The sequence below is a fragment of the Dipodomys merriami genome, unplaced genomic scaffold (assembly GCF_024711535.1).
Source record: "Dipodomys merriami isolate MVZ:Mamm:240054 unplaced genomic scaffold, mDipMer1.0.p SCAF_45, whole genome shotgun sequence".
Classification (NCBI taxonomy): Eukaryota; Metazoa; Chordata; class Mammalia; order Rodentia; family Heteromyidae; genus Dipodomys; species Dipodomys merriami.
Window position 1 is genome coordinate 2,380,981 of NW_027206013.1, and position 209,020 is coordinate 2,590,000.

The 209,020-nt window shown below is 47.9% G+C and overlaps 9 protein-coding genes across 17 annotated transcripts; 3 read left to right on the plus strand and 6 right to left on the minus strand.

Annotated features, from left to right (window-relative positions):
• Positions 1–13,787: 13,787 nt before the first annotated feature.
• Znf74 (zinc finger protein 74) lies at positions 13,788–22,214 on the minus strand. 2 transcript variants are annotated; one of them, XM_069994318.1, is made up of 5 exons: positions 21,837–22,214; positions 21,392–21,477; positions 20,160–20,286; positions 19,262–19,357; positions 13,788–15,395 (listed from the first exon to the last, which is right to left on the minus strand). In XM_069994318.1, exons 1-5 carry the CDS (start codon positions 21,868–21,870, stop codon positions 13,789–13,791), a joined length of 1,950 nt encoding a protein of 649 aa, XP_069850419.1. In that variant the 5' UTR covers positions 21,871–22,214; the 3' UTR covers position 13,788. The 2 variants fall into 2 exon arrangements, with proteins under 2 accessions (XP_069850419.1, XP_069850420.1); XM_069994319.1 differs by lacking the exon at positions 21,837–22,214 and adding an exon at positions 21,559–21,600.
• Positions 22,215–52,960: 30,746 nt separating this feature from the next.
• LOC138808487 (protein FAM246C) lies at positions 52,961–53,647 on the plus strand. Its single transcript, XM_069994763.1, has one exon. The coding sequence runs from the start codon at positions 52,961–52,963 to the stop codon at positions 53,645–53,647; it is 687 nt and encodes a 228-aa protein (XP_069850864.1).
• Positions 53,648–55,521: 1,874 nt separating this feature from the next.
• Positions 55,522–59,343, minus strand: LOC138808488 (carbonic anhydrase 15-like). Its single transcript, XM_069994764.1, has 8 exons — positions 59,229–59,343; positions 58,958–58,993; positions 58,358–58,528; positions 57,448–57,608; positions 57,271–57,363; positions 56,167–56,233; positions 55,906–56,069; positions 55,522–55,784 (listed from the first exon to the last, which is right to left on the minus strand). Exons 1-8 carry the CDS (start codon positions 59,293–59,295, stop codon positions 55,557–55,559), a joined length of 987 nt encoding a protein of 328 aa, XP_069850865.1. The 5' UTR covers positions 59,296–59,343; the 3' UTR covers positions 55,522–55,556.
• Positions 59,344–61,700: 2,357 nt separating this feature from the next.
• Positions 61,701–142,089, minus strand: Dgcr2 (DiGeorge syndrome critical region gene 2). Of its 7 annotated transcripts, none has more exons than XM_069994321.1 (13): positions 142,009–142,089; positions 141,249–141,317; positions 140,799–140,860; positions 139,629–140,043; positions 110,696–110,818; positions 92,829–92,956; positions 90,109–90,326; positions 88,961–89,037; positions 81,557–81,733; positions 74,269–74,472; positions 67,174–67,326; positions 65,706–65,942; positions 61,701–64,283 (listed from the first exon to the last, which is right to left on the minus strand). In XM_069994321.1, the coding sequence occupies exons 4-13, from the start codon at positions 139,705–139,707 to the stop codon at positions 64,027–64,029; spliced, it is 1,653 nt and encodes a 550-aa protein (XP_069850422.1). In that variant the 5' UTR covers positions 139,708–140,043; positions 140,799–140,860; positions 141,249–141,317; positions 142,009–142,089; the 3' UTR covers positions 61,701–64,026. The 7 variants fall into 7 exon arrangements, with proteins under 7 accessions (XP_069850422.1, XP_069850421.1, XP_069850423.1 ...); XM_069994320.1 differs by having other exon boundaries at positions 140,292–140,860; XM_069994322.1 differs by lacking the exons at positions 141,249–141,317; positions 142,009–142,089 and having other exon boundaries at positions 139,629–139,793; positions 139,882–140,043; positions 140,292–141,146.
• Positions 142,090–142,181: 92 nt separating this feature from the next.
• Tssk1b (testis specific serine kinase 1B) lies at positions 142,182–143,633 on the plus strand. The gene has a single exon (XM_069994328.1). The coding sequence runs from the start codon at positions 142,339–142,341 to the stop codon at positions 143,425–143,427; it is 1,089 nt and encodes a 362-aa protein (XP_069850429.1). The 5' UTR covers positions 142,182–142,338; the 3' UTR covers positions 143,428–143,633.
• A 4,535-nt stretch (positions 143,634–148,168) lies between these two features.
• Positions 148,169–149,574, plus strand: Tssk2 (testis specific serine kinase 2). The gene has a single exon (XM_069994765.1). The coding sequence runs from the start codon at positions 148,291–148,293 to the stop codon at positions 149,365–149,367; it is 1,077 nt and encodes a 358-aa protein (XP_069850866.1). The 5' UTR covers positions 148,169–148,290; the 3' UTR covers positions 149,368–149,574.
• Positions 149,575–151,213: 1,639 nt separating this feature from the next.
• Positions 151,214–166,179, minus strand: Ess2 (ess-2 splicing factor homolog). 2 transcript variants are annotated; one of them, XM_069994330.1, is made up of 10 exons: positions 166,034–166,179; positions 164,081–164,249; positions 163,888–163,983; positions 158,445–158,614; positions 158,212–158,329; positions 157,237–157,370; positions 156,070–156,172; positions 155,330–155,439; positions 152,237–152,352; positions 151,214–151,717 (listed from the first exon to the last, which is right to left on the minus strand). In XM_069994330.1, the coding sequence occupies exons 1-10, from the start codon at positions 166,166–166,168 to the stop codon at positions 151,459–151,461; spliced, it is 1,410 nt and encodes a 469-aa protein (XP_069850431.1). In that variant the 5' UTR covers positions 166,169–166,179; the 3' UTR covers positions 151,214–151,458. The 2 variants fall into 2 exon arrangements, with proteins under 2 accessions (XP_069850431.1, XP_069850430.1); XM_069994329.1 differs by having other exon boundaries at positions 151,214–151,755.
• A 3,407-nt stretch (positions 166,180–169,586) lies between these two features.
• Positions 169,587–171,796, minus strand: Gsc2 (goosecoid homeobox 2). The gene is made up of 3 exons (XM_069994766.1): positions 171,541–171,796; positions 171,148–171,401; positions 169,587–169,744 (listed from the first exon to the last, which is right to left on the minus strand). Exons 1-3 carry the CDS (start codon positions 171,794–171,796, stop codon positions 169,637–169,639), a joined length of 618 nt encoding a protein of 205 aa, XP_069850867.1. The 3' UTR covers positions 169,587–169,636.
• A 13,487-nt stretch (positions 171,797–185,283) lies between these two features.
• Positions 185,284–188,739, minus strand: Slc25a1 (solute carrier family 25 member 1). Its single transcript, XM_069994331.1, has 9 exons — positions 188,525–188,739; positions 188,076–188,183; positions 187,893–187,992; positions 187,664–187,802; positions 187,177–187,261; positions 186,942–187,046; positions 186,667–186,782; positions 186,512–186,585; positions 185,284–186,010 (listed from the first exon to the last, which is right to left on the minus strand). Exons 1-9 carry the CDS (start codon positions 188,616–188,618, stop codon positions 185,896–185,898), a joined length of 936 nt encoding a protein of 311 aa, XP_069850432.1. The 5' UTR covers positions 188,619–188,739; the 3' UTR covers positions 185,284–185,895.
• Between the last annotated feature and the right edge of the window lie 20,281 nt (positions 188,740–209,020).

Genomic DNA, 209,020 nt, shown 5'->3' on the forward strand with positions numbered 1-209,020 from the left:
CTGCAGTGTGACTCAGGGATAGAACACATGCCTAGTGTATGCAAGGCCCTGGGTTTCATCCCCAGCACTGCACGACAGGAGGGGGAAATTCTAGGTCAGAATAAGGTCATGGATCCCCTTGGTTTGTGATAGCCTTGGGCTAAACAATGGAGCTAGAAACAAGCCTGATCAGAGATTCACAGAATCTTTCACTGTAGCTGAGTGGTGATTGTGAGAGCTGCAGGAGTGTTTCCTATAGGGAAATATTCCAGTTCTTTCTATTACAGTCAAATGTGCTTCTTGAGAGGCAAGAGACATGTACTGACCATTCATTCTAGAGGCTCCAGTAGGCATTCCGAGCACACTGCTGCCTCCTGTGCCTACGACATCCTTGCAGATTTTAGACAGGCCATTGGGATGTGGTTGAAAACTAGCAGGTGAGGTAGAAGTGGTCTCCTTGCGCCACCTAGTGGTTATCTGTAGCAACATCTTAGCCAATGCTGGGTACCACCACCTCTGCCGAATTACGTACAATTTCATTGTACTGTCAAAAGGGGCCTGGTTGAGGGAGTGTGGGGTCCTAAGCTCACGTTATTCCCTGCAGTAGGCATATCCAAGTGGAGAATCCAGGAGCTAAAGGGGAAGGATTTGCATGAAAGTGCTATAACCCGAGGTGTCAGGCAATCTTTGATGAATATATTGCTGAATTGGACTATGGACATAACTCAGAGGGTAAAACAATGTTTGCCTAATAAGTCCTGAAAGTCCTGGGCTCCTTCCCAGACCAGAAGAAAAAAGATCCTGTGTACACTAGTAGATGTATAAGAATCAAACAGGGGCCGGGTGCTGATGGCTCACACCTGTAATCCTAGTTACTCAAGAAGCTGAGAGCAGAGAATGGTGGTTCAAAGCCAGCCCAGGCAAGAAAAACCATCGATTCTTATCTCCAACTAACCACCAGAATGTCAAAAGTGGTGCTGTGGCTCCAGGTAGTAGAACACTAGCTTTGAGCTCATTGACAGCCACCAGGCCCTGAGTTCAAGCTCATGACTGACAAATAAATGAATGAATGAATGGATAAATAAATAGAATTGAACAGGATTTTGAGCAGTATGTGTAGTGAAAAGCGTAGTAACTAGGCTGTCTTCTTTCTAGATACTGCTGGAGACAAGTTCTTCCAGCACAAGTGTGCCACCTAGTGGGCAACAGAGCAAGGTGAGTGATGGGCCTTTAGAAGACAGTGTGATGGCCAAGAAGGGAAATTCTCACACATACTACACGGATGAGCCTCATTAAGTAAAAGAAGGATGGCTATGTCAGATGGCCGGTGTGTCACACCTGTAATCCTAAGTACTCAGAAGGCTGGGATCTGAGAGCCCCAGTTCAAAGACAACCCAGGCAGACAAATCCAAGAGACTCTTTGGGGATTTTTTTGTTTTTTGTTTTTGTTTTTTTTTAGGTCGGGGGCTTGAACTCTGGGCCTGAGTGCTGTCCCTCAGCTCTTCAGCTCTTCAGCTCAAGGCTAGCACGCTACCACTTGAGCTACAGCGCCACTTCCTGTTTTCTGGTGGTTTATTGGAGATAAGAGTTTCTTGGACCTTCCTGCCCGGACTGCCTTTGAACAGCAATCCTCAGATCTCAGCCTCCTGAGTAGCTAGGATTACAGGCATGAGCCACCCGTGCCCGTCCCAAGATACTCTTATTTTGAATTAACCAGCAGAAAGCCAGAAGTGGATGCATAACTCAAGTGGTAGAGCACTAGTTTTGAGTGGAAAAAGCTAATCAAGAATGTGAGACCCTGAGTTCAAGCTCCTGTACTGATACAAAAAAGGAGGAGGAAGAGGAAGGACTGCTTTTTTTTTTTTTTTTTTTCCAATCTGGGTCTGGGCACTGTTCCTTGAGCTTCTTTTGCTCAAAGTTAGCAAACTACCACTTGAGTCACAGCACTACTTTTGAGTGGTTTATTGGAGATAAGAGTCTCGTAGAGGGGCTGGGAAGGTGGCTCAGTGGTAGAGTGCATGCCTTGCAAGCCAGAGGCCCTGGGTTCGATTCCTCAGCACCACATAAGCTGGAAAGAAAAAAGCCGGAAGTGGTGCTGTGGCTCAAGTGGTAGAGCGCTTGCCTTGAGCTGAAGAGCTGAGTGACAGCTCCCAGGCCCAGAGTTCAGGCCCCATGACTGGACCACCCCCCCCCCAAAAAAAAAAGAGTCTCGTAGATTTCCTGCCTGGGCTGACTTTGAACCATGATCCTCATATTTGAGTCTTCTGCGTAGCTAGGATTACAGGCATGAGCCACCAGTACTTGGCGAGAAGGACTACTTCTACAGCTCCTCTAAGTAGTCATATCTGAATGGAAAGTAGAATTGTGGTTGTCTGGGCTATAGATGGGAGCTAGTGTGTAGTAGAGAGTTTCAGCTTGTGATGATAAAAATTTCTGGAAATAGATGGTGATGAACGTACTTAATGTAAACTATGTGCTTAAAATAGCCAAAATGAGCTGGAGCTGGCCACCAGAGTTTCAGGCCTGTAATCCTAGCTACTCAGAAGGCTGAGGTCTGAGGATCACAATTCAAAGCCAGCCTGGGCAGGAAAGTCCCTGTGAAACTCTTACCTTCAATTAACCACCCTCAAAACTGGAAGTGGCACTAGAGCTCAGAATGGTAGGATGCTAGCTTTGAGCAAAAAATCTCAGGGACAGTGTGTGGGCTTCATGACTGACAAAAACAAACAAGCAAGCCAGAAGTGGAGCTGTGGCTTAAGTGGGAAAGCACCAATCTTGGGCTAAAATGCTAAGGGATAGTGCCCAGCCCTGAATTCAAGCCCCAATACCAGTACAAAAAGGAAAAAAAAAAATAAGATGAGCATAGTAGTGGCTCATGCCTGTGACCTTAGATATTAAGGAGGCAAAGATGGGAAAGATCAATGTTCAAGGCCAGGTTATGCAAAAAAGTTTGTGAGACACCACCTCTTCTGAAATCAAAAGCTGGGTCTGGGGTACATGCCTGCCATCCCAGCTACCCAGTGAGTAAAAAGACGAGTATCTCAACGCAGTTCTTCTATTTTTTTGGGGGGGGGGTCCGGTCGTGGGGTCTGGGTGCTGTCCCTCAGCTCTTCAGCTCAAGGCTAGCACTCTACCACTTGAGCCACAGCGACACTTCTGGCTTTTTTTTCTGCTTATGTGGTGCTGAGGAATCGAACCCAGGGCCTCTGGCATGCAAGGCAAGCGCTCTACCATTGAGCCACCTTCCCAGCCCCGCAGTTCTTCTAAAGATGAGACTTCATGTGAGAAATAATGAAAGCAAAAAGGGCTGGGACACAGCTCAAGTGGTAGAGAACTTGTCTCGCAAGCATGAAGTCCTGTGTTCAAACCCTAGTATGCACCACCCCCCAAAAGTCAAAATGGTGAATTTTATGTGATGTATATTCTGCCATGAAAAGAAAACTAGAGCCAGGCACTGGTGGCTCACACCTGTAATCCTTACGACCCAGGAGGCTGAGATCTGAAGATTGCAGTTTAAAGCCAGCCTGGGCAGGAAAGTCCATGAGACTCTTATCTCCAATTAACCACCTGAAAACCAGAAGTGGGGCTGTGGTTCAAAGTGGTAGAGAGCTAGCCTTGAACAAAATAGAAGGACAGTGCCCAGATTCTGAGTTCAAGCCCCTTGACTGACAAAAGGAAAAGAAAACTGAAGAAAAATAGTGAGTGCAAACAGAGGCTGTTGAAATAGGTCCTGTATGGAACATTGTAAGCAAACTACAACCCCAAATATTAGCCCCTGGAAACCTAATGGGGATATATCATGGGGGTGCTGTTGCCCTGAGGGCTAGCAATAGAGCGAATTAGGTAGTTGAATACAATACAGAGGGGGTAGTCGCCTATTTTCTTCACTCATCCATGTAAACTTTTAATTTATATTATACCATAATAATCATTTTAGGACATGGACAGGATTCTAGAGTTCTGTTTGAAAAAATATGGGGTAAACTTTTATATTCCAATCAGAGCCTTGATTTTAACATTGAGAAATGCAAGAGCCAGAGTACTGGGCTATTTGACAAAGCAGTAAGTGTATGACATGGGACTCCATTTTTAATTTTTGTGACAGTACTGAGTCTTTAACACAAGGCCTTGTACTCCTCACTCAGAGGAGTGTGGTTTTTTGTTGTTGTTTTGTTTTTTGTTTTGGGGGTCATGGGGCTTGGACTCTGGGCCTGGGCACTGTCCCTGAGTTTTTTTGCTCAAGACTAGCACTCTACTACTTGGAGCCACAGCACCATTTCTAGTTTTCTGGTGGTTAACTGGGGATAAGAATCTCATGGACTTTCCTGCGGGGCGTGGTTGGCTTCAAACCAGGATTCTTAGATCTCAGCTTTCTGAGCAGCTAGGATTACAGGCATGAGCTACCTCACTCACTCAGTTTGTTTGCTCATGACTGGTCCTATACCACTTGAGGCACACCTTCAGTCCAGCTTTTTGCTAGTTAACTAGAGATAGAATGTCTCTGGGCTAGCTCTAGATTAGGATCCTTGATTTCAGTCTCCTGAGTAGCTAGGATGACAAGTGTGAGTCACCAGTGTCCAGCTCTAATTTCATGTGTTAGTGCCTTTAGAATGTAGAAACTTCCTTCTTTATAGTTAGTAGAGTCTGGGAAAATGTGTCACTGAAGACCAAAAAGGTTTCTGGGTATGTGGAAACCAATGGACCACTAAGTTTGTACAAAATATTTTCTCTCAGTGGTGGGCAGGGTCACACTGTGCAGCACTGGATGGCTACCATTGCCTGAGTTCAAGAAATGTTATAGGAGCCCATAACTCGAGATTTTCAGTTTGGATGATTTCTATAACTTGTTTTAGAGGAGCTCTTTGAAGTCTTACTCAAAATCTGATTTCAAGGTGCCAATATTGACTGAGGTGGAGTGAGGATGTATGGCCAAGGAAGTTCAGAAATGGTGGCCATGTCTGCTTTTGATGGCTGTAACAAATATTTAAGATAACTTATAGAGAGAAGAGTTGCCGGGCATTTGTGGCTCATGCCACAACTCCTAGTTTCTTAGGAGTCTGATATCTAAGGATTGTGGTTCAAAGCCAGCCTGGGCAGGAAAGAGGAGGTGGGGAAGAGGGGGGGAGGAATTATTTACAGTCATAATTTTCTTTGAAAAGTCTATGACCAGGCTGGGAAGGTGGCTCAGTGGTAGAGCGCTTGCCTTGAAAAGTCTATGACTAGGCAGACCTGTTGCTTACAGACATCTGGGAGAGGAGCTAGAGGGAAATGCTGGGTAGCAATGACAGACAGCATGGTAAAACAAAACCTCTTACCTCGTGGCAAAGAAGCAAAAGAAAGAAAGAAGCAGCTAGATGTCTGTAGCTAACACCTGTAATCCTAGCTACTCAGGAGGTTGAGATCTGAGGATCATGGCTTAAAGCCAGCCCAGGCAGGAAAGTCCAGGAGACTCTAATCTCCAATTTACAAGCAAAAAGCTCCAAAATTGGAACTGTGGCTCAAGTGGTATGGCACCAGCCTTGAGTAGAAAAAATGATTAAGGGATAGTGCCCAGGTCCTGAGTTCAAGTTCCAGGACCAGCACCAAAAAGAGGAGACAGACAGACACATAGACAGACAAAGAAGAGGGGCATGAATGGTAGGAAGAGTCCTATTAACTCATTTGAGGACATACTACCCAATGACCTAAAGACTTCCCTCCCAAGATGTCCCACCTCTTAAAGGCCCATTGCCTCCTACACCACCTCAAGGACCAAGCCTCCAATACATGAACCTTTGTGAGGAAGGCAAGAACTTACAAAACATAGCATTTCGTAGCTGGGGGCTGTGGTTGTAATCCTAGCTACTCAGGAGGCTGAGATCTGAGGATCGAGGTTCAAAGCCAGCCTAGGCACGAAAGTCCATGAGATTCTTTTTTTTTCTTTTTGGGGGGGGGGGGGGAGTCCGGTTGTGGAGCCTGAACTCTGGGCCTGGTGCTGTCCCTCAGCTCTTCAGCTCAAGGCTAGCGCTCTACCACTTGAGCCATAGCGCCACTTCCAGCTTTTTTCTTTTTGCTTATGTGGTGCTGAGGAATCGAACCCAGGGCCTCAGGCATGCAAGGCAAGCGCTCTACCACTGACCCAACTTCCTAGCCCCAGAGATTCTTATTTCCAATAAACCACTTGGAAAACCGGAAGTAGTGCTGTGGCTCAAGTGGTAGAGCACTAGCCTTGAGCTGAAGAGCTGATGAAAGACTGCGCCCAGGCCCAGAGTTCAAGCACCATGACCAACCAAAATAAAAACAAAAACAAAAAACATAGCACTTCGTTTCCTTTTCTTGTCATGTTGCATTAGCTAGGTCTTTTAAAATGATGTAGTAAAGGAATTGTGAAAAGTGATGTCCTTGTCTTCTTCCTGATCTTAGCAAGAGAGGGTTTATTTTCTGATTATTCAGTAGGATGCTAACTACACTTTTTTTTTTAAATGCAGATGGTTTTGTCAGCTTAAGACAGTTTCTTTTTTTTTTTTTTTTTTTTTTTGGGTCCGGTCGTGGGGCCTGAACTCTGGGCCTGGGCACTGTCCTTCAGCTCTTTAGCTCAAGGCTAGCGCTCTACCACTTGAGCCACAGAGCCACTTCTGGCTTTTTTCTTTTGCTTATGTGGTGCTGAGGAATCGAACCCAGGGCCTCAAGCATGCAAGGCAAGCACTCTACCACTGAGCCACCTTCCCAGCCCCTTAAGACAGTTTCTTTGTCTAGTTTGTTGGGAATTTTATAATGAATGAGTATTGATTTTTTTTTTTTTTTTTTTTTGCCAGTCCTAGGGCTTGAACTCAGGGCCTGGTTACTGTCACTGGACTTTGTTTTTTTAACCTCAAGTTAATCATTCTACCACTTTGAGCCACAGCACCACTTCTGGGTATTTCTGTTTATGTGGTACGGCGGAATCAAATCCAGGGGACCATGCATGCTAGGCAAGCACTCTACCACTAAGCCACATTCCCAGCCCTGAGTATTGGATTTGTTAGGATAGTTTTTATGTCCCCATTGATATGAGCATATAGTTTTTCTTTGGCCTGCTGATGTAATTATTACAATTACTTTTTTTTGCCAGTCCTGGGGCTTGAACTCAGCGCCTGGGCACTGTCCTTGAGCTGCTTTTGCTCAAGGCTAGCACTCTAACATTTGAGTCACAGAGCAATTTCTGGTTTTTTCTGTGTATGTGGTACTAGGAATCGAACCTAGGGCTTCATGCTAAACAAGAACTACCACTAAGCCATATTCCCAGCTCAATGTAATTATTTGATTTGTTAAAAATATTCAAAATATGCTGGGCACTGGTGGCTCACACCTATAATCCTAGCTACTCAGGAGGCTGAGATCTGAGGATCATGGTTCAGAGCCTTCCAGGCAGAAAAGTCCATGAAACTCTTACCTCCAATAAACTACTCAGAGAAAGCTGGACGTGGCATTGTGGCAGAATACTAACCTTGAGCAAAAGAAGCCCAGGGACCCTGCCTGGGCCCTGAGTTCAAACCCCAGGACTGGCACCAAAAAATTCAAAACATATTTAAAATCAGCCATGGACACCTAGAATAGATCCTACTTGATCATATTATTAAGTTACTTTTATACATTACTTGATTTAATTTGTCAATTAATTTTTTTCTCTTTTGTTGGTCATGGAGCTTGAACTCTGGGCCTGGACGCAGTCCCTCAGCTCTTCAGCTCAAGGCTGCTGCTCTACCACTTGAGTCACAGCACCACTTGTGGTTTTCTGGTGGTTTATTGGAGATAAGAGTCTCTCGGACTTTTGTGCCTGGGATGGCTTTGAACCATAATACACAAGACTCTTATTTCCAATTAACCAGCAAAATGTCTGAAGAGAAATTATAGCTCAAGTGGTAGAGCACCAGCCTTGAGCAAAAAAGCTGAGGGACAGTGCTCAGGCCCTGAGTTCAAGACCTAGTATAGGCACACAAGAAAAAGAAAGAAAGAAAGAGAAAGAGAGGGAGAGAGAGAGGGAGGGAGGGAGGGAGAGAGGGAGGAAGGAAGGAAGGAAGGAAGGAAGGAAGGAGAGAAAGAAAGAGAGAAGGAAGAAGGAAAGAAGGAAGGAAGGAAGGAAGGAAGGGAGAGAGGGAGGAAGAAAGGGAGAGAGGAAGGGAAGGAAGGGAGAGAGGAAGGGAAGGAGGGAGGGAAGAAAGAAGAAAAAGAAAAAAATCAAGATTCTTTTGGGAAGAGGGACAAAAGGTATATTAAAACAATTTTTTAAGAAGGAAGACCCGACTGGGCACTGGTGGCTCATGCCTGTAATCCTAGCTACTCAGGAGGCTGAGATCTGAGGATCACAGTTCAAAGCCAACCCGGGCAGAGAAGCCTAAACTGGAAGTGGTGCTGTGGATCAAGTGGTAGAGTGCTTGCTTAGAGTTGAAGAGCTGAGGGACAGCGCCCAGGCCCAGATTTAAGGCCCATGACCAACGACAACAAAAAAGGATTATCAGGAATAAAAATATGTTCAATCCCATTGGTTATCAAAGGTGATGCTTTCGGCTGATTATGTCAGCATATGCAGGGCAGAGAGCTAGCATGTCATCCAGGACCCACAAATAACTTTCATTTTAATTTCTGTAAAATAAGAGGAATTAATGTGATAATAATGAGCCAAGTCAATAATGAATCAATGCAGATGCAGAGTGTGACTCTTTCTACTTGTCATGGAGAAAGGAGCTGCTACCATGTGGCCCATGTATGAGAGGCCAGGGCCTGGGCATCTCCAGCAAGGTAGCAGCACCCATGTATGCTGCATTGACCAAGTTGCCCTGGACCCTCAACTTCCAAAAGCCCCCTCTCACGACATCAATGAGCCAACTTCCCATCCGATCAATATGTTTCCCTCCCTCCTTCTCTCTCCTTCCTTCCTCTCTTCTTTCTTTCTTTTTTTTCTCCTTCCTTCCTTTTCTTCCTTTCTTTCTTTTTTGTCTTTTTTTTTTTTTTTTGTCAATTGTGGGATTTGAACTCAGAGCCTGGGTGCTGTCCTTGACTCTTTCTTTTTTTTTTGGTTGGCCGTGGGGCTTGAACTCTGGGCCTGGGCGCTGTCCCTCAGCTCTTCAGCTCAAGGTGAGCGCTCTACCACTTGAGCTACAGCGCCACTTCCGGTTTTCTGGTGGTTTATTGGAGATAGGAGTCTCATGGTCTCTCCTGCCCGGGCTGGCTTTGAACCGCGATCCTCAGATCTCAGCCTCCTGAGTAGCTAGGATTACAGATGTGAGCCACCAGCGCCCAGCTCTTCCTTTTTTTTTTTTATTGTGAAAATACTGTACAAAGGGGTTACAATTACATGGGCAAGATAATGAGTACATTTCTTATCAAGCATTGTAGCCTCCTCCTTTGTTTCCCCTTCCCATCCTCCCCCTGCCCCCCCTTTTTTTTTTTTCTTTCATTCTTTCTTTTTCTTTGTCAGTTGTGGGGCTTGAACTCAAGAGCCTGGGTGCTGTCCCTGACTCTTGCTCAAGGCTAGTGCTCTACCACTTCAAGCCACAGGGCCACTTCTGGTTTTTGAGTGGTTAATTGGAGATGGGGACTTTTCTGCTCTGGCTGGCTTTGAACCATGATCCTCAGATCTCACCTTTGTGAATGGCTAGGATTATAGATATGTGTGAGCCACCCAGCACCCAGGAAGCTTTTTTCATTGAGGTGGAAGCTAGACTTTTCTGGGTGAGATGGCATGGAACCACAGTTTTCCAGATCTCAGCCTCCCCATAGTTAGGAAGACAGGCATGTATAGCAAGGCCTGGTTCTGAAACTGATTTCTCAATAATTCAACTTGACTTATTATATGAATTATTATATGCTTTCAAAGCATACAACTAAATGAAACAAACTTTAATCCCTTAAGATGTGCATTTCCTTTGTCTCAAAATCTTCACTTCTAGAAATCTACTCTTAAGAAGTATAACTTGGCCCTGAGTTCAAGTCCAGATATGGACACACACTTGCATGCACATACATTAAGTATAAGGCAAAAGGGGCTCTTTGAATAACATAATTAATGATAAGGAGTAAAATAACATGTACGTCTAAGAAAAGAATATCCAATAAACCAGCATGCTGCCACTTAAACTTATAACAAGGACATTTAATTATTTAGGGAAAAGAGAGTTACACAGCTAAGTGAATAAAGAAAAAATAATCTAGGCCGGGCGCTGGTGGCTCACACCTGTAATCCTAGCTACTCAGGAGGCTGAGATCTGAGGATCGAGGTTCAAAGCCAGCCGGGGCAGGAGAGACCTTGAGACTCCTATCTCCAATAAACCACCAGAAAACCGGTAGTGGCGCTGTAGCTCAAGTGGTAGAGCGCTAGCCTTGAGCTGAAGAGCTGAGGGACAAGGCCTAGGCCCAGAGTTCAAGCCCCACGGCCGACCAAAAAAGAAAAAGAGAAAAAAAAAATAATCTATAAGCCCTTTTGGGGGCAGTACTGGGGTTTGAACTCAGGCAAATGCTCTACTACTTCAGTCATGTCTCCAACTCATTTTGCTTTCTTTTCTGTTTCAGATAGGGTCTTGTGCTTTAATCTGGGCCAGTCTTAGACCTTGATCCTTCTACCTCTGCCTCGCAAGTAGCTAGATAAAGTTGCAGCCTGCACCCCAATGCCTGCACTCCACACTATCATTAAAGTACTGTAAAACTGTTACATGAGCTGGGTGCCAGTGGCTTACGCCTATAATCCTAGCTATTCAGGAGGCTGAGATCTGAGGATCACAGTTTGAAGCCAGCCCAAGCAGAAAAGACTTTTTTTTTTTTTTTTTTTTTTTTTTTTTGCCAGTACTGGGGCTTGAATTCTGGGCCTACGCACTGTCTCTGAGCTCCTTTTTTTCTCAAGGCTAGCACTCTACCACTTGAGCCACAGTGCCACTCTCGGCTTTTGCTGAGTAGTTATTGGAGATATGAGTCTCATGGACTTTCCTGCCTGGGCGGGCTTTAAACCACAATCCTCAGATCTGCAGATCTCAGTCTTCTAAGTAGTTAGGATTACAGGCATAAGCCACTGATACCTGGGTCCCAGAGACTCTTATCTTGAAAAAACTACTCATAAGGTAAAAGTGGTGCTATAGCTCAAATGGTAGATTGCCAGCCATGAGCACAAAGAGGCTCAGGGACAGGGAGCAGGCCCTAAGTTCAAGCCCCAACACTGGGGAAAAAAAAAAGAAAGGAAAAGAAAAAGAAAAAACAAAGTTAATGCATCAAGGTGCAAAGAATTCCTGGTGTTTTATTTTCCTTAAGTTACACTTTTCTAAAACATGGTTATTTTATCTCTGTAATTTAAAAAAGTTCACAGAAAAGCATTTTTATTAACTATATCATTCTGTACAAAACTCAAACTATTACCGTGGAGAAAGGCAGCTCATCTTTGCATAGGATTAGGTAGAAATAGATTGCAGATTAATATCCATGAAACTTGACTTCAATAGTTCAATTTTTAATGCTCTAACTTTATGATGGTGTTCAAGTGACACATTCAGTAGAAACCATACTTTGAATTTTGTTTTATTCTTGGGCTAGTGATTATGCCCTTTGATTCTCTCTTAAATGCCAGGCAGTGTCACTGAGCTGCAGCTCTCAGGGGGTCATATGATCATGAGGGGAAACAATCATATACTACAGTGTTATTCTGTTAAGCAAAAGTTAGAAGTGGAGCAGTGGTTCAAGTGACAAAGCACCAGCCTTGAGCCAAAAAGCAAAAAAAAAAAAAAAAAAAAAAAAGCTAAGGAACAGCACACAGGTCCTGAGTTCAAAGCCCAGTATAGGCACACACAAAACATGTTTTCAATCTACAATGGGTTTATCAGGACAAAACTTTATCTTAAATGCTGGGACATTTATCCTGTCTTCGTGTGGGTGGAGCATGGGGATAGAGGAGGGTTGCTGTTCCCACAATCCACTGTGCGATGGCATGAAGTCAGCTGCCGTACTCAAAAATCAGAAGTGAAGCTGTGGTTCAAAGTGGTAGAGTGTTAGCTTTGAGCAAAAGAGCTCAGGGACAGTGCCTAGGCCCTGAGTTCAAGCCCCATGACCAACAAAAAACCAACAAAAAACTAAATGAGGGAAAAGAGAGGTGATGGAGGGTGCTCGTAGTGTGAGGTACCTGCCTTGCACTAACCAGTGAAGGCCAGCTTCTAGATACATCTGCCCCAGGCATATGCCCACCTTCCAAGCCAGGATACGCTAAGATTCTCTTGAGGGCTATCAGTTTGGGATCAGGGATTAAATGCCAAGGTATGATGTTGTTGACACATGAAGATGTGGTCACAGCAGGCAGGGCAATGCTGGTTCTGCCATGGGGACCCACTAGTTGACTCACTGCAGCTCTACCCCAGAGCTACTTGCCTGAAGCAAGTCTGGGAAATCTGCTTTATTCCAAATACCTACCATCTAAGATTCTTCTCCCCTCCAGTGGGGGTTGTACTGTTGGTAACTCTTGTTTTATTATTACTTTGAATGTAAGTTTACAAGGGAATCCCTAGCCGGGTGCTGGTGGCTCACACCTGTAATCCTAGCTACTCAGAAGGCTGAGATCTAAAGATTGTGATTGGAAGCCAGCCCAAATGGAAAAGTCCCCTTAAGATTCTTATCTTCAATAAACTAGTCAAAACAGCCAGAAGTAGTGCTGTAGCTCAAGTGGTAGAGTGCTACCTTGAGCACAAGGAGGCTCAGGGACAGTGCCCAGGCAGAGTTCAAGCCCCAGGACCAGCAGCAGCAGCAGCAGCAACAGTAACAATAACAACAACAACAACAAAAATGGAAGGGCTGGGAATGTGGATTAGTGGTAGAGTGCTCGCGTAGCATGCATGAAACCCTGGGTTTGCTTCCTCAGTACAACATACACAGAAAAAGCTGGAAGTGGCGCTGTGGCTCAAGTGGTAGAATGCTAGCCTTGAGCAAAGCAGCTCAGGGACAGTGTCCAGGCCCAGAGTTCAAGCCACAGGACTGGCAAAAAAAAAAAAAGGAAATTACTGATGGAAAACCATAACACTATTCAAGGACTGCACACCTGAAATGTCTTTCTTTCTTTCTTTCTTTCTCTCTTTCTTTCTTTCTTTCTTTCTCTTTCTGTGTGTGTGCCAATGCTGGGGCTTGAACTCAGAGCCTGGATGCTTGCTGTTCCTGAGCTTCTTTTGCTCAAGGCTAGTACTCTACAACTTAAACCATAGCTCCACTTCCAGTTCCTTTTTTCCTAATTAATGAGAGATAAGAATCTCACAGACTGGCGCTGGGAAGGTGGCTCAGTGGTAGAGCGCTTGCCTTGCATGCCTGAGGCCCTGGATTTGATTCCTCAGCACCACATAAGCAAAAAGAAAAAAGCCGGAAGTGATGCTGTGGCTCAAGTGGTAGAGCGCTAGCCTTGAGCTGAAGAGCTGAAGGACAGCGCCCAGGCCCAGAGTTCAGGCTCCACCACCGGACTCAAAAAAAAAAAAAGAATCTCACAGACTTTTCTGTCTCAACTAGCTTCAAATCCTGATCCTCAGATCTCAGCTTCCTGAGTAGCTAGGATTACAGGTGTGAGCCACAGGCCCAGAATATCTTTTTTTGTCTGCGGGCTACACCCTCCTTGTTAATGATCTCCAATCCAAGGAAAACAGGATGGAAGCGACTGGAAGTGGTCAGCTCTAACGAGGGGGTGGGGGGGTTGGGGCGGCCGTGGAGCCTTGGCTTGTGGGTCTCATCTGAGACCAGAGACCAGGCCTTGCAATGGGGGGGTCCAAAAACACAGAAGCGGTGAAGGCTCCTTAGTGATGGTGGAGCTCAGGACAGCTCCAATGACCAAGGGCCCCCTCCCTAATTGCCCGCCTTACTTCCCAGCGGTGAAGTCCTGCTAGGTGGTGGCTGCACCACACACAAGAGCTTTGCCACCTCCAGTGCATTCACGGCATCCACATCCCGATCGCCTGTGTCCTCCGTGCCTAGCAGGTCTCCAGGCACATAGTAGGTGCTCAGCAAGTGGCCGCCCAGCTGCAGGGAGAAAGGTCTCTCTGCAGCATGCAGCCTCTGGTGTTCCAGGAGGTGCGAGCTCCAGCCGAAGGCCTCGCCGCATTGGCTACACTGAAAGGCTTTCTCCCCGGCGTGGACCTTTTGGTGCTTGATCAGACAGTGGTTCTGGCTGAAGGCCCTGCCGCACACGGGGCACTTGTAGGGCTTCTCCCCGGTGTGGACCCGCTGGTGCACGATGAGCGACGAGTGGCAGCTGAAGGCTTTCCAGCAGGTGCTGCAGTCGAACGGCTTCTCTCCGGTGTGCACCCTGCGGTGCACGATGAGGTAGGAGTGCGAGTTGAAAGCCTTGCCGCAGTCGGTACACTTGAACGGCTTCTCCCCGCTGTGGATCCGCCGGTGCACCACGAGGTACGAGTGGCAGCTGAAGGCTTTGCCGCATTCGGGGCAGGGGAAGGGCTTCTCCCCGGTGTGGCTGCGCCGGTGCAGGGTGAGGCGCGCGCGGCTGCGGAAGGCCTTGGCGCAGTCGCCGCACTGGAACGGTTTGTCCCCGCTGTGGGTCTTCTGGTGCGCGGCGAGGGACGAGGGGCAGGTGAAGGCGCGGCCGCAGGCACCGCACTTGTGCGGCTTCTCAGCTGAGTGCACGTGGCGGTGGCGGGTGAGGTGCGTGCGCTGGTTGAAGGCCTTGCCGCACTCGCCGCACGCGTACGGCTTCTCCCCGGTGTGCACCCGCAGGTGCATGGCGAGCAGCGAGCTGCAGCTGAACGCCTTGGCGCAGGCGCCGCACTTGTACGGCCGCTCGCCCGTGTGGGTGCGGCGGTGCACGTTGAGCGACGAGCGGCAGCTGAAGGCCTTGCCGCACTCGCCGCACGAGAACGGCTTCTCGCCCGTGTGGCGCCGCTGGTGCTCCACCAGGTTGGTGCTCCACGGGAAGGCTTTGCCGCATTCCCCGCACGTGTAGGTCTTCTCGCGCCGGTGCCAGCGCCGGTGCAGCGCCAGGGCTGCGCTCTGCGGGAACGCCTTCCCGCATTCGGCGCACGAGAACGCGCCAGGTCCGGCCACCGCCCGGCTCCGCCTCCTGCGCTCAGGCGGCGGCGGTGATTGCCTTGACATGGCCGATCGCAAGTCCTCCGTGCCTGGGCACTCTCTCTGGTGGCCTTGGTCTAGCTCCCGGGTACCCTGGGCACCTGGGGGGCATCTGACAGGTGAGTGTTCTCCTGCAAGGTCGGTGGGCGTGGCGGTGCGGGGACACCGGCCGGGGGTACCCTCCTCAGACCCACCGTGTCCCCAGCTCTCTGGGAGGATGATGTCCCCTCGGGGCACAGCCTCCCAGGCCTGTACCCTGCCCACACTGGGCCTCGGCAGCTGCTCCAGAAGCCACTCCTGGGCCATTTGTGTTTTGCATTTGTTCTGCTGTGCACAGTCCTCCTCCTTCATTGTAGGTTTGGGTTCCCATTCTGAAAGAGATCCAAAAGGGAATTTTCTATGAGCAGGGGGAAGGGTGGCCTGGGAATCCCAACTGGAGACACCGAGAGAGACAACGAGCTCAAATGTATGACACAGAGGGTCAAAGAAGACACCCAGGGTAAACGATGCACAGAATCAGCAAGGAAGGAAAAAGGAGAAAACCAGAAGGAGCCAGGAAGAATGTGAAGATGCAGTGAGACGGAGAAACCATGGAGATCCCCACAATGAGCAGCCTCAATTGAGTAACAAGGGGCTGAGAAAGGGTCCCCCTCAGGGAGTCTGGGGGTCAAGATACAATGTCACTCAGTGATGGACTGCCAAGTGGCCACAGCAGATACATCAGGTACTGATGTATACTTGTCTAAAGAAATAAGCACCAGGCACTACTGGCTCATGTCTTTAATCCTAGCTACTCAGGAGCCTGAGATCTGAAGATCAAGATTTGAAAGCTGCCAGGGCAGAAAAGTCTGTGAGACTCCAATAAACTATTCAGAAAAGGCGGAAAGTAATGCTGTGGCTCAAGTGGTAGGTCACTAGCCTTGAGCAAAATGAAGGTTAGAGACAGCAGACAGTATCCGCACCCTGAGGGCAAGCCCCCAGCACACACAAAATAAATAAATAAAAGCATTCTCTCCAACCCAAGGTAAAGCACACCTGCAATCCCAGCTACCAAGTAGTTGACAAGTCTGTAGAAGGTGTGTACAACAAAGAGAAGGGATCGGGTGCCGGTGGCTCAGGCCTGTAATCCTAGCTACTCAGGAGGCTGAGATCTGAGGATCGCAGTTGAAAGCCAGTCCACTCAGCAAAGTCCATGAAACTCTTATCTCTAATTAACCACCAGAAAACCAGAAGTGATGCTGTGGCTCAAGAGGTAGAGTGCTTACCTTGAGCTAAGAGCTCCAGGACAGTGCCCAGGCCCAGAGTTCAAACCCAATGACCAACCAAAAAAAAAAAAAAAGAAGGGGTCCAGGTTAGGAAAAAAGAGGTATGGTAACAATTAGGGCTGATGGAATGACAGCATCCATAAGAAGGGATACTATACAACCAGTAACAAGCACATCCCAACACGTAGCACAGTGGTTCATAAAGTCAGTGAAATGGCAAAGTACATGGCCAGTCCAGGTGCGTGTTTTAAAAACATACCTATCTATGGATTCATCCCACAGTACTTTTGGGATTGGTACCAGGATCTCTCAGACACTAAAGATCAAATGGCTGGATGCTCCTGGCTGACATCTGTTACCCTAGCTACTCTAGAAGCTGCGACCTGGTGAATCAAAGTTCAAAGCCAGCCAGAAAGTCTGTGAGAGGGGTTGGAGTCATGACTAATTGGAGCCAATCAGCAAAAGTTTCAGATACCCAGTTCAAGTCATGATCTCTGATAAAAGAAAAAAAAAAGTCTGTGAGACTCCATCTCAAATTAACCAGCAAAATGCCAGACAGGAGGCAAGGCTCAAGTCATAGAGCATCAGCTAGGAACAATAAGCTAACTTGAGTTCCACAAACCTACAGATGCTCAGGTCCTAAATAAAATGGTACAGTATTTTATACAACATACACATGTCCCCTGTATTTATTTTTTTGGTGCAAGACTTGAGCAATGTCCTTTAGCTTGTTCACTCAAAGCCAGTTCTCTACCACTTGAACTACAGCTCCACTTTTAGCTTCTTGGAGGTTAATTAAAGAGAAATCTCATGGACTTTCTTTGAACAGCAATTCTCAGATCTCAGTCTTCTGGGTAGCTAAGATTATAGGCAAGAGCCATGGGTACCTAGCCTATGTGTACACTTTAAATCATGTCTAGATGAATTAGAATACCTGATCCAATGTAAATGCTATGTAAATAGGTATTATACTATACTGCTAAGAGAATATTGATAAGAAAACAGTCTGTACATGTACAGGGCAGGTGACATTTATTTTTTTAAGTATTCTGAGTTGAGGCTGATTGAACTTGCAGGTTTAAAACCTGCACAGGTCACCAGGCACCAGTGACTCACATCTGTAATCCTAACTACTCAGGAGGCTGAGCTCTGAGGATTACAGTTCAAAGCCAGTTTGGGTAGAAAAGTCCCCATGAGACTCTTATCTCCAATTAACCCTCAGGAAACCAGAAGTAGCATTATGGCTCAACATGGTAGAGCACTAGCCTTGAGTGAAAAAGCACAGGAACAGTGCCCAGGCCCTGAGTTCAAGCCCCACAACTGACAAATAAAAAACCTTGAGCTGGGAAGGTGGCTCAGTGGTAGAGTGCTTGCCTTGCATGCATGAGGCTGTGGGTTCGATTCCTCAGCACCACATAAACAAAAAGAAAAAAAGCCGGAAGTGGCTCTGTGGCTTGCCTTGCATGCATGAGGCTGTGGGTTCGATTCCTCAGCACCACATAAACAAAAAGAAAAAAAGCCGGAAGTGGCTCTGTGGCTCAAGTGGTAGAGCGCTAGCCTTGAGCTGAAGAGCTGAGAGACAGCACCCAGGCCCAGAGTTCAGGCCCCATGACTGGGAAAAAAGAAAAAAGAAATCTGCACAGGTGGCAGGCTGGCTGTTTGGAGGATCACCTGAGAGGAAATGGGAAGTAATACACAGTTATCTTTGAGTGGAAAGATTCTGGGGCATCTCAATTCTCTGTACTATCCTAATTCTTAGGATACATAATATCTGAGTTGAACAAAACTGTGATTTTTTAAATGTAATTTTGGCTAGATGGAGAGGCTAGGATGTGAACCAAAGTTGGGTTTATTTTCTCTTTTTGTGTTTGTGTGTGTGTTTGCACTGGGGACCTGGATGCTTTCCTTTAGCTTTTTTGCTCAAAGATGGCATTCTACCCCTTGAGTCACAGCTCTACTTCCAGCTTTTTTTTTTTTTCTGGTGGTGGGGCAGGCCTGAACTCTGGGCCTGAGCACTGTCCCTCAGCTCTTCAGCTTAAGGCTAGTGCTTTACCACTTGAGCCACCGTGCAACTTTCGGCTTTTTCTGCTTATGTGGTACTGAGGAATTGAACCCAGAGCCTCATGTATGTGAGGCAAGCACTCTACCACTGAGCCACAGAAATTTCTCTTTTTGAGAAACAGTCAAGAAAAAGCCATCCCATTTCCTGCTTAGACCTACCTACAGCTCCCTTTCAGTCACAGAGGACAGGGCACCTCACATAAACATAGCTGTAAGTAAGGCACTGATGGTTCATGCCTATAACCCTAGTTACTCAGGAGGCTGAGATCTGAGAATTGCAGTTCCAAGCCAGCCCAGCAGGAAAATCCCTGAGACTCTTTTTTTTCTTGTCAGTTGTGGAGCCTGAACTCTGGGCCTGGGTGCTGTCCCTCAGCTCTTCAGCTCAAGGCTAGTGCTCTATCACTTAAGCCACAGCGCCACTTCTGGCTTTTTCTGCTTATGTGGTGCTGAGGAATGGAATCCAGGGCCTCATGCATGCAAGGCAAGCCACCTTCCCAGCCCCCTGAAACTCTTTTCAGTTAACCACCAAAAAGCTGGAAATAGAGCTTGACACAAGGGATAGAGAGCTAACCTTGAGTGAGAAAGCTAAGGGACAATGCCCACATCCTGAGTTCAAGCCCCAGTGCTGGCATACTATCCCTCCCCAAAATACAGATGTAGTTCTGCCTCTCACCAGCAGAGGCCAGGTGCTTGTTTAGCTAGTTTTGCTCACTGCTGTATTCCCAGCACAGTTCCTAGCGTATAGGTAGTACTTAATAAATGTTGAGGGGACGGAGGGTTTATCAGGATATGGGGAAGGCACAGATGGGGCCTGAGCAGTGGGACTGAGGAGGAAATGAGAAATGTTATGGGGAGGGCCATATAGGTGGGGGGGGGCAGGTGGGGATTCAGGGGACTATCACCCTACTCACCTGCACAAATCCCTGTGTGGACTTCTCTGTACACCCTCCATGGCTCCTCACCTCGTTCCAGGTGGCAGATCACATCTGGCTTGTGGACAGGAGGCCCTGCTCATGGGGAGAGAGGGGTGGTGCTAGGTGGGGCTGTACTCTGGGGCCCAGCTGAGCTTACACATGACCCTTGGACAATGACAAGGTATTGCAAACTATGTGCCATCTCTAAGGGACAAGGAGCCCTCTGAGCCCCAAAGTGGCGAGGGCTTCCTGTCTAACAGGCAGACCCAATTCACAGTGCACACTCTGAGAACATCTTCCCTTTTAATCTCCTAAGGAAAGTTCCAGGCAGATGGGTTTTAAGTATCTTTGGTCATGGCTGGGCACCAGTGGCCCATACCTGTAATCCTAGCTACTCAGGAGGCTGACCTCTCAGGATCAAGGTTCAAAGCTATCCTAGTCAAGAAAGCCCATGAGACTCTTATCTCTAACCACCAAAAATCTTGAAGTGGAACTGTGGCTAAAATGGCAAAGTGCCACTAAGGGAGAACATCCTGGCCCTAAGTTCAAGCCCCAGTGCTGGCAGCAAAAAATAAAATAAAATGAAAATAAATTTCAAAAAAGTATCCTCAGTCCCCCTTTCTTCCCCTCAGCAGGGCTTCCTCCCCTCGATGTACCTGCTCTGGTACCACCACAACTCCAAGCCAGGATGCTGTCAGCTACCAGCTGAACTGTGGGAACTTCTGGTATGGTTGAGCCCCTAACCCCAGTTGTCCTGAGGCTGAGACCATGTTTCCTAAGTCATGCCATGTAGGATACCAGAAGTAGTGCTGAAGGGTTCTTCTGTAGCAGCTACCACATGGAAGGAAGCTGAAAGCAAAGTTCAGCTTTGGTGGAGGGAGGCATATTGGCTCACCGAGGGCAAGAAGGTTCTGGTAGTTCTCCAGCATTACATCCCGGTAAAGGGCCCTCTGAGGAGAGTCTAACTGACCCCACTCCTCCTGGGTAAAGTCCACAGCCACATCCTTGAATGTCACTGATTCCTGAAATGACACACACATTCTCACTCACCCAGGATGTGAGGGATTCTAGGTCCCAGATTGTCTCAAGTACGCCATAGATAAATGCCCTGTGAGAACAAAGTGAACATCAGCCAGCCTCTGAAACACAAAAATCTGACCATGGCTGGGCTAAGGGCTGGGAACAGGTGGGGAGCTGAGAACTGACCTACACTCCTAACCCCACTTTCTGTACTAGAAGTGAGAGCTAAATGGATACTGTGACCCTGGCTACTCTGGGGGCCTAGAGTCTGCAGGTGGCAGGGTGAGATGGGTGTGCTTTCTGGGGTTGAGAATTCCAAAACACAAAACTTCAAATAGCCAGGCACTGGTAGCTTATGCCTGTAATCCTAGCTACTCAGACTACCGAGATGTGAGGATCCTAGTGCAAAAGCTAGCCCAGGGAGGAAAGTCCATGAGACTTTAAACTACCAAAAAGCGGTGTTGTAGATCAAGTGGTAGAGCACCAGCCTTTAATGAAAAAGCCAAGGGTCAGTGCCATGAGTTCAAGCCCTAGTATTGGCACAAGAAAAAGAAAGAAATCAAAGGATCATCAATCTTATAAATCTTTCATGATCTACGATCTCTTTCCAAAGGAGGAAAATTCCTCCACACTTAGCAGCAGATCTTATGGCCAATCCCTAGTGGATCATTGCAGATTCTCTAAACCTCTAGGAGCCTATACCCAGGAATGCACCGCCATTACTCTTACCCAGTGCTTCCATGCACCCCTGCCAGATCCCAGACTGGTAAACTCCCCCAATATGCTCTAGATCTGCACCAGGTCCTGGGTGACAGCAAAGGTGGGCAAAGTGACCTCACACTAGATTGAGTTCCACTAAATTCACTTCTCAAGGCTCTGAACACAACTCCTGGACCTTGAGGGCCTGGTGGACTAAATCTGGCTGGCAAGAACATTCAGGAGAGTTTGCCTTGTGTCCACCTGCTGGAATCCAAATTATCTTCAACTAGAGCTGTTGTCACCCAAGAAAACAGGATGCTAGGTCTGGGGCAATGGCTACCTGCATATCCAAAGATGGGCAAGGAATGTGCACATCCTCTTCATGAAGGAAAGAACAATGTTACTCACCTCAGCTCTGGCTTCCAGGATACCCCTACTGGATTCATCCTCTGGCTTCTCCTTGGAGAAAAGAGCAAGGTTCTGAACAGAAAGGCCTGGGGACAGAAAAAGGAATCAAGAAATGGGTCGGATCTGCCCACAACCAAGGGGTCACGGCTGACTTAAAGCCCACCCACCGCTGGCACAGTGAGGAATCAGAGAGGAGGCAGGGCGGGGGGCGGCGGAGAGCCCCCAAATCAGGCACAACCTAGTCGAACATCAAGGTGCAATTCTGCTTCTCAGCGTCCCTAAGCACTTTAGTAAATGAGGAAAAGGAGGTCGTTCTTTTCCCTTCGCGCTTGAGAGTGGGGAAGGGCTCGGGACGAAGCGGATCTGCTGGTGTTTCTGACCTGTACGGTGTGGCAATCTCAGAAGCCAATCCACAAACCTACTGACCACGGGAGCCAAGCTGTACCTGTAGCCTCGGGCGTCGGGGCTGGGGTTTTCATGGCGACCCTAAGCAGCACTTCAAGGAGTGAGCAGATCCGTGACCTCGCGGACCCCAGGTCAGGTCCAGAGGCGCGGGTCGCGCTGCCGGGGCTCGGGACGGCCTGGCCTGCAGGGCGGCGACGGGGGCCGTACGCGCGCTCACAGCGCCCCCGGCCGCGGACGCTTCAACGACACGCCGCACCCCAAACTAAACACACCCCATCGTCCTCTGCAGACCACACACGCCCCCATCACCCCGTCTTTCTCTCTTCGGAAGAACACTGGGAAGACAGGGTCAGGCTTTGAAGCTAGTAAGCGAGGGGTACGGCCCGCAGAGATCGTCCGCGGGACTGCCCAGCCAGCGAACCACACTCCGGTGAAAGCACTAGCGACCACCACAAAGAGCAACCCCGCGGCCGCCTCAGCGAAATGCGTATGCGCACAATGGATTCAAACTACATTTTCCAGGAGCCTTTGCGCCGTACAGGCGTCTGGCCTATTTCCCAATAGGGTGATGGAGCCCCCGCCGAGGAGAAGCACAGGCTTCTGGGAAATGTAGTTTAGGGGCACTGCAGCGCAGTCTCTGAGCCCTCCTGATTCCTTGCTTTAAAAAAAAAAAAGCTTCCCTACGGATTACAGTTCCTGTGGATGACTGCGCAGGGGGTCCATTTGCGTTTGTAGGAGATCAGAGACTAAAAGGTTGGCATTGTCCTGTATCCTTCCACACCTCCAGGCTGGGAGAGTCGGGCTCTCACTCGGATCTTCCTGCAGGAAAGGCTCAGGCTCCTGGCCTTAGGAATACTGACAGGCCAGCCCTCCAGAGTTTCCCAGGAGTCCTGTCGCTTCGGAGCCACACACCTGAGACCTGGGGGGAATACCCCCTCACAGGACAGATAGCCCCAGGCGTGGCCCTGGATCACAATCCACCCTCAAGACATTGGAAACCATGGCCTGCATGGTGTCCCAACCTTGGCACAGTGGATTTTTAATTTTGCTTTGTTTTTATTTTGTTTTGTGACAGCAAATTAAGATTAATAGACTTTGCCAGAGCATCACGCAGACATCCAGGTACAGAGAACAAAGAAAGGTTTATTGCCAGCAACTGGACCGGCAGGAGCTCTTCTCACAAGAGCAAGAAGAAGCACCGGCTATTGTCTGGGGTGATCTATATAACCTAGGAGGTTTAGGAGGGGCTAGAAGGGGCTAGGAGGCAGAGACCTTGGTGTGGACATGTGGGCCAGGGGCTTTATCATGGCGGACTAGGATTTATGGCTGCCATCCAAGTAGATAAGGGTCCTGCAGCTGCCCCAACCTGAAGGTCACTCTAAGAGGCTCTTGTTGCCTTATATGGTGGTAGCTGCCCCAGAGAAGTACCATCCCAAAGTAAAGGGAGTTGGAAGTTGATTATTTACTGCCTATACTTCTTGGGCCTAGTGTTGCATAGGTAGGGAGCATGCTAAGTTGTGGAGAAGGGAGGGAGTGGACTAAGCTATAGGAAGGGACTCATTTTGCTAACATTTTGTTTTTGCCAGCCCTGGGGCTAGAACTGAAGGCCTGGGCTGTGTCCCGGAGCCTCTTTGTTCTCAAGGCTAACACTCTACTACTTGAACTACAGCGCCTCTTCCAGCTTTTTCTGAGTAGTTTATTGGAGAAGTCTCATGGACTTTCCTGCCCAGTCTGGCTTTGAACCGTGATTCTCAGATCTCAGCCTTCTGAGTAGCTAAGGTTATAGGTGAGAGGTCATGACAAAGAGTCACCCTAGAGATAACCCTCTTTCAGGCTACTGAAAGTGTATTCCTTTCTTAATAAAATTTCCTGCCACTACATTTGTTTTCCCTGAGTTCTTTTCTCACTATGTGCATGGACTGAGGTAGATAGCAATACTGACTTTCTGGTAATGTTTGGGGTTATCAGTTGGATGACTTCTTGACTCACATCAAATATGACTATCTGACTCCAATCCACTGTCTGGTAACTCACTGACTCCTCCTCTTTCAGACATTTTCCTTTTACCCAGAGTCTCCTACTTTCTTGTTTCTGACCCAGATCTTTTCTTGTGTTTCTGGTATCTATCACATCTATTTCTATAGGAAACAGATCCACCTTCCCCACTTCTGTCTCCATGTTTGCTCCTCTCTGCAAGCACTTTTCTACCATTTGCACTCTGACTCTCTTTTCCTTACCCAATTTTGTCTTTAGGCAGCTCAGCTAGGCATGACTTGCTTTGAGATTGTTTTCCCCCATGTACTGCTACTTGCTTTCTTTCAGGGCTACTAATTGCCAGGTGTTTCTTTCTTTTTACCAAATATTCACTTGGCTCTTCTATCTGCTCTTTCCCTATTAGATGCTGTTTGAACTGATTCTGTTCCAATATTATGCAAAGCTGTAGTTGTTTGTCCCTGGTTTAAAAAGTAAAGCCAGTGTTGGTGGCTCATGCCTGTAATTCTAGCTACTGATGAGGCTGAGATCTGAGGATTGCAGTTCAAAGCCACCCTGGGCAGGAAAGTCTGTGAGATTCTTCAATGAACTACCAGAGAACTGAAAGTGGCACTGTGGCTCAAGTGGTAGAGTGTTTGCCTTGAGCTGAAGAGCTTAGGAACAGCACCCGGGCCCAGAGTTCAAGCCCTACAACACACCAAAAAAAAAAAAAAAAAAAATAGAATTTTATCCAAGTAATCTCTAGAATTCCTTTTACATTAAATATAGAAGACCTCTAAGATAATTATCTATCTTCCAATATCCCATCCAGAATGTGAACTTTCCATTTTACTTTACACTTTACTTTCCATTTTTGCTTTAGTCTTCCGTTTATAGATCTCCCCTCTCCTCAATCTTCTGGATAGAACTAGGCTTTTTTAAAAATAGATCCTAACCCCAGACAAAACTTATTCCAAGTATGACTTTCCACCATTATTAAGACATTTCTTTAGTTGTTGGCTTACTGCTGGATCTTTTCAAGGGCTTCCCTTCATGCTATCTCTGATTCAATTATATGAAACACTCTATTCCTTGAGAAATATCTAAAGATTTATAACTAATATGCTAGAATAAATAGAAGCATTAGGAGGAGGGCTGCAGAGTGTGTGTATTGCTTCACCCTATAGGGCAATAAATAGAACGTATCCGCACATTACTACTAAGTGTTCCCCCAAAGTTTGCCTAGATTGTGGCCTAGGGAGAAATCCTTCCCTCTGCCTAAGCCCAAGGATTCAAAATTTCATGGGAGCTGGGCTACTAGTGGCTCACGCCTGTAATCCTAGCTACTCAGGAGGCTGAGATCTGAGGATCGTGGTTCCAAGCCAGCCCGGGCAGGAAAGACCATGAGACTCCTATCTCCAATAAACCACTAGAAAACCGGAAGTGGTGCTGTGGCTCAAGTGGTAGAGTGCTCGCCTTGAGCTGAAGAGCTTAGGGACAGTGCCCAGGCCCAGAGTTCAAGCCCTGCAACCAACTCCCCCCCCCCAAAAAAAAAATTCATGGGATTTTCTCTCAAGTAAAGGATGTTCTGCTTAGATAACAATGAAGACTCCTTCCCTTTCTTCTCCAGAGGCCAGGCTACCCATTCTCACAGACTCATTCCTGGATTGTATTCTCTTTTTTCTTTTTCTTTGTCAGTCGTGGAGCTTGAAATCAGGATCTGGGTTCTGTGCCTTGCTTCACTTCCAGTTTTCTGAATCTGCCCAGCCTGGCTTAGAACCACAAACTTCAGATCTCAGTCTTCTGAGTAGCTAGGATTACAGGTATGAGCCACCAGCTCCAGGAGAGGCTGGATTTCTTGATCACACAGTGTGTAAGTTAGCCAGGCCATATTACAAAGAATTCAATTCAAACCAGGTGCCATGAGACTCTTATCTTCAATTAACCACCAGAAAACTGGAAGTGGCTCTGCAACTGAAAGTGGTAGGGCAATAGCGTTGAGTGAAAGAGCTCAGGGACAGTGCCCAGGCCCTGAGTTCAAGCCCCATGACTGACCAAAAAAAAGTCTAGCCTCAAGACAGCACTCTTACTTCTCCCTCCCTCCCATCTTCCTTCCTTCCTTCCTTTCTTCCTTCCTTCCTTCCTTCCTTCTTTCCTTCCTTCCTTCTTTCCTTCCTTCCTTCTTTCCTTCCTTCCTTCCACCAGTCCCAGGGCTTGAACTCAGGACCTGAGCACTGTCCCTGAGCTTCTTTTTGCTCAAGGTTACCACTCTACCACTTGTGCCACGGCGCCACTTCTGGCCTTTTCTGTTTATGTGGTATGGAGGCGTCAAACCCAAGGCTTCATGCATGCTAGGCAAGCCCTCTACCACTAAGCCACATTCCCAGATCATACTTGAAGTTTTCTGCTATAATGCCTCTAAATAGTCTGAATTCCCTTTTGCCCAGAACCTCATGCATTTCTGCAAGATATGGACCTTCAAAAGAGATAATAGATAGGTCTTCTCCTGTGCACGACATTCCGGATGATACCCAGCTCTCTTGTGTACCTGTCTTCAACCTGTATAGCCCTTTGGTCGACTAGCCTGTATGTCACTACTCAAAAAAGTGGCTTGTGCTCTTACTTTCTCTGCAGATCCCACTGGAACTCTTTAAAGACTTAGCTGTTCTACTCTGTGCCCTGAGGGAAAGCTTTTCACTCTCCTTTTTGTATTGCTGATTAAAGATCACAGCAAATCTGTTTTTAAGCCATCGGAGAAAAGGACATTCTCACTAGTCTGGAAAAGCTTTTTAAATTAATTTCATTGCCTTCAGCCTCTGGGGGACCCAAATGAGAAAAAAAAATCCAGTTTGTTCATGTGTTCTTTGTTCTGTGCTTATATGTTGAGTATTGCATTTTTTATATATATATATATATATATATATATATATATATATATATATATATATATATATATCTCAGAGAGGCTCAGGGACAGTGCCCAGGCCCTGAGTTAAAGCCCTAGGATTGGCAAACAACAACAACAATAAAAGAAAATATTTTGGAAAAATGATCATGGACTGAACAAGCTGGGGAAAAATGTTTGTGTCATGATTGGGCTGGCACACTTTTACCAAGCCGACTATAGCAGCCATCTCTACCTTAATGGCACCACAATAGCAGACACAGGGTCTGCACCATCTTGTTAACTTCTAGGGAAAATTCTAGCTAACCTAGGGCTAAAATATAAACTACTAAACTTGCTTATATGTGATATATATATGTATGTGTATATATATATATATTTTTTTTTTTTTTTTATTTTGCTGGGCCTGAGGCTTTTACTCTGGGCCTGGGCACTGTCCTTGGCTCCATTTCTTCAAGAGTAGCACTCTAGGGGCTGGGAATGTGGCTTAGTGGTAGAATGCTAGCTAGCCTAGGATGCATGAAGCCCTGGGTTTGATTCCTCAGTACCACATACACAGAAAAAGCAGCAGTGGCACTGTGGCTCAAGTGGTAGAATGCTAGCCTACAAAAAGAACACTTTAGTCTTGTCATGCCTAAGCCAAAACTGTGTGTGTGTGTGTGTGTGTGTGTGTTTGTGTGTGTGTGTGTGTGTGTGTGTGTGTGTGTGTATGTGTGTGAGAGAGAGACAGAAAGAGAGAGAGAGAGAAAGAGAGAGTCTAAGGATGGTCCTTAGACTCCTATTTTAAAGTTAATAGAAAAACTATTGAAGGGCTGGGAATGTGGCATAGTGGTAGAGAGCTTGCTTTGAGCAAAAGAAGCTCAGGGACAGTGCCCAGGCCCTGAGTTCAAGTCCCAGGACTGGAAAAAAAACACAAAAAACTATTGTACTCTCTCTCCCTTTCTTTCTTTCTTTCTTTCTTTCTTTCTTTCTTTCTTTCTTTCTTTCTTTCTTTCTTTCTTTCTTTGTCTCTCTCTCTCTCTCTTTTTTTTTTTTTGGATCTCAGCCTTCTGAGTAGCTATGATTACAGGTGTAAACCACTGGTGCCTAGCTAACACTATTGTACTCTTAAAAAAATAATTATCTTGATCTAGGAATGTGGCTTAATGGTAGAGTGCTTGCCTAGCATGCATGATGCCCTGGGTTGAATTCCTCAGTACCACATAAACAGAAAAAGCCAGAAGTGGAGCTGTGGCTCAAGTGGTAGTGTGCTAGCCTTTAACAAAAGTAGCTCAGGGATAATGTCCAAGCTTGAGTTCAGGGATAATGTCCAAGCTTGAGTTCAAGCCCCATGACTGGGGGAAAAAAGTTATCTTATTTCAATCAGTTCTAAACAAAATACAGGCTTTCAGAAATCAATTCAGGCAGGGTGCTCATGCCTGTAATCCTAGCTACTCAGGAGGCTGAGATCTGAGGATGATGGTTCAAAGCTAGTCTTGGCAGAAAAGCCCATGAGAATTATATCTCTAATTAACCACCAGAAAACTGGAATTGGTGCTGTGGCTCAAGTGGTAGAGTTGAAGAGCTGAGGGACAGCACCCAGGCCCAGAGTTCAAGCCCCATTATTGATCACAAAACAAAACAAAACAAAACATTACAGGCTTAACCCAAAGCAAAAAAAAAAAAAAAGAAAGAAAGAAAAAGTGGGACATAATAATTGCATAACAATTTAGATCTTGGGAACTGATTATTTGGATAAATCATAATTTGTTTTATTCTGTCACAAATTTACTTTGGATTCAACTTTTCTTTCTTTCTTTTTTTTTTTTGGGTCCGGTCATGGGGCCTGAACTCTGGGCCTGGGCGCTGTCCCTCAGCTCTTCAGCTCAAGGCTAGCACTCTATCACTTAAGCCACAGTGCCACTTCTGGTTTTTTTCTTTTTGCTTATGTGGTGCTGAGGAATCTAACCCAGGGCCTCAAGCATGCAAGGCAAGCGCTCTACCACCTTCCCAGCCCCTCTTTTTTTCTTTTTTGTTGGTTGTGGGGCTTGAACTCTGAGCCTGGGTGCTATCCCTCAGTTCTTCAGGTCAAGGCTAACGCTCTACCAATTGAGACACAGTACCACTTCCAGTTTTCTGGTGGTTAATTAGAGATAAGAGTCTCACGGACTTTCCTGCCCAGACTGGCTTTGAACCATGATCCTCAGATCTCAGCCTCCTGAGTAGCTAGGATTACAGGTATGAGGCACCAGTGCCCGGCTTGTCCCAGTTTTGTAATAACAATTTTGTTTAAAAAAACGTAATAGGAAGCCAGGGACCAGTAGCTCACGCCTGTAATCCTAGCTACTCAGGAGGCTGAGATCTGAGGATCAGAGTTGAAAGCTAGCCCAGGGAAGGAAAATCTTTGAGACTCTTATATCCAGTAAGTCACCAGAAAACCGGAAGTGATGCTGGTGTTGTGGTTCAAGTGGTAGACCGCTAGCCTTGAACCTAAGAGCTTAGGATCCTACCCAGGCCCAGAGTTCAAGCCCCATGACCACAAAACAAAATCAAAGCAAACGATCAAAACCCACAAGCAAAAACAAAAAAAAAAATTTTTGTTAATAGGGCTATGATGTAGCTCAGTGGCAAAGTACTTACCTAGCAATTGTAACATCGTGGATTCAATCCCCAGTGTCAAAAAAGAAAAGAGAAAAAAAATACAGTTAAAAAATAACAAACTAAAATTATTGATAGGGCTGGATGTCAATGGCTCATGCCTATAATCCTAACTACTCAGGAGACTGAGATCTGAGGAGCACCATTCAAAGCCAGCCTGGGTAGGAAGTCTGTGAGACTCTCATCTCCAATTAACCACCAAAAAGCTGTATGTGTAGAAAGTGGAAGTAGAGCTGTGGCTCAACTGATAGAGTGGGACAGCACCCAGGCTCTATGTTCAGGATCAGTGAAAGAGGAGAGAGTCAGAGACAGAGACAGAGACAGACAGAGAGACAGAGTGAGACAGAGGAGCTCACAAACTTTCCTAGTTAGCTTCAAATTAGGATCCTCAGATCTCAGCCTCCTGAGTAGCTAGGATTGTAGGCGTGAATCATTGGCACCCAGCTCTCTCCTTACAAAGCTGTCAGTATTCAATCATGAAGAGCTCCCTCTGGTGACCCTACTTCCTCCTAACCACCTCCCAAAGCCCCCACTTCTAACTAAACACTATATTCAGATAGTTTCCATCCCCTTCATCCTCACAATGGGGATTAAATTTTAATACAAGGACCGTCAGAGGGCATACTTGCACCACAGCACTGAGTATTTAGTCTGCACAGTTTAGATTGCCACCTGGGCAGAAGTTGATGGTGTAGCAGCCTGTATCAGCAATCTCAACTCAGATTGTCAAGGATTTAAAAAAGAAAGAAAGAGATCAAATTAAAATCAATGGAGAAAACCTCCACCCTAAATCCTACATGGATTTAGAGATAGACAGTAGTGGCATGCAGGCCCAGTGGTGCTGGCTGGCTGGAGGGGGAAAGCTCAGGTAGGTGTCAGATGTGGCTCTGAGTGATGGCAGGGCTGGATCCTATGGATTTCTGGGCATGCAGCAGCCAGTCAGACACACGGCCACACAGGCACACCAGTCATGTGGTATCAGTGTCACCCAGGGATTACAGACATTGAATTTCTATCAAAAATGAGTCTCACGCTATCACATATATACCTGGGTTAGCACTGGCCCATGGAGTAGATAAAACTATTTCTTGGATACCAAAACAGGCTAAAAAACAATTGCCATGGGACTGGGAAGGTGGCTCAGTGGTAGAGCGCTTGCCTTGAATGCATGAGGTCCTGGGTTTGATTCCTCAGCACCACATAAGCAAAAAGAAAAAAGCCAGAAGTGGCGCTGTGGCTCAAGTGGTAGAGCGCTAGCCTTGAGCTGAAGAGCTCAGGGACAGTGCCCAGGCCCAGAGTTCAGGCCCCATGACCGGGCCCCCAAAACAACAACCACCAAAAAAAAAACCAATTGCCAGAGTTAAATGCTAAAATGCTTTTTGTTAGAGTTAGTCTCTGCCAGAAAACCATGCAGACATCCAGGTACAAAGAACAAAGGAAAGGTTTATTGCCACTAAAGGGATTGGCAAGACCGCTCACTTCTCACCAGGTAAGAGGAAGTGAGAAGAGCCAGCTATTGTCTCAGGTGACCTTTTATAACCTCCAGGATTTGGGGATCTCTTGCCTTATATGGTCATAGCTAGCCCACAGGATGTTCTCTCAGGGAAAAGGGGTAGGGGCTGCTCATTTGCTGCCTTTACTACATGGGCTTAGTGTTGCCTAGGGAAAGAGCACGGTAAGTCACAAGGAGGAGGCTTCTGGGCTAACATCTTTTTTTTTTTTACTGAAGCTTGAACTCAGGGCCCCACACTCTTGCTTGGCTTCCCCCCCCCCCAAGACTGGCATTCTACCACTTAAGCCATACTTCCTCTTCTGGCTTTTTGCTTGTTAATTGGAGTCTCACAAATGTGTCTGCCTAGGTTGTTTTAGAATTGTGACCTTCAGATCTCAGCTTCCTAAGTAGTTAGGCTTTTGTTGTTGTTGTTTTGTTTTGATGTGAAAGATGGGGCTTGGAATGTGGCTTAGTGGTAGAGTACTAGCCTGGCATGCAGGAAGCCCTGGGTTCTATTCCTCAGAACCACAGAAGCAGAAAAAGCCAAAAGTGGAACTATGGCTCAAGTGGTAGAGTGCTTGCCTTGAGCACAGAAGAGGCTCAGAGACAGTGCCCAGGCCCTGAGTTCAAGCCCCAGGACTGGCACAAAAAAAAAGAAAAGAAAAGAAATGAAACAAAAAAAGTGAAAGACGACTGAGCCCTGGTGGCTCATTCCTCTAATCCTAGCTGCGGAGGAGGCTGAGATCTGAAGATCAAAGTTCAAAGCCAAACCTGGCAGAAAAATCTGTGAGACTCTTATCTCCAAATTACCCACCAGAAAACTGAAAGTGAAGTTGTGGCTCAAAGTGCTAGAGAGCTAGCCTTGAGCAAAAGAGCTCAGAGACAGCACCCAGGCCCTGAGTTCAAGTCCCACAACCGATCCCTCCCTGCCCCCACAAAAAATCAGTTCTATACAGATACGAGACCAAGCAGTAAAAACAAAACTTTTGACTTTCACATGAAAATGTAGAATACTGTTTTTGTTTTATTTTGTTTTGTTGCCAGTCCTGGGGCTTGAACTCAGGGCCTGGGCACTGTCCTTGAGCTTCTTTTGCTCAAGGCTAGCACTCTATCACTTGAGCTGTACTGCCACTTCTGGCTTTTTCTGTTTATGTGATACTGAGGAATCCAACCCAAAACTTCATGCATGCAAGGCAAGCACTCTACCACTTCATTAAAAACCTAACACCACTCAGCTATATTCCCAGGCCTAAAATACTGTTTGCTGGTAAATATTAAGACAACTTTTATTAAGGCAGAAATATGTGCTAACAATAAATGATTGTTAACTTCAATTACATTAAAGTTCAAAACTTCTGTTTAGTTAGGTGCCAGTGGCTCTCTCTTATAATCCTAGCTACTCTGAAGGCTAAGATCTGAGGATAATGGTTTGAAGTTCTTGAGACTCTTTTCTCCAGTTAACCATCAAAAAGCCAGAAGTAGAGCAGGTGCCTCAAGTAGTACAGTGCCATCCCTGAGTGAAAAAGCTCAGGGCTAGGGCCAGGAATGTGGCTTAGTGGTAGAGTGCTTGCCTATCATGCATGAGGCCCAGGGTTCTATTTCTCAGTACCACATTCACAGAAAAAGCCAGAAGTGATGCTGTGGCTTAACTGGTAGAGTGCTAGCCTTGAGCAAAAGATACTCAGGGATAGTGCCTAAGCCCTGAGTTCAGTCCCCAGGACTGGTAAAAATAAAATAAAAAAAAAAATCTCAGGGACTGTGCCTATGTCCTCAGTTCAAGCCCCAGGACTGGCATACACACACACAAAAATCCTCTGTTCAGAGACAATACATAAACTATTTGCAGGTAGAACTGAGAAGGGAAATGTGTACATATATACACAAAGTAGACAAAAGAAAGCACAGTAAATACCTAACATTTTCTGACTAAATAGCAATTACTTTTTGGGTAATATTTGACTGGAAGGATTTTTTTTGGTTGGTTGTGGGGCTTGAACTCTGGGTCTGGGTACCATCTGTAAGGTCCACTCCTGGATGGTTCCTGGATGGCGAGCAGATTCCTCGCAGCAAAGTCTCCGCCCAGTACCTACATTACCTAGGCAACTGGCACACCTGGAAGAGGTCACATCTGCATCCGCTGAGGTCACATCTGGATTCGATGTGGTCCTACCCTAGATAAGGCCTAGCCCAGGGCCAGATGCCCTCTTTCCCAGGCCTTTACCAGCCGTGTGGAGTGCCAACATGGCCTGGTGCCAGGTGGAATGATGAATAAACCTACACCTTACCTGAATACCACGTGCGTGGTGCTGTTCTTTTTTTTTTGCTGGGCGTGGGCCTGAACACTGGGCCTGGGCGCTGTCCCTCAGCTCTTCAGCTCAAGGCTAGTGCTCTACCACTTGAACCACAGCTCCACTTCTGGCTTTTTCTGCTTATGTGGTGCTGAGGAATCGAACCCAGGGCCTCATGCATGCAAGGCAAGCACTCTATCACTGAGCCACCTTCCCAGCCCGTGTGGTACTGTTCTTACTCAGCCTCTTTTTAAAAACCTACCACTATCCTTTAGCTCTTCAGCTCAAGGAGAATACCACTTGAACCACAGCACCACCTCCAGGTTTCTGGTGGTTCATTGGAGATAAGAGTCTCATGGAGGGCTGGGAAGGTGGCTCAGTGGTAGAGTGCTTGCCTTGCAAGCAAGAGGCTGTAGGTTTGCTTCCTCAGCACCACATAAGCAGAAAAAGCACGAGTGGCGCTGTGGCTCAAGTGGTAGAGTGCTAGCCTTGAGCTGAAGAGCTGAGGGACAGCGCCCAGGCCCAGAGTTCAGACTCCATGACTGACCAAAAAAAAAAAAAAAAAAAAGAGTCTCACAGAGTTTCCTGCCCGGGCTGTCTTTGAATTGATATCCTTAGATCTCAGCCTCCTGAGTAGCTAGGATTACAGCCATGAGCCACCAGCACCCAACTGGAAGGAATTTTTTTTTTTTGGTCCGGTCGTGGGGCCTGAACTCTAGGCCTGGGCACTGTCTCTCAGCTCTGCAGCTTAAGGCTAGCACTCTACCACTTGAGCCACAGCGCCACTTCCGGTTTTTTTCTTTTTTTGCTTATGTGGTGCTGAGGAATCGAACCCAGGGCCTCATGCATGCAAGGCAAGCCCTCTACCACTGAGCCACCTTCCCAACCCATGGAAGGAATTTTTTGGATGCAGAAAATACATGTTTTGATTGAGGTGTTTATTAGATGATTGAACATAAATGTAAAAGTGCATGTGTACTCTGTGTGTATTATACTGTATGCAAGCCATTAAAAACATGTTTTTTTAGATGGGCACCAATAGCACATGCCTGAAATCCTAGCTACATGGGAGCTGAGAGTTGAGGATCCCAGTTCAAAGCCAGCTCGGGCAGGAAAGTCCATGAGATGCTTATCTCCAATTAACCACCTGAAAAACTGGAAGTGGTGCTGTGTCTCGAAGTAGTAGGACACTAGCTTTGAGCGATTAAGCTCAGGACAGTGCCTATTCTCTGAGTTCAAGCCCCATGACTGACAAAGAAATAAAATAGGGGCTGGGAAGGTGGCTCAGTGGTAGAGTGCTTGCCTTGCATGCATGAGGCTCTGGGTTCGATTCCTCAGCACCACATAAGCAGAAAAAAAAAAGCGGGAAATGGCGCTGTGGCTCAAGTGGTAGAGTGCTAGCCTTGAGCTGAAGAGCTGAGGACAGCGCCCAGGCCCAGAGTTCAGGCCCCACGACCAGACCCCCCCCCAAAATAAAATATTTTATTGATATCAGAGATTGAACTCAGTGCTTTGTGCTTGCTATTTTGGTGTCCTACCACTTGAGCTTTGCCCCCAGCCTCTTTGTGCCTTGGTTATGTGTGTGTGTGTGTGTGTGTGTGTGTGTGTGTGTGTGTGTGTGTGTGTGTGTGTGCGTGCGCATGCACGTGCCAGTATTGGAACTTGAATTCAAGGCCTTGCACTCTCACTTAGCATTTTTACTCAAGGGTGGCACTCTACCACTTGACCTATATCTCTACTTTTTGCTAGGAATAAGAAGAAATAAGAATCTCATGGATTTTTCTACCCAGGCAGGTTTTGAACGATGATCCTCAGATCTCTACCTCCTGAGTAGCTAAAATTACGGGCATGTACCACCAGCACCCAGCCATGCCTTGGTTATTTTTGTTTTATGCCCCAGCCAGCCTAGGCTGAGATTCTCCTACTAATGTTTCTCCATGCCACTGGGAATAGCATTCCTGGACCAGTGCACCTAGTCATTGTACTTCCCTTAAGTCTTATCTTAATTAAATAAAGCATAATTTAATAAGAAAAAATAACAATGGAAACAGAAGTCATGAAAACTTCTGCAGAAAGCAAAAACTGTAAGTGGTCAGTAAGCATTCTAAAAGATACTTAACCTTACCAGTAAGAAGGAAAATTAACACACACACACACACACACACACACACACACACACACACACACACACACACACATTAAAATGTCATTTTATACCTACTTGACTAGCCAAAAAAAAAAAAAAAAAAAAAGCAAAACCAGAATTCTGAATCAAGACATCCTTGCAGCTAGGTATGGTAATTCATAGTTGTAATCCAAGCTACTTTGTGGAACCAGAAGGATCAAGAGTTCAAGGCCAGTCCAGGCAAAGATAGCAAGAACCTATCTCAAAAACAAATGTTAAGAAAGAAAAAGGCTTAGGCATAACCCAAGAACACCAAGTGTGAGTTCAACCCTCAGTACTGGGTTATAAAAAAATTAAAGTAAAAAATATATATCCGTCTGGTGCTGGTGACTTATGCCTGTAATCCTAGCTACTCAGGAGGCTGAGATCTGAGGATCTCAGTTCAAAGCCAGCTCGGGCAGAAAAGTCCATGAGATTCTTATCTCCAGTTAGCCACAGAACACTGGAAGTGGCACTGTGGCTCAAGTGGTAAAGCACTAGCCTTGAGCTGAAAAGCTGAAGGACAGTGCACAGGCCTAGAGTTCAAGCCCCACAACTGACCAAAAAATAAATTTAAAAAATATATCTATATCCGTCAAACCATGATGAATTTGGGAGCTGGGAAGCAACTTGCCACATTCTCTAATATTTACATAAACTACGAAACACCAACTCTATACCTCAATATATTCTGAGAAATTCACATACGGGCCCTAGAGGATGAGCAAAACAAACAAAAAAAAACCTGGAAATGATGCAAATGTCCATTGATAAAAATAAATTAATCCATTGAAACGTTATACAATGGTGAAATGAACTATAGCCACATAACAAGATCCACACTCAGTAGATACACTTTTTTTTTTTTTTTTGTCGGTCGTGGGACTTGAACTCTGGGCCTGGGCGCTGTCCCTCAGCTCTTCAGCTCAAGGCTCTACCACTTGAGCTGCAGCGCCACTTCTGGTTTTCTGGTGGTTTATTGGAGATTGGAGTCTCACAGTCTCTCCTGCCCCGGGCTGGCTTTGAACCTCGATCCTCAGCTCTCAGCCTCCTGAGTAGCTAGGATTACAGGCATGAGCCACCAGCGCCCGGCTAGTAGATACACTTTTATAGCATGCAAAGGCAAGTAGAATCAAGTCACATGTGGCACACAGAAACAAATCTATAAAAAGTCAGGAAAGCCAGATGCCAGTGGCTTACACTCATAATTCTAGCTACAAAATAACCAGCAAAAATCACAGCTGAAGGTGTGGCTCAATTAGTAGAGACAAGCTTATGAGCAAAGCAAGCCAAAGGAGGATATGGTAGTGCGTGTGCATGTGCACACATGCGTGCACACACACACACACACACACACACACACACACACACACACACACGCCAGGCACTGGTGGCTCATGCCTATAATCCTAGCTACTCAAGAAGCTGAGGTCTGAGGATCACAGTTCGTAGCCAGACTGGGGAAGGAAAGTCCTTGAGACTCTTATCTCCAATTAACTACCTAAAAAAGACAGAGTGCAGCTATGGCTCAAGTGGTAGAGAGAGCCTTGAGCACAAAAGCTCAGGGACAGTACCTAGGCCTTGAGTTCAAGGCCAAGAACTGGTTGGGAGCGTGCGCGCGCACGCACACACACACACACACACACACACACACACACACACACACACACACACAAGTAAATCATGACAAGCAAACAGGTCCCTGTAGAGAGGAGGAAGAAGAGCCATTAATACTAAGGGGAGGTTCATGATTGAGAAGCTGATTCCTAGGTGTTTGTTATGGATGCTTTTAGCTTAGGTAGATGTTAGGTAGTGTTTTGTGTGTTATCACATTACAGTAAGCACATAATAAAGAGAATAATTAACCACCTTCAAGACTGGAGACAGGAGGATGGAGAGAAAAGACCTTGGTGGGGGGTTGGTTACAAGGTCAGGGTACAATGTCTGCTATGAGCTGATATAAATCTGATTCAAACCTTAGCTCCAGGTCTATCTCTGCTCTGCCTCACTCCCACTCACCAAGGTTCAGTGGGGTGGGTGGGAATTGGCAAAAACTCTGCTGCTGTGAACACCCACCCGTGGGGCTACAGTGTCCTTCTCTCTGTGGGTGAAGCTTCAACTTTGCAACCACAAAATGAAGACAGAGGATTTCAAACCTCAAATGGGCTGGGGAGGGTCCTGCCCTGGTTCAGACGCTTCAAAACTAGGCTGGATATGCAGCCAGCCCCACAGCTCAGCCCCACTATGAGGAAGAGAGGCCCAAACACACCCCTAAACAAGCCTCTAAATGTGAAAGGCAACAAAAGCCGGGCATCAGTGGCTCATGCCTGTAATCTTATCTACTCAGGAGACTAAGATCTGAGGATCACGGTTCAAAGTCAGCTCAGGCAGAAAAGTCCATGAGACTCTTATCTCTAATTAACCATTCAAAAAACCAGAAGTGATGCAGTGGCTTAAAGTAGTAGAGCATTAGCTTGAGTACAAAAGCTCAGGGACAGTACTCAGGTCCTGAGTTCAAGCCTCACAACAAATAAAAGAAAGCCAACAACTATTAAATGTCTACTGAATGCTAAGCCTGGGGCAGACAACTTCTTTCATAAACAGTGGACAAATTTTGTGTGTGTGTGTGTGCTGGTTCTGGGGCTTGAACTCAGAGCCTTGCACTCTTGCTTGCTCTACCACTTAAGCCAAACCTCCACTTCCAGCTTTTTTTCTGGTTAACTAGAGATAAGAGCCTCTCAGAAGCCAGCTACTGGTAGCTAATGCCTATAATCCTCGCTACTCAGGAGGCTGAGATCTGAGGGTGGTGGTTCGAAGCTAGCTGGGGCAGGAAAGTCTGTGAGATGCTTATTTCCAATTAACCGCCAGAAAAACAGAAGTGTTGCTGAGACTCAAAAGTGCTAGCCTTGAGCACAAAAGGTCAGGGACAGCATCCAGACCCTGAGTTCAAGCCCTGTGACCACACACACACATACACACACACACACACACACACACACACAGAGTCTCTCAGATTTGTCTGCCCATGGTGGCTTCAAACCATAATCCTCAGATCTCAGCCTCCAGAGTAGATAGGATTACAAGAGTGAGCCACCGGCTCCTGGCAGTAGACAAGTATTTGTTATGCATGTTTTGTGCCAGCTCCTTTCCCAGAGGGCATAGGACATAAGGAAGTCCCTGTCCTAACAAAGCCTGGATGCCAAAGCCAAAGGAGGACAAAGATCACAGTGTCAGGAAGAATTACAAAGAGAAAAGAGCTCCAAGCAGTGAGACACAGGGCCAGCATGGAGAAGGCAGAGAACACAGGAGGCCCCCGAGGGGTAGCAGGAGAACTATCCTCAGCAACAGGATGTGCATAAGGCCCAGAGTGGGATCTGACAGGCAGGTGAACATGGGCGTATGTCAGTGTCACTAAGGGCACAGCGACGTCCTCTGAGCAGGCTGATCTAGCAGAATGGACCAGGTTCTTCTCCAGGATCTGGTCATCTTGGAGATGGCCTTGGCCCAGGGACTTCAGCCTCACAGGCAAAGGGGGATGAGGAGCCACTGAGAGACCCCTATACTGGCATGACATAGCCGTCCATGGTGGCTCCACACTGCCCAGCAACCATCTTCCATGCTGATGTTCTTTGGTCTCCAGGGTTAAAGGAATCAATTGAATGACACTCTTTCAACCAAGCACAGTGAGGAAGACTCCGTTCAGATGCACAGTATGAGAAGCAGGAACGGGGCAATGCAGTTTTACAGTGGGGAGTGAACGATTGCCCCCCCCCCCATTATCCCAGGCACATACAGATGCCAGGCAAAATCCCAGGGATGTGCTAACTTGTTTGATGGGCTGGCAGGGCAATCCACATAAGCCCAGCTGCAAACATCCCATTGTGAGTCCAACTGGAAAGACCCCACTTCTCTTGACCTAGTGGCTTTTTCATTAATCTCTGCCTCCTTGCTCGGACCTCATATAAAACCCCAGCTCCTGTCCCAACTCTCGGGTACAACCTCCACACCCCCGGGAAGGTCTGTGTCCTTCAATAAACAGTCCTTGTCTGTGGATGATCGAGTCCGGCCTATTTCTTTTCCATTCTCTTCCATTTTCCCAACAGGGAGAGATGGCACTCAACTCTGACATGGATGGCTGAAGGGAACTTAGGGCCAAGGAATATGGCAGGCTAGTGATGGAAAGTAAATGAGAGGTTTGAGGTGTTGTAGCTGGAGGCAGGCCAGGTGATTAGACATCACCTGAGACATGATGGAGGCCAGAATCCTGACTGAGTAGGGAGGGTGGACTGTTGGGGGAGGGATGGTAGGGGTGGGGACTTGTGCTAAATGACTTGGCAGGGTTCTTGCTAAAACTGGATTTTAAAGAGAAATGCATAGATGGGCCTACAAGTCAGTTTAGGTGATGTGTTGGGAGCTTGTATCAAGTTTGAGCAAGCAAAGGAGCTCTACCGCTCCCACCTATGGTGGGGTGGGAAGATACAGTGTTACCTACTTGGTTGTACAGATGAGAGGAGTCTGTCAGGAAGCTGCCCCTCAGAGCCCACACAAATATTGATGGTCCCATGTCCCATTCCCCTCTGGGGCAGGCTCCAGAGCTGAGACCCATGGCATGGCCATGGCATGGACTGGCCAGGGCCACCTCAGTCCAGACATTCCTGGGGTATATGGAGGGTGCAGCTGCTGACGCCAAGACCAGGCAAACAAAGCCATTACCAGTTAATGAAGTCATTAAGAAGTCAGACAAGGTCATTACTGTGTAATGAATTACCTCCCCCCCCCCACAGAACCACCTGGTCTCACCTCTATCCAGAGTGCCATCAGAAGGTGAGGGCACAAACAGTGCCAGGGCCCAGAGGCATTCCAGAGCAAGATGTGCTCCAAGTTCAATCCCCATAGGAAGCCCCGGACCATGTCATGAAGCATGGAGCAAGTCACTTCTCTCTGACTGCTTCTTTTTATTTTTGACTGTCCTGGGGCTTGAATTCAGGGCCTGGGCACTGTCCTTGAGTTTCTTTTGATCAAGGCTAGCACACTACCACTTGAGCCACCATGCTACTTTTGGCTTTTTGAGTAGTTTAATGAACTTTCTGGCCCAGGCTAGTTTCTAACCATGATCCTCGATATCAGCCTCCTGAGTAGCTGGGATTATAGGCATGAACTACCAGCACCTGACTCTAACTGCCTCTTTGAACAAAGCCTACCTATAGCCCAGGAGTCCAAGAGGCTGGATCTCCCAGAATTAATAAACTTGCCTGCCACATAGACACACACTCCCTCCCACCTTCCTTTTGCTGCCCTCACTATCTCCCGACCATTTTAGACTCATCCAGGATGAAACAGGATGGAGAGATGAGGCAATAGGGAAATCAAAAATAATAAATATTATCATGTGCTGTTGGCTCAGCCTGTAATCCTAGCTACTCAGGAGGCTGAGATCTGAGGATCACGGTTCAATGCCAGCCCAGGCAGGAAAGTCCATGAGACTCCTATCTCCAATAAACCACCAGAAAACCAGAAGCAGTACTATGGCTCAAGTGGTAGAGCACTAGCCTTGAGCTGAAGAGCTGAGGGACAGTGCCCAGGCCCAGAGTTCAAGTCCCACAACTGACAAAAAAAAAGAAAGAAAAGAAAGGAAAAGAAAGAAAGGAAGGAAGGAAGAAAGGAAGAAAGAAAAAAGAAAGAAAGTGAGTCATCATCATCTTGAGGCTTGGTTTCTTCATTCCTATTGATTTCGTGGGATGTCTCCCTCTTTCCTGTCTCTCCCTACTTTCTCCTGTTTTACTAATACAAAGCCCTGTGAAACTTTGACTCCAAAGGTTTTTCTTTTGGTGAGACCCCTTGAAATGCTTCCACCATGGGTCTCTAGTCCCTGTGATTTGCATGGAAACAGAGGAGCCAAGGGACTTCTTTTGTCCTCCTCCTCCATAACACTTTGACAGGTGGGGAAACTAAGACAAAGTGAGGGCAGGCAGCAAGCATGGGGGTTCCTGGTTGCCATGGCAACTGACTGTCTCACAGACACATACATCTTCATATAAGCAGCATCCCAAGACTGGCAATGATCTTCCCTAGGGAACAGTAAAGGTGCTGATCTAGATGCTGATAAAGCTGGCACAAGGTTCTGATGACTAAGGGGGCTCATCTAGCAAGCAGGGCCTCCTTCTCAGTGCATATGCACCATAGTGCCCAGAAGTCTCACTTCCAGACTATTCAATCTATAAGGAATCTGTGCACAGCATCCCAACAGATATAGGCATGTGCAGATTTATGTGTGCTATGTAGGCTATATATATACACACATCAATCCATCCACAGAATTCCCACTTAACCTGGAAATATTTTTTAAAAAAACACAAAACAGCCGGGCGCTGGTGGCTCACGCCTGTAATCCTAGCTACTCAGGAGGCTGAGATCTGAGGATCGCGGTTCAAAGCCAGCCCGGGCAGGAGAGACCGTGAGACTCCTATCTCCAATAAAACACCAGAAAAGTGGAAGTGGCACTGTAGCTCAAGTGGTAGAGCGCTCACCTTGAGCTGAAGAGCTGAGGGACAGCGCCCAGGCCCAGAGTTCAAGCCCCATGGCCGACAAAAAAAAAAAAAAAACAAACACAAAACAAAACAACAAAAAGATCCTCAGCTATACAAAGCCCCTTGGGTCTCTGGATCCTTGCTTGAACCAGAACAGTTCAGACATACTAACTAGTATTCCCTGTCTTCTGCTTCCCTCCCCTGGGGTTCTCTACCAGCCAGTTCACAGATCCCCCTCCAGCTCAACCTTGAGGCTTTCCTCTGCTCCCCAGAGCCAGCCCAGGAATTCATATTGTGCCAGACTCAAGTGTTTGTCTAGACCCTGCCTCCCCCAAACTGCATTGGCTGAACTTGGTGGTCAGATATGTGGAGAGACAAAGATGTGCTTCTACCTCACAGGTACCAGAGAGATAGTGAAGCTGCAGTCATATCTGCGCTCCCTTCCTCCCCTGACCAGCCAGCCTCCTAAAGCTGCTCTCTCCTGAGAGGCCCCCAAAGGCTTCCCCAACATGGTTGAGTGCTCTCCTGGCTCCCAGATGCCCTCAGGCTGTGGGAAATAAAATTCCCCGATCCTGGTGGTTTGCAGGACTACGGCAAAGAGTGCAATAGTAATCACTAGTGACGAACAACTGCCCCACAGGAAGATTGCCCCATTCAGACCCCTGCCTGGAGTGCCAAGTTTTCTGTGCCAGGTCCTCCTCCTGCATTGTTAACGACTGAATGAGAGGCCCTGGGTCCTAGAAGAAGATCCTGCCTAAATGTACAGAGCTGGAGCCAGGGGTCCGTGGGGACATCACACAGCCCACCAGCCCTCACCGCCACTGTGTCTGGCTCAAGGGATCCTCAATACAAGTAGCTACCAGGATAGGCATGGTTCCTGGAAAAGCCAAGGAGGCAGGGCTGGTGGCTCATGTCTATAATCCTAGCTATGTATTGATGCTGAGATCTGAGGATTATGGTTCAAAGCCAATCTGGGCAGGAAAGTCCATGAGGCTCTTTTCTCCACTTAAGCACCTGAAAACTGGAAGTGGAGCTGTGGCTCAAAGTGGTAGAGCACTAGCCTTGAGCAAAAAGCTCACAGACATTGCCAAAGTCCTGAGTTCAAGCCCCATGACCAAAAGAAGAAAGGAAGAAAGGAAGAAAGAAAGAAAGAAAGAAAGAAAGAAAGAAAGAAAGAAAGAAAGAAAGAAAGAAAGAAAGAAAGAAAGAAAGAAAGTCAGGAGACAGGACTGCTCCCTCTTTCCTCTACCCTTCTAGTTTTGCCCCTGCCTCTGCCCATCCCTTCTATCCATTCCCTAAGACTAACATCTCTGCTCTCCCAGCCAGCCTGCACATCCCACCTCACCTCACTCCACCCCAGACATCAGCATCCACTTGGCCTGCCACCACTACTGATGCCTGGGCCAAGGTCTCCACACAACCCTGCACTTGAGCTTAGGAGCTCAAGGTTGGGCATCACTCTGCATAAACACCTGAGTATCTCATCGCAGAGCCATCATGGGCCTCCCTTCCAAGTCACCTGCTACAGGTGGGTGGTCAAGGAGGTAAGAGCCTAGATTCATATGAGTCACAAATGAAAAATCGAATGAAGGGACTCTCTCTGTCTTGCTCTCTGTGTCTATCTCTGTCTGTCTGCCTGTCTTTCTGTCTCTGTCTCTGTCTCTGTCTCTCTGTCTCTGTCTCTGTCTCTTTCTCTGTCTCTCTCTGTCTCTGTCTCTCTCTTTCTCTGCTCTGTCTCTCTCTCCCAAAGTGGCAAAACAAGGAATTTAACTGAGAGAAAGTAGCTGGAGTGCTGGGTACTCATGCCTGTATCCTAGTTACTCAGGAAGCTAAGATCTGAGGATCATGGGATCATGGTTCAAAGCCAGCCCAGGCAGGAAAGTCTGTGAGACATGTAGCCATCTAAAAACTGGAAGTGGAGCTGTGTGGCTCAAAGTGGTACAGTGCTAGCCTTGAGCAAAAAAGTGCAGGGACAGTGCCAGGCCCTGAGTTCAAGCCCCATGAATGAAAAGAGTAAATAAATAATAATAGAAAAGTAAGCTTGTACTAGATGGTTTAAGAGCAAGCATGTGATGAACATTTTTAGTGTTTGTTTTTTGGTTTTTTGGTTTTTTTTTGGTCCGGTCGTGGGGCCTGAACTCTGGGCCTGGGCGCTGTCCCTCAGCTCTTCAGTTCAAGGCTAGTGTTCTACCACTTGAGCCACAGCGCCACTTCCGGCTTTTTGCTTATGTGGTGCTGAGGAATTGAACCCAGGGCCTCAGGCATGCAAGGCAAGCCCTCTACCACTGAGCCACCTTCCCAGCCCCTGTTTTTCTTTTCTTAAGGTCCAAGACTGGGACTCAAACTTGGTACCTGACACTTTAGCTCATTGGCTGGCCTTCTACCAACTGAGCTATGCCTCCAACCCTACATTTTCAGTTTTTCTAGAGTAAGAGCTTAGACGTTCATAGTAATGATAGTGGACTGATCTTAAGGAAATGAGGGATCATAAATTGAGGCAGATTTTTTGAAAGAATCTGCCCACGTACAAGGATATCATCCTGTAATTTTGTACATGTATGAGATGCAACTCATATGCATGTAGCCTTAAGTACAAAGCTCAGCATAAGGATGTATTTGTTTCCATGGTGCAGGTACCTCAGTTGGATTAGAACTGACCCAGAGTTTTTCTGTTCCTAGGGAGAAGTCTTAACTGCAAACTGATCCTCCAAAAAGAGTGTTGATGGGATGAAGTAGGGAGGAGATGGGACAAAGGGGTATTCCTGGGGCAGGACTAGTTGAGTGGGTTGGGACCAGCATTCTTTCCCTGCAGTTAATCTCCTTCCTCTTCTTCCAAAGAGATGAGCTCTTCACATTTTCTTTTTTTGGTGTGCAGAAGGGATAGAATGATCTTTTTCTGTAACTTCATTGCTAAGATGGGGCTGTAGACCACATCTATCATGGATTCAGTCTCCAGGAGGAGGAGGAGGAGGTTGGTTGTTAGATGTTTGCATTGTTGTCCTGAGTGATTGAAACCATTGAGGGAGAGTTCAGGCACTTTGAACAACAGGTTGAAATTGCTGTCGGAGGAGAAATTATCCCTGTATGAGCATAATCTGGCTCCTGAGGACTTCAATAAGAAGATACAGCAAGATGGTCCAAAACTGAAGAAAATGAACAAGAGGATTAAAGGAATAATGAATGACCACAACCATTTTAGGAGCTGGTTCTGAAAAGGAATTGTACAGCTAGGTATTGGTGGTTCATACCTGTGAATTCTAGCTACTCACGAGACTAACAGCTGAGGATGGAGATTCAAAGCCAGCCCCAACAGGAAAGTGTGTGAGACTCTTATCTCCAATTAACCATCAAAAACAAGCCAGAAGTGGAGCTGTGACTCAAGTGGTAGAGCACTAACCTTGAACAAAAAAGCTTAGGCCCTGAATTTCAAGCCCTAAGCCCTCAATCTCAGATCAACAAGAAAGTCTTTGGAGTGGAACAATAGGCAGCCATATAACATTGCAGTAGGGCTGAGTTGAACATCAGGCCTGAAAGTTTTTCCTACCCTGATCAGGGCAAATAAGCAAGAGAGTGAACCAATTTTCTAAGTTCTCTTGACACAGTTTAGTCAACAGCTTTGACTAAAGTTCAGATTTGGTTGGCTCTTTCTACCTTTCCCTAAGGCTTGGTGTCTCCAGGCAAAGTGCTGGCTTCACCTTGTAAGTCCTGGGAAATGAATGCTGGGCTATTGCCAGTTGGAATGCTTTGACGTTATCCAAACCTGAGAATTATTTTTATTTTTAAAGAGGACTTTTACTACGTCTTTGACTTCCTTCTGGCTAACTACTGAATTTCCTGCTTTTCATTCTCCATTTAGTACATAACTACTTTTCTCCATGAATCATTCACAAGCTAGGTGCAGTAGAAGCTTGTCTGTCAGGTCTGACTTGTTAGCAAAGGTTTGTAAGATCACTTGCTTATTATATTTTGACCCAGAAGAGGAGCAGGTTAACCTAGAATAATGAAAATTTATGTGAGAATGCCTGATCCCCAATTTTGCAAGACAGGTCATAGATATTTGGTTTTTCCATCTACCCCAATTACAATGTCAGTATGAGAGAATTTCTAGATATTTGCTTACCCAGGATGTCTGGGATTATTCAAATTTCCTCATAGGAGACAGTGTTTTTACAGGGGCTGCTAAGAGTGTTTCGGTACTTCTCTGTTTACTTCTCTGTTCCTGAGTGTGTCTTTGTAACTAGAATCTTGGCTGGCTGGCTTTCACCCTGAGGGTAGGAATAATCAAGTCTTCAATGTCACGTTTTCTCTCCCATTTCTTTTTTTTTATTTTTTATTTTTTTTTATTTTTTGGGTCCGGTCGTGGGGCCTGAACTCTGGGCCTGGGCGCTGTCCCTCAGCTCTTCAGCTCAAGGCTAGCACTCTACCACTTGAGCTACAACACCACTTCCGGCTTTTTTCTTATGTGGTGCTGAGGAATCGAACCCAGGGCCTCAAGCATGCAAGGCAAGTGCTCTACCACTGAGCCACCTTCCCAGCCCTTCTCTCCCATTTCTGAGGAGTAGCAAACACAGACTGGGAGGGGCCACTGAGCAACCCCTCATGAAATGCCATGGCTTTTTACATTCGAAGCAGACTTTCTGGGCTTGCCACTTTCTCCCTCTGGGACAGCCTCGGGCCTCTGAAGGCTTTCTTAAACATGGTAGCCACAACTCTGGCTCACCTTTCCTCCATATCTGGTCCCTATTTTTGCTCCCCCAATTTGTGGTTAGTACATACCATGAAGGCACTATCCAACAACTGGATTCCAGTAGTTTGTGGGTCTTAAGCCTTTGGAGCTTCTGAGTCTGAGGCTGATTGAAGGGAAAAAATGCTGGGGCCCTAGAAAATGTAAAGTGCAGCAGATTGCCCAGATGAACTAGGTGTTCCTCCAGGACAAATCAAAGGCTAAGGTGAGGCTTTCGAATCCAGATGCAAATCTGTCTGGATCCCCTAATATATACTTAATTACTTAAATTGTCCTTGTACCATTTGGTATCAGCCACTGATGAGGGAGGATCTGAACTCCAATGGGACCCTCTAACCCCGCCATCTCTAAAAGTGGCAATAGAGCTTCAAGTGTTTGTGAATATGAGTAAGAGAGGTGACCCTCCAAGAAGGGAATCAGCAAGGATGTTTATGTCTTCCTCTTTTAGTTTTTTCTGACAGAAGAGAGGTTCTGGTACAGGCTCATTAAGTACCTAGATCTACTTCCCCTTTTTCTTATAAGAGAGATCTAATTGCATGACGGTATTAACACTTAGATTCTCACTTGGGGAGTCTTTTTTTTTTTTTTTTTTTTTTTTTGGTCAGTCATAGGACTTGAACTCAGGGCCTGGGTACTGTTCTTGAGCTCTTTTGCTCAAGGCTAGCTCTCTACCACTTTGAGCCACAGTGCCACTTCTGGTTTTCTGATGGCTAAATGGAGATAAGAAGCTCCTGGACTTTCCTGCTCTGGCTGGCTTCAAACCTGATCTTCAGATTTCACCTCCTGAAGAGAAAGGATTACAGGTGTGAGCCACCAGCGCCTGGCCTGAGGGTCGTTTTTCATGTTCCCTTAGCTGATAGGGTCAGGTTATATTTCAGTAAAAGATGAGGCAGTTCTTCAGGTTACAGAGATCAAAGTGGTGCAAATGCTTAAAATACTGCTAAATGAAGATTCTGCAGGAATGGAACCAGATCCCTCTGTATTAGGAAGGAAGGAAGCAAGCCGGGGGCAGGTGACATCCCTAATACATCTCTGGAGGAGAAGCAGCTCCAGGAAAGTATAGTAGAATCTTAATTATTAATCTGGAAGATCAGTAAGTCTAGAAAGCAGGGGAGGAGTTGCTACCCCTATTACTAACCCAGAGAAGCTTCTAGAGGACAGCTCCAGAAAGGAAAGTGGAATCCCCTATGACTAATATGGAGGGAGTCCTAGGGTCCCATCAGGTATCCCCTTCTAAGACCCAGGATCAAAGTGGTCTACTCAGGGGAATACTCAGCTAATAGCATCAAGGAGGATATTTTAGGTAGCATAGGAAAGCCTGGAGGAGAATGGGTGATCATGAAGTAAAAATCTCATATTCTTGGCATCTCAAACAACTGAATACACCACACACACACACACACACACACACACACACACACACACACACACACACACACACACACACACACACACAGAGGGGCAAAGCAAACAATTTAACAGAAAAAGTAGAACATCAAGGGAAAACAGTGGGCCTTAAGTAGTTCAAGAACAAACAGTTTTCTAGCATTCAGGAAGAATGGAAATAGTTTATGGTAATGATCATGGGCTGATCTTAAGAAAATAAAGGACACCCATCAGCTGCACTGGACATTGACCAAAATGAACTACTAAGTAACTCAATGGCAGCGATAGGAGGGAGGGAGGGAACAAGTGGGAAAGAGGGAACAGCTGATGCTATGCAAAACAAAAGAAATGTACATACCACCCAATGTGGAAGAAATAACTATTGCAAAGCTCATAGAACTCATAAATGTTAAAGACCATGATAGACAATTTGCCCCATGAAAGTTAGAATGTGTTTGTGACTAACTAAGCATCACTATCCCACAATACTGTGAAATTTGGGAAGTTATGTAGCCACATAATCACAATAAAAAAAATTGAAAACAAAAACAAAAAAAACCCCACAGCATCTGAAACCCAGATCCTGTCCCTGCTTGTTCTCAGGGGAATGTTTTCAGGGCCCCACCCTTCCATGACAGCAAAACATTTGCAGACCTCAAGGTCCTCCTACAAACTCATGGTGTCTTCTCAGAGCACCAGCCTATAGCTGAAGTCACACAAACCTTTTTTTTTTTTTTTTTTTTTGGTGCGACTTGAACTCTGGGCCTGGGCGCTGTCCCTCAGCTCTTCAGCTCAAGGCTAGCGCTCTACCACTTAAGCCACAGTGCCATTTCTGGTTTTCTGGTGGTTAATTGGAGATAAGAGTCTCACAGACTTTCTTTCCCGGGCTGGCTTTGAACCGTGATTGTCAGATCTCAGCCTCCTGAGTAGCTAGGATTACAGGCTTGAGCCACTGGTGCCTGGCTTTTCTTTTTCTTTTTCTTTTCTTTTCTTTTTTTTTGTGCAGGTTCTGGGGCTTGAACTCAAGGCCTGGGTGGGTACTGTTCTTGAGCTTTTGTACTCAAGGCTGGTCATCTACCACTTGAGCCATTAGCTCAAGCTAATTAGAGATAGGAGTCTCACAGAATTTCCTGTCCGAACTGTCTTCAAACCTTGATCCAAAGATCTCAGTGCCCTGAGTAAGCTAGGATTACAAGTGTGAGACACCAGTACCCATCCAGATCTTCCTCTTTTTAATCATAGTGAAAGTGTTGGGGACCAGCCCCAGGCCACCCATGTGAAATAAGCACCCTCTCCTTGGGCTTCCTTCAACCCCATCTCTAAGCATTTTCAGCAATAAAATCCATCAATGTAATGAACTGATCCTGCTGATTTAGTAATAAAAACATAACTTCATAAAAAAAAGAAAGAAAATGAAGGACATAATTGGGTAGATTTTTTGGGAAAGGATCTGCCATGCACAAGAATGCCTTGCAGTTTTGTACATGTATGAAATGTGACACATATGCATAACTTCAGTAGGGGAATTGTGCAAAGGGCAGGCTAAGGACACTAACATTTCCATTGTGCAGGAACCTCAGTTTTGTTAGAATTAGCCCAGAGTTTTTCTAGCCCTCTGGAGAAGTCTTAACCACAACTAGACCACTAATTCTCCACAAGGAAGAATGGCCATGGAAGGAACTAGAGAAGCGATAGAACCTAGGAGATAGAACTCACTAAGTGTGTCCCAGGGTAAATTGGTTTCAGCATCCTTTCCTTGTCACTAACTTGCTTTACATCTTCCCTCCTTCCTGTACAAACCATGGCTCTGGGACACTCTGCCTCCAGGGTGAGGTCTCACATCTGCAGCCCCAACCTGAACTCCTGGCAAAGATTCAGCCTGAGCCAGGCACTGGTGGCTCATGCTGTAAGACTATCGACTCAGGAGGCTGAGATTTGAGGATTATAAATCAAGGCCAGTCAGAGCAGGAAAGTCTGTGAGACCACCAGAAAACAAGAAGTAGTGTTGTGGCTCAAAGTGGTAGAGCACTAGCCTTGAGTGAAAAAGCTCAGGGACCGCACCCAGGCCTTGAGTTCAAGCCTCATAATTGGCAAGAGAAAGAAAGAAAGAGAGAAAGAGAGAGAGAAAAAGAGAGAGAGAGAGAGGGAAGGAAGGAAGGAAGGAAGGAGAGAAAGAAAAAGAAAGAAAGAAGGAAAGAAAGAAAGAAAGGGAAAAAAAGATGAGCCTGTATCCCAGCCTGTCCATAAACCTCCTAGACAGGAGCAGCAAGATCAAACTAGCCTTTGCCCCTTCCAAGCTCTCTGATTTCTCACACTCCTATCTGCTGGTCTGCAAACCTAGAGTCCCACCTTCCCACCTCTTGACTTCCATGCCATTCCATCCTGGGATCTTAGGATCCTCCTGCACTTCATGGGTGCACGCTTGGATGACAGGAGGCAGAGCCCCTGGGTCACACAGCCTGACTCCGGCAGACCCGGGGAAGGACCCAGGACTCTTGAGGCAGCAGCACTGGGGTTGGTGTGGGGGTATGGTTAACGAGGCTCTAGGGATCCACAAAGCCAGATGCTGAAGGCCCCAGGGGGGAGCAGGTGACTCAGCGGGAATGGGGGAGGGGAGTCAGAGAGGTTGAGGAACACCAAATTCTCATCTACCCTCTGCACCTTCCATATAGCTGCAATGAGGGAATGAGTGAAGTAAAGGGAGTCAGTGGCTTTCTGAAGTGGCTGCCCAAGAACAAGTCGACAGCATCCCTTAGTCCCCTGGATATACATACACACATAGCCAGACACTCAGTGCCAGCCTCCATGCCCTCTAGGGACCTAGGTTCCATCAGCTGTCTTACAGCCTCTCTATCCAGCCCACCTGGCTCTATGCCAGTCCCTCCTTCCTCACAATTTGCTGGGGAGGCCTCAGAGCCAGAGCACCCAGAGTCCTAACTAGCCCCTAGGGATGCGGTGCAAACAACATGCCTGGTGGGGAGATGCTGCCCTTTAGAGGGTCTCACAGTGCACCGTGATGGCATAGAATGAAGGGCACGTACAGAGGGAGTGAGAATAGGGTGTTCAGGGGAGGGGTTCTGCAGGGACAGCTAGGAGGGCCTAGATGCCTGGATGAGAAGGTATACCAGTTGGCTAGAGGACATGAGAGAAGCTGGTGAACACCCAGGACGTGGTCTTGGGCCTCCCATTCAAAGGCCATCCTAGCCCTGGGTTCAGAGCCCTCACTGTGGTTGAATAGCCAGCTATACAAGAGGCTGACATAGGAGATCACTTGAATCCAGGAATTTGAGGCCAGCTTGGGGAATGTAGTAAAACCCCACCCTGTCTCACAACAAAAGGCTTGTGGTTGAGTATTAGTGGCTTATAACTTTAAACCTATTCTCTCTAGAAAAAAAAACTCACTAGACTCCATCTCTAAAATAACCAATAAAAAGCAGAGCTGGAGGCATGGCTCAAGTGGTAGAGAGCAGCAAGAAGGACAGGCTTGAAGCCCTGAGTTCAAACCTTGGGACCACCAACCAAATAATAAAAATAAAAATAAAAAGGCTATTAGCTGTGCTAGGATAAAGGACTTGTGTTACCTGCTATGGGAATGGGTGGTCAAGAAAGGCCTCTGGAAGCCGAGTGCCAATGGCTCACACCTGTAATCTTAGCTACACAGGAGACTGAAATCTGTGGTTCAAAGCCAGCTCAGGCAGGAAAGCTTCTGAAACTCTTATCTCCAGTTAACTACCAAAACAAAAAAGCCAAAGTGAAGCGGCAGTTCAAGTGGTAAGGAGCTGGCCTTGAGAAAAAGAAAATCACAGAGACAATGCCCAGGCTGAGTTCAAGTCCTGGCACTATCACCAAAAGAGAGGGGAGAGGGGAGAGGAAGAAGAAAGGGAAGAGAGAGGTGCTTCAGGCCTCAGTGGGATGAATGAGAACCACAGAACAATGATGGTCAAGGGCAGCAGGGGCCTATGCAAAGTCGGAGAGAGTTGAAGGTTGTTGCTGAGTTAGAGTTTAAAAGGGTGAGGCCAGGGCTGGGGTGTAGCTGTGTAACAAAGCACTTGCCTGGCAAGTGCAACACCCTGAGTTCAATTCCCAGTACCAATAAAGAAAAGATGAAAAAAGGGATGGGGGTGAAGTTAGGACATGGTGTGAAATATTAGGACCTCAGCAGCTTTATTTAATTATTTATTTTTGCTGCTGGTACTGAAGCTTCAATTCAGGGCCTGGGTACTGTCCAGTAGCTTTTTCATTTCAGTCTGGTGCTCTACCACTTGAGCCACAGCACCACTTTTGGCTTTATGTTGGTTAAGTGGAGATGTCTCTTACACTTTGCTGCCCAAGCTGGTCTCAAACTAACAATGTTCAGCTTTCAGCCTTCCAAGTAGATAGGATTATAGGGGTGAGCCCCCAGTATCTGGGCCTCAGACAACTTTAGAGAGCGCTGGGACACATCTAGTCCTGAAGAAGTTGGCAGGGCAGACTAGGATGGAATTCTGCAGCCACGTGTGGACACAGGCGCCCTTTAGAGTGGCCTGGACTGGAGGTGTAGCTCAGAGGCAGAGAGCTTGTCTAGCACCCAGGAGGCCCTGGGGCTCCTCTTCACCTGGAGAGAGGTGATAACTGAGCCAGTGAGGTCTGTGTGGTCTCTGTGATGGAGACCGCAGCTTCTAATAGGTTTGAGCTGGGGTTCTGTCTGGGGGTGCCTGCGTTTTCCAGCCAGTTCCTCCAAGTCCTGTCATGTCTTGCAGAAACCAGCCCAGCCCCAATGGACAGTGTGATCCCCGTGGGCAAGTCCCACACACCCATGCCTGGTCCCATAGACCTTGTCCCCCAGGACTCCCTGGAACCCCAGTTGCCTAGGGCCTGGCCCTGCCCGGGTTCCCCGGGCCCCGGGCCGGATTCCCTTGGCTATCTTGGTCGTTCCCACAGCCGTCCCAGAGGCCCTCTCCAGGGCGCATCGCCCGTCCCCCTCTCCCCCCACCCCGCGATCGGTCGCTAGGCTGCGGGCTGGGGCCAGGCAGAGGTGCTGGTGGCAGTGGTGGATTGGTGGCAGCGCAGGATGGCGGCGGAGTCCGGACGCTCGTGGACTCAAGCGCGCAGCGTCTATGGTGCCAGCGAAGCTTTGCGGCGAGGCGCAGGCCGCCGGCGGGACCCTGGATCGCAGACCAATGGGCCAGTAGTCTCGGAGGACATCCGCGCCCCAGGCCGACTGGCTCGCCTGCGGGGACAACTGCGGGCCGAGGCGCCGCGGCTGCTGCGGGTGGTGGAGCGCGCGGGGGCTGGCGCGGCGGGGATCAGCGAGAGGACGGATGCGCGCAGCGGTGGCTCGGTGTGCTCCGTGTGCGGGGAGCCCCGCGGCGGGGCCACCTACCCCGCGGGCGTGCTCGAGGTGAGCGAGCGGCGGCTGCAGGAAGGCCTGGCGGCCGTGCGCGCCGAGCTGGGCGCAGGGCTCGAGGCGCTGCGCGCGGAGCTTCGGGCCGAGCTGGACGCCCTGCGCGCGCTGCTGCCACCGCAGCCCCCGCCGCCGGCCCCGCGCCGCGAGCCCCGCGCGGCTCCCCGCGCCGCGCACCGCGGCCCCTCCCTGCTACGGGCTCTAGGCACGGTCAACGCTTTCGTGGCAGCCACAAAAGCTGCGGACGACACCCTTGAGGACCCTGCCGACGGCGGCGCCAATCGAGTCCCAGCACGCAAGAACCATAAGAAAACTCCAGTGCCACCCGGAGCCCAGCAAGGTGGAGGAGATTGAGGATGGCCACACCTTGGGCTGACCTGGGAGAGGTGCAGAAGTTGCCTGCTAGCCGGAAAGTATCCCCAGAGGCAGATCCGCCCTCTCCGCGGCTCACAGGGAGACTCCAGGCGCTACTAGCCAGTGCTTGTGCCTTTGGAAGGTGGGGGGCAGATGCTGCCCGGCCTGGCAGTCCTCTGGTGGAGAATGGCTCTGGTGGACAGGGGCAGATGATCACCGTTGGAAACTGAGTGTGAGCCCTTTTTGGGGGGACCAGGGAGTGGCAGCAGGCATAGCTTGGGGGTCTACAATCTGACTCCTAGGGGTGGGGGGTTGTGATTACAAATAAGAAAGTTCTAGGGCTTCTGGATTCAAGATGTCCACACACGATGTAATAGATGTGGCGCAAGTGGGTGGCTGAGACACTGTGGCCTGCAGTCAGTGCAACCCCAATACATCAACACATGCTCCACATGGCATCAACTGGGCTGCAGCCTACCTTGCCTGCCTTACTCTGCTGACTGCGGGCTTTCCAGTCTCATTTACTCTATGTCATTTGGACTCAGTTTGCTTTGGGCAGTGACACAAAGGACACTTATACCAGTTGCTTACAAACCAGCATCTCCCCCACAGTGTGGCTCTGTACTCAAGACTCCACAGCCTGACTTCCCAGACTGTACAGGGACATGGCTTCGCCACTTGGCTAGCAATCTGTCACCAGGAGCCAGTACACAGTGAAGCCTGGCCCACCAGAGTCTGCAACCAGTAACCTTTTATTTCCTCTCTTGGAAGTCATTTAACTAGGCATATTATCCCTAGATTGATCACCCAGCTTGATTTTTTTTTTTGGGGGGGGGAGTCTGGTCGTGGGGCCTGAACTCTGGGCCTGGGCGCTGTCCCTCAGCTCTTCAGCTCAAGGCTAGCGCTCTACCACTTGAGCCACTGCGCCACTTCCGGCTTTTTTCTTTTTTGCTTATGTGGTGCTGAGGAATCGAACCCAGGGCCTCATGCATGCAAGGCAAGCGCTCTACCACTGAGCTACCTTCCCAGCCCCACACAGCTTGGTTTTTAAATAAAATGTATGATCTTGGAATAAAGTTGGGTTGTTGTTGTTAGTGGTGGTGGTCGTGGGGCTTGAACTTAGGGCCTGGGTGCTGTCTCTGAGCTCTTTTGCTAAAGGCTAGTGCTCTACCACTTTGAGCCACAGCTCCACTTCCAGTTTTTAAGTGGTTAATTGGAGAAAAGAGTCTCACAGAGACTTTTCTGTCCAGGCTGCCTTTGAACTATGATCCTCAGATCACAGTGAGCCACTGTGATCTGTGTCCCCTTCCTTCTTTTCCTTCCTTCCTTCCTTCCTTCCTTCCTTCCTTCCTTCCTTCCTTCCTTCCTTCCTTCCTTCCTTCCTCCCTACTTTCCTCCTTCTCTCTGTCTCTGTCTCTCTTTCTGCCAGTACTGTGGCTTAAACTCAGGGACTCAAGCTCTCCCACAGCTTGCTCATGGTCAGTACTCTACAGCCCCAACCACACCTCTAGCCCTGCTTTTTGATGACTATTTTAGAGATGAAGTCTCACAGATTCTGCCTGGGCTAGCTTCAAACCCTGAGTCAGCCTCCCGAGGAGCTAGGATTGCAGATGTGACAGGCTTTTCTAAGATGTTCTGTGTTTTTTTCCTCCCATCTGACCAGGTGACTCTGGAAGGGATCTAGGGGTGGTGCTGGAGATTTGGGTAGAGGGTACGAGCTGACTGTGGTAGGGGAATCGGAGGCTCTCTCAGGAGTCTCCTCATTATACAGACAGTAAACTGAGGCTACAGGGATTGGGGCAGGAATCCTCCCTGGAGGGAGGCAATTCAGCCCAGCCCAGCCCAGCCCCTTCCCCAATCACAATAGGCCAGAATCACTCTAAGCCTTCTTTATTGCCATGCTTGGATCCTAGGGGCCATGCCAGAGCCACAGGCTAAGCCCCAAGCCCAGCAGAACCCAGTGCAACCCTCCCTGAGTGTGGTTGGAGGATGGCCCTGCTGCACCACGGATGGAAGCTCCCGGAGAGGCCCAGATCCTGCGACCCCCAAGAGGCTGCTGGGGGCGGAAATTATCTGTGAGCGGCCTGGGGTGCAAACCTGGTAGCTGGGTCTGGGGCACAGTCTGGAACTGGGCTACCTGAGAGTTCAAGGAAAAGACTGGTCAAGACAAGAAGGACGTAGGCAGGGAAGGGGTGATGCTGTGAGCAGGAGGGCCCTGGCTCACCATGGTGGTCAGTGGTCTGTGATCATGGCCTCACCTGGGAGCGTCCGATGGGAACAGTGTTCTCAAAGACTGTCCAGAGCACTGATGGCTCGCAACCCGGGGTGGTCAGGGACCCCATGTAGCGGTAATATCTGGAGAGTCCAGAGGTGCCTGGCAGTAACGAGGCCAGTGGGAAGGTGGATGTCAGATTTGAAACCCCTGGACAGAGAAGGGGAGAAGAGATTGGAATCTGCTGACTTATGTTGTTGCCCTTCACCCCCAGAAATGTCCAGCCCAAGTGGGTGCTGCTCCTCACCAGGTAAAGACACGTTTGTCAGGCTGGCCACAATGGTAGAGAAGTTGGGGTTGTCCAGGTCCTGTTCCTGGGAAGGAGGATTTCAGTGAGGGTCTCTGAATGAGGGAGTCTCCAAAGATAGGGACGCTAGGAGCAGGGAGACGTTTCTAGAGGAAAGCTTCCAAGGATGATGGGTTACCCTCACTGACCTGGAAAAAGCCACCTCCCCTTGTTACCCTTCCCATGGAATCCTTTAAATTCCACAAACCCTATAAATTGTGTGTGTGTGTGTGTGTGTGTGTGTGTGTGTCCACACGCACGTCCATCTTGAGGCTTGAACTCAGGCCGAGGTGCTTAAGACCAGCACTTTATCATTTGTACCACAGCTCCTCTTCTGGTCTTTTGTGCTTAGTTGGAGATAAGAGTCTTACAGACTTTCCTGCCTGGGCTGGCTTTAATAGGATCTCAGCCTCCTGAGTAGCTGTGATTACAGGCATGAGCCACTGGTGCCTAGCACTCTATAGATTTGAGAAGCTCTTCACACTACCCCCAGAGAGGCCAAAGCCCCACCCTGATACCTCTGCCTCACTAGAACCCCCTTATTGATTTTGGTTTTGTTTGTGCAGGTATTGGGCTTGAGCTCAAGACCTCCTGCTCATTCAGCATTTTTGATCAAGGCTGATGCTCTACCACTTGTGCCACACCCCATTTCCAGCCTTTTCTTTTGGTTATAGAGCTTGAATTCAGGGGCCTGGGAGCTGTCCCTGAGATGTTCTACTTGAGGCTAGCACTCTACCACTTTGAGCCACAGCGCTACTTCCAGTTTTCTGGTGTTTAATTGGCGATGAGTCTCACAGACTTTCCTTCCCTGGGCTGGCTTTAAACCTCGATCCTCATATCTCAGCCTCCTGAGTAGCTAGGATTTCAGGTGTGAGCCATCAGTGTCTGGCCAATTCTGGCTTTTTTGCTGGCTAATTGGAGATGCGTCTATCCTGGCTGGCTTTGAGCTTCAATGTTCAGATCTCAGCCTCCTGAATAGTTAGGCTTGCAGGTGTGAGCCATCCATACCCAACTAGAGAACCCCTTTTTGAACACACACATGGAGTTGCCAGGCTTCTCTCTCACCTCTAGCAGCACTGCCAGCACTGCAATCCCATTGGCGTGGCTTCGTGCTTCTGCCATGCTCTGGTACTTTATATTCATGTGGACCAGGTGCATCTGGGGAGGTGAAGACCTAGGAGGTGCTTGGCTGCCCTCTCCCCCCTCCCTCAGCTCCATGTAGCCCTCCCCCTAGCATCCCACCTCCATGGAGTGCCGCTGCCCATTCAGGCTGTGCTCGGAGCCTGTGTGCCTCCAGGCTCCCCAGTGGAAATGCAGCTGCAGCAGCCGGTAGGCAGGTGAGGGCAGCCCTCCTCCCCGAATCTCCAGGTGGTCCTGCAGACCAGCATCCACGTGGAGCAGCACTAAAGTAAAGGGAGCACACATGACGCTGGCTTTCTCCCTGCTTGAACTGCAGGACCACCAGCTGGGCAAGGGAGGGACATAGCTCCAGCTATATGGTGGTAGGAGTGGAGTGGTAGAGACTTTTTCAGGTGAACTGATCTTGAGGGGAAGGGGGATCCCCACTGTTGTGTGTCCTGTCTTCAGGGGCCAAAGTCAATTATTTTTGTGTGTGTGTTCCAACCCTGGGGCTTGAACTTAGGGCCTGAGCATAGTCCCTTAGCTTTTTTTCCACCCAGAGATGGCATTCTACAACTTGAGCCACACTCCTACATTTTTGGTGGTGAATTAGAGATACAGAGTCTCATAAACTTTCCTGCTCAGACTGGCTTCAAACTTGTGATCCTCAGATCTCAGTCTCCTAGAGTAGCCAGGATTATAGGCATGAGCTCAGTGCTCACCCAGTTCTTATTTGTAGAGAGAATTCTGACACCTATTGGAGAGAGATGTGTTGGCCACTGTATGTGGAAGTTCTGCCTTCTTCTGGAAGTTGTTATTCCTATGGGAGCGGTATAGAGCTTTTTAGCCCATGTGTGGGGATCAGTGACTCATAGAGGTTTGTAACCTCCATGGGTAGCTTGATCTCTGTTTGATGTCTCAGCTCCTGTGTGAGTGCTCTGATTCTGTGTAGCTATGGGAGTTCTTTTAAGCGTGTGTGGAGTTCCTGCCACGGTCTGTGGGGTGAGGGAGGTCCTGACTCCAGGATGCTGACCTGTATGGCCATCATTCTCTAGAGTCCAAGGGCCTGGAGGTATCGAGTTGTAGCCCCGAAAGATGAAAGGTCCTAGAGTGCTGTTCCGCTGGACTAGACGAAGGTCAATGTTGATGGGAGACTGGGTTGGGCCCCCACAGGCAGGAGCTAGTTCTTTCCAATGGGTGGGGCCTGAGAAAAAAAGATCTGAAGTTTGCATGGGAGGGATCTCAGAGCATGAACCCCAACCCCCCAAAAATAGCCGAGGCTTGGGGAAGTCCTTGCTCCCTGGACAGGTCACCTCTCCACCTCTTACCTACATCTGACCTAGTCACTAAGTCTGTAAACCCACTGGCCCACAGCAAGACAGAATAGAATATTCTGGCACATGGTTACAAACCTTCATTGGGTACCTCTTCTATACCAATAGGCTCAGAGACCCTGACTAGTAAGAGTAGGAGTGGGTATCACAGCAAATGAGGACACACACAAAGGACAGCCACATGTGGACCACCAAGGAGCCTGCAGAGACCCTAGAAGTATGATAGCCATGTTTGAACCCCTCTAGTGGCTTCAGGACACAGACCAATCTCACACAGCTTCATACAACACTGTCCTTACCACATTTGGGGTCCTGGGAGTCGTAGCACCAGGCATCTGCAGACAGTGAGCAGGAGAGTGAGCTGAGAGACCATTTGGATCTTCAAGTCCCTTCCTAGCCAGGGGTCCAGAGTGGGAAGCAGGCTTACCCAGTAGTCTGGCTCAGAACCTGTTTCCCTGTCATTGAAACTACCTCCCCCTCCCACCACCACCAGTAGGACCCAGTGGGTGGCAGAGAGTACCAAAGGGTTGGGTAGATTGGAGACCAGATGGGTAAGGTTATGGTGCTCACCCTCAGAGTTTGATCGCACCACCAGCTGCACCTGAAGGAAAAAGAGCAGGAAACTCAGGGCCCGCATGGTGCCACAGCAGCTGTGACTAGGGAGAACTAGCAAGCGTCGGGAAAACCTTGGAGCCAGGCTGCTAGCGAGACTGCTACATATTTATTAGTGGGGTGGGCTAGAGGCGTGGCTATCTGGGGACAGTCCTGGGTAGGGTGGGAGTGGGTGGTACTCAAGCACAGCCACCAGGGAGTGCTCTAAACTCACCAGGCATGCGCTCTGATCCTAGGGCTACACTCCAGCATGTGCTGCAAGCCAGCATAATGCCCAGAATTAATCGTGTGTGTGTGTGTGTGTGTGTGTGTGTGTGTGTGTGTGTGTGTGTGTGTGTGTGTGTGTGTGTGTGTGTGTGTGTGTGTGTGTGTGTGTGTGTGTGTGTGTGTGTGTGTGTGTGCCTACCCTTCTTGTTTATAGTAGAGGAAATGGAGATGGGATCAGGAGTGACTTGCTAAAGTCACACCAGCAAGGAAGTTAGTTAAAATGGTTAAGTCATCAGGAGCAACAGTGGTAGGGTATATGTGGATATTTCTCACACTAACCCCATCCCAAGACCACAACCTCCTTCCTACTGACATCTCTTTGCAAGAACTACCCTATCCAAGGATCCCAGGGAAGCTGTTTCTCTCCTGCTCTGCCCCTGCCTGGCACAGGTGGGCAGCAGTTGCAGAGGCCTGGGCTTGAGCCTAGGTGGCGGTCTTTGAAAGTGGTCTGTGATTCCTCTGCTGCTCAATGTATCCAAGAGAGGAGACATGCCTGGAGAGAGGTCCACACTGCACACCCATGTGCCTGTGGGTGTCAGCTCAACTTGGGTGTGCTTGCAGTTTTCAGTGCTGGAGAATAGGCCGCAGCTTTCTAGTTTCCTCTGCAGCTCAGTGAGCGCGCTTGCCTGGAACATGCAAGGCCCTTGATATCCCTCCCCCTGGGGAAAACTGCTAGGGGTCAAGCTTTTCCAATGTTAGTGAAGGGGTTCAGGCATGGCCATGGTGTTGGCATGGCTCAAGGAATCCCTACCAGCCATGACAGATGTGTTCTAGCAAAGAGATGAAGCTGTTTTTTCTTTTTTTTTCCTTTCTGGTTCTGGGGTTTGAACTCGACTTGGGCGTTGTCCCTGAGCCTCTTTGTGCTCAAGGCTAGTGTTCTACCACTGGAGCCACAGACACTTCTGGCTTTTTTGAGTAGTTTATTGGAGGTTAAGTCTCATGGGTATTTTTCTGCCCAGGCTGGCTTTGAACTGCAATCCTCAGATTTCAGCCTTCTGAGTAGCTAGGATTACAGACATGAGCCACCAGCATCAGTTTAGGAATGACAGAATGGGCAGAATGATGCTTCTATCCCTGTCAAAGGACTCAAGTTTCTTCCTAACTTTAAGCCCTTCCACATCCTGCCTCCAGTTTACTACCTTCACTCAGCCTAGTTGTCTCCCCTCCACCTGCATAGCCTGGCCTATCACATCACCTCCCAGTGGAGAAAAGTGAAGTTAGGGAAGTGAGCCTGAGGGGTCTCTCCCAGGGCATGTCACTCAGGACCCTTCCTTCCTATCATGAGTTGGGTGTATTTTATTGGAAGTACAGCCGTGGGATAAGACAGTAGAGCCCGAGAGTCCAAGATTTCCCCGTTAGTTTCCACTAGGCTCCTGTGCTCAACCTGTGTGAGCGCTTCAGGGCTACAACTCATCTGGGCCTGTGGCCTTAGCTCCTTTGTGTGCTGTAGGGCCTGGCTCCCCCACTTCCCACCAACTGAGCCCTAAAACAGAGAGTCAAACCCATCATTGACTCTTGCTTCTTCTAGTGCTACAGGACTCTGCCAGAAAAGCAAGAATGTCCAGCCTATTTTAGAGAAGACTCCCACAGAGGGAGCTCCGTCCATATCATAAACATTGAGATAGAGACATGCGCCATCCCAGCTCTCTGGGGCTATAGCCACCCCCCGCCCCCCATCCTGAGACCTATAGATATTCTGGCTGGGCTTCAGAACAGGTATGAAAAGGCCTGAAAGAGGCAGATCACTTGTACTGCAGGGAGGGAATATTTACAGCTACCAGGAGAGAGACTAGAAAAAAATCTAGGCCAAGTCCCAAGCCTTCCTTTATATACACCCCTCCTCACACTGGCTCTCCACAGTCAGATGACACAGCAGCCTAGTTAAAATAGAATGAGAAGTCCACAAGTGTGGACCCCATATGAAGCAGCATTCTCTGAGGCACAGGGTTTGGGTGCCAGGGGGTGCAGCTGAACACAGGGCTAACCCCTCTTACTGTATACTCTGCTCAGAGGCGCCAAGCTCAGCTCCACCTGGTCCTCGGCCGAAGAACATCAGGGGGTGTTCTGGATGCCTGTAAACTCCAGGAGAATCCAGCTGAAAAACGGTGCCCTAGCTGCCGCCACCATGGGGAGCTGGTTCACACCAAGGATCAACCACGCCTCTTCCAGAACACGTTTATTTGGCATTTGGATGAAATGGTTCTCACAGCATCTTAAGAAAAGGATTAGTGCCAACCCGACCAAAAATACACCCAAACTAAAACCCTTAGTGAAAGGAAAACATAAAAACAGGCATGGAGACAATGTACAGTATCAAATTCTACCTCCAGGCAGGTCAGAGGGCACCTGGTCTCAGAAACAGTGGCAAGGGAGTCCAGGGTTGGGGCCTACCAGGGGCTTGGCCTGTCCCTCTGGGACTGGCACTGGGCACATCTCTCACAAGAACACAAGACTCTGCAAATGCTAGCCTTGGGATCAATTAGCTCTTGACAAGGCAGCAGACAGGATGGCAAGGTGAGGACAGATGAGCAGACCCCCATGCCTGCAGCTGCAATGGGCAGTGGTCCCTCTGCCTGGCCTCAGGAGCTGGTGGGCTGAGCACCCGGGGGAGGCCTGATGCTTCCCAGGGGAGGGAATCACCCGGCAACCCTGAGAACTACTTGGACAGAAACCCTTGCCAGTCCCGAAGAAAGCCAGCCACTTCCTCAGTGCCTCCTATGTGTCCGTCCTTAGGTCCCCAAAGGAAGCTTACTATTTCATACACCTAACAGCTGCCTGGCCCTATAAACAGCTGAGGCCTGGTAAGGCCCTTCTCAGCTGTGGGGCCAGGCTCCCACTGGCTCTCCTGGGGTGGCCCTCAGGACCCTCATAAATCTCTGGACACTAATAAGACTTGACTGCCCTTTTGAAGCCTGGCTGTCCAGCACCCAGAACATGCCAGAGGCATGAGAGGTTTCCTGCTCTGGCCTCTGTAGTAAAGGTGAGGCTCTTGTGGCCGCCATGTGATATGAAGGAAGTTGTGCCCTTTGGCAAGGGGAGTACTGCCAGCAGCATCTAGTTCCTGTGGGCCAAGCCTAGGGACAGGCTGCTCAGTGACAAACCATACACTTCCCACCAGTTCCGAGATGAAGTTCTGGGGCTCTCTAGCTAGTGTGAGAATGTGAGCACCACATGACTGCCCACGACATCACCCCTCCTACCCAGATTCCTTAGTAACCACTGCCAAAGGCAAAGGCTCAGCACGGCTGCCTCACAGCAGCCCACACGGACACAGCTGACCCCATACAGTGGGGTTCCACGGAGGTCCTGGGAGCCACCACTATTTGAAAACATTTGGCCACAAATAGACACACATGGACGCACACAAAAGAAAAGATCCAGACATTCAACGTAGAAAAGATATGGATGTGCTAAAAATCGCACAGAACCCGCTTCATCTCCAAACCTCAGAAATGCTAAAGGTTCATGTCAGGAGACAAGACCACTGCCTGCAGCAGGCAACAGGGTCCCTTGGGCAAAAGGTCCCACACTCAGAGCTGCAGTGGGGTGGGGAAGCGTGCATGTGGCCACCAGGCACTGGACCCAGTGGTGGAGATGGTATGGCCCTGGATGCTCCTTTATGCACCCCTCTCCCAGTGAAATAATCCTTTATGGCACAAACAAGATGGGGACAGGGCCTCAGACCTGGGGGCCATTCAACAGGAGGCAAGGTCTCAGGGCTCCAGAGTGACAGAGAGGAGCCAGCGTGGCCCAGGCCTCGGGAGAGGTCCAGACTCCTGGGGGAGCCATGCAGGGCAATGCCACAGGGATGAAAGGGGTGGGCGGGGGCCTCCTGCTATGGAGCCAGGCTTGCAAGGCCCAGCTAGAGAGGGCAGGGAGATCAACTTCTTTCCAGCCCCGACTCAGCACCTCAGGTACCTCAGTGTCCACTGCTGTACTAGAGGCCATCCCCAGAGGATGCTGTACTCTTGGGCTGTCTACTTGAAACAGACCCCCTACATCAACACTGATGGTCTGCAGGCAGCCCTCAGGGCAGCTACCATAGGATGCACTGCAGAGGTCCCCACACGTCACCCACTCTAGGACTCAGTGATTTGTTGGTGACTGGCTAGCCAGCCACATTATCTGAGTGGCACAGTGCAGTGAGCAAGCCAACCCAAGATTGGTTTGAGCATGGCCCAGTGCCTCCTGTTCCCTTCCTCTGAAATGTGTGATGTGAACACATTTGCCATTCTTCTGCCATTTAAAGAGACAGTGACCTGCAGCGATGCATGTTTGTGAAGCCCTCAAGGAAACAGCGCAGGTGCTTGCTCCTCCCAGAGGGAGGCTGGCTGTAGTCTCTATGTACACATGGGCTCACTGGTGGAAGAGTGGCAGTGGAGTGGGATCCAGGCTGTTCCAGGGCCCCTCCAAGTTTCCTGCAGGGATGGATGGTTTCTCAACAGCAAAGAGATGCTCCCAACCCACTTGGGGCTTTGGGCTGGGCTGTCTAGACCACAGTGTTGAGGGAGCCACGGCTGTGATGGCTGCCTCCTGGTGGTGGCTCTGCAGCCGGGGCACTACCAATCTGTGCAGAATCAGGGGGCACAAGGAGGGTGCTGCTGCTGTCAGTGGAGTCTTCCAGGTCTGCCAGGGAGGTCCCAGCAGGAGGCAGAGGCTGCTCTAGGCACCTGGGCAATGCACCTTCAATGCTACTATCTCCTGGGGTTGGCAGGCCAGTCTCCTCAGGCTCAAAGGCGTCGTCATCTGCAGGAGATAAAGGGGGTGTCAGGAGGTGTCCGAAGCAAGTACAGACTCTCATGGGGACACAGCAAAGCTGGGCAGACTGGAGACTCCCCTGCCTGAACACTCCTACCACTGATGAGTAGTACACTGACCCCCTAAACCTCAGGGCTGGGAAGAGGGCCCTTCTGACACGGGCTCTGGAGTGCCTGCTGCTCCCGAGAGTTGGGGTCAGTAGTAGATGCACAGGCCCATACATTCAGGCAGCACAGCTTCTCTGTGCCATCATAGCTTGAGGAGGGTAAGACACAGTGACAAAGGGAGGTGAGACTCGGCAGAAAGGCAGGAACACTGGTTGCCAGGGCAGAAGAACACCCAGGGCTTCAGCTGGATTATAGCAATAACAATGTTGAAGCAGGCAGCCTGTGTAAGGCACCCGGAGGTCAGCAGAGAGCTGTTTCAAGGGAGGTTTGGGGAGAGGCAATCCACTTGCTAAATTTTGTCTGCTCATTACTATGAGCTGCTTCAGAAAGCTGGTGGAAAGAGGCTCTGCTAACGCACCTTTCTCCTGGCAAACTCTCCAGACTCCCTAGCTGATAACCTGGTTTAGTGTCTGGGACCTGTTGCCACTCTTATAGGAAGTTTATCCCACTCTGTCTCCCCTACCCCTCCCATCCCTTGTGTGGGCATGGGGATCTAATTCAGGGTGGGTGAAAACCAGACAAACATTTTACCACTGAACTATACAGCTATACCTGTAGCCCCTATCCTGGTCTCTTTGACAATCTGCTTTGTTGGCAGGATCAAATCCAAGGCTTTCCCACACACCCCACACCATACAGCAGAGCACACCTCTGGATGCCCACTGTGCTGTGTGCAGGCCCATAGGAAATAGGGACAGAACACCTTCACTGCAGGCCAGAAACAGCAACAGAGCAGCAAGTGGGTAGAGAGGGAACATACTAGATATTTCTTCTTAGCTACACAGTCCCAGGAGTTTCAGGGTCAGATGCAGAACAGACTCAAGCAGCTGGCCTACCTCCTGAGCTTCTTCCTGCTATTATGTGAGGGACTCTTCCAATAGTGTCTCTTCATCTTTCCACACATACATGGGTAGTCTATACAGCCAAGAGACTAGCTCTTTGACCTAGGTCAGGGCCAGCGCTGTCCCCATGACCACCTTGGCCTGGCTCCCCACTGCTTCACAAAGCTGGGCAGAGAGGGTACTGAAAACTGCTCAACAGGTGCTTATGGGAGGGAGGAAAGGAAGGTCCCATGTACTAGAGGCCATGTCCTTTCTGTAAGACCAATCCTGGGAAGAGCCCCTAATGGAAAACCAAAAGGAAGGACAGAAAGAAACAGGGGTTCCCCAGGACTCTGGAGCTCAAAAAGACCAGTGGTCTTGGCCCACTTGGATTGTGTCCCCTCCCTGGGGTGGGCAGGCACCTGCAGGGTCGTAGAACACGCTGTCAGGATTGATGGAGGCCTCATAAGGTGGCGGTGGGTCATCCGGCTGGTCGATGTCTGGGTATTTGTAAGCTGTGTAGGGAGGTGGAGGGTCATGGAAATGGAAAGTCCCACCTTCCCCGTCGTCAGAAAGGTGCAGTGGGGTGAGGCCTGTGCCAAACCCATCTGGGCCATAGTCAAAGCCAGGGATCCTCCGGCCAAGGTTGAAGTGGTGCACTGGATCATGGAGAGTGAGAAACAGGGGCAGAGTTGTGTCATTTGGAGGCAGGCTTCCTGGTTTCTGAGCCTCCCTCCCAAGACTGAGCCTGCCACCAGCGTGCCACACTCCTATAACCAGATGGGTATCCTACATGTCATATTAAGAAGCCTAACTTGGAGCCAGACTTGATAGCTTAGATTGGGATGATCCTGATTCAAGCCAGCCCAGGCAAAAAGATCCCATCTCAAGCAATAAAATGTTGGGTGAGGTACCATGGGGCCTGTTACTTCAGCTACACAGGAAGTATAAGATGGCAGTTCATGCCAGCCTGGGCAAAAAGGAAGACTATTTGAAAAGTAAAAGCAAAAAGGGCTAGGAGTGTGGCTCAAGTGGTAGGGCACTTGTTTAGCAAGCACAAGGCCTTGAGTTCAGGGCCCAGTACTCTCCCACCCCATCATCCCCTAGCGCAAAGCCTCTCCTGATCATTCCTATCCTTCCTTCCTTCCACCAATGTGCCCTTACCCCTCACCCACATGCAATCTGTCACTGTGTCCTGTCCCTTCATGGACAAGGCGAAGTCTTAGGACTGTCACACCCTCCAGCTCTAATGTCCTTCTTGGTGTCCAACCCTCAAAGGCCTTTGAGTTCTACCCACCCTGGAGCTCAGTGAGCCTGAAGGAGGCTCATGAGGAAGGCTCCTGCCCATGGTAGAAACCTGGCAAACCCTGGTGATGGGAGGTTTCCAGACTCAGCCTAGGTGCCATAGGAGGCCTCAAAGTTCCCTTCACACACAGCAGATAAACCTGCTGGCCAGGCATATGGACTGCTGAGGAACTCAGGGTAAAGAAGGCTCGACACACTGCAAGCTGCCACTGGTGTCAGGAGCTCCTTTTCTGGCTAGTGGCTCCCACTCACAGCACAGGTCACTGAAAAGGGACATCACTGTGTAAACGAACAAATTGTTCTTTCTGCTTTAAGGGTTGAAGATGGAAGGCCCACCTCTAATTTCAGCCATGGACAGCTTTTTCAAAGTGCCTGCTTGTGTCTCTGCCTTCCCAGGGACACCCCTGCATTCTCTACCAACATAGACGGGCTCACCTTCCCCTTCCTCTCCAACTCGTTCACCAAGAAAATTACCGCACCTCATCTTACCCTCTTCCTAAGGAGTAAAACCCAGGACAGGGGAGTCCTGAGACCCAGAGAGGCACTGGCTTAGGGCCCTGGCTGTGGCCTTCAGAGGGCACTCACAGTTTGCTCCAATCAGGGACTCGATACGCTCCCGGCGCCTCTGGCGTAGCCGGTGAACCATGAAAAGCAGCAGCGATAGGATGAGGAAGGAGGAGATGCAGCTGACGACCAGACGCATCCCGCTGGCCATAGAGTCGAATAGGCTGTTGCCGTCTGTGAGGAGGAAGGAAGCCGATGGCTCTGAGAAAAAGACCTTGCAGGGCTAGAGGGGTGGGTCAGTGGCAGAGCCAAGGCTAACATACATGAGGTCCTGGACTTGGCCCTAACAACACACATGCAGACAAGCTTGCACTGAAGGACACCGCTGTACTTGATAATTGTACACTAGATGGTGAAATAAAACTCAAAAAGAGAATACTGAAATGACACAGAAAGCAGAAAAAGGAATTCACACAGCGCTGTTATTAGGGTCACTGTCCTGCTCACCTGGCTTGTTCTGAGCACCTTCCTTTGAAGAGCTCCAGGCCTTGGATGGCTACATGTACAAATGCCCTCCACCTGTCACTTAGGCAAGCCAAGTGGAGACTTCTGTCTCAAGACTGGAATTTCTAGGGAACCAAGCATATGAACTTGTATGTGCAAGTGCAGCTGGAGTGCAACACACCTGCTGAGGCTCCACTGCTTCTCCCCAAGTGCAAGGCTGCACACAAGGTCACTGCCTGTGCCCTCTTGATAAGGCATATCACCATCCCTGCCTCCCCTCCTCACTTGTCTAAGAAGCAGATGTGACCCCCAACATTATTTTTATCTATGCCCAATGCTTCCCCCAAAATAAGGAAGCAGGACCAAGGGAGAAAGGCAAAGGGCAGTGGGGGCCAGGCTGCTTTGCTATCTGAGGCTTACTGTGCTTTGAAGGAAGGACCCAGGGTGGGGTGTGACTGAGAGTGATGGCCCTGCAGAACTTGGTCCAAGGCAGGTGCTGTACCATGGACAGAGGAGCATGGGGTCAGGGAATCCATGAGGAGCCTCCATGGCATCTAAAAGAGGAAATGCCAAAGGCCAGGACAGGATAGTGAGAGAAGGGGAGAACTGCAAAAGAGCAGTCTGGGCTTCCCCCAGGAACCCGAGGCAACTGTCCTTCCAACAACTGTCAGGGACAAGGCTCACAAAGAACAGTCAAGCTGGCGCCGGTGGCTCACACCTGTAATCCTAGCTACTCAGGAGGCTGAGATCTGAGGATCATGGTTCAAAGCCAGCCTGGGCAGAAAAGTCCGTGAGGCTCTGATCTCTAATAAACCACTAGAAAACTGGAAGTGGCACTGTGCCTCAAGAGGTAGAGCGCTCACCTTGAGCTGAAGAGCACAGGGACAGCGGCCAGGCCCAGAGTTCAAGCCCCACAACCGACAAAAACAAAACAAAACAAAACAAAGGACAGTCAACTTGGATCACTCACCAATGGGCATCCACTGTGGCTGTGAATGTGTCGTCATTCTTTAGCAAGCCGCAGTAGAGAAAACACTGTTTCATTAAATACCAGTGTTGGCACACCAGTGCAGCCGAACACTGAGCTGGCCTTCCCCACAGATACATGATGAAGTTCTCTCTGGCCCAAGTAGTACACCTGTGCATCTATGTGGGCATAGGAGGGGCTAGTGTGGCACCAGCTGTGTGTTTTTGCTGGGCCAGTGTCAGGGGAAGAGGCCATCAAGCTGACCTCCAGCTGGTCCAGGAGCTAAGAAGCAACAGGTCCAGACTGTAGAGCCTTCTTCAGCCCTTTCCAGCACCTTATCCATCACTCCATCCCTTTGGTAATCACTGCTTGGGAAGGGGTCCTACTGGCACCTAGTGAAAGTAGAGGTTAGGGGTGCTGACTGATAGCCTAATGTGCCCAGGCCAGTACGTCAGGAAGTAGAAGTGACACCTTGCCCTGCTTTGAGCCATACTGGAGTCTCCTTAGGTGTCAGCCATGAGCTACTATGGTAGGAGAAGAATGATGTGAAAGAAGGGGACTACTTATACTGGCTAAGTGCCTACACTGTGACTACAATTCCACTTGTTCTCAACGTAGAGATTAGTAACTCACACAAAGTCACAGACTGATGGCAGGCTTCAGTGGGAGGAGCTGCCTATTGCTCCTAGAAGCAGGAGGACCCTACCAAACTTCAGGAAGAAGGAAGCAGGTTATCTCCAAGCAAGCATATCCCCCAAGGCCAGCCTTGAAAAATGCTTCATGACCCACATGAAAGTGACTGGCTCTCAGAGCGCTTAAGTCATTCCTGCCTGTCCAACTCATTCCACCACACAGGTGGCAAGAGCTGGCTACTGCCCCCCTTTTCCTATGTGATCAGGAAGTATCTCTGAAAGCTACATTTGTTGCTGACAACACTTGTGAAGCACATGTGTGAAAAAGATACACTCTCTCACTAATTAGCTGCTTTCTCCAGGCCTTGACCCTGGGAAGAAAGCCATTGGCCCAAGAGGCTGGTGACATGTCTTTTAATTGGCAGCCAGCTCAGAGATCCCAGAGGAGCAACTAAGAGTGTATGCCCCTTTGCAGTGAATAATTCCTAATCAGTCCTAAAATAAACTCAAGGGCATGGTCAAGGTCCCAACTGTCCTTTCACAATGAGGACCAGAAGAAGCATCTCTTAAACCAAGCCAGCTGTAGTGAGGCATAAAGAAGAGAACCTGTCTCAGGACCCAAAGGTCAATCTAGAGGTCCAGAGGCACCTGTGACATAGCTGTTTCCTCACTGAAACCCTGGGTTCCTAAAAAGAAGACACAGCCTGCTAGGGTAGATGCATCTGGAACTAAAGGAGCCCTTAAGTCGATCAGCCTGATGCTTAATCTGATGCCTGCACCATCCATGTCCCCAGGTAGCCGTTTTAGTCAGTGTAAGAGCTGCAGTAATGAGTTGAATTTCAAAGAGCATGATTACATGATGACAGTTTCAAAATCTGTCAGAGATGGCAGATGAAGATCAAAGGTCAGGGGCCTGGATCTCAAAGTGGACCCCACTATACCACTATCTGGGCATCTATGTTCAGCCCTAGAGGCCTTAAGATACCAGGGCTGCCTCAAAGCTTGAGAGTGCCAGCTGTTCTAAGCCAGCATTTGGTACCATAGGTTTTATTATTTTAAGCTCTCTGAGTAGGTCTCATGTGGATTCAATGTTTCCTTAATGACCAATATTAAACATCTTTTCAAGTGTTTCATTGTCATCATATATGTTTTTGGTGAAGTATAATTTATTTATTTTTTTTTTTTGCCAGTCGTGGGGCCTGAACTCTGGGCCTGGGCGCTGTCTCTCAGCTCTTCAGCTCAAGGCTAGCACTCTACCACTTGAGCCCCAGCACCACTTCCAGCCTTTCATGCATGCAAGGCAAGCCACTGAGCCACCTTCCCAGCCCCGTGAAGTATAATTTAAATATGTCTCTTTCTCCTTCTTTTGCATATGGATGTCCAACTATTCCAGCACCATTTGTTGAAAGACTGTCCTCTCTTCGTTGAATTACATTTGACATACCTGTCAAATATTACTTGACCAGTGTTGGACTATTTCTGGACTATTTTGTTCCATTAATCTGTATTCTCATCAATACCACAATGTTTTGATTACTAAAGCTATATATAAAAATTAAAATTCTGTATGGGCGATGTCCAAAAAGAAATGTACTCTTAGCTGGGAAGGTAAAAATTGTTTTAGTTATTTTATTTTAGTTTCTTTGCCATTACACATTTATTTTATTTTAATTTTTTGGTCGGTTGTGGGGGCTGAACTCTGGGCCTAAGCACTGTCCCTGAGCTCTTCAGCTCAAGGCTAGCACTCTGCCACTTGAGGCACAGCACTACTTCTGGCTTTTTTTTGCTTATGTGGTGCTGAGGAATCAAACCCAGGGCCTCATGCATGCAAGGCAAGCACTCTACCACTGGGCCACCTTTCCAGCCCTACACATATATTTTAGACATAACATCTACTAGAATTCTGATTTGGACTGAAATCTAACTATAGGTTCTTTGGGAGAGAATTAATCTACAAATTATATTAAACCTTTTAGTCCATGGACATGGTATATCCCCTTTTATTTTAAAGCTTTAGTCTCTTTCTTTCCTGTGTTTTTTATTTGCAGCATAGACATGTAAGATTTATAATTAAGAATTTCATGCTTTGTGGGTGCTGTTATAAATGATACCTTTCTTAAAAATTTCAATTCCCAAATGTTACAGATAGTATAAATAAAACGGATTTTGAATATTGACCCTATATCTGAAGGCTTTTAAAAATACACTTACTAGGGCTGGGAAGGTGACTCAGTGGTAGAGCGCTTACCTTGCATGCGTGAGGCCCTGGGTTCAATTCCTCAGCACCACATAAGCAAAAAGAAAAAAGCTGGAAGTGGCGCTGTGGCTCAGGTGGTAGAGCGCTAGCCTTGAGCTGAAGAGCTGAGGGACAGTGCCCAGGCCTAGAGTTCAGGCCCCACGACTGGACCCCCCCCCAAAAAAATACACTTACTAGTCCTATTAACTTTCCTATAGATCCTCTAGGATTTTCTATTGCAATCACTTTATCTGCAAAGAACAATGGTTTCAATTCTACCCCTCTAATTTAAAAGCCTTTCATTTCTTCCTGCCTCCTGACATGGCTTCCTGTGGCCTCAAGTAAATACTCAATGGAGAGGTGAGAGCAAATACCCTTGAAGGTAACAGATATCCTATTCCTAGTTTCTTCACTTTTGGTGGCAGAGTTTTGCTCCTTGGCACTTTCCAGGAAAGGATTTCTGTGAGAGTCAAGAGCCTATGGAAATACAGCCACTTCGCAGACAGAGTGGATTCTGTTTATGCTGCTCTGACAGTGCAGCAAAGTGGCTTGCAGCAGCACTGGACCTATCCAGATACACTGAGAATCTCACTCTACTGAGAAATTCTTGGGTTGGGCAGGCCCAAGAGGCTATATATGCCATAGAAGGACCATCCTCTATAATGTTGGTCATTTTTACAAAGTTTGGACAGAACAGAAAGGTAAAGTACTGGGAAGCTTCTGAAAAATGGAATGGGGAACCAGGATGACATGGCTTGTGAAAGACAGAGTTTGACTCCCATAGGTGGTAACTGAGCTGGAGTCTTGAAGTGATATAGCTAGGGGCACAAAACATGGTATGCACTCAATCACTATTATTTTACTACCTTACCTGAGCAGAAAATTGTCTACTCTGTGGGAAGAGAAAAGGCCAAGTAACCACCTTCACTGTCCCCTGGTGAGCTCACCTGCAAACACGACTTCTGGGCTTTCTCAGTGGACATGACTTCATCAGCTGTACATGTCTAGTGGTACATGTGCAGAGTGCCCGCTTCTACCAAGCCTCAGACATAGCCTCTGAAGGATGGCTCTATTCTTCCATTCAGCAGCCTTCCTGCTGTGAGGGAGGCTGATGGTAACTACTCATGGAAGCTCTCATTGTTGACACCTCACACTACAGTGCTCTGTTCCACAGGGTCCCTGGGCGGGGGTGGGGGGGTGGGGGGGATAGCTTGCCTAGGTTGCCATTTTGCAGGATCTACACGTCCAGGGCTTCCACAAGTTTCTACTACATCAATCTCTTATTGTGGTACCAAGAAAGAAACAAATTCATGCTTCTGAATCATACTTCCATTGAAGGTTGAATTCATGTAGAGCTGCCAGCGACTTGGGGGTATGGCAAGGAAGCGTGCCATAAGAAGTGTCCATGGGTGCTGATGAGCCCAGGGAGCTGGACTCCACGTGCTCTCTCTCTTTCTTTGTTTCCCCCTCTCTCTCTCTCTCTTTCCTTCCTTCCTTCCTTTCTTTCCTTCCTTCTCTTTCTTTCTTTCCTTCCTTCCTTCCTTTCTTTCCTTTCTTTCCTTCTTTCTTTCTTTCTTGTTTCCCTCTCTCTCTCTCTCTTTCCTTCCTTCCTTCCTTCCTTTCTTTCTTTCTTTCTTTCTTTCTTTCTTTCTTTCTTTCTTCCTTCCTTCCTTCCTTCCTTCCTTCCTTAAAATTTTTGGCTGGTCCTGGGCTTGAACTCAGGGCCTGGGCACTGTCCTTGGGCCTCTGCACTCAAGGCTAGCGCTCCACCACTTAGGGCTTTTTTTTTTTAATAGTTTATTGGAGATAAGAGTCTCATGGGGACTTTTCTACCCGGGCTGACTTTTAATTGTAATCCTCAGATCTCAACCTCCTGAGTAGCTAGAATTACTGGTAGGAGCCACTGGCACCTGGCTTATATTTATTTATTTATTTGAAGTGTTGGTAAGTACTCCACACAAACTATACACCTAGCCTCTGTAGCTATTTTGTTGTAAGTGGAAGAGGGACGAAGGTCATCCTGAAACCAGAATCCTGTTTAGCATCTTCTTAAAGCACCACCTAGTGGTAAAGAGTTGTGTCTTAAAACTGAAGGTAATATTGAATCTCTTCTTGAAGGGTCTATCAGTAAACACTGAGAAAGGACAATTGTTACTACCTTCTATACCGTACTGTTTAAGGAAAAAATATGTGGACATAAATTGCAAGTCTAGTTCTGAGTCTTTTTTTTTTTTTTTTGGTCAGTCATGGGGTCTGAACTCTAGGCCTGGGTGCTGTCCCTCAGCTCTTCAGCTCAAGGCTAGCACTCTACCACTTGAACCATAGCACCACTTCCGGCTTTTTTCTGCTTATGTGGTGCTGAGGAATTGAACCCAGGGCCTCATGCATGCAAGGCAAGCACTCTACCACTGAACCACCTTCCCAGCCCTAGTTCTGAGTCTTATAAAGAGAAGAGAGGTTTGAAGCTGCCAGTTGCAGATAATGTATAAAAAATCAGGTGCAAATTCATGTTCAAGTTCATTTATGAAAAGAATCTGCTGCCTGAGAATAGGAATAACACAATGTGAAGGGTGGCAGTCACAAGGGTCAGGGACATGATCAAACTGGCTGTTGAAGCCTCAGGGCCAGCTCTGGGAGGAAATACTGCCATTGCTGCTGTGTCATGTGTAGTGACCTGTTGTGAATCCCACCATGCTGGCCAGATCATGTTTGAGAGTCCTTCCTGGGCTATAATACTGTGGATCTGCTCTATTGTACTGGTAGTCATCTGAAAAGTAAAGGGACATCTAAGCTTCTGGCCCAGAAGAAGGGGGCTGACTTCTTCTCACCAGTCTCACCTGGGTCCAGACACATGAACTTGCAGCATTCCTTAGGATCTTTACGGTATTGCTGACAGCCCTGGGGCCGCTCACAGAGAGCCGCAACACACATCTCAGGTTCCCCTCCATGGCAGGTGCAGCTCAAGCATGGGTCATCCCCCTTGGGAGTGAAATAGAATCCTTCATCTACCACGTTGTCTTTGATGTCGACACATGTCTGACCTGTAACAGGCACAGGTGTACATTATTAGTAAAATGAGCCCTCATTCCCTGCTCTCTCCTCCCCCCCCATCACTAGACCTTTAGAGACAAAAGGAAAACTGAGGAGTTGGCCGGATGTCTGAGAGTCCTCTAAGAGCTAGAATGGTGTGGTGGTTTCTGCTCCACTGCACAGGGAGGGATTGTCTGAGAGGAGACACTGCAACAAACTGCTACAACAGAGCACTCCCAGTCACAGCAAGTGAACCCACAGAGCCCAGGGGGCCAGGACGTATAACATCACATTCTAGAGTGAAGGATCCTGCAAAAGCATTTGCTTTTTTGTTGTTGTTCTTGGTCATGGGGCTTTAACTCAGGGCCTTCATACTGTCCCTGAGCTTTTTTCCCTCAAGGTTAGTGCTCTACAACTTTGAGCCACAGCTTTATTCTGGTTCTGGTGGCTAATTGGAGATAGGAGTCTCACAGACTTTCCTCCCCTTGCTTGCTTTGACTTTCAATTCTCAGATCTCAAGTCTCCTGTGTAGCAGGATTATAAACGTGGGCTACCAGTACCTGGCTACCTTTTTTTTTTTTTGCTGCTACTAGGACTTAAACTCTGGGTTTGGACACTGTCCCTGTTCTTTTGTGCTCAAAGCTAGTATTCTACCACTTGAGCCACAGCTCTACTTTCAGCTTTTTGGTGGTTAGACATAAATTTCAGAGACTTTCCTATCTGGGTTGGCTTTGAACCATAATCCTCAGATTTCAGCCTCCTAGGTAGCTAGATTACAGGCATGAGCCACTAGCACCTGGTAAGCATTTGTTTTTAAGTAGTTAATCTGGGAGATTTCCTGAATTCTAGCTGCGGCTGTTATGGACACTTACTCATTTTAAAATCAGATGTGTTGCCAAAAAAGCCTCCCCCTCTTTGTCTGTTTGACTGCCTGCTTGCTTATTCAATAAAACTGTGAAGGTTTCTTACTGCTCATATATGTATAAAACATATACACATATACATATATGTATAAAACATAAATTTATATTACATTTACATATCTATATATATTGTGTGTATGTATGTGTGTGTGTATACACTTTTTTCTTTTTTTTTTTTTGCCAGTCTGGGGCTTCAACTCAGGGCCTGGGAAGTCCCTGAGCTTCTCTGTACTCAAGGTTAGTGCTCTACCACTTGAGCCACAGTGCCACTCCAGCTTTTTCTGTTTATATGGTACTGAGGAATTGAACCCAGGGCTTCATGCATTCTAGGCAAGCATTCTACCACTAAGCCATATTCCCAGCCCTTTCCTACTTTTATTTTGTTGTTGTTGGTGGTGGTGGTGGTCATAGGGCTTGAACTCTGGGCATGGGCACTGTCCCTGAGCTCTTCAGCTCAAGGTTATCACTCTACCACAGTGCCATTTCTGGTTTCCTAGTGGTTAACTGGAGATAACTCTCACAGACTTTCCTGCCTGGGCTGCCTTTGAAGCATGATCCTCAAATCTCAGCCTCCTGAGTAGCTAGGGTTACAGGTGTGAGCCACTGGAACCTAGCTTTCCTACTTTTCTTTTTTTTGTTTTGATTTGTTTTGTTTTTTGGGTCTGGTTGTGAGGCCTGAACTCTGGGCCTGGACACTGTCCCTCAGCTCTTCAGCTCAAGGTTAGCACTCTACCATTAGAGCCACAGCGCCACTTCCGGCTTTTTTCTTTTTGCTTATGTGGTGCTGAGGAATTGAACCCAGGGCCTCAGGCATGCAAGGCAAGCACTCTACCACTGAGCCACCTTCCCAACCCCTTTCCTACTTTTCTTAAGTGACTGAAAAAGCAGTTGCGGGGGTGTTGCTCAGAGGTAGAGTACCTTACTAGTACACATAATGCTCTGGGTTCCATTCCCAGCACTAGCCTAAAAGAGAAAAATTAAACAATAAAAAACAATTGTATAGCTGTGTACCAGTGGCTCATGCCTGTAATCCTTGCTACTCAGGAGGCTAAGATATAAGAATTGAGATTCAAAGGCAGCTCAGGCAGCAAAGTCTGTGAGACTCTTATTCCAATTAAACACACACACACACACACACACACACACACACACACACACACACACACACACACACACACACACACAAAGCCAAAAGTGGTGCAAAGGCTAAAGTGGTAGAACTTGAACAAAAAAAAGCTAAGCAAGAGTGTGATGCTCTGAGTTCAAGCCCATACAGGGACAAGAAACAAAATATGAAGAATGCCCTCAATAGGCTCCTAAGTATACTTGATACAGTCCTGAAAAAGTGTTAGGAAATTTCTAGCAATGACAGGAAAAATCATATGTACTCTAAGACAAAAAAGGTCATGATTCTGGATTAGAAGGCAATCCGGTGAAAAGTAACTGTAGATGTTATTGGAACCACTGGCAAAACTGGCATAATGAACTGTGAGTTATTAAGTAGTATTATTTTGTGCTAAGTGTCTTGATTTTGACAAAGTACTATAGTTATATAAAAAGATACTTTGGGGGTCTGGAAATATGGCTTAATGGTAGAGTGCTTGCCTAGCATGCATGAAGTTCTGGGTTTAATTCCTCAGTACCACATAAGAAGAAAAAGCCAGAAGTGGAGCTGTGGTTCAAGTGGTACAGTGCTAGCCTTAAGCAAAAGAAAAGAAAAAAGATACTTTGTTCATAGAAAATACACCCTGAAAAAGTTAAGCACTTGCCTTCCCCACTTCCTATCTCCCACTCCCACCTCCTAGGCCCTCCCCAGTCTCCCTTTTCAAGCCCTCCCCACTTCTCCAGCAATGGAAGGAGAGGGCTCACACAAACTGGGTCCTGCCCGACTGTGTCTGGCACCACTTCTGAAGCTCAGAAAATTCTGACACCAGAAGTCCCATTTGTCATTGCATGACTCTCAACCAATGGTCAGTTGGACAAAATGGAGGTCATACTGTACACATCATTGTTCACATCATACTCTGCTTTGAGCCTTTCTTGGAGTCACCAAACAGATTCTGTGTTCACATTGTTGTGAGTGACTGATTAAGCTTTCTCTGTATAGATATTCTGAAACTCATAACTCTTGGCAGTTTTCGGTCATTTCTAAATTTAGATGTTTAAGGTGAGTTTATGTGGAGCTGGTGAAAGGCCTCTTGTTTTCACAGGGCCTTGTCAAATGCCAGAGAAGGATCCAGAAACTTTATATTTGTAATTGTATTCTTTGGGATAAGGGTTCCCTTGAAATTGTATAAATTTCAAGCTCTACAAAAGCTGGATGTGTTGTTTGGCTGTAATAAATGTTCTTACACTTTTTTCCCCCCTTAAAAAAAAAAAAAAAAAAAAAAAAGAAAATACACCCTGAAGTATTTAGCGGTAAGGGTCTACAGAATCTCCAATTGACCTTCAAGTAATTCAGAAAAAAAAGCATAGAGAACGGATTAATAAAGCAAATGTAGCAAAATACAAACACCTGGAAAGTTTGTAAAAGGGTGTATGAGAGGAAGTTCAATATACTATTTTTGCAACTTTTCCATAAGACTGAAATTGTAGCTGGTCACTGGTGGCTCATGCCTGTAATCCTAGCTACTCAGGAGGCTGAGAATGAGGATCTCAGTTCAAAGCCAGTCTGAGCAGGAAAGTATGAGAGACTTATCTCCTATTAACTATCAAAAAGCTACAAATTGGAGCTCAAGTAGTAGAGTACCATCCTTGAGTAAAAAAAAAAACTAAAGGTCAGTGCCCAGACTCGAGTTCAAGCTCCAGTACTAGCACTGGTACATGCATGAGTGCACGCATACACACACACACACACACACACACACACACACACACACACACACACACACACACACACACACACACACACACACACACACACACACACACACACACACACACACACACACACACACTCCTTTAAAATACATAAGGTATAACTTGTTCTAGGCAAACCAAGAATGGAAAGGTAATTTCTTTTTATTTTTGGTGTTACTAAGTTGTGAACTCAGAGCCTTATGCTTACTAAGCAGGCTCTGTATTACTTGAGCCATATCCTCCAACCCTTTTTGCTTTAGTTATTATTTTTTGTTATTGTCTGTCATGGGACTTGAACGCTGGGCCTGGGCACTGTCCTAGAACTCTTTAGCTCCAGGCTAATGCTCTACCACTTGAGCCACAGTGCTACTTCTGGTTTTCTGGTGGTTAATTGGGGATAAGAGTCTGATGGACTTTCCTACCTGGGCTGGCTTTGAACTGCAATCCTCAGATCTCAGCCTCCTGAGCCACTAGGATTACAGGTGTGAGCCACCAGCACCTGGCTTGCTTTAGTTATTTTTTTAGGTAGGGTCTCATATTCTCGCCTTGATATTCTGCCATGATATTCCTACCACTGGCCTCTCTTGTAGCTGAGAACACAGGTTCATGTCATCTTGTTGGGCTTATTGATTGAAATGGGGGAACTGCTAGTTTATTATCTGGGTTGGCCGTGCGTGCGTGCGTGCGTGTGTGTGTGTGTACGCACGCATGGACATGTATGCCTGCCTAAGTATAGGGCTTCAACTAGGGCCTCCTGTTCTCATTCGGTTTTTGTTTTTCTATTCTACCACTTGAGATTTTGCTAGAGATAAGAATCTCTTGGACTTGTTTGCCTGGGATGGCTTCAAACTAAATCCTTAGGTCTTAGCCTCCTGAATAGCTAGTACTACACCTGAGATACATCAGCAGCCGGCTGGCCTAATAATTCTCCTCATCTCTGCCTCCTGAGTAGCTGGGATAGCTGTATCCAGCCCATTGCAAAGGTAATTTTTTTTTGTTTTTGTTTTTTTTTGTTCAGTCAGGGTGCTTGAACTCTGGGCATGGGCACTGTCCCTCAGCTCTTCAGCTCAAGTCAAGCACTCTACCATTGAGCCACAGCACTACTTCTGGTTTTCTGGTTGTTAACTGGAGATAAGAGTCCTATAGACTTTCCTGCCTGGGCTAGCGTTTAACCTCAATCCTCAGATCTCAGCCTCCTGAAATAGCTAAGATTATAGGCATAAGCCACCAGCATTTAGCCCTTCTTTTTTTTTTTCCTTCTAGAATGTATCTTTATGAGGTTTAGAAATTACCTTGGTAGCAGGTGGCTCAAACCAGAATCCCAGATCTCCTGAGTAGCTAGGATTATAGGCATGAGCCTCCTGCTACCAAGGTAATTTCTAAACCTTATAAAGATACATTCTAGAAGGAAAAAAAGAAGGAGGGGCTAGATGCTGGTGGCTCATGCCTGTAATCTTAACTATTTCAGGAGGCTGAGATCTGAGAATCCTGGTTTGAAGCCAACCTGTTCAGGAAAGTCTGTGAAACTCTTTTTTGTTGTTGTTGTTGTTTTTGTTTTTTGTTTTGGTCAGTCGTGGGGCTTGAACTCTGGGCCTGGGCGCTGTCCCTCAGCTCTTTAGCTCAAGGCTAGCACTCTACCACTTGAGCCTCAGTCTCATTTCCAGCTTTTTCTGCTTATGTGGTGCTGAGGAATCGAACCCAGGGCCTCATACATGCAAGGCAAACACACTACCACTGAGCCACCTTCCCAGCCCCGAAACTCTTATCTCCAATTAACCACAAAAATCTGGAAGTGTGATTCAAGTGGCAGAGCATCAGCCTAAAGTGAAAAAGCTCAGGGAGAGTGCCTAGGTCCTGAATTCAAGCCCTAGTACTAGGGAAGGAAGGAAGCTTTATTGCAGAAGGAGGTAGTAAAATATTCTCATTTTTCTTTACCATCTTTACAATACTATTATTTACTTTATTCACGTATTACCTATAATTTCCAAATATGTTATTCTTTTTTTTTGGGTCCGGTCGTGGGGGCTGAACTCTGGGCCTGGGCGCTGTCCCTCAGCTCTTCAGCTCAAGGCTAGCGCTCTACCACTTGAGCCACAGCGCCACTTCCAGCTTTTTTTTCTTTTTGCTTATATGGTGTTGAGGAATCGAACCCAGGGCCTCATGCATGCAAGGCAAGCGCTCTACCACTGAGCCACCTTCCCAGCCCTAAATATGTTATTTTGATCAAACTACTGGTACTTCAACTAAGAATATGAAAAATGAAATTTTATTTTGCCTTAAAAATGTAAATATTTCCTTAAAAATGTTCTAAAATGCTATAGAAAGCATGTTTAATGTTTACTTCCTAAAAGTATAAATTTTTAAGTTGCTCACACTACCCAATTTGATCAACTGTGCTCAATACATCAGCCAAAGAACACTGGCGAGAGGAAATAGAAAAGAAATGAAAGGCTAAGAATTGAAAGAAACAAACTTATCTACATTAATATAGGAAAATGTACACCCTGAAAGAATAGAGAAGTTTTTTTTTAAAAAAAATCCTACAATTCATGTAGAATTTTAGAAGAGAGAAAGGTCAAGAAAAGGCAACATGATTGTCAAAAAGAAGAGAAATAATGCTATCCAGACCCATCATGAGCTACTGTATGGATGAAACTGTGACATTGACACAGGATTGACAGAGAGCCAAGGGTCAGAATGGAGGACAGAAACAGATTCAGACATATGTGGGAGGCTAGTGTGTGACCTATTAGCAGGGAAGGGAGAACTGTCCACCTGAGGAGAGCTGAGATCATTAGCTCAACAGGATTCCTACATCAGCAGCAGTCAGCAGCTGCCAAAGCTGATTATATCCTTTTTACTCCCAATGCAGATGAATGGGTGGAGGGGAGTTATTCCCTTGGTTAGCACAACCATACTATTAAACCCTGAAAGCTGAAAGAGGCCTTTTGGGTGACTGTGGTAACACAACTTAGGGAAGGAATTATCCAGATAAAGCAAAGAGAAAAGCAGAGGGAAGGATCATGGAGAAACAGGAGAGGTGATAGGGGGACTCAGATGCTCCACAGGTACCCGGGTATTGCTAAGCCCTTGATCACTAGTTCCAATTTATCTCCTACCAACACTCAAGTGGGCAGGGAAGGAATTATGGCCTCTACCTCAGGGAAAAAAACTAGGGGCTCATAGATGTTCACAACTGCTCCTGCCACAGAGCTACAGAGACCACCTGGGTTGGTTCCACCTTAGAACAGCTGGTAGAGGCTGACCCCAGGGACCTAATGGTTTTCTAAGAAAGCAGGTTCCAGGAACTTACTTCTTTTACACAGAAATGAAGACTTCTCGTAGCAGCTCTCAGCATGCCAGCTGTGCAGGTCATGATGTCGGAGAGTGGGGAAGTGGAAACACTGAAGCTGAGCACAGAACACGTTGTCATTCTCAGACATGGCAGAGGTGAAGATGGGGTCTGGTGGAAGGAATACTTGTGACGAACCTGGAAGGGAGAAAAATGATGGGACTATCTACAACAGAACATTAGTAGCCAGTCACATGCAGTCTGCAAGGGGACTACAGTGTCAACACCACCATCAACCAAAGAGCTTACTGACCACCAAGTACTGGTAGTCCCTGTGGCTCCAGCTCTGTTAACTCCTGTGACCTCCAGATAGTGGGCCTCATAGGGCCTCAACAAACACAGCTAGAAGAAAATCTTGCTTACTAGGTGCTGGTGGCTCACATTTGTAATCCTAGCTACTGAGGCTGAGATCTGAGGATCGAGGTTCAAAGCCCACCCAGGCAAGAAAATTCTTGAGACTCTTATCTCCAATTAACTACTCCAAAAAGGCAGAGTGCAGCTCTGGCTCAAGTGGTAGAGCACCAGCCTTGAGCAATAAAGCGCAGGGACAGTGCCCAGGTCCTGAGGTTCAAGCCCAGGACCGACAACAACCACAAAAAAAAAAAAAAAAAAAAGGAAAAAAAGAAAGTAAAATCCTGGTGACAAGTAGAACCCAAGAAAGAGGGTGTGGGATAGTGATATGCTAGGATTGTTAAAGTAAGAACAACAACATAATAAATACTGAATTTCAGCATACTGGATTAAAATGCAGATGCTCATACAAACAAGGGAACAAAAAGGGGAATGTTTTCTAAGACATGAGCACCCAGGCTTATGGTTTAGATATGAAGTATATCCCCAAAAGCTCATGTATTGAAGACTTGGTCCCAGCTAGTACATCATTGAGAAGTGATTAGATAATGAGGGATCAGTCTTTATCAATGAATTATGATTTCATAATGTGAGGGCTTTACTGGAAGGTGGTAGGAACTTTTGGAGGTAGGCCCTAGTTGGTGTTAGTAGGTCACTGGTGGCATGTTCTTGGAAGTTGTATCTTGTCCTGAGGTCCTTGCTGTCTTTACTTCCTGGCCATTATGAGTTGAGCAACCTTTGCTAAGCACTCCTGCAGCCATGTTCTTCTGCTTTGCCTTGGTCCAAAACAATGGATTTAGCTAACCTTGGCCTGAAACCCTTAAAACTGTAATCGACAATAAGTTGATATTACCTCTTTTTGTTGTTTTTTGAGACAGAATCTCACTATGAAACTCAGGATGGCCTTGAATTTGAATATGTCATCCTCCTGCTTCAATTTTATTTTTTTGCCAGTCCTGAGATTGAACTCAGGGCCTGGGCACTATCCCTGAGTTTTTTGCTTAAGGCTAGCACTTTACCATTTGAGCCACAGCAATACTTTTGGCTTGTTCTGCGTGTTACTAAGGAATTGAACCCAGGTCCTCATGCATGCTAGGCAAGCACTCTGCCACCGAGCCACATTCCTAGAACCCTCCTTCGACTTCTTGAATGCAGGGATTACAGGTATGCCCAACCATGCCCCTTGAACCTGAAAGTCAGCACCAGGCACTGGAACACTTTTAAGTTGTCTCTCTCAGGTATTTGTTACAATGATAAAAACTAACATACTCAGTAAATACATGGAGTACTCAAATTGTCCATGTATCTGTGCTCCAACTACCCTCTGGGCCATCAGCTGGCTAGCTCCCTAGGACAATGTCCCAGTTCAGGGCAAATAGCCATTTATTTAATTAGCTCCCACTGAGTGTTCTGAAACTCAGACATGGGGCATGCTTTGGAAGGGACTGCTAACCTTCAACAACTCTTTCAAGACCAGGCTATCAAGATTCCTTTTGTCTATTCCAATACAGATCAAGACAATACAAATGCCACCTTTCCCAGAAAGCAGAATTAAGACAAAACAACTTAAGCTCATTCCCGAAGACATTAATGCCATCTATCCCTTCCACAGGACACAGAGATTGCCACACACACCTTCCTGACCTATTTCCTGCAAGCAGTAAACACAAAACTCACTTTGCCAACTGCTATCATGTCTTGAGGCTGGTTGTGTTCAGGGATAAGATGACTAGCTTTCAGGAGACAAAGGCCTGGCCCTGGCTGGCAGGCACAGCCACAATGGCAGGGCATCTGGGCTAGTGTCCTGCCTGCCTAATGTGTGAAACAGATTTACAGGCAGAGGACTAGGCCAGTTCCCTGGAGTCTTCCTCCCATACCATCTGGAGGGTCACACTACGCAGAGAGGGGGCTGCACCAACACGCTGTGTACCCACCACTGTACCTCAAGGATCCCTGGGTAGGCTTTCCCCTTTAAAAACTGATTCCTATGTTTTCTTCACATATATTTTTGGGGCAGGGTCTTGCTATGTAGTTTAAGCCGGCCTCAAACTTGAGATCCTCCTGTCTTGGCCTCTGAATTTCTGAATTACAGGCATTACAGCCAGGTATGCACCATCATACCCAGCCACTATTTGATTTCTTGTCTGCTGAAAAAAAAAAAAGTCTTCCCCTTTCCTTTAAAAAAAAAAATACAAGTAGGGCCTGGGAATGTGGCTTAGTGGTAGAATGCTTGCTTAGCATGCATGAAGCCCTGGGTTGGATTCCTTAGTATCACATAAATGGAAACAGCTGGAAATGGTGCTGTGGCTCAAGTGGTAGAGTGCTAGCCTTGAGCAAAAGCAGCTCAGGGACAGTGCTCAGGCCCTAAGTTAAGCCCTAGGACTGGCAAAAAAAAAAAAAAAAAAAGAAAGAAAGAAAGAAAGAAAGAAAAGAAAAGAAAGAGAGAGAGAGAAAAGAAAAAGAAAAAGGAAAAAAAGAAAAGAAAAAAATACCAGTATTCAGGGCGGAGGCTAAATGCCATCTCAGAGTTCCTGAGCACAACTGCTTGTACCAAAAAATGGCCAAAAATGACCTGTCAGGACATTGGAGGATGGCTCCAGCATTCAACAGAGCTGGGTTCCTATAAGACCTTTAGACAAGGCCACATGGAAACAAGCAGAAAAAGGTCAAAAACCCTCACTTCCAGGTTGAAAATCTCATCAACATGTGTGTATCATGTCTACCCATGGATGCTGTGAAAGATCGGAGTCCAAGGTGCTGACTGTGCTCATCACATGAGCAGCCCCTTCCCCCGCAACGTGCAGACTGACCGTCTGCTGTAAGTCCCGTGGCTTGTGCAATTGAGGCTGGTTTGGTCAGCACTACCAAGTTGCTGCCAAATTTCCAGACAATCAAGACCTGTACTTGTATAGGGCTCTTGAGACCCCAGAAAGGAGCATCCTAGGAAATGATCACAATGGGAGCAAAGAGTAAAGCAGCATTGGGGCTGGAGAGGAGAGCAGGGGTGGTGAGTGTGGGCAGAGGGCAAAGGCTGGCTGGCCTTGATGAGGGCTGTGGCTGTGAGAAATCAGAGGCATGAAGGACTAGAGCTGAGAAGAAAGAGACTTTCAGCATGTGCGTGAGGGAATATGGAGTACATAGGTGAATGATAACTGGATGGGGACTTCAAGGTTGATGACTAGTGTTAAGATCCTGAGAAGATCTGAAAGAACATGAGTGAGCTGGGAAGGTGGCTCAGGGATAGAGTGCTTGCCTTGCATGCCTGAGGCCCTGGGTTTGATTCCTCAGCACCACATAAGCAAAAAAAAAAAAAAGCTAGAAGTGCCTTTGTGGCTCAAGTTGTAGAGCGCTAGCCTTGAGCTGAAGAGCTGAGGGACAGCGCCCAGGCCCAAAGTTCAGGCCCCACAACCGGACCCAAAAATAAATAAATAAATAAAAATAAAGAAAGAACATGAGTGAAAGGAGGCAAGAACTCTCCATACTGCACTGGCAGTGACTCCTGGACATACCTGCCCCTTGAGCCACTTGCCTTTCTCTAGGGCCCTTCAGGAAGAAGAAGGTTCATTGGCCAGCACTCTATCAATTAAGCCACACCTCCAACACCTGTAATTCTTAACTTCCCGGTTGTCCTTTCCTCCTTGGTTCATGTCAACAGCACACTTTAAATGCTCACTGACATACCCCAAAGTCCTTTTTACTCCGTGTGTGTGTGTGTGTGTGTGTGTGTGTGTGTGTGTGTGTGTGTGTGTGTGTGTTGTCCTTTCCTCCTTGGTTCATGTCAACAGCACACTTTAAATGCTCACTGACATACCCCAAAGTCCTTTTTACTCCGTGTGTGTGTGTGTGTGTGTGTGTGTGTGTGTGTGTGTGTGTGTGTGTGTGTGTGTGTGTGTGTGTGTGTGTGTGTGTGTGTGTGTGTGTGTGTGTGTGTGTGTGTGTGTGTGTGTGTGTGTGTGTGTGTGTGTGTGTGTGTGTGTGTACTTCTGAGATTAAAACCCAGGGCCTTGCAGATACCAGGCAAGCACTTTACCACTGGGCTATACATAATAATGGTGTATCAAGTGATGTTTCCATGCATGTTTACATTGTGTAACAAAATGTACCTATCTCTTCCAACATCCTAACATTTCTTTGTCATGAAAACATGACTGGAGGGGCTGGGAAGGTGGCTCAGTGGTAGAGCGCTTGCCTTGCATGCCTGAGGCCCTGGGTTCGATTCCTCAGCACCACATAAGCAAAAAGAAAAAAGCCGGAAGTGGTGCTGTGGCTCAAGTGGTAGAGCGCTAGCCTTGAGCTGAAGAGCTGAGGACAGTGCCCAGGCCCAGAGTTCAGGCCCCACGACCGGACAAAAAAAAAAAAGAAAAAAAAGAAAACATGACTGGAAATAGTGGGACGGAGTAGGGGAGATGCCTGCAAAGTCCTCTGATTCCAGTCAATTCCTTTTTATTTATTTATTGTCCCTGATCCTGCACTTGAACTCAGGACCTGGGTATTGTCCCTAAACTTTTTCAGCTTGAGGCTAGTGCTCTACCACCTGAGCAACAGCTTTGCTATTGGTGTGTGTGCTTTTTGCTTTGGTAATTAACTGGAGATAACAGCCTCATGGACTAGATTTAAACTGTGATCCTTAGCCTCCTGAGTAGATATGATTACAGGTATGAACCCATGGGTACCTGGCCAATTTTTTTTAAGCCAACTGGTATATATGAAATGTACATAGTAAGGGGTCTCATCATATTTCCATAGATGCATGTAATTTTTAAATTACTTTTTGTTGGTCCTAGGGCTTGAACACAGGGTGTGGCCTGCATCCCCAAGCGCCTATTTGTACTCAAGACTAGCATCTACCATTTGAGCCACAGCACCACTTCCAGCTCTTTCTTAGTAGTTTATTGATGATAAGAGTCTCATGGAGGCTGTGGTGCTGCCTGTTCTCATTCAGTGCAGACCTCATTTGTGAAGCGGAATCTGAGGAGACTCTGGTGCTCACAATGGCCAACGAAAAGCGTAAGGAAGAAGTCAAGACAGAACAACGATCATATTCATTTGAAGGTGGCAGGGCAGAATGATTCTGTGGTGCAGTTTAAGATTAAGAGGCACACAACACTTAGTAAACTAATGAAAGCCTATTGTGAATGACAGGGTTTGTCAATGAGGCATATCAGATTCTGATTTGATGGACAGCTGTAAGGAACCTGAGAGTGAGAAAATCCACAGAGGCATGGTTAAAGGTGGCAAAGAAGTTTTATTAGTTGGTCTACAATTGCCCTGTCCTGGGTTACCTCAGAACTAGGAGCAGCTGCAACCTCCAGGGGGGCAAGATTTTTGCCTTTTTCCTCCTTTCCACACAGGCCTCGCCTTTCTGCAATCCACAGGTCTCTCCATTCTCCGAAGGACTCTCTGCAGGTCTCTAAGCTCTCTGCAGACCTCTCACCTCCTCAGGCCTCTCTGATCTCTGTAGGCCCCTCCAATCTCTGCAGGCCTCTCCACAGTCCTCTCCGATCTCTGCAGGCCTCTCCGCAGGCCTCTCCATCTCTCCGCAGGCTTCTCTGGTCTCCACAGGCCCCCTCTGGGTCTCCGTAGGCCTCTCAGATCTCCACTCAGATCTCCACAGGCTTCACTGCAGGTCTCTCCACTCTCCACTTCTCCAAGGGCCTCTCAAATCTCCTCAGGCCTCCTGTGGGCCTCTCAGCTCTTCACAGGCCTTTCTGCAGGCCTCTCCAACAGCCCAGGTCTCCTTTGGCGTGTCCTGGGGCCTCTTCTTGTGCCTCTCTGTCAGCCTGGCCTCTCCTCACTGCTCCACTCTGCTCCGGGAGACACGCCTTTTTCCTCTCCCTCTTCTCTGGAACCCCCTGCCTATCTATATCTGGTGACCCACCACCCAAGCCACCCACCGCCAGACCCCCTTTGACACCCTGTCCCCACCCCAGTGGGGGCATGGTGGTGATGTTAGCATCATGTTCTCATGTGACTTCAAGTTCTCACACAGCCAATCAATGAAAGAGACACACCTGCACAGTTGTTGGATAAAGATACAATTGATGTGTTCCAGCAGCCAACAGGTGGTATCTGCTAGACAAGGGAACCTACTACTTTGCTCCAGAACTTTGTTCTTATAGACCAATAATACATTCTTAATTAGAAAAGTGCAATTTGGTTCAACCACATCCTGACTACTACAGTATAGTTTTCTCTATTCTTTCATTTTCCCCTTCCCCATTCCTTTGTTGTACATAAAGTAACTGGTGTATGTGTACATGCATATTGTTTTTCTTTTTTCTTTTTCTTTTCCTTTCTTTAACTAAATGGCCAATGGTACATTTTGATTGACATCAAATGGAGATGGGATGTGGAAAAATACTGGTTCTGTGAAAATATCCCCCTTCTCTATTAGTGGCATGCTATTCAGCTTTTAACTTTATATTTCAGTAAGTTATTTTGCTCTCCCTGTTTTAACAAAAAAATAAAAACCAACAACAAAAATCCTTGCATACCTTGTTTGGTTGGAGAATTTTAATGTTTTCATTTATTATTGTAAAATCAAAGACAAATTTGTAACGTTTTTGTACATAGCTGTTACATGTAGGGCAATCTATCTTTAAGTACGGGTAAATTACTCAAAAAAAGAAAAAGAAAAAAAGAATCCTAGATAATTTTCCCTTCAAGTCAAGCATCTTGTTTAAATAAAATTCTTGTTTGAAAAAAAAAAGTCTATGGACTTTCCTGCCTGGGCTGGCTTTGAACCGTGATCCTCAGATCTCAGCCTCCTGAGTAGCTAGGATATAGGAGTGCACCACTGATGCTCAGCTTCATTTCATTTTTCTTAACAGCTGAATTAAACTCCACTGTGTATATAAACCACATTTTTCTTTTATCTATTCATCTTCTGATGGGTAATGAGGCTAAATCTATAACTTTGCTATTATAAATAATGCCTAATAAACATGGATATGTAGGTATCTCTTTAGGAAGCTTACTTTGACTATTTTGAGTGTATACCCAACAAAGGCTTACCTTTGAATGCGACCTCCCAGCGACCTTCTAAGGAGTGATTCCGATCAGTAATGACATACTGATAGCCAACCCACAGCCTGCAGGGTACAGAAAGAGACACCTCAGCACCAAGAGAGAGGCATCCAACCAAGACTATATATTTTCATTTATTTATTTAGTGGTGCTGAAGATGTTTATCTATTTATTTGTTCTTGTGTTTATTTTTTTGTTGTAAGGACTGAAGTCAGAGCTTCATGCATGCTAGATGGGGACAGTACCACTAAGCTGCACCCCCAGCTCTATGTACATGATATTGTTTTTTTGTCAGATGTGGGGCTTGAAATCTGGGCCTGGGTGCTTTCCCTCAGCTCTTCAGCTTGAGGTGAGTGCTCTACCACTTGAGGCACAGTGCCACTTCTGTTTTTCTGGTGATTAATTGGAGATAAGAGTCTCATGGACTTTCCTGCAATCCTCAGATCGCAGACTCCTGAGTAGGTAGGATTTGGCACCCGGCCTCCTCAGCATGTTCTTGTCCCATAAACAACCCAAGTTTTTGGCACTAGGAAGATGTACAGATGGCTGCCATTTCTGTGCACAGAGCCTGGGGGGTGGGGGGGCTAGAATTAGGGCTCCTAGGGTAAGACTACAGTCACATATGCACCCACCCTGGGTTTCTAAGAGGAATGAATAAAAAGCACTGCGCACAAAAATGGTAGAATTCTGGGCTGGGAAGGTGGCTTGCATGCATGAGGCCCTGGGTTCGATTCCTCAGCACCACATAAGCAAAAAAGAAAAAAGCCGAAAGTGGCGCTGTGGCTCACGTGGTAGAGTGCTAGCCTTGAGCTGAAGAGCTGAGGGACAGCGCCCAGGCCCAGAGTTCAGGCCCCATGATCGGAATCAAAAAAAAAAAAAAAGAAAGAAAGAAATGGTAGAGTTCTGAAAAGCTCTCAGAAGAAATCCAGACTCCTCGTGCATCCCTCATACCAGGCTCATACAGCCCCATTGGGTAGCCCTTGAGATATAGGCCAGCACACTCTGGCCATACTCATAAAATCAGTTGCACCCATAGGAAGGGACCAATGAAAGGAACTGATCATGGTCCCACAAGGCAATCCAGCAAACCCTCACCTGAAGCTTAGGTAATCCAACTCCAATCCCCCAGAACTCACTTGCGCTGGTCTTTCCAACCAAAGCTCCGCTCTGGCTGGTCCCATTCCTGAGCCAGAACAAAGCGTAGCTCCTGGTCAGTGGAGAAGGTGGCAAGGGAACCATTCACACGCTGGCAGGTCTGTGCAGCATCCCAGTAGTTCTCCCCACTCAAGTAGACTCGGTAGCAGCTGGCTGTGCCTTCATAGTGGTGCCACCCTGTTGGGCACTTTCCTAGGAAACATGAAGGTCGGAGGGGAGTTGTCCCCAAAATTAGGATCTTGACTTCAGAAACAAAATTACATGTGCTGCATCAGGGACAGACCTCTCAGCATTCTAGAAAAACAAAGGCTCAGGGTGACAAGCTTATGTTCCTATGGTCACATACTTGTAGAAATGTTCAAATTTCTATCAGATGCAAGTTTAACCCATTACATATATTCAGTGATTGGTCCCATGTCCATAAGGTCTTTTAATTTACTCAGTAGTCAACAGTTGCTGAGTTATTTCTATACACAGATTTCAGCTTCTGATTAAATCTGGTATCAAGACAGCACCATTCTCCACATATTCTTAGTGATGCCCTGCTGAAAATGAGCAGGAAATAATCTCAATGCCTAGAATCCTTGCCTCTGCTGCCAACAAGCCCACTGCTTCCTGAGCCACGTCCCAGGTGCTGCAACAGCTGGGGAAACCAAAGACCAGCTGGAATTCTGTCACCTTGAGATGGGGTGGCATCTTTTCATTTTGTCAATCTGAAAAGGGAAGGCTGTACTATATAGCTTACCAGACATAATGTAACTGGTTGGCTTTATGGAATCTATAACCTTCAAATGTTACAATGCCTCCTATTAGTATACTGAAGGGTTCAGTATCAACTTTTAGCAAAGCCAGTTGAATTAAAAAAAAAAAGAAGAAGAAGTTATCCAGGCTCTTGGGGTTCATGCCTGCAATCCTAGCTACTTAGAAGGCTGAGATTTGAGGACTGCAATTCAAAGCCAGCCTGGGCAATTAATTAACTAATGAATTAACCTCCAATTACTTAATTAAGTAATCTCTAATTAATTACCAAAAAGCCAGAAGTGAAGCTGTGGCTCAAGTGGCGAGTGCTAGCCTTGAGCACAAGAAGCTTAGGAACAGTGCACAGGCCCTGAGTTCAAGCCTCAGGATTAGCACAAAAGAAAAAAAAATGCTATTTTTAAATGCACTTATGTGCTACAGAACTTGTAAAGTTTCTTATGAGTTTATGCTGATTTTATTTATCTATTTATTTATTTCTGTGTCTCCATGTACTAGTAGTAAGACTTGAACTCGGGTTTGGAGCGTTTACACTTCCTCTACCACTTAAGCCACAGCTCTATTTCCAGCTAGCTTCAAAACTCTATCCTCAGATCCCAGCCTCTTGAATAGCTAAGGTTAGAGGTGTGAGCCACTGGAGTCCAACTTACGCTGATTTTATATAAGTGTGTATGCCTGTGACTAACCACAGCATGGAGATTATAGGAAGGAAATGGCAAGTTAGGCCCCTGAGCAGCTGAGGTATGTCTACAGCACTGTGTGTAAAGATAAAAAACTGGACAGCATCATTGCTAAGGTCTGGCTAGTTACACTTGACTGTGTGAGACTAGTTGCCAGCCCTAGAAGAGACAGAGTAGTATGGTGGTATTGGAACGGTATGCCAACTGAGGGGGTAAACAGGGTAACACTGAAAGATTCCTTCACACCTATGAGATGCATTCTTTCTGAACACATACCCTCACTGAGTCCTCAGTAGACAAAGAACTGGGGCTCACTGAAGGGTAAGAGCCAAGAGGAATGCTTGGACCTGCAGGTATGTGACTTTCCAGGGCCTCTTTACTCCTGACAGTGTTAGGTTTCCAAAGAACCACTGTGGCTCAGCCTAGCCCAAGGCTAGCACCTTGAAATTCCTTTGAAATGCTCCCCAGTGCTGTGTCTGGGGATCAGACAAGTAATGGTCAGTTCTCAACCTGGCAGGTATTTGTAATGTTTCATCATGAGCATGTATGCTCAGCATAAGGCTTTTCCTACCCTCAACCTTCCTTAACCTTGTTATTCTCCTCAAAATTTAACATCACAGGTTAGTCATTAATTACTTGAAAATTCAGAGAAAGCCAGGCACTGGTGGCTCACGCCTGTAATCCTAGCTACTCAGGAGGCTGAGATCTGAGGATCACGAAGCAAAGCTAGCCCGGGTGGGAAAGTCTGTGAGACTCTTTTCTCCAATTAACCACAAGAAAACCGGAAGTGGCGCTGTGGCTCAAGTGGTAGAGCACTTGCCTTGAGCTGAAGAGCTGAGGAACAGCGCCCAGGCCCAGAGTTCAAGCCTCATGACCAAAAAAAAAAAAAAAAAAAATTAGAGGGGGGGGGCGGGGAGAGACTTTCTCTGCAGACTGTCAGCTCTACCTAATCTCTCAGAGCTGATTCTCATCTATAAAAGGGAATAGCACAGCTAACTATGAAATTTCCCAGGGCCAGTTGGGGACTAGCCCTGCAGGCTGCTATGGCTTTGGAGACTGGGTACAAGTCTCACTTTAATACTCCAAAGCTGGATTATCTTGTTCTAGTCACCATGCTGCCTCATTCCTGCTGCTCATTCAAGCTGCTTTAGCAAACAACCCCACCTCCCATAATGCAATGGGAGAGCTATGGGCTGAGTCTCTGGCTGCAAGTTTGAAGTGCAATGCATATAGTGGGCAGCATAATTAGGGCAGGTCTGCAACTTACTGCTGAAGCGGACAGGCTGTGCCACATTCACTGGGTGGAAGTGTGTTGGGTCGCCTCCTCTGGTCCGCCCCTGTCTTGGATCCACAGCCTCTTTCCCATGGTAAAGACGTGCCTCCCCGGTTACTTCTGAAAGCAAAAAGATGTGTGCTGTAAGCCCCACTGGTATAGCAACCAGGGGGTAGCCTGGAGGTTCTTCAGCCAGTGCCAAGTTGTACAGCCACTCAGTTCACACTACTTAGGGCTGGAAAGAGGTTAAGTGCTAGGGAGATGCAGGATGTGGCAGCAGAGTCAATTTGTTCTGGTTTACTTTGGATCTCCAAAAAGATGCTGCTGCTCATAACAAATGGGTCACATGTGCTTCTTATGAGAATTTTACCTTGATAGTCTTCCTTTTTCTCTTTTTGCTTGTGTCAGTATTTGGGCTTGAACTCAGGGCCTGAGTGCTGTCCCTTGGCTTTTTCACTCAAGGCTGGTGCTCTACCACTTCATGGATTTTCTGCCCAGGCTGGTTTTGAACTGTGATCCTCAAATCTGTCTTCTGAATAGCTAGGATTACAGGTGTGAGCCACTGGTGTCTGGCTGCCTTTCTCTTTGTTTTTGTTTTGTTGTTGTTTGTTTTTGGTCATGGTGCTTGAACTCAGGGCCTGGGCCCTGAGCTGTCCTTGAGCTTTTGTCCTTAAGGCTAGTGCTCTACCAACTTTGAGCCACAGTGCTATTTCCAATTTTGTGATAGTTAATTGGAGACAAAAGTCTCACAGACTGGGCTGGGAAGGTGGCTCAGTGGTAGAGCGCTTGCCTTGCATGCATGAGGCCCTGGGTTCAATTCCTCAGCACCACATAATCAAAAAGAAAAAAGCCGGAAGTGGTGCTGTGGCTCAAGTGGTAGAGCCCTAGCCTTGAGCTGAAGAGCTGAGGGACAGCGCCCAGGCCCAGAGTTCAGGCCCCACGACCGGACCAAAAAAAAAAAAAGTCTCAGACTTTCCTGCCCAAACTGGCTTTGAGCCATGATCCTCAGATCTCAGCCTCCTGAGTAGCCAGGATTACAGGCATGAGCCACCAGCGTCTGGCCTGCCTTTCTCTTTTTTTAATTGCTATTATGAAATGAGGGGTCTCTCTTTCATTGTATTTTCTTTTTTTTTTTTAATTTAATTTTATTTTATTTGAGAACATACTGTACAGAGGGGCTACAATTACATGGGCAGGATAATGCATACATTTCTTACCAAGCATTGCAGCCTCCTCCTTTGTTTACCCTTCACCTCCCTTCCCAGCCTCCCCCCTTTCATTGTATTTTCTAATGAGTACTACTAGCATAGCAGAGGACCTGCCATTTCTTTTTTTTTTTGGGGGGGGGAGGTCTGGTCGTGGGGCCTGAACTCTGGGCCTGGGCGCTGTCCCTCAGCTCTTCAGCTCAAGGCTAGCGCTCTACCACTTGGGCCACAGCGCCACTTCCGGCTTTTTTCTTTTTGCTTATGTGGTGCTGAGGAATTGAACCCAGGGCCTCAGGCATGCAAGGCAAGCGCTCTACCACTGAGCCACCTTCCCAGCAGGGCCTGCCATTTCTGCTTCAGGGCCCTCAGCAGTGGCAGTCCCACAGAGATGCTGGGTATGGGAGCTCTGTCCAGGCTACCTTCTCCTCACCATCACCTCCTGCTTTGTTAGGGGGGAAGCAAATGTTCACCCCTCCTCTGCACTGTCAGTCACTAGGTCTGAGCTACCTGTTTACCTGAGGCTTGCAGGAGATTCCAGGCCAGGGCCTAGCATGTTTACATCTTGCTACAGGCACCTGGTATCTAACAAATCCTAAGTAAGCAATAGGCTTCAGTATGCATCTGAACAATGTGAATAGCAAGCAGAAGATGAGTAAGGCATTCTAGTTTTATGTAGTATGCTCTAAAAATAATTTGCAGGTCTGGTTTTGTTTTGTTTTGTTTTCAGTCTCTTTTGGAGTCCTCCAACCCCTGGGAGACTGAGAACCACTGTCTTCCCACCTCAAAGCTAAGGAGCATATTTGAAGAAGTGATTTATCCAAGGCCATTGAACTGCAGAGAGCCAGAGATGATGTCTCTCCTGACCCAACCACCTATCACCTACGTGGTAAGGGATATCCTGCATGTACTCCCAAGGATAGCCTATTTGTTGAGATGAGTTTCAAAAAACTGTTGACCCAAGTAGGCCTCAAACCTCAATCCTCCTGATTTTCACTACTGGCTACTCATACTTTTGCTTCCTTCCCTCACTCAGCAACTAGTGTTTTCATGATTCCCTTAGGTATGTGATGGATGGAATTCACTTGTTACTAGATTGGAAATCATTGTTGAATTCAGTGATACAAGAGTACCTAACTGATGCAAAATACAAAGTAATGACCTTGGTTATTGCCATGCTAGTGGGACAGCCCATCACAAAGACAGGCCTGATTTGATGCTGCTCTCCATGACTGAGCATCCTATCTCTTGTCCTAAAGCATCCCACCCTAGCAATGGGTTGTGACACAAGAGGCAGACAGAGGAAGCCCATTGGTACAGGTGTCCAAGTGCTGGCTAGGGAAGGGAAGAGCACCCCCTCAACACCCCCCCCGCCCCCACCCATGCTGGCAGCTTTTGAGCCATGGCCAGACTTCAGACAGGAAGTTTAGGGGCGGGGAGTGGGGGGGGGGGGACAGAAGGGTTCTACAGCAGAGGGAAAAGGGCAAAGGCAGGCACATGTGGGACAAGCCCAGGTATTGCTAAAGCATATTTTACTCTACCTAAATTGCACATCTCCCTTCTGTCAGCTCAATGGAGCAAGACCTGTGATTTCACTTGGTATCTTGGCAGCTTCCCCAAACCACACTCAGTACCTGGCAAATTGCTCACACAAAGATGAATCCAGGACAAAGGAAGGGGGAAAGAAGGAAAAGGTTCCTCAGAGAGATTGCTTGGTTAGTCACACGGACACTGAAGACAGGTATGTGGATGCTGACAGATTGAAGCCATTCGTAGCCTGGGAGTGGGAACTAGGTGGAATATTTAAGTAACCAGAAAGCCAAATGGTCTTCAGGGGAATTCTGTGCTGAATGGCTTTTCCTATGGCTCAAGGGACAACTTTGCAGCCCTTATTTCTACTGGCTCTCTTCCTACACACTCACATTTATCACCTCACATATTCAACATTCATCCCATGCCTGCCAACACACAGGCCTTTGCCAGCAAGTCAGAGGACAGCCTAGGATCCATAGCAAAATTGTGTCTCAGATTGTCTCCAAGTTAGGAATGAAGCCAGCAGGACCATCTCTATGACCATGGTAAGTCTATAAAAACTTCTAGCTGGCTACTGGTGGCTCATATTTGTAATCCTAGCTACTTAGGAGGCTGAGATCTGAGGACTGTGGTTCAAAGCCAGCTGGGGTAGGAAAGTCTATGAGCCTTTTATTTCCAATTAACTACCAAAAAAGCCGCAAATGGAACTATGGTTCAAGTGGTAGAGTGCTAGCTTTAAGAAAAAGAAAAAAACAAAAACAAAAACCAACAACTCAGGAACAATACCTACACTCTGAGTTCAAGCCCTAGGACTGGCACAAAATAAAACAATCTTTTTTGAAATTTTAATTTTATTTCTTGTTTATGTGGTACCAAGGAATTGAACCCAGAGCCTCATGCATTCTAGGCAAGCACTCTACCATTAAGCCACACTCCTAACCCAAAACAATCATTTCTTTTTTTGGGGGGGGGGGCGTCCGGTCATGGGGCCTGAACTCTGGGCCTGGGCACTGTCCCTCAGCTCTTCAGCTCAATGCTAGCACTCTACCACTTGAGCCACAGCACCACTTCCGGCTTTTTTCTTTTTGCTTATGTGGTGCTGAGGAATTGAACCCAGGGCCTCATACATGCAAGGCAAGCGCTCTACCACTGAGCCACCTTCCCAGGCCCCAAAACAATCTTTTCTAAGCCAAATTTTCCTATAAAAACTACAAAGAAATATAATATACCACACCAAATTTTTACAGGAGAAGAACAGAAAGCCCATGTCACCAAGGCCAAACTGGTATAGATTCTACACTCCCTGTGAGAGTGACTAACTGCTTGTTCTAGAAGTCAGGGACTAGAAGAACCTCCTACTCTGGCAATGAGGTCAGGCACAGACAGTGGGAGGAGAGTTGGGAGAAGCCTCAGCAACTCTGCATTTAGGAGCCTGCAGGTACCCCAGGCAGTGAAGAACTCTGAAGTCTATTGCATATTGCACATGGAAATTGCACTGGGAAGGCCAGGATCCCAGGGCGCATTGTTGATGTTATATCCTGGCTTGGAGTTTACCCTGGCTATTCTCCATATCAGTAAGAATATCCCAGAAGGCCTTCATCTTTCACCACCTTTGTACAGCCAATGAGTAACCTCAACACACTTCAGGAGACACATGTGAAAAGTGAGGCTGAGGCCCTGAGGGCAGACTGTCAGGGAAGCAGAGAGAAGGAGGAGCCAAGACAAATGATCTGGCAATTAGACTAAAAGCAGAAGCCCTCTTGAAAAATGCTGAATGAAAGCTGAATGCTCACACCAATAATTCTAGGAAGCTGAGGTCCAAGGATTGCAGTTCAAAGTCACCTCAGACAGACAAGTCTCCAGTTAACTAGCCTTGAAATTAACCAGCCTTGAAATTATTTCACTGAGCCGAGGGTCAGTGGCTCATGCCTGTAATCCTAGCTACTCAGGAGGCTGAGATCTGAGGATCTCAGTTCAAAAGCCAGCCCCAGCAGTAAAGTCCCTGAGACTCTTATCTATAATTAATCACCAGAAAAACCAGAAGTAGCACTGTGGCTCAAGTGATAGAGCACTCACCTCAAACTGAAGAGCTGAGGGACAGCACCCAGGCCCAGAGTTCAAGCCCCATAATACACACACACAAAAAAAAAAAAAGAAAAAGGAAAAAAAGAAATTGTTTCACTGCAGAAATAGATCACTCTAGTCTTAGGACATTAAGCCAAATCTTGAGCCAATAACAAGATGGGCAGAAAATAGAATCTGGCAATACTTAAAATTACAAATACATTTACCCAGTGATACTGCATTTAGGAATCTTATAGGAAAGATATATTCCAACAATTCAGAGGGGGAAGAGTGATAGTATACCCAAGACTATTTATTTTGACATCTGTGTGTGTGTGTGTGTGTGTGTGTGTGTGCGCATGCTGATCCTGGGGCTTGAACTCAGGTCTGGGCACTGTCCTTGAGCTTTTTTGCTCAAGGCTACTATTCTATCACTTAAGGCCCAATTCCAATCTTTTTTGGTAGTTACTAGGAGATAATAATATCATGAACTTTCCTGGGCTGGCTTTGAACTGTGATCCTATCTCAGCCTATTGAGTAGCTAGGATTACAGCTGTGAGCCACTAGGGATCAGCTTCAATTTTCTTTATCCTCCCCCTAGGCACACTTCCCCTCTCACTTGCTCCCACCTGCTCTCAGAATCTATTTCTCTTCCCTCTCATCAGTAAAGTGCTTTACCACTTGAGCCACAGTTCTACTTCCAGATTTTTGTTGGTTAATTGGAAATAAGACTTTCATGCCTGGGCTGGCTTTGAACTTTGATCTTCAGGTCTCAGCTTTCTGAGTAGCTAGAATTATAGGCATAAGCCACTGACATCCAAAGATTATCTTCTTTTGTTGAGTGTCTTTGTGCTGTTTGGCATCTTTTTTTCTTTATAATTTTATTATTAAGGTGCTACCATTTTGTAAGTTAGATAATGAGTGCACTTCTTCTTTTTTTTTTGGCAATATTGGTATCATTTTTAATAGCAGATTAATGAGAACAACTGAAAGGCCCCCATACAGGATTGAAGTTATGGTAGAATCTTGAAGTGGAGTTCAAAGTAGCTGTAAAAAAAAAAAAAGGAGGAGGAGGAAAAAACTAGGTACATGTGACTCACTCCTGTAATACTAGCTATACTCATAAGATTAGATGTGGAGGGGCTGGGAAGGTTGGTCAGTGGTAGAGCACTTGCCTTGCATGCATGAGGCCCTGGGTTCGATTCCTCAGCACCACATAAGCAAAAAGAAAAAAGCTGAAAGTGGTGCTGTGGCTCAAGTGGTGGAGTGCTAGCCTTGAGCTGAAGAGCTGAGGGACAGCGCCCAGGCCCAGAGTTCAGGCCCCACGACCGGACCCAAAAAAAAAAAAAAAAGATTAGATGTGGAGGATCAAGGTGCAAGGTCAGACTGGACAGAAAAGTCCAGGAGACTCCATTTCCAAAATAACCAGCAAAGAGTCAGGCTGGAGGTTTAGCTCAAGTGATATAGTACTTATTATTTAAGCATGATGCCTAAGTTCAAACTCTCATATCAACTCCTTCTCCAAAAAAAGAGAAAAAAACTTGGAACTATTTAGAAAGAAATTTCAAGAATAATCATAGTGTAATTCACACTTTGTAGAAATCACATTGTAAGACTTTTTTTTGTGTGTATGTATGTACTAAGGAACAAACCCTAGGCCTTGACTATGCTAAGCAAATGCTCTACCACTGAGCTACACTCACAGGCTCTAAGATGCTTTTTGATATAAGAAAGAATGGGCAGCTGGGTGCTGGTGGTTCACACCTATAATCCTAGCTACTCGAGAAGCTGAGATCTGAGGATTGCAGTTCAATACCAGCCTGGGCACAAAAGTCCATGAGACTATTATCAGACTATTACCAGAAAACCAGAAGTGACATCATGGCTTAAAGTGGTAGAGCACTAACCGTGATTGAAAAATCTCAGGGACAGTGCCCAAAACCTGAGTTCAGGCCCCATGACCAACAACAACAACAACAACAAAAAAAAAAGAAATAAGAAAGGAAAAAATGGGTACAGAGAAAGAAACTGTATGAGTGTGTGTGTACAAATATGTGATATATGTGCTTATTTTGGCAAAAAAAAAACTGAAAAGTTAAAAACTAATTAAATTACCTTAATCTTATGAGTAGGGACACAATAAAGGGTCAAGAAAGGAAATAAGTTCTTTTCTTTTTCCTATAACTTATTCTCCGCCTCCCCCCCCCAATTTTGGGGCTTTAACTCAGAGCCTGGGCACTGTCCCTGGGCTTCTTTTGTTCAAGGCTAGCACTGTACCACTTGTGCCACAGAACCACTTTTGGCCTTTTCTTTTTATGTGCTACTGAGGAATTGAACCCAGGGCTTCATGCATGCTAGCTAGGCATGTACTCTACCACTAAGTCACATTCCTGGGCTTGAACTCTGGACCTGGGAACTGTCCCTGGGCTCCTTTTGCTCATGTCTAGCACTTTACCACTTTGAGCCATAGTACCACTTCTGGCTTTTTCTGTGATTATTTGGAGATTAAGTTTCATTAACTTTCCTGTATGAGCTGGCTTCAAACATTACCCTCAGATCTCAGCCTCTTGAGTAGCTAGGATACAGGCATGAGCCACTGGTGCCCAGATAATTTGGTTTTTTGTTTTAGTTTGTAATTAAATTTTATTGTCAAGGTGATGTATTGAAGGGGTTGCAGTCAGGGTAAGGTAGTGAATACATAACATGTCAAACTTTTTACCCCCTCCCTCATTTCCACCCCTCAAGTTATTTTTATTATTATTATTGTGAAAATACCATACAGAGGGTTACAATTACATGGGCAAGATAATGAGTACATTTCTTATCAAGCATTGTTGCCTCCTCCTTTGTTTCCCCTTCCCATTCCCCCACCATTCGCCCCCCCTTATTTGGTATTTTTATTAGCATGTTTCATATGATATTTTCATATAGGATCCAGAGCTCAAGGCGAGTGCTCTAACACTTGGACCACAATGCACTTCCGGCTTTTCTGAGTAGTTTTATTCGGAGATAAGAGTCTCACAGACTTTCTTGCCTGGGCTGGCTTCAAACTGTGATCCTTAGATCTCAGCCTTCTAAGCAGCTAGGATTACAGGTATGTGCCACTGGTACCCAGCTGCCTATATTTTTTTATATTTCAAAAGTAAATTAAATATCTACACAACCTTGTGAATATACTTAAAACAAAACAAAAATGCAGCTGTATATTTTAAAGAGATGACTTTTACAGTAAATGAATCACAGCTCAAAACTTTGAATTAATATGAGATGAAAGTATGACCAATTACAAACAAGACCCAAATGTTAACACCACAAAGAAGAAAGCAGTGATTCTAGTGACTTTTTTTTTGTCGGTCATGGGGCCTGAACTCTGGGCCTAGGCACTATCCCTCAAGCTCTTCAGCTCAAGGCTCTACCATTTGAGCCACAGTTCCATTTCTGGCTTTTTCTGCTTATGTGGTGCTGAGGAATTGAGCCCAGGGCCTCATGCATGCAAAGCAAGCACTCTACCACTGAGCCACCTTCCCAGCCCTACAAATATATTTGCTGAAATTGACTTAGCAGGTTTGTTATGAGCAGTGGTATTGTAGTGTAGTACAGCCATTCCTCAAAATTGGGGATTGTCCCAGTATCCTTATTCCCTTACAGAACCCACAAATCCAAGAGCCCCCAAGTCCCTTGAATAAAATGGTGTAGTATTTGCATATAACCTTCCTACAATTTTCTATATACTTGGCAATCATCTCTAGATGACTTATAATACCTAACATAATATAACTGCTATGAATGGTTGTTGGACTATATTGTTTAGGAAGTGAAGACAAGGAACAAAGCCTGTACATGCTGAGTAAAGGCACAGTATTTTCTACAAATATTTTTGGTCTGTGATTGGTAGAATCCTCAGATGTGGATTGCTAGTAGATATAGAGAGGCTAGTCTAAGCTCAAAACTATTTTGCATTCATTGTAGAATTAGCCAAATTTGTAAATACATGGAAGATGTGGGGACCAGGGTCTTGCTGTGAAAAAAGAAGAAATAAATATGAAATGGGAGGTAAGAACTCTTATGTAGAATACAATCAGATGGATCAATAAATATGAGCTAATAATAAAAAAGGTATTGTGGGAGGAAGGACCTGGAACCAACCATACAGGTTTAAATCCTTATGATATCTGGCACCCAACATGGGGCACGGGGCTCATGGTGAACAACAGAGAACTGAAGAATTTGAAACGCTGAAGAGTTTGTGATCCAGAAATAGGCACCAGGACACACTTCAGGACTGCCAGGGTAATTAATAGGGTTAACTCAAAGCAAAGGGGCCAGGTATCTTGAGCTGGTGAGCATGTTGCTAGCAGTCAGGAATACAAGTAAAAAGAAAGGATATGGAGAAATTAGCCCTGTAGAGGTCAGTATGGAGGCCCCACTTCTCACTCCCTACTCCTGACATCTGAATGCCCTTTCTCTCCTTTTTCCAATTAACAGGCCAGTGTTTTTGAGCAATAACAGTTACATCTGCTCAGGTATCTATAAATCCTCTAAACCTTTTATGATTCATGATGAGATTGCACTCAGAGTAGCCAGGCCCAATGATAATATTGTACCAAATTTGTTTGTTGGTGCTGCCAAAGCCTCCTTCCTGCTGATTATTCATGTGGGGGATGGGAGGGTAGGGGGGGGTCCTTATATGGGAGCAATCTGGGCAATTCTGTCTCCTGCTTTGATGTGCAATGGAGACAATGCTGAGGCCATAATCCTTGTCAATCATACATGAACTTTTAGGGCTTTAAAGTCCAACTACTTCTTCCTATAATTAATCCTACTGTAGATTTAGATATAGGTCCATAAACTTGTGTGGATATTTTAACAACACCCTGATCAGTAGTTAAAAACACAGGAGCTGCAGTTTTAAGTTCCACTGCCATGTTGCAACCAAATATGTGTTCCTCAATCCACTGCAACTGGGAACAACAAAAAGGTGTCTAGCTCTATCCATAGACAAAACAACAGGTGTTCTAGTAAAAATGAGCTCAGCCATCACTGAGATGTTAAGTGTTTGTCAATACCACTCCCCGTAATAGAAGCATACTTCTGGGGAAAAATGGCTGAGTCCATGCTGGGCAGGTAAAGTAAAAGATGAACCTGAAGCACCTTGTACTGCCAGAAAGCAATGAAGAAGTAGGAAATTTTTTTATAAAAAGAGGATCATTGCCAAGTGTGGTGGCACATACCTATAATCCCAACACTCAAGAGGATGAGGCAGAAGGATCGAGATATCTGGGCTTCATAGTGAGATCTTGTCTAAACAAAACAGACAAAACAAAACAGAGTGTCACTTATAAAATGTGGTGTGTGTGACAATTACAGAAATCATGGGTTTTCAACCATTACTGTTGAGGTGGATGCAGATAAAAATCATCAATACAAATGAACACAACTTGGTGGGAGGGGATTCGAACACTATTCTACGGCTTACTTTCTCAATGCCTATTCACAAACTGCTTTTTTATTATGACAGGGGAATAATATTCACAATAGTAACTTCTAATAGATATTAGTGTAGTCAATTGAAGAAACCCATCGTTACTAATAAGACAAACTAACCTCATGCCAAGTAGCATGTGGCATGTAGTATTCCTGCTTAATACAAAAAAAAATTGTGAACAAACAGACAAATCTAAACTAAGGAGATTTTACAAAACAACACAGCCTATACTCTCCAAATATGTCAATGTCACCAGGTAGCTCATGCCTGTAATACTAGCTACTAAGGAGGCTGAGATCTGAGCATTGTGGTTTGAAGCCAGCCCAGGTAGGAAAGCCTATGAGACTAACAATTTAGAAGAGCCTAAGTGGAGCTCTAGTCAAGTAGTAGAGTGATAGCCTTGAGCAAAGAAGTTCAGTGACACTGTTCAGGCCCTGAGAACAAGCCCAGACCACCACTTACACGCGTGCGTGTGCGCACACACGCACACACACAGTTCAAAAGCCAGCCCACGCTGGGTGCTGGTGGCTCATGCTTGTAATCCTAGCTACTCAGGAGGCTGAGATCTGAGGATCATGGTTCAAAGCCAGCCCAGGCAAGAAAGACTCTTACCTCCAATAAACCACTAGAAAACTGGAAGTAGCACTGTGGCTCACAAGGCAGAGTGCTCACCTTAGCTGAAGAGCTAAGGGACAGTGCCCAAGCCCAGAGTTCAAGCCCCACAAATGACAAGAAAAGAAAAAAATAGCCAGCCCAGGCAGGGAAGTTGTAAGACTCTTATTTCCAATAAACCTAGCAAAAAGCCAGAAGTGGAACTATGGCTCAAGAGGTAGAGCAAAAAAAAGCTGAGGAACAACAGGCCCTGAGTTCAAGCCCTACTATGGGAGGAAAGGAGGAGGGATATATATGTAAGATATATATATATATATATATATATATCTTATATATATCTTATTTATATATATCTTATATATATCATATATATATATCTTATATATATATATTTGCACAAACACATACATACTTTCTATATACATATGTATGTGTATACGTATGTACATGTCGGGGAAACAAAAGAGAAGGCTACAATGCTTGATAAGAAATGTACTCATTATCTTGCCCATGTAATTGTAACTCCTCTGTACAGTATCTTCACAATAAAAAAAAGTAAAACAAAAAATGTATGTACATGTCATGAAAGACCCATTCTTATTCCCAATACTGACTGTAGAAGGCTTCCAGATTAAAGAACAAAGCAAGAAATCAATAAAATATAATATGTAATTCTTGAATGAATCACAGATTTATAAGTCTAGGATGATAAAAAGTTTAAATTTGGACTATGTAAATGATATTATAGTTAATTTCTTACATGTGCAAACTGCATTCACATTGTTAGATGAGAGCAGCTAGGAGAAATGTCATATCCATAACACACTTTGAATTAAGAAAAACACACAAAATAACTGTGGCACAATATGATCAGCTAGTGGGTCCAGGTAAAGGTGATCAGCGCAAATCTGTAATCCCTCATTTTTATTTTTATTATTTTTGGGGGGCGGGGGGTCTGGTCGTGGGGCCTGAACTCTAGGCCTGGGCGCTGTCCCTCAGCTCTTCAGCTCAAGGCTAGCACTCTACCATTTGAGCCATAGCTCCACTTCCGGATTTTTTTCTTTTTGCTTATGTGGTGCTGAGGAATCGAACCCAGGGCCTCAGGCATGCAAGGCAAGCACTCTACCACTGAGCCACCTTCCCAGCCCAATCCCTCATTTTTAATGGGGATGGTAAATGAGCAGCTAGACATACCCAGGTCCCTTTACATACCATTGGTGATTCACTAGTGTGAATAGGAGGTCTCCTTGTTGAGAATACCAGTTGAGTTCAAAGTTAGGATTCTTTAGTCTGAGAGGGGAGATAAACCCTAAGTACTGCCAGGTACAGTGGTTCAAGCCTGTAATCCTAGCTACTCAGGAGACTGAAATCTGAGGATCATGGTTCAAAATCCAGCCTGGGCAGGAAAGGCCATGAGACTCTTATCTCCAATAAACCACCAGAAAACTGTAAGTGGCACTATGGCTCAAATGGTAGAGCACTTGCCTTGAGCTGAAGAGCTCAGGGACAGTGCCCAAGCCCAGATTTCAAGTCCCACAACCAACAAAAACAAACAAAAACCCAGGTACTTATTTTGCCAAGGTCCCTGAAGCCCAAACTACAGACCCCAAGAAAAGCCTGCCTAGTCCAAGCAAAACACCCACAGGGCTCTAAGCACCTCTGATACATATATCAGAGGAAGGCCCACCAAACCTCTGAGAAGAACCTTCAAATGAAAGGTTCATCCTCTCTGACGTTTGCTTCTAGCAAACCCTTTACCTTTTGCCAATCTTAGCATTTGTACATCGGTATTTTACTGCAGTCTTAAAACATTAAGAGTTTTTTTGTTTTGTTTTTTGTTTGTTTTGTCAGTTGTGGGGCTTTAACTCAGGGCCTGGGCACTGTCCCTGAGATTTTTTTGCTCAAGGCTAGTATTCTACCACTTGAGCCAAAAGCTCCACTTCCAGTTTTCTATTAGTTAATTGGAAATAAGAGTCTCATAGGCTTTCCTGCCTTGGTTGGCTTCGAACTTTTGATTTTCAGATCTCAGCCTCCTGAGTAGCTAGGATTACAGGTGTGAGCCACCTGGTAAGAGTACCTTTTTCTAAGTCTAATCACTATCAGTGTTGATTTTTCTAGGAAATGTTTTTTTGTGGCACTAGAGCTTGAACTCACAGCTGGCATTCTACCATTTGAGCCACACTTTCACTTCCAGCATTTTTCTCGTTAATTGAAGATTAAGAGTGTCTTCAAGGCAGGGCGCTGGTGGCTCACGCCTGTAATCCTAGCTACTCAGGAGGCTGAGATCTGAGGATCGCGGTTCAAAGCCAGCCCGGGCAAGAGAGACCATGAGACTCCTATCTCCAATAAACCACCAGAAAACCGGAAGTAGAGCTGTAGTTCAAGTGGTAGAGTGCTCGCCTTGAGCTGAAGAGCTGAGGGACAATGCCCAGGCCCAGAGTTCAAGCCCACGACAGACCAAAAAAAAAAAAAAATGTCTGCCGTGGCTGACTTCAAATAGATATTCAGTTCTCAGCCTCATGATTATAGGTATGAACCACCAGTACCCTGCTTTTCTAGGAAATTATGTACATCTTTTGTCTGTTTTATATACACTATATACAGGTTACAAATATTACAAATATTGTCTCTCCACTTTGTGCTGGTCTTTCTTTTCTTTTAGGGGGACTGAAAAGTCCTTATACTTGCTAGTAGGCACTCTTACCATTTGAGCCATGATTTCCCTTTTTGCCTTTCAAGGTAGAGTCTACATTTGTGCACAGGCTGGCCTGGGCTCCTATCCTCATATTTATGTTTCTCTTTGTTGCTGGAATGAGAGATAAGGGATACTATGCTCAGCCATTATTTGAGATGGGAGTCTCACAAACTTCTTTTGCCTGGATTGACTTCAAACCTCTATCACCCAATCTCTAGGATTATAGGTTTGAACCACTGTACCTGGCTTTTTGATAAATAGATCTTAATTTTAATCTAGTAAAATTGGTTGTTCTTATTTTAAAGTTAATATTTTTGTAATAAAAATTTTTTGCTTATCGAAGTCATAGAAATATCCTTAGTTTTTCTTTAATTTACCCCAAAACTCATTTTTGTATGCTATAAATTAGGGATTTGATTTCTTTCTTTTTCCAACTGTCACAGGAATGAGAAATCTGTCTTGTGCCCAGTTACATGTAATTCCAACCAGCATGTATCATGCTTCCTCGGCCCATTTGACAGCTTCTGTCTTATGGGCCAGTTGATGTCTCCCTAAGCTAACTTTTTTTTTTTTTTTTTTTGGTCCGGTCCTGGGGCCTGAACTCTGGGTCTGGATGTTGTCCCTCAGCCTCTTCAGCTGAAGGCTAGCGCTCTACCACTTGAGCCACAGTGCCACTTCCGGCTTTTTTTCTTTTTGCTTATGTGGTGCTGAGGAATCAAACCCAGGGCCCCATGCATGCAAGGCAAGCGCTCTACCACTGAGCCACCTTCCCAGCCCCCCCAAGCTAACTTTAATGTAAACTTTGATCCTCATATGTAAGTATTATATCCACCCTTCTTTAAAGTGGTCTGCTGTACTATTCCCAACATTTTATAATCATCTTGTCACATTTCCCATAAAATCCTTTGGCGGTTTAGATGAAGATGTACTGAATCCACAGATCAATATAAAAAGCTTTAGTATGATGAGTCTTCCTAGCCAAGAACATTTTCTATTTATTTTGAGTCTTCTTTAATATCTCAATAAATCTTTAAGTTATTTTCCATCAAATATGTTAGGATTTGCTGGGTGCAGTGGCTCACACTTAACTACTAAAGAAGATAAGATCTGAGGATCACAGTTCAGAGAAAGTCTAGGCAAAAATAAATCCAAGAGACTCTTATCTCCAATTAACCAGCAAAAAGCCAGAAGCAGAGGTCTAGCCCAGGTGGTAGGGTGCCAGTTGTGAGCAATAAAACAGAAGCCTAGGTAACAAGTTGGGAGTGTAGCTCAGTGGCAGTGCATACATTAGCATTTATGTGGCCCTTGGTTCCATCTTTAGCATTAAGAACACAATTTTTATTTTATTTGTCGGTTGTGGGGCTTGAATTCAGAATCTGAGCACTGTCCCTGAGCTCTTTTGGCTCAATGCTAGTGCTCTACCACTTTGAGCCACAGTGCCACTTCTGGTTTTCTGGTGGTTAAGCGGAGATAAAGAGACTCACAGGCCGGGTGCCAGTGGCTCACGCCTGTAATCCTACCTTACTCAGGAGGCTAAGATTTGAGGATCCCGGTTCAAAGCCAGCCCGAGCAGGAAAAGTCCAAGAAACTCTTTTTTTTTGTTGTCTTTTCTTTTTTGGTACTGGGGATCAAACCCAGGACATTGCACTTGCTAGGCAAGCGCTTTGCCACTGAGCTACATCCCAGCCCCCACGAAACTCTTATCTCCAATAAACCACCAGAAAACCAGAAGTGGTGCTGTAGCTCAAGTGGTAGAGCATTAGCCTTGAGCTGAAGAGCTGGGGGACAGACTTCAAGTCCCAGGACTGACCAAAAAAAAAGTGTCTCTCGGACTTTCCTATCTGGGCTGGCTTTGAACCTGTGGTTCCCAGATTTCAGCTTTCTAAGTAGCTAGGATTAAAGGTGTAAGCTACCAGCACCTGGCAAGAAGAACAAACCTAAACATCTTTCATTTCTATTTATATCAAAGTTGGTTCTGCTACTATACTGTTTGGTGGGAATGTAAACTGGTTCAACCACTCTGGAAAACAGTATGGAAGTTCCTCAAAGACTAAACAAAGAGTCGGGCACCAATGGCTCATGCCTGTAATCCTAGCTACTCAGGAGGCTGAGATCTAGGCCAGGAATGTCTGTGAGACTCTTCTCTCCAATTAACCACCAAAAAACTGCAAGTGGTGTTGTGGTCCAAGTGTTAGAGCACTAGCCTTGAGCTGAAGAGCTCAGGGACAGCATCCAGGCCAGATTTCAAGCCCTGAGACAAATAAAAACAACAACAACCATAACAACAACAACAACAACAAAAGACTGAACATAGAGCTCGCCTGTGATCCAGCAATCTCACTCCTGGGCATTTACCCAAATAATCACAAACAAGGCCACACTAAAGCATCTGAAATACAGAAGACCCCAGAAAGGAGTGGAAAGATGCTGAGAGTGCAATCTAGCACACTACCACCCATTTTCTTTCCTTTTTTTTTTTCCTTTCCTTTTTTGAAGCAGGATCTTACTATGTAGCATAGGCTGGCCTTGAATTTCCTCCAGCCTCAGCTTGGGTACTGTTGTATTAACTCTGGCTCCTATCACCCATTTTTCATGCTCAACTGTGAGTGGTGACTTTAATCCCAGCTACTTGAGATAGCAATCAGGAAGACCGAGGTTCAAGGACAGCCAGGGCAAGGTGTGGTAGTACATATCAGTGATCCTAAGTAGGAAGACATAGTAGGAGGATCAAAATCTGAAATCAACCCTAGGCAAAAAGTTTAATAATCTATCCATAAAATAACAAACAAAAAAGAGCAGGAGGTATGTGGCTCACTATAGTGGTAGGGCATACTTTCTAACCCTAGGCCAGGTCCCATGAGGAAGAGGGAAAGTCTCCTGTACTTGGGAGCTTATAAACTATAAGAAGAGATCAAGAGTGGGCCTCAAAAGGGGGGAAAACTAATGACTCATGTAAGGACAGATCAAGTGCTGGCAAAAGCCAACTCAACCAGAGGGACAGAAACACTCTCTCACTGTGGTAAGATCTGAGGCAAGCCTTGCAAGGTTCCAAGGTCTGTCTAAAAAGAAACAAAACAAGGGAATTTGAGGAAAGCAAAACGAAATAAAGGCAGCATGCAGCTAAGCAATTGTTAATGTGTTGGGGAAAGGAAACATTTCAGCTGAGCCACTGAAGGGAAAAGAATGATAAATCAGCTGGGCATTGGTGGTTCTCATCTATAATCCTAGCTACTTAGAAGGCTGAGATCTGAGGATGATGGTTTGAAACCAACTTGGGCAGGAATGTCTATGAGACTCTTATCTCCAATTAATCATCAAACGAAGTAGAGCTGTGGCTCAAAGGGGTAGAGTATATCCCTGAGCAGAAAAAGCTCAGGGACAGCACTCAAGCCCCTGAGTCTAAGCCTCATGACCACCACCAACAACAATAAAAATAATAAATCAGATTGATGAATTATACGTTAGTGAAAGAACTTGAAAGCTGAGCTAGAAAGCTCAGGACAGAAATTTTTGAATTGAGATAAGACTCAGCTTCCTCTTTATGAAAACTATCTGTGATCTTTTTTGTTGTTGTTGTTGGTGGTGGTCATGGGGCTTGAACTCAGGACCTGAGTTCTGTCCCTAAACTTTTTTGCTCAAGGCTAGTGCTCTACCACTTTAAGCCACAGCTCCACCTCCAGTTTTCTAGTGGTTAAATGGAAATAAGGGGCTCAAGGACTTTATTACCTGAGCTTGCGTCAAACAATGATCCTTAGGTCTCAGCCTCCACAGTAGCCAGGATTACAGGTGTGAGCCAGAGCCTGGCTCCATCTATGATCATGAAGCATGTACATGTATGTGTATCTTACATACATCCACATCCACATCCACAAACAAGAAGCTATCCTTCCCACCTACCCCAAGCTGAGAACGAATAGTTCAGACTTTTTGTTGCCTTGTCAAACAGTTTTAGGAACCCACACCAAGACTGCCAAAGCCAGTTTGCAAGGACAAAATCATCAGGACTATAGCCAGAGCCAGAGCAAGGAGAAGATCAGAGAGGTACCAAGGGCACACACCTCTAGGAGTCACCAGATCTCAGGGCTGGCATCATTTCGCCTCGCCCCCCATACCTCGAGCCCTGTCAGCGTGAGATCTGAGGGCCTATGCTAGGAATTTGGCTTCTGAAAAAGAGAGGTAGAGACTACACAGATTACCAGGTCACACCTTTCCACCCTTCATGTCAACTAGGACAAACAAGTGGGCCATAGGTACACTCACACACTCACCTGGACAGTCAGCTTCATCGCTCTTATCCTCACAGGCTGCCAAGCCGTCACACTGCCACAGGAGGGGGATGCAATGGATGGCACCACTCCGACAGGCAAACTGCCCAGGGTTGCACCGCAGCTCTGTGGAACCAAAGGGTGAGAAGGGTGAGAGACTACTGAGGAAGTAGCAATAGATATAAGAAACTTGGAATCGGGCTGGGAAGGTGGCTCAGTGGTAGAGCGCTTGCCTTGCATGCATGAGGCCCTGGGTTTGATTCCTTAGCCCCATATAAGCAAAAAGGAAAAAGCCGGAAGTGGCACTGTGGCTCAAGTGGTAGAGCGCTAGCCTTGAGTTGAAGAGCTGAGAGACAGCGCCCAGGTCCAGAGTTCAGGCCCCACGACGGGGACCCCCCCCACCCGCAAAAAAAAAAAAAAAGAAACTTGGAATGTAAGGCCCTACTAGTCACAAGTCCTGGACATTCTCAAAGGAGGGCCAAGAATGTTATAACACTACAGAAATGTGGCTCTTACTATCATGTAGGTGGCTGCATGAGGAAGGCTCTGTGGAAATTTAAGAGATGGAGGCCCCTACCACCACCACCAGGGTGAGCGTCCCACTATCAAATCCCATGTAGGCAGAGAGAAGATCAGTGAAACTTCATTCCACCCCTGAGGCTGGAGACAAAAAAGTTGGTTCTTTGAAAAAGTTAATAAGATTGACAAATCCCTAGTTAATTTGATAAGTAAAAGGAGAGAAGAGACCCAAATCAACAAAATTAGAGATGAAAAAGGAAACGTTGCAACAAACATCCAAGATATTCAACAGATTATGTGGGACTATTTTCAAAACCTATTCTCAAGGAAGATGGAAAATCTTGTAGAAATGGATAAATTCCTAGACATATGAGTTGCCTAAGTGGAACAAGAAGTTATAAGCCACTTAGACTTTATAACAAGCAATGAGACCAAGGAAATAATAAAAAGTTTCCCAACAGGGAAAAGTCCAGGTCCCAAGGGATTCACACCTAAATTCTATAAGACCATTAAAGAACTGACTGGGGGGGGGGGGGGGGATGGGAAGGGGAAACAAAGGAGGAGGCTACAATGCTTGATAAGAAACATACTCATTATCTTGCCCATGTAATTGTAACCTCTCTGTACAGTATTTTCACAATAAAAAATAAAATTTTTTAATTAAAAAAAAAAAAAGAACTGACACCAGTACTCCTCAAACTTTTCCATGGTGGGGGCTGGGAAGGTGGCTCCGTAGTAGAGTGCTTGCCTTGCATGCATGAGGCCCTGGGTTCGATTCCTCAGCACCACATAAGCAGAAAAAGCCAGAAGTGGTGCTGTGGCTCAAGTGGTAGAGCGCTAGCCTTGAGCTGAAGAGCTGAGGGACAGCTCCCAGAACTAGAGTTCAAGCCCAGGACTGGCAAAAACAAAAAACAAAAAACAAAAAACTTTTCCATGGTGTAGAAATGGAAGGATCACTAGTAACTCATTCTATGAAACCAGCATTACATTCATCTCAAAACCAGGTAGGGACCCAACGAAAAAAGAGAACTATAGACAAAAGGTGAACAAATGCAGTAATGGAACTCACTGGACACTATGCTGAAAATGAACTATACAACTTGTGGGTGGGATGGTTGAAAAAACTGGGAGAGAGTGAGGGAAGGGGTGACATTATCCAAGAAGAAATGTACTCTTTTTGGGGGGGGGTTGGGGGAGGGTTGGTTGTGGGGCCTGAACTCAAGGCCTGGGTGCTATGTCTGAGCTTTTTCATTCAAGGCTAATGCACTACCTCTTTGAGCCTCAGTGCCAATTCCAGTTTTCTGGTGGCTCATTGGAGATAAGAGTCTCACAAAGCTGGGCACTGGTGGCTCACGCCTGTAATTCTAGCTACTCAGGAGACTGAAATCTGAGGATCATGGTTCAAAGCCAGCCAGGGCAGGAAAGACCATGAGACTCCTATCTCCAATAAACCACTAGAAAACCGGAAGTAGCACTGTAGCTCAAGTGGTAGAGTGTTCACCTTGAGCTGAAGAGCTAAGGGACAGCACCCAGGCCCAGAGTTCAAGCCCCATGACCGACCAAAAAAAAAAAAAAAAGAGTCTCACAGATGCCGGGCGCTGGTGGCTCACGCCTGTAATCCTAGCTACTCAGGAGGCTGAGATCAGAGGATCACGATTCAAAGCCAGCCCAGGCAAGGAAAGTCTGTGAGACTCTTCTCTCCAATTAACCACGAGAAACTGCAAGTGGTACGTGGCTCAAGTGGTAGAGTGCTAGCCTTGATCTGAAGAGCTGAGGGACACGGCCCAGGTCCAGAGTTCAAGCCCCACAACTGGGAGGGGGGCAGGGGAGTGTTTGTTTACAGACTTTCCTGCCTGAGCTGGCACTGAACTGTAATCCTCAGATCTCAGCCTCCTGACTAGCTAGGATTATAGACATGAGCCACCAGCCTTTGTTAGAAATATGCTCTTCACCTGACTTATGTAACTGCAACCCCTCTGTATATTACTTTTTCTTTTTTCTTTTTTCTTCTTTTTGCCAGTTCTGGGGCTTAAACTTAGGGCCTAGGTACCGTCCCTGAGCTTCTTTTGCTCAAGACTAGCACTCTACCACTTGAGCTGCCTACTCTGGCTTTTTCTATTTATGTGGTACTAAGGGCTTCATTCCCACATTCCCAGCTCTGTACATCATTTTTATAATAACAAGAAAGGATGGAGGTGGGTATAGGCCAATCTCTGGTCTATACTTGCCAACAAAATTTAACTACTAATAAAAAAAAAAATCACTCAACCCATGCACCGGTGGCTCATGCCTGTAATCCTGGCTACTCAAGAGTCCTGAGGATCAGGTTTGAACCCAACCTGGGCAGTAAAGTCCAAGAGACTCTTATCTCTAATTAATCACAGAAAAAAAGTTGAAAGCGGTGCTGTGGGACTCAAGCAGTAGAGTACTAGCCTTGAATAAAAGGAGCTCAGAGACAGCACCCTGACCCAGAGTTCAAGCCTCAGGACTGGGGGGGGGGGGGGGGGGAGAGGGGGGAACCACACTCATTATGATGAAATCAATTTTATCCCAGATTTAAGGCTAATTTAATTTATATAAATCAATAAACACAATATACCACATTAACAGAGCCAAAACAAGAATCAAATGATCAGCTCAGCACTGGTGGCTCACAGGTGTCATCCTAACTCAAGAGGCTTAGAACAGAGGATTCAGGTTCAAAGCTAGCCTAGGCAGGAAAGTCTAATTAACCTCCAGAAAACAGGAAGTAGAACTGTGGCTCAAAGTGGTAGAATGCTTGACTTGAGCAAAAAGAGCTCAGGGACAGTGCCCAAGCCCTGAGATGCCCTCCCACCATATACACACACGCCCCAGGCACCAGTGGCTCACTCCTGTAATCCTAGCTACTCAGTCAGCTGAGATCTGAAGATTGTGGTTCAAAGCCAGCTTGGGCAGGAAAGTCTTTGAGACTCTTATCTCCAATAAACCACCAGAAATCTAGAAGTGGCACTGTGGCTCAAGTGGTAGAGTGCTCACCTTGAGCTGAAGAGCACAGGGACAGTGCCCAAGCCTAGATGTTCAAGCCCCATAACTGACCAAAAAAAAAAAAAAAAAAAATCTGGAAGTGGCCCTGTGACTCAAGTGGTAGAGTACTAGCCTTGAGCTAAAGGGCTGAGGGGCAGCACTCGGGCCCAGACTTCAAGCCCCACAACCACCACCAACAACAAAAAAAACAAAACAAAAAGTCAGATATCAATGGCTAATGCCTGTAATCCTAGCTACTCAGGAATCTGTAATCTGATGACTGCTGTTCAAAGCCAGCCACAGCCAGGGCAGTCAAGTCCATGAGACACTTATCTCAGAAAACCAGAAGTGGTGCTGTGGCTCAAGTGGTAGAGCACTGGCCTTGAGCTGAAGACCTTAGGGACAGCACCCAAGTCCAGAGTTCAAGCTCCACAACCCACCACAAAAAAAAAAGTCATATATCACCTCAAAGATGCAGAAAAGGCCTTCAACAAACTCCAACAATCATTTATTATAAAAGGTCCAAAAGGAGGAGGGTGCAATGCTTGGTAAGAAATGTACGCATTATCCTGCCCATGTAATTGTAACCCCTCTGTACAGTATGTTCACAAATAAAATTAAATTTAAAAAAAAAAAAAAAAAAGGTCCAGACGGGCTGGGAAGGTGGCTCAGTGGTAGAGCGCTTGCCTTGCATGTCTGAGGCCCTGGGTTCGATTCCTCAGCACCACATAAGCAAAAAACAAAAAAAGCCGGAAGTGGCGCGGTGGCTCAAGTAGTAGAGCATTAGCCTTGAGCTGAAGAGCTGAGGGACAGCACCCAGGCTCAGAGTTCAGGCCCCACGACCGGACCCAAAAACAAAAACAAAACAAACAAAAAGGTCCAGAGAAGCTAAGAATAGAAGGAACATATTTCAACATAATAAAGACTATAGATAATGAATTTACAGCCATCGTACTGTTAAAAAACAAACAAACCATTTCCTCTAAAATCAGAACAAGACAAGAACATTGGGCGCCATCCCTCAGCTCTTCAGTTCAAGACTAGCACTTTATCACTTGAGCCACAGCGCCACTTCTGGTTTTCTGGTGGTTTATTGGAGGTAAAAGTCTCACTGACTTTCCTGCCTGGGTTGGCTTTGAACAGTGATCCTCAGATCTCAGCCTCCTGAGTAGCTAGGATTACAGGCATGAACCACCAATGCCCAGCTAAAATGATAAAATTTTATATGATGTGTATTTAATCACAACCTCTCTTTTTTAAAAAAAGTTACTGTAAAAGTAATATACAGAGGAGTTCCAGTTACATAAGGAAATGAATACATTTCTTGTTGAACAGTGTTAGCCCCTTCCTCATTTTCTCCCGCTCTCTCCCCCTCCAACTCCCCTTCGCACTAAGTTATAAAGTTCATGTCCAACATAGTGTCTTGTGAGTATTACTGTTACATCGGTTCCACAATCTCTTTCTTTTTGTGCTGGTCCTGGGGCTTGAACTCAGGGCATGGGCACTGTCCCTGAGTTTTTTGTTGGTGGTGGTGGTTCCACAATCTCTTTCTTTCTTTTTGTGCTGGTCCTGGGGCTTGAACTCAGGGCATGGGCACTGTCCCTGAGTTTTTTGTTGGTGGTGGTGGTGGTTGTGGGGCTTGAACTCTGGGCTTGGGAGTTATCCCTGAGCTCTTCAAGCTCAAGGCAAGCACTCTACCATTTGAGCTACAGTGCCACTTCCGGTTTCCTGGTGGTTTATTGGAGATAAGAGTCTCATGGCCTTTCCTGCACGGGCTGGCTTTGAAGCATGATCCTCAGATCTCAGCCTCCTGAGTAGCTAGGATTATAGGTGTGAGCCACTAGCACCTCGCTGTCCCTCAGTTTTTTGTTTGGTTCTGTACTGCTTTTTGCTCAAAGCTAGCACTCTACCACTTGAGCCTCAGCTCCACTTCTGACTCTTTGGTGATATTAGGGTCTTATGGGGTTCCCTGTCCAGGCTGGTGTGGAACCACGATCCTCAGATCTCAGTCTCCTGTAGAGGTAGGATTACAAGTATGAGCCACTGATGACTGGCTCACAATTTCTTTTAAATTCTTTTTTTATTTTGGTCAGTCATAGGGCCTGGGCGCTGTCCCTTAGCTCTTCAGCTCAAGGCTAGCACTCTACCACTTGAGCGTCAGCCCCACTTCCGGCTTTTTCTGCTTTTATGGTGCTGAGGAATAGAACCCAGGGCCTCATGCTTGCAAGGCAAGCACTCTACCACTGAGCCACCTTCCCAGCCCCATCTTTTAAATTCTTAAAAAGAAAAAGAACTATGCAATTTAAAGGCAGGGAGAGATTGGAAAAGGAAACTGGGGGAAAGCAAACAAAGGAGTAACATTGTCCAAAAAAGTGATATATGCATTATCTAACTTGTGAAATGGTAACCACTGTGGTTACCATTAATAACTGTGGTAACCTTAAGAATAAAATTATATTTAAAAAAAAAAAAGACTTGGAATGTTGGCTTAAGTGGTAGAGTGCTAGCCTTGAGCTAAAGCAGCTCAGGGACAGCCATGTGCCAATGGCTTATGCCTGTAATCCTAGCTACTCAGGAGGCTGAGATCTGAGGATCACAGTTCAAAGTCAGCCTGGGCAGGAAAGTCTGTGAGATTCTGATCTCCAAATAAAACCAGCAGAAAACTGCAAGTGGTGTTGTGGCTCAAGTGGTAGAGCACTTGCCTTGAGCTGAAGAGCTGAGGGACAGCATCCTGCCCCAGAGTTCAAGCCCCAGGAAAGAAAGAAAGAAAGGAAAGAAAGAAAGGAAGGAAGAAAGAAAGAAAGAAAGAAAGAAAGGAAGGAAGGAAGAAAGAAAGAAAGAAAGAAAGAAAGAAAGAAAGAAAGAAAGAAAGAAAGAAAGAAAGAAAGAAAGAAAGAAAGAAAGAAAGGAAGGAAAGAAAGAAAGAAAGAAGAGAGAGAAAGGAAGAAAGAGAGAAAGAAAGAAAGAAAGAAAGAAAGAGAGGGAGGGAGGGAGGGAGAGAGGGAGGGGAAAGGGAGAGAGGGAGGGGAAAGGGAAGGGGAAGGGGAAGGGGAAGGGGAAGGGGAAGGGGAAGGAGGAAAGGAAAGGAAAGGAGAGAGAGAGAAAGAGAGAGAGAGAGAGAGAGAAAGCAAGCAAGCAAGCAAGCAAGCAACTCAGAAACAATGCTCAGGGGCTGAATATAAGACCCAGTATTGGAAAAATAAAGGGGGGGGCTAGGCGCTGGTAGCTCCCACCTGTAATTCTAGATACTTTAGAGGCTAAGATCTGAGTATTGCAGTTTGAAGCCAGCTAGGCAGGGAAGTCTGTAAGATTCATCTCCAATTTAAAAAAAAAAAAATTGAAAGTGGTACTATCGACTCAAGTGGTAGAGCACTAGCCTTGAGCAAAAGCAGCTCAGACAGCACTCAGGCCCTAAATTCAACTCATAGGACTGGAAAGAGGGAGGGAGGGGACAAGCACTGATAGCTCATACTTGTAATCATAGCTGAGACTGAGATCTGAGGACTGCAGTTCAATCATCTCAGGCACAAAAGTTCTAGAGATTACATCAAAAAGTCATCAAAATAACCATCAAAAAGTCAGCTAGGGGCTGGGAAGGTGGCTCAGTGGTAGAGCGCTTGCCTTGCATGCATGAGGCCCTGGGTTCGATTCCTCGGCACCACATAAGCAAAAAGAAAAAAGCCGGAAGTGGTGCTGTGGCTCAAGTGGTAGAGCGCTAGCCTTGAGCTGAAGAGCTGAGGGACAGCACCCAGGCCCAGAATTCAGGCCCCACAACTGGACCAAAAAAAAAAAAAAAAGTCAGCTAGGACTGGGTGCCAGCGGCTCACACCGGTAATCCTAGCTACTAAGGAGGCTGAGATCTGAGTGAGGATCACAGTTTAAAGCCAACCCAAGCAGGAAAGTCTTATCTCCAATTAACCACCAGAAAACCAGAAGTAAAGCTATGGCTCAAAATGGTAGAGCACTAGCCTTGAACTGAAGAGCTCAGGGACAATGCCCAGGCCCAGAGTTCAAGCCCCATGACCGAAAAAAAAAAAAAAATTAAAATATGAATTTAAAAAAAAGTCAGCTGCCAAGCATGAGTTCAAACCCCAGTACCTGATAATTACAAATAGGGAGAGAAGAGAGAAGCAATGATGTCATATAGTTTCTGAAAATGCTACTATGCACTTTCAAGAGGTAAATGCCACTTATTATGAAGATAGTGATTTTCTTCGTGATCCCCTGAAAAGGTCAACAACACCCTACAAGCCTCTGGGCACTAGGAGAACTAGTGCTTTACACATTGCATGGGAACTAGTGGATTGGTGTCCTGTAGAATTCAGGAGTCTCTGCAATACAGATTCTTTCTCTGGATTCAATTTCTTCTTTGTCAGCAAGCCTTGGCCTCATTTTAAATTATGTAATCTGAGCTGTCTCAAATTACTGTATAAAATTTAGTATGCTGCCTAAATTGTTTGGAATTGATTTCTCTTCAACATTTGTCCAAGAGGAAGACAGAGTATTAGCAGAAGAACACATGTCCACACTTAACATCACAAAGGCAACAAAAAAATTGCAGCAAGGAAATGGAAGCGAAAGTTCTAGTTGGCTTCCTTCCATTGCAAACAGATGGGGCTCTACCATGGTAGATTGAGATATCTGAGCTGCAGCCTTCCACACCAGGAATGATGAGCATCCACATCCTGCAGGGGTATCCCAGCACCAGGAAATCCCAGGGTCCCTGGTTGGCAGTGAGCAGCTGAGCAGTGAACCTTCTATTGCCCAGACAGTCTATCTTGGACAGAACTTGGGGGTGCTTCTTGTCAGGACTCTCCCCAGCTCACAATCCATCTTCTCTGTAAGATACTTCCATAAGAGAAAGATACGGGAAGCAGAAGACAGGATTTGGAAACAGTGCTGGCTGGGGCTCCTGGCCAAGTGGCCACACAGCAATAGGAGGCCAACTACAGATACAGGGATATACCCAACACCATGGAATCTGGGCCAGGAGTCTTTTCTCAGGACATCTTCAAAGAAACAAAGAGTCCTGTCAACAAACACAAAAAACTAAAATATCCCCCCCAAAAAACAAAAAATAAAGCATACAACAGAGGGCATACTGCTGTCACCTCTGTCCTAACATAAGAAGCTGAAGAAGAGCCTTGAATAGAGACCCTGGGGCGGGCCAATGGACGACAATGCAGCCTAAACAAGGTCTGCCCAGTAGGCAGGGTGGCTAGTACTCTGGAAGTCTGCACTATGTATGTCTGCACTATGGCTCTAAGAAGGGATGCAACTGGAAACAAGACAGCAACATCAGAATGCTTTCCTCGTGTCCACAGCAGACTGGGCTGGTCAGAACGAGAGAGAGAGAGAGCAAAGCATGGTCGGGCATTCAGAATGGTGCACAGACCATTCTAGAATCGAATGTCATCATATTACAAACTCTCCACCATCCCAAAAGGACATTATAGTAGTAGTAGTCATGCTTTAATGAGGACCAGGATCACCTCTAGCTTTTTCCCCAAGGTTTTCCATCTTTTTGGCCTCTGGTTTGTCATTCTCTGTGACTCTTCCACTTCAACCTCAATTCTTTCCTGGTCACTACCACTTCTCTTCCAGTAGCTTTCTTGGAATGACACATGGAGAGATCAGTTGGAAAGAAGCTCCAGAACCATCATAAGACAAAGGACAGGCCCCAGCTGCCTCAGTTGGACTGTGGGACTATTTGTCTATAGCAGGCTCCATCCCTTCATCTGTAGAACATTGAAGTGACCGTCCTGCTCTGCCCACCCTTCTGACTTCCTTAGTAGTCCTGGAAGCCCAAAGAAGAAAACCACTCAGTGATATTTTTGCATGTTCCATAGCTAAGAATATTTCCAGGAGACGTCCAAACAGAAAAATGCTCTGAGAAGGTTCCATACCAGCGAAGAGTAGATGGAGGCAGGACACTAGGGACAGAGGCTTTGCCCGGCATGTCATCCTGATGACCCTCCACAGAGCAGCCTGATGATAGCTGCTGCCGCCTGCAGATCTAGGCATCCCTCGCTCTGCCAGCCACCAAGTTGCCCCAAGACACCAGCAACTCAACATCAAACTGAAGGAATTCAGGGTCCATCCAGGCAACTGCCACCCAGAAGTCCCCATAGTTCACAGCAGACAGTTGTACACAACTCATAAAAATGAAAGAACTGTTTCATTAGCAGAAAGGAAAGAAGGCCTGAGGTTCTTCAACTTATTAAAGCACCCATCTAATCTTGTTGGTACACATTAAGGACACTGGCTCAGTGTCCCTCATTAACTTGACAACAGAACAGGCCCAAGAAACAAGGCTCTTTCACTCAAATCCCTGTTCTCAATGACTTTTAGCAGAGCTCTCCCATCAGAATATCCCATGTTCTGACTGCATCACAGAAATTTGAGTCCAAACTTTCCAGTTCTGACCATTTTCTCTGTTGAGATAAAAGACAGAAAGCTTAGGGAAGCATAGAGTCTCTATGGAGTGTGGCTGGGACAAAATTTTAGAAAACCAGGAGGCACTAATGCCTGGCCAACAGTTTGGGACCACAGGGCCATGGATGTAAGAAACTATAAACAGGGGCTGGGAAGGTGGCTCAGTGATAGAGCCCTTGCCTTGCATGCATGAGGCCCTGGGTTTGATTCCTCAGCACCACGTAAGCAGAAAAAAGCTGGAAGTAGCTCAAGTGGTAAAGCACTAGCCTTGAGCTAGTCCCTCACGAGGGACGAAAGAAAGAGACAGACAGACAGAGGAAAGAGAGAGAGACACAGAGAGAGAGACAGACACAGACAGACAGACAGACAGACAGACAGAGGGGAAAGAGGAGAGAGAGAGACAGACAGAGAGAGAGAGAGAGAGAGAGAGAGAGAGAGAGAGAGAGAGAGATTATAAACAAACAGTCCTGCCATGGTTTTGAAATGCCTTCAGGATCTTTTTGGCTCCCTAGATGGCAGTAGTGCCTTAGTCACCATGGCTCATTTCCAAATACCTTCAGGCAACCTGGCTAATGGCTCCACCTCAAGGACCAGAGTTCCTCGATATCCTGTCACTAGAAACCTAGCAAATCTGCTATGATAGTGGTAGAGGTAGGACTTCTAGGTAGGGCCTACGTCAGGAATCATAAGACTTACACTAGAGAATGTCACACCAGAACAAAGTGACAGGGGCTGGGAAGGTGGCTCAGTGGTAGAGCGCTTGCCTTGCATGCCTGAGGCCCTGGGTTCTATTCCTCAGCACCACATAAAAAAAAAAAGCCAGAAGTGGCGCTGTGGCTCAAGTGGTAGAGTGCTAGCCTTGAACTGAAGAGCTGAGGGACAGCGCCCAGACCCAGAGTTCAGACCCCACGACCGGACCCAAAAACAAAAAACAAAAAACAGAACAAAATGACAGGGCTAAAATGGAAGTATTCATCTCTTAGAATTGTATCTTCTATATGAGATGCAATGACTATCACCTATTCCACCTATACAGATACTCATGAACCTATTGACTCATTTGTCCTGTAACTTCTTCTTAGTCAGGTTAGAGAAGAAATAAGCTTAAAATAAGTAACCTATATGCTATGCTGAGCACTGGTGGCTCATGCCTATAGTAACCCTAGCTACTTAGGAGGCTGAGATCTGAAGATTACAGTGTGAAGCCAGCCCAGGGCAGGAAAGTCCATTAAGACTTATCTCCAATTAACCACCAAAAAACTGGAAGTGGAAATGCAGCTCAAGTGTGGGCACTAGCCTTGAGCAAAAAAAGCAAAGGGCAGCACCAGGCCCAGTTCAAGCCCCAGTATGGAAGGGGGAGGGGTGGCCTTTGGCCCAGCACAGATGGCTCATACCTATAATGTTAGCTACTTTAGAGGCTGAGACTTGGAGAATTGAAGTTTGAAGCCAGCTTTAGCAGAAAAGTCTGCAAGACTCCATCTCCAATTAATCAGCAAAATGCCAGACTAGACGCATGGCTGGGCACAGGCTCTAAGCAAGCAGGCCAAAAGCAAGGGCATGAGACCCTGAGTTCAAGCCCCATTCCCCTCATAAGTGAATGATACTCTTCAAGAAAAAAAAAATCCTTCCGTTTCTAATTTGTGGAAGCTTAATGGGAGAGAAAAGAGAGCTCAGAAACTCAGAAAAAGGCCAGCACAACATGAGGCAGGATGAGAGGTGGTCATTCAAACCTATATCCTACTCAGGAGGCTGAGATCTGAGAATTGAGATTTGGAGCCAGCCTGGGTAGACAAATCCAAGAGATTTGTCTCCAATCAGACAGGGGGAAAAAAAAGTCTGAAGTAGAAATATGGTTCAAGCAATAGAGGATAACCATTAGTGGTAAGTGGAGTGAGAATTTAAGGCCGAGTTCATCCAACACTCCCCGGACAGCTTGATCAGAGTACAGTATTACCCATTCACCTCAAGGAGAATACCTGCCACAGCAAAATTGGGAAGTGTGTGTGTGTGTGTGTGTGTGTGTGTGTGTGTGTGTGTGTGTGTGTGTGTGTGTGTGTGTGTGTGTGTGTCTGTGTGTGTGTGTGTGTGTGTGTGTGTGTGTCTGTGTGTGTCTGTGTGTGCGCGCACACACACGCTCACATGCTGATACAGGGGCTTGAACTCAGGGCCTTGTGCTCTCTCTCAGCTTTATTCCTTATTGCTAGTACTCTACCAGTTTTGAGCCACACTTCCAGTTCCAGCTTTTTGTCTGGTTAATTGGAGTTAGGGACTCTCAATCTTTGTTTGCCTGGGCTGGCTTCAAACTGAGATTCTCAGATCTCAACCTCCTGAGTCACTAGGATTACAAGCCTGAGCCTGCAATGCCCAGCTAGAATCAGATTTTGAATGTTCATTTTATTGTTTTGTTTTGTTTTGTTTTGTTTTGTTTTGTTTGGGTCCGGTCGTGGGGCCTGAACTCTGGGCCTGGGCGCTGTCCCTCAGCTCTTCAGCTCAAGGCTAGCGCTCTACCACTTGAGCCACAGTGCCACTTCCGGCTTTTTTCTTATGTGGTGCTGAGGAATCGAACTCAGGGCCTCAGGCATGCAAGGCAAGCGCTCTACCACTGAGCCACCTTCCCAGCTCCTGAATGTTCATTTTGTGTTTCACTTGGTGTACCAAGTGCTTGGAAAATATCCTAAATCTTAAAGATAAACCTACTTACTCATTCAACGCACCCTACCTTGTACTTCCTAGGGGCCAGCACTATGCAGGTCTTAAATGGGAATGTAGAACAACTAGAACTCTATGCATTGATAATGGGAATGTAAATGGTGTATCACTATGGAAGAGTATGGAGTGTCCTTAAAAAAATTGTACCCAGAGTTCAAGATCCATGACCAACCAAAAACAAAGTTGTACTCTGGCTAGGTGACAGTGGCTCTTGCTTATAATCCTATCTACTCAGGAGGCTCAAGGTTCAAAGCTAGCCCAGGCAGGAAAGTCTCTTATCTCTACTAAACTACCAAAAAGACAAACAGAGCTGTGGCTCAAGTGATAGATGCTAGCCTTGAGCAAAAGAGCTGAAGGACAGTGCCAAGGCCCTGAGTTCAAGCCCCAGGATCAATACACACACACACACACACACACACACACACACACACACACACACACACACACACACACACACACACACACACACACACACACTTACTCTAATGTTTACAGTGGCACTATTTACAACACACACACACACACATACACACACACAAATTTAATGTTTACAGTGGCACTATTTACAATAGCCAAAAGGTAGAAACAACCCAAGTGTTTGTCCTTCGTTGGGTGAATTAGACAAATAAAATGTGGTAAATGTGCAATGAAACAGTACTAAAGCTGGGTGCCAGTTGCTTATACCTATACCTGGAGGATGGAGGTTCCAAGCCAGTCTGGGAAAAAATGTCTATATAGCTCAATCTCCAATTAACCAGCAAAATGTAGGACTAGAAGTGTGGCTCAAGTAGTAGAGGGCCAGCTGTGCGCACTAGATGGGACCCTGAATTCAAGTCCTGGTACCAGCACAAATATACACATATGTATGTGTGTGTGTGTATGTAAATATATATATATACATGATTCATAATATGATTCATAATACAATATGGTTGACACTGACACTTGATGCTATTATGCTTACTGAAAAAAGGCAAATTTAATATGATATATCTGATATATAAGTATGATGTATCAGGTATCTAAAGCACTGGACTCTCAAAAACAGGAAATAGACTGGTGATTATCAAGAGGAAGGAAGAAGAGAGACTGTTGTTCAGTAGGCAGTGTTTTGTTTTTGCAAGATGAAAACTTTCTAAAAGTTTCTGTCATGGTGACATGACAAAACTGTATACTTAAAAATGGTTATGATGATTGGGGCTAGGAAGGTGGCTCAGTGGTAGAGAGCTTGCCTTGCATACATGAGGCCCTGGGTTTGATTCCTCAGCACCACATAAGCAAAAAGAAAAAAGCCGGAAGTTGCGCTGTGGCTCAAGTGGTAGAGCACTAGCCTTGAGCTGAAGAGCTAAGGGACAGCGCCCAGGCCCAGAGTTCAGGCCCCACAACCGGACCCGCCCCCCCAAAAAAATGGTTATGATGAAGCTGGGCACTCGGTGGCTCACACCTATAATCCTACTCAGGAGGCTGAGATCTGAGGATTGTGATTCAAAGCCAGCCCGGGCAGAAAAGTCCATGAGACTCTTATCTCCAATAAACCACGCAGAAAACCTAAAGTGGAGCTGTGGCTCAAGTAGTAGAGTACCAGCCTTGAGCTGAAGAGCACCCAGGCCCAGAGTTCAAGCCCCACAACCAACCAAAAAAAAAAAAAAGACAAAAACAAAATCTTACTTCCTTTGAGATGGGTATCAGCCCAGGCTGACCTTATAACAAAATTCATCCACCTACTTATCTACCCACCCACATCTCTCCTTCCCTCCCTATTCTCTGACTCCTTGTATATGCTAGACTAGTACTCTACTATTGAGCCCTACATAAAGGTAATAATAAAACTAAGTAAGGAAAAACTGGTTCAGGAAAGCTGGAACTCAGTAGTGGAAGGCAGCTTTGTCCCAGCTCCTCCCTTATCCTAGATCTAAATACCAGTGCATACATGAATCATTACAGGGAGTTCACTCCCAAAAGCACACATACCACTCTGGGCTCTCTCTAATGGTTGTTCAAAGGTAACATGGCCTGAAAGCTTCACTTCACACACTTATTTGGAAACTGAAACTGAGTTCAAGGGTTTGGAGGTGTAGCTCAGTTGGTGGAGTGCTAGCCAATGAGCAAAACCATCAGGTACAGAGTTTGAGCCCTGTTCTCATCCCAGAAGGAAAGAAAGAAAGGAAAGGAAACGAAAAAGAAAAATATACTGAACGCAAGATTCATTGTACAAAAAAATTCTATCATAAAAGGGAAGTTATACTTTAGGGTTACCTCAGCTACTTATTATATTTAGCAAGAGTGCAGGAAAGAGGTATGTTTAGCTCCTGGAAGGTCAAATACAGGGCTTGCTGACAGGTATGCTGACAAGATGCAGAAATGAGAAGGAAAAAGGTGAGATTGAGGAGCTACCATTGGGGCTCTGGTAGCCAAGGCTAGAGTAAGAAGGTGATAAGAGTAGGGGGGTGGAGAGTTGGAGAACGGAGGAGGTTCAAGGCAAGATGACTGTCCACTTAGCTCTGCAGTCACACAGTACTAAATGATTTTGGAATTATGGTTGGTTCAGGAGGTAAAATCAGTGTTCTTTTTCTCCTTTTGCTTAAAAGCTAAGATATGGGGGCTGGGAAGGTGGCTCAATGGTAGAGCGCTTGCCTTGCATGCCTGAGGCCCTGGGTTCGATGCCTCAGCACCACATAAGCAAAAAGAAAAAAGCTGGAAGTGGCTCTGTGGCTCAAGTGGTAGAGCACTAGCCTTGAGCTGAAGAGCTGAGGGACAGCGCCCAGGCCCAGAGTTCAGGTCCCACGACCGGACCCAAAAAAAAAACAAAAAAACAAAAACAAAAAACATGGTTGTCAAGTAACTGTGCACAACTACACACAAACTTCCGAGCTAGGCTGGACTCCCTGCTTATAGCTAGTGCTCCCACGCTGCAACACACACTGGATGGTGATGGTCAGGAAATAAATATTAATAGATGGAGTCTAATGTTAACAAGCCAACTAGCTCAGAGACTGTCAGCAGCTGAATCCAAACATCTAAGCCGTGGGGCGGAGGAGGGGGAGGTGCAAATCTAGGCTAACCAGGCCTCAGGATGCTTAGAAATACAAAATAGTAGCTGGATGCTGGTGGCTCACACCTGTAATCCTAGCTAATTAGGAGGCTGAAATCTGAGGATTGTGGTTCAAAGCCAGCCTGGGCAGGAAAATCCATGAGACTCTTACCTACAATTAATCACCAGAAAATTACAAATAGTGCTGTGGCTCAAAGTAGTAGAGTGCTGGCTTTGAGCAAAAGAGCTCAGGGATAGCACTCAAGCTCATGACTAACACACTTGATCCCAGATCTCCACATCCCACTTAGGATTTGCTGGAGGTATGGCTCAGAGGTAAAAGCATCTACTTAGCTAGTATGAGGCCCACAGCCCAAACCCCAGTACTGCTATAAACAAAACAACAGCAGCAAGACCATAATAATTTATTCCTACCCAGTAACTAGGATTATAGATTTGTGTTAGTGTGCCTAGTGGATTCGCATTGTGTGCGTGCATGTGTGTGTGTGTGTGCATGTGTGTGTGCGTGTGTGTGTGCGTGTGTGTGTGTGTGTGTAGTGGATTCACATTGTGTGCGTGCATGCGTGTGTGTGTGTGTGTGTGTGTGTGTGTATGTTTGTCAGTCCTGCGAGCTGTCTGTGAGCTTTTTTTGCTCAAGGCTAATGCTCTACCATTGGAACCACAGCTCTACTCTGGTCTTTTTTTCCTTTGGTAGTTAATTGGAGATAAGAGTCTCACAGACTTTTCTGCATAGGCTGGCTTTCAACCAGTCCTCAGATCTCAGCCTCCTGAGTAACTAGGATTACAGGCATGAGTCTCTGGTGCCTGACTCACACATTGTTTTTTATAAATGTGTCAAACTGGTTACTGTCATTATTGTTTTTTTGTAGGTTGTGGGGCTTAAACACAGGGCCTGTGCCCTGTTATTGAGCTCTTTTATGCTCAAGGTTAGCATTCTACCACTTTGAGCAACAGCATCACTTCTGGTTATCTGGTGGTTAACTGTGATCCTCAGATCTCAGCCTGCTGAGTAGCTAGGATAACAGGCATGAGCCACCAGCACTCAGCTCTGTCATTCCTTTTTAGGCTTATGATTGGTTTAGCAAGTACAATTCCTTAAGGATGGCTTCTGTGTCTTTCTGACATGATGTCATCCCTTTGAACGTCCTTATTACTAGGCTTCTCTCAGTTTTCCTGCCCCAGCCTAGATTGTGGGGCATTTTCCCATGGAGCACTGGGCACTGATTCCTTTTTGTATGAGATAGTATTTGGCCTGGTTGTTGCTACTAGAAAGTTGCTGCACTGAAAGTGCATATGTAGGGGCTAGGAAGGTGGTTCCGTGGTAGAGTGCTTGCCTCGCATGCATGAGGCCCTGGGTTCAATTCCTTGGCACCACATAAGGAGAAAAAGCTGAAAGTGGTGCTGTGGCTCAAGTGGTAGAGTACTAGTCTTGAGCTGAAGAGCTAAGGGACAGTGCCCAGGCCCAGAGTTCAGGCCCCACGACCTGGGGGGAAAAAAAGTGCATATGTATATGCACACAGAGACACAGCACACATGTAAATGTGATAAACTTCTAAGGCAAGCTCCTCAGGGAATAATTCTTCTGGGGCAGAGAAGAAGGGGGACAGGGATTGTCAGAGTCAGCATACCCTGACCTCAGCCCAATCCTGTCCAATATGCAGCAGAGTCCACTGAGGGAGCAGACAATAAGCTACGTTGATGGCTGTTAGCCAGAGAACAGTACAAGTCAGTCTACAGGGAGAACCAGAAGGGACGAGGACATGAGCATGTACTAAGGCTGATAACCAGTCCAGGGTAACAGACAACAGCTTCTGTAGGCTAAGAAGGGAGAAAAGGCCAAGAGTATGTGTATGTAGCCCTAACACCCAGCCAGCACTCAATTGTGATCTGAAACATGAGCTAACCAGTAGAAGCTAGCCAAAACCTCATGAGGGGCAGTGCTGTTCCTAAACAGAGATGCCAGGCAAGTTGAGCATAGAAGTCCAATTATCCTATCAGCTTCTCAGCTCCATCCCCTGGAGTCCCACTCATCCCTACTGGAGCTGCTCAGTTTTAGGGAGGACCCACATTGGCAAGAGCCTTTGCCCTTCTTATCTCTCAGTCCAGCAGACAGCAAAAGAGAAATCTTTACCGTGAAGCTCAGGCCAGCTCCTACACCCCTTACATTTTTGCAGGATGGCCACGAGGGCCTCATTCTCCTCATCACCTCGAACCAGGCAAGCTGTAAAGGAGCTATTACTCTTTTTTTTTGCCAGTCCTGGGGCTTGAACTCAGGGTCCGGGCACTGTCCCTGAGTTGCTTTTTGTTTTTTTTGGTCAGTCGTGAGGCTTGAACTCTGGCTTGGGTACTGTTCCTGTGCTCTTCAGTTCAAGGTGAGTGCTCTACCACTTGAGCCACAGCACCAATTCCGGTTTTCTAGTGCTTATTGGAGATAAGAGTCTCACAGACTTTTCCTGAGTAGCTAGAATTACAGGAGTGAGCCATCAGTGCCCAGTTCCCTAAGCTTCTTTTGCTTAAGCCTACCACTTGAGCCACAGCACCACTTTTGGCTTTTTCTATTTGAGGAATGGAACCCAGGGCTTCATGCATGCTAGGCAAGCAATCTACCACTAAGCCACATTCCCAGTCCTGAGCTATTACTCTTTATGTCAAAATATAAATAGTCTCCGGAGGCTGAGATCTAAAGATCACAGTTTAAAGCCAGCCAGGGTAGGAAAGTCCATGAGGCTCTTATCTCCAATTAACCACCAGAAAACTGGAAGTGATGCTATGGCTCAAGGTGGTAAAGCACTAGCCTTGAGCAACAAGAGCTTAGGGACAGTGCCCAGGTCCTGAGTTCAAGCCCCATGACTGCGGAAAAAAAAAAAGAAATATACACACACATTTTTTATAACTATATATACGTACTATATATATAGTCATTTGTACATTTGTTCAGTAAACTGGTTTTTCTTTTTTGTGCAATCCTGGGGCTTGAACTCATGGACTGGGCATTGTCCCTGAGATTGTTTTTTTTGTTGTTGTTGCTTTTTTTTGTTTTTCTTTGCTCAAGGCTAGTGCTCAACCACTTAGAGCCACAGCTCCTCTTCTGGCTTTTTTGATTAATTGGAGATAAGAGTATCACAGACTTTTCTGTCCTGGCTAGCTTCAAATGGGGATCCTCAGACCTTAGCCTCCAGAGCAGCTAGGATTACAGGAATGAGCCACCAGCACCAAGATCAGTAAACTGATTCTGATTGCCTGCTTTGTGCCTAACCAAGCCCAAGGAATACACTTGAATGTGACAAGGCAAAACTTGTCAACGTTGCCAGGCCCTAGTGGCTCATGCCTGTAATCCTACTTATTCATGAGGATGAGACCTTAGAAGCCAGCCTGGGCAGGAAAGTCCATGAATCTCTTATCTCCAATTAACCACCAGAAACATTGGAAGTGGCTGTGGCTCAAGTGGTAGAACAGTTACCTTGAGCTGAGCTGAGGGACAGTGCCCAGGCCCAGGCCCAGAGTTCAAGCCTCACAACTGAAAAAAAAAAAAAAAAGCTCAGAGACAGTGCCCAGAGCCTGAGTTCAAGCCCCAAGACCACCAAAAACAACAAACAAAAAGAAACTGACAATGTGAATAATCCTAGAAGTATGCAAAGCATAGTGGCTATTTTGGGGACTCTCAGTAAGTCACACAGGTTTGTCTGCTATCATTGTATAGCTATACATTTGCTATGTGGCAGATATGCCTCAAAACCACCACACAGTGCTCTCTGCTACTTCCTAGAGGGAACACTGTCTATATGCATACACCATCTGCACAGATTCAGGGGTACTCTAGTGTCCATCTGTCAGATAACTCCAACACTAACTTGTATGAAATCCTGCTTTATATCAGCTGCTTCTTAGAACTTTCTACTTACCCATTTTAATCCTCATAACATCTTCATGAAGCCCTGTCATGATGTCTACGATTTGGATGAGAAAGAGTGAGGAACAAAATCACAAAAGGGAAGTGTAGGGCAGACTAGACCTCAGGTAGTGTATCTCTAGGGCCCACGCTCTAAACTATCACTTGAATTACCTAATGTTCATCTGGATAAAAAGCCTTGATATAATCCTTTTAAGACAGCTTATGTGAGAAACATGGGCTTTCCTACCTCCTAAGCCCCAGGACATCTGGGCCCACACCCACTGCACTCCAACTGCAGGCCCCCGAGCCTAGGCTTGTTCTTCCCAGGTTTACTACATCTGCACTGACAGTACACATGGCCCAGTAAGGAATGGCAGAACAAGCTGTAACTGCCTTCTATTTTGCCTCCCAAGACAATTGATAAATGACACTGGAAACAAAATCCAACTGTAAACAAAAAGCCTCCAAAAGCACTGGAGGCTCACGCCTGTAATCGTAGCTACACAGGAGGCTGAGATCTGAGTATTGTGATTCAAAGCCAGCTGGGGTGAGACTCTTAACTCCAATTAACCATCAGAAAACCAGAAGTGGCACTGTGGCTCAAGTGGTAGAGCGCTCGCCTTGGGCTAAAGAGCTGAGGGACAGCACCCAGGCCCAGAGTTCAAGCCCCATGACTGACAAAAAAAAAAAAAAAAAAAAAATTTTAAGCCAAAAGGCTTAGGGACAGTGCACTGTCTCCGAGTTCAAGCCTAGGACTGGCACAAAACAAGAACAAACAGCTGTCATGTAATAACCATACCCATAGCACACACAGTACTCTGTGCTCAGCCAACTGCTGGACCCATATGGGTTTTGGGGATTGCTGATCTGCTCTGCAGGCTGGCAAGGAAACCAATGGTCATGAAATCCTTAACATCCAAATATAAAAAACAGGTGATGAGCAAACACTGCAGCAGCAAACCAAGGAAGACATTTAATCAATAAAAGTGTTCTACTATGTCTTAAGGCCGGGGCTGGGAATGTGTCTTAGTGGTAGAGTGCTTGCCTAGCATGCATGAAGCCCTGGGTTCAATTCCTCAGTACCACATACACAGAAAAAGCCAGAAATGGCACTGTGGCTCAAGTGGTAGAGTGCTAGCCTTGAGCAAAAAAGAAGCTCAGGGACAGTGCCCAGGCTCTGAGTTCAAGCTCCAGGACTGGCAAAAACAAAAAACAAAAAAACCCTAGGTTGGGCGCCAGTGGCTGACTCCTGTAATCCTAGCTACGCAGGAGGCTGTGATCTGAGGATAGCAATTCAAAGCCAGCTCAGGCAGGAAAGTCTGTGAGACTCTTATCTGCAATTAACCACCAGAAAACCAGAATTAGCACTGTGGTTCAAAGTGGTACAGCACTAGCCTTGAGCTGAAGAGCTCAAGGACAGCACCCAGGCCCAGAGTTCAAGCCTCACAACCGACAAAAAAAAAATCTAGGATGTGGTGCTGTGGCTCAAGTGGTAGAGTGCTTGTCTTGAGCTGAAGAGCTCAGGGACAGCGCCCAAGACCAGAGTTGAAGCCCCACGACCAACCAAAAAAAAAAAAAAAATCTAGTAAATTGCCATCACTTGTGCCTTATACCTGATCACAATTTGAGGCTGGCCTGGGCAGATAAATCCAAAACTCATCTCTCCAATTAACTAGCAAAAAGCCAGAAATGGAAGTGTGGCTCTATTTTTTTTTTTTCATTTTTGTTCAAGCTAAGCAAGAGTAAGAGGCTCTAAGTTCAAAGCCCCAGTAAGGTTAAGGGGCAAAGAAACAGGATTACTGTTTCCAAAGCTAAATACCAAGGTAGGCAAAGGAATTCTCTGAAGGTCAGATCCAGAAGGGAAAAGTCAACCACTAGATCACTACAATCACTAAGGAAAACCCACATATAACTAGATCACCTCCAACCATTGCTAAGAGGATCCACACAGCTAAAGCCCTCTCACCACTAAGAGAACACACAGCTAGATTACTGGCTAATACTGCCCAAAGAACCAACTTGGGGTTAAATCACATCCCACTACTGCTAAGAGCTAAATCACCTCCCTCCAACAAGAGAACACAGATAGATCACTTCCCGCTGCTAAGATGACCCAAGCAGTTCTAGATCATCTTCCAACACTCATAGGAGGGCACACATACCCTAGAGTAACTTCTACCAGTGCTAATAGGACATAATCATTCAGTACCTTCAGTAAGTACTTAAAATGGTAAGAAGACTATCCATAACTGGGATGAAATATCTATAATTCAGCCTGGCCCAGGAAAGGAGGAGAAAGAAAGCACAGCCCAACAACAGACAACAGCAGCAGTCTTCATTCCTAAGATCCAAACAACCAACTCAAACAATTACCCTAATATGCACTGATGCTTCCTTGAGTATACTTGGGCCGGCCTAAGCTTCACTTACAGGGCCTTCCTGTGCCCTCAAAGTCTTTGTATTTAACATAATACACTGCTTGGCAGAAGCAGGTTTTAGTGAGGACAGGTAGGAGACACCTCCTTCTCTCTGCAATGACTCCTATGATCAGGGGTCAAGGACCATGATATATGGATGCAACTTACTCTTGAAAAACACTATTTCAGGATACTTCTAAGTGCATATATGGTGGGGAGGAGACAAGGCAAAATAATGTATAATGCTAACGAAAGGTGAAACAGTACAGAAGATGCTTTCTGAAATAATTCTAGTATTGAAATTTTTCTATGAGTTTGAAAGTATTTCCAAATAAAAGGTTTCTTTCTTTCTTTTTTTTTTTTTTTTTGGTTTTGGGGCTTGACCTCTGGGCTTGGGTGCTGTCCCTGTGCTCTTCAGCTCAAGGCGAGTGCTGTACCACGTGAGCCACACCACCACTTCCCGTTTTCTAGTGGTTTATTGGAGATAAGAGTCTCTTGGCCTTTCCTGTCCCAGCTGGCTTTGAACTGTGATCCTCAGATCTCAGTCTCCTAAGTAGCTAGGACACAGGCAAGAGCACCGGCACCTGGTAAAGGTTTATTTTGATTTTGTTTTTGTTTTTGCTTGTCGGTCATGGAGCCTGAACTCGAGGCCTGGGCACTGTCCCACAGCTCTTCAGCTCAAGGTTAGCGCTCTACCACTTGAGCCACAGCACCACTTCCAAAGGTTTCTTTTTTTTTTTTTTTTGGTCGGTCATAGGGCTTGAACTCTGGGCCTGGGTGCTGTCTCTCAGCTCTTCAGCTCAAGGCAAGAGCTCTACCACTTGAGCTACAGCGCCACTTCCGGTTTTCTGGTGGTTTATTGGAGGTAGGAGTCTCACGGTCTCTCCTGCCTGGGCTGGCTTTGAACCTTGATCCTCAGATCTCAGCCTCCTGAGTAGCTAGGATTACAGGCGTGAGCCACCAGCACCCGGCCCAAAGGTTTCTTTTTTATTTAAACCAAATTTGGAATTATTTCACTTCTGTTTTTTTAGTCTTTTGGGGGGTGGGGGGGTCCGGTCTTGAGGCCTGAACTCTGGGCCTTGGCGCTGTCCCTCAGCTCTTCAGCTCAAGGCCAGCACTCTACCACTTGAGCCACAGCGCCACTTCTGGCTTTTTTCTTTTTGCTTATGTGGTGCTGAGTAATCCAACCCAGGGCCTCACGCATGCAAGGCAAGCGCTCTACCACTGAGCCACCTTCCCAGCCCCAGGTTTCTTTTTTAAAAAAAGATAATTCACTAGTGAGTGAAGCTGGAATGAGTGTTATATACCACACTCAAAAAAAAAAAAAATGCGCCGGGCGCTGGTGGCTCACGCCTGTAATCCTAGCTACTCAGGAGGCTGAGATCTGAGGATCGTGGTTCAAAGCCAGCCCGGGCAGGAGAGACCGTGAGACTCCTATCTCCAATAAACCACCAGAAAACCGGAAGTGGTGCTGTAGCTCAAGTGGTAGAGCGCTCGCCTTGAGCTGAAGAGCTGAGGGACAACGCCCAGGCCCAGAGTTCAAGCCCCACGACCGACAAAAAAAAAAAAAAAAATGCAACTGAGCCTGGTGCTGGTGGCTCACATCTATAATTCTAGATACTCAGGAGACTCAGATCTGAGGATCATGATTCAAAGACTACCTGGGCAGGAAAATCAGTGAGACTTTTTTTTTTTTTTTTATCATCAGTGAGACTCATCTCCAATTAATAATCCAAAAAGCCACAAGTGGAGCTGTGGCTCTAGTGGTATGCAACACAGCCTTAAGCAAAATAGCTCAGGGACAGTACCTAGGCCCTGAGTTCACACCCCAGGACTGACACTGAAAGAAAAGAAAAAAAAAGGGGGGGGGGGGGTGAGGAGAAGTCATTGGGCTTGAACTCAAGGCCTGAGCACTGTCCCAAAGCTTTATTTTTGCTCAAGATGAGTGCTCTACCACTTTGAGTCACAGTCTCACTTCCAGTTTCCTCGTAGTTAAATAGAAGTAAGAATTTCATAGCTTAAGCCAGGCACCAGTGCCTCACGCCTATAATCCTAGCTACTCAGGAGGCTGAGATCTGAGGATCTCAGTTCAAAGCCAGCCTGGACAGTGAGACTCTTATCTCCAATAAACCAATAGAAAACAAGAAGTGGCACTGTGTCTCAAGCGGTATAGCACTTGCCTTGAGCTGAAGAGCGCAGGGACAGTGAGTGTCCAAGCCCAGAGTTCAAGCCCCACAACCCCCACACACAAACACACACACGCACACACACACACTCACTCTCACACACACACACACACACACACACACACACACACACACACACACACACACACACAGCTTTTCTGGCTGGGCTGACTTTACCCCACAATCCTCAGATCTCAACCTCCTGAGTTGCTAGGATTACAGATATGAGCTACCAGTGCCCAGCTGTTAACCCAAATTTTACAAAGAAAGGACAGTGGGATGCACAGGAAACCATTCAAACCTCAAGAGGCATTCAGTAAGGGCAGTTCAAGCTCAACTGCCTAGCTCTGCCAGAGCTTCTGGCCCTTCTACTTTTCATGACGTGCCAATATGTGCTACTTCACATGAAAAAGAACTGTGGGCTTCAACAGCAAAAGAACCCTAAACTAAGACATCAGCTCACCCAAGCTGTACTGCTCATAGCTGTGTGATCTTAACTCATGTGCCTCTCCAGACTAGCTTTGTTGGCATTATAAGAAAGACAGAAGCCAGTCCTGCTCCTCCCTAGAAGGCCCTGGGGAGCATACACCTCCTAGAGGGTCAGTAGGGACGGACTCCTTCCATTTCAACTTTCCTGAGAAGCAAGTTTCCTCAGCTATGTATAATGGGGTCACCATGGCATAATTTTGTTTCCCAGTTAAAACTAGAAAAACCCAATTCTAGAATAAGCAATTGATTCATTTCCTGCACAGGTGGGAAAAAAAGTCCACTGAGACAAGTCAGTCAGTAGCTCCCCAGAGCAGTCCTTCCCAACTCATTGTCTGTTACTTCACAGGTTCTGATCCATCTTTCTAGCCACTCCCTGAAAAGCTACAACACATCTCACCCATGGTCAACATGACTAACCACAGAAGGAGATATGCTCAGACCACAGTATTCAGAGGGATCTACTTAGAGAACTCCTGAGACCCATTAGGGGACAGAGACTACCTGGGGCTCTACTGCTAAGGGTTAAAATAGCTCAATGCATAATATGAAGTTCTCCTGAGGCCAAAGATAGATAAGATAGAGCAAGAGTGGACAGGGACCCAGACAAGGGTGCATACTGACAGAACTAGCCAGACTCCTAAGATTAAAATCTCTTCTGAGTCACAGCCTTATGAGTGCTCTATATTTCAACTTCTCTATCTGTAAAACAGGGCTAATAAGAGTCTAGCAGGGACCAGTTGAGAACTGATCAATACATAACTTAATGCTCAGGACAGAGTCTGACACATAATACATCCTAATAAACAAGCATCAAATGTACATTAAAAAGAAACTTAGGGCCAGGAGAGGGTGGCTCATGCCTGTAATCCTAGCTACTCTGGAGGCTGAGATCTGAGGATCATGGTTCAAAGCCAGATTGGGCAGGAAAGACTGAGATTCTTACCTCCAATTAACCACCAGAAACCTTGAAAGTAGCTGTGACTCAAGTGGTAGAGAATGCTCGCTTGAGCTGAAAAGCTCAGGGAGAGTGTCCAGGCCCAGAGTTCAAACCCCACAACCGACTAAAAAAAGGAGGAGGAGGAGGAGGACGAGGGGGAAGACAGACGGGGAGGGGGAAGGGCAGGGGGAGGGGCAGGAGGGGTAGGAGGGGGGGCAGGAGGAGGGGGAGGAAGGGTAGGAGGAAGAGGAGAAGGAGGAGAAGGAAAGTTAGGAGGCTGGGAATGTGGCTTAGTGGTAGAGTGCTTGCCTAGCCTGTATGAAGCCCTGGGTTGGATTCCTCAGTACCACATAAACAGAAAAAGCCAGAAGTAGAGCTGTGGCTCAAGTGGTAGAGTGTGAGCCTTGAGCACAAGAAGCTCAAGGACAGTGCCCAGGCCCTGAGTTCAAGCCCCAGGACTGGCAAAAACAAAAACAAAAAGAAACTTAAAGCAGGCACCACTTAAATCAGGCTCAAGTCTATAATCATAGCCACTAAAGAGGCTGAGATAGCTAGTGCCTCCAAAATACTGTTCAAAGTCAGGACCTGACAGATAACATAAAGACCATGACTGGAGAAGCACCAGACAGACTCTAACTGGTACTTTCAGACAAGCACACAAGGATAAGGTCTGGCTAAGAATAATACCTGGGGCTGGGAAGGTGGCTCAGTGGTAGAGTGCTTGCCTTGCATGCATGAGGCCCTGGGTTCGATTCCTCAGCACCACATAAGCAAAAAGAAAAAAGCCGGAAGTGGCGCTGTGGCTCAAGCGGTAGAGCGCTAGCCTTGAGCTGAAGAGCTGAGGGACAGCGCCCAGGCCCAGAGTTCAGGCCCCACGACCGGACCCAAAAAAAAAAAAAAAAAAAAAAAAAAAAGAATAATACCTGCTCTCGCCCAGGAAAGTCAAGGGGCCAGTTAAAGGACCTCACTTTTCACAGGGCAACTGAAGACACTACCAGGAGACTGTTGCAAATATCTGGTCTAGAGAACCAAGACACTTTGTGGCTCATGCCTATAATTCTAGCTACTCAGAAAGCTGAGATCTGAGGATTCCAGTTCAAAGTCAGCCTCGCAGGAAAGTCAGTGAGGCTCATATCTCCAATTAGCCACCAAGAAGCTGGAAGTGGAGCTATGATTTAAGTGGAAGAGCACTAGCCCTGAATGAAAACACTGACAGTGCCCAGGCCCTGAGTTCAAAGCCCCAATATAGTCGCGCGGGCACACACACACACACACACACACACACAGATTACCCCCCCCCACACACACACACACACATTACTTCACCTCCTCTCCAGGAGCCATGCAAATTCCTTGTTCTACTTAGGTACTACATGAGGTCTTCCTTGAAGCTTTCCTCTGTTTACTGTCTCCCATACTCAAGGGTGGGAAAAATATATACAAAGGGGTACATGACTGATCTATACCCAGCTTCCTCTTGGACATTCCCAAAGGGAAGGGTGTCTTCTCTACGTTTGCCCATCCCTAGTGATGGATAGGTAGCAGGATTTCACCTATACTTTCTCAACTGCTTCAGGTCAGGTGGCAGGATATGTGACTAGACTGGCAAGAGAAAGGGAACTAGGGACATTGGTCATCTATGTGATCTAGGCAGGTGATGCTGTACCTAGAACCAGAGGTAGACAGGGACAATGTATAGCTTCATCTGGGAGCCCAGTGACCTCATCTGCAAAATGGGACCCAGAAAACAACAGGATGACATTCTGCCTCTCTACAGGTATATTCATGTTTACAAAAAATCCAATCACTAGAATCCTCAAACCCATTTGCTCTATTTCTAGAGAATCAATACGGCATCCCCATCCACATTATTTTCCTGGTTTCTGGTCCTACCAAAGCCATTTCACAATCTCAACCACTCACTAGTCAGGGAGAATTCAGTTAAGTGAGCAACCAGTTGTATTCAGGGGGCCCCCAGGCAGGAACACTGGAGAGGATGCAGACATTCCATGCAGATGACAAAGGCAGAGCTAAGAGGTGCAATTTAGATGCACTGACCAGGGCACAACAGGAGTGTACATTTGTGCTCCCACATCCAGCCTAGTGTCACTCACAAAAGATAACTATGGGTACCTTCTACCTTCACAAGACCCTTCCTCCATTAAAAAATAGTAAAAACTGGGGCTGGGAAGGTGGCTCAGTGGTAGAGCGCTTGCCTTGCATGCATGAGGCCCTGAGTTCGATTCCTCAGCACTACAAAAGCAAAAAGAAAAAAGCCGGAGGTGGCGCTGTGGCTCAAGTGGTAGAATGCTAGAGTGCTAGCCTTGAGCTGAAGAGCTGAGGGACAGTGCCCAGGCCCAGAGTTCAGGCCCCACGACCAACCAAAAAAGCAAAACACATTTTTACCAGCCCCTAAAAATACAGTGTTCATGGCCCAGTATTTTCCTCCTGTACAAGGAGATCAGTCTTTGGGAATGGTTATGGTTTTTTAGCTCAGTTAAAGGGCATCCAAAATAGACGGAAACAAGGCTGGGAAGGTGGCTCAGTGGCAGAGTGCTTGTCAAAATAGGCCGAAACAAGCCCTCTGCTTCCCCACCAGCAACACACACACACACACACACACACACACACAAACTTTCAAGGGGGAGTTCCAAAAGCATTTAATCACATCACACAGATGAATCACTACAAGTGCCTGGCACCCACAGAAAGATGGATACTCTGGGCACAGAGTGCTTGGTGGACTCCTAGTACATCCTTTGGACCAGGCTCTCTGATCTGAGGACTTCTCGGGTGCAGCACCTTACTGGTGACAACATGCCACCCGGCCATCGCTGTCCAGGACTGAAAGGCTGGCATGAGGCCCCAGGGGGGCGGACGCCTGAGAAACCAGGTGCCTCTGCGAGCCGCTCACAGTCCCCCAGCCCTCCACTCAACCCTGACGGCCGGCAGGCAGGAAGGCGAGCCACAGACGCAGCAAGTGGCCTGGGCTCTCAGAGCAGTCAGCGCCCGGTGGACGCGGGTCCAGAAGCAACGTCCTCGAGGGCAGAGAGGCAGTGAGCGAGATGCTCCGAACCCAGGAGTACGGTCCCTCGCGCTTGGCGGCCAGCAGCAAATCAAAACTGGCCGACCCCATCCCCAGCCAGACGCAGAGCCCGCTGGAGGTCTGGGCTGGGGGAGTCAGGTCCCGGGACGCCCCTGGCCCCGACTCAAGGCCCCACCCCCCGGCCGCCCTCCCTGCCCCGCCCCCGGCCGCGCCCCCGTCCTCCCCATCTCCCCCACCGCGCCACGCACCTGGCCGCAGCGGCTCGGTGACGGTGAGCACGAGCAGGAAGAGCAGCAGGAAGGCACCGCTGTCTGCCTTGGGCACCATTTATCCTCCGTTCATCGTCCCCGAGGCGGCCGCGTAACCCCGCGGGGAGACCGGACCGGGCCGGGCTTAGGGCTTGGGAGCCGGGCCTGGGTCAGGCACGGAGAGACCGCGAGCGAAGGAACCAGCAGAACCGCGGTGACAGTGAGTCGCGGCAAGGTAGGGCCACGGACTTACGCGCACTCTAGGCCCGAAGCCTCGAGCTCCTATTCCGGCTCCGCGCAAGATGGCGGCCGTCCTGTTCGGACCCTCGTCGCCCCGCCTGCGACGCCAGCGGTAGCCAATGAGCGCCGGGCAGGGAGGTGGGGCTTACGTGGCAGGGCCCGGGAGAGGCGAGGCCTAAGGGCGGGACAGCAGAGAGTGGAGACTAAGGGGTGGGACCCGGGGGGGAAGGAGGGACTATAAGCAAGGAAGCGTACCATTGGCTAATAGGAGGGGTGGGGCTACAGGGCGGAGCCTAGGCATAGGGTCCCACGATGCTGGGGGGGGGGGGGGGCGGGACTGAAAGGGCTGCAGCTTCGGGGTGGGCAGAATGCCCCCCACCCCTCCGCCCCACGGTGAGAAACCGAGGTGGTGAAGCACAGGACCTGGAAATGCGAAGGGCTGCAGATCCAGGTCCCATCCACTACCCAAAAGTGTCTCATAAACTGTTCGTTGTTTTTTTTTTCTTTTCCTAAAGCTGAATTGCTATGAAGGAGGGGAAAAAAAGCAGCAGGGCGAAGTCCCCACAGCAAGGGATAGCTGTGGCTTCACCTGCACAGAAAACAAAATGTGTCAAGATGGCTAACGGGACATCATTCAGAGAGATCACAGGGAAGGCCAGATCCTTGAGACTGAAGCAAAGCTGCCCTTCTGTGGAGGTAGAAAGTTCATTGAGAACAGAGCTCCAAATGCTGGCCGTCATGAATAGGGAGGAGAGGGCAGGTGGCAAATCCTCAGCAAGAGGGAGAAACAAATTGTCCAGGGGAAAGACCACCAGCCATGCATATAGGCCTAGCAGTAGATGGTCAGGGCTAGAGAAGATAAAGATGAGAAGTAGAGAAAAGGGGGAAAGAAGGCCAAAGCTGCTGGGGATCCAGCCCAACCTGACTCACCTCCATCTCTTGACTCACTCCTGAGTATTCTCCAGAAGGTCCCAGGTTTCTTACTTGTGACACTTGGAATCATGTGAATGAGGGAGGAACACATGTTCACCATAAGCAGATAAGGCCAAGGTCAATTCCAAAGTTAGGCCAGACCTTTAAGAGCTCCTATACTCCCAGCATTTGACTCAGAACAGGGGCTAGACAAAGGTCCTGTCAAAACAGAGGGGCAGGCCAACCAGAAAAAACAAAGATTTTGTCCAGTGCTGGCACTGAAGCTTGCATTTTCTTTGGAGCATTACCAGAGGCAGCTGTGAGTACTCAGGTCAGGATCCAGTCTCAGCCTTTGGCCCTCCGCCTCCTCTCCCCCCCCCCCCACACACACACAGTGTTCCAGCCCTAAATCTGCCCTGGTAGCCTAACCAGGGATATGGGCTGGGTAGGTATCTATCCCGAACTCACAGCCAAGAACAGAATTCCTGCCAGTCATCTCTCTGTAGAGCCACTGTAAGGAGCAGTTCAGCAAAGGTTCTGATGAGAAAGAACAAAGGGAGGTGACAAGTCCAGCCAAACCATTAGCAAAAGGGCAGAGTCCTGGCTTCCCAAGCTGCAGCAACCACTGGGCAAGCTGCCTCTGTCAATCCTTTATCCTTCTCAACCTCTATGTGCTGCCTATGTAGACAGACTTAAGAGGAGGGCTGGGAAGGTGGCTCAGTGGTAGAGCACTTGCCTTGCATGCCTGAGGCCCTGGGTTGGATTCCTTAGCACTACATAAGCAAAAAGAAAAAAGCCGGAAGTGGCGCTGTGGCTCAAGTGATAGAGCGCTAGCCTTGAGCTGAAGAGCTGAGGGACAGCGCCCAGGCCAAGAGTTCAGGCCCCACGACCGGAACCCCCCCCCCCAAAAAAAAAAAAAGAGGAGAAGGGAAAAGAGATCAGGGACTTCCCTGTCACTATCCCATAAGGTTAACAGCAGCCTGGCTCTTTCCCTCCACCAAAGGTCACTGCTTCTTTGTACACTTCTCCATACTCTCTCCATCAACTTCTTTCCTACATTCTGCTCTCACTTTTGTGAGGATTGTCTTCTGTTTCCTGTTGGAACCCTGACTGATAGGACCCCCAACCCTAGATTCCCTGGATTGATCTATATTGCAGTCATTCACAGCCCTGGCTTCAGGTTAGGAACACTGATAAAAATTTCATGTCCCTCACATCCCCCTTATACCTCAGGGTCAAGCAAGGCAAGCACTAAGCCACTCTGGATCTTCTGTCTGCTCCAGCCCAATGTCAGATCTTCCAGGGTTCTAAGTCCAAGTGGCTTAGGCTAGAGCATCATTCCCCCAGGGCACTCTTCCTTTGTGACTTCACCCATTGAAGTCACCTGGGAGACAGTGTTGAATGTTCCATCCTAGAGTCTTGGAGTCTTAAGAGGCAGGGCCACCAGGCCCGGCCAGCCCAAGGACTCTTTGTCCACAGTGTAAATGAGGACTCTGCTGGCCCATGTCCGGCAGGGATGTAGAGGGCAGACTCAGAGACACCGGGCGCTCCCAGCACCATGGATGACGCTGCCGTCCTGAAGCGACGAGGCTACATCATGGGGATAAATTTGGGAGAGGGCTCATACGCAAAAGTCAAATCCGCTTACTCTGAGCGCCTAAAATTCAACGTGGCGGTCAAGATCATCGACCGCAAGAAAGCCCCCACGGACTTCCTGGAGAAATTCCTTCCCCGGGAAATTGAGATTCTGGCCATGCTAAACCACCGCTCCATTGTCAAGACCTACGAGATCTTTGAGACATCAGATGGGAAGGTCTATATCGTCATGGAGCTCGGGGTCCAGGGTGACCTCCTCGAATTCATCAAAACGCGGGGAGCCCTGCAAGAGGATGATGCTCGCAAGAAATTCCACCAGCTCTCCTCAGCCATCAAGTACTGCCATGATCTGGACGTTGTCCACCGAGACCTCAAGTGTGAGAACCTTCTGCTCGACAAAGACTTCAACATCAAACTATCTGACTTTGGCTTCTCCAAGCGCTGCCTGCGGGATGACAGTGGCCGCCTAACATTAAGCAAGACCTTCTGCGGGTCTGCAGCATATGCAGCCCCCGAGGTGCTGCAGGGTATCCCCTACCAGCCCAAGGTGTACGACATCTGGAGCCTTGGTGTGATCCTGTACATCATGGTCTGTGGTTCTATGCCCTATGATGACTCCAACATCAAGAAAATGCTACGCATCCAGAAGGAGCACCGTGTCAACTTCCCACGCTCCAAGCACCTGACAGGTGAGTGCAAAGACCTCATCTACCGCATGCTACAGCCAGATGTCAACCGCCGACTGCACATTGATGAGATCCTCAGCCACTGCTGGGTGCAGCCTAAGGCACGAGGTTTGTCCTCTGCGGCCATCAACAAAGAGGGGGAGAGTTCCCGGGGCACTGAACCTTCATGGACCCCTGAACCTGGCCCTGAGAAGAAATCCGCCACCAAGGTGGAACCTCGAGAAGAGGCCCGCCCTGAGACAAAACCCGAGGAAGATGCAGCACAAGTGGCCAAGCAGCCAGAGCCCCTGGGCTTAAGCAATGAGCAGCTGCCCAGGGAGAAAGAGGAAGTCCCACCCCAACAGCCTCCAGAGACACACACCTAGCAAGGCTCTGTAGGCCCAGGGGGCCAGCAGGGAACAAGGCAGAACTCCTGGCTTGCAGCCTGAGCCAGGAAGAAGTCAAGGGACAACCAGAGAAGGTAGACAGTCCCGGATGAGCCGCTATTTTTTCGTGTTTTTCTCTCCCCCTTTGAACTTATAACTCACATGGCTAAAGAAGCAATAAATCACTATATTAGTGCAGATCCTAATGTGAAGGAATGTCTTTGCCCAGTTAACTGTAATCTTGGGCTTCCCCCTGTCTTCCCATTCAAATAGCAAATCCTCACTTGTAGGAAAATACATCTCAGTGCACCCAACCCCAATTCTGGCATCAGGCTGAGGCAGCTGCCCCAGTCAGAGGCTAGAGAGGCCGAGTGCAGGGTAGAAACCTAAGAAAGATGTGGGGAGAGAGGGAAGGAGGAGAGGACCGAAGAGGGTGGTGTGACAAGGCACCAGTGGCTCCTGCCTGTAAACCTATTCAAGAGGCTGACATCAGAGGATCCTGGTCTGAAACCAGCCCAGGCAGGAGTTTGTGAGACTCTTATCTTGAATTAACCATCACCAAGCTGGAAGTAAAGTTGTAGCTCAAGTGGTAGAGTGCTAGCCTTGAGTAAAAAAGCTAAGGGGCAGGTCCCAGGCCCTCAGTTCAAGCCCCAGGACTGACACAAAAAGGAGGAGGGGAGGGAGGTGGCTGCTTGCAGAAACAGCAGGCCTGGAAGAGCTAGAGCTGATGACTGAATTTGGGGCTCAGGGGCCAGACAGATATACTGTCATCACCCTAGTACACCCAGCCACATAAGCCTGCCAGCAGGAGTTAGGGACACTATAGAGATCAGGTGGTCTAGCCATGTACTCCCTCTTGAGCTCCCTGACCTGTGGGGTAACTGGTTTTTCTGCTCTGTCTGCCATGGGACATCTTTCCCCACATCAAGCCAACACTCAGTTCACAAAAATGCTGAGTTGCCTGCCCAGGATTAATGAGGGGTTCCACTGGACAGAACAGCATACATATCCCATAGTTTCATGTGGCCTTGACCACATACCACCCCCCCACCCCCAAATCCCAGCTGGTCCCCTGGAAGTGACATCCTTGCCAGAGTTGTTGAAGCAAGTATGATAGGCATCTTCACAAAGTGTGTCTGAGCCTGTGCTTAGTACAAAGCCACCATGGGTGTCTGACCTACATTGGCATCACTGGCTGCCATGTGCCACTCCCTCTGCCTGTTCCATATTGCAGGGTGGTCCTCACCTCGATATGGTGGCCCATTTTTCTTCACCATGCTCTGGACAACCTCATGGGGACCTAAGAGTTTAACACACATTTTAAAAAAAGAAAAGAAAAATGGGCTGGGAATGTGGCTTAGTGATAGAATGCTTGCTTAGCATGCATGAACCCCCGGGTTTGATTCCTTTGTACCACATAAACAGAAAAAGCCAGAAGTAGAGTGCTACCCTTGAGCAAAAAAGAAGCTCAGGGATAGTGCCCAGGCCGAGTTCAAGCCCCAGGACTGGCACAAAAAGACAAGAAAACAAAACACATACGCCAAAATTGACCACCAGAAAACTGAAAGTGGTGCCATGACTCAAAGTGGTAGAGTGCTAGCCTTAAGCAGAAAAAGCTCAGAGACAGTGTCCAGGCCCTGAGTTTAAGTCCCAAGACCAAAACAAAACAAAAAAACATGAGAGCAAGCATTCAGATTCAACTTAACTTCCCACCTATCTCCACCTTGAAAGACTTCAACCCCCAGTGCCCTAGGAGAAAAGGGGTCCAGTATGATTCTGGATCTGCCTCCATATATCCCTCACCCCTCCAGCCTCTCCTGGCACTTAGTGACCACACACAGCCCCTATAGTGTGGCTCCCGCATCTGCAAGGATTCCAGGGCCTAGCCTTTGAGGTAGGTCTTCCCAGGCCTGGCCCTCTGTTGATGTATCTTTCCTCAGATCCTTGCTTCTGCAGATGCTGCCCATTTTCCCCAAGCTCAGGCAAGAGGCCTTGGCCTCCACAGAGCCCTCTAAGGATTGCTACCAGTTCTTCACAGCCTACTCTTGTGAATTCTATCTATCTGGCAGGCCTGAATGTCAAGGATCCAGGCACAAAACAGGCTCTAAGGAACCCTGGAAGAGCCTTGTATCCCAGGAAGAAACTCATAGTGGAACAGGACCCTAACAAAAGTAACATCTACAGGCCCCTCCATGTGCTCTACAGGTGATGTGAAGGAGAGCACAGCATTGGATCAACAGGTTGGCTCATGCCACCATGAATGTCATCTTGCTGAACAACTGTGGGTTGCTTAGCCCTGGCTTCATCACTTTAATGGCTCTCAAAGGTTTTAGGACCAGAACCTTAAGCATAGCCCCATGATCTGTTCATATTTCCTCCACACGGTGACCCACAGGCAATCACAAGCATTATCCGTCCTCATCCTCCACTCGGCTGGTTCCTCAGACGTCAGCCACCCCCAAGAATCCTGAAGCTCAGTCCCAGGTTGTCTCTTCACCACTCCCAGTCTTTTGTATCATGGTACAGCTACCATCTTGCACTCAACAGTGGCTGGTGTAATGCTGTTTCCCTGGCCTCTAGGCTCTAAGAATGGCTGTTTCTAAATCACTAGTGTCCCTCTGCACCTAGAACAAGATCCTCAAATGCTTGTGGATGGATGCATCAGTGGGAAAGCCAAGCTTGGAGGGCAGTAGACTTCCCTGTGGGCAGGTCCCTGGTCCACAGGCCTCCAACACTAGAGTCACCATGGAGGTCTTCAGTCTGATCTAACCCACTCCCTGGAAGATATCAGGTACCCCAGGCCTTCAGGCATATCCTTAGCAGCTCTGCTTGTGCCAAACTGACCCTCTGGCACATCCCTTGAGAACCAGAGACCAACCACGCTGTCCTGGGCAAAGGCAGGATTTGAGAGAACCATATCCATAGAAAAGAAGGGATGCCCCAGACAGAGCTCCCAGGGTGCCCATAATGTGAGGGAGAATTATCATGAACCTGAATCTTGGACTATGGCTCTTAACTGCCAGTCCCTTCTAGAAAACAAAGGGGTAAATTGTCCTAGAAGAGTGAAATGCCCAGGAGAAAGCCAGAGGGTCTTGGTGCTGCTGGCAAGATGTTACCATGGGGTCTTCCTATCCATTCTGTCTGGCAGCCCACAGAGTATGCCCTACATGCCCAGGTGTTGAACACAGTTGGTGCTAAAGGGCTTGGGGATGAGCAGTGTTTAGAGCATTACTCATCAAGTGTAAGCTTTGGGTGGGGACACAGCTAACATGCCCTGCCCATCTCGTCCACCTGTTAAAGTGCTGCTGATCTTCTGCACCTGGGCTCCTATGTCGCTTTCTCATTGAACTCTACTACCTCTTCTCCCCTTCACCCATCACCTCTCAAAAATTGTCTTCCTGGGCTGGGAAGGTGGCTCAGTGGTAGAGCGCTTGCCTTGCATGCCTGAGGCCCTGGGTTCGATTCCTCAGCACCACATAAGCAAAATGAAAAAAGCCGGAAGTGGCGCTATGGCTCAAGTGGTAGAACGCTAGCCTTGAGCTGAAGAGCTGAGGGACAGTGCCCAGGCCCAGAGTTCAGGCCCCACGACCGGACCCAAAAAAAAAAAAAAAAAAAAAATTGTCTTCCTTACTTGCCCTCAGAACACAGCATTGCTGGCTCACCTGTCCTAACAGCTCCCATAGGCACAGGATGCCTGTGATGGACAAGTGGCTACCAGGCATACAGAATGCCATTTTCCAAAGCCAATATATATGCACCAAGTACAAAAGATGGTCTTGAAGTAACCCCTTCCCATTGCATATGTCCACAGTGCCTGGATTACATGGATGCCCTGCACCACTCAAAGCTTGTTCATGTGCAATGCTTGTTAAGCGCTGACAACACCCAGTCCCTCCACTTCCCACCACTGACCAGATAGATCTAGGCTGGCTCTTGCCTGGCTTCCCCGGATTCATAGAAGCCCAGATTCCTCAGACCTGGTCCCAGACACTGGCTTTCAAACTCATCCGATCTTAAACTAGGACTTGGGTAGTGCAATAGTGGCCCATTACTTAAGAGAAAAAAAAAGGCAAAGCCTTCTTCTCTTCCCTCCTGCCTTGTACAATGCAAGCACTTTCCTGATCCATCCTCTGTGCCTGGGCCTCCCTCCAGACATGCACCTGTCTGCTTGGACCCTGGGCCACCCAGCTGGGGATTCTGCACATCCCTTAGCATTGCCTGCCCCTACCACCTATTTATCTTGCCCAGGGTACTAGCTCCTCATCCCAAATCTAGAGATGTGTCCTTTTAACAGGCTTGGAACCACCCCTGGCCTGGCTGGACCAGAGCAAGCACCACTGATTCCAAGGATACAAACTAACTCTACAATGAGTTTTCTCCATACCCCTGAAGTAGCTGCAGGAAACTGGTCCAAGTGAGATGAGGACTAATGCAGAGTCAGTTCCCATAGCTAGGAGAGGGAAATGGGAATGGAGCTGGAACTCTGGCTGGACCTGGGCCACCTCCCCTTGGACCTAACTTGTATTGGGGAAGCCATAGCAAGAAAGAGGTGCAGGGAGGGTTACCACAGGCCTGGGTGCCAGCGTCATTCCAGTGGGTGGGGTGGGGGGGTGCTTCTTCCAGGGCAGCCTGGCTTCTAGGGTTCTAGAGGCCTTATTCCTCCCAGCCTAGTCCCCACTCCAGGCAGCCTGGCTTTATGACTTCATTTGCTGAAGTCACCCGGCGACAATGCTGAGCGTTCCACCCCCCCAAGTCCAAGCCCAGCCCAGCCAGACGCCTCCCACAGTGGAAATGAAGACAATGCCTGCTGGCCCGTGTGGGGAGGAGATGTAGAGGGCAGCGGCACCGGCCGCTCTTGGCACCATGGACGATGCCGCGGTCCTAAGGAAGAAGGGTTACATCGTGGGAATCAATCTAGGCAAAGGCTCCTACGCAAAAGTCAAATCCGCCTACTCTGAGCGCCTCAAGTTCAATGTAGCAGTTAAGATCATCGACCGCAAGAAAACACCCACTGACTTCGTAGAGAGATTCCTTCCTCGGGAGATGGACATCCTAGCAACTGTCAACCACCGTTCCATCATCAAGACGTATGAGATCTTCGAGACTTCTGATGGGCGCATCTACATCGTCATGGAGCTGGGCGTCCAGGGTGACCTCCTTGAGTTCATCAAGTGCAGAGGAGCACTGCATGAGGATGTGGCTCGCAAGATGTTCCGCCAGCTGTCCTCCGCTGTCAAGTACTGCCACGACCTGGATGTTGTCCACCGAGACCTCAAGTGTGAGAACCTTCTGCTCGACAAAGACTTCAACATCAAGCTGTCAGACTTCGGCTTCTCCAAGCGCTGCCTGCGGGATGGGAGTGGGCGCATTGTCCTCAGCAAGACCTTCTGTGGGTCTGCAGCGTATGCAGCCCCCGAGGTGCTGCAAGGTATCCCCTACCAGCCCAAGGTGTATGACATCTGGAGCCTTGGTGTGATCCTGTACATCATGGTCTGTGGCTCCATGCCCTACGATGATTCTGACATCAAAAAGATGCTGCGCATTCAGAAGGAACACCGCGTGGACTTCCCCCGCTCGAAGAACCTGACAGGCGAGTGCAAGGACCTCATCTACCGCATCCTGCAGCCAGACGTTAACCGGCGGCTGCACATCGATGAGATCCTCAGCCACTCCTGGCTGCAGCCCCCCAAGCCCAAAGCCATGTCTTCTGCCTCCTTCAAGAGGGAGGGAGAGGGCAAGTACCGGGCTGAGTGCAAATTGGACACCCGGCCAGGCTCAAGACCCGAACACCGGCCTGATCACAAACTGGGGGCCAAAACCCAGCACCGGCTGCTGGTGGGGCCTGAAACTGAGGACAGAATGGAGGAAAGGCTGGCCGAGACCTCCAGAGCTAAAGACCATCACATCTCCGGAGCTGAGGTGGGGAAGGCAAGCACCTAGTGGTGGACAGGGCCCCGGGGGGCATGGTGCAGTTGGCACTCACATAAACTAAGTAGGCAAGTAGGAGCTGAAGAAGGCACAGGTGCAAGGAACAAGTAAAATCCGTCAATTAAACCACTATTTTGATTACGTTCTATTAGCTTTCTTCCACTTAGTAGCAAAGACCTTAACTACTGACCACCAAATAAACCACAAAGTGTATACAAGCATCCAGAGTGCCCAGTGAGGAGTCTTTTTCTCTAGGACTCAGCCAGCGCGGAGGGTCTCCAGTGTAGTATTCAGGCATAGGCAGATTCATGGGGAGGCCTCTATGGCAAGGAGAGGACCTTTAACGTGGTCTACCCAGTAGGCTCACACTTGTCTGCCTCTGACCTACCTTGTCTCCAAAGGCCTCCATTGCCAGGAAGCTCCGTGCCTCTCCCTCAGCATGCAGTGTAGCAGCCCATACAGCCCCTTGCTCCAGGGCCTCCACTAACCCCAGAGGCTTGAGACTGGTATCCCTTGGTTGCTAATGCCCCACCTCCACCATTCCCTATGGGCACCCCTCCACCCATGGATCTGAAAGCCCCAGTAAACAGCCCATGGTGATGGTCATTTCCCAATTTTTCCTTTTACCAAACCTCTTCAAAACACATTTCTCACATTGGCTTGAGGTAAGTAATCAGCACTTGGATAGCATCTTTACCCTCCTCTTCTCTGCTTTCCACTTCCTATGGGTCCCCTTGAGTTCAAGTTCAACCTTCCCTAGGAGGCAAAAGCATCCAAAGGTCCAGCCTCCAGAACATCCCAGGGCACCTACACTAAAAGCTGGCAGGAACTCACTGTGGGGGTTAGCAGAGGCCCCAGACAGGTAGCAGGTATCTGACCCCAGACTAGCTTCCAGGGAACATCAGGGCACAGGGAAAGGGTGAGGACCAATGCAGGAAGACTGGAGCAGACACCACACACAGGGCTCAAAGCAGTCAGGTGTGACCAAAGCCCCCTGAGCACAAACTCCTAGGTATCCACAGGGCACAATCTGTGACATTACCCCCCTCTACACACACACACACACTTGATGCTCAAGACATTGGCTTGGGCTAGACCCAGCTAAGCCCAGAGTGCAAGGGGCCCTCAGCTCTATAAACAGCAAGCCCATGGGCCCGGTTGACTACCACCCCCCTAAAAACCAAGCACTTGCATCCTCAATGTGCCCTCAGCCAACAGACACATTGGACTGTAATGCATATGGTGTGTCTGCACAGAAACTGGTCCCAATTCTTTTTACACTGTGGCCCAAGTCATGTCACAGAACTCAGAGGACAGAACCAGAGCAGTGGGAGAAAAGAGGCACAACAGTGGAGATAGCACATGAGCAGGAAGCCAAGTGCTGGTAGGTAACAGCTGATGCCACAAGGAAATGACTCATGCTGTGTGGGAGCTCATATATAGATAGGACCTGGCCTGTGACCGGCAAACCAAGTAGGCCACACCCTGCTAGGACAGAACCCAGGTGACCCTGAGGGGTACAACCTTTTTTCCTCCTGATTCTGGGGCTTGAACTCAGGGATCTCTCTCCGAGCCTCTCTGTGCTCAAGGCTTGCGCACTACCACTTGAGCCACAGTGCCACTGCCTGAGGGGGTACAAATTCTAAGGGCTCCAACCTTCTTCAAAGCAGAAAGACCCAGGGATAAGGGTCAAAGAGGGGCACGTGTGAGCTCAGCTCAGAAGGCAATTCCCACAGCCACCCCCAGTTTTGTCCCCTAGGGATGCTTGCCTCAAGGCCCCAAATCCTGAAATCTTGCGATTTCAATGTCGGCCCCAGGGGCCATTCAGGAAACAGGATGGAAGAGATTCTGGCAAGACTATGCCTTCTATTTTTTAATGACAGTTCAGTAGGAATTAAATAGAAAAGTTTCGGTAAGGTCCAGGGGAACAGCACAGGTGCTGTACCTCAGAAGAAGTGGATGTATGTTTCATGCCATCATGGCTATGATATAGTGCCTTTTATCTGTGAGTCCACCTCTGGCTTAGGCTTGGGTCCCAGAGTCTGGAGTCCTCTGCTGAGTGTCCAGACAGCTGCCCTGCAGGCTCCATAAGCATCCACAAGCTCAGCCTGGGTCTGTCTTTAAAAGAAGTCTGAGGCTTTGCGCCGGGCCGGAAGCTGCAGCAAGTTGTCTGTGATGGAGGCAGGATCTTGTGTGAGGGGTGTGCGTGTAGCAGAGCCGGGAGCTGGTGTACTTGTGGGGGTCTGTGGCCCACCAGCAGGGGTCTTGAGGTGGGAAGAACGTGCTGGGGATGGTGTGTAGCTGGCTCGCAAGGCACGATCTGTGTACTTGCTGGCTGTCCTGTTCACGAGGCGCTGTAGGGCTGGGGACATGGCTGGACTCAGACCTTTGGGAGTGAGGCTGGGGTAGAGGGATTAGAGAGAGAAGCAGTATTAAGTAGGCCAAGTACTGCCTACTCAGGAAATCCCTTAGCCCCTCCAGAAGAGCCTGTCGGAGACATGGTGCTTTAGAGCTCAGGATGACACAGACAGCCTGGCACACAGGTCAAACCTAAGGTCAGTGATGGTGCTGCCTCTGGCTGTGGGTGAATCCTAAACCTCTCAGAGCTGGAGTACCACCTCTCTAAGACACTGACTCTACAAGGCTGACAAGAGCTCAGAATGGGGCACAGGGTCTGTGGTGTCTCTTAAAGATGGGCTAAGGAAGATATGGAAGAAAAAAGTCGGAGAGGGATCCACAGCCTATTTCACATGTGGCTACTTATGGAGCAGTGCCTTAAAGACCGTTATGTCCACATGGCTTGGGGTGGGTAGAGCAGGGTCAGGGCAGAAACCAGCCTAATCCTATGCCAGCTCAATCAAGGGCCTTGGCTGCCCCTTACCTGGCTAGGTTCTCTGTCACTCTCCGCAAAGCTTCCTGCTTCTTAGCTCGGTTCTTGGCAGCTGCCTCATTGGCCATCTTCAGGCCCAATCGTTCCCTACGGCCTGGCTCCAAGATCTACAAGGAAGCAGGCATGGGGGTGTCTTTACTGGTCCTGACACTCAATCCGGCAGTCCGTCACCCAGAAGAGCTGCTGATATGAGCACTAGCCTCTTTCCCCAGGCTGATGATCCCAACAACCCATCACCACTTCCCAATACTCTGTCAAAAGCCCCCAGCTGGCCAGGCACTGGTGGCTCACATCTATAACCCTAGCTACTCAGGGGGCTGAAATGTGAGGATCATGGTTCGAAGACAGCCCAGGCAGGAAAGTCTGTGAGACTCTTATCTCCAATTAACCACTAGGAAATTGGAAGTGGTGCAGAGTGCTAGCCTTGAGCAAAAGAGCCCAGGGGCATTGCCCAGGCCCTGAGTTCAAGCCCCAAAATGATATAAAAGAATGGAAACATTTAGAAAATTGCTAAAATCTTCCTGTCTTCATAAAGATGCAAATTAAATCATGGTATTTGCACTTACTCTTTAACAGGAAGTGTACATATAACACCGGGAAGGCAATAAAATCCACACAAATTGTTTCTGACAATGAGTAATGTGAAATGCCCTGGTCTCAGAATCTGGCTCCAAGAAATTATCTCAAAACCATTAAAAGGAACAAGACACCAATTAGGAATTCAGGTGTGAGTCACAAGTGCCCAGCCAGAAATTCCCTTTGCTATAGCTCGTAGGTAGTAGATGGTAGGTCCAGGATTTTAATACATGCTTTTTGTTGTTGCTATTATTAGCATACATTAGTTACACGGTGTAAGGTTTCATGCACTCATGAGTATATGCAATGTATTCCATCCAATCTAACTCCCTCTATCACTCTCCCTTAATTCCCTCTTTAAGACAATTCAACAGATTTTTGTTTTGGGGATTTTTTTTGTGTTGGTCGTCGGGGCTGAACCTTGGGCCTGGGCACTATCCCTCCGCTCTCCAGCTCAAGGCTAGCACCATACCACTTGAGCCACAGCGCTACTTCTGGCTTTTTTCTGCTTATGTGGTCTGAGGAATTGAACCCAGGGCCTCATGCATGCGAGGCAAGCACTCTACCACTGAGCCAACTCCCCAGCTCCTCAACAAGTTTTACTGTTATATTTTCATACATGCTAACTACCATAGGATAAATATTTGACAGCATCTTGGTTATTCCTTTCTTGGGTTGCTGTGGTTATTCATTTGTGCAGGTAGATAGTACATTTATGAGTTTCTCTGAGGAAGAACCAGAGTACCTTGCTGGAGGAAGCTCAGGAACAGGTAGCACAGGAACAACACAGGTCAAGCTAGCATTGCAGTCCAAGTCTGCTTGTGCTTTCTGTTTTCTTTTTTTTTCCTGGCAGTACTAGGATTTGAACTCAGGGTCTAATACTTGCTAGGCAGGTGTTCTACCACTAAGTCCCTAATCCCTTTTGACTATTTTTCAAATAGTGTCTCATATTGGTGAAGATGGAATCTCACTAACTTTTTGCCCACGCTGGTCTCAAACTGTGATCCTCCTGATATTTCCTGAGTAGCTGGGATTTTAAGTACAAGCCACTTCACCAGGGAAGGAAGAGGGGGGTGTGTGTGTGCATGTGATTCTGGTTGCTGTCCCTTAGCTTTTTCAATCAGGGCTAACCCTCTACCACTTAAGCCACAGTTCTACTTACAGTTTTTTGGTAGTTAATTAGACCAGAGATCCACAGATTCTGCCTGGGCTGGCATAGAACCATGATCCTCAGCTCTCAGTCTCCTGAGTAGCTAGGATTACAGGTATGAACCACCAATGCCTGACCAATGGTTTTCTTTATGAAAGCTATGTTGCTCTAGTTCTGCTCCGATTGCTAACCAAGTGATCTTTCTTTCTAACACATCTCAAACTGATCATCACTAATGCTTGAAGGGACTGGCTCAAATGACTGAACTTTGACCCAGTCACTGAACTAGAACTAGACCTGTGCATTCATTCCAGATTCTACACCTAATTCTTTTGGGTTTCTGTGACACCAGCAACATCATGACTCAGCACAAAGCTGACATAGCACCTGGACAGAACATGTCTATGCCCCAAGTTTTAGCAGTCTCTTCTTCCCCCTCCAAACCCAGTCATTCAGTCTCACTGGCAAACACCCTGCAACCCCAGATTCCTTATCTTCCCCGCATATCTTGGGACCACACCTGCCTACTCACTCATGACCTTGCTATCCAAGGTCACCAGTTTCCCACCCCTCCTGGAACTCAGGGGCATCACACAATGCACCCCCCCCCCCATAGGCTGCATTTGACCCTATCAGGAAGAGCCTTCCTCACCTGTCCTTGGCTCACACACACGCTACTCACCCACTCCTATAACGCTAGGCTTCAACTGTACCATATGGGGTGAGTGTTCTGTAACCAGAGACTTTCTGTGCCAGCACACAACATTCCAAGGACACAAAGCATGTCCCAAGGCTCTCAGGACTATAAGGCAGATGAGGCTCCTGTTCTCACTGTGTGGCTATCCTGCTACATTCTGTGAACAAACCCTGGACCTTTAAACCCCTAAGGGAGACCAGTCCACTCCCTGCCTTGGCCTCTGCTCCATCAAATCCTCCTTAAAAGATCCACCCAGCTGGATGCCGGTGCCGGTGGCTCACACCTATAATCCTAGCTACTCAGGAGGCTGTGATCTGAGGATCACAGTTCAAAGCCAGCCTGGGCAGGAACCTTGGTGAAACTCCTATCTCCAATAAACCACTAGAAAACCGGAAGTGGTACTGTGGCTCAAGCGTAGAGCTCGCCTAGAGCTGAAGAACTGAGGGATAGCACCCAAGCCCAGAGTTCAAGCCCCAGGACCAACAACAACAAAAAAAAGATCCACCCGTCAGAATGCCAGAACACTGACATTCCAAAGCACAAGTGCTGGCCCCATCACTTGGGCCTGCTTTGCCCTCTTGCGCTCAGTCTTGAGCAGCAGGCACCTGATTGCCAAGGCACCCGCACTAACTCTCACCCTTGCTCCCCTCTCACAACTCACCTTGAAAGCTGGTCCTGGGGTCCTGTCCACGTAGGGTGTGTCTGATCCTTCGACTCTCAGGGGCGTGTTCTCAACCTCCCCCCAGGTCATCAGTGGAGACTCATTCACACCTACAGATGGAAAGCCCAGAGTCATCTCAGGTTGGGGATCTTGCTGGATCCCATGACCTCCCCACTACAATAGCCAGTTACCCCTATGTATATTCTAGCTAGAATCAAGGCTAGACACAGGCCCACTCTCCTTCTTCAAGATGCTTATCTTTTGAGAGGGAAAGCTAAGTCACTGTGGGCTGGCCCAAAACAGAAGTGCCTAAGGACACTGGGTTAGCTAGACTCTATTCTAGCACAGAACCACAGAAACCTCTAGAAGTCCTACCACCCCCAAGGGAAGAGATGCTCTGGTCTCTCCACCTCCTAGAACTCAGGAACAACCTGTAGCACCTCCATATGCCCTTTCATAGCAACTATCATAGAGTGTGGAGGGCAGAGGGGTGCCTCATGCACCAAAGGCCCCCAAGACCACCATGTAGGAAGACTGTATGCCCAGTACCCAGAACCTTTCTCCCTGCAGAGAGCTCTCTGTATTTAAATCTAGAGTCACTGTACATTCAGAACCCTACCTGCTAATATCACAGACAGGTCCAGAACAGGAAACAGTACCTCTAACATCTCAGGTCAGGTCTGCTGAGAGTCTAGCCCACCCATAACCCAATCAGCCTGGGTACCTGATCCATTTCTTACCAGGGGCAGGAGAAGGAGTAGCAACAAATCCAAATCCACCCACTCGAGGAGACTCCTGGGGGATAAGCTCCTTGCCGTCAGGGCCCACCTTGCCCTGTTTATGCTGGAACAAGCAGAAAGGTATCATCAGAGGGACTCTCTCCAACCAGTAGAACAGATGCAGAGGTGCCGCTGGAAACACTTCCCCTCCTCAGGACAAAACTGGAGCTCTAGGGTGGGTAACCCACTTGGGGAAAAAGGAGGAATCCATCCCACCATTGAGTACCAATGGCTCAGACCTATAATCCTAATTACTCAGGAGGCTGAGATTTGAGGATCATGGTTTGAAGCCAGATTGGCCAGGAAAGTCCAAGGGATTCATCTCCAATAAATACTAAAAATGGCAGTAGTGGAGCTATAGCTCAAGTGGTAGAGCATTAGCCTTGAGCAAAAAAGCTCAAGGACAGCACACACAAGTCCTGAGTTCAAGCCCCAGGACTAGTTTAAAAAAAAGACCTTGAGGGCCTGTCAGAGTGGGTAGCCAAGCAAGATGCCCCCCTACACTCCCCATCCAGGGCAGTGCTGACACCACAGCCTAACAGGGTACAATGTTAACAAGACAGTTCTGGGCTGGCTCTTTCCTCCAAGGAACCTACCTGTAAGTCTGGCCACTTCTGGCCACCAACACTGTAACCATGACCACCATCAAAAAAGTACTCGTCTTGCTCCCAAGCTAACTCACACTGCTACCACAAACACTGTCCCACCATGGTCTGCCCTCTGGGATCAGGCTCCCTTCTAGTACTTGCTCTCCTTTGCTTGCTTAGCCCATTGTCTATCTACAACTATGCCTGAAGTGCAGTATGGAGACAGAAGACTGGGCTGGCTTCCAGAAGCTTCCAGTTTCTTGGGTCCTGCTACCAAGAAAGCTGGCATGAATCTGGACCCACAGAATGTGCCAGACCAAGACCATGCCCTTGGCTTGGCACTGTCTTGGTCAGCTTGTATAGGCTGAGAAGACATAAAGGGCCCTGCTACACAGTGACACTAGTACTTCTGCCTATTTAACTCCACCCACCCAAGGACAGTTCTAACTTAAAGGGGACAGACAGGATGGCCACAGGATGCCTGCCCACAACTAGCCCAGACATATGTGACCCCAGCCCACAGCTGGCCCTGCTGGCTTACCTGGGCATTAAGGGCAGCTGCCTGCTGGAGCTGGGACCTGCTCAAGGCCTGGCTGAAGGGATCCCGGAGGAATCGCGTGTTCTTATGCACCACCTGCCGGGGCTTCTTAAAGAGCTGCTCTTCATCAGGGACACCTAGAAGAGGAAGCAGAGATGGCAGCAGTAGGTAGCCAACCCCAGTGCCAGTAGCTCTGTGGCTTGAGGGTTAAGAACACTCTTTCCAGGATTGGAGCTACACCTCTAGAAACCTCTAGAAGTCCTACCACCCCCAACGGTGGGGGAAAGCCAATGAGGTACCATGTTTGAGTCCTAGTCTCAAACCAAAAAAGAAAAAAAAAAAGAAGAAGAGAAAAAGGAAAGAAAGCCAAGTGTCAGTGACTCATACGTGACATCCTAGCTACTCAGGAAGCTGAGAACTGAAAATCACGGCTTGACGTCAGCCAGAGAAGAAAGTCTGTGAGATTCTTATCTAATTAAACACCAAAAAAATCCAGAAGTGGAGCTGTGGCTCAAGTAACAGCTCCAGGACAGTGGCCAGGCCCAGAGTTGAAGAACCAGTACTGATTAAAAACAACACACAGACACACACAGACACACAGACACACACAGACACACACAGACACACAGACACACAGACACACACACACACACACACACACACACACACACACACACACACACTTTCCTCAGGCAAGACAACACACAACCATAAAACTTGGGTAAACCTGAAAGGAACTCATTACCCCAACTAAGGTCACAGATCACCCATCGGAGGCAAACCAGGACCCCTCTGAGGCCTACATTGCAAGAGTGCATACACACCCACAACCCCTGGCTCTGAAGACTATGTTGTAGGGGAACATACCAAAAAAAAACAAAAACCAGGCAAACCCTAACAATGACCCCCTAATAGAGCCAAGCACATATACCTGTATTCCTTGGCTCCTTGTCCTGCTCTCAGGCCCCAACTGCTTACCTTCTGGGTAGTACATGAGAGAATTCTTCGCCTTGTACTTCCAGGTCTCCACCCCAGCCTGGCTGCTCTCGATGGCTTGGTGCTCTGCCGATGGGAGTTCAAGATTATCTTTTTGCCTCTACAATCACATGGGGGAAAGTGAAGGTCAGGAGCATCCCTAAACATAGTACCTGTGTCCCTGGAACTCCTCAATCCCAACAGAGAATGACTATGTCCCCAAACTCCAGAAATACCTTCTCAAACTCCTCCTCAGCTTGGTAAAGCCAGGCATGGCGGGCCCGGTTCTTCTCCTTGGCTACCTCCATGATCTCCTGGAAGGAGGCATTGTCCTCACTTGTATAACGACTCAGGAAGACATCCAGGCTGGGAAGTGGCTCCTTTTCCTCTTCCTCTCCAGCCTCTCCTGTTCAGGGTTTGCAGGTGGGGGCAACACAGTACCATACATGGCATAAACCCCCTCTGCAGAAGAGAGGCCAGTGTACCCAGACCCTGGAATCACAGCACCCAAAAGCAGGGCTAGAATCCTTGTCCCTGCTAGATGATACCCATAAAGGGGAAGAAGTTAGCCACCTCCAACTGCTCAGGGAGCTCTCTGCAGCAACCTGGGCAACATTTTTATCTGCTAGATGCCAAGAAAAGTTTTCAATCTGAAGGAGGGAGGCATTAATGTAAGAGTTCGTGATGACAAAGTTTGGCAGCTCTTGGTCACCAGGATTTGCTGATCCCAAGGACCTCACTCTAAGCCCTGAGAACTCTCTCCCTCCCTGGGATTTCCTTATCCTAATTGTTCTTCCCTTCTTTGAACTTATAAGTATGTGATTGTGGGGCTGGGAAAGTGGCTCAGTGGTACAGTGTTTGTCTTGCATGGATGAGGCCCTGGGTTCAATTCCTTTGTACCATATAAGCAGAAAAAGCCAGAAGTGGCACTGTGGCTCAACTGGTAGAGCACTTGCCTTGAGCTTAAGAGCTGAGGGATAGTGCCCAGGCCCAGAGTTCAGGCCCTACAACCAACAAAAAATAATAATAAGTGTGTGATTGTAACTTAAGCATCCAGGCCTGCCAGCTAGTCTCTAAGGCAAGACCTATATGGTTCTGGGTTTGTAGATTCTAGGCCATAACCTCAACCACTCCAGCTAACACAGAAATTGGTACCCTCGGAGAGGTATAGTACTTTCAAAGGTAATACTGCAAATTTCAGTGGGATCACCTGAAGATCCTTCTCTTCTGTTCTGATAGTCTTGACCACTGGCTAAGTGCTAAAGTGCAAAGTACAGCAGGGTATGAGTTTGAGACCTGGAGTCAGAAAAAGGACACAGCCAGGAGCTGATTACTTACTCATGCCTATAAACCTAGCTAATCACGAGGATGAGATGTGAAGACTGCAGTGCAAAGCCAGCCAGGACAGAAAAGTCTATGAGACTCTCACCTTTAACTGGCAAAAAGCCAGAAGGGGAGTTGTGGCCAAGTGGTAGACTCATAGCCTTAAGTGGAAGAGCTAAGGAACAGCACCCTGGCTCTGAGTTCAAGTCCCAGCACAGAGGAAGAGAGGAAGGAAGGAAGGAAGGAAGGAAGGAAGGAAGGAAGGAAGGAAAAAAGAAAAGGAACCTGGCGCTGTGGCTCACACTTATTAATCCTAGCTATTAAGCTAAACACCTGAAGAGCACAGCCAGCCTAGCAGGAAAGTCCATGAGACTCTTATTTTGAATAAACTTCCAAAAAGTTTGAAGTGGAGCTGTGTTCAAGTGATAGTGCACTAGCCTTGAGCACAAAAGCTCAGGGACAGCACCCAGCTCCTAAGTTCAAGGCCTGGGACTGGCACAAAAAAGAGAGAGAAAGACAGAGACAGAGACAGAGACAGAGAAAGAGAGAGACTCCAGCTCCATTCAACCACTGACCATTGCTGAGACCTATAGAAGTTACTTCATCTGGGGCTGGGAAGGTGGCTCAGTGGTAGAGTGCTTGCCTTGTATGCATGAGGCCCTGGGTTCGATTCCTCAGCATCACATAAGCAAAAAGAAAAAAGCCGGAAGTGGCGCTGTGGCTCTAGTGGTAGAGCACTAGCCTTGAGCTGAAGAGCTGAGGGACAGTCCCCAGGCCAGAGTTCAGGCCCCACGACTGGACCAAAAAAAAAAAAAAAAAGAAGTTACTTCATCTGTAAATAAGACTAGCAATGGTTTTTACAATTTAAGATTACTGAAAATACAGAGTTACTGAAATAGAAAATGCATATTTACAAAAATAAACGAATCTTGGGGCTGGGAAGGTGGCTCAGTGGTAGAGCGCTTGCCTTGCATGCATGAGGCCCTGGGTTCAATTCCTCAGCACCACATAAGCAAAAAGAAAAAAGCCAGAAGTGACGCTGTGGCTCAAGTGGTAGAGTGCTAGCCTTGAGCTGAAGAGCTGAGGGACACCACCCAGGCCCAGAGTTCAGGCCCCACGAGCGGACCCAATAAATAAACAAACAAACAAACGTATCTTCACAAAGCCCTGTGATGAGCCAGGTATTGGTGGCTCATGCCTGTAATCTTAGCTACTCAGGAGACTGAGATCTGAGAATCAAGATTCAAAACAAGTCAAAAAAGGAAGCACTGGCCCGGGAAGGTGGCTCAGTGGTAGAGCATTTGCCTTGCATGCATGAGGGCCTCGTTTGATTCCTCAGCACCACATAAGCAGAAAAAAAGAAAAAAAAAGCTGGAAGTGGCGCTGTGGCTCAAGTGGTAGAGCACTAGCCTTGAGCTGAAGAGCTGAGGGACAGCGCCCAGGCCCAGAGTTCAGGCTCCACGACTAGACCCCCCCCCCCAAAAAAAAGGAAGGACTATGAGAGTCTTATCTCCAATTAACAAGTAGAAATTCAAAAGTGAAGATGTGGCTCTAGTGGTAGGTTTGAGTGAAAAAGTTGAGCAAGAGTACAAGCCCCAGTACTAGCAGATGCACATGCACACACTTATGCAGAGACCTATTACTTGAAGCTTACATTTCAATTGAGAAGCTAGTTCCAAAAACAAGGACTATGTTAATAGCAGCAAGCTTGGGCTATGAAGCAGAAAACATGTATGACCACACTGCACATCTGTACTAGTATAATTTAGACTACAACCTAGTTTTTTTTTTTTTAATTGCTGGACGTCAGTAGCTCATACCTGTAATCCTAGCCACTCAGGAGGCTGAGATCTGAGGATCTCGGTTCAAAGCCAGCCCAGGCAGAAAACTCCATGAGACGCTTTTCTTTTTTTTTGGTCGAGGGCCTGAATTCTGGGCCAGGGCACTACCCCTCAGCTCTCCATCTTTTTTTTTTTTTTTGTCGGTCGTGGGGCTTGAACTCTGGGCCTGGGAGCTGTCCCTCAGCTCTTCAGCTCAAGGCGAGTGCTCTACCACTTGAGCTACAGCGCCACTTCCGGTTTTCTGGTGGTTTATTGGAGATAGGAGTCTCACGGTCTCTCCTGCCCGGGCTGGCTTTGAACCGCGATCCTCAGATCTCAGCCTCCTGAGTAGCTAGGATTACAGGCGTGAGCCACCAGCGCCCGGCTTCAGCTCTCCATCTTAAGGCTAGCGCTCTACCACTTGAGCCACAGCGCCACTTCTGGCCTTTTCTGCTTATGTGGTACCGAGGAATCGAACCCAGGGCCTCATGCATGCAAGGCAAGCACTCTACCACTGGGCCACCTTCCCAGCCTTCATGAGACTCTTATCTCCAATTAACCACCAGAAAACCAGAAGGGGCGCTGTTGTGGCTCAAGTGGTAGAGCACTCACCGTGGGATGAAGAGCTCAGGGACAGCACCCAGGCCCAGAGTTCAAGTCCCACAACTGACCCCCCCAAAAAAGTATCTTGCCCACCTGTAGGTGCAACAAAATTTCTCTACTGACCAAAAGATCAATTGACTCAGCTGAAATTCCACAGCATATAGAACACTTAAAAGAGGAAATTCTTCCCTAAAGAGATTTCCTCCTAAAGCTATCTTGGATCCTATTCAGCTGTGTGTCTCCAGCCCCAGTGAATGCACTGAAGACAACTCATTCGTCTATCCTACCTATATCTGTGAAGTTCTACCACATACCACTTGTTGCTCCAGATGTGAAGCATACAGATGGAAGAAAGAATAAGTCCCTTCCCATTTTGGAGTAGATGCTAATTAGGTTAAGAGAAATGCCTTTCTAAAATATGTTCTCTGGACACTGATGGTTCATACCACCATATCAGGAGACTGAAATCTGAGGATCATAGTTCAAAGCCACCCTGAGCAGAAAAGTCTGTGAGACTCTTATCTTCAATTAACCACCAAAAAGCCAGAAGTAGAGCTGTGGCCCAAGTGGTAGAGTCCTAGCCTTGCACAAAGAAGTTCAGGGCAGCATCCAAGCCCTGAGTTCAAGCTCCAGTACTGGTGCATAAGCATAAAAGCACGCGCGTGTGACACGCACGCGTGCGTACACGTACACACACACACACACACACACACACACACACACACACAGTTATGTCCTACAATAAAAAAATTTTGTAGGCAACACAATGAGATGTCAAAAAAAAAAAAAAAAAAAAAGCCAGGTACCAGTGGCTCATACCTATAATCCTAGTCAGTGTGGAGGCTGAGATCTGAGAATCACAATTTAAAGCCAGCCCATGTAGAAAAGTCCCAATGAGACTCTCTTCACCAATTAACCACTCAAAAACTAGAAGTGGGGCTGTGGCTTAAAGTAGCCTTAAGTAAAAGAGCTCAGGGACAGCACCCAAGCCCTGAGTTAAAGACCCACAACTGACCAAAAAAAAAAAAAGAAGAAGAAGAAGAAGAAAAACAGAGGGGCTGGGAATGTGGCTTAGTGGTAGAACGCTTGCCTAGCATGCATTTAGTCCTGGGTTCAATTCCTCAGTACCACACAAACAGAAAAAGCCAGAAGTGGGACTGTGGCTCAAGCGATAAAGTGCTAGCCTTGAGCAAAAGAAACTCGGACAGGGCTGGGAAGGTGGCTCAGTGGTAGAGCACTTGCCTTGCATGCATGAGGCCCTGGGTTCGATTCCTCAGCACCACATAAGCAAAAAGAAAAAAGCCAGAAGTGGCGCTGTGGCTCAAGTGATAGAGTGCTAGCCTTGAGCTGAAGAGCTGAGGGACAGCGCCCAGGCCCAGAGTTCAGGCCCCACAACCGGACCCAAAAATAAATAAATAAATAAAAAGAAAGAAATTCGGACAATGCCCAGGTCCTGAGTTCAAGCCCCAGGACTGGCAACAAAAAGAAAAGAAAAGAAAAACAGAGCCAGATTGAAAGACAGCACACCAAGCTTGTCCCAACTTTACACAGAAAAAGGTCAGGAACATTTTCATTGAACAGATAGCAGAGTAGAGACTTGAAGGAAAAGAAAGAGCAAACCAGGCATTTATCTGAGGGAAAGGACCAGTGTAAAAGAAACCAGCACGAAGGCCCCAGGGATCTTCAGAGGACAGCAGTGAAAGGAGCCTTCTAATGCCCACACAGGGAAGGAGCTGACACACTGAACAAATGAACACCTTCACAGTTGAAACTAGACTCAGATCTTTCAGCTTCTAGACCAGTGCTATTTAATTCAAAGATGCTATTTAGGCAAGAAGACCCTTCAGGGATAACATGTAGGCTGAAGCTCCTGGACCATTCCTGAGCACCTCAGATCCTGAGCACGGGACCAAAAGAATAAGCTATCACTCACCATCCTCTAGGCTTCGGCCCTGAGGCCTAGGCCTGTTGCCCACAGCTCCAGTGCTGGTATGTACCTCAGGGGTTTCAAATGTGGCTGGAGTCACATCTAGGGGGAGACAAGAAGGAGGTTAGAAATAGGAGTAAGCCTATAGTGACATTCAAAGAACGTTCCCCTCTGCCACCCACCTACAGAATCCACTTACAGGGTGGTGGGGGCTCTCGTGACATCTTGCCAAGCGCAGAACCAAACTTGATAGCAATCTGGCGCATGCGTTCCAAGTCTCCATTCTCCTCAGCTTCCAGATACTCTTTTTGTGCTTGTAGCTTCTCCACATCAGGGAAGAAATCCCTTTGGATGACCATCTGGAGGCCCTATCAGGAGAGATCAACATGAAAGACAGAGTGGCCTCAGTGGCCTGCCTCATAGTTCATTGTTCTTCTGCCAGCCAAAGCTCAGCTGCACCTCTTTCAGCATCTGTCTACCCATTTATGGAGGCTCCAGTGAGGGAGTCAACAGACACTCTCTGGGGAAACCAACTTGACATCCCTATAGCTTTTCTACAACATCTAACATTTTCATTCTCCTTTTCTGGTGCCAGCTCCACAACATCTAGACCAACGTAGATGCTGCCACCTCCTTTCTATCCATGAGTTTTTGTTTATGGTGCTGGTCCTAAGGCTTAAACTCTGGGCCTGGGCTTTGTCCCTGAGCTCCTTTTTGCTCAAGGCAGAGCTTTCCCACTAGAGCCACAGCTGCCACTTCGGCTTTTTCTAAGTAGTTTATCAGACATAAGAGTCTCATGGAACCCCGGCATCAGTGGCTCACACCTGTAATCCTAGCTACTCAGGAAGCTGAGATCTGATGATCGTGTGGTTCAACATGCCAGCCCAGGAAGGAAACTCCAAGAGACTCTTTTCTCTTTTTTTTTTTTTTTTTTTGGGGGGGGTCCGGTTGTGGGGCCTGAACTCTGGGCCTGGGCGCTGTCCCTCAGCTCTTCAGCTCAAGGCTAGCACTCTACCACTTGAGCCACAGCGCCACTTCCAGCTTTTTTCTTTTTGCTATGTGGTGCTGAGGAATCGAACCCAGGGCGTCATGCATGCAAGGCAAGTGCTCTACCACTGAGCCACATTCCCTGCCTCTGAGAGACTCTTATCTTCAATAAACCACTTAGAGAATCAGAAGTGGAGCTGTGGCTCAAGTGGTAGAACACTCGCCTTGAGCTGAAGAGCTGAGGGCTAGCCCCCAGACCCAAAGTTCAAGCCCCAGGACCGACAAAAAAAAAAAAAAACTGGGCTAGCTTCGAACCATGATCTTCTGATCTCAGCCTACTGAGTAGCTTACAGGTGTGAGTCACGGGAACCCAGCTTTCTCTGAGCTTTTGTGCTCAAAGCTAGTGCTTTACTACTTGAGCCACAGCTTCACTTCCGTACTTTTTTGGCAGCTAATCAGTGTCACAGACTTTTCTGCCCCAGCTGGCTTTGAATGGAGCTCATCAGAGCTTACACGCTTACAAGTGTGAACCACTAGGCCTGGGCTTATTTCCAATCCAAACCGTCCTCCTGAGTGACTTCAACCAGTCACCACCACCACCACCGGATGAAATTCCTGTTATCACCTCCAGTCAGATCTTGCTCTTGAGTTGCAAAATGTGTACATCCAGCCTAAAACCAAACTGCCCGCCTCTAATCCCTGAGAGAGCTCCTTCTGAGTCCAGCGTGTTTGTGGTAACAACCAACTCCTACATCGAGGGACATCCATGGACCACCCACTCAAAGATACTGCCACAATAGCAGCTGATTTCCAGGACATCCCCTGTCCTGGCCTTTACATTTGTCATCACTGCCTTCTAGAAAGCCATTTCTTGCCATCATCCTTCAAACTTATCAACCTTCTGAAATTCACAATTTAATGGAAAACTTTGTTTTCTGGCCCTTACCACATACAACAGAACTGCCCCCCCTTTCTCCTGCTAGTGCCTCCCCAAGTAAGGACATTTCCCTCAGCACTGGTTAATTGTCTCTGGAGACCTTCTATGCCGCAAGGGAAGAGAATCAATTGTTAACACGTCCCCAAGCTGAAGCGAGCGCCGGGACCCGAGAGGAATGCGAAACAGAAAAGGACCCGGAAGTCGCCGACTTTCGCAGTGAGGTCATACCTCGATATATTCTTCCTCATCCAGGACCCGCTGCTTGCTCCTCGCAGTTCCAGTGTCACCCGCCGCGCGCTTCCTTGGGTGCCCGGACTCGACGAGCAGCAAAACAGCCCGAGCCGATCCGCCCGGCGTCCCCATCGCTATCCCAGAACTGCTCGGGCGACGCATCGCGTCACAAGGTTGGGGGGGTGGGGAGCGGGAACTTCACCATTTGCGCAGGCGCCTACAACAGCTAACCAATGGGAAAACAGTACTTTTCTAGTGCCAGAGGGCGCGTCGTGTGACGTCACGGAAGCACTTGCGTTTATGGGAGTTGTAGTCTTTCTCCCTGCCCTGAGTTGTCCGGGCTGTAGACACAATGGGGCGCTGTTGTGAGGGCTATTCGACGTGTAGGTCAAGTTGTTAAACCAATTTTAGCACTGGAGGAAATCAGAAGGCTTTGGGTTTCCAAATTCTCGCAAATAATCACTCAATGCGCTTCAATAATATTATCAAAAACACTCTTCAGAAAACTTGGTTTTATACAACCTTTATGCAAGGAAAGAACAATAAGCTAATTCCTCCTAGATCATTATAACAAAAGATAAATTAGGTGGGGAAGATGGTTGTTCAGTAAAGAAATTCCTGATCAGTGATCACTTACCCCTTTAAATGCCAGAGTGTTCTTCCCAGAAGAGGGCCATTTCTCATTGAAATGAAAGAGAAAACTTACTAAGCACTTTTCAGGAATTTCTTCCCAAAGGGAGGTTATGAATTATTACAAACAAGCCCCGAATGATTTAATACAACCTTGCTTTTAGATATGCAACCACATCTTGATTCATTGGGGTTCACTGGGGACTCTGGTGACGTTCCTGCTTCCATAGAGCTGATGGTTCAATTAGTGGAGGAGACAAACACAAAATTGTAAAGTGGCAGTTGTAACTGGCAAGAAGAATTTGTACTTAGAGAATCTTTATCTAGTGGGGAAAATCAGAGGACATTTCCTGGACAAAGTGACTGTAGATCCAAAAGATCAATGGCATTGCAATGGGACGAAAGAATGGAAAGAATATATTCAAAGATCTAGTGGTAGGAGGGAGCAAGGGAAGTTACAAGCAGACTTTTGGATACAGAATGTAGTGAGGTATGAGATGCTGCCAAAAAGGCAGTTAGGCTGGGAGATTCATGGGTGCTCATGAGTTTTTCACCTTTTATTCTGAATTAAAAGGGAGCCAAAGTAGGTACCAGTAGACATAGTTGGAGAGAGATGCAATGGTCACGGTGAAAGGTGATAGTGCAATTGGAATTTGAAAGAAAGTGGATTCTGGAATGATTGATGTGTTTCTTTAGAGGTAAAGTTGAATTGCTATTGGATCAGATATAATGGACGAGGGATTCCAGTTCATACACTTGGATTGAACAGGGAGCACTCATTGTGGACAATGAGCCTGTAGACTTCTGGAGAAGTGGTCTGGGGGCAGTTTGACATAAATATCTAGCCCAAGGCAGAGTCCTGGGTTGGAGATGGAAGTGGAAATGTGGCAAAGAGAATAGAATTGGAGCTAAGGATGGAAAAGATAAACCAAGAAGAGAATGGAGATGAGGAGATATGCCTCCAGAGGTCTACATTAATGGCAGCTTGTGGATGGGGGAGGGTGGTCAGCCTGCCAAAGAGCAGTTGGAGAGGAAGAAACAATTCAGAAGGGCAGTTAGAGCCTGGAAGGTAGAGCTTAGATACACTGGACACAATTGGTTGACCGTGATTGCCCTAAAAGATGACAAATGGGGGCTGGGAAGGTGGCTCAGTGGTAGAGCGCTTGCCTTGCATGCCTGAGGCCCTGGGTTCGATTCCTCAGCACCACATAAGCAAAAAGAAAAAAGCCAGAAGTGGCGCTGTGGCTCAAGTGGTAGAGTGCCTTGAGCTGAAGAGCTGAAGGACAGCACCCAGGCACAGAGTTCAGGCCCCACAACCAGACCCCCCAAAAAACCAAAAAAACAAAAACAAAAACAAAAAAAGATGACAAATGGCTGTCTAGCTAAGGAGAACAAGGGGCTTGGAAGCTAGCTAGATGGAGTGTCTCAGCCTGCAGGGAGCTGACCAGGATCTAGTTTTTTTCCATTACTAAGACTGTTTAAAGGCAAAGTCAAGCTTCAGTTAGAAGGGTTTTGTGACAGTCATAATGGTGTGTCCTAGGGAGATGGGAGTGACAGCACCTGCCCTTAAGGCACCCAGCTGTATTGGGGAAGCTTTGGCTGGGGGACACATGTCAACTTGGGAGTCATCCAAACTCCAGGCTTTGAAATCCCCAAGAACTATGGTATTGGTTACCGTGTCTCTTACAGATACTGTTCCACACCCACCAGGACCTACAAAGAGACAGAATGAGATGCTCAAGCCAGATAGGGCACTGGGAACTTTGGGGTCCACTAGTCAGGATGGTAGAGAGAAGGGAAATTTTTTCCAAAGCTGCAAGGATGGAGTTCCTGGATCTAACCTTATCTTGCTCAAGCCTAGGATGGCATGGAAATCCCCAGAAGGAGGAAACCAAGGGCCTGTATCCATAAAGCAGGTCAGTAGCCCCCAGGGGACCTTGCCACTATCCATGTTACCTCTACTCACTGGAGGACATTTGGCATGTGATATGGATGACTCACTGTGCTGTGGTCTCCAAAACACCCTAGTCCCCCCCCCCCACACACACACACACAAAACCTGGGAAGGAAGGAGGAGGGGCAGCTACTGGCTGGGTGTAGACATGGAGCTCAGTTGAATATGGGACTCTGGACTGCTTTTGTGGCATTTGTAGTTCTTGTGTATTTCTTGGTATCAGCAGGGCTCAACGATTAAGGTGCAGGGCTGAGAAGGTGGTTTAGTGGTAGAGTGCTTGCTTTGCATGCATGAGGCCCTGGGTTCAATTCCACAGCACCACATAAGCAGAAAAAAGCCGGAAGTGGCGCTGTGGCTCAAGTGGTAGAGCACTAGCCTTGAGCTGAAGAGCTGAGGGACAGCACCCAGGCCAGAGTTTAGGCCCATGACCAGCAGATAAAAGAAAGAAAAAAAAAAAGATTAAGGTGCAAGTGAAAAGCTGGAAATTACTTCCAACCTTATTCAACAGGTGCAGATGCCACAGCCTTGTGTAGGACATTTGAAGAGGCAGTGAGTCTAAATGATGTAGATACTGTGTTAAAGTGGGTCCATGTCTACATGAGGAGAAATAGGAGACCAGTATGCCCTGGGGTGGAGGCCACTGGAGAAGATTCTGAGCCCTATGTTGATAAGCAATGGTTCCTGCCCTGGGGTGGAGTTAGTGCCACCTTGGGCAGTGGGTGTTGAGGAGGCTGACCTGTTCCATGCCCTACTCCACCTACAAAGGAATCTTCCTAGTGCCTGTCATCCAGGAGGAGAGGGCACCTAGGTGCTTAGCATGCCCTCCCTTGAGGGGGGAGTTGTCTCTACCACACATACATGCACACACACCCAGCACTAGTTCCTGTGACCAGAAAGTGTGGAGACTCTTGGAAGAGGTTGCTTCCTCTCCTAGAGTCCTTGTTCATCAAGAAGGTCTGTCTTCTTTCTGTGTGGGGTCCGAAGGTCACAGCCAAGGCCAAGGGTAGCTTTCAGGATCAGCAGCAGCTTTCCTTGGGAGCTTTCTTAGGGCCTGGCAGGAGCCTTGAAGATGATGATGCCCGCTTCTGGTGTCGCCACTTGGCCCGTCGGTTCTTAAACCAGACCTAAGGAGGAAGAGGGAGGAAGAGGGGACTACTCAGGCTTCCAGGACTGTGGTCAAATGCTACTGGTTCCAGAGAGAGGAACAGAGGACTTTAGATAAGGATGTTAGCTACTCAGGGGGCTGAGATCTAATAATTGGGGTTCAAAGCCAGCCTGGGCAGGAAAGTCCCTGAGAATCTTGTCTCCAATTAACCACCAGAAAACTGGAAATGGCCGACAAAAAAAAAAAAAAAAAAGATAAGGGTGTGGTAGGACAGGGGTGAGTGCTACCTTCCATGTATATATGCATGGACCAGTACAGGGACTTGAACTCAGGACCTGGTTACTGTCCCTTGGCCTTTTCTGCTCAAGGCTAGTTCTCTAATACTTTTGAGTCACAGCTTCACTTCCCAGATGTTTACTTTTTGGTGTTTAATTGGAGATAAGAGTCTTAAAGAGGGGCTGGGAATGTGGCTCAGTGGTAGAGTGCTTGCCTCACACACATGAGGCCCTGGATTCGATTCCTCAGCACTACATAAACAGAAAAAACCGGAAGTGGCACTGTGACTCTAGTGGTAGAGCACTAGCCTTGAGCACCGAGAGTTTCAGGGACAGTGCCCTAGCCCAGAGTTCAAGCCCCACGACTGGCAAAAAAAAGTCTTAAAGAGGGGCTGGGAAGTTGGCTCAGTGGTAGAGTGCTTGCCTTGCATGCATGAGGCCCTGGGTTCGATTCCTCAGCACCACATAAGAAAAAAAAAGCCGGAAGTGGCGCTGTGGCTCAAGTGCTAGAGCACTAGCCTTGAGCTGAAGAGCTGAGGGACAGCGCCCAAGCCCAGAGTTCAGGCCCCACGACCGGACCCAAAAAAAAAAAAAAAAAGTCTTAAAGACTTTTCTGCCTGGGCTGGCTTCAAATCAAATCCTCAGATCTCAGTCTCCTGAGTAGCTTGGATTACAGATGTGAGCCACCAGTGCCTGGTCATCACCTGCCCTTACCGTGGCAGATGTTGACAGAGGCTCCTGGAATGAATGGGAATCGCTTTCCCACCCTCCCAGCGTCTGCTCAGCGCCAACTGGGACGCCCCTTTGCAGATTTGTGCATTTGGGAGCTTCCCAAAAATCTGGAACGTTGAACGAATGCCTCTTTTATCATCGAGTGAGATTTAAAATAAAGGCAAATAAACTGCCCAAACTTAACTGCCCATTCCTACCTAACCAGTGCAGTCCCTCCCCCCCCCCCCCGCCCCCTTCTCCCTCCCCCTCCCGCCCAGGCACTGGCCCAACGCCCCATCGCGCCACCCCGCGGAGCCTCTCCCTCCACCACGCTGGGCCTCCAGGGCTTCCTCCGGGCAATCAGGGCGGGCGATTATAGAAAATTAAGAGCGGGAGGCGCAGCCCCCCTCGCAGTCCCGCAAGGCAGGACCCTCACCTCCACGCGCTCCTCGCGCAGGCGGATGCGGCCGGCCAGGCGCTCCCGCGTGCCCACGTCCGGATACTGGTTTTGCACGAAGAGCGCCTCGAGCGCCTGCAGCTGCTCCTCGCTGAAGATGGTGCGGTGGCGTCGCGTGCGTCGTTGCGGGCCGGGTCCGCTAGCACCGGACAGCGTCTCGGATCCTCCAGCCGGCGCTGCCAAGGGCAAGGGCGCCGCAGGTCCCAGCCTCAAGGGCCACGATAGACGTGAGCCTGCGGGAGGACGGGGTGATAAGGGGACCACGCGGGGACTGAGGTCTCCACCGATTGCGCCACGTTCAGGGGGACAGGACCCCTAATTGGGTTCTCCTCCCCTCCGATCAGCTTCCAGATCGGCCCTGCGCCCACTCACCCAGCCCGGCGGCCGCCTCGGGGGTCCTACGCTGCACCGCGCGGGGGCCGCAGCAGCAACAGCAGGCACAGGGCACAATCTCGGGTGCCCCGGGCTCCTCGGGCTCGGCGGGGCTCTGGCGGCTGCTGGCCTGCGGTGGTCGGGCAGGTCGGGCTGCAGGATTCCGATCGGGCAGGCTGGAGAGGATGTGCTCGATGGAGAAGGGGCAGGGCCGCCCGGGACCCCCGCGGCTTGGCGCACCCCCGGCCGCTGCCATGCCCATCCAGCCCTGGGGCGGCCGCCACGGGCATATATATACATACACGTCGTGGGGAGCGCGCGGTAATCCCCGGACCGGGTGCGGAGTCCACGCGAGCTAATCCCGCCGCGGGGCCAGGAGCGCGCTAATCCCCGAGTGCGGTGGAGGGAGAGCCGGCTCCGCCTCGGTGCGCGGGGGGCTGGCGGAGGTGCGGGGAGGGCTTGGCGTCCAGGGTGGGCAGCAATCGCCGATGGGGGTGGGGGGCAGAGGGTCGCATCCCCACTGCCAGCAGGGCTCGGTATCTTCCCTTTTGAGGGACACCCGGACCCCGGCAGTCCCCCGGATCGCACCAGTGAACCCCAACACTGCATATAGTTGGTTACTCAATTTATATAGTAGCGAGGAAAAACTGTGCTATGACTTGACGGTGGCCAAATCAGTAAAGGTGCCAAAACACACAGAATATGACAGAAAGTCAAATTTACCATATGTTAGTTGACAAAAAAGAAAATGAAATTGAGTGTGGTGATTAGTTGCTCGGGAAGCAGAGATTTGGGGATCACAGTTCAAGGCAACCTCAGGGAAGTTTAGGAGCCAAGCGCTGGTGGTTCATTCCTGTGATCCGACATACTCAAGAGGACAAGATGTGAGGATCACCTTTCCAAACCAGCCGGGGCAGGAAAGTCTGTGAGACATTTATCCCCATTAAACTACCAAACAAAGCAGGAAGTGGAGCCGTGGCTCAAGTGGCAGAGTGCTAGCCTTAAGCAAAAGGAACTCAGGGACAGTGCCCAGTGTTAGGAAAATGGAGAAAGGAAGAAAACAGGCGGGACTCGATCTTCCACAGGCTAGGACTGTTCACTGAGGAACAACGAAGGCATCGCCTTCCCGAGGGCTTGAAGACTGTGCAAAGAAGTGGGACAGGAGTTGGGTTTTTACCGGGTCTGAACAAGGAGGCAGAGGTTAATGAAAAAGCCACTAGGTCTAGGGAAGTGGGGGGCTTGAAGTGGGGGGCTTTTCAGGTGGGCCCACAATGGACTTTTTACAGCCAGGCTTAGGTGAATTGCTGTACCTGCACATCTGTGCATACCTGGGGTCTGTATGCACCTTAGATATGCACCTCATATTCCATCTTTTTATATACATGAAATGATTGGGCCAAGAGGGAGAGGCAAGTCCTTCCTTCACCCAGGACCAGAGTTCAGGCCCCAGGATCAGCAAGGAGAGGGGGGAGGGGAAGAGGGAGAAGGAGAAGGTGTGGGAGAGGGAAAGGGAGAAAGGGCAGGGGAAGAAAGGGGAGGGGGAAGGGAAACTTTTCTCTGTCATAGGATTTGCCTCTGCTTTGTCAGGTCATGGACAGACTAGGAATGCCAGAGCTACAGCCAGAATCTGCTGCCCATGCCTTTCCTATCCTGGGCTCCTGGGCTCTAATCAAAGTTGAGGTCCATAAAGTAACTTGCTTTTCCGGTATATCCCCAACCACTGATCCTAGAGACCTGATCTCTCCTCTCCCTCTCTCCCTCCGTCTCTCTGTCTCTGTCTCTGTCTCTGACCCTACCTCTCTCCCCTCCCCCATCTCATCCAGGACTTGAACTCATCCTAGGGCTTGAGCTTTTGTGCTCAAGGTTAGTGTTTTACCATATGAGCCACAGTTCCATGTCTAGCCTTTCCTGTTTAAATGAAAATAAGAGTCTCATGGACTTTCCTACCAGGCTGGCTTCAAACCTTGATCCTCAGATCTCAGCCTCTTGAGTAGCTAGGATTACAGGTGTGAGTCACTGGCACCTGGCTCTATCTCTATTTGTCACTTAATTACTGAGTTGTGAGAGTTTGTTATCAATGCAGTATACCAGTCCCATATCTGTTAAATAATTTACAAATATTTTCCCCATTCTATGGGCTGTTTTTCACTCTATATGTGTGTGTCTGCGCGCACAAGCGTGCACACGCGCACACATATGTACATGTACTGGTAATGAAGTTGAAACTCAGGGTCTGGTGCTCTTTTAGTTTTTTTTTTTTTTTTTTTTTTTTTTTTTGCTCAAGGCTGGAGCACTATCATTTGAACTACAACTCCACAGGTGGCTTTTGTGACTGATTGTAGATAACAGTCGATGGACATTCCTGTCCAGGGTTGTCTTCAAATTGTGATCTGGTGCCTGGCAAGATTTAGGTCTTTTTTCTTCCATCATAAAAGCGAAAAACAACCAGGAACCTGTGGCTCATGCCTGTAATACTAGCTACTCAGGAGGGTGAGATCTAAGGATTGTGGCTTGAAGCCAACCCTGAGTAGAAAAGTCTGAGACTTTTATAAGTCAAATTAGCCACCAAAAGGCCAGAAGGGGAAAACACAAAGCTCGGAGTTCAGATGTCAGTATGGACATTCATATGCGCACACATGTGCGCACATGTGGGCACATGCCTGCGCGCGCGCACACACACACACACACACACACACACACACGAGACTTAAATCTTGAAAAAGCCCAATTTATGTTTTTCTTTGCTTGCTGTACTTTTGGTGCCACATCTAACAAACCATTTCCAAATAGAGGTGTGGCTCAAGTGGTACAGGACTAGCCTTAAGCAAACAAACTAAGCAAGAACCTTTGGCTCCCTGACTTTTTGTTGCTGTTGTTGGTTGTAGGGCTTGAACTCTGGGCCTGGGCACTGTCCTTGAGCTCTTCAGCTCAAAGCAAGCACTCTACCGCTTGAACAACAGCGCCACTTCCAGTTTTCTGGTTAATTGGAGATAAGAGTCTCACTGACTTTCTTCCCCGGGCTGCTTTGAACTGCAATCCTCAGATCTCAGCCTCCTGAGTAGCTAAGATTACAGGTGTGAGCCACCATGTCTCTGACTTTTTTAAATTAAAAACAAATGGGAGCCAGGTGCTGGTGGCTCGTGCCTATAGTTCTAACTACTCAGGAGACTAAGATGTGAGAATCATGGTTCAAAGCCAGCCTGGACAGAAAAGGCTGTAAGACTCATCTCCAATTAACCATCAGAAAACTGGAAGTGGAGCTGTGGCTCAACGTGGTAGAACTACTAGCCGTGGGCAAAAAAACAGCTCAAGTACAGTGCCCAGGCCTTAAGTTCAAGCCCTACAACCATGACCAAAAATAACAAAACAATTGAGAAGCTCAGTGGTAGAGCTCTCACCCAACACACACAAAGCCAATGGTTTGTTCCTTAGCACTGCAAGAAAAAAATTTTGTGTATGTGCTGCTACTGGGACCTGAACTCAGGGCTAGCTGGTATTCTACCACTTGAGACATGCCACCAGTCCAGCATTTTGCTGGTTAATTAGAAATAAAGTCTTGAAGACTTTTCTTCCTGGGATATCTTCGAACCTTGAACCTTCAGATCTGTCTCCTGAGTAAGTAGGTCTATAGGCATGAGCTACTGGTGCCAGGCCAAAACTAATTTTTTTCTTTTTCTTTTTTGTCGGTTGTGGGGCTTGAACTCTGGGCCTGGGTGCTGTCCCTGAGCTCTTCAGCTCAAGGTGAGCACTATACCACTTGAGCCACAGTGCCACTTCCAGTTTTCTGGTGGTTAATTGGAGATAAGAGTCTCAAGACTTTCCTGCATGGTCTGGCTTTGAACCACAATCATCAGATCTCAGCATTCTGAGTAGCTAGGATTACAGGTATGAGCCACTGGTGCCCAGTCCCCCCACATTTTTTAAACTAATAAATGTATATGTTTAACTGACATGTAGTAGCTATTCATTTATGAGGTACAGTTTGGCATTTCAACACATATAGATCAGCTGGTGCTGGTGGCATACACATGTAATCTTAGTTACTCAGGAGGCTGAGACCTGAGAATTAAGGTTTGAAGCCAGCCCAGGCAGAAAAAAATCCAAGAGATTGTTGTTGTTATTCGTTATGGGGCATGAACTCAGGGCCCAGTTAATTGAAGATAAGAGTCTCAAAGACTCCCCTGCCCAAGCTGGCTTTGAATCTCTATCCTCTGATCTCAGCCTCCTGAGTAGCTAGGATTATAGGTGAGTCACCAGCACCTGGATCAATAGACTATTACCTCCTATTAACAACCAAAAAGTTATAAGTGAAGCTGTGGTCAAGTGGTAGAGCACCATCCTTGAGAGAAATAGCTAAGGGACAACATCCAGGCATTGCATTCAATCCCCAGTACTAGAACAAAGCCAAAAAAAAAAAAAAAAAAAGCGGTGGTACCACCATAGAGTCAGCCTTGGTAATTAGGGCTGCCCATTCCTGGTGCCAACTGTCAAGCTCAAGGTCCTATGAAGCAAAGGCTGATGTGTGGACTCTTGTTCAAATGACATTTTGGAAAGTGTTCTCTTGGGAGAATTTCCTAGATCTGCATTTACCAAGTATCACAAATTCTGGCTTAAAGCAATTATGAGCCAGGTGCCAGTTGCTCACATCTGTAATCCTAGCTACTCTAAAGGCTGAGATCTGAGGATTGCGGTTCAAAATCAGCCCGTAAAGGAAAGTCTGTGAGAGTCTTACCTCCAATTAATCACCAAAAAGCCACAAATGGAGCTGTGGCTCAAGTAGCAGAGTGCTAGCCTTGAGCACAAAAGCTCAGGAACAATAGCAGCATTAGATAGTCATTCCTCCCTATATCACCATTCACTTATTGCTACTTCACAGATTTTCACCTATTGCAGGCGTCTCTGCAACATAATTCTCACGATAGGTGAGGAATCACTGTTTACATACTTAAAAAAAAACAAACCCACGGTACAGTGAAGCCACAATAAGTGAACCTCGATACAGAGAGGGACAACTAACTGTATTTCCACTCAGAAGTGCTGAGGCAGGCTATGCTGGTGGCTCAGGCCATGCTACTCAGGAGGCTGAGACCTGAGGATCTGAGGATCAAGTTTCAAGGCCAACCCAGGCAGGAAAGTCCGAGAGACTCTTATCATTGGAGATGAACCAGTGAACCACCAGAAAACCAGAAGTGGTGCCGGGGCTCAAAGTGGTAGAGTGCTAGCCTTGAGCACAAAGAGCTCAGGGACAGCACCCAGGTCCTAAGTTCAAGTCTTAAGATTGACCAAAAAAAAAAAAAAAAGTGCTGAGGCAGACATAGAGTACCTAATAGCTTCAGACTACCTTGCGGCAAAACAAATGATGAGCTCCATGTAGTTACTCATAGGTAAAGTTCTGTTCCAGGCTTGGAAAGCTGTGAGTGCTCCTACTGCACATACACAAGAGCAATGACCCAAGATGAAGGCAGTAATAGCCAGCTCTTAGCAGCTGGAAGATCACTAAAGGAGATGAGGACAGAGCACCTATGTACACCCATCAGTTGTACCCATTGGTAAATGGCAATCATATCCATCTATACACCTAGATATATACCTAAATTCCTATTTTTTTTGGGGGGGGGTCATTGTAGGACTTGAACTCAGGGCCTGGGGACTGTTCAAGGCTAGTGATCTACTACTTTTAGCCACAGTTCCACTTATGGTTTTCAGGTGGCTAATTGGAGATAAGAGTCTCACAGACTTTCCTGCCTGAGCTGGCTTTGAACCATGATCCTCAGATCTCAGCCTCCTAAATAGCTAGGATTACAGGCCTGGGACACCAGCACCTGGCTCCTATCCTTGGTAAGAACACACTTATTCGGGGCTGGGAAGGTGGCTCAGTGGTAGAGTGCTTGCCTTGCATGCATGAGGCCCTGGGTTCGGTTCCTCAGCACCACATAAACAAAAAGAAAAAAGCCAGAAGTGGTGCTGTGGCTCAAGTGGTAGAGTACTAGCCTTGAGCTGAAGAGCTGAGGGACAGCGCCCAGGCCCAGAGTTCAGGCCCATGACCGGACGCCAAAAAAAAAAAAAAAAAGAACACACTTATTCATCCAGGTGAGTGACCCTTAAATCTAACTTCTTGTCTTGGAAAAACCTTGCCGACCCTTAGAGTCAATCATGAATAACCTCTGCTTGACTATAATAACTATGCTTGGCACTCCCCCTTCTACCCCCTTCCCTTCTGTCTCATCTCTCTGTATGACTGCTGTCTCAGTGCTGGCTAAAGGTGTCTCTGCCACCCATGCTCGTCCCTCTACAGTGCTTTCTAACCCACTTTTAGCAACTTTTCTCTCTTAACCCCACTCCCCAAGGTGAACCTTGAGTGATCACATCTTCTCTACATATAGGAATTCAATCTTAGGGTTCCTCCAGAATCAATGGTCCTCCTGCTCTCTGCCATCTCATCTCCCTCAGCCAGTCAGTCACTTCCTCCCCATGTTTGGTTGTCCATTACCTGTCCAGCAAACTGCCATTATACCCATTCTGGCTCTATGAAGCAAAACCTTGGGGGCTGTGGGACTCTCTGCTGAGACACTTTCCTGCTAACCCCACTTGCACACCACCCCTCTTCCTAGTATACCCTCCAGGAACAACACTGGTTTCTCCTGGATGCTTTTCCCAGACAGGCCTGATCAAAGCAGTCAGTGCCAAAAGACAGGGCAGGATGAGGGACCTGAGCCTGCAAGGGATTCAGGAGAACCAGGGGGTGGTAGAAAAATCGGTCTTTGGCAGGCATTATACTTCAGAGCTGAAAGGGCAAAGCAGTGAAGCCAGGACCAGGGTTCTGAAAGCATAAGGTGAGGACAGGCTGGCTTCTGGGGACTCGGGCCTGTAATCTTAGCTTTTCAATATACTGAGATCCAAGGATTGCAGTTGGAAGCTAGTCCAGTCAGGAAATCTGTGAATTCTATGTCCACTTAACCACTAACTAGGAAGTGGAGTTGTGGCTCCAGCTAAGGGTCAGTGTCCTGAGTTTAAGTACCATTACAGCATAAAACTACGGTGGGGCCAGAGTAGCTTAGTAGACCCTCTGCATCTGAATTCAGGGGGTTTCAGAAACCAAATGATAGACTGCCAAGGCAGAAGAGGAAAGCAGTCCCGGGTACCACCGCTCAGATCGGCAGAAGAGGCAGATGGAGGCTGAAATCAGATCCCAGGATGGCCTCGGTTGGGCCATGCTGCCCCCCTCTTCGGACCCCTCCCCCCTCCTGCTCCCTTTTCTGTCGCTGCTCCAGGACTCGCGGACGCCTTCAGGATCCCCCTGATTGCTTTCTTTCATGCCGGTGCCTTTTTCTACAGCAAACTCTCGCTAATGCCGCCTTTATCACGGAATTAGGGGATTTAGGGCCAATCGCACAAAGGGGCCCTCGATAGCGGCCATAATCAAACGCCAATCGTCCCGATCTCTGGCAGGCAAGGGAAGAAAGCGAGAGCGAGGATTAGCGCGAGTCCGAGGCCGGGCTGGCTGAGATAGTATCGGCCCAGTCTCAGGCGCAAGCCGCAGAGAGGGCCGGCGGCAGCCGTGGAGAAAGGCCGGCTTAGCTCCTCGCGCCAAGGATTCTGAAACCATTAGGGGGGATTAGCACACGGGTTAATCTGCTTTGGCCGCTCAATTGTCACCAGAGAACGCGAGAGAGCCGAAATCACCTGTGTTGGAGAGACCTCAGAGTCTAGCCAGCAAGTCTCAGTTTCCCCAGTTGTCATCCAGCAAAAACTGGTTCTAAGAGATGTACACGTCCAGAAGTTCTGGCTCTGGCCTTAAGTGTGAACTGAGTAGCCTTCTTGGGTCATCATCCCAGAAGACTGCCCCAGGCTAAGGGAGACATTTCCACCCCTCTACTGACCACTGTGCATGGCCAAGGAAGCTGGCTGGATGGTTGATAACAAAAAAGCTACCTTGACTTTCTCTTGAGGTTCCTTTCCAGGGAAGGGTTCCTGAAGGTGTTGGTTGACCAACTCTTGTCTGGGCTTCTGTGATACCACCTGCAACCCCTCCCCCCCCCTTTTATCTTCTGAGGCAGGGTGGGGCTGTACTGGCTGAGACAGTTTCTTCATTCTTTAAAACTGCTTGGGTTTTCTCAGGAGTAATGCAGCTGACCTGGGGGATTAGGCAGGATGTGGATGGCACTGGAGAGCCCCAATCTCCTTTCCAATGGTTGAGAACAAGAGGTCCTGGAGCAATAAAGAAAAGCCAGGCATAAATCAGCAAGAAGTGGGGTGGGGGAGGGGAGATGTGGGAGGGAGGAAGAGAGAACACAGTGTCTTTCCTCCTTTAGCTGTAACAGGGGAGAGAAATTACAGGCCCCAGTTTTTTGTTGTTTTGTTTTGTTTTTTTTACCAACTGGGAGCTTGGATCTGAGAGCTCAGAAAGGCAACCAGGTGAGGAGACAGTTTGGAAAAGAGGAACAGGCCTCTCATTTACATAGGGTTAAGCAGGTCAATAAGAGCCTCACAGGGCAAAAGGACGAGGAGAGCATCGTGAGAGAGAAGAGCAACAGCAGTGAGCTGTGGAGAAATCCAGCTCTGGGATGCAGCGGTATCTCCAGGCTGGGGGGAAAGGGGGTTGGAAAGTGTTTCCTCAAGGGGTTTCTTCAGGGGGCGTCAGGCCAGTAGGTCCCGGAGTGGCCTCCAGAGTGGCAACCACTCGTCCAGTGGCGCCATCAGGGACCCCTGAGTGTGGACAGTGGTGGCTAAGCTGGCAAAGCATAGCAAGGCCAAGGCAAGGTCTCGCGATGAAACCCAAGGATCAAAGGAGTGGTGGCAGCGCCGGCGAGGAGTCTCTAGGTGGCCCAGCCTTTGATCGAAGGCCCAAGGCACGGGTCAGACGAGCGCAGCTCCAGTCTACGATCCCAGGCACAGCGCGTGCGCGACACCGCCCGTACCGGCGCATCCTCGTGACGCCATCAAGCGCGCGCCGTCCCGTCCGTCGCCCTGAATTGTCTGGGCCCTCAAAGAAAGCGGTGAGCTTCGCCTGCTTCTTCTGTCCCCGTGGCCCGAAAAACCCGAATCTTCCTTCAGAGGTGGGGCCGCCTACGCTCCCCGACCCCATCTTCAGGCCGATCGGCCCTCAGGCCCAGCTCTCCTCATCGGAGGCGACTGTGCTCCGGGCTCTGGCAGGCACAGCTCTTCCACTATGCCCTGGTCCGTCCGTCCCGTACGATTCGCTCCCGGGTTACGATCGCGAGCATTTTATCAACTCCCCGCCCCCTTGACTTCAGCTATGGGAGTTCAGGGAGCCTCCCAGGCCTAGAGGAGAAGATGATTCGGAGGTCAGGGAAGGGCCCTAGTGGGCGACCGGCCTGTGCGGGCCATCTCGTGCCTTAGCTCAGGTTGGCAGAGAACCTGGGCCAGCGATCCCAGCTGGGTCCGCTCGGGAAAACCGGGCTTCCCATCTCCCAGATCAGGAGGGTTAGGAGGCGGCGCTGTCAGCGAGCTAGTGAGCCTGTGCCACTAGGCATTTGAGCAGAACTTCGGAGCCCAAAGGGTGTTATATGATGTGCCCCCTGAGGTCATTTCAGGAGATGCCACCCTTGCCACCAACGAACGGAGTGGGGCCTCTCAGGTAATGCCTTCTGGTCAAATCCGGCCAACAGAAGATGAAATGCATAGTAGATAGGCGTGGCCAGTTCCTCCAAGGAGACCATTGTGTAATAAGGGCCACATTGGGCAGAGTCCAGGGGTCAGGGCTTACCACACAGCTGAAGGGAGACTGCTTTCAGGGATATTTGCCCCAGGGCTTCATTTGTATTTGTATTTGTGAGTGTGTGTGTGTGCCGGTACTGGGGCTTGAATTTAGGGCCTGAGTGCTGACCTAATTTAGCCCTTTCTGCTCAAGGCTGGTGCTCTACCACTTGAGCCACAATCCCACTTCCAGTTTTTTGGTAGTTTATTGGAAATTAAGTCTCACAGACTTTCCTGCCCCAGTGGCTTCAAACCAAGATCCTCAGATCTCAGCTTCCTGAGTAGCTAGGATTATAGGTAGGCATCAGCCCCTGATGTCTGGCTAATATATACTCCTGTGGTTCTCCTTCATCCTTTCAAGCCAGTCCTCTCTTAATGTCTGAATCTACATCCCTTGTCCCAGGTGTGTCCAATCCTTGGTTTTAGATTTTTAGAGCCTCAGACCCTCTAATTCTATGCCTTTTACCGAAGATTCCAAGATTCCGTTCCAGTGACTCTCAAACACAGAAAAAACTTTACAGTCAGGAAAGTACTGTTCAACCAAAACTGGGCTTGTTATGAGTGCTGAGATGGCTAGAGCTGGAAAAACAGAATTCTCTTAATGTGGGGGTGGGGTGGTTTAAGAAGTATACTTAGCATGTGTAAAGGCCCTAGTTGGTCCTCAGTACTGCAAAAACCAAACAAAAAGAAACTCATTTGGGGCTGGGAAGGTGGCTCAGTGGTAGAGCGCTTGCCTTGCATGCCTGAGGCCCTGAGTTCGATTCCTCAGCACCACATAAGCAAAAAAGAAAAAAGCCGGAAGTGGCGCTATGGCTCAAGTGGTAGAGTGCTAGCCTTAAGCTGAAGAGCTGAGGGACAGCGCCCAGGCCCAGAGTTCAGGCCCCACGACCGGACCCAAAAACAAAAAACAAACAAACAAAAAAAAAAGAAACTCATTTGTCAAGACTGGCTGGCTTTTATAAGTACTAAGCTCTGTCATTTATTACCTCCACAAGGGACATGTGGAAAAAACCAGAGCTGCCTTGTGCAGCTCTAAGAGAAGCTTCAAGGAATTTGGGATAGCAGAGATGGACAGCTGTATGGGGACCCCAGTTTGGAAGGGGCAGGATACCCATCTTCAGCTTGGCAGCACTGAATGCAGGGCTGGATGTTAAACAAGCTCTGGCCCAGGTGTGGTTTCCACCTTCTGACCCTTGCCCTAGTCTCTGAGGCCATTGTCCCTTCTGGGCACAGTGCTTGAGGATAACAGGCTCTTGTCTGTGTAGATATTGGAAGCTTAAGCTGAGTAGAGGCAGGCTGTGACTTCCAGCAGGTCTTGGGATGTGGCTATGGCAGGACATACTGATACTGATCTGTAGTCTAAACACACATCTCTGATGTGAAAACCCAGCAACCTCCTGGGGTTCTTTCCAGTATTGTCTTTGCCTCTAGTTTAGTGGGGGGAGGAGGGGGAGCTAGAGCTCCAAGCTGGATGTGGAGCCTCTTCTGCCTCCACATTTGCTGACAGCCTGTATCTTTCATCTCCTTGGTCCCCATTGCTTTTAAGGACAGGCATTGGTCCCAGCCAATGGCTGGGTTGGTTGGGCTCTTACCATCAGCCTTTTCTCTGCAGCCTGATTAAATGCAGTTGTTTCTTCCAGACTCCTGCCTGCATCTCCAGGGCTTTCTCTCTTCCCTCCAGCCCAGAGGTACACCCAAGTCTTTCCTGATGTTAACATCCTCCCCTTAGAATTGAGACACCCCCTTCAGATGACCAATGATACAGCCTATGCTGTGGGTTCTGCCATGGCAAATGGCTCCTCTGCAGTCCATCCTGAGGAATCAGGCTCAGCCCAATCAGCATCTCTGTCTGGACTACTTGATGTCCACCCTGAGCTTCAGACACAGCAAGGGGATCCTGTCGGTGATAGGATCCCTACTTCTCCTGAGTATGGGAACCAGGTTACTTCTGGAGATAGTCTCAGGGAGGATGTAGACACATTATTCTGTACCCTGACCTCAGCCCTGTGTAGCCCTGTTCCCTTCCTATGGGGATGGGATGGGAACAAACATTTCCTTTCCTACGTAGGTGTGCAAGAAAAGGTATGTGGAGGTATGTGGGGGTGTGGGATCCCCTCTGGGCAGCTACTGCACTGCAAACAAAAAAAATCTACAGCTGCAAGAGACAGCTATCCTTTGATAGCTTGTTCTGGACTAAGTAAGCATTGAGCCAAGCACCTCATTAACTGAGGCAAATTCTCTTGTAACCCCATTTCTCAGATTAAGGAGGTTAAGCTAGGTGCTGGTGGCTCAGGCCTGTAATCCTGGCTATTTAGGAAGCTGAGATCTGTGGATCAAGGCTGGAATCCAGCCCTGGCAGGAAAGTCCATGAGACTCCATTAATCCCCAATTAACCAACCAAAAAAAAAAGCTGAAAGTGGAGTTGTGGCTCAGGTGACAGAACCTTGGCCTTGAGCCAAAGAGCCAAAAAGCTCAGGGACAGCAAGTTCAAGCCCCCAAACTGGCACCCCACACACAGTTTGTGCTTAGATGACTTCTGCAAAGTCACACAGCAAATTGGGCATCAATCTGAGCCTGACTGTGCCCCACCTCCATCCTCTCTACTTCCTGGGTGCTGTAGCCTAGGGACAAGCCCCAGGGGAGCCCAGTGCCAGACAGTGTGAATCCATCCCCACAGCCAAGCTTGAGGTCTAGTGTGGCCTGGGCCTCAGGGACAGGGAACCTCTTTGTGTAGGGTTCCAGCATTTGTGTGGGGGAAGGGGAAGGGAAGAAGTGAGGGAGAGGTGAAGACAGCCTCTGAGATGCGCAGGTTTGTTACAGGGGACTTCTCTGCAGCAACAGATTGAGAAGTTTGCATCTACTGAGAACACATAATCTAAGTACCACACAGTTCACGCAGTGTGGTTACCTGTGCTTACTGTGCCCAAGCCTACACCTGACCCTCAGAGCTGCCCCCAGGACCCTTTGCACTCTGCATCTTGCCTTGTACCTGACTTTTCTCTTGCTGCATGCCAGCCCTGCACTTCAGGGACACAGGGCTGCCCATGTGAGGCCTCAGGTGCCACTTATTCTCCCCCACTGCTCCTGCAGGGGGGACTTGCCTACCTGGAGGCTCCTGCTGACCAGAGGCAATCCTAGGTCCCAGCTCATCTTTGCTTGCCTTTTCCCCAAAGGTACTTGAACAGCAAGGTTTTCTGCCACTTACACAGCCCACAACACAGGTTGGTGGCATCCTGTCTGAGGGAGTCCTCTGCTTAGCTTTTGGCTGTGAAACAGGCCAAGGTAGGAGGAGTGGGAGTGGGAGTATCCAGGTTCAGAGCTCTGCAGCTTTTTAGGATTGGTTCCCATCTGGGCCTGGCCATGGAAGAGGGACACACGCCAGTGGGGCAGAGAGAGGTCCAGGAGAATAGGGGGTGAGGCACCCAGAAGCCCCTAGCTAGGCAGCCTCACTCCTATTCCAAGGCAGCTGCCTGACATTTTGAGAGAAGGAATGAAAAAGGCACCCTCCCCCTTATCCGCAGGACAATGTGGATGTCTTCACCTCACCAGTGAGATCTTCACGCACCTCACTATGCCTCTCCCTGCATAAAGCCCATTTCACTGATGGAGGGAGGTGAAGTGGGCCATGCCACAGGCTGAGGGACAGAGAAGCTTCGTACCTGACTTTCCTGGGCTTCTCCCCAGGTGAAGGGTTGAAGATTCTGACAGTACTCTCCCAGGCCCAGCCTCCACTCTGCCCCTTTGTGCTGTCCCTCTGCTGTCTATCGGAAGGCCTGGGAGACACCCCTTCGGCTGACCATAGGACCTTTCCACAGGAAGATTGGAAGCAGCCCCGAGTCCTTGGGGTTATCTAATTTGGCCTCTTGGGGAACTCAGTAGTGTGGCTGTGGTTGCATTGTTCAGGGTGGACACTAGGCTTGTCTACTATCTTGTCTTATTTCAAGTTTCCTCAGGAAACCCTCCTGGGGAGGCTTGGCCATCACTGCTCCCCACAAACATGGGATCAAAAAGGGATGGACACAGGGGCAGGAGACTACAACAGGATCCAGTTTATTCTGCCTTGGCAGGGTGGTCCTGAAAGTGGCAGATGCCACCCTGTCCCGGGCGGAGGGAGGGCCCGAGGGCCAATTAAGGCCAATGGCGGGAGAAGCAGGGGGCATATAGCCCCTGGAATGCGGCGAGGCCAGGCTGAAGCCCGGAGGCAGCTGTGGTAGGCCAGAGCAAGGTGCTCCTGCCACCCAGGGTGGAAGGCACCGGACTGTGACCGGAATATGGCTACAAGGCCGAGGACCTAGGCCACACGGGCACCCTGGGTAGTGGGGCACAGGGTCATGTGACACAGAACACGGAACACAAGCACATGGCTCACGAGTAAGCACATGAATAAGAGGGCACAGATTCACAGGCCAGAGGGGCACTTGCCATAGCTTGACTAGACACATGGACACAAGGGTGGTATTACAAACAGACCACAGGGGAGACACAACACTATGGAACACATCATGGCCACCACAAACAGACCACGCCACGGAGCTCAAGGGACAAGGGGTCCTTTTGGCACAACTGCACTGGAATCATAAGAGACACAGTGGTGGGGCTTGGTCTGGAGCGTCTGGGAGTTCCCCCCAGTCTCTGGATTTAGTCTGTCTTCCATATTTTGTTGAGCAGCTTCACCACCTCATCATAGATGACAAACACAATGGCCACATCCAAGCAGACCCGGCCCAGGCGGGGGACAGTGCCCTTGTAGAATCTGGGTGGAGGAGGGGGATGAGTGAGCAGAGAAAGGATGGTGTCCCCCCTCCCCCACAGTATAGCCCCTGCTTTCACTGTATTTGATGTCGGTATAATTTGTGGAGGGGAAGGGGAAAAACAAATCGTTTAAATAGGGATACAGGTAGACCCATTGCACAATGAGATGTACAAGTTGTTATGTCGAAAACGAACTTTACAACGTTGGTGGGGGGGGGTAGGATTGGGTGGGGGGGGAGATGGGAAGGGATGGGAAGGGGAAACAAAGGAGGAGGCTACAATGCTTGATAAGAAATGTACTCATTATCTTGCCCATGTAATGGTAACCCCTCTGTACAGTATTTTCACAATAAAAAAAAGAAACAAAACAAAAAAGGATGGTGTCCCTGAAAAAGCACCCTTCCCCCTAGAAAATGAAAGAGGAACACCAAGGCCTAGAGGAAGATAGCCTAGAGCAGGATAGCTGGAATGGGGACAACAGTCCTGCCCCTTTCCTACTCACGCCATGAGTCCCTCGTTCCTCAGGATCTGCAAGCTGCAGTCCAGTGTATTCCGGTATTTGTGTGCCTCCAAGCCCTGCAAGAGCCAGAATACTCAGCAACTAGCTTCTGTCCCAAGCCAGTACCCTTCCCCACCTTCCCAGTGCTCTCCCCGGACCTGCATCCGGGTCTTGATCACATCCAGAGGTGTGTTCCCAAACACACTGGCTGCGCCTGCAATAGCTCCAAACACCCCTGTGATCAGTGGGTTCATGGGCTTGTTGGGATTGTCCCCTAGATGTGAAGAGGAATTGTGGTCAGAGAAGACTAGGAGGGAAAAGGAGGGCAAGGCTTTAAAGGTTGAGGAACAGGGCCTGTGAAAGTCCCTCCATCCTCCCAGGGTGAAGCCTGGCTTGCAGTGTTTGGAGGCAGGGTTGGAGGGCACAGACTTACCTCGGTACCAGTTGCGCAGAGAGGTCATGACAAAGAAACGGATGGCTTGGTTGGAGCCCTGCTTTAGCACAGTGGCTGTTAGGCCCTGGTAGGTCCCCTTCAGTCCTGAGGACAGGCAGGCCTGGAGTCACTGTGGTGCCTCCTGGGGGGGGGGGGGGTTGGGGATTGGGGATAGGGAAGGGAAAGTGCCAGCCCTTTCCAGACTGATCATGGTCCTTGACCCAGAATGGCTCACCTTGTTCCCGAACAATCTCCCTAACCCCGTGGAAGAATCCTCTGTACTTGGGGTTGGGGGAATTCTGATCGTGGATGAACTTCACCTGAGAGAGAAGGAAGTAAAAGCTGGCTTCTAGGCCACCACTTGATGGGCATGCCTGGCCTCTGCCTCCAAGGAAGTTTACCCAAGGAGGCAGCCACTGCTGGAGGAGGGAGAGGGATGTGTACCTCTCCAGCTCAAGCAGAGCCAACCTTAGCTGTTCTGAAACATCAATCCAGGAGGCCTCAGGACACTAGAGGGCCTACCTGGCTAAAGAGTCTCTTAACGTTTGCTGCACTTTTTCACAGTGTGAGTAACAAATGTGTTTCTTGTTTTTGTCGCCACAGAAGACCCTCCCCGCCCGCTCCCCTGCACATCTAGCCCTGCTCACGCTTTAATCTTACGTTGTACCCATCTAGAGTTGATCACCGCTTCCACACCCTGCACGTGGGAGGCCCCTCCCCACCTTAATGGTCTCCATGGGGCACACGATCACCACGGCCTCGGCCACACCAGCGCCCAAGCCGCACAGCAGCCCGCGCGTGCTGTCCAGCCGTCCCTTGGAGTCCCGCATTTGGTTACTGAGGAACTCGAACATTCCGAACCTGGGGGTGAGGTGGTATGGGGTAAGAGAAGCCCCGCCCCTGGGACCCCCCTCCCGTGCGCAGCAGCCCCAGGACCACGCCTGGCCTCACCTGACCGCCGCCTTGGGGATGGAGCCGTAGAGCAGGGAGCTGAGACCTCGGTACAGGCCCAGGACGCCATGGTTGCGGACGGTCTGCCGCACGCAGTCCACTGTGAAGGGGACGGTTAGGACTCGCCGGTCGGTCCCGCCACCCGCTCCCACCCGCCGCTCCGCGGCCGCCGCCGCTGCTCACCGATGCCCCGGTACCGCGGCGGGTTCGAGCGCTCATCCAGCTGCAGCTGCGTCTTCACGTACTCGGTCGGGAATGTGATGCAGATTTCGATGCCGCCCGCTAGGCCTCCTGCGGGGGGACAGGACACTCGGGTCGCGAGACGCCCCCAGACGGTGGCCCCAGCCCTCCGCGCTCGGCCCCTCCCCCGCCCGGACTTTGCCCGCGTCGCCGCTTTCCAGAGCCTCGAGGAGGCCGGGCCCGGTCCCCACGCCCCCACCCCGGGGTCTCCGGGGGGGGGCGACACGCGGGGGGCAAGCCCACGCACCGGGTGGGAACCCGGGCCGCGCCCCCCTCCGACGCCCCCAACCCCCGCCCTACCCGGAAGTGGGGCGGGGCCTCGGTGTCCCGGGCCCACCCGGAAGCCCGGCGGGGCGAGTGAGACGGGGGTTCGCGTCCCGCCGGGGGCCCACCTGCCAGAATCGCCTTCCCGGGGTGCGTCAGCTTGGTTTTTCCGGACGCCGGCGCAGCGGCCGCCAAAGCGCTGGGGGCGCGGGGCGTAGCCATGGCGGGCAGGAGGCGGGGCGCCCGGCGTCGGCCTCGGGTCCGAGCCTCGGGCGCTGGGTATCGGGAGGCAGCGGTGGCGGCGGCAGCGACGACGGTGACCGGTTATGGTCCCGGGGGCGGGGCTCCCTCGTCAGCTCCTGAGCTCCGCCCCGCGTGGCCTGAGCTGGGCCCCGCCCCCTGCCCGCCCTGCGCCGGCCGGGAAACTGAGGCTGGGGCGGGGCGCTCCTGGGCTGGCGTCGGGGCGGGGACCCGAGCGCAGCCAATGGCTACTGGGGGCTCCGGGGAAAGCTGAGCGCGGCGGGGGCCGGGGGCGTGGTCTGCGGGAGGCAGGGCTGCGCCTTGGCGCGGAGCTGTAGGTCAAGGTGCAGCTTCCATTCTCCTGGAGCTGAGCAGAGACTCCCAGGGAAGACACGGCCTTGGAGCCCACATCTGCCACGAGGAACGGGATTCCCAGAGATCCCGAAACCTGGAGGCGCAGGACTTTCCCCAAGACCTAGGCGACCAGCCCCATTCCTTGCTGTCTGAAGACACCCCGAGGGATGTGTGTGGTTACCACCCTGCACCTGCAAATTGAGAGCCCCGTGCCCCGAATTTGGCGAGGAAAATACTAAAGCACAACCCAGCTGCATTCTCCTGAGCACCTTTTCTGGATAGACGCAGGACCTCCCTTCCTCCAAGAGGCCCCACGAATCCTTAATAGACTGTGACGCCTATCAAATTCGGCCTGTCTTACACAACCCACATAAACACGAATAAAAACAACAGCTTTGCCTCGATAAACCTATTCATTGTAGAAGCCAGGCACTGGTCATTTACACCAGTAACACTAGCTACTCAAGAGGCTGAGATCTGAGGATTGTGGATCAAGTCAGCTCAGGTAGGAAAGTCCATGAGACCCTTACTTCCAATTAAAAAGCCATTCAAAACCGGGTGCTGGTGACTCACGCATGTAATCCTAGCTACTTAGGAGGCTGAGATCTGAGGATCACTGAAACCAGTATGGGCAGAAAAGTCTGTGAGACTCTTATCTCCAATAAACTACTCAGGAAAAACGGGAAATGCTGCTGTGACTCAAAGTAGTAGAGCACCAGCCTTGAGCACAAAGAGGCTCAGGGACAGCACCCAGGCCCTGAGTTCAAGCCCCACAACCAGCCAAAAAAAAAAAAAAGCAAAAAAAGATAAAAAGCTGTTAAAGCTCTAGCACTGTGCATGCAAACGTGCACACACATGCACACATACACACACACACACACACAAATCTGTGACAGGCTGAAGGCAGAATCAAATTGTGAAGTCTGATGTCTCCTCTGCTGAGTAGCTTGGAAGGAAGTGAAGAGAATGCTACTTCCCAGGAGCTCCTGGGAATCCCTACAGACTAGAACCTTCCTAACAATGCCTGGCTCCAGCCAGAGGCCAAAAGACAGGGTACCCTCTTCTTTCTGGGCAGTCCTTTTTTTCCCCTCCCCACCCCGGCCTCCTCTGGGATGACTCAGAGGCCATCACTGGTTTCAGCAAAAATAAATAATATCCAGATGTCCTGCCTCTTACTCCCAGTCCTCTGTGTTTCCTGAGTGCCACGTTTTGTGGAGAAGTTAATAACTGGCTAGAGGAGTGGTATGGTTACTGGGTGCTCATTACATACAAAAGAGGCTGGGTGAAGCCAGGAGCCAGACGGATAACCATAAGGAAAGCCAGCAGGGACTGGCCACACAGGGCCTGTTGTCAGTACCAGCTGCTGGCCTACAGAGGGAGGAACAGTGAGCAGAGCTTCTGCTGCCTGGGTGTTTGTGGGAAGAGGGAGATAGGTTGTTTCCGGGACACTCCAAGTAGCCAGGAGCCCAGGGAGCATGGAGCAGGATGACTAGGATCAACCCTATCTGCTGAGCCTGAAGCATGGAGACAACTGGCTGGAGGTTACGGTGTAAAATCCTTTCTAGAGGCCAGCAGACTAGAAGACAAGCTGGTCTCCAGAGAACAAAATCTTAAAGAAAGCAGGGTGTGTGGCTTAAACCTGTAATCTTAGTTACTTGGGAGGGGGAGATTGAGGGATGGCAGTATAAGGCCAGATTGGGTATACAAATTCAAGAAATTCAATCTCATTCAATGGCTGTGCACATGCCCTATCTTCCCTAGCAACCCAGGGCAGCACAGTAAGAGGATTGAAGCCCAGGCTGATCCAGGAATAATGACACCCTACCTTGAAAATAACCAAGACAAAAAGAATCTAGAGGGCTGGGAAGGTGTCTCAGTGGTAGAGTGCTTGTCTTGCATGCATGAGGCCCTGGGTTTGATTCCTCAGCACCACATAAGCAGAAAAGAGCCGGAAGTGGTGCTGTGACTCAAGTGGTAGAACACCAGCCTTGAGCTGAAGGGACAGCACCCAGGCCCAGAGTTCAGCCCCACAATCAAAAAAAACAAAAAACAAACAACCTCCCAAAGAATCTAGATGCTAAAGTGGTAAAGCCCCTGCCTATCATGAGACACTGAGTTCAATTCCCAGTTACCCCCTTCCAAAAAAAAAAAGAAATCTCAAAGAACCAGATTGATGAAGATAGGAGAAATCTTACTGACAGCTGGGTGCTGGTGGTTCACACTGGTAATCGTGGACACATAGACACCACTGCTTACTGACCCTCAGGGCTGGGGCAGCATGCTGGACATTGCCCACTCTTGCCTCCAGCCAGCCAGCCCTGGCTGCCCACCCTTCCTAACCAGCAGAGTCTTTGTGGTCCTGGGAGATTAGTCACCTGATACCTGGGACATGTCATAACTGAGGACAGTGATTGTTCACAGGCCATGCAGGGAACAGAGTAAAGGGGTGCCCAGGGGGACTTTCAGAGGAGGAACTATGCTAACAAGAAAGCTGCAACTGTGCCACTAGGATTCCCCCCAAATAAGCGTGAGAGAGAAAGCAAAGACAGCACCCTGCTTCTATGATGTTGAATCAGGGGCAATCAGGCCTAGTGCCTGGCCAACTCCTGTTGGCCCTGAGCCAGGGCTGAGGGGTGAGGAAGGAGCAGGGCGCACACAATGACTCCATAGTCTGTCCTCTGGAGTCTGCAGCTGACTGAGGCCTGGGTGGGCCTGTAGCTCCCTCTACAGGGAGACCACTAAGGGGTCTTAGAAATTGTCCTGCAAATCTTTCAGATGAATTGCTGGGTTCCAGCCCAGCTCTCCTGTCAGAAGGGGTCATGGCCTTCTTGTTGGGGACCCTCACCTTTCTAGCTTTGCTGCATTGATTCCATGGGACCCCAGTTTCAGCAGAGAGCAGGGCAAGGCCTCCATGCCACTTACTGGGAAACCCTTGTTCCATTTTTTCCCACGGTCCTGGGGCTTCAACTCAGGGCCTGGGTACTGTCCCGGAGCTCTTTTGCTTAAGGCTAATGCTCTACCACGTTGAGCCACAGTTGCACTTCCAGTTTTCTGGTGGTTAATTGGAGATAAAATCTCATGGACTTTCCTGTTCAGTCTGGCCTTGAACCATGATCCTCAGATCTCAGTCTCCCGAGTAGCTAGGATTACAAGTGAGCCTTGTTCTACCCAAATGGATGGCAATACTACTTCCCAGAGCTAGTGACAATATCTGGGAATCCTGGGCCAACCCTGGGTTAATTGTGTGGCTACCGTGCTGGCCAAGGATAAACACCATCATCCACTCAGACAAGCAACACACTCTGAGGTCTGGGTGGGCCTGAGTTCCTCTCATGTTAATCCATGGGCCGCTACTGCCAGGAAGAGATTAAAACACACTTGGCCTTCATTACTTGCAGGTTAAGGCAGCTTATGGAAGGAAAGAGCAGTTCACCATGGGAGCCAGCAGTTTGTGCCCCCAGGAAAACTCTACATGGCCCAGATACCTGAAGGGATGTGCCATCCCCAGCAGCAGTAACCAGGGACCATGGTAAATCCAATCTGTCTCCCCTGGGCAGTTCAGTCCATATGACCAACGATGTCTTCCCCTAAGCCTTAAGGCCAGACATGCTATGAGATGGGACTCAGTTCCAGTCTCCTATGCTCATTCAGAACGATGATGACCCTGAATGATCTCCATGATGGTCCTGCAAAGGGCTTGGGCCATTCTACAAGCTCTGAGACTAACAATCACTAATGTGAGCTCTTCAGGCCAGAGCTGGCAGTGCTAGTCCCTTGCCACTGTTTCTTTCCAGCCCATACTAGCTCTGGAGGCTTCTTTCCCTCACACTTCAGCAAAAAGCCTCCTCATAGCTGGGGCTCTGGCGGCTCACACCTGCAATCCTAACTACTCAGGAGGCTGAGATCTGGGGATTGTGGTTCAAAGGCAGCATAGGCAGAAAAGTCTGTGAGACTTATTCTAATTAACTATCCTCAAACCAGAAGTGCAGTTGTGGCTCAAATCGGTAGAGCATTATCCTTGAGCAAAAAAGCTTTGGGACAGCACCCAGGACCTGAGTTCAAGTCCCAGCACTGAAAAAATAAAAGAAAAGAAAGGCGGAAAGGAAGGAAGGGAGGGAGGAAGGAAGGAAGGAAGGAAGGAAGGAAGGAAGGAAGGAAGGAAGGAAGGAAGGAAGGAAAAGAAGAAGCCTTTGAAGAATTGTCTGCAGGCTCCCACCTGACTTGAGGCAGCCTCAGTGCATGGCTGGACAGGCAAGAAAGCATTCTGAGAAGATACTGGCCAGGCACTGGTGGCTCATGCCTATAATCTTAGCTACTAAGGAGGCTAGATTTGAGGACCACAGTTCACAGCCAGCCTGGGCAGGAAAGTCTACTCTAATCTCCAATTAATCAGCAAAAAGTCAAAAGTGGAGCTGTGGCTCAAGTGGTGAAATGCTAAGCTTTGAATGGAAAAAGGTAAGGGACAGTGCCCTTGCTCTAAGTTCAAACCCCAGTACTTATACAAAAGCCAAGGAAGGGAGGAAGGGAGGAAGGGAGGGATGGAAGGAATGAGGGGAAGAAGGGAGGGAGGGAAAGAGGTAGGGAAGGAATGAAGGAAGGAAGGAAGGAAAAAGGAAGAAAAGAGGGAGGAAAGAAGAAATGGAAAGAGGGAGGAGAAAGGAAGTAAAGAAGGAAGGAGAGAAGGAAAGGAAGGAAGGAGAGAAGGAAAGGAAGGAAGGAGAGAAGGAAAGGAAGGAAGGAAGGAAGGAAGGAAGGAAGGAAGGAAGGAAGGAAGGAAAAAGGAAGAAAAATTGGACCAAGTGATACAAATCTCTGGGTGGTGGCTAGATCTAGGTCCCAGACAGGGACTCCCTAAGGGCTGTTTGGTACCCAATAGGAATCTATTGGAAGGAGTCACCATGTGATGTCATAAGCTTGGTAAAAGGGAGTCACCTTCACTTGTGTACCCCGAACTTCACTGGGTGTTCTGTAAAGAGAGACAGCCTGGCTCACATGGAGCTCAATAGGCTGTGTACCGGAGGTTCTACCAGGGAGCTGGCATAGCCAGCTGGCACCCTGCTGTTGCTGATGAAGCCCTGGGCTCTCAACAAGCTGCTGTGTAGGCAAGTGCTCAGTTCTACCCATTGTCCCCGGTGATTTTTTTTCTTTTCTTTTTTTGAGGTACTTGAGTTTGAACTCAGGGTCATGCTTGCTAAAGCTGGCATAATATCATGCCAACAGCCCTGTTTTTCACTGGCCATTTTTAGGATAGAGTCTCAGGGCATGTGCCTGAGCCATGATCTTCCTCCTTTTAGGCTTCATATTATCACTGAGACCACAGACACACACACCAGTGCCTCCGGCTTCCTTTTCATGAAAACAGTCTCTTTTTTTGGTCCGGTCATGGGGCCTGAACTCTGGGCCTGGGCACTGTCCCTCAGCTCTCAAGGCTAGCGCTCTACCACCTGAGCCACAGTGCCACTTCCAGCTTTTTTTCTTTTTGCATATATGGTGCTGGGGAATTGAACCCAGGGCCTCAGGCATGCAAGGCAAGCGCTCTACCACTGAGCCGCCTTCCCAGCCCAAAAACAGAGTCTTAAGGACTTTTCTGCCCAAGCTGGCCTCAAACCATAATCCTCCCATTCTGTCTCCCACAAAGTTAGGATTACAGGTATTTAGCTCCCCAGGGGATTTTCCTGCCTTCCTTCCTCCCTTCCTCCCTCCCTCCCTTTCTTCTTCTCTCCCTTTCTCCCTCCCTCCCTCCTTCCCTCCATTCCTTCCTTCCTTCCTTTTTTTTTTGGTCCGGTCGTGGGGCCTGAACTCTGGGCCTAGGCGCTGTCCCTCAGCTCTTCAGCTCAAGGCTAGCGCTCTACCACTTGAGCCACTGCGCCACTTCCGGCTTTTTTTCTTTTTGCTTATGTGGTGCTGAGGAATCGAACCCAGGGCCTCAGGCATGCAAGGCAAGCGCTCTACCACTGAGCCACCTTCCCAGCCCATTCCTTCCTTCTTTATTTTATTGCCTCCCCTCCCCGCTTGGGGCTGAGACTTGAACTCAGAGTCTAGGCCCTGTCCTTGAGCTTTTTTACTCAAGGTTAGTGCTCTACCATTTGAGCCACAGCTCCACTTCCGGCTTTTTTTTTTTTTGTAATTTATTGGAAATGAAAGTCTCACATAAGCCAGGTGCCAGTGGCTCACATTTGTAATCATAGCTACTCAGGAGGCTGAGATCTGAGGATCCTGGTTCAAAGCCAGCCCAGTCAGAAAAGTCTATAAGACTTTTTTACCTCTAGTTAACCCCCAGGAAACCTAAAGTGGCTCTGTAGCTCAAAGTAGTAGAGCGCTAGCCTTAAGCAAAAAAGTTCAGGGACAGTGCCTATGCCCTGTGTTCAAGCCCCATGACTGACCAAAAAAAAAAATGTCTCACAGATTTTTCTACCCAGGCTGGCTTTGAACTGTAATTCTCAGATCTCAGCCTCCTGAATAGCTAAGATTACCCATACAAGTCACTGGTACCTGGCTTCCCAGGGATTTTTTTTTTTTTTTTTGCCAGTTCTGGAGCTTGAACTCAGGATCTGGGCACTGTCCCTGAGTTTCTTTTGCTCAAGGCTAGCATTCTGCCACTTGAGCCACTGCACCACTTCTGGATTTTTCTATTCATGAGGTATTGAGGAATTGAACCCAGGGCTTCATGAATGCTAGGCAAACACTCTACCACTGAGCCACATTTCCAGCCCGAGACTCTTATTTCTAATAAATGACAAAAAAAAAAAAAAAAAGCAAGAAGTGGAGCTGTGGCTCAAGTAGCAGAGCCCTAGTCATGAGCTTCAGGATCAAACCCTGAGTACAAGCCCCAGGACCTGCATACACAAAAATTAATTAGCTGGGTGCTAGTGGTTTACACTTATAATCTTGCTACTTAGGAGATGTCGTTCAAAGCCAGTCCAGGCAGAAATGTCAGTGAGGTTCTTATCTCCAATTAGCAAAAAGCTGGAAGTAGAGGTGTGGCTTAAGTGGTAGAGATCCAGTCTTTTTTTTTTTTGTCGGTCGTGGGGCTTGAACTCTGGGCCTGGGCGCTGTCCCTCAGCTCTTCAGCTCAAGGCGAGCGCTCTACCACTTGAGCTACAGCGCCACTTCCTAGAGATCCAGTCTTGAGTGAAAAAGCTAAGAGAAAGTGTCAAGGCCCAGTTCCAGTATTGGCACCAAAAGAAAACAACAAAAACCTAACATAAAGCTGGACGCTGGTAGCTTATCCTAGCTACTCAGGAGGCTGATATTTGAGGATTGCAAGTTGAGGCCACCTGGGTAAGAAAGTCCATGAGACTTTCTTTTGTCAGTCATGGGCTTGAACTTTGGGCCTGGGTTCTGTCCCTCAGCTCTTCAGCTCAAGGCAAGTGCTCTACCACTTGAACCACATTGCCACTTACAGTTTTCTGGTGGCTAATTGGAGATAAGAGTCTCATGGACTTTCCTGCCAGGGCTGGCTTTGAACCTTTATCCTTGGATCTCAGCCTCCTGAGTAGCTAGGATTACAGGCTTGAGCCACCGACGCCTGGCTGCCCAAGAGACTCTTTTTTTTGGGGGGGGGTCCGGTCGTGGGGCCTGAACTCTGGGCCTGGGCTCTGTCCCTCAGCTCTTCAGCTCAAGGCAAGTGCTCTACCACTTGAGCCACAGCACCACTTTTGGCTTTTTCCTTTTGCTTATGTGGTGCTAGGAATCGAACCCAGGGCCTCAGGCATTCAAGGCAAGCGCTCTACCACCTAGCCACCTTCCCAGCCCCCAAGAGACTCTTATCTCCAACTAACCACCAGAAAACTGGAAGTGGTGCTGTGGCTCAAAGTAGCAGTGCTAGCCTTGAGCAAAAGAGCTCAGGGTCAATGCCCAGGCCCTGAGTTCAAGCCCCATGACAACAAACAAACAAACTCTGTGTGTGTGTGTGTGTGTGTGTGTGACACCAAGGCCTGATGGTCTGTGATACAGACTGAGGGGCATGAGAATCAGACCCCTGCACCCTGTGGGTGAGGGCCAGTTGCTGTACAGGTGTCTTGGGAAGATAATTGGGCCTGCCCAAGGATGACCCTGGGAGGTAAGCCTCGCTACTCAAGCTCTTTGCTGGATAGGATGCCAGGGTCCCAGTACATGAAGCTCTTGGGAATCAACTTTACATCCTCTATGCCACGCCGACCCCAGTAGAGTCTGCTTAGCATGGGAAACCATCTATCAGACCATGATAGGGGCCTCGAGACCTATCTCTGAGTTTTGGGACTTCACCGAAGTCTACCTCAGAGAATGGGGCTTTACAGAAACCTATCTCCAAGTTTTGGGACTTCACCAAAGTCTACCTCGGAGAATAGGGCTTCTAAGAGGCCTACTCCTGGGAAAAGGCTGGAAAAACCCCTGGGAAAGATGTGTTTCTGTCTTTCTTTCCCTCATAAGAGTGCCTATTGATCTTTTACTGTTTCTACTGCTCTTTGTACTTGCTCATTGTCAACGTTCCCTTATTCAAAGCTCTTTCTTTTTTTTTTTTGTTGGTCATGGGGCCTGAACTCTGGGCCTGGGCACTGTCCCTCAGCTCTTCAGCTCAAGGCTAGCACCCTACCACTTGAGCCAAAGCACCACTTCCAGCTTTTTCTGCTTATGTGGTGCTGAGGAATCGAACCCAGGGCCTCATGCATGCAAGGCAAGCACTCTACCACTGAGCCACCTTCCCAGCCCCTCAAAGCTCTTTCTTAAGAGTGTTGACGACTCCAATATCTGATGAGTGTCTTAAAAAATATGACTAACTCACCAGAGTTAAGTGCTACCCTGAAACCCCTCTTATGGAGGCTAGTAGACAAGTTATAAGTAAATATAAAAGTATTGGGGGGTTCACAAAGTCACTTCAGCAGAAGGAATTGTTTGTAAGGGACTTACAAGAAGCAGTAGGCTCAGCTAAAACAGAAAGAATGTATGGCAATTGCTGAGATAATTATTTAGGAGAGAGAATTTCCTGCTATTTACTAAGAGAATTGCTAGGTCTCCTTAAAGTTTACTATTAAAGAAGAGACAGGAAAGATCTTATGGGAAAGTTAAGGCCTCTATAAAAATAGGTAATGGTTAATTGGTGACAAACATCGAAACACAAACCCATTGTATTCCTTAGAGATAAGCCGGAGACAAATGCCTATCAGGTGCCCAGCTGGTGACCACCCAAGAAAGAAGCCATGCAGCAAGATTGTGTAACCTTTTGCCCTTTCTCATGGAGACTTCTGTTATAAAAGTTTGCTATCCTATGCATTAAATCGCACTCAGCACTCAGCATCCACTCCTCTTGTGTGTGAGTTGTCTGTTTGCCATCTCCCCATCCTATTCCAGGTTCCTCCCCTAGGTATCCTCCGTCGTCCCGACAGAACCCGGTCCGCGGCACCTCTATAAGGGCCCCTTGTGCAACTCTGCTTTGCCCCATTGTGGAGAAGTTCAGGTGGGATAAAGGACCATAGTGCCTTCAGGATCTTGGCAATCTATCCATCTGTCCCAACCTGACTGCCAAATTCTCAGATCTAAAAGCAAGGTCTAAGAGCAAGACTGAGCCTTCTCTGACTAGCACAAATTCATGTCTGGACATGAGTTATATATATATATATATATATATATATATATATATATATATATATATATATATACATTTTTTTTCTTTTGTTGGTTTTGGGGCTTGAACTCAGGGCCTGGGCACTATCCCTGAGCTTTTTTCGCTCAAGGCTGGTGTTCTACCACTTTGAATCATAGTTCTACTTACAGTTCTTTCTGGTGGTTAATTGGAGATAAGAGTCTCACGGGGCTTTCCTGCCTGGGCTGACTTCAAACTGTGATCCTCAGATCTTAGCTTCTTGGGTAGCTAGGATTATAAGCTTGAGCCACTGATGCCTGGTTTAATTAATTAATTAATTAATTATTTTTGTCATTTGCTAAGCTTAAATTCAGAGCCTGGGCGTTGTCCCTGAGCCTCTTTGTGCTCAAGGCTTGTGCTCTACTACTTGAGCCACAATGCCACTTCTAGTTTTCTGGTAGTTAATTGGACATAAGAGTCTCACAGAGCTGGGAAGGTGGCTCAGTGGTAGAGTGCTTGCCTTGCATGCCTGAAGCCCTGGGTTCGATTCCTCAGCACCACATAAGCAGAAAAACCTGGAAGTGGCACTGTGGCTCAAGTAGAGCGCTCACCTTGAGCTGAAAAGCTGAGGGACAGCGCCCAGGCCCAGAGTTCAGGCCCCACAACCAACCAACCAAAAAAAAACACCAAACCAAAAAACAAAAAACTATTGGGGCTGGGAAGGTGGCTCAAGTGGTAGAGCGCTTGCCTTGCATGCCTGAGGCCCTGGGTTTGATTCCCCAGCACCACATAAGCAAAAAGAAAAAAGCCGGAAGTGGTGCTGTGGCTCAAGTGGTAGAGCGCTAGCCTTGAGCTGAAGAGCTGAGGGACAGTGCCCAGGCAGAGTTCAGGCCCCACGACTGGACCAAAAAAAAAAAAGAGTCTCACAGACTTTCCTGCCCATGCTAGCTTTGAATAGGGATCCCCAGGTCACAGTCTCCTGAGTAGCTAGGATTATAGACATGAGCCACTGGCACTCAGCTTCCCCCCCCCCCCCCATGCCTCCTTTCTTTTTGTGTCTGTCCTGGGGCTTAAACTCAGAGTCTCTTGCTCTTACTTGAAATTTTCACTTAAGGCTGCACTCTACTACCTGAGTTGCTTCCACTTACAGCTTCATGCTAGTTCATTGGAGATGAGTCTCACAGAGTTTTCTGCTTGGACTGCCTTTGAAACTCGGCCCTCAGATCTCACCTCCTGAATAGTGATGTTATATCCATGAGCCATATGTGCCCAGCTCACAAATAATTTCTTTTTCTAAAAAAATTTAATTTAACTTTATTGTAAGGGTGATGTCACAGGGGTCACAGTTACATAAGTAAGGTAATTAATACATTTCTTGTCCAACAGTGTTGCCCCCTCCTTTGTTTTCCTCTACTTTCCTCCCCTTTCCTACTCCCCCTTCTTCACAAATAATTTCTTTTTTTTTTTTTTTGGTCCGGTTGTGGGGCCTGAACTCTGGGCCTGGGCACTGTCCCTTAGCTCTTCAGCTCAAGGCTAGCGCTCTACCACTTGAACCACAGCGCCACTTCCGGCTTTTTTCTTATGTGGTGCTGAGGAATCGAACCCAGGGCCTCAGGCATACAAGGCAAGCGCTCTACCACTGAGCCACCTTCCCAGCCCCTTCACAAATAATTTCTAAGGGGCTTTAGATTCCCTCCCAACATGCACTTCATGTTCAAAAAAATGTCCCCTCAACACGAGTCTCTTCATCCCCTCCCCCAAGGATCTCCTGAAGTTCACAGCTGGATCTTTGGGGAAAGGAAAGCTGTGAGCCCCCCACCTATCACCCCCAAGTCATCAGGAACATGGAGAGGTGGCTGGGTTTGTGGGGCCTGGGATGTGCGGCACTGACCTTGCAGAATGTACCTACTAGCCAGGTGTGCTGGAGGTCCACGCCAGAGAGGCTGCAACGCAGGTGCATTCACTCAGCTCCTGGTTCCTGCTGCTGAATCAGCCCAATGGGGTCAAAGTTGTCACAGGCACTGATTGATGTCTTCATGTGCTAGGAAGAGAACACTACTGTGAGAAAAGAGTTGCTGTGACATAGGCCACCTGCGGCAAGCAGGCATCTAGAATTACTTGGTGGTGGTTGCTGTCCCCATGGCCTCAAAAATACTTCTGCTTGACCACTGGTGTCCAGTGTGGCAAGCATGCCCCGCTGTCAGAGCAGCCTTCTGGGAAAATAGCTTAGTGGATACAGGGAGGCAACCCCTGGACTGCTAGTTCTCTACTTTGGTCAGCACATTAGTGAGTACCTCGCTCACAATCTGTTTATGGCTCTGGACTTTGCCAGAGGCTGGAGGCTGGCTCAGTTGCTAGAGCACAAGCCAATGAGCAAAAAGCATCAGGTACTGAGTTCCAGTCTTGATATCAGATTAAAAAGAAAAAAAGTAGCTGGGCTCACACCTGTAATCCTAGCTACTCAGGATGCTGAGATCTGAGGATCATGGTTCAAAGCCAGCCTGGGCAGGAAAGTCCGTGAGACTCCTGTGGCTCAAAGTGTTAGAGTGCTAACCTTGAGCAAAAAGAGCTCAAGCCCCATGACCAAGAAAGAAAGGAAGATGGTGCAGGTGTGCAGGAGCCATCGCCAGGAGCCACAGAGCCTCTTCTAGCCAAAACTAGGAGCCACAGGTTCACAGAAAGTACGGTCTGTGCTGCTCAGTTGGTGCTAGCTCAACTAGGGGCAAAGGTGGGAATGCAAACCTCTATCTGAACCTTAAGCACTTTGATAAACCATTGTTGAAATTGCCTTGCAGGGAGGGTGAGTCAATCAAAACCTGTTTTGTCTGAGCTGGGCACCAGTAATCCTAGCTACTCAGTAGACTGAGATCTGAGGATTGTGGTTTGAAGCCAACCTGGGCAGGAAAGTCTGTGAGACTCCTGTGGCTCAAAGTGGTAGAGTGCTAGCCTTGAGCTAAAAGAGCTCAAGCCCCATGACCAAGAAAGAAAGGAAGACCTATTTTATTTTATTTTATTATTTTTTTTGCTAGTCCTGGGGCTTGAACTCAGGACCTGAGTGCTGTCCCTGAGCCTCTTTGCTCTCAAGGATAGTGCTCTACCACCTGAGCCACAGTGCCACTTTTGGCTTTTTCTGAGTAGTTTATTGGAGATAAGAGTCTCATGGACTTTCTTGCCCGGCTGGCTTCAAACTATGATGCTCAGATCTTAGCCTCTTGAGTAGCTAGGATTATAGGCTTGAGCCACCAGCACCCAGCTCTGTTTTATTTTTTTATTTGTGCCCAAACTGAGGCTTGAACTCAGGGCCTGGTCACTGTCCTTTAGCTTTTTTGGTCAAGTTTGGTGCTCTACCACTTGAGTCGAACCTCCACTTCTGTATTTTTGCTAGCTAATTGGAAGTGAGAGTCTCATAGACAGACTTTCCTTCCCTGGGTTGGCTTTGAATTGTGATCCTCAGATTTTAGCCTCCTCAGTAGTTAGAATTACAGGGGCAAGCCACCAGTGCATGGCTGAAAACCTGTTCTCTAAAAGTGCCCCCTTTTAGATTGCCTTGGCAGAGCAGGCCTGACATACACATTCTTCTGTGGATATGGAACTACAGCTGACTTTCTCTGCAAAGAAACTGACCATCCATAAGGCTGGGAAGGTGGCTCAGTGCTTGCCTCACATGCATGAGGCCCTGGGTTCAATTCCTCTGCACCACATAAGCAGAAGAATCCTCGAGTGGCAATGTGGCTCAAGTGGTAGAGCACTAGCCTTGAGCTGAAGAGCTGAGGGACAGCGCCCAGGCCCAGAGTTCAGGCCCCATGACTGACAAAACAAAACAAAACAAAAACAAAAAACACAGAAAGAAACTGACCATCCAGTTGTGGTGCAGTTGGGGACAAAGCAACAGAAATGGATCATTGGTAAGCCGAACTCAGAAATCAAATAGAAGGACAGGGCTTGGTAACAGAGCTCTTTATCCAGAAATGGGAGTTAGTGTGGGTGAGAAAGCCCCATTAGTTCTGCTTTGCTTCTGTATATCATCATAACTTTACTATGCTATCTTTTTTTTTTTTTTTAACTTGGGGCTTGAACTTAGGACCTTACATGCTTGTTTAGCTTTTTCACTCAAGGCTGGTGCTCTACCACTTGAGCCACACCTCTAAGTGTCTCACAGGCATTTTTTGCCTGGGTTGGCTGACTTCAGACTCTGATTCTCAGATCTGAGCCTCCTGAGTAGCTAGGATTACAAATGTGAGCCACCAGTACCCAACTTCACCTATACTATTTCTGATGTAAAACCAGAATCTACCTTAACACCAAAAGCAAGCATCAGCATGTTTTGATTGCAGCCAATTCGCCACCCTCCCTGAGCTGAAAGCATTAGCAATGCATGCAATTACATTCTAATGCTTGTAGCCAAAAGCTGTGGTGTTCAGGCCTTGGGTGAGCCACATAGCAGCCCCCACTGCACTAAGCTGGGCCACTGTGGGTAGCCTCTGGGCCATCAGGAAGGTTTGTCCTCCCAGCTTTCAAGGTCTGGCCAGGCTTCTGTGTCTCTTGGCTCTGTTCTCATTGGTCTTTTGCCAATCTCCTGCTGGCTGATGTCACCAAATGGCTTTGCCAAATGCACTCCCTCCCCCATGTCCTGGATGGGCATTGGCTCTGCTGTTCAGGTTGTGAAGGCTGAATGTCTGAGAGGGTCGTGTGTGGTTCTGATATGGCTGTAGAACATGACCAGTATTCATGACAAGCTGGGATTGGCAGTGGACACCATGGAACTCCTCCCCCAACCCCCAGCAATGCTGGCTCTAGGTGACTCCTAGTTATGCAGGGGTCTGAAGAGAAGAAGGTCAGGGAGGAGACCTCTATGGTTTACTCTCAACTTTTTCTTTTTTTGCCGGTCTTGCAGCTTGAAATCTGGGCCTGAGTACTATCCCTGACCTTTGATGCTCAGGGGGGTCTATTATTTGAACCATAACTCCACTTCTGGCTTTTTGTGGCTAGTTGAAAATACAAGTCTCATGGACTTTTCTGCCCTGGCTAGATTTGAATCTTGATCCTCAGATCTCAGCCTCCTGAGTAGCTAGGCATGAGCCACTGGTGCCAGCTTATTCTCAACTTTTATCTTTCTCCCTTCTCCTCTTCCTCCTCTGTTGGAGCCATACCTCCACTTTTGGGTTTTGGTGGTGGTGGTGGTGGTGGTGATGGGGCTTGAACTTAAGACCTGATCACTGCTATCTCTGAACTTTTTTACTCAAGGCTAACTAGCAATCTATCACTTTCAGCCACAATGCCACTTCCTGTTTTCTGGTGGTTAATTGGAGGCTGGCTTGGAATCACAATCCTCAGATCTTAGTCTCCTGGGTAGCTAGGATTATGAGTGTGAGCCATTGGGTGCCTGGTTTTACTTCTGGCTTTTTGCTGGTTCATTGGAGATAGGAATCTTGGGATTTGTTTGCCTGGGCTGGCTTCAGTGATCCTCAGATCTCAGCCTTCTGAGAAGCTAGGAATACAGGCGTGAGCCAAGGGTTCCTAACCACTCAACCCCCTTTAAACATATACATAGAGCATACATCATGACACACTCTGGGTCCCTCTGTGTGGTGCAGCCTGCCACACTCCCTTCTCAGTCTTTCTGAAGCTGACACCTACAATAGATATGTATTTGTTTGTATCTGGCTCAGGTTCTGAGATTTGAAACCTGTCACCCTCAAATGTGGAGGGTTCTGTAGGCCACCTAGAGTGTGTCCTGCTCCAGTGTGGGAAGCGCTGGCATCCATGCAGGGCCCTTCTCTGAGCCACACTAGAAGATAGCACGAGCAAGGTCATTGGCCACGAATCAGGACACAAAGCACTGGACACTGTGCCAGCAGAACTATCAATAAGGACAGCAACTCTGTCTTGTGCTGAAGATGTCTCACACGGCATCTCTGCTGTGTCGCCAAGACTGGGGACAAGGCACTATCTCTACTTTGTAGAAAAGAAAACTAGGGGCTGGGAAGGTGGCTCAGTGGTAGAGTGCTTGCCTTGCATGCATGAGGCCCTGGGTTCGATTCCTCAGCACCACATAAGCAAGAAGAAAAAAGCCGGAAGTGGTGCTGTGGCTTAAGTGGTAGAGCGTTAGCCTTGAGCTGAAGAATTGAGGGACAGTAACCGGGCCCAGAGTTCAGGCCCCACGTCCAGGCCCAAAAAAAAGGAAAAAAAGAAAACTAAAAGCCAGGCACTGGTGGGTCATAGTTGTAATTTTAGCTCTTAGGAGGCTGAGATCCAGAGGGTCATGGTACTTTTAATTTTTTATATTTTGTGCCAGTCCTGGGCTTGAACTCAGGGCCTGGGCAATGTCCTGGAGATTTTTGTTCAAAGGTAGCACTCTAACACTTGAGCTATAGCTCTGCTTCTGGCTTTTTGGTGGTTAATTGGAAATGAGACTCTAAGGGACTTTCCTGTTGGGGCTGGCTTCGAGCCATGATCCCCAGATCTCAGTCTCCTGAGTAGATAGGATTATGGGTATGAGCCACTGGTGCCTGGTTGAATGTCCTTGAGACTCTATCTTCAATTAGTCATCAAAAAAGCCAGGTTAGAACTGTTCATAATAGCCAAGTTATGGAATCAGATGTCCTATAATAGATAAGTGAATCAAAAAGAAAATGTGGAACCTACACACAATGGAATTTTACTCATCCATTACAAAGAATAACATTATGTCATTTCCAGGGAAATAGATAGACCTAACACAATTCATGTTAAATAAAATAAGCCAGACCTCATTGAGGCAAATGGCAAATGTTTTCTCTCATATGCAAAAGCAAGATCTAAACTATACCAGGAGCCATGTGCTGGTGGCTTACACCTGTAGTCATAGCTACTCAGGAGGCTGAGATTTGAGGATCAGGGTTCAAAGGCAGCCCGGGCAGGAAAGTCCATGAGACTCTGATCTCCAATTAGTCACTAGAAAACCAGAAATAGAGATGTGGCGCAAAGTGATAGAGCTCTAGCCTTGAGCAAAAAAGCTCAGGGACAGTGCTCAAGCCCTGAGCTCAAGCCCCACAACTGACCAATAAATAAATAAATAAATAAATAACATTGGGACCCCTGTGCTGGTGGCTCACGCCTGTAACACTAGTTACTTAGGAGGCTGAGATCTGAGGATCACAGTTCAAAGTCAGCTGGCAGGACAGTTCATGAGACTCTTTTTTTTTTTTTTTTTGTCGGTCCTATCTTTTTTTTTTTTTTGGTTGTGGGGCTTGAACTTTGGGCCTGGGCGCTGTCCTGCAGCTCTTCAGCTCAAGGCAAGCACTCTACCACTTGAACCACTGTGCTACTTCTGGTTTTCTAGTAGTTAATTGGAGAACAAAGTCTCACAGACCTTACTGAATCAGCTGGTTTTGAACTGCAATCCTCAGATATCAGCCTCCTGAGTAGCTAGGATTACAGGCATGAGCCACTAGTGCCTGGCATTTTACTTTTTTTTGTCTTTGGAGAGGGGGCAAAGATTGGGGGCACAGAAAGGGAGGGAGGAAGAGTGAACAAATGCAGGCATAGTATTCAGTAGACATTTTGTGGAAAATGAATTAGGCAACTGTGGGCAGGATCAGGAGGCAGAAACGGGAAAAGCAAAGGAAGGGGTGACATTGTCCAAAAAAGAAATGTACATAGAGCCAGGCACCGATGACTCATGCCTGTAATCCTAGCTACTCAGGAGGCTGAGGAGATCTGAGGATCACGGTTCAAAGCCAGCCTGGGCAGGAAAGTCCTTGAGACTGTTATCTATAATTAACAACCAGAAAAAGCAGAAGTAGCATTGTGGCTCAAGTGGTAGAGGGCTTACCTTGAGCTGAAGAGCTGAGGGACAGTGCCCAGGCCCAGAGTTCAAGCCCCACAACTGACCCAAAAAAAAAAAAAATGTACGTAGAGCTGGGAATGTGGCTTAGCAGTTGAGTGCTTGCCTTGAACACATGAAGCCCTGGGTTCAATTCCTCAGTACCACATAAACAGAAAAAGCCAGAAGTGGAGTTGTAGCTCAAATGATAAAGTCCAGCCTTGAGCAAAAGAAGCTCAGGGATAGTGCCCAGGCCCTGAGTTCAAGTCCTGGGCCTGACTAAAAAAAAAGTAGAGGCTGGTAGAATGCTTGCCTTGCATGCATGAGACCCTGGGTTTGATTCCTTAGCACCACATAAGCAGAAAAAAAGCTGTAAATGGCACTGTGGTTCAAGTGGTAGAATGCTAGCCTTGAGCTGAAGAGCTCAGGGACAGTACCTAGGCCCAGAGTTCAGACCCCATGGCTGACAAAAGAAAAAAAAGCTACCTGACTTTTGATTTTTTTTTTTTTTTTTGTCGTTCATGGGGCTTGAACTCTGGGCCTGGGCGCTGTCCCTCAGCTCTTCAGCTCAAGGCAAGTGCTCTACCACTTGAGCTACAGCGCCACTTCCAGTTTTCTAGTGGTTTATTGGAGATAGGAATCTCACAGACTTTCCTGCCTGGGCTGGCTTTGAACTGCGATCCTCAGATCTCAGCCTCCTGAGTAGCTAGGATTACAGGCATGAGCCACTGGTGCCCGGCTCTGACTTTTGAAATGGTAACATCTCTGTACACCACAATAACAATAACACACACACACACACACACACACACACACACACACACACACACACACACACACACATACATCCTGGGAGCCGATGGCTCACCCCTGTAATCCCAGCTACTCAGGAAGCTAAGATCTGAGGATCGCGGTTCAAAGCCAGCCCTGGCAGTAAAGTCTGTGAGACTCTCATCTGCAATAAACTATCAGAAAACCAGAAGTAGCACAAGGATCAAGTGGCAGAGTGGAGAGCTCAGGCCCAGAGTTCAAGCCCCATGATCGGAGGAAAAAAAAAAAAAGCCAGACTAGAGAAGGTGTTCAGGGTCAACGCTACGTAGAGCCCTACCCATGAGCCAGCAAGCTGAGTAACTGTGAGGCCCTGAGTTCAAATCTTGGTAACAGCAATAAAAAGAAAGAACAGAGCTGGGAGGGGGAATTTTACAGCAAACTCCAGGGAGACTATCCAGTACACTGTGACACTGCCGGCCCCAGGGACAGAAATGGCAAGTGGCAGAGCCTGGATGCCAACCCTGTCTGTGTCAGAAGGCCTGCTTGGAACCAGGTGCCAGTGGGTTATCCCTGTAATCCTAGCTCCTCAGGAGGATGAGATCTGAGGATCGTAGTTCATAGCTAACTCCAGGCAGCAAAACTCCATGAGACCATTACCTCCAATTAATCACCAGAAGTGGAGCTGTGGCTCAAGTGGTAGAGCACCAGCCTTAAGTGAAAAAACTAAGGGACAATATCTAGGCCTTAAGTTCAAGCCTTAGAACTGACACATGCACGTGCACACACTGACACAGAACACACACACACACACACACACACACACACACACACACACACACACACACAACGAAGGCCTGCTTGACAGCCACTCTAGCCAGGTGCCGAATGGACTCACAATGCTCCTCTTCTTGGAATCCAGAAAGCAGACTGAGTGCCACCCAGGTCCCACCCAGGCTAGTGTCCTGTCCATCTGCTATGGCTGGGATGGAGTTTCTACCCTGCCTGCCCTTCAGGTATGAGTTAACATATCTTCTCTATGGCACAGTATGGCAGGACCTCTGTGTGCCACACAAAGGAGGGGCACCTTAACAGCCCCACACACAGAGGAGAGACATGGCCCCTACCCCACAGGCCTCCACACCCTGATCTTAATTCATGTGCCCTAAGACACACGAGCACTACCACTTTCACATACCATGGCATTATTTTCTTTATTATTATTATTTGATTTATGTATTCTTATTTCCTCCTCCTCCTCCTCCTCCTCCTCCTCCTCCTCTCCTCCTCCTCCTCCTCCTCCTCCTCCTCCTCCTCCTCCTCCTCCTCCTCCTCCTCCTCCTCCTCCTCCTCCTCCTCCTTCTTTACTGGTTGGTCATGGGGCTTAAACTCTCAGCCTGGGTGCTGTCCCTGTGCTCTTCAGTTCTCTACCACTTGAGCCACAGCGCCACTTCCAGTTTTTTGGTGGTTTATTGGAGATAAGAGTCTCACAGACTTTCCTGCCCGGGCTGGCTTTGAACCACGATCCTCAGATCTCAGCCTCCTGAGTAGCTAGGATTACAAGTGTGAGCCACTGGTGCCCTCTTCTTCCTCCTCCTCCTTTTTCTTCTTCTTGTCATCCTGGGGCTTTAACTAAGTCTGGGCACGGTTCCTGAGCTTTTGCTCAAGGCTAGCACTCTATCTCTTGAGCCACAATGCCACATCCAGCTTTTTCTGTTTATGTGATACTGAGGAATTGAACCCAGCGCCTCATGCATGCTAGGCAGGCACTCTACCATTAAGCCACATTCCTAGCCCCTATTATTGTTCTTGATTCTTTTTCTTTCTTTATTTTTTAGGGCTGAGACTGGGAGTTGAACTTGGTACCTGCCACTCTTGCTCATTACCGTGTTCTCC

Bases quoted from the DNA above. Each gene is read 5' to 3' on its own strand.
- Gsc2 (XM_069994766.1), bottom strand. From the start codon at position 171,796: ATGGCAGCGGCCGGGGGTGCGCCAAGCCGCGGGGGTCCCGGGCGGCCC. The intron at 171,402-171,540 runs GTGAGTGGGCGC...GTCCTCCCGCAG, and splicing joins CGAGGCGGCCGCCGGGCTGG to GCTCACGTCTATCGTGGCCC. The intron at 169,745-171,147 runs GTGAGGGTCCTG...CTTCCTCCTTAG, and splicing joins TGCGCGAGGAGCGCGTGGAG to GTCTGGTTTAAGAACCGACG.
- Tssk2 (XM_069994765.1), top strand. From the start codon at position 148,291: ATGGACGATGCCGCGGTCCTAAGGAAGAAGGGTTACATCGTGGGAATC.
- LOC138808487 (XM_069994763.1), top strand. From the start codon at position 52,961: ATGGCGGCGGAGTCCGGACGCTCGTGGACTCAAGCGCGCAGCGTCTAT.
- Tssk1b (XM_069994328.1), top strand. From the start codon at position 142,339: ATGGATGACGCTGCCGTCCTGAAGCGACGAGGCTACATCATGGGGATA.
- Slc25a1 (XM_069994331.1), bottom strand. From the start codon at position 188,618: ATGGCTACGCCCCGCGCCCCCAGCGCTTTGGCGGCCGCTGCGCCGGCG. The intron at 187,262-187,663 runs GTGGGGAGGGGC...CTTCTCTCTCAG, and splicing joins GCCCCATGGAGACCATTAAG to GTGAAGTTCATCCACGATCA. The intron at 186,011-186,511 runs GTGAGTAGGAAA...TCCTCCACCCAG, and splicing joins AGGAACGAGGGACTCATGGC to ATTCTACAAGGGCACTGTCC.
- Dgcr2 (XM_069994321.1), bottom strand. From the start codon at position 139,707: ATGGTGCCCAAGGCAGACAGCGGTGCCTTCCTGCTGCTCTTCCTGCTC. The intron at 74,473-81,556 runs GTAAGTTCCTGG...TGCCTGTTACAG, and splicing joins TTCATTTCTGTGTAAAAGAA to GTCAGACATGTGTCGACATC. The intron at 67,327-74,268 runs GTGAGACTGGTG...TCCTCCTCACAG, and splicing joins GTTCATGTGTCTGGACCCAG to ACGGCAACAGCCTATTCGAC.
- Ess2 (XM_069994329.1), bottom strand. From the start codon at position 166,168: ATGGGGACGCCGGGCGGATCGGCTCGGGCTGTTTTGCTGCTCGTCGAG. The intron at 158,615-163,887 runs GTGAGTGATAGC...AACCCTGAACAG, and splicing joins GGGCCGAAGCCTAGAGGATG to GAGAGGCTGGAGAGGAAGAG. The intron at 156,173-157,236 runs GTAAGCCAGCAG...TGCTTGTTCCAG, and splicing joins CAGCTGCCCTTAATGCCCAG to CATAAACAGGGCAAGGTGGG.
- LOC138808488 (XM_069994764.1), bottom strand. From the start codon at position 59,295: ATGCGGGCCCTGAGTTTCCTGCTCTTTTTCCTTCAGGTGCAGCTGGTG. The intron at 58,994-59,228 runs GTGAGCACCATA...CACTGTCTGCAG, and splicing joins GGTGCGATCAAACTCTGAGG to ATGCCTGGTGCTACGACTCC. The intron at 57,609-58,357 runs GTCAGCATCCTG...CCTTTACTTTAG, and splicing joins AGAGAATGATGGCCATACAG to TGCTGCTCCACGTGGATGCT.
- Znf74 (XM_069994318.1), bottom strand. From the start codon at position 21,870: ATGAAAACCCCAGCCCCGACGCCCGAGGCTACAG. The intron at 19,358-20,159 runs GTGAGCCAATAT...CCCCATGAGCAG, and splicing joins CCAGAACCTTCTTGCCCTCG to GGCCTCCTGTCCACAAGCCA. The intron at 15,396-19,261 runs GTGAGTAGGGTG...GATCTCTTTCAG, and splicing joins CCACACAGGGATTTGTGCAG to AATGGGAACCCAAACCTACA.